The sequence below is a fragment of the Microtus oregoni genome, unplaced genomic scaffold, assembly GCF_018167655.1.
Source record: "Microtus oregoni isolate MIOR12 unplaced genomic scaffold, Mior012 000005F_ref0000423, whole genome shotgun sequence".
Lineage (NCBI taxonomy): Eukaryota > Metazoa > Chordata > Mammalia > Rodentia > Cricetidae > Microtus > Microtus oregoni.
The window spans coordinates 40,821,973-41,108,306 of record NW_024543064.1 but is presented as its reverse complement, the minus strand read 5'-3'; the positions used below and the strand labels follow the sequence as shown (position 1 = coordinate 41,108,306).

The 286,334-nt window shown below is 46.9% G+C and overlaps 7 protein-coding genes and 1 non-coding gene across 16 annotated transcripts; 4 read left to right on the top strand and 4 right to left on the bottom strand.

Annotated features, from left to right (window-relative positions):
• Positions 1–1,459: 1,459 nt before the first annotated feature.
• Positions 1,460–19,617, bottom strand: Cpt2 (carnitine palmitoyltransferase 2). The gene is made up of 5 exons (XM_041653180.1): positions 19,302–19,617; positions 12,808–12,888; positions 10,611–10,717; positions 4,217–5,521; positions 1,460–2,048 (listed from the first exon to the last, which is right to left on the bottom strand). Exons 1-5 carry the CDS (start codon positions 19,451–19,453, stop codon positions 1,717–1,719), a joined length of 1,977 nt encoding a protein of 658 aa, XP_041509114.1. The 5' UTR covers positions 19,454–19,617; the 3' UTR covers positions 1,460–1,716.
• Positions 19,618–57,615: 37,998 nt separating this feature from the next.
• Positions 57,616–58,121, top strand: LOC121448804 (RNA transcription, translation and transport factor protein-like). Its single transcript, XM_041653022.1, has one exon. The coding sequence runs from the start codon at positions 57,653–57,655 to the stop codon at positions 57,944–57,946; it is 294 nt and encodes a 97-aa protein (XP_041508956.1). The 5' UTR covers positions 57,616–57,652; the 3' UTR covers positions 57,947–58,121.
• Positions 58,122–59,851: 1,730 nt separating this feature from the next.
• On the top strand, positions 59,852–103,310 carry Slc1a7 (solute carrier family 1 member 7). 2 transcript variants are annotated; one of them, XM_041652537.1, is made up of 11 exons: positions 59,852–60,058; positions 69,343–69,422; positions 83,576–83,791; positions 93,490–93,532; positions 96,470–96,692; positions 99,236–99,335; positions 99,884–100,117; positions 101,345–101,539; positions 101,999–102,133; positions 102,512–102,614; positions 103,092–103,310. In XM_041652537.1, exons 1-11 carry the CDS (start codon positions 59,894–59,896, stop codon positions 103,308–103,310), a joined length of 1,713 nt encoding a protein of 570 aa, XP_041508471.1. In that variant the 5' UTR covers positions 59,852–59,893. The 2 variants fall into 2 exon arrangements, with proteins under 2 accessions (XP_041508471.1, XP_041508472.1); XM_041652538.1 differs by lacking the exon at positions 83,576–83,791 and having other exon boundaries at positions 102,512–102,625; positions 103,075–103,280.
• A 2,402-nt stretch (positions 103,311–105,712) lies between these two features.
• Podn (podocan) lies at positions 105,713–125,179 on the bottom strand. Of its 5 annotated transcripts, none has more exons than XM_041651125.1 (14): positions 125,125–125,179; positions 124,699–124,785; positions 122,508–122,622; positions 120,308–120,368; positions 117,173–117,489; positions 115,933–116,026; positions 114,710–114,774; positions 113,839–113,948; positions 113,051–113,207; positions 112,615–112,730; positions 111,747–112,404; positions 109,467–109,615; positions 108,376–108,583; positions 105,713–106,567 (listed from the first exon to the last, which is right to left on the bottom strand). In XM_041651125.1, the coding sequence occupies exons 5-13, from the start codon at positions 117,482–117,484 to the stop codon at positions 108,400–108,402; spliced, it is 1,845 nt and encodes a 614-aa protein (XP_041507059.1). In that variant the 5' UTR covers positions 117,485–117,489; positions 120,308–120,368; positions 122,508–122,622; positions 124,699–124,785; positions 125,125–125,179; the 3' UTR covers positions 105,713–106,567; positions 108,376–108,399. The 5 variants fall into 5 exon arrangements, 4 of the variants coding, with proteins under 4 accessions (XP_041507059.1, XP_041507062.1, XP_041507061.1 ...); XM_041651128.1 differs by having other exon boundaries at positions 120,334–120,368; XM_041651127.1 differs by lacking the exon at positions 125,125–125,179 and having other exon boundaries at positions 124,699–124,981.
• Positions 125,180–135,171: 9,992 nt separating this feature from the next.
• Positions 135,172–215,622, bottom strand: Scp2 (sterol carrier protein 2). Its single transcript, XM_041652803.1, has 16 exons — positions 215,451–215,622; positions 206,478–206,535; positions 204,641–204,712; positions 202,469–202,600; positions 198,453–198,517; positions 194,900–195,026; positions 186,499–186,562; positions 179,696–179,782; positions 178,447–178,597; positions 175,915–176,062; positions 170,031–170,138; positions 166,342–166,495; positions 156,587–156,686; positions 148,072–148,201; positions 138,706–138,785; positions 135,172–136,151 (listed from the first exon to the last, which is right to left on the bottom strand). Exons 1-16 carry the CDS (start codon positions 215,517–215,519, stop codon positions 136,056–136,058), a joined length of 1,641 nt encoding a protein of 546 aa, XP_041508737.1. The 5' UTR covers positions 215,520–215,622; the 3' UTR covers positions 135,172–136,055.
• Positions 215,623–237,346: 21,724 nt separating this feature from the next.
• On the top strand, positions 237,347–252,566 carry Echdc2 (enoyl-CoA hydratase domain containing 2). Of its 4 annotated transcripts, XM_041652045.1 has the most exons (10): positions 237,347–237,556; positions 241,394–241,461; positions 241,538–241,625; positions 243,926–244,012; positions 244,878–244,970; positions 246,317–246,373; positions 246,513–246,700; positions 249,952–250,002; positions 251,389–251,436; positions 252,044–252,566. In XM_041652045.1, exons 1-10 carry the CDS (start codon positions 237,424–237,426, stop codon positions 252,119–252,121), a joined length of 891 nt encoding a protein of 296 aa, XP_041507979.1. In that variant the 5' UTR covers positions 237,347–237,423; the 3' UTR covers positions 252,122–252,566. The 4 variants fall into 4 exon arrangements, with proteins under 4 accessions (XP_041507979.1, XP_041507980.1, XP_041507982.1 ...); XM_041652046.1 differs by lacking the exon at positions 244,878–244,970; XM_041652048.1 differs by lacking the exons at positions 241,394–241,461; positions 241,538–241,625.
• Positions 252,567–253,269: 703 nt separating this feature from the next.
• On the bottom strand, positions 253,270–286,051 carry Zyg11a (zyg-11 family member A, cell cycle regulator). The gene is made up of 14 exons (XM_041652049.1): positions 285,943–286,051; positions 280,658–280,823; positions 274,873–275,624; positions 271,587–271,727; positions 269,864–270,040; positions 266,494–266,558; positions 265,740–265,839; positions 265,601–265,654; positions 264,606–264,767; positions 264,483–264,527; positions 259,443–259,637; positions 257,286–257,347; positions 256,865–256,962; positions 253,270–254,244 (listed from the first exon to the last, which is right to left on the bottom strand). Exons 1-14 carry the CDS (start codon positions 286,030–286,032, stop codon positions 254,063–254,065), a joined length of 2,289 nt encoding a protein of 762 aa, XP_041507983.1. The 5' UTR covers positions 286,033–286,051; the 3' UTR covers positions 253,270–254,062.
• On the top strand, positions 270,623–270,685 carry LOC121448947. The gene has a single exon (XR_005974417.1). It is a non-coding gene; the product is annotated as a small nucleolar RNA Z39 (small nucleolar RNA).
• Positions 286,052–286,334: the final 283 nt, after the last annotated feature.

The window sequence follows — 286,334 nt, the reverse complement described above, 5'->3', positions numbered from 1 at the left end:
GTGAGGAACTAATGAGTTTATTGGGCTTCCTTATAGCACATAGGTGAGGGGTTATTTACAGGAATGGGCACTTCTCCCCTAACTGGCCACAGCTGGAAAGCTCTACCCGACAGAGATCGGAGCACCACCCCACTCTACCCCAGTCTTCCCTGGCCTATACAGCTCAGTCTCAACTTCCGGCCCATCCCCCTGCGACCACATCACCAGCAGCTGTCCTCACCAGGATGGACCATACCCTCTCAAACCAAGGGCCAAAACAAATCTTTGCTCAAGTTGCTTTTTATCACAATGACAAGAAGAACTACATCACCCAAGCAGCCATTTTATCCCGAGTCTAAGACAAGAAGAAAGGCTCAGGAGAGTGACAAGGACACTGGGCACTGCTATCAGCATGCACCAAGGGTGCTGCAATGCCATCCCCCTGAACCTAAGCGTTAAGTATAATTTTCAGCCTTCCATGATTCAGTGCCGCATCAGTCTTAACCAGCAATGCTACAGGAAACTAGGTATTCAAATGCAGTCAGAAGCTCCCCAGAAAACAGGTAAGAATGGGCAAAAATCCCAGCAGACCATGCAGAGCACCCACGTGCTACGAACTTCACCCAAGGTATAGCTAATCCTGATATGAACATCTCACCATGGAAACTAGAAAGAAGATTAAATGAGGGAATGAATAAGAAGTGATTCATAAGGGACCTGTATCAGAATTCCAATCTCTGCTGTACCAAGAACTCAGTAGGATGCCACTGGAGACAGTAAGATTATATACAGACAAAAGACATACATACACACACACGGCAAATTTTCCCTTCATGTTACAGCAGCATCCTAACAAATGGGAGTGAAAAAAGTAGTGCTCATTCCCCTAAGTGGATAAGTTCTCTACTACAAAATATATACGTGTGTTGCTACCTAAATTAGCACACAGGCTCCCGCCAGTGAAACACATGCCTATTGGAAGGGGAATTCCTGGGATAAAGAGATGGCTCTGAGGTTAAGAACACATGCTGTTCTTCCAGAGGACCCAAGTTCAGTTCCTAGCACCCATATCAGACAGTTCGTTATCGCCTGTAACTCCAGGCTCAAGGGGTCTGGCACCTCTGCCTCTGTGAGCACCACACTCACGTGCACATAGCCACATGCAGACACTCAATTAAAACAAATAAAAATAATTAAAAAAAACTGGAATGTCTCATCTGGCTAGAATGGAATAAAATCAAGAAGTCTTCTAAGCCATGTGAAGAGCTATTGCAGCTGGCCTGCCAGGAGCAGCAGGTTAGTCCACGCCTTAGGAAGCAGTGCATTCAAACAGACTGCACCCCAGAGACTGGAGCAAGCTTACAGATAATCAGGACCCATGCCACCCCAAGGCTGGGGTCCCCAGGCCACTGATCATGCTACTGCAAAGTTCTTTGAGGAATTAGGAAACAAGGTGGGAGAGAAAAAATGGAATCGTATCTCCAAGCAACAACTGAATTTTATTTCTGTTTAAACAATAAATACACATGAGTTAGTTTTCCAAACCTTGTCTCCTGAACAAAGGGCTTTAAGTGGCAATAATCTCTCATGATCTTCAGCTGGAATCTTCCAGCACATACTTGCAGCACTGACTGTTTAAGCACCTTGGTACTGGCTTTGTTAGACACAAAATAGTACCTACCGGCTATGTTCATGTTCATGATGAGGAAGAATGGAGGCTTTTCACCCACCGAGAAGCTAAGTTTTGATGGCCTTGCCTTCTAAGGTGTCGAACACGTCTTCTAAGCACTTCTGGACACAGTGGAGGAACTCCCGGGCATTGCGTCCTGAGTAGGAGGAGACATTGCAGCCCATCCAGTCATCATGAACAAGATATGCGATGCCAAAGCCATCAGGGACCACAGGGGCGAAGCCACCAATGCTCACTGCGGGGCTGTTCAGAGTACTCGTGGACAGGATGTTGTGGTTTATCCGCCCGTATGCAGGATCCAGGTACAAATCGGGTAAGGTGATCCCTCTGGCTGTTGCCAGATACCGTAGAGCAAACAAGTGTCGGTCAAAGCCCTGGCCTGTCGGAGACAAAATGGAAAGCCAAAGCCTTAGACTCTCCCCAGTGAAGAGGACAGAAGCAAAGCCCCCACCACGGCAGGAACCATTTTCACACAAAAGAGTGACCAGCATAGGGCAGATCACTCCTGAATGCCTAAAAACTATATTCTCAGCTGTCAATAGACAGGCTAACTACGAGCCTAAGTGAAAGCATGATGCTAAAACACTGATTTGTTACACGCCTGGGATCCCAGAACCTGGGAAGCTGACGTAGGAGGATTGCAAGTTCGAGGGTGGCATGGACAACATGGCAAAAACCATGTTTTAAAAACAGACAAAAGGCCATGCGTGGGGACACACACCACACACCTCTAATATCCCAACATTCAGGAGACAGAGGCAGGAAGATCTATGTGAGTTCAAGGCCAGCCTGTTATACATAGTAAGTTAGTTCCAGGACAGCCAGGACTACATAGAGAGGCCCTGTCTCAAAAAACAAACAAGGGCTGGAGCATTGGCCCTGTTGAGAATTTGCTCTTGCAGAGGACCCAGGTTCAAGTCTCAGAATGCACATGGTGGCTCTTAACTGCCTGTAACTCTCTCTTCTGACTTCCACAGACATCAGGAATGTACATGGTGCACATGCATACATGCAAGCAAAACACTCACACATATAAAGTAATAAATCTAAGAAAATAAACAAAAAGACTGAATCAGCCAAGACGGTAGGAGAGACATGAAGAGAACAACAGACTTCACAACTGAAACAAAGCTCAATGGGTAAGGCCCTAGGTTCATTTCTCAACAACACACATGCACACACACACACACACACACATATACAATACACCTACATACACACATACACAATACGCCCATGTTAGGAGCTATAAACCCCCCAGATCCTGAATTTCTGGTAAACAACTTGTAATGCTTGCAGCTGCTCTGAGCACGAGACCCTCAGAAGTTCCTGATGGCTGGAGAGTGGTTTCTGGTGGGTTTGACTGGAGCGTGGCTATCAGTTAAGGATCCCTATATAAGCGGCTCTGGTACACAATAAAGGGGCACTCTTCGGGCATTCCTGTTTCAAGGATGATCCATGTCTCTCTGTCTGTGTGTCTTTGTGTGTTTCAATCTCCAGCCCCTTGCCTGGTTAATGAACTGTATGGTAGCGCATAGAGCGCAGACAGGCGTGGTACACTACACACACACACAAATATACCCATATACACGCACATACACAATACACTCACATACACACCCACATACACAATACACAAACACATATACACAAACACACACACACATACTGGGTTTGTTCTTCAACAACACATATGCACACAGATACACGGGGTGGGGGGGTGGCGCAGAGAAAACTGGGGTAAAACTCAAAGTTCCCATGTAAAAGACTAAGTGGGGCGAACAAAGTGGAAAAAGCATCTAGCCGGGGTTTTGATCTCAGCCTTGTATAACACTGGGCCAATGGCTTAGCTTCCTGATTTCAAAATGGAGAATAACCAGATGTTTTGGGTGCCTCTTAGTCTCAGGGCTTTGTTAAGGGCTACAGAACAGGACTAGGCTATGAGATCCTCTCCAGGACCTTAATTCTTGACCTTAAAACTGTGATGAGTGGGCCTGGAGAGACGGCTCAATGGCTATGAGCACCGGCTGCTCTTCCCGAGGTCCTGAGTTCAATTCCCAGCAACCACATGGTGGCTCACAACCATCTGTAATGAGATCTGGCGCCCTCTTCTGGCATGCGGGCATACATGGAGGCAGAATGTTGTATACATAATAAATAAATCTTTAGAAAAAATTGTGATGAGCTTCTAAGATGACCTATTTACAGAGCCAACACTGCAGCTGAGGTGAAGTAAGAGGGCAGACTTAGAAACCCTAAACTGCCAAAAATGCATCCATGACCAGGAAGGGGCAGGAGAACAACAGCTGAAAGTGACCTGAAATGGGGAGAAAGTTCTCCATAGCTGCTCTGAAGCAGATTCTGATCCCTAGTGGTTGCTCTGGCTGTTCAGACCTAGCTAGGGTAGGAAAACAAACAAACCAAACACATTTTGGGAGCTGAGAAGTGGACTGAACCAAGTGAAGGGTAGCGATCAGCTGCAGGTGGAATATTAGCAAGGCTCACAGAGGGCAACAAGACCCAGTGTGCTCCCTGCCCATGCCTCACCCATGGCTGCTTCCTTGGTCAGCTGGCCGTGGTATTTGGAGCACTCTGCCACCATGCGCTGAAGCTCGCCCACACTGTGCTTGGAGGGCTGCTTGACAAACGCTTCGGAGCACCTCTTCGTGAAGACGGAGGCTGGGCGGATGGTCTCGGTGCGGCCGTGCTTGAAGGCTGCGGTGCTACAGGACTCATAGGTAGCCACTGTCTGGCCATATTGTCGCAGGAAAGCCATCTGGAAGGCCAACTGGGCCACCGCGTCAGGGCTCAGCTTCTGTTTCTTCAAGAATTCCTTGCCACCCCTATGAAACTGAATGGAGTCAATGGTGAGGGTTTTCATGGTGGCATCAAACTTTTCCTTGGCGGTGGTGATGCCAGCCTTCACAGCATCGTTCAGCTTAAAGCTGAGTTTCTGCACAGACACAGAGGAGTTGGTGGCGGCTGGCTGGCTCCGGGGGGTGATGGCAGGGGTCTGAGTGCTGTCTTTGAACACTTCATTGAAAAACCGAAGCACCGCTACACCATCCCCCCACGCATGCTCAAAGTTGATGGCGGCAGTGCCATCCTTGGCTACGATGAGGTTAAAGGACTTATCAAACCAGCGGTTTGTGCCATCACCATGCAGCATGGTGTGAGACAAATGGGTAACGTCCTTCACCGGGAAGTCATCTAGGCAGAGGCAGAACACAGCAGAGTCCACTTTCTTCAGAGTTTCCTCGTTGCCACCATGCACCAGCTTCTGTCTGAGCTCTGCCCAGACATCTCGGTTCTCACTGGTCAGATATGCCAGGGGGAACTCAGGCACAGGGCTATTGTCTGAGAGAATGTATTTTAGATGTGCCTGAATTTCTGAGGGGCTCACAATGTTCCCATCTTGATCGAGGACATCAAAGACATAGAAGTTTCCTTTTCTTAGGACCAGGAGGTGTCTGGCCTTTGCATCAGTAAAGAGTTCATCACGGCTGGGTTTGGGTAAACGAGTTGAATTGAAAAGCCGAAAATACTGGGACATATCCAAGGGATACGCATTGACCAGGTAGGCTCCATACCAGGACAGGGAGGAAGGAACAAAACGTATGAGTCTTTTGAAGGTATCGGTGTCACTTTTGGCAGGGTTCAAGTGGAATACTTCTGGCTCTAGAAGGCCAGCCCGAAGTGTCTTCAGAAACCGGACAGCGGACACAGTCATGTTGGTTGCCCGGGTGAGCTGGTCGTTATACTCAGACTTCGGGTCCGGATTGAAGGCCATAAATGGATTAAAGTTTAAAACAATAGAGTCTCGAGCAGTTAAATACATATCAAACCAGGGGCCTGAAAAAAGAGAAAACATAAAAGGCTAAGGCAACCCCCAAAAGTAAAATTTAAGAAAGAAAAGAATTCCAGCTCAGGTAGAGGAAACAAACCAACTTCAAGCAGGCGATTGCATTTGGTTGCACAACAAGGTGTGAAAGATTAGAGGATCGCACAACACAAGGTCTTAGGCATCCGGATTCTGTCACTCTTCGTAATGGTCTGAGGCTCACCCAGGCTGTAGCTGCATCGGTTCTTCTCCTTTTACTACTGAGTAACGCTCCATCATATGGCAATGGCACCTTTACTACTGAGTAACGCTCCATCATATGGCAATGGCACCTTTACTACTGAGTAACGCTCCATCATATGGCAATGGCACCTTTACTACTGAGTAACGCTCCATCATATGGCAATGGCACCTTTACTACTGAGTAACGCTCCATCATATGGCAATGGCACCTTTACTACTGAGTAACGCTAAATCATATGGCTATGGCACCTTTTGCTTATCCATTCATCAGTTAATGGACATCTGGATGCTTTTCATCACGTAGTTAAGCATGCTATTCCTATGAACTTTTATAATCAAGTTTTTGTGGGGACATATGTTCTCATTTCTTTTTTAATAATTTATTTAATTTTATTTTATGTGCATCGGTGTGAAGGTATCAGATCCCCTGGAACTGAAGTAACAGACAGTAGTGAGCTGCCATGTGGGTGCTGGGAATGGAACCTGGGTCCTCTAGAAGAGCAACCAGTGCTCTTAGATACTGAGCCATCTCTTCGGGCCCCTGCTCTCATTTCTTTTAAGGATATATAAGCTAGGTTAGGCTCTGCTAAGCCTTTTTAATTTCTTATTTTATTTTACTTTTAATTTTTTTTTGAGATAGGGTCTCTCTACATAGCTCTAGCTGTTCTGGAATTCACTATGTAGACCAGGCTGGCCTTGAATTTACAGAGATCCACCTGCCTTTACCTCCCAAGTGCTGGGATTAAAGGTGTGTGCCACCATGCCTGGCTTTTTTGAGGAATACCCATGAGGCCTATGTGAGAGCTCCAATTCCCACACCCTCAAAAGCAAATGTTAGCTGGGCAGTGGTGGTACATACCTTTAATCCTAGCACAGGGGAGGCAGAGGCAGGTGAATCTCTTCAAATCTCTTCAAGTTCAAGGCCAGCCTGCTCTACAGAGCTAGTTTCCAGGACAGTCAGGGTTACACAAAGAAACCCTGTTTAAAACAAAACAAACAAACAAAAAACCCACAAAAAAACAACTGTTATTCTGTGTGTATCTTTTTTATGGACCTAGACAGGGTCTCCCTCTTGCCATGGCTGACTCAAATTTGCAGTTCTTCAGCCTTCTGGGTAGTTAGTATTACAAAACTCAAACAAGCCAACATTAAGGTCAAGAGAATGAGGAAAGCCAGGCTGAAAGGATGTCTAGACATCTGGAAATGCCCCAAACAGATGTAAGAAAGTCAGTCTCACACTGGCAAGACAAGAAACCATCCAGTTTACACAGCAGGCCTTCCAGAGGACCTGGCTGAAATGCTGTCCTTATATCTCTGCCAACCACGCGGTGATTCCCGCCTCACTCTTGCAGAATACAGACTTTGCTCTCTCCATACAGATAAACTGGGAGACACAAAACTGAGCTCACAGATTCCCTGGGGAATCTAGTCAGGCATGACTACTAGAGACACCCAAGACATCAGCTGAACCACAAACAGTACAGTCTAAACTGAGCAGTCCCACCCTCCCCCAGATAACAGCTCACTCATCTGTGAGACAAGGAAAGGTGATGTAGCATCTAAAGAAAGAGGCAAGCAAGAGGGGAAATGAACTTGGAGGAAAGAGATTATGATAAGGGTAGAAAACTTTAAAAAAAAATATAAAAATAAACTTTAAAACAGAAATCTTCACCAAGGACTTGGTAAGACCACCTGCTGCCATACCTGATGACCTGCATGGACCCATGTTGTAGGAGAGTACCAACTCCTATGGCATCTGGATGTGCGCGCACGCGCGCGCGCGCACACACACACACACACACACACACACGATAACTATTAAAATGTTTTTTAAAAATACTAACCAAAAAGAATTGGTGGAGCAGAAGCGAGAAGTGAAGGGGAGAGAAGAAATAGAAATTCAACAGAAAAGTTGGAAGATAAAATAAACTTGTAAGACAGTAGAACAAATGAATAAGAGATGAAAAATATTAGCGAAATAAGAAAAGGAGAGAACCAGGCTCAGAACATGTACCTCTAAATCAGCACAGAAAGAGGAAAAAAAAAACAGAAAAAAACAGAAAGAGGCTTTAAATAGAAGAGAAAAAATAAAATATAGAAAACAACACACTATCCCAAAATAGAAGAACTTGAATTTCCATAATAGGTTTCAGTCAGTGACAGCACAAATGAGTAGGAATAGACATACAACAAATACATTATGTGAAATTTCAGAACTCTGGGGACAAAAAAAAATTCTAGGAGCTTCCAGAGACACAGAAGAAAAATAGCCAAAGGCTCAAGCTCTGAATAGCATCAGACTCATTAACAGCAACAACGGAAGCTAAAAGACAGTGGAAAACAGCTTTCAAAATCCATTTCCAGCCCAGCCAAAGCGTGTCCATCAGTCAAGCACTCCAGCAGCTCTAAGACTTTGCCTTCTGTGTTCTGGTACCAGAAGGCAAAGTGCTCGAAAACAGTGAAAGAAAAATCAAAAAAGGAAAATATGAGGTCCAAGAGACCAGAGTTCCAACACGGGAAAAGGCTGCATAGATGTCACGGCTAATGGTAAAGATAAACAAAATAAAAAGATAAAAAATGAAAAAGAGGCTTAGAATGCAGCTTCACCACAGGCCGAGAGTTCACAGATCTGATGGAACAATCTAGAAGTCCAGGAACAGACTCCAATAAGATTAAAGTAGCTGGGCAAAGGTGGCTGGCGCATGCCTTTAATCCCAGCATTTGGGAGGCAGAGGCAGGTGGTTTTCTTTGAATTGGAGGCTAGCCTGGTCTACAGGAGCAAGTTCCAGAACAGCCAGCACTACACATAGAGAAACCCTGTCTCAAAAAACAAAAACAAAAAAAAAATAAAAAGATTAAAGTTGATAGAAAGTGAGGGTGCTCTCGTGCACACAGAAGACAGTCTGACAGCTTGGGAGGAGTCAAGAGATAAATGAAGCATATAGAAAACTAAACACCCTTCAATCCCAGCTCTCAGGAGGCAGAAGCAGGCGGATCTCTGTGAGTTCAAGGCCAGCCTGGTCTACAGAGCTAGTTCCAGGACAGTCAGGGCTACACAGAGAAACCCTGTTTCGAAAAACCAAAACAAAAAGTAAAAGAAAAAGGGAAAAAAGAAAGGAAAAGGAAAGACAGAAAACTAAAGTATGAGATCATTATAAACCAGAGAAATGAGAAGTTGGCAAAGGAAAAACAGTCCTAGTGGGCCGCATGACCAGACAACAACAGCACATACAGGATTATGCCAGCAGGAACAAAGATACAGAGGTGACCAAACTTGTAACTATATTGTGCAGATGAGGGTAAGGGAGCCCGCGTGTGTAAATGATTGCTGGAGTCTAACCTTTGTTAATGGGATGTCAAGAAACAGCCTAGTGTATAATGTAGAGATATAAGGATCTGAAGAATTAAAGCTGGATGTATTGACGTCCAGTCCTCAGGAGGCAGAAGCAGGGGATCATAAATCCAAGGTCAGCTTGGGCTACATCCTGTGTCAATCAATAAATCAATAGTCAAGTGAAAAGTAATAAATTAGAGGGAGTCAGGCAGCTGCTGCTTATCCCAACAAGACTGATAGCACAATCTGATTTTTTAAAAAACTGTATACGCATGTGAGTCTGTATTCATATGTGTGCACCATACATGTGCAGGAACCCATGAGTCTGCATCCGTATGTGTGCACCAAACGTGTGCAGAAACCCAAGGAGGTCAGAAGAAGGGGTTGGGTCCCCCGGGACTAGGGCTACGAGTAGCTGTCAGCTGCCTCACATGGATAATCATAACCAAACCCAGTTCCTGTACAAGAGCAGTAAGAGCTCATAACTGCTAAGCCATCTCTCTAGCCTCCTATTTGGTTCTTCAAACTGTATGTGTGTACTAGATAAATTATAAACGATGTGCCAAGAAAATGGCTCAGTGGGTAAAGAGCTTGCTCTCAAGCCTAGCAGTCGAAATGGCCCTTGGCGCCCACATGGTAGGAGGAGAGATTTCGCTTCTGGAATCTGCCCTCTCACCTCCACAAGCATGCTGGGGCACACAAACCCTCACCAAAAATAAACAAATGTATAATTTTTAAGAAACTACATTATGACAGCTACTCAAAGCAGAGGCCAACTTGGATTACAAAAAGGATTATAACCTGGATCTCAAAAACAATAAAAATCTCTTTTTTTTTCTTTTCCTTTTTGTTTTCTCGAGACAGGTTTGGTTTTGTGTGTGTGTGTGTGTGTGTGTGTGTGTGTGTGTGTGTGTGTGTCCTGGAACTAGCTCTGTAGATCAGACCCGCCTTGAACCCACTTGCCTCTGCCTCCCAAGTGCGGGAATTAAAGACAAGACATGCACTACCACCATTCAGCCAATAAAACATTTTTTAATTAAAAAAAAAACACCTAAATTTTAAAAACATGTAAGAATAAGGGTGGACACCACTAATTTTAAACGGAGGACAAAGAGAACTTTGGTTTCAAAAACCAGCCTGGACCACAAAGGAAGTGTCTGCCAGTAACAAAATGTAATGAACAAGAACAACATGGCGGAAGAGTGCTGGAGTTCTGGGAGCCAGGGGCAGGCGGGTTGGCTGAAGCATGATTTGCATCAGAGAGTTACTGAGATGAGGCTTTAGGGGACAGGTAGGCCAGGGAAGGAACAGACAACAGGACTGACTCTCATCGTTTTCAGGGCAAAGACCCAATTAAGTTCTGTCTCAACCCTCAGTAGAGCGAAGACAAGCCGCTGGTCTTGAGCATGGACGCCAGCCAGCACCATCTTAACCACACACAGGGCCTCCCTCCACATACTTCAGGAAGGGGAGGAGCTGAGAAGATGCCTCTGTGGCCCGATGGTGCCCCGTTCCCTACTCACCTGAGATGTAGCTGGTGTGCTTATTCTGCTTGTCCTGGGCAAGCAGATGCTCATGCAGTTCCTTCCCAACGCCGTTTTCAAAACTCTTACAAAATTCTTCTGTTTTCCTGCAATGTCCAAGAAAAGAGATAAAACCAGTGGGGAATACATGATTTTCGGGTTCCTGGCCAGGAATTCACAGTCTGGGTCCCCAACAGAATATCCCAGAACCTGGGAATAGATAAGGAAGTTTCTGAGGAGAACACAGATCAGTCTAAGGTGAACACACCTAGGGAACCGGGAAGATCAAAAGTGAAGAACACTAGCCCTCTCCAACACGTGGCTCTGACAGGCCTTGTCCTTCTCCCTCACTCCCTCTGCCTTGCTGAGAACCCTTAGATGACACTCCTAAAGCTAGACCCTAAGGTCTATTCCCTAATTTAGCCACTTCCTTCTCCTGAGGCTGACCACAAAGGTCCAGCTATCAAAGTATTCAAGTCCAGTTATCAAAAGCCTCCTTTGGTTCACCTAATCAACATGCCCAGTTAAAATTAAACATCACATCCTAACACGGGGTTTTCCCTTTTCCTCGTATAAACTGCCATTTTCCTGTGTGCCACATCTGTCTCCTCTCTATGCAGAGGCAGTCCTTTGTCCCTCTGCCCCTCTCCCTTGTCCCCTTTCCCTTTTCCCTCATCCTCTACCTCCTGTCTTGGTCTCTTATTCCCTGCCCTTTGTCCTTCTGGGGCAAATAAATCTCCTTGGTGGTAAGAACTTGGCTTTGGGGGTCCTGAACTGAGACGTTTCCTTTCAAAATGTCCCTCCTAAAGCCACCTGTCCACAAGGAGGTGGTGTGGCATGGGGAAAAGCTTTGGGGTCAGAAGGAGCCAAGTTTGAGCCCCAGCTTTACCACATTCAAACTGGGAGACTTTAGACAAGTTACCTAATCTCTCCAGGTCTCAGTTTCTACCTGCATAAAAGAGAGATAATGATGCCATCTCAAGGACTTAAAAGCCATAGAGCTTAGGACTTAGGGTAGAGGAAAACATGATGCAGTAACTGGAAGCCACGTTAAGAGAAACGGTAGGCGATGATTTCAAAGCAGAGGCTAGACTATGAACAATTCATCCGTTTCTTTCACTGTGCAGTCAAGGGCTCTGTGACTCTAAAGACCATACCAGTAATCTCAGAAAATTCCCAGTGTGGAAAACAGCACCGATCATACTAGGCTACGAGGCTTCGCTGCGGTCCACATTCTAACAATGCCTAAGGTTCGCTTCAGAGTCCATGCCATGCTGGCTTCCTAAGAACACTCCAACAATAGGATTTTACCACACGTGTTGGTGCACACCTTTGATACCAGAACTCTGGAGGCAGAGGCAGGCAGACCTCTGTGAGTTCAAGACCAGCCTGGTCTACACAGTGAGTTCAGGACATCCAGGGCTATGTACAAAGACCCTTAATCAAACAACAACAAAAACAAACAGAAAACCCTAGGGTTTTATTCTCTGGGAGTCCTGGAGGCTGGAAGCACAAAACCAAGGTGTCAATAAGATGGTGTTCTCTCTGCAGACCACGGAACAGAATCTGTTCCAGGCCCTGCTCTTGACTTCTGGTGTTGGGAACAATCCTTGCTGTTCTTGGCTTGTGAACACAATACTCCAATCTCTACCTGAGTCCTTCATGGCTGTCACTGGTTCGCCTCTTATATCAGCTGGTTGGATTAGAGACTTGCCCAATCCCAGAAGAAACTCATTTAAACTAAGTACATCTTCAACAAACTGATTTCCATATAAGGTCACATTCTGAGGTTCTAAAAGGGTAGGCTTGGGGTGCAGTAAACGTCTTCAGCAAGCAGGCTCTGATCCACCATGCAGTCTTTTACGGACCTTCCTCCCCAGCACACAGGCCCCTTTGTATATGATCAGTACCAGCCAGCTTGGCAGATATGCCTTCCAAGATAAATCACAAACATGCCACTCGATCTTATAAGCCACCTCCTGCTGAGTCTAGTTAGAGGGGCTCTCACCCCAGCTTGCTTAGGCCTTTGTGAATGAAGACCCAGTTCCTGAACTTGCAAATACATAAACCAGGTTCTAGGTTCTGGAGGTCTTGTCAGGTCACAGAGGTCCCTTGAAGTTTGGTCTGTGACCACTACTTGCTAGCCTCCCATGAATGCTGCCTGCTATAAATGGTTCCCGGGATCCTCAGTGTTTACCTGAACTGGCTGTCATCCAGGAGAGGCTTCTGTGCACTGAGGTATCTTCTCATGGTGTCTTCAAGTTTGGGGATGGGCAGCCTGGGGGGAAAGCAAAGTCAGTGTGAGGCTGACAGTATGGGAAGACACCAAGAAGCGATACAAGCCAACTAGTAAAGCAGGTACTGAGAAATTCATTTCCCTTAAAAACAAACAAACAAATAAACAAAAAACCAAAAAGGAAAAGCCAGTAAATAAGAAGACAAAACTGATGGATGGGCTGGGACACGGGTCAGTGGTCGAGCACTTCCCTAGCAAGCATGAGGTCCTAAGTTGACCCCCAGCACCCAGTAAATAAACGAGCAATAACAGAACTGAGGAGTTTACCACTGCATCAACGGTCAAGTCTATTCTAAGTACTGTAAAATATTTTAGTGATAATAACAGATGCAAAATGGGAAAGAGGCTTCCCAAGCATTCCTGTTTCTGGGTCATGGCTATAGTAACTGCTAACACTGTGTGTACAGCACTAAAACCTACCCTTGATGGCACATACATTCCCTACCACCCAGGATGCAAAGAAAAGAAGCTTTACTTGTAAAACATTCTTGTGCATTTCACAAGACAGAATTAAAAGAGAAAAAAACGCTGGGCATGGTGGCTCATCCTTTTAATCCCAGCACCTGGGAGACAGAGGCAGGCAGATCTTTGAGTTCAAGGCCAGCCTAGACTATATACAGAGTTCTAGGACAGCTAGGGTGACACGGAGAATCCCTGTCTCAGTCCAGTATGGAGGCTACATACATCGAAAGGTAGAAACTCCACCACTGTGCCATGCCCAACACCGGCATCCAATCAGGAATCACTATGTTCTCAAGCAGCAGCAAGGGCGACCCCTGCTGCCTCACTCACTAGCAGTCCCCAGTTATGGCTATGATGGCGAGGATACTGGTCCATGGTGAAATGAAGAGCAGACAGCACGGCCTCTTCTCCCCCATTTCAATAGTTTTATTAACACAATAATAACTTACTTTACTTCTACCAAGATGAGATTAACAGTTATGTTTATATATAAAATACTGAACTGTATCAGTCATTCAGGAAAACTGAACCATTGTCCACGAAGCATAGCTCGATTTATGATATATTACACTGCATTCAATTATTTTTGAATGCATGTTTACCTACAACTTAATAACAAAAACGAATACAAATTATTATATCCATTATGAACTTAGATACTCCAAGTAACCATTCAGGCACTGACTTTTACAGGAAGTTCCAAATACCACCTCAACTGCTCATAGCTACAAAATGTACTACTTATATTGCTTAGGCTTTAACACCAGCGGTATTAAGGAAAGCTTTTCCTTCTTTTTAAGGAAAATCAAAGACAGCAGTGATTTCTTAAAAACAACCCTTAATAAAAACTTCTGAATGATCAATTCTTTCAATTCTGGCCTGACTGAACTTTCTTCAGCGCAATAAGGACATTTTCAGAGTAATGACTATTTTGAGTTACTAATTGCATAATATAGGAGCTTTTTGTTGCTGTGATGAAAGTCCTAAGCAAAATAAATTAGAGGAAGAGAGACTTGTTTGGGCTTGCTCCAGGAGTGCTCCTGGGATAGACCCTGACTTGGAACATCTGCCGGTTTCTGCACTGAATAAACACTCTCGCCAGGGCCAGGCCAGCTGCTAGCATGGTGTCCTTAAGTATGAAGTCATCAACCTGGTAATGCTATCTTAGAGAGAAGACCCTTTCCACTTGGAATTCTTCCTGTAGAATTTCTTCCCTGATCACTACTGGTACATGGGCCAACACAGGAAAGGCTTTTGATAAGCTTAAGTTGGATGAATTAGCTTATTACTTTCTCTTCCACCCAGCCTTAGTCTGCTTTATGCTGTTACAGCAATACAAGGCGATGTGATGTCATTTACAAAGAGAAACTTCTGACACTCTACAGGCTGGGGAGTCTGAGAAGGCCTGACTTTTCTTATTATTCAGAGTCAGGATCTCACCATATAGCCCTAGGCGGCCTAGAACTCACAGAGATCCACCTGCCTCTGCCTCCAAGTGCCAAGATTAAAGGTGTGCACCCCTGCACCTGGCAGAAAACTAGACTCTTGAAGGTCAGGTAGCAACACAGGGTCCACAAAAGACCAAACCTGCTTCATTGCTGTTTTAACTCACGACAACCCTCCTGCCTCGGTCTCCCAAGTGCAGAACCATGCCACTTCAAACAGTATTATAACAAAGTTAGTCTCTCAAGAATAGCCTCCTCCCAGAAGAGGAACCTACTCTCCTGGGTTTACCTCTACCAGATTTAGTGGCAGGAGCCAGGAAGAGCGCAGTGAGTAAAGGCATCTACCGCCACGCCTGAGCGGGATTTGATCCTCAGGGACCTGCAATTGTCCTCTGACCTCCGCATAACCACCACAGCACAGGAATGCCCATGTAGCACAGGCGTGCACTTGTGTTTACACACACAAATAAGTAGTTTTATTTTTTTAGTTTAGTGGCGTTTCTTACTTATTTTTCTCCTCACCAGACTGTGAGACCAGTAATGGATGCTTGAAATGGTTATCATATAGAAGATACAGTTAAAAACTCTGTCCCCTAATCCCAGGGGTTTTGACATCATCTATCTTTCTTCCCCCATCTCCCCTCACCCTAAACATTCATGTCTTCTCTGGACTGTATATATCCCAACCGTTTATTACTCTAACTGAACCATTTCAGTCTTTACAGATCCTCCAGGCAGGAATAAGAGTGAAACTGAGAGCAGCATGCTCTTGGCAACTGTGTTTATTCTCTTTAGACATAACATGGCATGCTGGAAAACGTATGAATGTTGACAGTCAACAATCCTGATTTCGAACATTAAGTCACCCTCCAGAAGGACAATCAAGAGATACAGTGGGTGTCAGGCAGGGTGGGATGTGTCAAATTAATGGCAGAGTTTGAGGGGGAAGGGTGAAGAAATGAATTCGACAGTGGTGATGGTCATGCAATGCTATGAGTATGCCAAAAATTATATACTTGGAAACAGTGAATTCTGGACTGGCAAGATGACTCAGTCAAGAAACTGCTTGCTTAACAAGCGTGAGGACACGAGTTTGAGCCCCCAGAACCCATTTTTTTTCTTTCCAATATAGGGTTTCTCTGTGTAATATCCCTGGTTGTCCTGGATCTCGCTTTGTAGACCAGACTGGCCTCGAACGCACAGTGATCCAACTGCCCCTGCCTCCAGAGGGCTGGGATTAAAGGCGTGCGCCACCACCCCCAGCTCATAATGACTGTTTTTAATTGTCAACTTGACACATTCGAGTCACAAGGGAGTAATCTCAATGAGAAACTGTCTGAGTTGAGCTGGTCTTCAGGCACGCCTGTGAGGAATTTTCTTAGTCTGGTTAAGTGCAGTGGGAAGACCCACCCTGAGTGTGGATTTACGGCCTCCTGAAAGAGGTTTGGGTGTAAGCTATGGCTCACGTGCTGGCTGCCTCTGTGCAACCCTGAGGAGGAAACCTGCTTGAGAATGAAGTCACACAAATGGAGAGGTCAGCAAGGCAGAACTGCACCGTGTGGATCCTTGAGTCTGTATGAGCTCATGGATCTCGGGTTACCTGAGCCAGTTTAACTGGACTTTCCACAACATGTACAAAGATCCTTATTATAACAATTTTCTTTTTATAGAGTGTTCACCAACCATTCTTCCGGCAACACAATCAAGATGGAGAGCACTTTGGTCTCCAGGTACCACCCTGGTTTCCTCCACACTGCTCAAGAAACACCAGTGGCTGCCAGTACACAGCAGTTCCTTTGGCTCCTGTGGGTGAATCACCGGGCCTCAGAAGAGGTAAAGCCAGGGCCTGGAGAGATACTCGTAGCAATTTTATCTTAGTGTTGTCCTGTTCCACCCTAGCCCCATATAATAGTCGTTTTCCCGAATAAAGGTGAAGGGAAAATGCTAAGCAGATTTTCTTCCTGGGGAAGGTACCGAGTCACCTGCTCTCAAACCTGGTCTGCCTCCCAAGAGCAGGGACGTTGGCATTCCTCCTACAGGAACTCAGCTCTAAGGCCTTCCCTGCATACGGGACCTAGTTATAGCCGGGACAGTGTTCTCAAGACTCAGTTAGGAGTAAAGTTATTCTGGAAGTCAAGAAGACTGGCCTGGAAGACATGCCTTTGGGGCTCACAAATTATTTTCTACACGTTACCCTAGTGGCCAGGTAAACCCCGCCTCTCCTGCCTCTCTGCCCATCTTGTGCTGAACGCCTGCTATCACTGGAGATGGTTAAAAGAAAAGCGACAGAAAACGGGCATTTGTTATGGATCAACTGTAGATCTAATACAGGCAGGTGGGAGCTGCTGGATGTGGATGCTGGGAGTCGAACTCGGGTCCTCTGGAAGAGCAGCATGCACTCTCAACCACTGAGCCATAAGTTACAGACAACTTAGTAGATACAGAAACAACAAAACCAGCCGGGCGGTGGTGGCGCACGCCTTTAATCCCAGCACTCGGGAGGCAGAGCCAGGCGGATCTCTGTGAGTTCGAGACCAGCCTGGTCTACAAGAGCTAGATCCAGGACAGGCTCCAAAACCACAGAGAAACCCTGTCTCGAAAAACCAAAAAAAAAAAAAAAAAAAAAAAAAAAAAACCAACAACACTCGAAGAAACCAAGCAAATGATAATCCAAGGGCCCCTACTAGAAAGAGTCCAAGGTGAGTGAGGCCAGAGGAAGCAGTGACAGGCGAGTGACAATGACCCCCATCCCTGGCATTGTATCTCAAGGGCCTCTGAACAGTCCAAAGACTCACAGATGACTGTGGCAGTTACGGAATCTGAAACAAAGTTCCACCAGAGGTCAAGGGCAGGGTTCCTTGCCAAGTGTGACAGTCAAAGAGAATGCATTTTACTAGCCCAGAATTGCTAACACAGAAAGCATCTCCTCTAACTCCACTCTCCATGAGGCACCAGGAAGTTTGGCTGCTTGCTCATGGGGGAGGGAGAGGGGAGTAGTAATAATGTGTTCTTTTGAGTTTTGTGGGTTTTTAATTTTTTTTTCAAGACAGGTTCTCACTATGTACCTCTCTCTGTCCTGGAACTCTCTATATAGATCAGGCTGGCCTTGAGCTCAGCCGGCCTCCACTTTCTGAGTGCTGGGATTAAAGGCACTGTCCACTACACCTGACTAGTAACACTTCCAGGACCTTACAGATGTTTGTGCTGTGGGCGGAACTAAATTATATTGAACATCCCTAACAGTTTTGCAACTCCAATCTGCCAACAATCCATCTGATCTTAAACCTAGGTGAGGCTCAGGCCTCAGAGTCAGAACTATCTGACTCAGCCAATGAAAACCAGCCCTCCCGAGTCCTCACCTTTCCCCTACATACTGGTGCAGTGCACAGAGGCTGGTCAGGAGAGGCCAGGTCACACCCCTCAGCCCACAACTGCAAAGACCCTTTTTATTCCCCCAGCCTCCTGCTGAGTTAAGATACCCTCGCTGCAGTTTGTCGTACATGCTTGCACACTGCACGCTCTGCTGAGACAGCGTGGTGGGCAGATGACACCCGGGCAAATACCTGCTGGGTGTGGGGGAAAACACAAACCCCACAACAGGGGCTAATACCGTGGGACAATGCTTGTCTTTTCCTGGATGGAGCAGGAAGCCCTGACCTCCAGCTCCTGGACAGGAGGACCCCTGGCAGCTGGGCCAGAAGGGCAGTGAGAAGCGACTTTGAGACAGGTTTGGCGCTTGGTTCGGGGAAATAAACAGTGAGTGCAGAGAAGACAGTTTAGGTTTGGCTTAGAGTGAAGGCAATTCCTATTATTGGAGTAGATCTGACAACCCAGATCATAGCTGAAAGATCAAAGAAGAAACTCGACACCAGATGATTAAAGGAAGTACTGACTATGGGGGAGAGGGACACTTATTGGGGCTGTTTTGATAGGTCAGGCAGTCTGGATGAGGTATTGGGGACCGTCCAAAAGGGGTGCTGAGGAAGGGTCCATGAGGATGGAAAGTTTCTAGGTTAGGGCTGACCTTAGAAGTCAAGATAGGGAGTGGAAATTGATAAAGGTGTAGCTCAGGGTACTGGAAGAGGAGTGGGCAGAGAGGTCTCAGCAAGGGGCAAAGAAGGCGAATAGTGGAAACTGACCTGAGGGTGACCAGTGTTAGGAATTCGCTACCCAGTTGTTAGGCGGTTAAGTGTGAGCGGCTCAGGAAAACTGTCTAAAAGATGAATGGCCAGGGAGTTTGTAGGATCTAAGATGAAACTTGTAGACGGGAGAATTGCGGAGGGGACCTTAAGGTTTCTGAGTCTTCTGAGCCAGAGAATTCTCAAAGTCTCTGACTTTCCAAACCAGGGAACGTGACTGCCTATAGGGCGGGAGGTAGAGGCGGCGGGGGCGGGGTGGTGGTGGGGAAGCGGTAGGAAGGAAGAGTTCAGTGCAAGTCCGAAGTGCCAGGAGTCAGGCCTGTGGCGGGGGCCAGGAGGCTGGGCTCACCTGGGCAGGCTATCCTGGTAGTGCATGGTGGGCACGATGCTGTGCTGCAGGTACTCGGCAGGCCCCGAGCTGGCACTCAGGGCCCGACTAGGGGCTCCCAGAACAGGCGCGGGGCCGCGGGGCCAGGCGCGCAGCAGGAGGCGCGGCATCATCGTCCCGTACGGCAACGGCGGCTCGGGAACGCGGCGGCTGAGGGAGTTCCTAAGCAAGCAGGCCGCTTCCCTCAAGGCCGGGGACACAGTGTCGGGGACTTAACGGCCAGTTAGTTCACCTCTGCCCACACGGGCACTTCCGGACACAGACAGGAGGCGGCGCGAATACGCTGCCCTCTCCCAGAGCCCGCCCACATTGTGGCCACGCCCACGACCGGGCACCGCCCACCCGAGCTGGAAGCCGGCCCTAGACACCGAGTCTGGCTTCTTGTTCTGGGGCAGCTTGGAAGCAATCCTTTCCTTTCACAGAAGTGGATAGAAATCAGAGCCAGAGCAAAAGAAACGCTGAAACCTCTCATCTGGCAGACCTAAACTGGTCAAGGCTTGATCTCCAGAGACCGAGAACATTCCAAACCTTTATGTCTCCTAAGAACACGATCAACACATTCCCCACGGTTCTAGATTTACCGAATAGCTGTACTTATTTCACCAATGTAATTTGGTAGGCAAAATATTTCGTTCATACTAGGTCCACGTGGTGTTGCCCGAGCTTGGAGTCTTCAAATTGAGTGGCTTCGGAATTGTGCTCGGTTGTCCTGCCCGCTCAGCTGGGCGGCGTTTTAGAGACTATTCAGCCAAGCATTGGGGGGTGCTCGCCTGCTATCTGCGTGAGAGGCAGTGGCAGAAAATTAGGAGTTCTAGGCTACATTCAGCTAGGCTACATTCAAACAGAGTTTGAAGCCACCCTGGGCTACATGAGACCCTGTCTTAAAACAACGGAAGGGTGGAAAAAGAATGTGCAGAAACGGGAAATAAACATCCTTTTCAGCTCTAATTTTTCAAAGGAAAAAAAAAAACCCAACAAAACAAAAACAAGCTCCCTTCCAAGAGGAAACCCCAGTTCTCTGGCTCTAGGTGTCTTCTAGGCTCAACCCACCTTAAGAGAGGATCCTGAAATTTCCAACTTTGACTCAAAGAGTCCTCAGTTTGAACATCTGTCACAGACAAGGAACATATACCCTCCCCTTGGTCTCTATCTCCTCTGTAGCTGAAGAATTAATTGGTTCTGCTACCGTTCGTTTTACAGGAAAAAGGGAGAGTGAGGTAGCAGAAAGCAGAAATCTATCCCAGGAGCACAGCCTTCCTTTTGTTCCAGACCTCGGCCAGGACACCACAGATCCCAGGCAGCTTTGTCTGCTCCAGAAGTAGGTAGGTGGAGCCAGGAGCTGGGACACACCCAAAAGAGCGCTGGATTTGGAGTTCAGGGGACCTGAGTTAGTATCTCAGCTCTGTCCTCAGTTAAGAGACCACAAGTTGAACAGGAAGATTGCTAACCAGCTTCACACTCATCTACTGAAGAATAAGTACAAAATTCAAAAATAATGGCAGCCGGGGGTGTAGCTCAGTGGATAGAGTCTTGCCTAGCCTACATGAAGCCGTGAGTTCGATACCCAGTATCACTAAAACCAACCAGATGTGATAGTGCATGCCTGTAATCCCAGCCCTGGGGAGATGGAGGCAGGAGGATTGATTCACTGTCACACTGGTGAGATGGCTCAGTGAGTAGAGGTCCTTGCCACGGATCTGACGACCTGAGCTTGATCCCTGAGACACACATAGTGGAAAAGAAAACTGATTTGTGAAGGGGTGTCCTCTGACCTCCATACATAAAATAGTACAATGTAATTGTTTTTTAAAGAATTCAAAAAGGCTTAACATCTATTTTTGCCCCTTGAGGAGAGAACAGATCATTCTGGTGCAGGTCCAAAGCATCAGCCTCCCCTGTGTTCAGTATATCATGTTGTGGGGGAGAAAATGCAATCCTTTCTGAAAAGCATCAATTGTCGTTTTTAGAGCCTTGGAAACTGTGGGGGATAGACATCCAGACCTGCGTGGAGATACGGGGATCAGAGGACCAGGAAGAAACAAAGGACCTAGTAGAAGGAAGTGGCTGCAGTCTAATGAATCAAATGACTAAACTAGGGGTTTGAAAATCATAGGTGCCTGGCTAGACAAATCTAACAAATCTAACCGAGGTTGTTACCTGAGGCCTTTGTGTTCTGTCCCTGCGTGTTTCTCCGGCCCTCATATCTGTGGGAGCCCTCTGCAGTGGAAGCGCTGATCCCCCATCGTTCCCATCCCTGTTCTTACTCCGTGCCCTTTTTTCTATAGCTGTCAGGTAGCCTGGAACCTCCTTCTCCTGCATCACTGCCTGATGCACTCTTAGCCTTCACCCCCCCCCCCCCAATTTCAGACAGTCTCTCTGCAGCTCCTTTCCACCCTCACCCTTGATCTGGCAAGAGTGACTCCTCCCCTCCACCCTCACCCTTGATCTGGCAAGAGTGACTCCTCCCCTCTGTGGTTCTCCAGCTTTCCCCGCGCTTCTATGGTGTAGGCAAAGCATAGCCGTATAATCAGTTATTTCATTATCCACTTCTTACAGTAGATTTTTAGTTTCTCCAGGGCAGGGTCCTCGTTTGCATTTATGTACCTGGGTCTAGCCTTGGTCCTTCTATGGGCAAGTACTGTGTACTTTTTACTTAGGGATGCCCCTGTACTGCATTAAGGATGCCATGAGCTGGGAGGTAGGAAGACCACATTTTTCTGGGTAAGGATCAAGAAAGTTCATCTTCTTAGAGAAAAAAAAAACTCAAAGAATAAAGTATTTGTATTGAACCTGGTGGTGGTGGCACACACCTTTAATCCCAGCATTTGAGAGGCAGAGGCAGGCAGATCTCCGTGAGTTCGAGGTCAGCATGGTCTACAGAGTGAGTTCCAGGACAGGCTCCAAAGCTACCTACACAGAGAAACCCTGTCTCGAAAAAAATACAAACAACAACAACAACATCAACAAAAAGTTCTTACAGCAGACTTTAACTGACTAGGGGAAGAAAGAGTTCACATTTCAACAAGAAGATTCAGCTGGGGCTGGAGAGATGGCTCAGAGGTTAAGAGCACTGATTGCTCTTCCAGAGGTCCTGAGTTCAATTCCCAGCAACCACATGGTGGCTCACAACCATCTATAATGAGATCTGGTGCCCTCTTCTGGCATACAAACATACATGGAAGGAATGTTGTATACATAATAAATAAATAAAAAAAAAAAAAAAAAAAAAAAGAAGATTCAGCTGGCAAAGTACGACCAAACACAGCATAAATGAACTCAAAAGTAGTCAAAGAAATGAGAGGAAGTGGCACCTAGAATCTGCGGGACTCCCGAGTTTCCAGGTTCCACCAGGCTTCACCTAGAGCAAATACTGCTTAAAGCAAAAGCGGTGACAATCTGGTTGGTAAAGCATTCTCTGCCTTGGCAGGATTTGCTGTATTGTACTCCAACCCTTTGCAGAAGATGCTGAACTGTCAGAAGAGATGGCTCAGCAGTTAAGAGCACTCACTACCCTTGCAGAAGACTTGAGCTTGATACCCGGCATCCACGCTTCCTCAACTGCTAGAGAATAAAAGCAGGAGCATGCGGAGCCCAGTTTACAAGACTCCAGTGGAAAACAGAGCGTCCAGGGGACCCAATGTGCACATCGAGTATGTGCTTCTGAGCTGGCCAACGTCTGACCCTAGACTACCACAGGGAACGGAAGTGGGGAGGGGCGAGAGGGTAGTGAGTACTTCTACAGTTGAGAAGACCTCGGGGCCAGGGCCTGGCACCTCGCAGGACTCTCTGGCTGTGGGTTCCTGAACTTGTGTATGCACTGAGCTCTTCCAAAACAAAAGTGAGCACATCTCCAGCCCCATGGTTGTCACTATGGTGTAGTAGGCAAATGGCTGGGAGATGGGGGAGGGACCATGTGTCACCTGGAGATGAGTGGTGGAGGTGTTGACAGAGAAGTGTAAAGCAGACTTGATGTGGATGGTTTGGGGTTTGTTTACATAGTGAAAGGGCTGGAGACCCCTGTCCTCCAGCTACCCTTGGAGCCTCACTCACTTCCTCCAGCTGGGCTGTCCCTGAAGTACCCCAGCTAATCTTCCTTCTGTAATTTAGGCACACTTGTCTCATGCCCCAGAGCGCTCTTGCTGTCCCCTTCTTTCTTGTGTAGCTCTTGTCTTTCCTTCAAAATCCTATCCTTGGGCTGCGAGAGATGGCTTAAAGATTAAGAGAACTTGCTGCTCTTCCAGAGGATCAGAGTTCAATTCCCAGCAAGCACATTAGGAGGCCCATAGCCACCAGTTTCAGGAGATTGGGTGCACCTTCTTCTGGCCTCCTTGGGTACCTGAACACATGTGGATTGCACACACACACGGGCGGGGTTCCCCTTCTAGCTCATTCTGTATCTTGTCTGTATAATAGTTCTAAATTATAAACCTGGCGGTAGTAACAATAATAATGAAATCATGGCAATGTGAGGGCTAGCTAGTGTTTACTGTGCTTGCTATTGGTCAGCATTTAACTTGTTTTGTTTTTTTTTGAGACAGGATCTCTCTATGTAGTCCTGGATGTCCTAGAACTTGCTATGTAGACCAGGCTGGCCTCTGAGTACTGAGAATAAAGGCTTGCATCATCACCATGCCCTGCCAGCATTTAGTTTTCTTAAAACCCTAACATGGAAAACGAGGTTCCATATCTAAGCTTACTGCCTTTCATGATCTCATTTTTATTTTCTTCTGTCAAATACGCTCTCCTTCCTGAGTGAACTCAAGACTATCCCAGTGTGTAGAGCATTGGGTCACTTTTATTCTGTGTTCTGAGCTAATAGATTCTTTAACTCCATCCCACCTTCGCTTCCTACAGAGACACCTTCCTGCTCTTCTTTTTCTGTTTGTATCTGCACATGTATGTGGATGCACATGGAGGCCAGAGGTCCACCTCAGGTATCCTGTCTCAGAAGCCATGCACCATGCTGTTTCTGAGGCAGGATCTCTCACTGGCCTGGGGCTTGCCAAGCAGACTAGCCTGGGTGAACCCAGGGATCCACCCATCCCTGCCACCCCAGCTCTGGGATCACTAGGACACCACCGTGCTCAGCTTTCCTTCCTGCTCTGGACTAATCATCCTGGGCTCCCGCATCAGGCAGCACGTGCCTGGGATGTCTGTCCCACATGCCACCCGCCTTTGCTGTGCCTCTCGTTGGTCCCCACCGTGGTCAGTGGCTGACAGGGAGTTAAAGCTCAACAAACATCAGCTAGTGAATAAATTGGAATTATCTAGAGATCAGAGTTAGAAAGCATTCCGGGCCCCAGGCCAGTGGTTCTCAGCTTCAGAGGACTCGAATTGTCTGGGCTGCTTACGAACATAGATGCCTGCACTGCACCATGGAAATTCTGATTCAGCAGTAGATCTAGAACCAGGATGTTGTTGCTCAACTCCCTTCCTAGCGGGAGACAAACAATGTCTACCCTCTCTTCCTATGGTCCCAAAGACGAAACAAAGTATGATTCCACCAATGTTCACTTTGGGGCCCAGGAAATGAGTTGATTAGGATTGCTGACGGAGCAATGGCAGAGTATTTACAGGAAGGAGCACGGGTGACATTAAAGTAGCCGCCCTGGAAGGTTTGCACCAGAATGGATAGCGACTTTCCGTTGACTGTGTAGATGGAACCCCTTCCACCAGTCCTTCCCACCTGTATCCCCAGCCCTTTCTGAGACCTAGCGAACATTTGCAGTTAGGGCAGACTTGTTCATAGCTGGTGGGGAGGAGTGTCAGCATACTCCCGTGAGGGTCCTGTGACTCATACCTTTGGTAGTCAGTACTTTTGGTAGATTGGAGTCACCTGGGAACTTGCTTGAACTGCAGACCTTCACCTGGGAAGGGACTGGGACACACGCAATCTTAGCACTTGAGAGGTAGAGGCTGAAATGTCCGAGCAAGGCCAAGGCCAGTCTGGTTAAAATAGTTTTAGACCTGGCGGTGGTGACGCACAACTTTAATCCAACACTCGGGAGGCAGAGGAAGGCAGATTCCTGAGTTTGTGGCCAACCTGGTCTACAGAGCGAGTTCCAGGACAGCCAGGAGTACATGGTACAGAGAGAAACCCTGTCACAAACAATCAAGTGAGTTCTAAGCTAGCCAAGGCCACAGAGTAAGATCCAGTCTTACACAAATAGATAGAAAACCCCAGGCATCACTCTCTCCAGATATACTGTTGTGGAATCCACAGATGACCAAGATTCCCGTATGACTCATGGGCACTACCATTTGAGAATCACTGAAATATTTACCCTTTTAATTATACTATCTCATACTAACAACTAATATTGGCCATTTTGTGATTTCAAGTATTAAGAGGCAAGTAACTAAAAACTATCAACTGTCCACCTTTGCTAAGTACTGTACCTATATTCATATAACTGAATCCTTGTGCAGCAACCCTCCCAGGATGCTTCCCTCATCAGAAAGTAGTATTAAGTCCCTTTCCCCTATGTAGAATCTGTTTTTCTGGCTCTTCAGCAACTGGCCTCGTATTGAAAGACAGGAAATGGAATAGTGCTGGAGTAGACCGACCATGGAGTGGTGGGACTGAGCTTTGAGACCCTGCTGAATAAACTCCATAAGGTTCCAGGGTCAGCCGTATAAAGATATGGATGTGTGACCCATTCTGGACAACCTCCTCCAGAAGACCCCAGGCGTTGCAACTTTGAAACAGTTAATGGCCTTTGAGAATTGTCACATTGAGTTCTGGATCCTGACAGACTACCACCTGGGCTTCTGTATCAAACATGGTTGAGTTCTGAAGTCGTTTAAGCAATCTGTCCATCTGGAAGGGAAAGGCGAACAGGAGAGGTGTGCTCTGTAACGTGGCACAGAAAAAGATGGCCATCCTATCGAGCTGACTGGAATTGCTGCCTTCCTGTAGCTCGCCTGCTTTCACTTCCTCAGGTGTTCCCAAACCCTCACTCTGCGCCAGTCACACAGACGTGACTGTGGAAGGTGGTGCGGTCCACAGATACCAGGTGGATGTAAAACCAACTGTGCAGCAGCAGGATGTCTGCAGCAATAGCAGCATGCCTCAGGTGTCATTGAATGGGTGCTGCTCCCAGCATCCCTCAGTGACACAGAGCAGGAACTCGGGACACACGGCCCTCCACAGACATTACCAATCTCAGAGGCCTTTGCATCAGCAACACCCTAGGACTCTCCTGATCTCCTCTCAGGTTCAAAGGCCTTAGCCAGGCCCTTGGCAATCATTTACTTCATTATCACTTGCAGCTCTCTCTGGGTCTCACACCTTGTTCCAGCTGTGGCTTTGTTGTTACTCTTTCCCTTCCAGCCACTCATTCTCAAAGTCTCTATGCCTTGTGTGCCAATCTCTGCTTCCACCACCTCCTCTCCCTCCCCCACCACAGTGCTAAGGACTGAGTGCAAAGCCTCACACAGGCTAAGCAAATACTCTATACCCCCAGCCCTTCCATCCTCTGTACAGCCCGATTCCACTAAGCTTTCATACCTGCACCCCCACCCCCACCCCGTCCTCTGTGTTGCTAAAAGCCATTGCTAATTTTGCTATCAGTACTACTGTGGAAAATCTCTTTGTACACTGTGAAGATTTGTGCTGTGATTGGTTTAATAAACAGAGTGACTGGCCAACAGCTGAACAGGATAGGATAAAGTTAGGCAAGAAAGCCAAACTGAGAATGATGGGAAAAAGAAGGGCAGAATGAGAGGAGTCACCAGCCAGATGAAGAATGAGTCAGACATACAAAATGAGATAAAGGTAAAGGGCATGAGCCTTGGGGCATGGATGGATTAAATTGTAAGAGCTAGTTGGTAATAAGCCTGAGCTATCAGCCGAGCATTTATAATTCATATTCAGTCTCTAGTCGATTATTTGGGACCAGGTCATTGGGACAAAAAGCTCCCATTACACAGTACGGGGAATTAAACCAACAACTTTATTCATGCTAGGCAAGTTCTCTCCTATTTTTTAATTTTTGAGACTGGTTCTCACTAAGTTTCCTAAGCTAGTCTGGAACTCAGTCTGTGTAGCTCAGGCAGCCCTTGTACTTGTGATTCTCCTGCCTTACCCTCCCAAGTAGCTGGGATTACCAGCTTGTGGGGCCCAGCTCCCAGAAATGAGTTCTTCCTCTATGAAATCTATTGCCAGTGAGTACACTTCCCCCTTCCTCCTTTCAGTGATTGTTCAGACGACAGACCTGATTGCCAGCTTTCGCTGGCCATGTCACCACAGTCATCTCTAAGGGTTCAGTCTCCCTTCCTTGAGCTCCCAGTGTGTGCTCCTTTGAACCAGACTGATAGACACCACTGTCTTGATTTTCCCAGAGATTAAAAAACAAAACAAGAACAGCGTCTCCATTTTCCCGGTGACTCAGGCAAAAAAGTAAAAGCATTAGAGTCTTGAATTCCTGTTTTCATCTCAAAGACAATACTTTAGGAAGTTCTATTTGCTGTTCCATGGGATCATGTCCAAAGTGTCTTTTTAAAAAGGAATTCTCACCAACTTTGTTTATTTTTATACATGTTTGGGTTTTGATGTGTGTCTATGCACCACGTGCATACAGTGCCCATAGAGTCCAGAAGAGGACATTGGATCCCCTGAGACTGGAGTTACAGGCAGTTGTGAGCTGCCATGTGAGTGCTGGGAATCAAGCCCAGGTCCCTTGGAAGAGCAGTCAGTGCTGGGCCATCTCTCTAGCCCCTCAAGTCATCTTTTATCCCTTTGACCAGTTCAAGCCATCACAATGGCTTTGTCTAAGTTAGTTAGTTAGTACATCAACAAAGGCAGGGGACATTATGTAATATCATGCGTGCCAGGCACTTTCTATGTGTTTTACATATATTAATTCTTTTCCTCTTCACCTCAGCCCTGTGACATGGCTATTACTAGTTCCTCAGCTTACAACAAGGAAAATAGAAGCCCTGAGGTGCTCAATGGCTTCCCCACTTCCACTCAGACAGGAAATAGTGGAGCTGGACTCCCAACTTCCCTTCTTGTCCCTCCAACCATCTGTCCATACCCAGCCCCCAAAGTGAAGAATGAAATGTCAGAGCAGGTCCAGTCTTTACTTGGAGTCATCAGTGGCTCCCCAGCTCACAGCAACACTAAATCCTTACAATGGCTCCCATGTGGACCCTGTGGATTAACGGTCACTCTGCTCCTTTGCCATGTTTGAATATGAAGTCGTATTGAAATGTAGTCCTGCCCACTCTTCTTTTTTATTTTATTTTATTTTTTGCTTTTTTGAGACAGGGTTTCTCTGTATAACACTCCTGGCTGTCCTGGAACTTACTCTGTAGAACAGGCTGGCCTTGAACTCACAGAGATTTGCCTGCCTCTGCTGGGATTAAAGATGTGTGCCACCACCCGGCACATTCTGTGTACTCTTAAAAAAAGAAAAAGCTGGCCGGGCGGTGGTGGTGCACGCCTTTAATCCTAGCACTTGGGAGGCAGAGGCAGGCGGATCTCTGTGAGTTCGAGACCAGCCTGGTCTACAAGAGCTAGTTCCAGGACAGGCTCCAAAGCCACAGAGAAACCTTGTCTCAAAAAACCAAAACAAAAAAAAAAAAAAAAAGAAAAGAAAAAGCTGGGCAGAGAAACCCACCTACCCTGTCTCAAAAAAACAAAACAAAACAAAAAGAGAATCATTTTATTTTCATGATGTGTGTGTGTATATGGGTGTGTGGATGTGCGTGTTTATAAGTTTGTGTGTGCGTGCAAATGTGTGTGTGCACATTCATGCAGGTCAGAGTGAGGCATGTGATCATCTGGAACTGGAGTTACTGGTGGTAGTGAGCCACCTGACACGCGTGCTGAAAATGGTCCTCTAGAAGAGCAGCAAGCCCTCTTCACCGCTGAGCCATCTCTGCAGCCTCCCCCATTCTTTTACATAATCTGTGGTTGTTTTCGTGCTACAGTGGCTAAGTTAAATGGTCATTTGCAGGAGACCACAAAGCCTAAATGTTAATGATCTGTGTTCTCTCTCTCTCTCTCTCTCTCTCTCTCTCTCTCTCTCTCTCTCACACACACACACACACACACACACACACACACCTTACCTGACTTTATTCTGCTTCAGTCACACTGGCCTCCTTGCCTCCTGGCACCAGGTGGGCTCTGCCCTTGCTGTTCTCTCTGCCCAGCGTGCCTCCGGCCAGGACTTGGGATCCCTGGACTTGCTCCCTTAGGCCTTTGCTCACCTTCTCACCAGCGCCTTCCCCATCACCATATAGAAAGGTCTCTGGTCTCTGGTCTTGCCTTGTTGTTGCCATTGCCCTCTGCATCCTCTGAAACATGAACTCCCCGAGAGTCATGGTCTTTTGTTTTACTGTCTGTGACTGTAACACTGAGAGTGTTGCCTGGAACGGAGTGGGGGCTCAGTCAATATCTGAAAAATAGCGAGCTGCTTCTGCAACAGTCTGCTAACTAGTGTCTCTATTCCCTGTGGTTTCTTCTCTCCTTGGGTCAAATACCATACTTCCCAGTCATTCTAGACACAGGTCCTTCCGTCACTCAGCACCCTCTATTCTATGGTCCTCTCTATGGTACAAGTGGCCCTCCTTGACCTGGCTCTGCCTGACTCTCCTCTCCACTCTGCTCTCGGGGCCTGGCATCTCCATACGCACTTTTCCCAGAAGTCCCTTCTGGTTCCTCTGTGTGTCATAACCTGGACTGTCCTTTTTCTCTGCTGTCTATTTTTTTTTTCAGGACAGAGTTCATAGCTCCTGCTGGCCTCAAATTTCTTATGTGGTGAAAGACGACCTCTAACTTCAACTCCCGAGTGATGAGATTATGACCATGTGGTACCACATCAGCTTCTGCTGTCTATTCTGGGTGTTCATTTAGAAACCTATTTCCAAGTCCAGATCTCACGGCGCTCCTTTGGGGAGCCTCCTAGGTTCTCCTTCCTAAAGTCCCATTGAGCTCCAATGCATGGCACCCATCCAAATCATGGCCCTCACGTGCATCGGCAACTGACTCAAATTTAAATTGTTGAAATAGAAAACTATGCGGTATAAAATACTAATAAATTCTGATGTTGTGTCTTCAGCCTTAAAATATATCGCTCTTCCCATTTTAAATGGAAGTTAATTACGATGCAATTTCAAAGGGGTTAGCCAAGTCCTTTGCAAAGAGTGTTTGCAGTCTGGCCACAAGGTGGCACCACTTTAGCTGGTAAACAGAAATCCCCGGCAATGGGCTGCCAGCAGTATCCCATCAAGCTGCTGTTTATACACACCAGAATCTTGGTGAGTGCTTGTGGGAGTTTAGTTAGCACTTGCGCATTTAAATTCTCTTTAAGTATCTTGTGTTGATGTCATCCAGACAGTCCAGGAGCAGTGGGACTACTGAGTGCTCACAATGCAGTTGTACCATCCATCACAGCTGAAGGGAGGTTGGACACCTCAAGCTTCCTAAAGCAGAAAGCAGAAAACAAGCTAAGAGCTTGCAGAAGGCTATTCCCCCGGATGCACTTCCACAGGAAACGCTCCCAGAGGGAAGGGACACTAAGCGACGTGTTCTTTCCTCCTGTCCGTGCGTGAGAGATTGTTCTTGGCTGTTTGCTCTAAAGAGACTCTGGGTTCAGCAAGGTTCCTTGTTCAGCAAGGAAGCTCAAAGGCCATGGAATGAAACTGCGTGGGTTTAAATCCTGAATGCAGTCACTTCTAAGCAGTGGTCTTGCCGGGTCCTCAGTTCTCTGCATCCCATTCCTCTGCCGTAAAAGGGGGGTGTAAGAGCACATAGTTCCACGGATGCTGAGCAAGTGCTAACTGGACACTCCCTACACTGGGCCTGGGTCAGAGGACAGGCTGGTTAACTATACTGTGATTAATCAAATCATTAATTGATCTCCTGTTGTATTAGTCAGGATTCCCATGAGAAACAGAACCAACAGAGTATGCACTTGTGTGTAGAGAGAGGCTGATGTTCACAAGGAACTGGCAAGTCCAAAACCTGTAGCGGAGGCAGGTGAGCTGATTTATGGAAAGCGAATTGCTTTTCCCAAAGACCACCTATTTAAAGGCCAACCTTACCCCAAACGGTTGTTCCTTTGCGGAACTACAGCACCCAGTGTTCCTCTGGACCACGGACACATTTCCCAGAAGCCTTTGCATTCCTCGTTAAAAAGCGAGGGTCGCTACGACCTGGCCCCTTTTCCTCTGTTTCCCGCCTCTCCTGTTGTGTCAGCACACCTTTACCTGCCCGTTGTTACCCCTCCCCCATTAAAAGTGCACCCACGTGGGACCGCCGCATGTCTGTGTCTTCTTCCTCGCGTAATGTCTTTACCCTCTAACCCGCAGACAAGAAAGCCAGCCAGAAATTAGGAACAACACAAACACCTTTGCAGAAGAATCCAGAATGATATTTAATCAAGTATCTGAGCACTGTGGCCCAGCCAAGCTGACATATAAAATGAATTATCAGAGCAGGCCAAGGTTCATCCAGCTGTGTCCCGCTGTGGAACAGTCCATCTGCGGGAGACATGCTGTGCCTGTCTGTCTCTCCACCTAGACATATCAACACACACGCACACACACACATACACACATGCACACACACACATACACACGCACGCACACATACACACACACGCACACACATATACACACTCACACGCCACTGGGGGGTACTTCAGTGGCCCATCGGCCCTGTTCCACCAGAAACAGATCTCCCACTTGATCTGTTCTTCTCACAGCTCCATAGTCACGCGTGTAAGGCAGAAACTCATGAAAAGCCCCCCAAGAATAAGCAGGATCAATTCTCTGGCCGCCTCCCTCCCCAAACCCCTCCCACCAAGTTCAAGGAGGACATTAATGCATGCCTAAGGGTGGAGTGGGCAGGGAACAGGTGTGTGTTCAAAGTGTGTATGTGAGGACCCTTGAACAAAGGGGAAGCTGTCAGAGTTGTGGATGGGGAGTCCCTGAGCTGGCTAGTAACACAGGCATCGTCATTACCAAAGCCTGCCACCACCTCTGCAGCGGCTACTTGCATGGGAGGGGCATGTGTGACTGTGGGGGCCAGCCCTGATAAGCTAAGTATGGGCAGGTCACCCAAAGGAAGTTCTTTACTTCCAACCATTATCACCTGCCAGAGTAGAACTTGGCCATCGATAAATTTAATAAGAGGCCTGGTTCTCAGTAGTTTACCCTGAAGCAGTATCTGGTTGCAGGAAGAACCACAAACTCAGATTACCCGAGCACCACCCAAAAACAGACCATCCAAAGGAAATACCTAACGTTCCAACCACTGTAGATAGGATCACCTTCCAGCACATCCTCACCAGGACACCCCTAGACAAATGTCAGCCAATCAGGGGTCCTGAACCTCAGAAGCCCCTCACCCCCACCTTTACTACTATAAAAACCCAACTCTAGCTGAGCTCAGGGCTCTTCCTTTATTCCAATACGTGGGACATGCAGAAAGACCGAGTTTGCAAACTTGATTAAAATAAAGGCTCTTTGCTTTTACATACGGGACTCGGTCTCTTTGTTTGCTTTTGCGGGGACTTGGCGGATTTGGGCATAACATGACCTTGTTCAGAATACACCCCAGCCCTCACTTTCCTCTCTCTTCTTTGTTTTAATCTTGCCCCTGTGGCTTGCAGCCCACCAAAAGCAGAAGACGAAGCAGCCTCTGGGTGTGTTCATAGGTCAGTTTCCTGGAGTGAGGAACAGGATGGAGAAGGTCAAAAGGGGATGGTGAACTGGTACCCTGAAGCCATCAGGACAGTGGCATAGAGCTCCCCTTTTCTCTCTCAGAGCTTGGCATGGGGAGGAAGGCGGACACTTGTTCTTTACATCGCTCTCTGAAGTACATGCTCTGTGTGCTTAGACATCGCTGCTTTCACACAGAAATGGAGAGCACCCTCCTTCTCCTCCTCTTCCTCCTCCTCCCCTTCCTCCTCCGTCATTTTCTTTTCCTCCTTTCTCCGCCCCTCCCCCCCTCACCGTCTTCTTCTCCTCTTCCTCTCCCTCCTGTCCCTCCTACTCCTCTTCTGAGTTTTGCCACAAGGTCTGACAAAGTAACTCAGGCTGCCCTTGAATCTGGAATCCTCCTGCCTCAATCTTCTGAGTGCTATGTACGTGATCCCCAAAAAATCCCTTTTCCCAAAGTCTGGCATTTAGATAAAAGCCAGCACCTCCAGAGGGACTTGGGAAAATAGCTTCTACCTGCTAAAAGGATGCATTCTCACCTCTGGTGAAAGGGACATTAATTTATGCCTGTGGTGCCTATTAGCATAACAAGGCCTATGCCAGCTTCTAGGCTCTCAGTCCCTACTCAACAAGTACCTGCTATACACTTCAAAGTCCTCCATCCCGGTTCACAGGTCCCCCTGCTCCCAGGTAGCAGTTCCCCTTCTGGAAACTCTGCTTCTCTCTGCTTTCCTAAGAGACAACCTTAGCGGTTTATCAGCTTTAACTTTTTAGCCCACAGAGCGGCTATTGTGGTTCTTTACTCACGTATTTCATTCACTAGGAATACAGAACTGTACCATCATGATAGATTTCTAACGTAGTTAAAATCCTCCATACCAGTTCACTCCAACTGAGTTTGCTGACGCCCAGCACAGCACAGTTCCCTAAATCCCTCCATATCTCCTCGGCAGTATTTCCTGCGTATTTAATTTACTTTTGTATGTGTGTTTGTATGGGGTGTGTGTGTGTGTGTGTGTGTGTGTGCACTTACCTTGGGTCCACTCCACTTTGAGAAAGGGGCACTTGTTCACTTTGGTCTTATATACCAGGAGAGTTCACCTTCCAGGTTTTGAGCTTCTCCTGTGTCCACCTCCCAACTCTCCTCTGAACTCTCTGTCACAGAGGTGAGCTGCGGTATTGGGATTTCACACGGGTTCTAGGATCCAGACTCAGGTCCTCCATCTTGTTCAACAAGTGCTTTTCCCACTGAGCCATTGAGCCGCCCAGCGTCTCTCACCAATGCTCCTCCTGTTTTACAGAGGAAATTAAGTCTGAATTACTTCTGAATATGTAAACAACCCAGGAGATAGTGGCCTACAGGCGAGTGACTGGGAGCCTTGGTTCCTGCTCTGAGGTAGTTGCAGTCTTTTGTGGAGACAGGGTGAGTGAATATCCAGTGTGATCGCCTGTGGGGGAGTGAAGGGCAGTGTGGGCGCAGAGGAGACAGATATTTCATTCTCTGAGGTGTCCATGAAGACCCAGTGAAAGCGGCAATGTTGGTATTGTTTTTTTTCGGGGGGGGGGGTGGAAGTTGAGACAGGATCTCTCGCTTTCCAGACTGGCCTTGAACTTGCTGTGCTACCAAGGATGACCTTGGACAACTCACTCTCCTACCTCCCTGTGCTAGTTTTACGTCAACCTGAGACAGGCTAGAGTTATTTGCGAAGAGAGACCCTTAGCTGAGAAAACGTCCACACCATATTGATCTGCAGGCAAGCCTGTGGGACACTTTCTTGATTCCTGGTTGATATGATTAATGATTGATAGGTGAGGGCACAGCCCACTCACCGTGGGAAGGTGGTCCTGGGTTGTACAAGAAAGCAGGCCGAGGAAGCCAGGAGGAGTGAGCCCGTAAGCAGCACCCCTCCATGGTCTCTGCTTCAGTTTTCAGTCTGTGTTCCCGCCCTGCTCAAGTTCCCTCAGAGATGGAGTGTGACCTGGAAGTGTAAGCTGAAACAAACCCTTTCCTCCTCAAGTTGCTTTGGGTCATGGTGTTTATCACGGTGACAGAAAACCCTAACTAAGACATCCTACTTCCTGGATACTGGATTGCAAGCACGCTGAATCTTAGCGGACCGCTGGGTCCACCAGCTGGATTGGTAGGAGGGGCCACACCAGACAATGGGCATGGGGAAGGCTCCAGAAAGGGCACAGCGGGCTGGGGAGATGAGAAGTCTGCCAAGTCTGCCGTAGATGGAACAAGAAGAGGCAGCAGGCGAGAGAGTGGGGATACAGAAAGGGCAATCTTGAGGCTCTCAGAATACTCATCAAGTGCACTTTGAGATTTTACCCAGACAGAACATCAGTGATCAAGCAAAGGTCCCAAGTTGGATGTTACGTTTCATTTGTTCAACTTATCCAAACACAGCTATAAAAAGACTAAACAGTTTGAAAAGGATGTTTGGAATTTTTTTTTAAGGCAGATGCAGAAAACTTTCTATAATGCTCAGAAAATAGGCTCCTCTCTGCCTTGAGAAGCACGTGTGTGCCTCACAGAGTGGAGGAGATGGAAGATGGGGTCCCCTCAAGGACTCCCGAGGGAGCCTCTTCCTCTGTCTCTGGTGCCTCTGTCTCTCTCTGTACCCACCCACAGTCTGTTTACCCCATAATCTAAACAACCAGGAGATCCAGGGACAGGCAAGGAGCATGAGGGTGGGTGGCAACCAATTTTATGAGCAATAAATAGTAAGAAAATAAGCTTCCATGTGCTCCTAGTTCTATAGTAGCCAGAGGCCGGGAGTGGTCACCCCACCCTGTCCATAGCCAGCCAACTTCAGCGTAGCCTGCATGTCTCACGCTGTCCCCAAGAGCTTACTTACAACTTGGTTTGAGACAGGGTCTTGTTCACCATTTAGCCCAAGCTGGCCTCAAATTCCTGATTTTCCCTGTGCTATGGTTACAGGGTGGACCATTACATTCCATCTGGCTATTGCTTCTGGTTTTCTATGACGGTCTTTGTGAAATTAGAATACATTGTGTCTGTCAGAAAGTCCACATCACTAGTGAACTCCAGTGTGTGTGTGTGTGTGTGTGTGTGTGTGTGTGTATGTGTGTGTGTGACATGAGCGTAGAGTCCAGATGTTGATGCTGGGGGGTTCTTTCTCAATCTTTTCCACCATTTTTTTTCATTAAAATTTTTATGTGCACGAGTGTGTTGTCCGCACGTGTATCTGTGCATCAGATGTATGCAATGCCCAAGGAGGTCAGAGGAGGGAGTTGCATTCCTTGGGACTGGAGTTACAGATGTAGAGACTAGGAATCACATCTGGGTCCGCTGGAAGAACAGCCTGTGCTCTTAACAGTGGAGCCATCTGTCTAGCTCCTCCATCTTAGCGTTTGGAACAGGGTCTCTCACTGCAGCGGGAGCTAACAGACGCTAGACTCGTGGTCAGCAAGCCCCAGGGATTCTCCACGTCCACAGCTCTGTGACTACAGAAACAAACAACCTGGCTTTTTCTTTTATTCTTTTTTTTTAACATGACGGCTGGATATGGAACTCATGTTCTCGAGCATTTTCCCAACCGAGCCACCTCCCCAGCCTCGAAGACTCCATTTTCCAGAGAATTCCGAAGAACTTGGCGTTAACTGGGCTCTAGAACAGAGTGAAAAGGTAGTCCTGGGTTTCTTCGTCCCTCTGAGCTTGGTTTTTTTTTTTTTTTTTTTTTTTTTTTTTTTTTTTTTTTTGGTTTTTCGAGACAGGGTTTCTCTGTGGCTTTGGAGCCTGTCCTGGAACTAGCTCTGTAGACCAGGCTGGTCTCGAACTCACAGAGATCCGCCTACCTCTGCCTCCCGAGTGCTGGGATTAAAGGCGAGCTTGGACCTGTAGCAGGACACTTCTCCTTAAACTGGAAGGGTGTTTGTGTAGCACGTGCGTGGAGGACACTGCCCTTGCTACTGCCCTTCAACTGGTAGGTGCGGGGGAGAGGTGGGAGCCTAGGGCTCTTAGGGCATTCAGAGCAGTGCGGTGAGTCTCAGGGAAGAGGTGAAGGCCACCCAAGGGAGGACACATGGATCCAGAACTTGCTAGAGCGAAGAAGTCACCCGCCATCGCTTATATTTGGCATAAACTCAAAGGTGAGTCAGAGCAGGAAACCTTTATAATCTGAAGAAAGACTCCATGGTGGAGTCTTGGCATCCTTCAGGAATCTCTCTCACACTCTGTGTGTGTGTGTGTGTGTGTGTGTGTGTGTGTGTGTGTGAGAGAGAGAGAGAGAGAGAGAGAGAGAGAGAGAGAGAGAGAGAGAGGGAGAGAGGGAGAGAGGGAGAGAGGGAGGGAGAGAGAGTCTGTGAGACTAAAAACACTGTCTTTAAGTGATTGCTTGCTTGGGAACATCTTCAGCTGTCTCCAGCTGGCCTCTAGTTGGAGATGGGGGTGGGGGAGAACACTGACAGCCAGTGCCCAACTCCTGGCTGTTCTTGCAGACCACTGCAATGGAGCTGGCAGGAACTGGAGGTCAGTTCTACTGTCCTATGTCGACAAAGGCAGGGCACCAGTCAGAGAAACAGCTCCACACTGTCCCTACTCCCAAACAGCCTGTAGCGCCCTTTCCAGAGACTTCCACTAAAGCAATGCCAAGGCCTTGGCTTTGCCACAGAGAACAATTTCAGGATGAGCCAGTTCGGAGCAGGGTTCGAGGTTTTTATCTAGGCCCAGGGTCTAATAGAAAGAGCAACTCAGGGCAGGAAGTCATACTCTGACGTGGGTGTGGCTTCTCGGGGAGAGTCAGTTCATTTTCTCCACATCCATCATACAGAGGAGTCTGGTGAGTTCCGAAGTTATTATCTTCAAAGAGTTGCTAAGGAATGCGAGATCACATCACAGGGTGCTTTGTGAGCTGCGCAGACAGAATTTCAAGTGATAAGACTCCAGGGCCGGGTGGTGGCGGCTTGCAGCTTCTGGCCGCTCCAGAAGCATCTGGATGCCCCTGAGCTCTCTGGCCTGGAAGGATGGGTGTCTATCCCGCAGACACCCGAGGCTAGAGGAGAACTCCTGAAGCTGCTGGCGCCCTCACGTGGCATGCTGCTGTACAGTCAACCAATTGTCTTGAAAGTAGAGTGCGCTCACTCTGAAATAATGACATAGTAGAGAACTGTGGGCAAAAGTAAACTGGCAACAGCAGCACCTGTTCGCTGGTACCAAACCACCTAAGGCTCTGGTATCAGTCCCTGTCCCCAGCTGGGTGCAGTTCTCCACTACCAGCAGGGGGCGCACCACCACAAACACGAGGGCACGTGTTGTGCTGGGGCACAATGGCTCCGCGCATACCATCACAAGGTGATAGCGATTTTGGCTCGCTGTCAAATATGAGGTGTGCTGTTATCACACCATATACTCCCTGTGTATGCGTGTGTAACTTCTTTGACTCAGACATATGAAAATGGTGGGTCTTAGGGCTTCCATTGCTGGGATGAAACACCATGCCCAAAAACAACTTGGGGAGAAAAGGGTTTATTTGACTTACATATCCTGAATCACAGCCACCGTGGGAAGCCAAGGCAGGGACTCAAATCAGACAAGAACCTGGAGGCAGGCGCTGATGCAGAGGCCATGGAGGAGAGCTGCTTGCTGGCTTGCTCCTCACGGCCCATGGGTGGTCCTCTCACATGAATTGCTAATTTTAAAAAGGCCTTACAGGCTTGCCTGCATCCAGATGGATTTTCTGGAGGCATTTCTTCCATTGAGGTTCCCTCTGCTCAGATGACAGAAAACTAACTAGCGCAAGGTCCTTACTTGAAATGAAATATTATATCTCTTATTATGTAAAACAGCAATGGGGATCTTTAACAATGGCAGTAATAATAACAAGACTAAACATCCGTGTATTCCTACGTATGATTTTTATTTGCCAATTATGAACAATAGTCTGGGGCTGGAGAGATGACTCAGAAGTTAAGAGCAGGGCTGGAGAGATGGCTCAGTGTTTAAGAGCATTGACTGCTCTTCCAGAGTTCAACTTCCAGCAACCGCATGGTGGCTCCAACCATCTGTAATGACATTTGGCACACTTTTCTGGCCTGCAGGCATACTTGCAGAAAGAGCACTATATACATAATAAACTAATCTTTCCTTTCTTTCTTTCCTTTCCTTTTCTTTCTTTCTTTTTTCTTTTTTTTTTCTTTTTTTTTTTTTTTTTTTTTTTTTTTTTTGGTGGGCTGCAGCTGGAAAGTAGCTCAGGGATTTCAGTTGTTTAGCTTGAAGAAGGCCCTAGGTTCAATTCCTAGCATCAACCAAACCAATCAAAAAGCCCAAAGCTAGAAGGAATTAATGAACTATTTGTGAGGAAAATATAATAATATGTTGTAACATTTCTGTCCTCTGAGGAGTCAAATACTTATTATGATTTTTTTATTGCTATATAAATTTTGTGATGTGGGGCTAGAGAAGTCTCTCAGTGGTTAAGAGCACTGGCTGTTCTTGAAGAGGACCAGGGTTCAATCCCTAGCATCCAGATGATAGCTCACAACCATCTGTAACTCCAGTTCCAGGGGATCTGACTCCTTCTTCTGACCTCTACAGGCACTAGGCACACACATGGTGCACAGTCATGCATGTAGGCAAATACTCATACACAGAAAATAAAAATTAATAGTAATTTAAAAAAACATTTTTGTAGGCTAATTATTCCCAGCTGTCTCTGGAATACAGATAGCAATTCTTGACTAATCTCCAGGAGCATGAAGAAGAAAACAGCAAGAGAAAAATTTTATCGTTTAAATTTTATTTCCTTTTCTTCTTTGAACTCCATCTTTGTTTCTCGGGCTGGTCGCAGACACCTTGGCCACAGTGAGTCCCTCTCGGTCTCCCTCGTGCTGGGATCACAGACACACGCCACCGTGCTGCACCAGCTCAGGCACATGAAATTTCAGTATCTTTGCTGGATCCCAGTGAGCGTGCCCTAGAAAAGCGGGACTATTTCTGAAGGGAATCCTTGAAAATTGCAATTAGTCTTGGGTTCTTACTATAAAATCTTCCAGAGTCTCCAACGTGTACCGTGGCCCAGTGTCAAAGCTGCAATACGAACTGAATAATGAGATAATAAGTATTCTGAGATGACTTGATTGGTTTTTCATTATTACACTTTATAAACATTATAAAGACAGAAGACCGCTGGTTATTTCTTAGAGGAAAAGTAACTTTCTTGCAAGTGAGACAGACTCACAAATCCTGGATTTGAAGGTTTGTTTTGCTTTGTTTGAGACATGGTGTCAAGTAGCCCAGGATGGCCTCAAACTCACTCTACAGCCAAGGCTGCCCTTGAACCCCAACTTGCTGCTTCTCTCTCTCAAGTGCTGGGAGAGCAGGTGTCCATCACTAAGCCCCTTTCCTGTGGTGCCAGGGATCAGACCCAGGACTTTATCATCAACAGGTGAGCACTCTACTGACTGAGCTACATCCCCAGCCCTCGGATTTTTTAAAAAAGATTTATTTATTTACTTACTTATTTATTTATATGTGTTTAGGTGTTTTTGTCTGTTTGTGTAGCTACACACCATGTGCATGCAGTGCCCACAGAGGCCAGAAGAGGGCGTAGGAGCCTCTGGAACTGGAATTACAGGAACTTGTGAGTCACCATATGGGCTTTGGAATCCCAACCTTAGTCCTCTCTCCAGCCTCCAATTTCCCCTCTAGTGTTCCTTACCTGCTGTCTTAGTTAAGGTTTTTATTGCTGTGAAGAGACACCAGGAACATGGCAGCTCTTATAAAGGAAAACATTTAATTGGGGTGGCTTACATTTTCAGAGGTTCAGTCCAGTATCATCATGGTGCGACATGGTGGCGTGCAGGCAGACATGGTGCTGGAGAAGGAGCTAGGAGTCCTACACCTTGATGGGCAGGCAACAGGAAGTGAACTGAGATGCTAGGCATATCTTGAGCATAGGAAACCTCAAAGTCCGCCCCCACAGTGACACACTTCCTCCAACAAGGCCAAATTACTTCATCCAAGACAAAGCTCCTAATGGTGCCACACTCCCTATGAGCTTATGGGGGCCAGTTACATCCAAACCACCACACCTGTGCTTGAATTGCACTAAGACCATCCTAGACCCACATAATAAATAGGCCCCCATTTTATGGTTTATTAAGGGACACTGCAGCTACTGACAGATAGCAATAGTCTCTGTTGTAGGTTATCTCAATATTCCTTACACTTATGCTACAAGCCAGGCTCTGCCCTCAGAGTAGGAAGTGCAGCACAGAACAAATAATACAAAACACAGAATCCAATCTGTGTGGGGGCTCACAGACCTGCCTGTCTTAGAGAGAATATAAAATGGGAGGAGAGAAAGGCTTAGTTTACTAAGTCTGCAGTTGCCCAGCCTTGGTAGAGGTAAGACTTCTCTAGTGGCTTGGCTGCTTTGCTTTCCTGGTTTTCGGGTTGAACCCCAATATCTGACTCTGGATTTTTATTATTCGTGCTACAAACATTAAAGGGATTTCAAATGGGTCCTTGTTCCTCTCTTGAGTTTCCTGTGTTTCTCAAGCCAGAAGATCATGACACGCAGAGGAGGCCTCCTCACCCTCCTCATCTTAGGGAAGCTCGCCCTTGTCCCTGACATATGAGGACTTCACAGGTATCAGAGTGGTCACTGTCACTTCACAAGGGTCACAACTGATGGGTTATGCAACTCTCCTGAGGCCACAGAACCGTCAAGGAGTAGAAAAGGGGTTGTATTCCACACAGTCTGTCTCCAGGAACACTGGCCAACAGCTCTGTCATTGAGCTAGGACAAAGGCCCTGGACTACAGAAGTCATAGTTGATTCATTTAAAGGTAGAGCAGGTCGATATGACCAGCCAGGATAAAACTTATGTAGTGATATTTCATTTCTATTTTTTTTAAATATTTATTTCTTATGTATACAATATTCTGTCTGTGTGTATGTCTGCAGGCCAGAAGAGGGCACCAGATCTCATTACAGATGGTTGTGAGCCACCATGTGGTTGCTGGGAACTGAACTCCGGTCCTTTGGAAGAGCAGGCAATGCTCTTAACTGCTGAGCCATCTCCCCAGCCCTTCATTTCTATTTTAATAGATGAAGCTTACATGAAGATCAGAGAGTACAGCCCCACTGGCCAGCCTTACAGACCAGGCAGTGGTGACACATACCTTTAATCCCAGTAGTCACACTAGCTTGCCATAGAAGCTGGGCAGTAGTGGTGCACACCTTTAATTCAAGCACTAGAGAAGACTATAAAACAGCTCTCATACACAGTCTCATTCTGAGGATTTGTGGAGGCAGGACTGGTCTCTTTCAGTCTGAGGATTTCTTAGAGGTAAGAACTCTCTAGTGGCTTGGATGCTTTGCTTTTCTGATCTTCAGGTTGAACCCCAATATCTGTCTCTGGGTTTTTATTATTAGTACTCCAAATTTATATTTCTAATTGCCTGATATAATTGGGATATATATCATGTATGATGTAATATTTTGAAAGATGCATGTTCTGAAGTGATTTTATCTAGCTAAATATCAAATAGCGTTATGCCCAAGTTACTGATCCCCATGAAGAAATTCCACGGAACCGGATACCAATGTAAAGCACAAGAGGGTCTTTAATATACACACTCGAGTTTGGGCCACACCTCCAGCATGCCAACACGGTGGGTGAGAGAAGCTCAGCACCGAGCCTGGGGAAGAGGGGAACTTTTAAAGTGGAAACACCATAATCAGGTGAGTTCATGTCTTGTTGTCTTGGGGATTGGGTAAGGAGGGCATAGGGTAAGGTAGTTTCTGAAACCACTCATCAGTTTTGGGACATTAAACACTAATAAAGAGCCGTGAATAACTGGCAAGTATCTTCAAGGACATGATGCCTCCTAGGAACATCTGGACCTCAGTAAACATTATGGCCCAGGTCCCTAGCTTCTTAATTGGCTATTTTCTGGGTACTCATTCAAATTCTGCTATCGCAGCGTATTTCTGGAGCTGAGATGCCCCACCCCCCATTATATGGCTTAAGATGAAGTCCCTTCTTTAAAGTGGAGTTTGTAAAACCAGGTCCTCACAGTAGAAGGGGTGCTATGGAGCCTGCAGGATGCTGGAATTCTGACTGAGATCCATCCAGCTGGACTGGAGAGATGACTCAGAGGTTAAGAGCAGTGGCTGCTCTCCCAGAGGTCCTGAGTTCAATTCTCGGGAACCACATGGTGGCTCACAACCGTCTGTGATGAGATCTGGTGCCCTCCTCTGACCTACAGGCATGTATGCAGGCAGAGCACTGTAAACATAATAAATAAATAAATCTTTTTAAAAAAAAAAAAACAACCATACAGCTGTGTTTAGAGAAAAACTTGAGCCAGAACTAAGGCCCTAGTGGGCTTTTGAATTTGACCTTCAAGGCAATTGTGAGGGCTGGCTAGTTCTTTGATTGAAGATTTAAACCACACACCATATTTTGTTTGGAAATCAGGACTGTCTGGCCATATCCAGAGCGGATCTTTAGTTCTTAGACAAGAACTGAATTCTAGAACCTCTTTGCTACCTTAGCCCTCATCTTTGGTCACTCAATCAAGATGGATGGACTATCGTTCAGACACAGAAATGCTCTTAGCGCTGTGTTGTCTGACCCTGAACAAACAGACCTTGACCCAGAAACTAACCTGCTCTCCAGCGCCCATTGCTCAGTGTCATTGGAGGATGGTTTGTAACCCAAGAGGGAGCACGGTCACAGTGCTCACTACAGCGCACCAAACCAGCTCTGTCCTGGCCAGTCAGTGGCCGCTACACCACACAGGTGACAGTTTTAGCATTCTAGGCATGATTTATTGGGAGTGTCCAGTCACAGGTTTGTCCTGGCTTCCCAGCTATCTCCAGAGAGGAATCCTGCCTCCTTAAATCCTCTAGCCAGTGGTTCTCAACCTCCCTAATGCTGTATGTATCCCTTTAATACCATTCTTCATGTTGTGGTGACCCCGACCATGAAATTATTTCATTGCTACATCATAATATAATTTCACTACTATTCATAACGTAAATATCTGACCTTCAGATATTTGACCAAAGGGGTCAAGACTCACAGGTTGAGAACCGCTTGCTTCCCTGCCCTCCTGTCTACAGCTCTTGCTAAGCTGCAGTGGTTTGAGCTGCCCACTCTCAACTGCTTTAACTTGTTCACTCAAGTATGTGACATTTCGCAGCAGCCTTAGCACACACTTTTAATCCCAGCACTTGGGCCACAGAGGCAGGCGGGATCTCTGAGTTCGAGGCCAGCCTGGTCTACAGAGTGAGTTCCAGGACAGCCAGGGTTGTTACACAGAGAAACCCTACTTTGAAAAAGCAAACACAAAACAAAACAAACATAACATTTCCAAAGAAAAAAGGGAAATAAAGAAGGGAAACCGCAGGATCAGTATGGACCAAGGCTTCCGGGACTCGCACCTATTGTGAGTGCCCTCCTCCTCTCTTTCTGCTAAGGATTGAACCCCTGACCTTGTGAATGCTAAACACACATTTTCCCACCAAGCTGCACTCAACCGGCTCCTTATTTTGAGCTTTCTAGCTGTTCAAACTGTCTTCCTCTGTGCCTCAATTTCCTCATCTGTGAAATAGGAATAATAAAAATTTCTAGTAAAATTGTTTTTGAGATTAAATTAATTAAACCCTGCAAAGTCCCTGGAGTGAGCCTGGTGCGTGTGACCACTGTTGCTATTATCCTCACCCTGCCTAGGTCACATGGTCTTCCCAATGGATGTTAACCGCTATCTCAAGGCTAAGGGTATAATGAGACGAAGTCAGGAAAGGCGGATTACAAACTGGAAGTCTGAACCAGGGGTCTGGAAGACGGGGCGAGGAGGACACAGGTGACGGTGAAGTAAATGCTGGAAGCATGCAACTGCCCACAATCACGCAGCTGTTTCCAATGAAATCAGGTTTTTATGTAAGATCCCTGGTTTAAAATGTTGGCAACTAAGCTAAGATTTTTTTGCAAATTGCTCAGAATGCCAATCAAAACAAGGGTGTTGGCCACCAGTCCGTGACTTACAAATGTTTGTATCTATTGCTTAATAAACCAAAGGGGGGAGCATAAAAACAGCTGATGCAACAGCCCCTGCAAATCCAAGCAATAACTAGAATGTGCTGTGTATTATGTCACCGTCACCGCAGAGCTGGGACCTCCCAGCAGCCTGAAGAGACAGGCGTCCATCTCTACTGCACAGGCAAGGAAGCTGGGATCTGATGTGAAAGATCACAGAACTAGGGTGTGGCCAGTGGGTAGGATGCTATATGTCTCTTTGAATTCCCTCTGATGCCAAGGCCAAATTACAACCAGCCCCTGGGATTCCCAACATCACTACAGAGCAAAATGCAGCGGGATCAGCCTTTAGAGTCTTGGCCTGCCCCGCGCCCCTGGGAATATACTAAAATGTGCATGAAGGCAACCACCTCCACCTGTTGAGTCAGAAGCAGTAAAGGGACAGCTGGCAATTTGTGTTTCCACAAGCATTTCCCCATGGCATTGACCCATGCTTCTCTAGTGTAATAAACATAGTTCTATTGCCTTCTTCTGGAACTTTCCATGCCTCTTCTGTAAACATTGGTAACACAAACATTTATGGCTATGCTCTCCTTGGTTAATGTGTGCTGGTGACTCTTCCTTTTCCTGTCTATGGGAATATGAAGCTCACTGTTCTAGGCTTTCCTACCGTTTTCTTGCTTAGCTATTTAGCCGTTCCCTCCTCCTGAATGTGGGTGTTTCCTTCTGCTATCTCCATTCAGTCCTAGCCTTCTGCTTGTGTTGTTCCCGCCTGCAATAGTTAAGTCAAGAGCCAGACACAGAAGGCAGAGGCCAGCAGATCTCTGTGAGCTTAAGGCCAGTCTGGGTCCAGGCAGTAAAACCCTGTCTCAAAAAACCAAAAAAGTTAGAATCATCCTGGAAGTAGGATGTTCTACCAAAGAACTGAATAATTTTAAAATTCTAATTTTATAGAAATTGTTCAATTGTAGCTCAGAGAGGGCTTAGCATCTCTCCAGCAACAACATAGCAGGCTTTGCTTCATTACAAAGTCAAGGCAGAATGTGCTGGAATGTAACCACCTCTAATTCCAACCTGTTTATCTTATTTTCAGTGAAGCTAAGCATCTTCACATATGTTGAAGGGTCATCCCAAATGAAAAAACTATTTTTTTAAATTGATAAAAAATGAGATAAATCTTCACTGAGAAAGATGTCCAGTTGTGCAAATGGATAAATAAATTGTAGGCAATTACAATTAAAATCGCAGTCTTGACAACTGCTTTTTCTTTTTTTTATTTTAAATTTATTTATTTATTATGTATGCAGCATTCTGCCTACATATATCCTATAGGTCAGTAGAGGGCACCAGATCTCATTACAGATGGTTGTGAGCCACCACGTGGTTGCTGGGAATCGAACTCAGGACCTCTGGAAGAGCAGTCAGTGTTCCTAACCTCTGAGCCACCTCTCCAACCTGACAATTGCTTTTGCTAAAATGTTTTGGAACTTCTATTGACGATCGATACAAAGAAAGAGGAGGAGTTGACAAACACAGTGCAGGAACTAGCCTTAAAAAGCATCAAAGATGGATTGACTCTGGAGTTAAGAGTGTCTACTGCTCTTCCAGATATCTGTATTCCCATCACCCACATCAGGCAGCTCACCACCACCTGGAACTCAAGCTCCCAGGGTTTGGTGCCTCCCTGAGCTTTGCCTAATGTTTTCTGTGGGCTCTGCATCTGCTCCCATCAGTTGATGGATGAAACCTCTCTGGTCTCATTAATGACAATTCTGCTAGAACACTCTGTAGGCAGGACAATCTCCATGTTGGATGTTTGTGCCTTAGTTGATGTCCCAAGTACTAAACTTGAGGTTACAGAAGATGGCCAGTTCAGGGTTTGTGTCCTCCATTAGTAGGAGTCTTTGCTAGTGTTAGTTACTCCTGAAGATTCCATAGAGTTTCCATTGCATTAGGCTTCCAGCTCCTCCCTGAAATTCCCCCCTGTGGATAGGCCACCAGCTCACAAAAAATGACATGGAGACTTATTATTAATTATGAAAGCCCGGCCTTATTTTAGGCTTGTCCAACTAGCACTTATAACTTAAATTAACCTGCTTTTACTAATCTATGTTTTACCATGTAGCTTTTCAAATTTCTTTTATTCTATATGCTTGACTTCTCATGTATCCATGGTGTCCTACTACTCCCCCAAACAAACAAGCAAAAAACCCACTCTACTCCAAACCCCTCCCTACTCCTTCCAGTGTGTCTCTCTATCTCTTCCAGATGTCTCTGTTGTTCTATGATTACTTTATGTTGACTAGTTGCTAACACAGCCTCCTGACTCAAGATTAATTTTTTTTAATGAATGAAAATGCAAACTTGAGGTTCAGAGTATAATCAAATATCCCCCAACATTTCCTCCTTTTTGTCTAAATAAAAAGGAAAGGTTTTAACTCTAGCATAGTAAAACTATATACAATAAAAAACAATTATCAAGTAAGGATTATATTCACAATATCCAGTCTATTTGTATTTGGCAAATTCAAAGAAACTACTTTGTTATGTATCCTATCTTGTATTACCAACCCCAAACTATCATTTTAGACTTCAAAACATTTTCTTAGATAAACAATTTAAGCTTTTATATCTCTCACCCTTATACATTTTATAATTCTTTTGTGAGTTTCTTTTCTGAATTTGGTAACAAGGAAAATTGTAACTATAACTATCTAGCCTTCAACTCCATCAGAGACCAAAGAAGGATATATATTACCTGAGTAAACAGGAAGTGCAGAACAAACAACTTCTAAAACTATATAAATGACAGAAGTAACTGGCTGCCTAGACCCCTGCAATGTTGGGGCATCCATATCCAGCCTATGGGTCTAGAATATCTGACAAACTTTTCTGTAAAGCAAAAATTCTGAAGGACTGTCATAACTTGTATTGGCAAGATTTGTGTCCTGCTTGTCCAATTTGAATAGCATATTGTCAGAAGTTGAGGCAAGTGCAGTTTCTTGCCCAGTGACTAACTTTTTCCATCATCCCTTTTTGAAGTATATTGCTGTTGCTGGGAGCAGACGTGTCTCACTGTCATGAAAAGCCTTAGGTTATTGAAACATCTTAAATGCCATGTTCTGAAGGTCTCTGAAGTATTTGAGGATCATCTATCTATCTGAAATATACCTTTGCTTAATCTTTAAAACATACCTAACATAACAAGTTTGATTATTATAGATGACTAACTACTGACCTCTATTTATTAATTGTAAATTACATTTTTAAAATGAGTTGCATAGGTAAAATACCTTAAACAAGAATAGAAACATACATACAGTATAGCAAAAATATTCTTAAATTTGTATTAATATACAAAAATACCTTAAACAAGAATAGGAGCATATATAAGAGTATGTTCTAATAAAAATAACCTTAAATTTGTATCAGTAATCAAAAATCTCCACCAATATAATAAAATATTTGAGATTAATAGTTGCTGTTTAGTTTAAAGTAGATTCATTAATCTGTTATCTCATTATTTCTATACTATATTCCCTCTTTTTTCCTTAAGAAAAGGATTCCTGAATTTAATCTCCTTTGTTTAGCTTTTTTCCTGACCATAACCAATAATAACTTGTAACCAATTCCCCCTAAATGATGAAAGATATCCACAGCCTACTGAATGACCAAAAACCACCCATCCCACCTCTTGGGAATGTGGGAGTCATATTCTCAGATTGCTTCTTGTAGTCTGGGGGCAAAAGCATCTTTAGGGGACCCTGAGAAAACTGGGATAATTTAAGGTCCTGGGAAAGCTAGTTGTATTTTTTTTTTTGTCTCATCTCCATATGATAGGAAAGTGTAAAGCTTATCTGATGTTTTGGCTGGAGTAGTCTGTGAGGCTAGACCATCTCAGATAACTACCTTGAAATTGTTCTAAACAGTTTGTAGTGCAAAGCTGATCTCTGGGTGGTGTTTGTCAGCTTAGTGGCATTACCACAATCCAGGTGGATTCATTGTTGTGAGGCCCAACTATCTTCTTAGAGACCTCAAAGTTCACTGCCAGGAATGGTCATGGGTCATTGGAGGAAATTTAAACATTTCAAATGTCATATGTAGCAGATCTTGAAGAGATTAAAGAACCATAATCTAGTAAATACATCTGGAGCACACAAGCTTAATTTCTATTTACCTGATTCAAGCCTGAAATCATGTATAGGAAGCTAGATGAAACCTATTTCTAGAATTAGTTAGCACTCTATATGACCATTCATATCAGGACAGAAAGTTTAAATATACATACCTTGTAAATTTTGAGATAATATTTACACCTTAAGAAAAGTTTCAAAGAGTCAAAATAAAACCAAAGGATTATGAGATTAGTGACAATAGAATAGTCCCTTAATTTTGTTTTCTTCTGTCAAACTACCAGGTGATTTTTCTGACATGAAGCAGAGATTTGGATTTTCATTTAACAAGCATGCTTGAGTTTAGAGAAGGAGAGTGATGTGGGATTCCCCTCTGTATGCTGGGATTACCACTGATTAATAAAGAAACTTCTTTGTGGGTAAAACAGAGCTAGGCTTGGAAAACTAAACTGAATGCTGGGAGAAAAAAGGCAGAGTCAGGGAGATGTAACAGAGCCACCAGAGGAGAAAGATGCAAGCCACCAGCTGCAGCCTTGCTGGTAGGCCACGAGCTTCATGGTAAAATATAAATAATGGAGATGGGTTAAATTAATATGTAAGAGCTAGCCAATAAGAAGACAGAGCTAGAAGGCCAAGTAGTGATTTAATTAATACAGTTTCTGTGTGGTTATTTCAGGAGTCTGGGCAGTTGGGAAATGAATGAATTAGAACTACAAAAAGACCATTTTCACTTTATGTCTGCAGACAACAGAAGAAACAAACATTTTGGAAGATTTATGAAATTTTATCCCTTTGGAAATGTGCTATACAATTGGGCCAATTTACTCTTTCTCTAGGAACATTTTCTCTGGATGATTCGTCCTTTTCCTTCAGATGTCTCATGTGTCCAGTGGTCTTCAGATTCCTTAGTTGGATGCCTTTATTCTCCTGGAAAGACAACAACAAAACCCTGCCCCAACCCTAACTTTGGGGAGTTTCCCTTTTTGACATGTTATAGCTCACAAGATGAAAGACATTTGTTAGTATTTTAAGTTAGTTTAGATTGAATGGTCACACTGTTTGATGGACTATTGCTTCTCCTAATCAAGAGGTCTCTCCTATTCTAACCTTTCTCAATTTTGATGGTAACCATAGTTATTCTTCTCCTGTGGAAACAAAAGCAAAACCTCTTCCCCAACTTAACACATATCCTGGCTTCCATTCTGAAGTCAACGCATCTTTAAAGTATACAGGCTGATTAAATTCAGCCATTTTTCTATTATCTTAGCAGTTGTTTGTTCTTTCTAATTAGCATTTAAAGAATTTAAAGTCGATATAGCATTGTGTAATTTATCTCTGGGGCATCTTTATTACCCCTTTTTGTTTATTAAGCATATCTTTTAAAGTGCAATTAGATCTTTCTATAAGTGCTTGCCTTGTAGGGTTGTGTGGTATACCTGTAAAGTGCTTTATGTTGTAATACGCAAAAAAGCTATTTCATTTTACTAGAGACATATGCTAGAGCATTGTCAGTCTTAATTTGTACAGGTATTTCCATAATGGCTATAACTTCTAGTAAATATGTAATTATAGAATCAGTCTTTTCAGAACTCAAAGCAGCTTACCTATTGAAATCCTGAATGAGTGTCTATGGTATGGTGCACATACTTTAATTTTCCAAACTCTTGTAATTGAATAAATAACAAAGTTAACTCTGAATCATCTAGAATAAGTTCAGTTTCAATATGTACAACAACTGTTTCTGTATATTAAGAGTCAGTAACTATATTAAGAGGCTTGAGGAAATCTAATAATACAACGAGAATAGCATTTAATTCTGACTTTTGAATGGAATTATAAGGGCTTTGAGCCACTTTACTTAAATTTTCTGACTTATAATCTGTGTTTCCTGATTTATTTGCATCAGTATAGAATGTTGGGGCTCCAGAAATTGGTGTTCCCCATATAATATGAGGAAGGATCCAATTAGTTTTCTTTATAAACTGAAGTCTCTTACTTTTGGGATACTTTTTGCTAATCTCTCCCCAAAATTTGCTTCAACCTCTTTGTCATTGTTCATTTCCTGCCCATAATGAGGCAGTCTTAGAATTAGTAAAAGGTACTACAGTTTATGCTGGGTGTATTCCTGCTAATTGAAGAACTCTCAATTTTCCTTTCAGAATCAAATCTTTTCTATATAGATCTTAATTTTCTACTTGTTTGTGTAGCAAGTATATTCATTCAAAATTACTATACTCTGTCTGCATAAGAATTCTTAGAAACGTGCCCAGCAGAGAAACTTTGTTGTTTGGGGGAAGATGGCATCTTATTTCTTGGGTTTTCAAGGTTAAAGATCAAACCCTAAATCTCATGCATGCCAGACAAAGCTCTTCCACTAAACTACAGGGTTTTTGTTTTGTTTTGTTTTTAAAAAAAAAAATACACAGGGCTGGAGAGATGTCTCAGAGGTTAAGAGCACTGACTGCTCTTCCAGAGTTCCTGAGTTCAATTCCCAGCAACCCACATGGTGGCTCACAACCATCTGTAATGAGATCTGGCACCCTCTTCTGGCCTGCAGGCATACATGGAGGCTGAACACTGTGTACATAAGTAAATAAATCTTTTAAGAAAAATTTTAAAAAAGACACAAAGAGACAAGTCATTGGATGGGTTCACTTAATTAAAAGTTGTAATGTCCACTATCTAAAGGCTTCTAAAGCAAAGGAACACAGGTAAGTGATAGTTAATATGCAGATTATGTATCAACAGGACAAGGTGACATTATCAAAAATATTCAAAAAAGCTGGGTGGTGGTGGTGCACACCTTTAATCACAGCCGTTGGGAGACAGAAGCTGGTGGTTCCCTGTGAGTTCGAGGCCAGCCTTGTCTACAGAGCAAGTTCCAGGACAGCCAGGGCTACACAGAGAAACCCTGTCTCGAAAACTCAAAAAACAAAACAAAAGTTTGAAGAAATCAATATCATTTTCACCATCCATGAGGCACAGATGGCCCAGTAATATATTAAAATGTATTCGAATTTAATAATAAGAGAAATGCAAATGAACAGCATGGAATATGGTTTTAAACTGTGCTGACTAGCAAAAGTCAATGATTAATTAATGCCGAATGTTGGTGAGTGCGTGGTTTCATGGGATCTTCCATACATAGTGAACAAATACGTCAAACTGGTAAATTGGCAAAGTGATTTGGAAATAGTTACCATGGTCAGGCAATGCCAAACATCTGTGTCACCTGTGACCTGAAAACTCCTCACTCTGTAGATAGCCTAGAGGGACCAGCGCACATAAGTTAGTATCTAAATGTTTACAGCAATGTTCAAAATTTGGGATACTGGCTACTTGGGAAGGGGAGAAATAAATATTTGAGATAATCACACAAGATGGCCAAGACTTATATTCCTTGTTTTGTTTTGTTTCTGGGTTGTGAGCCTCGCCTTTAATGGTTGAGCCTTCTCTCCAGCCCTTGTTTTGCTTTTTAGAGACAGGGTCTTACTCTGTACTCCAGGATGGCCTGGAACTTGCTGTGTGAATGAGGTTGGCCTTGAGCTTGTGGTGATCCTATTGCTTCAGCCTCTGGATTACTAAACGGGCCACCACTCCCTAAAAGGCCTACATCTTGCGGATGGTATCCCTAGATTTTATTTAGAGATTGCACTCAGGGGTTCTTGCACACTAGACAAGCATTCACACACATACATACATTAATTAAAATGTAATTTAAAACTTGTAAAATGTATACATAGCTGGCAAGATGCCTCAGCAGGTTCAGGCGTGTGCTGTCAGGCCTGAGGAGTTCCATTCCTGGAACTCACACAGTGGAAGGAAGGCTCAGGGTTCCTGTCCTCCTAGCAATCACAGTGAAGAAGCCTGAGTCAAACCCCATCTGTGCTCCTCATAGCTGCCCACGTGCAGGTGTTGAGTGAAGAAGGAATGAGCGGGCCAGATACGATGGCACAGGCCGCCTCTGAGCCCACTGAACGTTCCAGGCCAGCTGGACCATAGAGTGAGACCCCATGCCAAAGCAACAAAAATACAGAACAAATGAGTTTTCTGGTACACAGAAGAAAGGGCTGGAGAGGGAGGCCATTCCATCCAGCCAACACTTGGTTCAGATGGTCTCCGACCTGGGCTCCACCTTGGCCATGGCTTTTGCCATCCCCAACCTGCCCCACCTTTTAAACAGGAATGGTTTCACCGCTGTGGGGTTTGTGCAGCTGCAGAGGCCAGGCTCGCAGAAGGGCCTGGTGTTTGGCTACGGCTCTGCTGTCTTCATCTCTGAAAGCATCTTAGTTTAACCTTTGAACTAGTGTTCTAAAAGCAGCGTGTGATGGGCAGTAAGCCTGCCTGTGAGCGGAGGAGATATTTGCCGCGCACACCCAACACAGCCTCAGCCTTTCCATCCTCACATGGTGTGTGTCACGCCCCATGGATGGGAGCTGGGGGAGCTTGAGTTGCAGCAAGATTCTATTAAGTTTGAGGGAGGCATGTAATGTCTGCCAGTGGGCAAGCAGGAGGCACGCACAGCCTGCAGGAGCCTTGCTTCCTTCAAAGGGAGTCTGCCCTGCACTCACCCAGGGCAGAAGCATCCTGCGGGACTCGTTCAAGAACCTCATGTCCATTTTATCCATGTGCCTTCCCCATAGTGACCAGTTGTATAGAAGGAAAGCAAGGACACTGGCCACTCTCAGTCCTTCCGTGCTCCTCAGTAGCCAGGCTCGGGCACCTATGGAGGATGTCTCATGGAAAGGTGAATGCATTTATGTGGTGTTTTCACTGTTCTGCTAAAAACCAGTGGCTCCCCCGAGGCACAGCACTTCCTGGTAAGTTCAGGTGACGAGTTAGAGTGCCCACAGTGGCACAGAGTGCTCATCATGGAACCCTTGTTGGGCTCACTGGGTTTCAGGCCTGACTTCCCTAAGTCACGGCTAGACAGACAGGAAGGACAGGAAGGAGACGGCAGGTGCAGACATGTGCCTTCCCCTAAGTCACTTTCCTCTGTCTGTTGAGGCCAAGGAGGGGGGTTGGGCCCTCCACAGAGGTTAGCCAAGTCTCCAGAGATGAAGGATACCAGGAATTCATGCTGGCGGGATTGGCTGCTCACAGCAACCTTCCTGGAAGGGCTCAGTCCCTGGCAAACTGGAGAGGTGAGCTGGGGAGAAGCAGGCGCCTCTGGTATGTCTCTGGAAAGATGCCAACAAACCCAGAGCTGTCATCACCCCAACCCAACTAGGGTCTGGTCAGCTCAGCTAATGTATCTTGACACCTGCTGGAAGGGGCCAGGACCCAGGCTCTGGAGCTGCTGGCTCTCCAGCTCTGTGCTGGCTTTCAGAACAGCCTCTTCCCTCACACTCTCTCTGGTTTACTGAGGTCAGCCAAACAGGCCCTACATTTGGCAAGGCTATTGTGCCCCTCTTTACTCTTCTGCAATCAAGGTCATACCTGGCAGAGCTGTGCGGCCCTAGGGCTCCAGCCTGGCTCATGATCTCTGTTTCAACATCTTAACGCCTGCAGCCCCCTAGATACTCACTGCCGACACAGCGCACAGCTGCGCAACTCCCTCCTCCACGGAGGAGGTCCAGACTCTGGGATATTGCAGGTTATTGTTGCCCTCATCAGAGCTACTTGTCAAGGAACAGGGACTCGTCACTGGCCTGAGCTGGAGATGGGAAGAGGGGGTGTCCAGCAAGAGTGGCATATGACCTGGGATTGCAGGGACAGTGATGGACGTTTTAGGCAGAGGAAGCAGCGTGGGCAAAGATTTGAGAGGCTGAAGAAGGAGGCCTTCCATATAACGGGCAGGAAGAGGGGAAAGAGGGACCCTGTGCTGGTTAGTTCTGATTTGGTTTGGTTCTTGTCAACTTGACACCAGCTAGAGTCATGGGGGAAGCTGCATCCTCAACTGAGAAAATGCCTCCATCAGATTATTTGGTATTAATGATTGACATGGGAGAGTCCAGCCCACTGTGGGTGGTGCCACCTCTGAGCAGGAGGTCTGGAAGGGATAAGAAAGGAAGTGGGCATGTGCCAGAGGAGTGAGCCTCTGCTTGGGCTCATACCTCCTCAGGTTCTTGCCTTACTTGAATTTTCATCTTGATGAACTGTGATGGAGATATAAGCCAAATGAACCCTTTTTCTTTCTTTCTTTCTTTCTTTCTTTCTTTCTTTCTTTCTTTCTTTTTTGGACAGCAATAGAAGCGAACTCGGACAAGCCCCAAGGCATCAGATGTCCTGAGAGAGGCGTATGAGCTCCACTCTGGAAGCCACAGCTTCCCATGTGTGTGCCCCAAGCCCCAGAATGTCAGAATGCTCCAAGGTTCCCCACAACAAACCAACTACCAGCTTTGGAGACTTTCTCTAGCGGGAATGAACCCCAGATGGAAAAAAGGCTGCGTAGGAGTACCTGAGTGGCACACAATGACCTAAGTACCTGACCTGCAGTATTGCAGGGAACCCACATCACAAGCTGGGGTAGTTTGAATGTAACTGACTCCCATAAACTCAGGGAGTGGCACTATTAGGAGGTGTGGCTTTGCTGGAGTGGGTGTGGTCTTGTTGGAGGAAGTGTGTCACTGTGAAGGCAGACTTTAAGGTCTCCTATGCTCAAGCCATGCCCAATATCTCAGACCACTTGCTGTTGCCTGTGGGATGAAAATGTAGCTCCTTCTCCACTCTCAGCTCCTTCTCTAGCACCACATCTGCTTGTATGTGTAATGATGACAATGGGCTAAACCTCCGAGCTGTAAGCCACCCCAGATACATGTTTTCCTTTATAAGTGCTGCGTCTTCATGGTGTCTCTTCCTAGCAATAGGAACCCAGACTAAGACACAAGTCTACAGGAGACTATTGTCTTCTCCCCACTTTAGAAGAGGTTAAAAATGTACCCAAGTTCACACAGCAATCTTGCCAATAAAGCTAGGACTTTTTTTCAACAGCATCTTATGCAACCAAGGTTGGCCTCTGACTTCATAAGTAGCTGGGGGTGATCTTAGATTTCTAATCCTCCTGCCTCTACTTCTTAAGTACTAGGACTACAGGTGTGCACCACTCTGCCTGGTTTATGCAGGGCAGGGGATGGACCCCAAGGCCTCATGCATGCTGGGCAGGCACTCTGTCAACAGAGCCACACCTCCTACTCCACAGTTAGGACTAATTTCAGCAAGCTGGGCCAGAATGAAGAACCGGAATAACTTCATTTTACCAGAGTTTCCTAAACTTGTTTATTTTATATAATTATGTAAACACTTTTGCCTATTTAGCCATATTGTAAAAGACAAATGATCCTGTAGGCCAAAGTGATCTTATTAAAGGGTTCTAACACAGGAGCCTTTAAATTTAATTCAAAGCTGTTTGTAGTAAGGCTTGCTATCTGTCTACATTTCAGTGGGAGGTAGTCCCTTTTCTTGGAGGTTCTCCAAGACCAGATTGTGTCTGACGCTCTGTTCTGTCCTCAGTACCCTGAGATAGCAAGAGCATCTGCAGACAGTGTGAGCACTGAAGAATCCTGGAATGTAGGAGGACAGCTTAGAGTGTGGAGGGGTGGGGTCAGCGGCAATTGTGGGGGACATTCTGGAAACCAAAGTCTTAGAGTCAGAGTGGAAAGCAAGCCTCACCCACCGTGTAGCACAACTAAGGTGGGCATAGATGGTGTTTGAACCTGCCCTAAGGCTACCCGGGATTTTCCAAGCAGCAGTTAGCCACCCGGTGAAGTGGAAAAGCTGCATTTATTGGAGTTGAAGGTGTCTTAGGGACCTTTGGGCTTTAAGAGGAAGAGAAAGAAATCTCTCAGACTGCTGGGCACCTCACCTCCTCTGTTGCCATGGCGGCGCTGCCAGGAGCAGGGTCTTTGGGCTTCTCGGTGCACGAATGCTCATTTCCTTCTCTTTGTAAAGGGCAGGACTGAGGGAGGGGTCACAAATTGATTCAGGAGGGACCAGAATCCGTCCCTTCATTGCCATGGCATCAGGGCCTGTGACCAGGTTCCTTTGCCTCAGCCTGCACTTCCTCACTGCTGTCTCCTTTCTGGTCACCTGTCTGGAGGAGGCAGTCACCCTGTATACCAACACCTGTCACACCCCCACCTCTACCACCGCCTGCTCCCTGCTGCTGCCTGACTGACTCTGATGAGATTACAGATGCCCAGTGACACAGGCAGTTTAGTCCCCTCTAGTTTAAAGGCCAGGCCACAAGCAAGAGCAGGAAGGAGTCTCCCGCTGAGCTGCTGTGTGCCAATGGCTCCAGCCATGGCCACTGGCTGCTGAGTTTGCTGTTACCCTCACTCATATTCCCTCTGGCCAGACGCTCTTAACATCTCTGTTGTATGAATGGGGGAACTGAAGCTGAGTGAGATGAGATGGTTTCACAGGATCACACAGCTGGCAAGTAGCAGACCTGGATCTCAAATGCAGATCTCTTGGTCTTTGCCATCTTTAAAAATAGGAGGCCTTGGTGTCCCGGCAGAGGCCCGGGCGGCCAGCACGAGCACCGGCGACCATGTTCCGACGCAAGCTCACGGCCCTGGACTACCACAACCCTGCAGGCTTCAACTGCAAAGATGAAACAGAATTTAGAAACTTCATTGTTTGGCTTGAAGACCAGAAAATTAGACACTACAAGATTGAAGACAGAGGAGATGCAGTTCTGAACGAAGCGGCTCAGATCTTGCGATTGCTGCACATAGAAGAGCTCAGAGAGCTACAGACGAAAATCAATGAAGCCATAGTAGCTGTTCAGGCAATCATTGCTGACCCAAAGACAGACCACAGACTGGGGAAAGTCGGAAGATGAGCACATCAGGATTTCAGCTTCTCGCCTGCCTAGTGTGATGGGAACCATGTGCATCGGCATGTGTTTGGAAATCAAATGTCACATTTTCGAGGGAGGAATCCCAGGAAATTGGCCATGTTCTAGAGATTTACCACCATTGCTTTTTTTTTTTCTTTAATAAAGTTGGGGAAAGTAACTTTTTGTTTTGCTTTGAAAAAAAAAAAAAATAGGAGGCCTTGGTGCCTTAAACCTGGTCAAAGGTCTGTGGCTGGAGAGGTCGTAGACCCTGTTGGGGTGGGGACCTACTGTTTTGCTAGACAGGCTTGTTGTTAACTGTCTTCAAAAAAGTTATGCTTACTCCCATCAGCCTTAGTCTCTTGGAGTATGGCAGATGGTAGGTTGTCCTCTGGGTTACTTTAAGAAAAGGACATTGAGGTGGGAGGTGCGTGTGCTGGGGAGGGCCCAGGAGGAGTTGCTGTTGTGGGTGGGTGTTATCAGGTTTCAGACAGTTCAGGGGGCTGGAAATTTTGACTTGCAGTGGTGGCGCACGCCTTTAATCCCAGCACTTGGAGGCAGAGACAGGCAGATCTCTGTGAGTTCGAGGCCAGTCTGGCTATAGAGCGAGTTTCAGGACAGGCTCCAAAGCTACAGAGAAACTCTGTTTCGAAAACCAAACAAAAACAAACAAACAAAAACTGGGTAAAGGGCTACGACGCCTATTAACATGTCAAAGCAGATTCTGCCCATCAGGTTGTCCCTGCATCCTTCTAGTCCTACCTGACAGGGTCCTTCTGACTGGCTTATGCCACTCCCTACCATGAACTCTCCAGCCCAGAAACTGGGCTGCCCCTTCCCCCAGCTCCTCTGGCTCCTGTATAACTCAGCCATTTTGGCTACACCAGTCTCTTGAACAGACCCTGGGCCAGGGCTGCCCCCTCTTGGTAGGTGGCTCCTCTCTTCTCTCCTCCCCCTTCTCCTCACATATCCATGTTCTCTCTGGACTCTTCCAGATGCCTCTGGCTATTCTCTCACTCGTATTTACAATAAACCATCACCTCTGCCATACCTAGGAGCTTCATGTCCTCCTTTTTATTTATTTATAGATATGATCAAGACACATTGTGTATATGTATAAAATAAATAAAAACACTTTAAAAATAAATAAGTAGATAATAGTCCCTGAGAGATGTGGGGTGGTGTCCCAGGCTTGAAGCATCCCGAAAGAAAAAGTATTCATTTCCTGTTAACAGCAGGCTGGACAGGACAACTGAACTCAAGTCTGAAGTCCTCACCGTGCTGCCTGACTTCATTCTGCCGAGTGCCACAAGCTCAGCGACTGTGCCAAGAGACTCAGGCTCTCCGAGACTCAGTCCCTCTCTCAATGACCTGGAGGCTGGAACCCAGTGCCAAGGTGGTGGGGTTGAGTCCCCATGACTGGCAGTAGCATACTGGGGCAAGCCTGGCACACAGCGTTCCCTCCTTCCCCAGATGCCTCTGAATGTGCACTGGCAAAGAAACATTCACGGCACTCTGTGCTTCTGGGGACTGGCATCAGCAGCACCATGCTCATATGAGAAGGTGCTCCTGGGACAGCCGCCAGATGCCCATCCAACACTTACTGAGGTTGGCAGTGACTGGCACCTCACCGCTGTGTTTCCACATCTTTCTGGAATGAGGTGGGCTGATGCACCTCGGCTTCCTCTCATGGTGTCCGGTCCCCTGCCCTCTTCAAGAGGAGTATTTGGCTTTGAGGACTGGACACACGGACCACGTGGCCTGCTCTAATTTCTCAGGCCCTAATCTGCTCCCGGCTCCTAATGATGCAGCTGGTAATAGGATTATGGCTTCCCTCTGGGTGGCTGCCCAGACCATGGCTGCAAGGCTGGTGATAGGTGCTTAGGACTCTGTTCATCCGTGAGTGGAGAGGCTTGTTCCTCCAGCCCAGACCTGGGCCACATCCTACAGCGCATGGAATGCTGCCAACCACCTGGGCTGAGCATGGCGCTGGGTGCTGTCCTGGCTCGAGGACGGGCGGTGTGTAGGCGCAATGGGCTACTCATCCTGTCCGTGCTGTCTGTCATCGTGGGCTGCCTCCTCGGCTTCTTCCTCAGGACCCAGCGCCTCTCACCACAGGTCAGGCCCCCAGGGTGTGTGGGGTTCCCAGTGTCGGTACAGGAGGTGAGCTAGGTTGCCTCTCTGGGCCCTAGTGTTCCCATCTATATCATGGACATGAGAAAGACCCACTAGTGTAAGAGATCAATAAAATGGCTGGCAAAATGACAACAAAGCCAGTACAGTAAGGTGACCGGGGGGGGGGGGGACATACCACTGAGCAAGCACGGGATTGAGAGCAAGGGTGGGGAGACCAGGGGTCTTCAGAGAACACCCCCTATAGGTCCTCCACGACCAGGAATCCAGGATGGGTTTCCTATAGCAGGATCAGTGGATAAGGCTAAAGTGTGCGTGAAACAGGAGCAAGGCAGCAAGCGTTTGGAGGGGGTTGCAACATGCAGCGAGAGCAAGGGGCTGGAGTTAGGGACCAAGAGCTGGATGGTTCCCTTCACCAGACACGGGCTTCAGACAGCTGTGCAGAGCCATGGAGAGAGAAGAGAGAAGGGACAGTTCTACATCCCTGGGCTGAGCGGAACAGGGGTGATAGCGGGCCAGATGGGAGAAGCTGCAATGGTAGCGAGTGACAAGTGACAATGGGCTGAAGGGGAAGGTGTGAGAGCGGTGCTCCTGCAGAGGAGACTTCAGGAAGGGTGGCCGATGGGAAGCCGGAGGCAGAAGGTGACACCGATAGGCAACTGTGTAAACGCATCATCTGGGACGATCTTTCTGTGGACTGAGGACGGCACTGTGATGTTATATAAGACACTACAGATGCCTGTTCCAACATGGAAGACACAGCTCAGGACCGTGGAGACAGGCGTGCAGACCTCCTGCCGGAAAGACAAGCCTGAGCACCACACAGGACAGCTGGGGCTCGGGGTTCACAGCCTGGGCACAGAGGGACAGCAGGCAGGAAACGACTAAGGAGACATTAGGAGTGAGACCCTTGCCCAGTGCAGACACAGGATCAGATACTGAGAAGAGGGAAAGAGGGATTGGATCTGCTCTTGAGGGGCTTGAGGGTGAGGGGTTCTGTCTAGACCCACTTAGTGGGATTTTGGTTATGACTGCACCATGGAGGCTCACTGAGGGGGGCTCTGAGGGGTCAGTCTTCAGGCAGGTCTGTCAGTGGGCTCCTGGGGATCCCAGACCCCATGGGTCCTTCATTCTCCTGATACCTCACACCATCTCTGAAGCTGGAGCCAGGCTTCAGATTCAGACTCACATCTTCCATTCAAGGGGTGATGCCCCCACCCCAGTATCCAAGCAACCCTGCTCACCACCTGAAGCTATTAGGAAGAAGCCATGATTCTAGAAGCACAGGTTGTTACAATCTTATAGGGGCCACGGGGTTCATGCTGTGGTTTGAATGTAATTGCCCCCCATAAGCTCATAGGGAGTGGCACTATTAGATGTGGCTTTGTTGGAGTAGGTGTAGCCTTGTTGGGGGAAGTGTGTCACTGTGGGGGTGGACTTTGAGGTCTCATATATGCCAAACCACATCCAGTGCTTCAGACCACTTCCGGTTGCCTTCCGATCAAGATGTAGCCAGCACCCTGTCTCTTGCATGCCACCATGCTCCCACCTGGATGATAATGGATTGATCCTCTGCACTGTACACCAGCCCCAGTTAAATGTCTTCCTTATAAGAGTTGCTGTGGTCATGGTGTTTCTTCACAGCAACAGAACCCCTAACTAAGACAGCAGTTGGTACCAGGGACTAGGGTATTGCTGGGATAGGCCTGACCCTGTTTTTATTTGGAGGAATTTGACTTTGTTACTTTGGGTTAGGAAAGCAGTAGATTCATTCCATTGGAAGAGGAAATCTCAGAACAGCCTAGTACAGACTATTGTGTGGTTGTGAGTGGTAACTCTAATGAAGATTTATAATGAAAAGGAGCAAGCTGAGCAAATAAAAATACAAAATATAAAGACTGAGAAAAGGGGGCACCAGGAAATGGAATGGAGCTAAATCCTGAGTTCGAGGAGACAAACGGATTAAGAAATGGAATAAAGGGAGTGGATTCCACCTATGGTGGCTGGGCTAAGTCCTCTCTCCTCTTGGTCTCAGTGTCCTTATCTGTGGGGCAAAGGGAGCATCAGTATCTTCCAAAAATGTTAAAGGAGTGAATATCCATAGCGCCTGGCAGACAGTAAGCACTGAGCGCCATTTCGTCCCCTCTCTTGTCTCCCTGGCAAAGTCTGTCTGTGCCGGTTAGCTAATCTTGACCACTCTGATTTAAAATCACCATGGTAACACACGTCTGAGGAAGCATCAGAGGCTGTCGGCAGAAACATTTAACTGAAGAGAGAAGACCCACTCCAAATGTGGGCAGCAGCATCCCACAGGTGGGGGCGCAGGTTAAATAACAGAAGAAGGCAAACTGAACACCAGCACCCTCCCTACTTCCCGACCCTGCACCATGAGCAGCTGCCTCATGTGTGTGCTTAGTGGCTGAATCTTTTCTACCTGCATGGTGAAATAAACTCTCCTGCCCATGGCCCCGGCACTCTCCGTGGCCCCGACACTCTCCCGTGGCCCTGACACTCTTCAGTCTGCACTCAGGTTCTGAAACAGCAACCATCTCTGTCCTGCAGGAAGATTATTCTGGGAAAACAAATTGGACCGCTGGCTAGTAAAAGCCGGATCCTCTAGGGCCTACTGCGTCAGAGCTGCCCCATCTGCTTGGGCGTGCAGATGCGTTCAGGTCTGAACTAACCTGCCAGACACTGAAGGAGGCATGGATGGAGAACAGTTATTTGGCAGCAAGTGGCTTCTCTCGAGCACTGTCCTGTGAAAGCCAGGGTTTTTCTGTTTGGTCTCTTTGCCTGTGACTCAGACAGCAAACCCTTCCAACTGTTTGAACTTATGCAAGAGGCAGAAATCATAAAAAATTTGGAAAATGGTAGAATGTTCTATTTGTGAAATGAAACTCACAAAATTAATGTGATTTTACTTTTGGATGTAAATAATTCATTAAAAAAAGTAGAGACATTTGAGACTTCCACTTATGGCGTGAGGGTTTATAATTATATCCATTTCCTTTCCTTTCTGTAAGTTTGATAAAATTTTAAAAATCATTGCATTTATTTTGTTTGTATGTGTGTGTGCATAGGGAGGCATTTACAACCACATGCATGCACGCATGTGCACACACACACACACACACACCATCGTGCACATGTGGAAGTCAGAGGACAACTTGTGGGAGTCAGTTCTCACCTCCAGGAATGGAACTTAAAGGACTGTCGGCTTGGCAGCAAGCCCCTTTACCCGCTGAGCCATCTCGTCAGCCCTGGTAGGATATTTTCAAGGACATAAACTATCCAAACCAAAGAGAACATAGAGTCATCGAGAAAGAAAACTCTGGTTAGACAATATGGGAAGCGGGTGGAGCCGGATAGTCCCTTCTGTTGGAGCCCAAGAGGCTGGCATGCTAGCTCATAGGAGCAGAGACTGAGTAGCTTCTCTCACGGGACTCCAAAGGGCTCTGATATGGAAGGCAGAGCAGGGATGAAGCCAAGAGTTGAGAGCAGGCCCTTAAGCGCCAGAGCTCTTCCAAGCCACATGGTCAGAGGACTCTTCTCTCTATTGTGTCTAACTCTGGCCTGCCCAGTGTCCAGAGAAGCTTGCCTCGGGGACATCAGGCCCACCTGTGTGAGGTTAGAAAGGAGCAGTGGGGAGGTCCATGCTTGAAGCGATCTGTAGACACCGGCATCCTAGGTGCAGTAGACACGGGCATCCTAGGTGCAGCCTCCCCAGCAGAACTCTGGAACAGCTGGAAGCCGGGCTTAGGCACAGGCTTCTTGTTGGAGCCTCATAAAGACCCATGAATTCTTGGAGAAAAGAGGCTCTCGTCCCCTCCCTGCAGGTTACACCCATCGCTCTGCCCTGAGGGACCCTCAGTGCAAGCCCAGAAGCTTCCCACTCCACACTTACCTGTGAGCAGAAATGTGAGGCGAGCTGCACATGTCCAAACCTGAGACAACCGATGAGAAAAGAGGTCTCTGGAGACTCTTAAAATCCTTTCTTAGGGCTGGGCGTGGTGGTACACATCTTTCACCCCAGTACTTGGGAACCAGAGACTGGCAAATCTCTGAGTTCAAGTCTAGTCTCGTCCGTATATCAAGTTCCAGGCCAGCCAGAGCTAGAGAGAGGCCCTTTCTCAGAAAATTCATTTCTTAAGATCTTTGGAGACATGAGAGTTTGCATAGTTATCATAAACGGAATGGGGGCTGTCAAGACGGCTCAGCAGGGATAGGAGCTTGCTGTCAAGCCCAAGGACTTGAGTTCAATCCCCAGAACCCACACAAAGGAAGGAGAGCTCCTGAAAGTCGTCTTGACCTCCGTATGCATGCTGTATGAAGCACATGTGTACACACAAGGAAATGAACAAATGCAACTTTTAAAAACTGGATGTAGGGGTAGTAGTATAGCGTAGTATTACCATGCGCTTAGTGTACACAAAGACATAGGTTACAGTCCCAGTGGCATACACATCAAACAATAGCAGCAGCAGATTGGACGCTGTCTTTGTTTGGTTTCTATTGCTGTGATGAACACCACAACCAAGAGCAACCTGCAGAGGCAAAGGTTTATTTCAGCTCCCAGCTGTAGTTTACCACGAAGGGAATTCAGGGCAGGAGCTCAGGGCAAGAGCTGGAGGCAGGAACTGAAGCAGAGGCCAAAGAGGAGTGCAGCTCACTGGCCTGCTCAGTCAGCTTTCTTATGCAGCCCAGGACCCCTGTCCAGGGGTTGCACCACCCATACCTGACAGGGCTGGGCCCTCCCCCACACCTGTCCAGGGCTGGGTCCTCTCCTACCCGATCATTCATCAAGAAAATCTCTCCATAGACTTGGCTAATCTCTGAAAGGCATTTTCTCCGAAAGGACCCAAGTCACCACAGGACACACCAAGACCAAGTTCTCAGCACAGAGGAGATTTATTTGCCCTGGAGGGACAAAGGGCAGGGAATAAGAGAGAAGAACAGGAGATAGAGGATGAAGGAGAAGGGGATAAGGGAAAGGGAGGAAGGGGTATTTGTCCCAGAGTGGGACAGAAACAGAAGGACTGTTTCTGCATAGAGAGGAGACAGATGTGGCACATGGGAAAAATGGCAGTTTATAAGGGGGAACCTCCATGTTGGCATGAGGTGTTTAATTTTGATTGGGCAGGTTGATTGGGATGGCCAAAGGGGGGGGGGTGTTGATTGCTGGACTTCAATACTTTGATAGCTGGACCTTGGTGGTCAGCCTCAGGAAGAGGAAGTGGCCAAGAATCGAAATAGACCTTGGGGGCTAGCTTCAGGAATGCAATCTAACAGTTTGTAGCAAGGCAGAGGGAATGAGAGAGAATGGCAAGGCCACTCCCATGTGTACCAGACTCCGGCCTCCTAGAGCCCTTCATTCTCAACTGAGGTTTTCCTTCCTAGATGACCCTGGCTTGTACCAACAACACAGGTGCTAAAAAGAGTGATCAATCAAGAATAAAAACGAGTATTTGAAATTTTAATAAACAAGAATCAATATCAAAATATGAGCTGAAAGATCAGAGAAGCAGAGCAGCCGGCCACTAGTTCTTACCTCTGTGAAATCCTCAGACCAAATGGAGGATCCTGTCTCTACAAATCCCTGGACTGAATGCCTTGAGCGCCTGTCTCCTCCTGACTTATATTCCTCTCTCCACCCAGCCATATCCCTTCCTGTCTATGCCTCCCTAGTGTTCGGATTAAAGGTGTGTGACTCCCAAGTACTGGGATTAAAGGTGTGAGCCCGACAGTTCAGCAGGAAGAGATGCTTGCTACATCCGCCTGGGAACAAGTTTGACCCCTGGAACCCGCATAAAGGTGCAGGGAGAGAACCAGCTCTCCAAAGCTGTCCACTGGCCTGTGTGCCCACACATGCACAACACACGCGCACGCACAACATGCACACACACTACTAATGAAATAAATTCAAAACCAGAAAAGGACATCGTTTTCCAGTAAAAATCTCAAATACAACCAGATTGTTGCTAGAGGGAAGGGTAGGACCCAGGCAATTGAACTGAAGAACTCGGAAGTTGCTCTCTGCATCTTTTCTGAGGAAGCTGCCATAAGAGATGGTTTCACCAAAATAAGGACAGAAACAAATGCCGCCAGAAACACTGGCTCCTGTGCAGGGTAAATCCCATAAGGAAAACCAAGAGGCCACAACAGCGGCTGGGTCATGAGACTCTCCCCCAACCACACACACACACACACACACACACACAACAGGAAGGTGGAAAGCTGTGGGCCTGAAGTCCAGATGAGATAAAAGGGAGCAGATCGGCTTCTGTTGTAGGGAATGCTTGCTTTGATGTTTTCATAGATAAAAACATTTGGAAGAAATTAGTGAGAAGCTCAAAGAAAACAAAGCAAATAAAAAAACAGTCAATTATTAATTTCAGGGACAAAATGTAAGTTGTATAAGTAACAAGGTGTGGTTACAAGGATGTCACTTGGCTCGGTGGTGAATAGCATTTTTTTAAATTTATTTATTTATTAAAGATTTCTGCCTCCTCCCCGCCACCGCCTCCCATTTCCCTCCCCCTCCCCCGATCAAGTCCCCCTCCCTCATCAGCTCGAAGAGCAATCAGGGTTCCCTGACCTGTGGGAAGTCCAAGGACCACCCACCTCCATCCAGGTCTAGTAAGGTGAGCATCCAAACTGCCTAGGCTCCCCCAAAGCCAGAACGTGCAGTAGGATCAAAAACCCATTGCCGTTGTTCTTGAGTTCTCAGTAGTCCTCATTGTCCATTATGTTCAGCAAGTCCGGTTTTATCCCATGCTTTTTCAGACCCAGACCAGCTGGCCTTGGTGGGTTCCCGATAGAACATCCCCATTTTCTCAATGTGTATAATTCGCAATCCTAGAGAAGCTAAATAAGAAGGTGAACCCAAAGACAAACATATAGGCATCCTCCTGAATATTAACCTTCATCAGGCGATGAAAGGAGACAGAGACAGAGACCCACATTGGAGCACTGGACTGAAATCTCAAGGTCCAAATCAGGAGCAGAAGGAGAGAGAGCACGATCAAGGAACTCAGGACTGCGAGGGGTGCACCCACACTGAGACAACGAATGGAGCATTTGATAATAAAGATGGGCCTATGAGTTGGCTGGGCAGGTAAAAGTGTTAACCTGACCATGTGAATTTTATTCCCAGAGCCCATGGTGGAAGGAGAGAAGTGACTTCAAGTGGTCCTCTGACTGACTGCCACATACATGCCATCATACACACACACACACACACACACACACGCACGCACGCACGCACGCACACACACACACAAACACAATGCAAAAATAGAGGAAACAGCTATGCAAGAGCCCAGGTTTAATCTCCAGTACTACATACACACAAAGACACAGACATGATACATGATGAGTGTATTTTTGTGGGATTTTTCTAACACATTGGAAATGGTAGCATAGTGGACCTAGGAAACCCAGCTCTCTCTCTTGCATGTCACTAGGTGGGACATCACCTCCTCTGTCCAGTCAGCATCCTGTCTGGGATGTGGGTGGGTTAGATGGGATCTATCTAGCACCACAATCCTAGGCCTTGGGGCTTTTCAAGGCATCAGACTACTAGCAAGCCATTACATCTGGCTTTATTTTTATTTGCGTTTTTCATTGAAACAAGGTCTCACTATGAAGTCCTAGCTGGCCTGGAACTTACTATATAGAACAGTTTGGCCTGGAACTTACAGAGATCTGTCTGCCTATGTGCTCAAATCTGGGATTAAAGGTATGTTGGCCACCACTCTGACTTGGCACTAGTTTTTGAGGTGGGGTCGGGCGCCAAAATGTAACTTGGATGTTGTCTGAGATCCTTCAGCCTCTGCCACCCACATCCTCCCTCTCTGGAATAAGAATCCCAGCCAAGGATTGCCAGAAACAGAAGACCTGAAGTCAAGCTGTAGAAACAGCACTCCGGTTCTGTTAGAATTTCAGACAATCCACAAGTTGTTTTGTAGAACAAGCAACGGACAGAATTCCGCTATCATCTGGAAGGCACATCAACTGTTCACGGCAGTCCTGCAGCTGGGGGGGGGGGCAGCTGTGGCCAGGGTTGGGAGGGGTTAATCCCAGGCCCTAGCAGCTCTAATGAGCTAGGCTCAGCCTCACCCTGAATAGATTAATTAAAGGAACAAGTGATAGCCAAAGGCAGAACGAAGGTTTAATCCATGTGACCACATTGGGAAGAGGATTAGAGAGGCCAGAGGCCTCTGGAGTCATCTTCACAGTCCCGGCACGAAGATTTAAGATTAACTAGAGGGCCAGAGGTACCCAGGGCTAAGGGGTCCTGGCTGTGTTCCCACCATCATTGACCTATTGTTGTCTTGGCTCCTTTTCTTCCCCAAGGTGATCTGACAAGTAATCAGAATTGTAGGAAACCTCTCCAGGGAGACAAGTTTTTTTTTTTTTTTTTTTCTGGCTGGCGCTAGACTTCAACCTTTTTCTCCCAACGTGAGACTCTTGGGGAAGTTGCAATTCCCTAGGGTATAGTGTCCTGGTGGGAGGGACATGTGTGTCTTTTTAGAATATCTTCATTTCTACCAGGGTGGTTACAAGCTATCTGCACTAGGAGATGGTGGCTATAAACGGCCCAACAAGGGTCCTTTACCTAGAGTGGGACCTCTGTCTCCAAAGTCAGTGCTTCTCAGGGGTAAGCTAGCAGAAGGAATCTTACTGACTTATGAGAAGGCCATGGTTTATTTGTCAATCTCCTCATTAACTAGACTGGGACCTTTTCTGGGGCAGGAACCTGGCTTAATCCATTTTGGGGACCTCAGAGCGATGCTTGGCCTAGTATGGGTTGCAGAGACAGCATCCCTGCCCCCCTGCCCCCCTGCCCCTTACTCTCTGGTGGATGGAGCAGACTTTACACCATGGACGGATGGGTAAATGGTGCTAATGGGGAAAACTGCACCAGTGATGCGAGGTGCTCATGCGAGGTGCTAAGTGCTCAGGAGAGATGCTAAGAGCCCACACAGTCTCTCAATTGAGCCTCCCAATGACCCCATGAAGTAATTATTATCTTCCTATTGGAGATAAAGAAACCCAGAGGGCCAAGACCATCAGGTTGGTTATGAAGGAGGAGCTTACCATGATCCAGGCTGTTTGGCTCCAAACCAGTTTCTTCTCACTGGTCCCTGATGTTCAGATGCTAGACAGAAGTGTGCAGACAGGACAGACAATGCATTGAAGATGGTGACGAAGCAAGCAATTTGGAGTCTGTACTGTCTGCTCTGACCCAGATCTTGTTGTGTTTCCAGGAGATTAGTTACCTCCAGTTCCCTGGCGAACTGTTGATGAGGATGCTGAAGATGCTGATCCTGCCACTGGTGGTCTCCAGGTGAGGGGGGAAGGGGAGGGAATAGCACAGGGCGCTGACTGGTGGTCTCCAGGTGAGAGGGGGGAGGGCACAGGGCGCTGACTAGTGGTCTCCAGGTGAGAGGAGGGGAGGGCACAGGGCACTGACTGGTGGTCTCCAGGTGAGAGGAGGGGAGGGGGACACAGGGCCTGACTGGTGGTCTCCAGGTGAGAGGAGGGGAGGGGGACACAGGGCCTGACTGGTGGTCTCCAGGTGAGAGGAGGAGAGGGGGACACAGGGTCTGACTGGTGGTCTCCAGGTGAGAGGAGGGGAAGGGGGCACAGGGCGCTGACTGGTGGTCTCCAGGTGAGAGGAGGGAGAGGGAGGGCACAGGGCACTGGCCTGTTCTTATGAGGTAGAGACAATGCTTCCAGCCAGTCCCCCAGTCAGCTGCTTCTCCCTTCAGAAGCCTTCCCTGACTCCTCAACGTACACCAAGTATTACCGCATCCTTTCATGCAAGCTTTCGTTATCACTGTGGCAAAACTCCCAAGAAAATAGACTTGAGGAAGGAAAGGATTTTCCCTCACCATTTCAGAGTTCTTGGTCCGTGGTCACTGGGCCCAAGGTGAGCAGAGCATCATGGGAGGGAGCATGTGTAGATAAGAGCTGTTTAGCCTGTGGCACCTGAACCACAGAGGGGGAGTAGAGGAGGAGCTGTCGTCCCAATGTCATCAAGAGCACACCACCAGTGACCTGTCCCAACACCCCAGTAAGCTAAGGACCCATCACTGAGTGAGCTCAGAGCTCCTGACCTCCTTCCCAAAGATCCCCACCCCCAAATAGTGCTGCGCTGGGACTAAACCTTCAATATATGACCGTGGAGAGACCCATCAAATAAAAAACTGTAACCACCTAAATCTCAGCACCCCTGAGAACAGAGCATCCCGATTCTCCTATGTTCCCACAGGCTGTTAACCAACTGCCTGATGTCTCTGCCATGGATGATCCACAGAATCTGAAGTTAGGGTCACCAACTAGAGATTTTACACAACACTGAGCGTCCCCCCACTCTCTGCTGTCAGTAAATGACCCCTGCAGCTGCCTAGCATGATGGCTCTTTCCTTGCCCAACACCAGACTGTCGACAGCTTGAGCTGACTATCTCCCAGTAGAACGTAGAATACGGGCACGGAGCTCTGTCTTCCTCATCTGAACCCATAGGCCCCCTGCTTGTCCCCACACAGCCATCTCTCCCCCCACCCAAGGCCAGCGCAGTCTGAGGAAGCCTCATCTCGTGTCTCATCATTGCCAGTCCTGTGAGCCTTTGGTCCCTGATCAGACCAGACCCTTGCCTAGCTTGGGGCCTCTACACACGCTGGTCCTTCCGCCTGGTGTCCTCCTCTGTCTCTCTAAAGCATAGACCCCCTCCAACCAACCCTCCCCACCATCCTTGCTAGATCCATTCTGCTCTCCCTCCCCCAGGACACTTCCTGTTCCTTGTTATTCTCTGGGTGCTCACTTGTTGGCTTGTCCCTTTATCTTCCCAAGGGCTGCAATCTTAGAATTCTTGTCTAATGAGTCAGCGGCTCTACCATCAGCACTCCTGCGCATGCCTGCTGGGTGCCCAGCCGTGATGGGAACTGCAGACTCAGAACTTAGTCTCTGAACTCAAGTTGCTTGCAGACTTTAGGTACAGTTGGCCAGGGAAACACAGTTCCCCAGCAGCTAGGGAATGAGACAGGCTTCCTTCTGGGTGGCTTTGGGTCCCTTTGCTGTGCCTCTACTGTCCTTGTTGCCTGAGTGGTTAGTCAAGACATAGACAGCACACATAGCAGACCCCCCTGTAGTCATGTTGGATTTCCCACCCTGCCCTTGTCACTTGGCTCAAGAAAATCCTATTTGGAAGTCCGTGGCCTTACGCATAGTTCTGCCCCCTATCATATGGCCTGGGGTAAGCACCCTTCCCCAGTCTGTGATCCCGGGGACAGGTGTCTATCTATCTGTCCAGCTCTCCAGCTCCTTACTCTCTCCACTAGACCAAAACCCTCCTCCTGGCTGGGACTGGAATGCTGTCTTAACTTGAGAAAAGCCTGTGTGTTCATGTTTCCTTTGTTTATTATATAGTTAGAAGTGGTGCAGAGCAAGCTTGCCACCGAGAAATGGACATGCTCTAACATTTCCTACCAACAGAGAATTAAACCTTTGTGTGTGGGGGGGGGGGGATGACATATTGCTTTTTTGATTTTTTTCCTGGTCTAGAGCTCAAAGCCAGGGTCTCACAAATGCTAAACAAGTTGTTACCACTGAGCCACATTCTAACTCCAAAATGATGTCTTTCTGATTTCCTAAGCCTCTTAGTCCTGAGCCTGCCTTCTTTAATTCTTAAACAAGACTGTGGTCTGTGCTCCATTTACCACTGTCCCCTGAGCCATCAGCCTGAGCTGGCATTCCTGCCCTGTGTACCACTCAGGTATGGGCACCATTCAGGTGGTTGCAGGCACAGTGAGTCAGATGCCAGGCTTAGCCTGAACTAAACTCCACCAGAACTAACAAGGGACTCGAAGCAGTGTGAGTGTTCCAGTCTTGGTGTCAATCACCGTTAGTCCCTGAGTCATCTTACTGGCCCTAGGTGGGCGTGGGAGCCTGAGCAGCATCTGCAAGATGGGACAATCACCTGTTCACGGGGCTGCTGGGAGAAGGCGTAAGATCAGGCACAGCCTTGCGCATGACGGGCAGTGCAAATTTATCGCTAACTTATTAAAGAGTCTCAGAAGCCTAGGTATTTCACAAAGCCTCTACCTCCGTTCCTGCTGTCAGGGGTCATAGCACCGACAACACACACAGCACCTCCCCTGGGAAGTTCTCTTTGACACTGACACAGCCCATTCACACCGTTCTGAACCTCCCAAGTGGCACACCCGTGTCTCTCGGGTCTCATCATGATTCCGTCACAGCACTCTGAACCACTCTTCTTCATGCTTCGTGAATTCTCAGAGCTATTGCTTCTTGTTTCCCTCTACTCTCATGATCCTACATTCAGCAACCTCCACCAGCGCCCCACCCCTGGGGAACGGTAGGTTGCAAATCTACTAACTTCTCTGGAAGCTGGGAGAGCACACTGGGGTCTTCAGCCTCCTTTGTGTGTTATTTCCAAAGTCCAAGCCTGACTAGGTCCCTCATCTTTGTGTCTCACATGGTTCCAGTGTAGGGTCAGCTGGGCCTCTTCTCATCTGGGCACTCTCCTGTGGAAAAACCCACTTCCAAGCTCCCTCAAGCTATGGGAAGAAAAAGTTGGTTCCCTGCAGCTATTGGCCTGAGGGCCCAGCTTCTATTGTTTTTGTTTGCTTGTTTGCATGGTGTGTGTGTGGGTGTGTTATTATTGCTTTGAGACATGTTCTTCTCTAGTTCAAGCTGACCTCAAATTTAATACACGACCCAAGATGACTTTGAACTTCTGAGCCTTTTGCTTCCACTTTCTATGCACTGAGATTATCGGCCTTTGCCACCTCACCAAGCACTGGGGATTAAACCCAGAGCTTCGGTCGTGCTAGGCTGGCACTCTCCAATTGAGGTACAAACAACCCCAAGGGTCAGCTTCTTGATGGCTGCCCTCTGTCCTCAGCCACCTGCAACCCCTGGCTTCCTGCGCCCTTCACAGATGGTTCACAACTTGGCTTCAGCTTTCTCAAGACTGGCCAGAAGACCCCCCTCTCATCCTCTAAGGCAAAGTCACATATGATATTCCCATGCATGGTATATGTTATATGGTCATGTCTGTTACATCCCATGCTCATGCGTGTTATATGTTATATGGTCATGGATGTGTTACAGCCCATCACTTTTGTCACGCTTGTTAGAAGCGGGTCACACTCAGGTGAGTGGACTGACGGCACAGGGCCAGTGCCCTGGAGTATCCACATTTTTCATCTTCTCCTCCAGCTTCCTTCTTTATCTTCTAGTGCAGCTGAGTCGTGGCCTTTGTGTTTCAAAGCCACCTCCACTCAAGCTGTCCCTGCAGTGAGGCCGGATTGGGTGAGGCTGTTCAGATTCTGCTCTTCCAGAAATTTCTTCTCAAGTAGTACAGCGGCTTTGCCATAGAGACAGAGCAATACGTGACTCTTGTTGCCCAATCAGCCTCTGGGACATAGAGGTACCTAATCATAATAACGCCCGCCATTAGTAAAGAGGCATGGGGAAGCAGTGGGGGGCAGAGATCAGGACTAGTTTCATGGCCAGCATTAGAACTGAGTCCTGAGGGAGGTTAAGAGTTGTCTTTTATTTATATTGTTATTCACGATTATTTTGGAGGCAGGTTGCATGAATCCCACGCTAGCCTCAAACTTGTAATCCTCCTGACTCTACCTCCCAAATGCTGGGATTCCAGGTGTCTTGCTTTGTTATTGTTGTTAAAATGTTTGTCCTTCCTCCTCATGGCAAATTCACCAGCTCCACAGTACGGCCCTCGGGTAATTGGTTCAGAAGCCCGGCATGGCCCAGGGTAGCTCAGGTTAGTCCACTGACACTGGCAAGAGGTGACCAAACACCTAGGTGCCAATTCATTCCTCTGTAGATGTGAACACACGATGGGGGGGGGGGGGGGAGACGGGACAGAGACCTCTGGCCAGAGTGTTTCCTGTGGAGGCTCACTGTGTGTCGCGATCACCTTGTGGTTAATATGTTTGCTGGTGGAACAATTTGGTTACTTAATTGTACAACCAGAGTGACTCCAGGCTTTCTGTGTTCTGTGTCTAAGGTGCCACTGATCTCTGCTATAGGCCTATCTTGCATGTATTTATCTGGAGTGAATTCAATTCTGTGTTTCCCGAAGTCAGGAGCTCCCCCCTTTGCCCCTTTGATGTGTTTGCTTTTCCAACCCTCCTCCCTCACTAAAGTGGCCCTCCAAAGGGACCTCCCTCTGCTCCCAGCAATCTCCACTTTCCTGAGTCCCTCCAAACCCCAGCAGTTCTGTCCTCCTGGTGCCCCTGAGGCCTAGAGAGGGGTTATTCTTGGTGATGTCCACATGCATGCTGACTGCCATATCCGACGCTCATCCAATGAAAGAGCAAGACTGGAGCCTTGCCCAGAGAACCTCAGCAGAGCTAGACCACAATAGCAGCCGGGGCAAGTTTAGTCGGGGTTGGTTTGTGCCTTATTTACTGACTGGAAAACCCAGTTCAGGCTGAAACCCAGGGTCTTGCTCTTGAGACCCCCTCCACTCCAGAGGCCAAGGTCAGCTTCTGTCACTCTGTAGAAGCTCCAGGTATCTCAGAGGGGTTGTAGGGCTGGCTAGCCATTAGCACTGAGGCTCTGGGTCTTTCTGCATAGTGTCTCCATGAATTGCAGGACCCATGAAGTACAGAAGACATATGTCCCTGTTCCAGCCTCAGAGATACTGCCACCTCTTCCATAAGTCACCCCTGAGTGCTCATTCTTCATGTTCCCAGGCTCCTCAGCTTGTCCTAAGATTAGCACCCTAGGGTTGAGCCTTAGTCTCCTTTCCCTTCCCCGGTTTTCCCGAGAACCTTTGCTGCCAGCTGACTTTGTAGACTACCTGGTGTACACTGCCACTAACTTCAGTGACAAGGAGCAGGGTTCAGAGCTTTAGTCTTTCCTTGCAGAGGGTCCTTGAGCCTCTATTGCAAAATGGTGCATCTTTCTACAAGTCTATAGCTCTTCCATTAGCCATGAACGGTCCCCCTTCACCTGGGCAGCAAGCCCTTTCTTGCCTCACATCTGCCACTGGGGAGATTTTTCCCCAATTGAAACTGGCAACAAGGGGAGCCCCGCCCCCCCCCCCGAAAAGCCCATCTTTATTACTGAGTGTTGGCACCTCATACAAAGTTGAAAATTTCTGCATCACATGACAATGGTGTCTGGTGGACAGAATCTGCTACAGCATGATCCTTAACTTATGTCGGGTTCTCACCCAAGGGCAGTATGTAGGTGGACATCATGTAGTTTGCTGTTCTCAGTTCTCCTCTGTAGTTCTGCCCATCCCTGGTTCCTTTCACGTACGCCCCTGGGACCCAGAAGCCTTCTTTTTCCACTTTCTCCCAATAAGGATGCTTGTTGCTGTAATATCCTCTTCCTTTAGAATTCACAGACCAACAGAAAAAGAAAAAAAAAAAAACCCACAGCTTTCTGTTCCTTTAAGTTCTTAGAGAATACCTTCCTGTTTCTTCCACGAAAACAAATCTGCCTCCTGCTTGTTTTGGTTTTCATTCAACAAATCATCCTAGGAGTTTCCACTCTGTGCCCGTGCCTTGGGGCTCTTCCACTCTTCCCCTGGGGGCTGCAGCTGGGCCCTTTCCCGTCACCGGTTCCTGCGGTGCTCCGACACACACACACACTGGGGCATTTCTGCACCTGGGGCTCTAGAGTTACCTCAAGTTAAGTTGTTTCCAGCATTCCTGGCCTATGCCATAAAATAGACCCAGCAAATGTGCAAACTTCCAAGGCAGATGGGTGTGTGTATGTGGCCCACTGTGGCTCTACTAGGGCTGAAACTTGGGATGTTAACGGTGCCTTGCTCTCACATGTCCACAGACAAGAGCAGCACAAAAACTGGGGGTGGTTAGCTCAGCATCTGGATCCAGCCAGAGCCTCCAATTCTTCCCTTGTTTTTTTTTTTTTCCCAAAATCTTCCTCGCCCCTCCTCCAGTTTCTCAAACTAGACATCATTCAAGGAAGCCGAAGCCATGTGTTTGTGATTCACCGAGCCTGAGCATGGCAGAGTGTTTTGTCAGCTCTGCCTCGGAGAGAAGTCATGTGCGTGTGTTTGTGTGGAAGCTTCGTGTGGGTCTGTAGCGAGCGTGGGTACATTTGTATGCCCACGTATGGATCGTTTCTCTCCCTGTTTCTTGTAAGAATTTTCAACGGATATTTCTCAGAATCAGGAAATCATGTTTGGTCAGGAGTCTCCCCGCCCGTTTTCCCCCTGGCTGAGGCACTCTACTTTGGCAGGCTACTCCTCACACCCACGTTCTGACTCCTTGGAGATGGGCCTGGGCCAAGCAGTCTTGAAGTCTGGTTTGGGAGCCAGAATGCAGAGCACTTTCCCTGGGCTCTGTGGAACAGACTGCAGGCCTGAGGTGGCCACAGCCTCCAAGTGTCAAAGTTGGTATGGCCTGAACTTCTGGACTCAGCCCTGAAGTCAAGTTAGCCTTTCTGCGAAGGGCCCTGCTGTTCCTGCAGTGGAAGCTGGGAGCCTTTCTTGGCCCTCTTGTCTTATTAGCTGAGCTTCTTGCTGATCAAAAGAGGAAACAGCCCAGCTAGGGTCTGTGCTAGGGCAGATTTTCAGTCTAGAGATTCAAAAAGACTTTGTCCGTCTCAGATGCCCTGGTCTTGCTGTTTCCACTTTCACTTCCTGCTCACCTTCCCAGGATCTCTTGGGCAGCCACCTCCGGGAAGGTGGATCCAGCTCCCTAGTGGGTTCCCAACAGCTTTGGATCTCTCTCGGTCACAGTGGTGACCCAGAGATCTGTGTTGTTACGCTGCGGGTCTTGCTATCTACTAAACAAGGTCCTTGAGGACCACAAGCCCTCATTCATTTCTGAGACCCCAGGTACTCAGAGCAAGTGCCCACCGTGGTTGGTGTGGTAACACATATACAGGACTGGGGAGGTAGGTGGTTTCAAAAGCGTTCCTGTCATCCTCCGGCAGAAACTCTCTGTGCCCAGCAGAGCCTCATTCAGACAGGTCCAACCTGAGCCTGGGGACAGACACCGTGACTCCAACTGGAGGAATGTTAGGAGATGTGCTCCCGAGTGCACAGGGCCTTCCCTTCTCTCGGGAGTGGTCCTTGTAGACACAGCCTGATTCTGGTCCACCTGTCTAAGAAGTGTCTAAGAAGTCACTACTCATGGTAGAGATTATGCCCTCCTATGCTTGGCCTTCTGTGGTGCATAAGAGAGAGAGCCCACCTGGGAATCAGAGAGGTCTGGTCTGTGTGGCTGCAAAAAGCAGCTGTGTCCAAAGGTGATCCTCTCCTCTGAAGGTAGATTTCATCCTGGCTCTGGGAAAAGTACTTCCTAAAGGACAAACCAGTCTGCTGCCCCGGAGTAGTGTAAGCAGAGGCTCTGGGGATCTCTGCACTTTGGAGGGAGTGCTGGGACCAGATGGCCCATATTTTAGTGAACTGGCATCAAGGCATCCTGCCTCGAGTCCTAGATGGAATTGCCTGGGGGAGAAGGGGTGTGGCAGAGACATCTGGGAAGTGGAACCAGGCGCTAACGTGGCACTTGCTGTCAGACTGTGCCTGTCATCTGCTGGGGGCATGGTTAGGAAGACTGATGGGAGACCCCCTCACTCATGGCCTGTACCCCTTCTCACACACACACCTCCTCGCCCGCCTGGTAGACTGCCTATAGTCTGAGAAGTCAACTAAGGTCAGAGCCCAGGACTCAACTCAGGGACCCAGGTTCCTTCCTGTTGCTCAGGTCTGCGGGTAGCAGGAGCTGTGTATGCCTGGATGTTGTGCTGGACCCCTGAGCACCCACTGTGTGATTTCAGGAAGCTGCTTGTAGTGTCCCAGAGAGGTTCACTGCAGGGCGGGACGGCTCTGACGGAAGTTGCTACAGGCATTGAGCTGAGGACCTATAGCTCCCTCTCAGCCCCAGAATCCCAGTCTACTGGCCTCCAGGCTCTGGGGTTCTTGCCCCAGAAACCCAGTTGCTTCCATTAGAGATTTTGTCTCTTACTGCCTGTCAACCCCAGTTGCTGCTGTCTGAGGGACACAGCATCCTCCCTGTCCCTTTCCCAGCGAGACTCAACCTCAGGACAGGTCCCTCAGGCTAATGGCCCCAAGTCCCAGGTACTCATCCGGGTACCAGCAAGCAAACTGCCAACATCCCCTTCCCCTTGCCACTATGGCAGCTCAGCTCTCTTCCCAGCCACCTCAGTGTTCCCGCTGTCCGGTGCTCTGAGCCAAATGCAGCCCAGGACTTGTCTGCGTTCCGTTTCATCGTGTCAGATTTGGCCCGCGATTCTAGCTTGCTGGGGTCCTTCATCCAACACGTCAGCTGTTCCTTCCAGCTTGTTGTCGTCTGCAAATCTGATTCACATGCTGTCGGCGGCCTTGGCCAAGCCATTGATAAAAATGACTAGAAAGGAGAGGGCTGAAAGCAGAGCCTGAAGACCCTGTCTGCTGTCTGCAACTTCTGCTCAACTCCATGTGGTTGCCGACACCCTCTCTGGTCCCGGCAGTTCTAGTGCCAAGAGCCTCTACGTCCAAAACACACAGTGCCGGGGAACTCGCCTCAGTCTGGCGAGGGGACCAGAGTTAGCTCAGCTGACCAGTTCTCAGGGAACCTGCCTGGGATACTCAGAGTCACCAGAACCCCAAGCCATCCTTCCAGTCTGGTCCAGAGCATCCCCATGTTTAACATCTCATGTCAGCAAACCGACACTCAGGTCTAGTCAGGCCCTGGGCTCTGTGGACCTAGACACAAGCCAGACTGAGTCCTACGCTGGGAGGGATCCAGAAAGCCCGGTGCTTGTTAAATAGTTTATGCTGGTATCAAACTCTCTGTTCTCCTGCCTTGATCCCACGTGTAAAGATTATAGACCTAGTCTGTGTCCCTCATTTTCTGCTCCTCCACTGCCACCCTGTGCTAGACTCAGGGTCTGGTCTTAGGGAACCTTCAACACACTGAGAGGCACAGGGTAGTTCGTAGAGAAGATGTCCACTGTTGAGGACAGGATGTCTGGGATGACCTTGTTACAGTGGAGAGGAAGCAGGGAGTAGCTGGAGCAGGCAAGGAGACAGGAAGGCCAGCCCCAAATGGCCTTCTCTTCGATGGGCAGGGCACTCACCGCCTAAGGTCAGACACTCTACAGTGAGGTGCTCAGTTATCTGGTAGGCACTGGGGTTCACAGTGCCAACCTAGACATTGAAGTGGAAGCCAGGTGAGGTGCTTAAGTGGCCCTCCTCTTCATCAGGAGCCTGGCGGTCAAGGCCTTCCTTCCCCCACTCCTGCAGATTGAAACAGGCTGGGAGTCAGGCCAGCTCCCTACCATCTCGATAAGCTAATGTTTGTAATCACTTCAATCTCTTGATCCCCAATCCCTGGGCACTCAGAAGTGAACCAGATGGCCTGAGAGGGAGGTGTGGGCCTCTGGGCTCCCACCCTCCCAGGGACCTTTTACTGACCTTAGGTACTCCTAAGAGCAGCCAGCTAAGCCCGGACCAGGACAGACAACACAGCTATTGTCCCCACCCTAAGTCAGGAGGACTAGCTGAGGTCATCTCTATGGAATCTACGACTCCATCTGTAAGCCTTGGTCTAGCAGCCCAACAGCTGTCAGCTGGACTCTATTTGGTTACTTCCTTAGTCGGTAGGCTCACTACCACAAATCTATAGGCTATAACTATGGACAAGTAAGAGCTCTGAGAACTAAACTGAGACAGGATCACATGGGCTGGTTCACATGACAGTCATCTTCCCTAACTGGGCCTTAGACCAGGACCTGACCCATTACCAAGAAATACTGGAGAGAGGGGTCAGGAACCCCTATTCCAGTCTTGATTCTAGAACTTACTTCTTGAGTAGCCTGGCCTCTCTCCAGCCTGAGCTCCATTGTCCTTATGTGCAGCTGCCCCCGACTGCCCAATACGACAGCCCCTAACCCAGCAAGCACCTGAAGTGCAGCCAATGCATAAATACTGATTCACCCACTAATTTTAATTAAAATGTAAAGCCTGAGCAGCATAAAAATTTCACATGGATTATGCGTGGCAGTGGTTGGATATCCTAGGTTAAAGTATTATTAAACAGACTCCATAGTTCCTTTTAAGTTTTTTTTTATTGTAGATAGAGCTTCGCTATGTGGCCTGGGCCGACTTTGCCTCTCTGAACTTTTCTAAACTAACTAAGGGGCTCAGGGGCACAGACCTATAATTCTAGCTCTTGGAAGGTGGAGAAAGGGGATTGCGGGGGGGGGGGGGGGGGGGGGTTAAGGCCAGTCTCTCAAAATTAAAAAAAAAAAAAGATAACTATTAGCAAATCTAAATGACAAATGGGTCCGACCTGGGGACTCCTCAGGGTGCCACTGACTTACAAGGCTGTTGAGCTGTGGAATGAGGCAGACAGCCAAGTCTTTGGGGAGCGGAAAAGCTCCTGGCACACTGTAGCTCCCATGGCTGTCAGGCAGAAAGCCTGGGGCTGTGCCTTCAACCACACAAGACATGCTTGTTCTGGACATAAGAGAGAACATGGAGAAACAGGAAAAACAACAACAACAACAACAAAAATGCCAGTGGCCCCTCCCCCTCCACAGTCTGCTGCTCTCTTTATTCAGTTAAATGCATGAGTGAGCAAGCCAGCAAGCCATCGAGCGAGTGAGCATCCACAAGGCTTAACACCCTCCCAAGTTCCAAAGCAGAGGTTCTCAGCCTGTGGGTCACAACCCCTTCGGGCCAAAAAACCTTTTCACAGGGGTCGTATATCAGATAGCTTTCATATCCGATGTTTATATTATGATTCATAACAGTAGCAAAATTACACTTACGAAGTAGCAATGAAAATAATTTTATGGTTGGGGTCACCGCAGCATGAGGAACTGGATTAAAGGGTCAGCATCAGGGAGGTTGAGAACCACTGTCCTAAACTCTCAGTTCTAAAGGAACTACCCAGCAGGAGGAACCCCAAATACCAAATGGTAGACATTTCCACCCCATTCCGGTGCTCACCTGTTTAAGGAGTGCTCGGCTCTCACCCAGGGTCTGTGTTCTCCTGGCACTCTCCTGCCAGTCTTGGTGGTCACTGCCGGCCTGGGGAGCTGTCTATTCTCTTGGCTCTCAGCCGGTCTTTTCAGACAATGGTGCTCTCTGGGGTGGTGCCACAGTGCCCTCAAGCTCCGACTACATTTGCATTTCTCCTCTGCCTCCCACAGCTAGGTGTCCAAGTTGGTAACGCCTCTCTGGGCCCCTTCCTCAGGAGCCGGGGTCCTAAGGAGATCTGATTCTCATCATACCCCATCCACAATCCTTCGAGCTATAAGTCTGGGCTGCAAGTCAGAGAGGGGTCTGTTTCCCGAGACTCCCTGGGCTCCCTGAAGCTGAAGCTCCTTTCCACTTCACGTTTCATTAGGATAGTCTTTCCAGGGGTGGGTCTGTCCCTGATGGTGGCTGCCCAGCACAGCTAGACACAAACATCTTTTTATCTTGAGGTCCAAAATGTTGCCTCTGCCCATTTCGGTGGCTTCAGGGGATTCACAGCTTATCTCGGAACCTTCAATCCTGAGAATCTTTTGTTCTGTCCTCTATCTCCCTAATGTTAAGACACAGAACCTGGGAAGCAATGGTTGCTCCCTCTCCTCAGCTCCCCTTGGTGCCCCCCAGTCCCATTGGCTCACCATTCAAGGCCGCCTACCACACCTCACACAGACCCCGAGCTACCTCCCTGAGCAGCCCAGTGTCCCCACACTTTAAAATCTCCTGCTGCCTTCTGCCAGCCACTCCGTTGGCTCCATCTCGAAATCCTCCCCGTCTTGGAGGAAATGGCTCCAATGCCGCCACATCCAGGAAGCCCTTCCCTACTGTCTTAGCTGGTACTCTCTCTCCCTAATAGAAATCACCCTCCATTGTCACCTTCTTTATTGTACAGCTCTGTGTCCCCTTGTGTCTTGGTGTTCTTGTCTGCCATTTCCCTGCTTCCTGCCAGAGTAACAGGGACAGGATCCAGACACTAAATCGGACGGGCCCACAGCTGGCCTGAGGTCTGCTCCAGCAGGACACTAGTGTGGGTGAATTGGGGCCGATCCTCTCTCAGGGTCTGGCTTCCCTACGGCCCACAGCAGGTGGGCTTCACCACAGTTCTGCTGAGGGAAGGCAGAGGTAATCTTCCTTGGATAATGGTCCCAGAGCCTCGTGTCCTCTGCTGACAATCCCATTACTAGCCTTTGCGATTTATGCCTGAGACCAACCCTAAGCCCATCACTAACATATGGCGTCCTGGCAGAGGAGGAGAAATAAGATTGTGCACCCCTTCCTTCCTTCCTTCCTTCCTTCCTTTCTTCCTGCCTCCCTGCCTGCCAGTCATGGAGCCATATTCTGGGCCTACCTCCAGGTTTGCTCATGTACCTTGTGTCCCCAGCCTATTCTGTCAGGGGCACCTTATAACAACTCAAAGAAGAAAGCACAGGGACCAGGAGAGGAGGCTAGGCATCATGAGAGGCCTCCAGGAGGAGGGACCTTTGCCCTGGGCTTACTGGGAGGGACAGTCCATGCCCACAGCCAAGCAGAGCTGCCCAGGTCTCAGGGATAGGCCCTGTTCTACGGGGTGGGCGCTAGCTGCTGTTGGCCATCAGGCTGACACGGAGGAGAGCATGAGGAATAGGGCGGATTATCTGCTCTTGTTTACATGATTAAAACCAGACAAATACTTCCTTTATCTGAAAGAACGAAAGGGCTTTGGAGGAAAATCCTTTTGGCAGTGGAATAAAGTGCAGACATTTCCATAATTAATCTCTCGACTCCCTCCCCCAAAGCAGAGACACCTTCAGCACTGGCCAGGCAAGGGGATGGTCGGGATCAGGTGCACTCTGGAGGATCCGCCTCTGTGTCCTCATGTGGAGAGAGGGATCTGGGCCCCCTTGATGGAAGGAAGACTGGCTTGTTAGCAGTCGCTTGGCCGGCCTGCAGGCTAGGTTCCTGTCTCTCTCTCACTCATTAGCTCCTTCAGGAAGTCTGTAGTGGCCACCCACTCCTGTCAGCCGGTGCTATGGGCATTGGGGACCCATAGAGAAGTCAGACCTGTCCCTTTCGTGGGCACTCAGTCTTGTGATTGCATTAGGCAGCTAAGTACACTGACAACCAGGTCATGAGAGAAGAGGCTGAGGGAGCCCCAGGACAGGCCCCTACCATTGGCCGTGTGAAAGGACTTTGTTGTAGAAGTGACATGGCCTGGTCCTGTCTCGTGAGGAGTCGGGCAAGTAAAAGGTGTTTCTGTGAGGCGTCATGCAGAGGGAACAGCATACGTAAGGATCTAGAGGTGTCATGGACTGGAGACCCTGGTTTCAGAGAGCGAGATCAGAGCAAGGGAGTCTAGGAGCCTCGTGACCAGAAGTCCCAGAGGGAAACTTCCTGAAGCGCATCATGACACAGGGCTCAGTGGAGAGAGACCCCAGTGAGCACACCAGAGTCTATGGCCAAAGTCTTGTGCCTCTCATGAACCTGACCCACCTTACCTTCCAGCTTGATGTCCGGCCTTGCCTCCCTGGATGCCAAGACCTCCAGCCGCCTGGGCATCCTCACTGTGGCATACTACCTGTGGACAACCTTTCTGGCTGTTGTCGTGGGCATCCTCATGGTCTCCGTCATCCACCCTGGCGGTGCGGCGCAGAAAGAGATGACCGAGCAAAGCGGGAAGCCAGTAATGAGCTCAGCTGATGCCCTGCTGGACCTTGTCCGGTAATGCTCCATCCATATGCTCTTGGAATCCCCAGGCCTGGCACAGGTCCCCTGAGTGGCCTCCAGAGGGTACACAGAGTATGGGACTCAGGTTAGCTCTTTATTACATGTGGCAACTTGGAGTAAGATGAGCCTTGTGACCCTCAAGTACACGGACATGGGTGGTGAACACTCTCTGTCCCCTGCCCTCGGGCTGCCTGCTAGGCTCTGCTCTGCCACCTCCATGGGGCTGGGGGCAGGTGAGGGAACACCAGGCTGAGAAGGGTTATGAGCTGACTGATCCCACAACTGTTGCGCCACCCAGCCTGCAAGGCAGGAGGCCAGTAGTTATGATCCCTCCTTTCCTCTATTGGCCCCTTTGCCCTAAATGAGAAAACAAGACCCAAAGAAGCCGTGTGGCTTTCCCAGTCTATCTAGCAGGGAGGTGAGGCACCAGGACTCCATCCAGGCTGCCTGGCACTCAGGACAGTGCCTTTGTGAAGCCACTTCAGCTCCATGGACCTGAGCCTGCTCCCTGCCTGTCAATTACCCTCCTGGCCCTCGCCAGTGCCAGCTCTGGGCCCAGGCCTGGATCAGGAGGCTCAGGCTCCACCCTGCCCTACTCTAGAGGAGTCACTCTCTCAGGAGAGAGAGACCATAGCGTGCAGGCCCACTTTTAAAGGCCACAGTAAGCAAGTTCGACTTATTTCTGCAGTGGTGATGATCCAGCCCAGGGTCTTCTGCATGCTGGGCAAATGCTCTGCGGTTGAACACAGCCCCTGCCCAAATCATAACTTTCAAACACAGGCGTGGCATAGTTCAATGTAGAAGGCTCCCCCTGGCCACCAGAGAGGCTATGGACCAGAGTCAAGCAGGACAGGAGAGGAAGGCAGGACTGGGATGGCACAGGGTGATGGTCATTGGGTGGGATTGGGAAGACTGGGCATCATCAGGAGTCGGGAGCATGAGAGAGAGTAAGCGTGGGCAAGCAGGGTGCTGCTGGCTGTGGCCCAAGCACCTGAGTGGATAACGTGTGGTGTCCAAGCCAGAGGAAAGTTCTGGAGCAGGCACAAACCTGCCACAGGAGAATCTGAATCTCCTGGGTAGATCCAAGCTGAAAATGGAGAATTTGAAGTTAAGGAAAAGCAAGTGGCCCTGAGGATGGAGGGCTTAGCTCAGGACATAGGAGTGTGTCAGTGCTGGACAGGCCCTGCACACACATCATACTGGAAATGACCCGTGTCTTAGGGTTTTATTGCTGTGAAGAGACACCATGACTACAGCAACTCTTATAAAGGAAAACAGTTAACTGGGCTGGCTTATGGTTTCAGAGGTTTAGTCCATTATCATCATGGTGGGAAGTATTGTGGCATGTAGGCAGACATGGTGCTGGCAAGGTAACAGAATTTTAGATCTGGATGGACAGAGAGCAGGAAGAGAGAGTGACACAGGGCCTGGTTTATGCTTCTAAAACCTCAGAGTCCACCCCCAGGACTTCCTCCAATTAGGCCACACCCACTCCAACAAGGCCACACCTACTCCAACAAGGCCACCCATCCTAATCCTTTCAAATAATGCCACTCCCTATGAGCCTATGGGGGTCATTTTCATTCAAACTACCGCAGCCTGGTAGACTCCACTGGCTGACTTGCTGCATGGGTTCCTCTCACCTTCTAATCAGTCTAAGACATAAGTCCTGGCCTATCTAATACCAAAACCCCAGATTCATCAATTTGACACAAACCCAGTGCTCTCCTTATGGATCTGTTTCTGGTTTAGGGAGCTGCAGTGGGAAGTTTCTGACTTGTCTGCCCGGCCTACTATGCTCTAATAGGAAGGTACACAGGAGCCCACTTTCCTAGGCATGAGTGGACTGCTGTAGACATTCCCTGGCTGTTTTCCTTCCAGTATGTTCACAGGTTCTAGCCCTCCTAGCATTGGGCTCCCTGCTAAAATGATCCTTGTTTCATCTGAGCACACTTACAATGCTCTCTCCACTCAAGATCTCTGCTCAACCCCTAAGCCTTGTTACCCTCTTGGTTAGGGTCCATTCTGTAAGACCATGGAAAGTATATTTATATCATCATGGAAAGCTGACCCATGGAAAGTATATTTATCTTTGCTGGAAGTGCAAGCCTTTCCCAAGGCCTTTGGAGATGAATCAGGCAGAGGTCTCTCCATTCCTCAAATCCTGGGGGACACAGCTGGGTCTCTGAGTGTTTCTCGTGGATCAGTGCTAGAGAGGAAGATTCTTTCCTCTGCCCTGGGACCCGATGAGAGAGCATCTCTCTCTCTGTAGAACACTGATCCTGTGTGTCAGTCAGTTGCAGCTGTGTAACAAACACCCTGCACGGATGGGCTTGAAATGTCAAACTGGGGTCTGCAGTCAGCTGGAAGGGTCTGCAGATTCAGACTGAGCCCAGTCAGGGTCTACAGGAGGTTAGTGGTCTGGATACAGGGGGGCTGGGATGGCTTGGCAGAGACAGTTCTGTAGGCTGCTTGTTGCCAGTGCTTCAAGGCCAGCCCTGTTTTCTCAGAACAGTGACATTCCTTACTGTGAGAAGAAGCTGGCCTGGGCATTTTCTTACCATGAAGGTTGAAGAGCTGGAAGTGAAGCACGAAGCTCTTGTAAGCCAGGTGATGAGACATCCCACACCATGGCTTTGAATGTCCCAAGACACCAGTGATGTCTACTTTTGGTTCAACCAGTAAACCTCTAGTGTGAACTCCTGGTTCTAACACACACTTGTCTACAATATCTCCAAGCTAACATGTCTGAGGAAAAGACCTCAGCCCCGTCCACCTCCCTCCACACTACCCGCTCTCCCACCCCCTTATCCCTCCACACCCTCCGCTCTCCCACCCACCTCCCTCCACACCGCTCAGTCTCCCACCCACATCCACTCCTCTGTTAGCTCTCCCTTCAGACCCAGGCTCAGACTGTGCCATGCTTGCCATTCTCACCACCACCTTCCATTTGAGTGTCCAGTGCGCTCCCCTGCTTTCTCTCTGCTCCAATCTGATGACTTCTCAGCACAGCAGCTCAGTGACCCATGCCTCGGTGTCCATGGCTCACTATAGGCTGTCCCCTCGGTGTCCATGGCTCACCCACAAACTGTCCCCTCGGTGTCCATGGCTCACCCACAAACTGTCCCCTCGGTGTCCATGGCTCACCCATAAACTGTCCCCTCGGTGTCCATGGCTCACCCATAAACTGTCCCCTCGGTGTTCATGGCTCACCCATAAACTGTCCCCTCGGTGTCCATGGCTCACTACAGGCCATCCCCTCGGTGTCCATGGCTCACCCACAAACTGTCCCCTCGGTGCCCGTGGCTCACCCACAAACTGTCCCCTCGGTGTCCATGGCTCACTACATGCAGTCTCCTTGGTGCCCATAGCTGGCTTACAAGCTGTTCCCGTGGTCTCTGTGGTCTCTGTGGCTTGCAGCCGTCACAACACCTCCTTCCCTCTCTGTAGCCTCACACAGAGCCTCAGGGTTCCACTCCTCTCCTGACTCTAGCCACACCAGCCTCAACCAACCTTGTCCCATCCTGTGTGTCCTGTCTTCCTGCTGTCCCCGCCTCTCTGCCTGGCCTTTTCTGGTGAGTGAGCATGACTCTATTCTGCACATTGCTGAGGGCTCTGCTCTGGGCCAACTCCCTGCTGTGAAGTTCTTTTATCTTCCCTTGGCTGAGTCTTTCTGCCGGGGCTCTCTCACTACCTGACACAGTTACATCCTCAGATTTCTTTATTTCTTCCTGTCACCCTCCCCGCCCCTGGTGGTGACAGTTTGTCACAGGCCTGTCCTGGAGCCTAGACAAGCATGTAGCTCATAGCCAATGCCTCATATACAAGGTTGTCACACCGACCGAGCACTTGGGGCCTAAGTCTCCAGAGGAGCCTCTGCCATTCAGGAGAATCATGTGCCCAGGAGCCAGAGGACTTGGTCGTGGGCTGCCTAGAGCTAACAGGGGCAGGAGGAAACGTGGGAGAGCAGGTGTCCTGGAGGCCAAGGAAAGCAGGATTTTGAGAAGCCTCCTTCTAAGAGCTGTTGTTTCTAGGATTATGCTCCTGTGATCCATCATTCCTCGGACCCTATGATTCAAGACAGCTTTTCCACAGGGTGGCAAGAGCAGCTGATGTGTGGCGAGCCCAGCCCTCCCCACTCGCCTTCCCCTGCTGAGGGCTGCCAGGCTCTGGGTCCCACACTTGTGTTAGAGTCAGATGTTCCAGTGTTCATCTGCTCCTGGTGGCTTCTCCCGTGGTGAAGTCAGTCCTTCTGCCCTGAGGCTCTGGAGAGCTGTGTGGCTGGGTACCACTGACACTACATCTTTGTGGGATAGGGGTGGGGGTTTGTAGGGAAGGGGACATGCTTCCTGGGTGCTGAACCACCACCTTCGATATGCGAGGTCTTAGCACCTTTCTCGCCCACCAGAAGCCACCGTGACCTTGAGTAGGCAGGTCTCTTTCCAGGGTCCCCTCTGCTCTATAACTGCACACACAAGGCCTGCAGCCAGCAAGCACAAGCTTCTGGGGATGAGTAATGGAGCGACATTGGCGGAAATCAACCTCAAACACTGTAAATGCCAGGTCTGGGTTGGCTTTCAGACCTCAAACATGGAATGCCGGGCCTGGGGTGGAGCTCAGTGACAGGGTACAGGTATCTAGGTTTAATGAGGTTCTAGGTTTAATCCCTACCACCAGAAATAAGAACTGGAGAAGTTGGAAAGGGTGAACCGGAGCAGAGAGGGTAGGCAGGAGGCACAGGATGTACGGCGAGGCAGCCCACCTTCAAGTCTCAGGGTGAGACACTGTGCCCAGAACTGGAGGAACAAATATGAGTGCCCCCATCAGGACCAACCACCATCCCCAAAAGTCAGAGGAGGAAGGCACACGGACACCGCTCTCTGGAACTCTGGGAGGAAATGAGGGGCCCAGAGCAGGCATCTGCTAAATGCTGCTGTCAGAACGAGAACATGTGTGACCAGGATGGAGACCCTGGGGACCTGGGGACACAAGTGACAACGTGAAAAGCCAGAAAGACAAAAGACTAGTCACACAGAGACACAGCCCTGGGGCTCGCCGCTAAGAAGGCGAAGATGTGTGCTCGTGTCTCAAAGATGATTTCAGATTACTGCAGACCGTGTCCCTGGCTGACCTGCCAAGTCATTAATTCATTTCCCAGGGCTCCAAGTCAGTGCCCTGACGTTGGCTCCCAGTGCGGCCTCGGGACGTCTGAGCAGAGTGCTAATCAGAGCTGGCTGGTCCTTTTTCCACCTTATTAAAACACCACCGAGATTAAGTAATAACTTGGCTCCATCTGGGGCTCCCCGTTAGCATCCCAAAGGCTGGATGAACCTCACAGGGGCTACTCTTGAAAAGGAGCAATTCCTACCTTTGGGCCTGGGTGAGGGTCACAGGTTGGGAGTGTGGAACCATCAGCAGATAGGATGGCAGCCTCGGCAGGGAACCCAGGCCAGCTGCTGGGAGTTGCAGGTGTGGTAGTTCATAGCCTCAGCCACATTCCGCCTATGCTTTAGGTAGCTGCTACCAGGCACAGGCCTCATGGGATAAAGAAGGGGTTTTTCCGTAAGAGTTTAAAACCAACAGAAAATGGGCATTTCCCCAACTAACAGTCAAAAGTACGCATTTGTTTTTGTTTTGTTGGTGGCAGCGGTGGTGATGGTGGTGGTTTGTTTTGTTTCCTGAGACAGGGTTTCTCTGTGTAGACTTGGCTGGCCTCTAATTCATAGAGCTCTACCTGCCTCTGCTGCCCAATTGCTGAGATTAAAGGCGTGCGCCACCACCACCGCCTGAAAGTACAGGTCTTAACTGAGTCTGTCAGTTGACCAAGATGAGCCTGCACTGGCTGCTTGTTAAGAGAGTCCCAAGGCCCCGGGGGCTTCGCTGAGGGAAAGCTTTTTCTTAGAAGTGGACCGTTCCTTATGCCCAGGATCTCAACTTGGCCGCCTGTGTACTTGGTTGTGTTTAGCTCCTGGATCTCATCATCAGTATGTCTCATGGCCCAAGAAGGCGGTTCAAGCTCCAGCTGTTTCATTTGTATTCCTGGAAGAGTGAAGAAAATTGGAGGAAAGGACACAAGGCTTCTAGACCAGTGGTTCTCAACCTGTGGATCACTATTCCTTTGGCAAAACTCTATCTCTAAAAAAATTTTATTACGATGCATGACAGTACCAAAATGACAGTTACGAAGTAGCAATGAAATAATTTTATGGATGGAGATCACCACATGAGGAACTGTATTAGAGGGTCACAGCATTAGGAAGGTTGAGAACCCCTGTCCTAGACCAAAGCCATTCTTTAGGGATGGGCTTTAGTGACTTCCTCTCTAGGATGGAATTGGGGTTTGACGGACAGGCCCCATGGGTCTGTCACCCTAACAGGCCTACGTAAGCAAGGAAAGGAGAACACGCTCGCATGGCAGCTAGCCCACTCTGCCATGGCCCACCTTGCAAAGTGACCTCAAGCTAAAAGAGTCTCGAAGAAATGTACACACTTGGCTTTTTAGTTCTTCCTGGGCTAGAGTCTTTAAAGCTGACCACCTTCTAAGTTCCTTGAGCCTCCTGGGGCTTTTGACCAAGATTTTCACACTGTTAGGCAATCAGTGCAATCTGATGGCAGACATTAGCTTCCAACCCAAAGGGATCCCAGCTCCTGACCTCTGCTTCTCCCCTCCCTGGTGACAAAACTGAGACCCCTGGGGGATGGGTGAATGACTGTAGGTCACAGAAGGCTCCCTGCCAGCCTCTGCCTGGGTAGCTCCTCCCCCACCTCCTCTGGCCAGATGTGTCTATGAAGCCTGATTCTTAAAGGCAGGCGTACAAACACTGCAGCCGCTGCTTCTGGCCACAGCCGCTGGGGAGGAGGCTTAGGAAAAGAAGCACACTCATGTCCACGTGCGCAGCTTCACTCATGTGTGAGCTGAATCTGCAAAGAGGAGAACTGCCAAGCAAGTGAGTGAGGGCGAGCCAGGGAGACAGTGTGGGGTGGCGGGGTGGGGGGGGGGGGGACAGTATCACAGCCATCATAGCCCATTCCGGGGAAACCTGAATGAGAGGCTGTTAGCATCTCCAGCCTAGAAGGGGCCTGGAGGGCAGAGGTGGGAGTGTCTTGATAAATCACTTAGAGAAAGGTCCCTGCAGGGACCACCTGAAGGCACCCACTTCCCTCACCTCCCCAGAGTGTGCGCTACCATTGTACAGAACTTTTTAAAAAATGGTTTTGGCGATTTGCGTATCTTCTTTTGTGAAGTGAATTGCTGGGTATATCTTCCTGTCTTCGTCTATTGAAGTGTTACTGTCTTGTGACCCATTTGTTTAAGCAGCAAATATTTTCAGAGTGCCTACTATGTGTTGGGCTCTCTTCCAGAGACAAAGCAGTAAAAAAGAACAAATGCCCTGCCCTCTCGGGATCTGAGATCTCGTGAGAGGGGACAGCTGGTGAAGATGAAGACAGAGGGATTATTGAAAACATTTTAAGTTCCAGATGATAACTTTGGCCAGTGAGATGCCCCACCTTATCTAGCATTTATTTTATAATTTCATTTGCATTGTAACCTTAGGAGGTATCTTGTTTATTACCCAGATTGTCATTTTGGTATAATTTTTAGATTTTCAGAGGGTAGCAAAGAAAAGAAATCCTACCTACCCTCACCAGTGACCCAGACATTAGCATCTTCTGTAAACTAAGGAGTGGACCTGGGCCACCTTGAACTACACTATAGACCTGGTCTGCTCGGTCTTTTGGGCAGGGGTTCAGGCAGCTCAGACAGGATTTGAACTAGTTAGATACCTGAGGGTGTGTGAACTCCTGATCTTCTTGCTTCCACCACTCCAGTGCTTGGGCTGCAGGCTTGTGCTGCCATTCCAGTTTGGATATCACTAATTTTTCCATTAATACCCTTTTCTGTTCTGGGATCCAAGCCAGGATGGATCTTCTTTTCAATGAGTAAAATCAGTTGAGCTGTCTGTCCACTTGGTTCTTAGTGGGTCTTCCATGTTCAGGAGGTTATAAAATCTTAACCTAATGTCCTCTAGATTCTTACTGTTTCATTTGGAAAAATTATGTCTTGAAGTCAAGTGGAATCTGTTTTGGTGGAAGACATTAAATAACAGAGTGAACAGCTTTTCAGAGTGGCTGGTCAGCTATTCATGTCAATAGTGAATCCTTTAACTCCTTACTGGTTTATGAAACAGCTTTCCCAAATATGAGTACTTGTTGGTCGGACACAGTAGCATACACCTGTAATCTGAGTGCTTGGGAGGATGGCAGGTTTGGGGGTAGCCTGGGGTACATGGTGAGACCAAGTCTATAGTTGGATAGGTAAATAGTAGATAGATAGATTGATTATAAGTAGATAGATAGATAGATAGATAGATAGATGATAGGTAGATAGATAGATAATGGTAGGTAGATGGTTAGATAGATGATAGGTAGATAGATAAATGATAATTAGATAAATAGATGATAAATAGATATAGATAGATGATAGATAAATGATAGATAGATAGATAGATAGATAGATAGATAGATAGATAGATAGATAGACCGACAAGCCAGCTCATCGGGTGCTTGCCATACAAGCCTGATGACCTGTTTGATTCCTAGAACCCACATAAAGGTCAAAGGAGAGAACTGACTCCTAAAAACTGTTCTCTGACCTCCACACATGCCATGATACTCACACACACACCACCACCACAACAACAACAACAATGCCAAAATGACGACAGAAACGAAATGCTTAGCCACTGAGGTTCTACCCTGTGCTCCGGGCTCTATGGTGTGGGTTGCTGTATTGTTGTGTATGTAGTGCATTTGACAACAATTGTACTTGTCTAGTATATTTTCATACCTGGAAGGACAAGAGCCCCTCTACCTTCAGCCTTAAAATAAATATTAATAAGACATAGTCAGCTCTCCACTGGTGTGAGTTTTGTGTTCACGGAGTCAACCAACTACCGGTCAAAGCTTTTAAGGAGCACAGTGCACATGCACGGACCGTGCTGTTTTCTTGTCGTTGTCCCATCCAGGGAGCACAGCAGCTCCTCCCACCACACTCCTGGCTCCAGGCATGCAGTGCCAGAGATGATTGACAGCCCGGCAGGATGGGCATGTACACGGGCCATTCACACGCTGTGCCGCCTTAATGTCTCCTAACACAACATCCTCAAACTGGGGTCCTGGGGAGGCTCTCGGGTCGATCTCTGAACCAAGGAGGGGATGGCCATGGTGGGTTCACTTGTGTGTCTGGTCTGAGTCAGGCCCACGCACATACCAAGGTCATCGAGGATAGAGGGGAAGCCAGGTAGGTGTGGTGACACACATTTTTAGTCCCAACACTTGGGAGGCTGAGACAGGTGGATCTTTATGAGTTTGAGGCCAGACTGGTCTACAGAGTAAGATCCAGGCCAGCCACATAGTGAGACCCTGTCTCAAAAAACAAACAAACAAAAGGATAGGGGGGATGAATGGAGACTTGCCTTTCAGATGCCGTCTCATAGAAGGATGACCATCTATGAGTTTCCATCACACATAGGACTGCCCAGGAGTCAGAGGCTTAGCAAGGGAGAATGTGCAGATCTGCCCAGCAGTCAAGCAGCCGGGGAAGAAGGGGTGCCAGGGCAGGTTCTGACCCCCAGAGGCCTCCTGTCCTGGCACTGGAAATCCTAACTTGCTGCCCTCTCCTCTCTTCCCAGGAACATGTTCCCGGCCAACCTGGTAGAGGCCACATTCAAACAGGTAAGCAGAGCCCGGCTACAGAGGGGAGGGGCAGGAGGTGAGGAGAAGCCCGGCTATCAGGGCCTGGTTGGAAGTGACAGGCTGGCAGCCTTCCTGCCTTACACAGGTGGATGCCAGGGGGAGGGGATATGGGTAGGATCCATATCTTAGCCCGACCCATAGCCACACCCCGTCCTGGGTTCCAGTCACTCATAAAAACTCTGTGTGGAGCTGGGCGGTGGTGGCACACGCCTTTAATCCCAGCACTCGGGAGGCAGAGGCAGGTGGGTCTCTGTGAGTTCGAGGCCAGCCTGGTCTACAAAAGCTAGTTCCAGGACAGGAACCAAAAGCTACGGAGAAACCCTGTCTCGAAAAAAAAAAAAAAAACCTCTGTGTGGTAGAAGAGAGACTTGGCTGAGCATCTTACTCAGCACACTGGGGTTTGTATTCGCCCTCCCAATCATCCTTACTAGTGTCCACACTAAGGTAAGGCTAGCCCATTCTCTGGATGGGAAAACTGAGGCTCAGAGGTAGACCATTGCTTGAGATTATACCACTAGTCTGGAACAAAAGAGTGGGTGTGAGAACTCAAGAACAATGGCAATGAGTTTTTTTTTTAAACTTTTTATTTATTTAACTTTATTATGTTCGTTGGTGTGAAGGTGTCAGATCTCATGGAACTGCATTTTCAGACAGTTGTGAGCTGCCATGTGGGTGCTGGGAATCGAACCCGGGTCCTCTGGAAGAGCAGTCAGTGCTCTTAACCGCTGAGCCATCTCTCCAGCCCCTGGCAATGAGTTTTTGATCCTACTGCATGCACTGGCTTTGTGGGAGCCTAGGCAGTTTGGATGCTCACCTTACTAGACCTGGATGGAGGTGGGTGGTCCTTGGACTTCCCACAGGCCAGGGAACCCTGATAGCTCTATGGGATGACAAGGGAGGGGAACTTGATTGGGGGAGGGGGAGGGAAATGGGAGGCGGTGGTGGGGAAGAGACAGAAATCTTTAATAAATAAATAAACGGAAAAAAAAAAGAGTGGGTGAATTCAGGCCAGGCTGACTCCTAAACCCGCTTTCTCTCTAAAAAACAATCTCCCCATAAGAATAATAACATTCCCTGTTGGAAATTAGGAAAACATTAAGATACATCAAACAGGCCCTGGGGAATGTGGATCAGTAGTTGGTAGAGTGTTTTTCCTAGCATGTGCAAAGCCCTGGGTTCGAGTCCCAACACTGCATAAACAAGATTTGATAATATACTTGTAATCCTCGGAACTCGGGGAAGTTGGGGCAGCCTAGGCAAGATAAGACTCTGTCTAAAAAAATAATAAAGAAAAAATATACAAAGTCCACTGTTAAGTAAAAAAATAATAAGAAAGAGGCAGCTCCGCTGGCACAAGAAATCCAGTTTAGGTCGAATCAAACCAAATCAAAATGCCCATCACTTTATTAAGAATGACGCTCTCAGGTGGCCTAGCGCATGGTGGGGAAACGGAAAAGCAGGGAGCCCGTGCGGACCTGAAAAACACGTGTTTCTCCCCTGGGAGTCCACTTAAATACCCTTCCCCGGGGCGGGGTCAGGACCTGGCATGCTGGGATTTGGAGTCCAGAGCAATGAAACTCCCAGGCCAGGGGTGCTGAGACGGATGCCAGGGGCTGGAGGCTACGCTCCCAACTTAACACCCACCTTCAGTTAGCACATGAAAATCACCTCTAGGTCCGAGATCTAGAAACAGTGGACGCAGATGGCTTGCTTCTCTAGATCATGTTTAAATTGACATTAGGATCTTCAGGCATTCAATTTGCATCTTGCGTCCCGCCCCACTCCCACCAGGTCACGAGCATCCCCAGGTAGGTCTCCCTTGTTTAGTGTCTGTCCTCTCCATGTCACGCAGGGTGTTCCCAAACATCTGGCCCTCACTCCGGCTCCTTTCCCCATCTCTACCCCTCTCCTGTCTGCCAAGTGCCAGCTAGTACTTTCCCAAATCCTTCGCCCGGAGAAGCTGAGTGTTGGTCTGGGGTCACAAAGCAGGTGGCTAAGGGCCTGGAAGGGGACCCTAAATGAAGCTGTGAAGCTGAAGCAAGTCACCAACATCTTAACCGTCATCTGTGAACACAACACAGTCACCGCGAGACGGGGCCCTGAAAGCTAGGCGGGGCATTCTGACCTAGTGGTGGTGAATTATCGGAGGTTACAGTTGTGTGTTACTCTATTTTATAATCTTTTCCTTTTGGCAAACTACTCATCTTTCCAGACCCAAGTCAAATACCACCCATTTGTTAATCACTCTCTTCCCCAAGGCCCTGAGATGATAAGTGTCTGGTTCAGTTCAGTATGTGCTGATGTTGGTAGCAGTACACCTCACGTGGGCTTTCCACGTGCCAGGAGCTGCTTCATTCAATGAAGGAGATGCAGTTGTGGTCCCCTTTTATAGGTGAGGGGCATGAAGCCAGGCACTTTTGGTCCATATATTTCCTGAATTGATTCCTCTCCTTCCCCCAAGAAGCCCTATAGTCTTGATGATGTGCTGTTTGAAGGGACAGCTGCCCCCTTGTTTGGGCTCCTAGAATCTGAGAAATGAGGGAGTGAATCCTAGGAATGTCCTGCTGGACAGAGGAGGACTTTGGGTCTCATCAACTAGGCCCAGGGCCTAGGAGCTTTCTCTGAGAATGTTCTGGATCTTTCGAATGGACAGCAGGGCTTCGGGCTGTCGGGTATATGTGAAGAGGGAAGACGGGTGACAAAGCTGGCAGAGGAGGAGGTAGATGGGTGGAGGGCATCAGGTGACACAGACCTGGAGGGAGCTGCAGTCAGTGTATCCCTGCATCCCGGCTCACCAGGCTCTCCCTCGACAATCCACTGACGCCCACATGACTCGAGTGCATACAGTGTGCCTTCAGGATGTTTCCTGTATTGACACGGTGCTGACTCCCTCCTGGTTGGCATGCTCCCCGACAGTACCGCACCAAGACCACTCCCATTATCAAGTCTCCAAAGCGGACTTCAGGGGAGGCCCCGCCTCAGCGGATCCTCATCTACGGGGTTCAGGAAGACAACAGCTCCCGCGTGCAGAACTTCGCCCTGGACCTGACTCCCCCGCCTGAGATTATCTATAAGTCTGAGCCGGGCACCAGCGATGGCATGAATGTGCTAGGCATTGTCATCTTCTCAGCCACCATGGGTATGTATGTGCTGTGACCATTCCCGGGAGTGCCCCTTCAATCTTCCAGCTCCCTCTTTCCTGCTCTACCTAAGTGGTTCCAAGCCCTTCTTCTAGCTGAGAACTCCTGCCCCCGGGGTTGATCTGCCCACTCGGGTGTCTGCCTCCCTGCCTCTCCCCAGCCCTCAGGCCCCTCCCAGCAGCCTGTCCCTGAACCTTTTACTGAAGTCAGGAGGTGGGAGCTGGCTGATAATGGGCACTGTTTAAGACGTTCATCTCACCTGTGAGCTTTTCTGCAGTGGCCTCTCTCTCCAAACCATTTGGTCATTTCTTGGGGCTCATAGGAATGTCCCTGAGCACATATTTTCATTTGCATGTATTTTCTGGGTCCCCAAAGGCCCTCCAACCACAGTGATTTTATTTACTTAAGCTATTAAGGGCGTGGCTTGGGGGTCCTTCAAAGGCATGCATCTTTTTTTGAGGTGGTGGGGGGTAGTTTTATATTCTTAGGTTTGCTCGTGTTTTGTTTTTGAACTTTTTCTTTTGAAATTTTCATACATGTATACAATGAATATAGTTTGAGGGTTTTGGGGGAACTGGGGGGTGGAGGTAATGTCTCATGTGTCCTGCGAAGGCTTCAAACTCACTTTGTAGCCGAGGATGGCCTTGAACTCCTGACCGAGTGCCTTTGTCTGCCAAGTGGGATCATAAGTGTAAGCCTACCCAGACTACATTCTTGCTCTTAAAGAGCCCCCTAAATTGTATAGCTTCAGATTTCACGATCTTCTACGAGCAATGCTGCCCACCATTTCCCCACACAGGACCCCTTTCTTGGGGAAGCTCCAGCCGTGGACGGCTGGAGATCTATTCAGCAGCAACCCTGGCGTGGCTGGCTCCTGTTTCCCTGACTTTTCCACTGGATTTCATGTTCACATAGCAAGCTCAGCGTCCTGTTGTGTACATGAGACATCCGGGCCACGTGCTATCTGACCTCAGGAATATTCCCGACCCAGCTTCTGCCAGCCTGCCTCCGACCCCCCACCCCACCCCCTGCCACCGTTACTGCCACCCAGGAGTTATCTGGATCCTGCAACATTTGCCTGGAGTTCCCTGCATCTGTGCTCTTGTCCCCTCTGGCATGTCCTTGGGATCAAGAAGCCAGTCCTGTTCTGCAGGCTGCACTCGGACAGAAACTAAATGGGGCTTTAGAGGCTGCAGAACTCAGAGGTGCATCCCGGGCCACTCCGTCTCTCTGCAGTCCTGTGGTCCAGGCCTCTGCTCTCCTTAGCCCACTACTCCTGTCCTTTCTCCCTGCCACCTCTCTCATCCTCACCAAGGTCTTCCTGTCCCCACTGTCACCAGACACAGTCAGGTGCCCAGGTGATGATTTCTCTGCTTGGGATGCTCTGCAGTGAACATCTGGGCCTGTTGCATTAGTCACTGTTTGTGTGGCGTTGCACTGAAGCAGGGTTGGATGGCTCAGCATTACCTGCCTGGCATACAGTCTGTTTGCCTGAGCCTCCATGGTGCCTAGCAAGGACAGGGCTCAGCGAAATCTGCTAAAGAGATGCTCGGACAATGACTGAGTGTGTAGGCAATGACAGACAGCAAAGCTCCAACTGCCTTGGCCAAAATATCAGGCACATAAAGGGTTAAAGGCCTGAGACTGGCACTGGACTCTGTGCTCTTCCCCTCCAGCCACAGCCTCTCTGAGGGATGCAATTGATGAAGGATACCTGGTAGCAAAGCAAAAGAAATGTCTGAGACTCTCTCAGTGTTCCCTGGGCAGTGTCACTGGGTATTGCTGTGACTTTGTGCTTGTGTGCTCAGTCAGCACTAGCCCACTGTAGTGTACCCACTCCTACAAGCACACTTAGTGTGCCCACTCCTGTGAGAGCCTGAGAGTGCCCTCACCTTTGTCTGTCCGTAGCACTATGCACAGCTGCCTTAATCAAGGCTCCAGTCCTTCACCCTGTGTCCTTTCTGTTCTTTCCTGGTATGGGGACATGGCTGGTGCTCAGGCCACCTTGCCCGTGGGGTGACTCTTTGTCACACCTGTGTCCTATGTACACACCAGATCTAAATTAGCCCAGAGTTTCATCTGGAGACATCCCAGGGAAGGTGAGGAGAACCAGAAATAGCCAGAAGGCAGACCGAGCTGGAGAACATGAGCTCGCTCCTTTGCCAGGATGTCACAGGCCAGATGAGTAGGCCTGGCCCAGGGTCACCCCTAGCCCTGGCTTCTCCTGCTTACACAAGCAGGCCTTCCTTCGCCTCTTCCCCATAAGGTGACGGAGCCCTTCTCTGGAGTCCCACATGCCAAGGTTCCCTCCTGGGCAAGCCACCGAGCTGCTGAGACGCATGAAGGGCTTTGGGGGGGACAGTCTCAGAGTGTGGAGCTCCTCAGAATGGTGACATGGTGGTGTTTTCACAGGATTGACCCCAAGGAGTAGTCTCCTCATGTGTTCTTGTCAAGAGAACTCTATGTCCATCTGCCCCTGCTTTGCTATCAGCATAGCTGCATGATGACCCGGTACACCCGTGACTCTCTGTGTGACCTGCAGGCATCATGCTGGGTCGCATGGGTGACAGCGGGACGCCCCTGGTCAGCTTCTGCCAGTGCCTCAATGAGTCTGTCATGAAGATTGTGGCAGTTGCGGGATGGTGAGTTTCCCCCAGGGAGGGTCTGCAGGGAGGGACCTATCACTAACCCATGCTCAGTGCTCTCTGAGGAGCTCGACAACCTGCACAGGAGGGTCAGCCTGGACCCGGGTGAGCTAGCTGGTGTGGAGGGTCCCCAGTGCACCCAAGCCTAGTCTTCTGTCCTCTTGGCCTCAGTTGGCCCACATTGTGGAGTCTGTTTAGCTCAGTTTTTTGAAGAGAGCACACAGTGGAAGTGAGAACCGGTAACCATGCTAGTTAGGAGTTCTGACCTTAGGAGCCTTCTAGTCAGAGGTGCATGCAGAGGACTGTCTGTGCTCACCTAGATGTGGCATTGCTGGGCTAAAGTGGGATTTGAAGTCCCCAGAGGCATGGGTGGAGCTAGCAAAGAGGTGCCAGGGTTGGGGTGCAGCGATGCCACAGGCCTGCCTCTCAGCTGGGCACCTCAGTTACAGACTCACTCGGTTCTTAGGAACCATTAGGGGCTTGAGATGAAATCACAAGGTGGCAGGTGGGGTGGCCTGTCACCTGAGGCCACTCTGCCACCCCAGGTACTTCCCCTTCGGCATTGTCTTCCTGATCGCTGGAAAGATCCTGGAGATGGATGACCCCAAGGCCGTGGGGAAGAAGCTGGGCTTCTATGCCTTGACCGTGGTATGTGGGTTGGTGGTCCATGGCCTCCTCATCCTGCCCCTGCTCTACTTCCTCATCACCAGGAAGAACCCCATCGTCTTCATCCGTGGAGTCCTCCAGGCTCTGCTGATTGCATTGGCCACCTCCTCCAGGTAGCCCCGGATGAAGAGCTGAGAGGGTTGGGGTGGGCCGAACAAAACTCTCTCTGTCCATCTGTCCAGCCACCTTCATCTACAGCCACAGAACCACAGGATGTCCCAGGGGTGGGAACAGTGCCCTGGTGATATCACCATATGGGGACTTAGTGCTTGAGACTCTGCCTACCCTTAGGCCTTCCTTTGCCCGTGGTCCCAAAGCTTTTTCAGTCTTCATGGAGGGCCCATCCTTACTCCACAGCCTATGTTTCCTGTCAGGGCAAGTCCCCCGACACCACAGGGCCTCTGTCTGTCTACTCTCTATGGGATGTCCAGGGTGGAGAATCTGCTTCAACCTCAGCAGCGTCTCTGGATGGCCAAGGCTGGAGTCACGGTTCTGTGAAGCACGCCAGTGTGGTGGTGGCTGTCATTTAGCCTCCTCAGGCCTGAGTGGCCCCATACCTGGACCAAAATAATCTGTACCTGTACAGGATTGCTTCAGAGGCTGGGATAATCCCTGGGGTGAGAAGGCCAGTACAGCCAGTGAACCTGAGCTTGGCCTTGGGGACAACTTATCACAGCTGAGCACAGAGGACCTGAGATAGTCAGAGGAGGGAGGAGGGGCATGCAGCGATCATCATGGTCATCTAGCCTTAGGAGGACATGATATTCTCCTGAGACCAAGTGTACAAGTCCGATGTGGAAGGTGTTGTGGGACCCAAGCCCATCTTTCTGGGTCAAAGGTCTACTACTCCTTACAGCCCTGACCTTTCTTGCCTGGGCCTCAGTCTCTCAGACAGTGCCAAGTTCCAACCCTGTCAGAGGCAGCCCCACCCCTGCAGCAGAATCCCTTGCTCAGCAATTTGACACCCGGTGTTCTCTAAGCCCTGCATGGCTTGAGCTTGCAGTCACCCTATGGCCTGGGAGTGGTGTATAACAGAAACCAAGGTGCCCGGGTTATAGGCCTTGCTGAGGCCCCATGGGGGGCTGGACTCACGGCCAGGCACTCGGGTACAGCCTCCGTGGGGTACCACTATAGACACACTTGGTATCCCTCCCCAGGGAAGATGAAGGAAAGGACCACCCAAGGCCTAGTACACAGTGGAGCTCTTCCTGGGGTCACTCCTAGCGGCTCAAGCTGACCGACATATATGCCCCACATTTCCGTCAGGGCATCAGTGAGCTGACCCTCCTGTAGTGACCTGGAGGAGGGTGGTGGGCAGACACCTGGCCCTCTGCCCGTAGCTCAGCCACACTGCCCATCACCTTCAAGTGCCTCCTGGAGAACAACCACATCGACCGGCGGGTCGCTCGCTTTGTGCTGCCTGTGGGTGCCACCATCAACATGGACGGCACGGCACTCTACGAGGCTGTGGCTGCCATCTTTATTGCCCAGGTCAACAACTACGAGCTCGACTTCGGCCAGATCATTACTATCAGGTGTGTACTAATGCCACACTCCAGAGGGCCCCTGGGTCCGCAAGGACAGGCAGGACAGGCTCTGGGACCAGGATGAGCAGAGGCAAGGGCCAGGCCCGAGGACCAGAGAGGCTCATGTCAAATGTGAGCTGCTGTCATGGGTCAAAGCCTGAGGCGGCCTCCTTGTAGGCCAGTCCCAGCACCCGGTTCTGACCCAGGCCCAGGGCGAGGCTGGGGTGGAGCGGTGCTAGTAGACCATCAGAATCCGAGTGCCTTTGCCCCACAGCACAGTTTCCTAGCTTATTCCAATTCCCCCAAGAACGGGGATGAGAACCCATGGGCCGAAGACTGTGAGCAGACACATGTTTCTCTGGGAACCCCTGGTGTGATACTCATGGCGGTCCCCATGCCTTGGCCAGCCCAGAGGCCCTAGCATTCTGGTCTAGGAGCCAGGGCTGCCACTCCCTTCTCCCTCTGCAGCATCACAGCCACTGCGGCCAGCATCGGGGCAGCTGGCATCCCCCAGGCAGGGCTCGTCACCATGGTCATTGTGCTCACCTCTGTGGGACTACCCACCGACGACATCAACCTCATCATCGCTGTGGACTGGGCCCTGTGAGTGCTTCGTTCTGTCCCTACCCAGCCCTACCCTTGCTGAGATGGGAAGGAAGGGGACTGGGGTGCCCCAATAATCCACACCAGCTCGGTTGTGTGGCTTAGGGTCTCAGAGTTCAAAAGTCAAAAGAGAGTCCCCTTAAATTCCCTAAAGATGTTCTAGATAGTGATCCCAAGTCTGGCCTCTCTACACTGGGCCTGTGTTCAGGAAGGGGCCTCCTCAGCTGCTTAGGCACCACTGAGGGTGGGTTGGGTGCTTCCCTGTCTGCAGTCACTGCCCGAGCTTCTGTGCCATGGCCTCACTTTCCAGTCGAGCGTGGCCCTCTACCAGTTCCTTGTTGAGGTTGTTGCGGCTCACCCCCTACCTTGGCTTGCCAGGGACCGCTTCCGTACCATGATTAACGTGCTGGGTGACGCACTGGCAGCGGGGATCATGGCTCACATCTGCCGGAAGGATTTTGCTCAGAACATGGGCACTGAGGTGAGAGCCGCGTCTCCCCAGGAAGCCTCGAAGAGATAGAGTCAGGTGGGAATACAGGTTTCATGGTGGACCTGCCAGAGTGCCCAGATGGAGCCAGTGAAGCAGGAAAAACCCAGCCCATCTTCCCTCTGAGAAACCCAATCCCTTGCGCAGAATGCTGGGAACTGTCTGGTATTCAGGGTTGCTGGTGTGCGCAGTTGGCTGTACCCACTTCCCTGGAAGGACACTGAAGTTCAGGCAGAGGGGCTACTGTTCCCCAACTGGATTCTGGGGGGCAAGTCCCTGATCTACCAAAATAGGAGGCAGGAGGCAGGGCAGCTTGCAAACTGGTACCCAGAGAGGCCCGAGCCCTGCCAAGGCTACCCAGCCGTGTTTATAGGAAAATCCCTTTCCGTGGCTCCCGGTCCCTGAGAATGCTCAGCACTACATACCCTCAGTCTCTCCTCCTCGTGCTAACAAGGCTCGCTTCCTCTCCAGACACTGCTACCCTGCGAGACCAAGCCAATGACACTGCAGGAGATTGTGGCGGCCCAGCAGAATGGCTGTGTGAAGAGTGTGGCCGAGGCCTCGGAACTAACCCTCGGCCCCATGTGCCCCCACCACATCCCAGTCCAGGTAGAGCAGGATGAGGATCTGGCCACAACCAGCCTAGACCACTGCACCATTGAGATCAGCGAGCTGGAGACCAATGTGTGAGCTCCCAGGGCTGCAGAGCCAGCCAGACCCTGGGGTGCTGAACTCAAACTACACCTGAGAAGCTGGCGAAGCCCAGTTCAAGTTCCACCCTGACGGGCTAGTCAGCCATTGTCTCAGAAAAGAGACGATAGCATGCAGGAGCCCAGTCAGCAACTACGGGCTCGTGTGGCCCAAGACCTAGCTGTGACAGTTTCTACTGCATGAGCTCACAGAAGCACCTGGCAGGGAGGGGTCTTTGCCTCTACCTTATGGAGGAACAGTTTTGGGGTCTGAGAGCTACAACCATTCACTGAAAGCAACACCAGGGCCAGGATATTAACTCAAGTCTTTGGAGCCTCGGCTACTCCCATCTAGTGAACAAGGCAGCCTGCAAGGACCAGCAAAAGAGGCTCTGCCCTCTCCAGTGTCCCCACAGCCACCACTGTGTGCAACTCATGGAGATACAACAACAGTGTCCCTGTTTCTGCCCCAGGTCAACCGTTCCTCCACCCGACAGCATGTGGTTTCACCCCAACACTCCCAACAAGGGCTGGCCTATCCCAGGGCTGAGACCTGGCGGCTTCCGTGTGCCACCGCCTTGTCCATTTCTGTCCCCCAGATCTCTCATCTAATGTGGAGACCGATGTCCACTAGAGCTGGAAGGCCCCATGGGTACAGCCCAGCCAGCCTCCCATGGGACAGGTGGACAAGATGGGCCGGCCACAAGGAAGGAAGCCCGGCTGGGATTCTCTGGCCAAGTGACTTGGGGTCCGAACTCCATAAGGCTTGTGTGGCAAAGAGGAATGGGAGTTATTTGTCCCTTCTATGTTTGCAATAACGTGATAAATAAAAGTGCTTGTTTTTTCAAGTCTTGTGGATATAACAGACTGTGTGCTGGTGGTGTTTTGTTTTGGGACAGGGTCTTGTTATGCAGTACTGGCCACCTATTATGTAGACTGTGTTAGTAGCCACTCTCCTGCCCATGCCTTTCCAAATGCTGGGATGATAAGGCCTGAGCTATACTCTCTAGTTGAGACCAGACTTTTAGGCAGACCTTCTTTGTTGAGCTAACGCAAGCTGACAGGGCACAGATCAGCCAGTCCTGGTGGCCACAGTGAGGACAGGCCTGTATGAGCCATCACCTGTGGGAGACAGGTATAAACAAGCCCACCCAGGCCACCTCAGTAGGCCTGATTGGGCCTTTCCCAAGACAGTTATGTTCAGACCTCCTTACCTTGATTAACCTTGTCTGGGCTCTGGTTCTGTAATCAGACCCCAGAAAAGGAAAATCTCAGTCAAAGCCTGCCCTTGGTAGCTAACACTTTGCCTTAGAGAAAGACCTAGTTCAAAAGCCTAAGGCACAGAGAAGGGTGCTGGCCACACAATCTGTTGTAGCTGGGATTGGAGTTAAGTGTGGGGTAGCGAGGTATAACTCTGGGGTCTGGAGGGATAGTATACCAGGCCCAAGAGGACACTGGGACCAAGGGAGGAGACAGGCCTCCCCAAGGTCACTCAAGGGTCAGGACCCTCACCCTTGAACTCTACCTTCCTCCCCTGAGTGTAAAGACCCAGGAAGGACCTCAGCTCCAAGTACACACCTTCCCACTTTTTGTGGTCCTCTCATGGGTCTGCCTAGCTGTCTTTCCACAGTTGACTCCTGATCGCCTGAGACAGAGCAGCTGTCCAGCCAGTTACTTTTCCCTTCACGTAGATGGGTTCATTTGACCTTCCCCGAGTCACCTCTTAAGGTCTTTGAGGAATCAGCTGCCTTGCCCGGCTAGCCACAAGCAGGAATCTGTATTTTGATGAACTTGACAGGCTTGTACCCACACACCTCCAGTTCAGAAGATCCCTATATAGTCACCGAGCTCTAAATGGCAGCTAGGTACAGCCTCCCTACAGCTTTCTGTCCAAGCCAATATGCCACAGTGGGGTGGCATATTGGACATGTCTCTCACCTCTTCCCTGGGAATGCTTAAAGAGACTGGCCTCAATGTCAGCTCTACACGAGCTCTCAGACCTGTCTTCTGCCTCTTCCCTACCTGTGACCAGCACAGACCACATCAGGAACCCCAGCAACACCACCTCCATGCAAAGATGACGAAGGTGACTCTTCAGGTGGATCCTCTGCCTGGGGGCTCAGCTTGGGGGAGCAGGGGGAATGGACAGGCCTGTGCCCTGTCTGACTCTAAAAGCAGATTTCCACCCCCTGAGAGTGCATGTGCCAAGCCTTCCCGCCTTGCTATGTCCTATCCCTCCTCTCTCGGCCCCGCTCCCGTGGGGGCCCCTCAGGCCTAGCCCTGGCCTTCAGTCTTGCTGGTCAGGGGTATTGCTTGTTGGATCTCTCGCCCACCCTGAGCAGAGGCCAGTCCAGCTCCTGAGGGAAGCACACTCAGACACAACATGGCTGCGAGGGCAGGGGTAATACTTTATATTAGTTTTTCTGTAACAGGAAAAATCAGCTTTGAGACTTTTATCTTTATATATTTTCCTTCTTAAACAAAACCAAAGGTACCCAGAACTTTCCTGCAGAACTGAAGACCAACGCAGCTGCCACCCCCAACCCCCACCAAGCACAGCTGCCTCCTTTCCCTCCCCCTCCTTCTTGAGAATGTCCTCAGAAAGTGCCTGTGGCCTGCCAGGGCACAGCAAAAAGGGGCTCCCTGTGGTGGGACTGCCCCAGCACCTGGGGAGGGGGTGAGGCCATGGTAGAAGTTAGAAGGTTCGCATCCCCAGAGGGAAGGCACAAAACAAAAGCCAGCTTTTGTGAGTCTCAGAGGGAGAAAGCACCTGGCCATGAACAAGGAGACAACCGGAGTCTCCAAGGGAGAGACAACAGAGGACAAGGCACATGGCCAACTGTTAACGGCCAGAGCTGGCCAGAAGCAGGAACTTTCGGTGGCATAGGTCACTCTTTATGTAAATTGGGGAGAGAGCAGTTGCCTGAGTGTACCAGGCCAGTGTGGACTCAGAGGTCAGGGTGTATGGTGTGTGTGTGTGTGTGTGTGTACGTGTGTGTGTGTTGGTGTGGGACTGTGAAGACAGCCAGTCTGGAGGGTCATGTGCAGCTGGCTATCTGTGTGTCTGTGTGGCCAGGCTGGGGGTGTGGTATCTGCTTGTGTCTGATTGTGTGGCATATTACAGGAAGGAGTGGGACAGGAGATTGTGTTCAGCCTGTGGCATTCGGATGCCCCTTGGGCTCAGCGTTGGGTATGTCAGAAGGGGACACTCGTGGGGCACAGGTCTGGGCTGCAGAAGGAGTCCGGTGGTCCATCGTCCTGTGGAACACGTTGCAGAGTCAGGGCTAGCTCCAAACAGCTTTGGATGAAATGAACCAGGGGAACGGGGGGGAGGCGGGGATTGGAAGCTAGACTACTGTGAGTGGGGATGGGGAGGTGCCCTGCTCGAATCCAGAACTCTCTGGGACTTCTCCCAGCATTCCACTCGGTTGGCTTGGCTATGGCCAACATTCCACAAAGGGGGAAGATTCTCCTTAACCCCAGAGAGTCCTCGTGGGATAGCAATTATCCTTTCCTGCTGACCCCTGACTTTTAAGGATGGTACCTTAGGACAAGGACTCTACTTCCATAGCTGTCCCTGGTAGCTGGATCTGCCCCCCTATGCTTACAACCCTGCCATGCTTTCTGTCATAGGTATGCCCTGTCCCCATCATCCATCCTCACAGCTGTCACCCCCATCAATAACCCCCCACCACTAGTTCCTCTCAGCTCCAAGCCCTACTTCAAGTCAGCATCCTAACTGTGGCCATGACCAGCAGCCTCCTCCTATGGCCACACCCTGACTTCACAGCCCCTAATACATTCTCTGAAGTCCTAAGGAACCTTAGCTATCCCCCCTGACCACTGCTCTCTGCCGGGACACTCCCTATCACCTGCCCAGGTTTCAGCAACCCCCACCCCACATCTCTGCTACAACACTTCCACCTGCCCCTCCTCACCAAGTCTGGCCCCCAGGACAGAGACTGTTAATATCCCATTTCCTTGTTCCTTGTCTTTCTGGCCCCACAACCCTAACCAAAAAGGCAGCCATGGATGAATCCAAATCCCTGCTTGGCATCTTCCACTGCATGGACAGAAAGCGGATGGTCTCGGGCTGATGTGACTTCAGATCCAGCCACTAAGCCACTAGCCAGCCTGTGACTGCAGCCACTCAGCTCCATGGCCCTCCTTCCACAGTGGGACAGTTACAGTCTTCTGAAACCCCTACCGTAGCCATCATACCCGCTCCCCTCCCTGCACCGCCCTCCCTCCACGGCATATCCCACGAGCATTCATGTCACCTGTGCCAAGAGGAACACCGAGCAGAGTGGGCTTCGCAAGCTTTACATGGCCTCCCTCTACTTCCCACTCCGCTCCTGCTACCCCAGAGCAGATATAGTCATTGACTTCCCAGACATTCTCTCCACCCCTGCCTCTCTCTCGGGGGTTCCCTAGGAAGTCGCAGGACTGTGTAGACACATCCATTTAGGCTCAGCAGAGACCACCTTCCTTGAGCTCTTTGCACTGAAACAGCTCGAGTCTCCTGCTTCTAGAGAAATCCATGCAAGTACTAGGTATGTGTGTATATGTGTGTCTACATGTAAGCCTGTGCGAATGGGTACCTATAGAGACACCTCTATGCACACTTGTTCACACAGATATGTACCTGTTATTGCCTGTGATTGTGTCCTGGAGGAAAGCATGCACACATGCACACATGAGTGTGTGCAAACTCCCTGTACGTTAACTGTCTATGGCTACCCTCTCCCTCTCTGTCCTGGACAAGCTCTTCTAACTCCCTCAGTGTCTATACCTATCTCAAGGCCTACAGCAACTACCTCCCATCTCCAGCTCAGGCCTCGCCCCTGAGCCCCAGACGTGGGAGTCTCTGCACCCCAGGCTATCTCCCAGTACCGTACTCATCCCCCTGTTAGAATGCCTTGGGCACAGACTGGCTTCCATGGGCACTATGCCACACACACCAACCTCTCCCATGGTGCAATCCTACATGCAAAACGAACTGACAGGTTTTCAAAATGAAGGGATAGAATAGAGGACAGGGTGAAGTTGACACAGAGACCACCCACCTGGGTCAGATATATGTCACTCCGTTACGATCCTGTCTCCTCTTCCTCCTCCTCTTCCTCCTCCTCCTCTTCTTCTTCCTCATCTATGTGGCCCCGGTCCTTGGAAACGTCACCAAACTCAAAGTTGCCCTCAATGTCCAAGACCTGCAGGTGTTTCAGCCTCCGGAAGGCGCTTTCCACCACGGAGCCCACAGCCAGCTTGTTGAACCTGAGCAGCGGTCCAGGGGTCAGTGTCAGGTGCTCGGGCTGATGCCCTTATGCCTGCCCAGCTCAAAAGGGAAGAGGGCAGAAAGGTGTCTAGGACATGGGACAGCAAGTTGTAAAGGTGGGGAGCCAAGCTGCAAGGCACACCGTGGCAAGTAGACCTTTTACGGTGCTGAGAGCTTAGAGGAAGGGGACGGCTGGGACTGTCACCTGCGAGGCAGAGAAGTCCCCCACTATACATACACCTACTTCAGGGATAGAGTGGCAGCCAGAGAGTGGCCTCTGCTGCCCTCTGGCACCAACCCCAAGATCTGCCTGGCACACAGGCAAGGCCATAGCTGAGCTGGTAAGAGTACTCAGTCCTGACTTTAGACCCAACGGTGCCTCAGCGCTGCTCAGAAACCCAAGACACACCACACCAGTGCCACCACCCTGGACCTTCTGCTGTCTTCTGTTCTGTCTCCTCTCTGATTTTGGCAAGGTGAGGGGGGTCGAGTTGAGGTGTGGGAGGGGTTGAGAAGAAGCCATAGACTGTGGGGTCTGAGTTCCCTGAAGTTCTAACCCCAGAGTCCAGTGGGAACTAGGCATCTGTTGTTCTTGGTCTGACACCTGAGTCCCACGTGGCTGGCTGTGAACACAACTGTCCTAGCAAGATGCTCCCTGGGCCTCCTCTCATGCCCATGACAAACAGCAACACCCTACACTAGTCATCAACGTGCCTGATGCCCGCTAAGAGACCTATGAGCCATCGCAGGCCTGCAGAGCTGTGCTCACACTCTACCTGCAAGCCACCTCAACTGCCCATATATTGTTAGATGTGTGGTGGTGGTGGGGGGTGCAACGGGGTGGGGGAGGGGAGGGGCAAAGGAGGCTTCAGGGACTCCTACCTGAGAAAGATCCCCTTGAGGTTGGGGGTCGAGTCGAAGGCATTGGCAGGAACGGAACTGATCTTGTTATTCTGCAGGTACAGGTACTCAAGGGACGGGGGCAGCCCCTGGGGGATCTCTGTCAGCTGGTTCCCAGCGATGTCCAGCAGCTGCAGAGGCGAGCAGGGGATCAAGGACTCCCACCTGTGCAGAGCACTTAACAGTTTACAGGCTCCCACCAAGCCACAGACTAACTATATCTAATGAGAACCCCAGTGGCTGCGTATCATAATCCTAGCCTTTCCCCTTTAATCCACCTGTCACTTCCATCGGACTAGACACGTCAGGATCAACATGTGCAGGTCGCATGTACAGGGGCCAAGAGAGTGGGCACAAGACTTGTAGAAACCCTGTCACAACAAGCAGGCCCCAGGCTGGGCAGGCTCAGAGTCACCTCGTGCCTGGAGCCCAGGAGCTATAGCCAGGGAAGTGGAGCAGGGGACCTGGCACACACTGCACTGTGCCCACCCTTGCTGCCCCTCTGAGTGCCCATGCACCTTCTTCAGACCCACACTAGTGCTGCCGACGATGGGACTTCATGCTCTTGAAGCTCCTTCATCACCCCAAGAGGCTGGGACTCGGGGTCATTGCCCAGATCCCACACAGCTTCGTGAGTCAGCATCAGGATTGCAACGAAACCCAAAATTTCCAGCTCTGTCACCTCCTCTGCCCACAGGGCTTCTTATTTCCCGTTTTGTCTTCACAGCCGTGGGCACCCTTCCCACTCTTGGCTTCACCACTCCCTCATTCATTCCAGAGATGGTTGGTGCCCATGGGTGCTGGGGACATGGACTCCCTGAGACACCATCTCCACCCTCAGGAAGACAGACAGGCTGTGTAGATGGACCAGCGCCTGATTAAACAAGCCCCGGGCCTGGCTGTAAGGAGGGAGCAGGGAAAGGCCTCATCCAGCCTGGAGCCAGGAAGTGCTTTCCAGGGCATTAGCAGAGGGTGGATTTGAGGAAAAAGCAGCAGTTGCTGTCAAAAGACCCACAGTGTGAGGGAGAGTCCCTGCTCACTCTCCAGATACCCAGGCTGAGGCTCGGGGAGGTGTCTGACCTGCCTGTCCCTGCTAACTGATAAGATGTTTCCAGGAAAGAGAGCAGGCAGAGTGCTCCCCACAGAAGAACTGATGTGTGCCTGAGCAGGGGCAGGGGGAGCCTTGAAAACCATAGCAGGGAATCTGGCCTGGGACCTCGAGGAAGCGGGGAGCTCCAGAAGACTTGGATAGGAGTGCAGATGCTATTCAATTAGGGGAGTGGTGAGACCCTAGGAAGGTGAGGTCCAGTGCAGAAATGGGGAGGATTGGCCTGGGGCATAAGCAGCCTAAGTGGAGAGCTGGAACTGAGGGAGGAGCTAAAGCGTGGGCCTCTCCTTCTACCCAGAACATAGGCTACTGACAACCTACAGGACCCAAGGCCTGGCCGATGAAGCTTATAAAGAAAACAGTGCAGAAAGAGACCTCAGAAGTGGCATCTACAGACCAGGCCCTGAGGAGGTCTGAGGGAGGGGGACAGTGTGGAGGTTCTCAGCCTCTGTCATGAAGAATATTTCTGGGAGGAGAAGAGCGCTGTAGCAGGCCTGGCCCCTCTTTAGGGCTCTGATGAATTCCACCTGCTCGCTGCTCCCCTCACATGGGAGGGTCTTCTCGTCCCCAAAGAGGTTTGACCTTGGGAATACCCTGCACAGCCACAGCAGCCATTTCCATTAGTTGGCCCAGAGTGCCTTGAGCCGCTCTCCCATCCTGCCCCGTGGCTGACTGGTAAGATCAATGACAGCGCCCCAACCTCCAGCGTCAAGGCCCAGTCTTCTGCAAGCACCTGCTCTGTACTTCAGGACCATGGGACCATGTTGCCCAAATTGCCCCCTAGTCCTCCTGAGCTAGGGACCCTGACCTGAAGCCATGACTATCTCTCACCTCTACCACCCTTCTCAAGCCTAGGTCTGCCTGTGGTGACCTGGCCCGGCCACCCCAGACACAGGCTCCTGTGCTCGCTCTGCCATTTGCTTTTGAACCTATAAGTAGGTTGGAATGCATGGTCACAACCCTCCTACCCTGAGGTCAGCCTCCCCAGCAGGTATCTAAATGTGAATTAGTTCAGTCTGGCTAACCCACAGGAACCTAGCGCCTGGCACAGCTGTCCCTCATCCCCGCAGCTGAGTAAGTTCAGGGCAGCCATCACAGTAGGTCCACCATCCTCTCTCCTCCCAGTGCCCCCATGTGGCCAAGTCCTTTAGTACCTGCAGACCAGCAAGGTCCACCCAGGCCCGGGGTCCCAGGGCCCGGCTCCGCAGTCGATTGCCTGTGAGGTAGAGTTCCCGTAACTGGGCCATGCCAGCTAGCGCCCCGCGTGCCAGGGCAGCCAACTCATTCCTCTTGACCTTCAGCACGTGTACATTTCTAGGCAGGCCCGGAGGCAGGGTTTGCAGGCGATTGCCAGACAGGTCAAGGGAGCGCAGCAGGCGCAGCTTGCGGAAGGCATCCCGGTGCATCTGTGGGCTGGTGATGCGGTTGTAGCTGAGGTTGAGCTCTTCCAGGAAGTAGGTGGTGGCGAAGTCCTCGCGGCCGATGCCCGTGATCTGGTTGTGCAGGATCATGAGGGTGCGAACTCGGCGGGGCAGGCCACTGGGCACCCGCTCCAGCGCGTTATTGTACAGGTGCACCGTGTGCAGCCGCTTGAGGCCCTGGAAGGCCAGCGGGTGGATGCCCTCGGCCCGCAGCTGGTTGCTGTGCAGCAGCAGGTACTCAAGGCTGCGGATGGGTGTCAGCACGTCAGCGTCGACGCTCTGGATGGCGTTCTTCTCCAGGTGCAGCAGGACCAGGCTGCGGGGAAGGCCCGCTGGGACCCGTGACAAGTTGTTGCTGGACAGGTCCAGGTACTCCAGGCTCGAGAGCTTCCTGGAGAAAGGAGGGGACTGAGATGCTAAGCAGGAGCCCACATCCCACATCTGTTGTCTCAGCAGGCCTTATCTATACTTGTTCCCAGAGACAGAAATGGCAAAAGACACAAGCCCCAAAGTTTCTTCTCCAGGGAAAGCAGCCAAGGAAAGTAGACACATGGCCATGCCCAGCTGGTGATAAGGAAGATGTGGTGATACAAGGACCCACCAGAAGGTCTCATTGTCCAGGCCTTCGTCGGTCAGGTAGTTGTTTTGCAGGTACAGCTCCCGGAGGTTGCTCAGCTCACTGAAGGCCCCAGGGGGGATCTTCTCTAGCTTATTGTTCTAGAAGGAAAGGCAGGGAGGGGGTAAAGTAAGAGGCCTGGGTCCTGGCACAGGATGAGGTGCACAGAGAAGCCTGGGGGCCAGCAAGAGGGGAGCCATACCTGCAGCATCTGGGTGTGCTGATAGACCCCCTCAAACCCACACTGATGGTCAGGTGCCCAGATATAGCTGTCTGTTCCCCTAGGTAGCTAATACTCTTGCACGGGACTCTCAGTCTCACTCAGCATCCCCATACCCAACTGGGCCATGCTTCTCCCTCAGTTGGTCTCTGTGGGCCACAGGTCTGCTTCTACCCCACATCTGCCGTCTCTGCTCCCCACCTTGAGATGCAACTTGTACAGGGCAGGTGGCAGGTGCTTGGGCACGTGGCGCAGGAAGTTGCTGGACAGGATGAGGATCTCGACGTTGCTGGAGCCGTTGAACATGTTGTCCGGCAGCCCGGCATCTGCTAGCTTGTTATTGTGCAGGTATACAGACCTGTGGGGTTGAGGTGCAGTCCTCACCCCACCTGGAATCCCCGGCCCTAGGCCAGCTTTGCTGTGTACCTTACCCAAGACGAGATCAGGGCCTAGGGTACTTTTCTACCATCTTAACCCGGGGATGCAGAGTTAAAGGGCTTCAGAACCCCCTATATGGTCAGGGACAGCGACCAAAAGGCTCGGCACCCTGCCAGAAGTCACCACATAAATTTTAGTGGCAGAAACAGGACTTCCTGGTCCCAGCCCAGACTCCTTCATCTGAAGTTTAGTGTGGGGGTCCCAGGAATGGTCACACCCCTTAATCAAGTTCAAAGAAGGGCAGCGTTGCTGGCCGGAAGCTGCTCTTCCCTCCCAGACCCCACCATTCCCATGCATAAGCTCATTCCTCATCTACTGCACAGAGGCCTCCTCATCCATCAGGTCTCAGCTTTCTGGATCCTGATCCTCTGATCCTCTAGGCCCTGGCTGTTCCTCCACCAGCCCTGAGCACAGCCTGTAGCCCACACACAGCACAGCACAGAAGGCCCCTTCTCAGGGCCTGCCTGGGTCCCTTCTTTGTCTCAGCTTCCCCCAAACCCTCCAACTCACCCGATATGCATTCATTCCCACACCCAAATCTGACTTCTAACCTCAGATTTGGCTTTTGGCCAAAGGTGAGTCCATAGATCTTAGTGAGATAATTGGCAGCAAAGTCCACACTGATCAGGGCGTTTGGCAGGAATCGGGGTGCCAAGGTGAGCTGGAAAGGAAAGAGCCGACAGAAAGACCAATAGAGGCTAGTTCTGGGCCCTGCCACTGGGTGCTTATCTGTTCCCGTCCCTGGGTTCTTCCCTGACACCAAAGCCACTTCCCTAATGTAGAAACTTCTGATGTTTCGAACGTTCCATCTTTTGATAAAACAAATGTGCCCAGTTCCCATAGCCCTTTGCACCTGACCCCACACTCCTGGGCTCCTGGGCTCCTGGGAAGGGGTTAGAGGTCAGAAGGAGGAGTGTGATTGAAAAGTTGCTCTGGACAAAGGGAAGGCCAGCTCCGCTCCTGCCAGCCTTTCTGTCTTTCTGTTTATTATTTACTTCTACACATTTTGAAACAAGTCTCCTCGTGTCCATGCTTGTCTCAAATTCCCCGACTTCAATGCTCCTACCCCAGCCCTGAGTACTGGGGAGAACAGAAGCATGCCACCTCAGCTGTACAGACTTCCCCTGGGCCCAGGCTGGAATCTTCCAGCCCTTCATTGCTCTGCTCAAGGGCCTGTGTGACAAGCTGGGTTCTCCCTCCACCCATCCGTGCTGGAGACCTTGGCTGCTTCATCAACAGACACGCTCTAGCTTATAGGGGATGGCAAGCGTCCCCTTCTCAACAGCCATGACAACAAGGACCAAGAAGTCAAGCTGGAAAGGGCACTGGGGGACAATCACAGAAAGCAAGGGAAAAGAGAGCCAAGAGCGCAGGGAAGCCCACCTACCCCCAGGAAGCCCGCCCACCCTCCATGACCCTCACCTTGTTGTTGGCCAGGTACAGGTAATTGAGACTCGTCAGACGCTCAAATGCTTCCTCTGGGAGCCCTTTAAAGGACAGGTCAGAGCCCTGGATGAAGGATAAACTGCAGGGGAGCAGGCGAACCACCCACTTGCTAGGCAACTCCCTCCCTTCCCCACCAGTTTGTGTTTATCCTGTGTTCTCTCTTCTCCTGATGTGGCCCAAGCAGAGAAGGAAGCAGCTAAGTGCTTGCTGGGTATTGAGTGACCTAGCTTAACCCTTTGAAGCCAGAAGGAGTGCTCCCCTGGGGATGGCTGCACAAGGGGTCAGAGCCCCCCTTCAACCTCAGCCCCACCTATAGGCAGGTGCAGCCAAGCTGGGATAGGCTCTGTGTAGGGGTAGGCCTCACCCCTGGTCCCCTCTGACAGCTGGCTTGTGAGGAGACCAGTTAGACTGGCCCCTCTCCAGCCATGTGCTGGCCTCTGACATCCAGTTCCCATTCCAGGACCCCCAGATGCTGGGACGGGCCCAAGTCAAAGGAGAAGGAACAGTTATATAAGCCACGGCCGGGCCATCTCTCCATGGAATACCCTGCTGGGTGTGACGTGACAGCCAGATAGAGCTCCTGCAACAGTGCGAGAGAGAAGCTGCTAGGTGAAACAAATCAGGCGCCGCAGCGATCGCAGGAGCTCAGTAGTGGCTTTAAAACCTAGGATGAAGGACTGCAGATCACAGAGGCGGCTGTACACTGCGTAAACTCGCTGAAACATACCAGATTGGAGTGGACTTTTAAACCAGGTCACTTATAGTACATAAATTACATCTCAATAAAGCTGCTTTCTTTTAAAACGGGGAAGGGAGAGTACCAAATCTTAATATTGATTAATTCGAAGTGGCGGGATTAGGGTTTTCTTCTCCCCTTCCACTCTGTTTCCTGAAAGTTCTATCCCAATTATGTATTTTACTTGGTCTTCGGGGAGAAAAGACAACTTGCAGAGTTGCTGACAAGGCCCCAGGAGCCCGAAGTCCTACCTCCTGGGTCCCAGACACCCCCAGCAGGGTGAGGATAACATCAGAGAGCACCCCTGCAGCCCAGCCGAAGCCTGGCTCCCCTTCACCCCAGGCTCTCCAAGATGAGTTTTTTCCTCGGCCACCATTCCTCTCAAGCCTCTGAGACACACACACACACACACCGTGTCCCAGGCCCCTGAGCAGGTGTCCCAGCTCCGGAGATGTCCCCTCACCTCGGGAGGTCAGGCGGTTGTTCTGAAGGTTGAGTGTCTCCAACCGCTGCAGCCTAGCCAGCTCCTCGGGGTAGATCTTCTCCAGCTGGTTGTTCTGTGGGGAGATGGGGGGTGGGGGCTGTCCCTGAACAGAAGCCACTTAGCTCCCCTTCTTTGTTATACAGTCCCCACTCCCCTTGGGTACTAGGTTTCTGATCTGACCACACCTGGAAAACTCTCCTGGGTGGAATGAAGAGCCTGGTCTGGACCCCATAGGGCAAATTCTCTCTCTCTCTCTCTCTCTCTTCCTCCCTCCCTTCCTCCCTCCCTCCCTCCTTCCTTGTTTTCAAGACATGGTTTTTCTGTGTAACTCTGGCTACACTTTGTAGACCAGGCTGGCCTCAAACTCGGATATCTGCCTGCCTCTGCCTCCCGAGTGCTGGGATGAAGGTGTGGGCCGCCGCTGCCTGGCTAAGCCTTTTATCGCTGTTTGACGTTTTTGTCTACTCATTGGTCTGTCTGTCTCACCCACATACTGTGAGCACTTAAGTCAGAGTGGAACCATGCCCTTCCCAACACCCAACACCCCACACAGAACCAGAGACACCCACAGCAGGTCCATGACAGTCTGTGTGCGAATGGGTGAGAAAATGAACCTATTAAGAACTGTCTTCAGTTCGTTCTTTCCTCTCATTGGCCGACAGCCTGCCTAGCCCCGCCCCACGGAGTGACCACAGGCAGGTCTTCTGCCTTTGCTGGATCTCCTCTAGGGAAAGTGTAACAGTTCGCCCCTCCCCTAGGACTGCCCTAGACGCACCAGGGTCCATCCATCTAGTCAGGAGGGCCTCAGCAGGGGCCAGTGCTCCCACACTATGCTCTGAGCCCACTTCCTCTTGGAGTTGGATCCCCTTGTCCTGGCTTTCCTAGTCCTGAAATGGTGTTAGTGGTTTCTTATCTATTCAACTGTTGGGCAACTCTGTGCCCACGGTGAGACATTTTTACTCTACAAGCTGAACAGCCTAGACTCCTCCACGAACCAGCAGGCTATATAGCAGGCCTCTGTAACCAGGGCATCATTGGCACCGTAAGGGTAGGACCAGGACTCTGCAAGTCTGATCTGCCTTGCTACTCTGAACCAAGCGGGGGGGGGGGGGGGGGGGTGCTCTGAAAATTGGAGATTCTGGGTAAGAAGGGAGTTTTACTACCATGTTGAAGGTTTGAAGTTAGCAGCTGGGAGTAGCAGCTGGAACAACAGCCTCACCTGCAAGGACAGATGGTTGGTGTGCTCAGGCAGATCACCTGGAAACTCACGCAGGTCAATACCACCGCAGTCTACAACACCTTCCTGGGAGCAGGCACAGTCGCGGGGACAGTCGATGGTGGCTGGACCCGGCTCCAGCTCCTCGGGGCTCAGAACTAGCACAGGCTGTCCTTCCTCCACAAATTCATTCTCCTCAGGGCTCAGGCTGTGGAGGTCACTTCGGCCAAACACAGGAGCCTTCACAGCCAGGGCAGGGCCCAGGAGCAGCTGGGGCAACAGCAGCAGGAGTGGTAGGCCCCTGCTGCTGGCCATGGTGCCTGCGGGAGGGGGGGGGGGGGAAATGGCTCAGGCTCACCTCGGTGCCAGGTGACTCACTGATCCCATACGTTGGGCATGTAGTTATGGCCAGTGGAGGGCATGATAGGGCCCCCTAGACTAAGACAGTGGCACTCAAGAGCTCGGTGACTGCCACCCTTTCTCATGGGGGGGGGGTCTCCTCTGTAGTGATGGAAGGGCCATGAAGCCCTGTCCTTAGTCAGGGCTGCAAAACCGCCTATAACCCTCACCAGCCTGGGTCCAGAGGAATCTGCACCCTTATTTCACAGAAACTCCTGCTGTCCTGACCTAGGCAGTGTGACAAGCCTTTGTCTCTGCCCTAGCGGGTGTGACACTCTGCTCTAGCTCCCACGGAGGATCCCAGAACTCTGCCCCGACTCTTCCAACTCCCTCTCTATCACCAGCTGAGTTACACGGGACTACTTAGTGCTCCCTCCCTCCAGGCCTTAGCGCATACTATTCCTTCTGCCCCAGATGTGCTTCCCCTCTCTTGTGTGGTCGGCAATTTCTAAGAAATAACTGAAGAGGTACAGTGTATGGGGGTGGGTGGGGGATGGGTAGAGTCTGAGATTGCCCCAGGGCTTAGCGATAGTTGGCTTGGGTTGTGACTAAAAGTCACAGCCCCTAGACTGAGACCTATCACTTTCTGCATGTAGGTACCATCTGAGTGCACCCAAAGTCAGACAGAGAGGTGACCGAAGCTGCTGCCATCCTATGACCCGATGAGTCCCACCCCTGATGATCAGTCACTCAGCCATCCTCACCAGGGCTAGACACACTCACACGACCACTGCCCCTGCAGATAACCACTCCACCCCCACCCAGGGCAGCAGGGATGGGTACAGGCTAAGGATGTGACTTGACGACCATTGTCCCCATGGTCCCGCAGGCCAGGGTGTCACAAGGACTCAGAAATGTCTCCACAATGTGTTGAGCTGCAGGGAGAGGCACTGATCCCAGCATCACAGACCCCAGGCAAAGCCTCACCTCCCCCGATCCACCACACGCTCGCTGCACCAGGCAGGTGCTGTCTAAATTCACAGTCCTATCAGGACCGAGGATGGCAAGAGACACAGAGCATCTGATGCCCATTAGGGGACAGGAGCAGCTGTTGCTACGTAGATGACGCTACACCACACCATGTTCCATTGAGTGGCGCACAGGTGAGTGTCCAGGCTTCAGGCTCCACTCCAGAATGGAGTGGTCGGTACACAAGCCAGCCACCACTCCTCGGGAAATGCAGCCATGCAGCAGCTAGAAGGGTCTGACCAGAGCCTATCTCTGCAGGATTAGGGAACCTGGGAAGTTGGCAGTGACGCTGGAGGCTGAGATGTGGAGATCAGTGTGTGACTTTGGACAGTTTGGAAACAGTCTAAACTTCAGTTTCTTATCTGTCCTAAAGATGATTACAGAAGCGTCCTCCGTGGGCACTCCCTAGGTCAATGAGGGACACACAGTAAATGCTTAACGAATGAATAAACATGAATTTCTCCCTTCCGTTCTCTCTCCAGTGCTTCTCAGCCTCCCTAATGTATTAACCTTTAACACAGTTCCTCCATGTTGTGGTGAACCCTCAGACGTAAAACTATTTTCATTGCTACTTCATCGCTGTAATTTTGCTGCTGAGTCATAATGCAAACACCTGATGTGCAGGATATCTGATATGTGACCCTTGTGCAAGGGTTGTTTGACCCCCTAAAGGGGTCTCAACACACAAGTGAGAACCACCACTCTACTCCATAGCACGGTCAGCCCCCTAACCACCTCATTACCCACTCTAGCACCCCCTCTTCACCCCATCCCATGTGTGGTGGTTTGAGTAGGTGTGGCCCCCATCCACTCATATGTTTGAATGCTTGGCCCATAGGGAGTGGCGCTATTAGGAGGTGTGGCCTTGTTGGAGTAGGTGTGGCCTAAAAAGAAGCATGTCATCGTGGGGGCAGGCTTTGAGGTCTCATATATGCTCAATCTACACCCAGTGGCACAGCTCACTCCTGTTGCCTGTGGATCCAGATGTAGAATTCTCAGCTCCTTTTCCGGCACCATGACTGCCTGAATGTTGCCATATTCCACCATGATGATAACGGACTAAACCTCTAAACCGTAAGCCAGCCCCAACGAAACGTTTTCCTTTATAAGAGTTGGCGTGGTCATGGTGTCTCTTCACAGCAGTAAAACGCAAAGACACTATGTCTAGAACCCACTTGGCCTTCGTGGTCTGGCTGGTCCCAACCCATCGGCCTTAGATGGGCTGCAGAAGATGTCTAGTCCACTAGCCATCCTGACTCCCACTGCTGCACTAGCCCTGGGCCCTGGAGACAGAGATGAGAGAGGTCACATGCCCGTCCTGTCTAGAGTGGATGATACCATAAACCATGACCCACTCAGATCTGGGTGGCAGTCTTCCCTTGGAAGACAAGACATCCCAGGGAAAGGATAGGAAGAAGAGGGTAACAGCTAAATTAAGGAATCTTGACCATACGACTCACACAGCCTACTTGAGTCCCAGCCCACTAGTCTGGCAGAGCCAGGGAGCCCAGCAGATGCCCAGCTCTTAGGTGCCAGAGATCAATGAGCAGAAACGAATGGCACTGGCAGCAGCCTGGTCCTCCATTCCGCCCCCCCCACCCCGCCACACCTCTACAGACCATCAGCTTCCCCTCCCCCACAGCTGATTCCCCAGTCTTCTGGCCAGAGCAGACTTGGGGAGGTGGGGAGTAAGCCTCAAATTTACTTAGAGCAGGAGGCCAGGGATGGATGCAGGAAAGGCGCTGGGCCTCGCATATACAAGGTACTCACTGGACAGGCTGGCTTTCTTCCCTCACCTTTGGCTGGTCTCCATAAAAATCCACAAGCTTATCTGCACAAATACATAACTTAAATCAACATTCTGAACCACACTGAAAATGTTTTCTTCACTACTTCAGAGATCAGAGGGCAGAGGCCCATGGGGATCAGTCAGTGTAATAGCTGTTAAGGGGCTGCACTGAGCTCCGGGGCTTCTGCATTACCCCAGGCTGCTCTTGTGGGGGCCAAGCACACCAGGCTGGATCCTCTGTGGAAGTCTGGGGCAGGCTCCTGGCTGAGAGGTTCATGAAGCCCTGTCTCCTCCTGTAGACACTGGCTACCACATGTGGCTATGGAGCACTTAAAGCGTGGTTAGTCCATGTTCAGACAGGCTTTACCACAAAATTAAGTTTATCTGTTTTTTTGTTTTGTTTTTGTTTTTTGAGACAGGGTTTCTCTGTGTAGCTTTGGAGCCTGTCCTGGAACTCACTCTGTAGACCAAGCTGGCCTCAAACTCACAGAGAGTTGCCACTGCCCGGCAAATTTATCTGTCTTATTTTACTTTTAAAAAATTATTTGGGCCAGGCACGATGGCACACGCCTTTAATTCCAGCACTCGGGAGACAGAGGCAGGCAGAGCTCTGTGAGGTCAAGGCCAGCCTGGTCTACAGAGCAATTTCTAGGACAGACAGGGATGTATAGTAAGACCCTATCTTTAAAAAAAAAAAAATTAAAAAAAAATTGGTTGGGTGGTAGTGGTGCACACCTTTAATCTCAGCACTTGGGAAGCAGGGGCAGGCGAATCTCTGTGAGTTTGACAGGATAACCAGGACCACACAGAAAAAAACCTTGCCTCAAAAATCCGTAATAAATAAATAAATATAAAAATTAAAGTGTATGTGTACGTGTGTGAGAGAGAACACATGAGCAAGTGTGTATATGAGAGAGTGAGCATACATGTGAGTGTGTATGTGCGCGCACGTGTGCATGCGTGTGCAGGCATGTGCACACCAGGGTTAGCGTGTGGAGGTCAGGAGTGTGTCTTCTCCTTCCATTCCTGTTTTAGGCCTCTACTGCATACTCCATGCTGGCTGGGCATCAGGGCCCAGACAATCTCCTGCCTCTGCCTCCCACTTTGCCATAGGAGTGCTGGGATTACAGGTGTGTCCCTCTGCACCTGTGGGTTCAGGGCTAGCACAGCTGGTGCTTTTACTCACTGAACCATCTCTCTGGCCTCTCACCTTAACATGGCTTCTAGAACACTTGACACTGCATTTGTGGCTAACATCATGTTTGTTAAATAGTGCTGCTTTAGAGTCTGATGATAAACTGATGAGCTTTACAGTCAGGTAAACTGAGTCACCCGGGAGTTGAGGGGTGAGGTGTAGCGTTCACAGAAGCTCAGAGAAAGCATAGCCTTGTCATAGATGTCTCCCTAGAGGAAGTGAAGCCTAGACTAGGCGTTCTGATGGGCAAGCATCAGGCAAGAACAAAAGAGGGTCGGTGTGTGTGAAGGCCTGGGGTCCAGACAGTCCATGTCGAGAGTGCCACAAAGCTCCCTGGGCTGTCATGGCAGGTGGTAACTGGGAACGACACAAGCAAGCGCAATGGACACAAGTTAGCCACGGTTAGCCACGGAGTATCGCCTGGTTTCTGGAAGATAAGGAGCTATTGATGGGAGGAGAACAGGCTGTGGAAGGCTGGTAGTGAGCAAGGCTGTGTGAGGGATAAAGAGGCTGAAGGGCTGGTGCAGGGATTTCCACTCACTTGCTTTCCAGCAAGGACTAGATTCCAGAGCCAGACAGAAGGAATGAGCACGGCTGGGAGCAGATGCTCGGAGCCCAGCATCACCTCCTGTATTCAGGCTCATTGAGCCCCTACTCTTTTTTGAGCTATAGCTTGCTGGAGCAAGAGAAAGCCCAGGAATAGGCATAAACTATGTTCCTAATTTGCAAGCTGGAAATGCAAGTACAAATGCCTCCCCCAACTATTACCCACCCCCAAAATCTCAGACTCCTCAGCAGCCCTACCCTAGAGGTCTTAGATTTGTCCTTCAAGACTAGGCTGAGCCTCCCCTGATTCTGAGAGTGGAATGAGTTTATGGAAAGGCAGAGAAGAAAGACATACAATGTCATCTGTTCAGACTCCATTTTATAACCTAGTATAATAAAAATAACATAAATAAGAATCAGGAGCTGGAGTGATGGCTCACCTGTTAAGAATAGTACTCCACTTGCAGAAGATCTAAGCCCAGGACTCACTGGGACGGCTTACAACCACCTATACCCCAGCTCCAGGGGTCTGATACCTCTGGCCTCTGCCAGCACCTGCACACACAGACACATAGTTAAAAATAAGTCATAACCAGGCGGTGGTGGCATGTGCTTTAATCCCAGCACTCGGGAAGCAGAGACGGGTAGATCTCTGAGTTCAAGGCCACCTTAGTCTACAGAACAAGTTCCAGGACAGTCAGGGCTACATGGGAAAACCCTGTCTCAGGGGGTGGAGTGGGGAGTCTTAGACAAAAGAAGAAAGACAAGGTCATGATGGCTTGGCCAGTAAAGGCTCCTACCTCCAAGTCTGGTGATCAGAGTTGGAATCCTGGACCCACATAGGAGATAACCAATTCTGGCAAGTTGTCCTCTGACCTCCACACATGTTCTATGGCATGTGTATAGATAGATAGATAGATAGATAGATAGATAGATAGATAGATGATAGATCGATAGGTAGACGATAGATAGATAGATGATAGAACGATAGGTAGACGATAGATAGATAGATAGATAGATAGATAGATAGATGAGATAGAGGATAGATCGATAAGTAGATGATAGATAGATAGATAGATAAATAGATGATAGATAGAATAAATTTTAAAAGTAGAACTGACATTTTTCTTCCACCCATAGCCCTGAGATGGTCTTGAAGGCTAAGTAGGAGTTCCCCAGGTGAACATAGGGAAAGAAAAGCCCTCCAAGCAGATGGACAGCCTGGGTGGGGTATGACATAGGGACAGGAAAGAGGTGTGTGTGTTTAAGCAGGGTAAATGAAGAATAGAAATTAGGGATGGAGACACACGTTGCCAAGGGCATCAGCCACCATACCAGAGTGCTGGTGATAGGGAGCCATCAGGATTCCAGTAGGTTGTGATCAGCACTCTGTGTGTGACCCCACCAAGCCTACAGGTGTCACTTCCTACCCAGGATTCAGACAGAAGGGACAAAAAGTACCCACTCATGGTGCACAAAGTCACAGAATCTGACACTTCTTACCTTGCACACTGAAGACTGGGCCCAGGGCTCCTAGAGTATACAGTAGGAGGCAGGGCTCCAAAAGTATACAGTAGGAGGCAGAAGCCCCAGCCCAGCCATTGATGAGCTTCCCAGGGCAGCCCAGGCCCTTCCCAGGTGTGTGTGCTGATCATTTTGGCTTTCATAAGATGAAAGGGAGAGGTAGAGGAAAGGCCCATCCAGCGGTCCTCCCAGCTCACACCCCTGGTGCCTCTTCGTGCCTGGCAGAGCGCAGTCTCACCTTCTCCAGCAGATGCTCATGTTGCTACTGCTCATCCTTTTGTCATCTCTTGCGCGCCTGCATCCTAGCCCTAGCCTTGACTGCTTAGGCTGCAGCTGCCTTCCAACCCAGGCCCCAGCACAGGAGCCCCAAGCCGACCCCACCCCCTTCTTCCACCTGACTGCAGGTCAGGTATTCCAACTCCCCACGCCCTTCGCGCCCCATTCCCGCCTGAGAACGACAGTGCTTTTCGCTTTGTCCCTTTCTGTCCTGCTGGAAGTAGTAGCTGCCTACACAGACGGTGGGGTTGTGGCCAGAGCGCATGGCACTGTGCTAGACCGCACCGAAGGTCAAGACCCTTGCTCGCCTGTGCACCTCACCTGTCCACGCACCCTAGAGATTGATTTCTGCCTGCTGTGCTTGCTGGTCTGTAAAGAGGTCTGTGTTGGACTCGGTGGAGCCCCTGCTGAACTGACGTGGAAAGTCGCGGGATGCCCTGGGCCCAAGTTCTCAGTGCAGAGGGCCGGACCCCTTCCCAGTTCCACCTGCCCCCACAGTCCCTGTCACCCATCCGCGTGCCTCCACTTCCCCTCCCCATCCGCTCGCAGATTCTTTCCAGATGTGCGCAGCGGGAGGAGCCCGAAGGGTGGGATCAGACTCTAGCATCGAGTAGAAAAAGCTCCCTCTGCCCCCCTGATCCCTCAGGGGTCGCCCCCCTGCGCTATGTGTGTGCCTGATCGTGCTCCTGCGCAGGGTCCGCCGGACAGGGAGGGATGCGGCGACCCTCCCCGGCAGCAGCGATGGGCACCGAGCGGGAAGTCAGAGTGGGCTGCCCGGGCGCGGCCCATGGCCCGTGGTCCCTCGGCCCACCCGTCCGCCCGTGCCCTTACCTGCTGCTGCGCCCGCGCCGTGGGCGGAACAGGCTCCCGGGTGTCCGCTGCGCTCCGCGGCCGCGGGCTCCTGTCATTCGAGTAGCGCTGTGCGCACAGCGAGGCCAAGTTTTGTTGTGGGTTCTCTCTCCCCGCCTCTCCCCCGGCCCCCGCCCCGCTTGCATCTGCCGGACACGCCGGCCTCTCCCGACACAGGCGCAGGGTCCCGCCGGGCGCGGGGAGGGAGGGAGGGCCTGCGCCCAAGGCGCCGGGCTTGGCGAGGCCCCACTTCCCGGGAGCCCGTGCCGCCGCCCCGGCCCCTCTCCGCCCCCGCGGCCGCCGCACCACGCCCCCCCCCCCGGAGCCGGGCCAGGCGGGTGCCTCCCGCGCACCACGTCCCACTGCCAGCCTGCGCGGTGGAGCCGCTCCCCACTCAGGCCCCCGCACCTGAGCAGAGCCCGAAGGCTCCTTCAGCCACTGCCTCCGCGCTCAGCTTCTTCCTCATGCCTGGGAGGATTTTGCAACCATTCCAGGCGCAAGTGCCTTTCTGTTCCCTCTCCCACCCTGGGGTCCCCGGTTGTGGCTAACGCGGCCGCCAGCCAAGACCCTGCTGGACCCCTTCCCGACACAATTCCTTGTTCTCCGCCCCACCATCCGCCCTCATTCCGTTGGCCCTGGGCCCACAACTTGGTGAACCTTGAAGGATGGTAAATTAGGCCGGGAGTCTTCGTGCACTCAGGTCCTAGTCACAGAAAGACAAGGGGGCGAGCAGGGAGCATTTACGGCACCATATTGCTCCCAGGAATTGAAAATGGTTTCAAGGAGAGGCGCATTAAGTACTAGCAGCTGAAGCAACAGTGTTTGGCGCCAGGGGCTTCACGGTGGAAAGGAGGTGGGATGGATTTGGGTGCTACTTGGAACCTCCGCTCTGAAACAAACCTTTCAAAAGTGCTCTGGCCTTTGGGCAGGGCTCACCCGACTCCCGGAGAGGGTTGAGGATGACAAATCAGATGTGGAACCACTTGGCCACCTAAACCGCCAAAGACAAGGCTCTGGTAAAGTGGTTCCAGATCTTTCACCCTTGCTCTGCCGGCATTCTATTCCCATCTCCATGCCTTAGTCTCTAATCCTCACAGCACAGCAAAGGAGACTATTTCTCTAAAAGTAAGGGCATGCATGGCCTCTGCCAGACTGTGTAACTGACATTCCCACTCAGCTGGGGATTCTGGCCCATCTACCCATCTCAACAGCCCCCTGTGATGCGAACAGGCAGGTTGGTGAATAAGAAGACCAGAGCCCGGATTTGAACCCACGACCATCTGTTTCCATTACCCATCACCAAAGAACTTACAAGAATGGGAAAGGGAAATATTTTGCCTTCTTTGGCCTCAAATTCCAATCCTCCCTGAGCTCAAGCTCGAATGTTGGTATGATTCACAGTGTTGGACCGGGCCCAGCAGAGACGCATCTCGTGTTTTCTGGACAGGGCCTAGATTCAAGCAGAGCTAAAAGAACTGGATGCTATTGGCCTGTTTACCCACGAACAAGAGCATCAGCACACACTGAGGCTAACGAAGTGCAAGCACTGTCCTTGAATATCCCGTCCTCCCAGCCCTGTGGGGATGGAGCCACAGTAGACTATACTGGGAAGGGCCAGGCTGTTTTAGGGGCCAGGCGTTTGGAACACTATGCGCTCCCTTCCCTACCACCACAACTAGCTCTGCCAAGCCAGTGCCCACACACATTTTATGTCTGTGTGGTGCTGAAGATACAGGCTCCATTACAGAGGCCAGGTCTGGGGGCATCATGTCTCAGGTAGAAAATGGAGATGATCCTGCTGCAAATCCTCTGGCTTTCAGGAGGGATGAGGCACCTCTGAACCCACCGGTGCTGCTTCAGCTCCGCTGCACTTCTCAGTGTCAGCCTCTGTTTGGCCTGAGGTCGCTACAGTGCATGATGTCAAGGACAGGTTTTGGATAAAGACTTGGGCCCAAAGGAAAAGTAATCGCTGTACACCAAAAACTGTCTACGTTAAACAGAAAAATCCAGGACCCTGCAGAGCACTGGACTCGTGGTAAGTAGCCAATAAACAATACCTGTTTTTTACAGATCTGGTACCCTGTCCTGACTAAACTCCAAGAGATGGCCAACAGAAATGCAAAGACCAGCATCATGGAGCATGTCTGTAATCCCAGGACTTGGGTGGCTGAGGCAGGAGGACAGCAAGCTTGAGACAGCTGGGCTACACGGTGAAATTCTATCTGAAAACGTGGTGGGATGAGAGTTGGAGATACAACTCAGTGGATAAAGTACCTTGCCACACGAGCGTGAGGACCTGGGTTCAGACCCCCAGAAGCCCAGGAGAAGCAAGACACTGTAGCACGTGGGTCTGTAATGCCAGTGCGCTCCAACCAGGAGACGGAAAGTGGAGACAGGAGAATCCCCAAAAGCGGTCTCAACAAGGTACACGGTGAGGACTGACCCTGGAGGTTGTCCTGACCCCCCTACATTCACATTTTAGCTGCCCCCATGCCTGTATTAACACACTAATAACAAACATACACGCAAAGATTTTAAAGACGACAAGTGTCGAGAAACAAACTCCTGAACTGCCAGCCCGAGCGCCTTCTAATCAGAAACAGAAGGAAGCGACATAAGCGGGGAGGGGGACACAGCCATGAGACACAGAGCTGGGGCTGAAGGACGGGGAGTCTAGCGGAGGTTTGATGGTGAAAAGGAGAGAAAAAGAGCAACGAGCTATTTATCATACTTCATCAACCAGAGAAGAAAGGAATCCCTTCTTCCCTGAGCTTAGGACACAAGTCCTTTCCTTATCCAGGAGCAGCATCCTGAACACTAAGCTACAACAGGGGCTGGATCAAATCAGAGTGCTGTGTGGGTCTATGGAGTCTGTCTGGAAGTTTTTTATTGTTATTTTCATTCGTACTGGGGATTAAACTTGGGGCATTGTGTGCACTAGGCAAATGATCTACTGCTAAGCCCTCTTTTTAATTATATATATATATATATATATATATATATATATATATATTACAGGGTCTCATCAAGTTGCCCATCTTGAACTTTTGATGTTTGCCTACGGCTTCTTAAGTAAGCTGATAGGCCTGCAACCATCACCCTGACTGAAGGCTCCTGACAGAGGCCGAGACTTGGGGCTGAGGAAATGGCTCAGTTGGTAAAGTGCTCACATGAAGACCTAAGTTCAATTTCCAGAACACACCCCAAAAAGTTGAGCATAGAGGCATGCATCTACAGTCTCAGAAACTGGAACGGGGGTGGGGTAGAGACAGGGTCCCTGGGGCTTGCTGGCAGCTAGTCTAGCTGAATTGGTGAATTCAAGGCTCTCAGAGAGACATTGTCTCAAAACATAAATAAATAAGATAGGCTAGAGACACAGATCAGTTGGTGAAGTGTTTGCCATATAAGCTTGAGGACCTGAAGTTTGGGTCCCCGGCACCCATATGAAAGCCAGGCAAGACAGCACATGTCTGTAAGGCAGCCCAGTACTGTGGAGATAAAGGCAGGCCAAATCCAGGAGCTCACAGGCCAGTCAGTCTAACCAAATCAGTAAGCCTGAGGGACCCTGTATCCAAGACCATGCTGAAGAGCAATTGATGAAGACACCTAGAGTACGGACATGTGCACACACACACAACTCATCAAAGAAGTAGAGAATGATGGGAAACCCATAGGCCAAGTCACATACAAAGAGGTCTAGACTCCTATGACATATCACAAATATAAATTTTGGATTAGTGTATTTTTAATGTCCTCCACTGGGTTGAGCCCTCCAGGGCAAGAACCTTAAGTCATGTTGTGTGAGGTCCCAGGTAGAATGCCACATACCACCCCCAACATATACACACCAGAACACCCACCCCTTAACCTCCACAACCTGAAAACATGCTTTGTGACACAGAGGGCATTGCAGACATAGTAAGGAGCACGAATGTTTTCTCTGGGGAGACAGCTTCCGCTGGAGACTGAACGCAGGGCCTCAAACATTAGCCACATCTCCAGCCCAAGGTCATGGACTTTCTGAATTTCGTCATGGAAATTTATCTATCCATGCTGAGACATTCTGCAGGCTGGAGACAGAAGAAATGAAACAGAAGGGGCCTTCAAAAGATGTGACATATGAGGCTTCCACTAGCTTTAAAGATGAAGGAACTGTGAGGGAGGAAGGTTGTAGTTCTAGAAGATCAAACACCCACAGCCACCAGAGCTGCAAGCCTGGAGCAGCTGGGAGCTGAATTCTACCAAAATCCTGACCCATCCACCAGCAGACTCTCTGGTGATCTCCACATAACAGGCCAGGACAGCTGTAACGCAGCTTCTAAGACTCCGGGCAAAGCAGCCAGGGCAACCAACCAGGCATCCTGAACCATGGTGGTGTTATCTACCCCTTATTTCAGGAAACTGTGACCAGGGCACCCCACTAATGAGGGCTGGGGGCAGAATTCAATCTCTGGTCTTCAGGTTCCAGCCCAGGGAGATTCTTAAACAGGAAGGGTCCAGCAACACACCTCCCTCCGGCTGCTTTCACACTGAAAACTTCTGAAGATTCAATGTCTTCCAGAATCATGAACATGTATAAAAAGCAAAGGAGATGAACAAGTCCTTCTGGCACACAGAAGTAGTTTAGAAGACGTCCTCAAAACCGGCCGTGAATGAAAGGGTATGTTGTCCATTCCAACGGCCCTTCAGCCACCACTAAGGTCTGCCTCACAGTGGCCGTCCTCAGGGTGAAGATGCCTCTGCGGCTGGGGCCTCTAATCCACTCACTGTCAGTTTTATTGACAAGAAGGTCAACTGGTTTTCTTTTCTTTTTTAAAAAATATTTATTAATTTTAATGAACTTATGAGTTTTTGACCTGCTGTATGTGTGCGTACCATGTCTGTACTTCATGCCCAGTGTGTCTGCTCTCCCTACCACTGAAGTTACAGACGGTTGTGAGCCACGATGTGGGTGCTGGAAACTAAACCGGGGATCTCTGGAAGAGCAACAAGTGCTCTTAACTGTTGAACCAACTCTCCAGCCCTCAACTGATTTTCTTTCTTTCTTTCTTTCTTTCTTTTTTTTCTTTTCTTTTCTTCCTTTCTTCCTTTCCTCCCTCCCTCTTTCCTTCCTTTCTTTTATTTCTTGTTTTTTTTGAGACAGGGTTTCTCTGTGTAACAGCCCAGGCTGTCCTGGAACTAGCTCTGTAGACCAGGCTGGCCTCGAACTCACAAAGATCCTTCCTCTGCCTCCTGAGTGCTAGGATTAAAGGTGTACACCACCACCGTCCGGCAACTGATTTTCAACCAGATTTCTCATCCTATATTCTTCCCTTTACCTGTAGTAGCTAAGCAAACGTCTACCCTCATTGGTCTTTCCTTGGCCCACATCTGTGAGCTGGCATCACACCCTGCCCTTGGGAATCATCTCAGCAAACCCAAGGCTTCTTTGAGCTGCCTGGGCCAACCACTCACTTACTGTATCTGTGCCCATTTGTTTCCCTTCCAGCGAAGCCCCTTCCCTTGACCAGACCTGTGTACTTCATACTGCAGGAGGTGCCCCCATCCTAACCAGTGAATTATGGAATAACTTGCAGGAGAAAAGGTTAGCATTGGGTAGTTGATTGATACTTACTTCTCTTCCTGTAACTTCTGCACTCTTGTTTGCTTTAAAGATTAAATTTTAATTATTTGTATATATGTATTTGTATATACGCATGTGCGGGGGTGGTATATGCACGTAAGTGCAGATGCCGAAGAAAGTTGGAGACACTGGATCTCCCTGGGGCTGGAATTACAGACAATTGAGATCTGCCTGATGTTGGTGCTGGGAACAGAACTCAGTTCCTCTGTAAGCGCAGCACACAATCTTCACCACTGAGCCATCTCTTCAGCCCAATTTAATTTTTTTCTCAGTGATGTGGTCACTCCCAGGGCCTTGCACATGCTAGGAAAGCACTCTACCACCCGGCTACATCCCCAGCCCTTTGGCCTGCAATTTAAATAAACAGCACAGTATAATCAACTGTCCTCACTTAATTGTCTTTAATTGTTATGGCCATAAATGCAGCAACTATAGGTCAAATGTTTGCCATGTCTACATACCGCTGAAAACAGTAACGTGAGCACTGGCAGCAAAGACTTAAGAGAACTGACTTAAGACCTCCGCTTTGTGCAGTAAGTTTTGTTCTCTCTCTCTTTTTTTTTCCTTCCTTTTTAAACATAGTTCTTCAAAAAGTCTTCCTAAAATCCCATACCAGATAAAACGTCCAGCCAGATGGAATCAGACTCCACACTTCCCAAGAGCCAACAATCTAGCCCAATATTCTCTGTTCTTACCAAGAATTAAAGAGCCGTGTGCTGCAGCAGTCTCCAGACACACAGAAGACTGGACTGTTCCAGAAGATTTTGTAACTCTCTATTGAGAAAAACTAAATTGGGCCAGACTTGGCTGTGGTTCCCGATAGCCCCGTAAATCTTTCAGGCCCCTCTTCGGCTGTTTAGCACAAATCCCTAATTCTTCCCCGTGTGGGTCCAACCCATGGAGTACAGCACATGGAGGCACAGCCTGGCCGGTGGCTTCTCTGGTGAATAACATCTGCGGGCCTTGTTGTCTTCAGAAAGCAGCTGCCGCACAGGTCAGCTAGAACCGCGACGTTTGGCAAAATCTCAGCCTCTGAATGTCATACTGAATTATTCTATATCTGTTCATTCAGCTACTGTTTAGTTACAGAGGCAATTAAATTTTAATGGTTCTTAGGCTTGGTAAGGCACGGCTTTAATCCCAGTCCTTAGGAGGCAGAGGCAGGTGGATCTCTGTGAGTATAAGCCAGCCTGGTCTACATATAGGGTTCCAGGACAGCCAGAACTACATAGAGAGACCCTATCTTAAAAAAAATAAAATTGATGGTTCTTAAGAAAAATGTAAGAATGCATACGGTCAATAAAGCAAACTACCCTCAATCTTAAACCCAACTAATTATCTGGACTCAGAAAATTCTCAGAATATCCCAGACCAGTAATTTCTTCATGTACGGAAACCGTTCTCAAATACCTTAAACACGGCCTACTGAGCGCTAAGGCGCACGTGACATTTTACAGCCACAATTACTAACCCTTATCCACCTAGGCACAATCACACCCAGATTTATTATTTATATGTGTGTATGTGTCACGTATATGGGTAGCCAAGGAGGCCAGAAGGCAGCACTGGAGCCCCAGGAACTAGAAGCCACCCAACGTGGGTGCTGGGTTCCAAACGTGAGTCCCCCAGTAGAGCAGCAAGTGCTCTTAACTGAGGCTCCAACTCAAGAAGAAAAAAAGCTTGTGTGTGTGTTGCCTACATGTATGTATGTGAACCACGCGTGCCTGCAGAGGTCAGAAGACCTTGGATCCCCTAGAACTGGAGTTAAGGATGGTTCTGAGGCGCTGTGTGGGTGCTGGGAACTGAATTCGGGTGCTCTGCAAGAGCAGCCAGTGTTAGCAGCTGAGCCATCTCTCAAGCCTCTCAACTTTTCCTGAAAAGATGTATTATTGCTTGTAGTCATGTTATGTGTCAAGATGAGTGAATGCCAAGTGTGTACAGGCACCCTAAGGGGCCAGAAGAGAGGGCTAGATCCTTTGGAGCCAGGGTTACAGGTAGCTGTGAGCCACCAGACACAGGGGCTGGGACCTGAGCTTAGGTCATCTGTCAGGGCAGCGAGGGCTTCTAACCACTTCTCCCTTCTTACAGAAGGTGAAACAAACGGGATCTTCACTTACTATTAGGTCAAGGTCACAAAGCAGTTTACCGCAGAGAGAACCAGACCACACACCTGACAGACCCCTAAGTGTCCCACAACACCAGGCTCCTCTAAATGTCTCCTTGTCTACAAGTCTCAGACGAGAACACCGTTAGCTATGGGCTTGGAGTTCCTGTTTGATTGACACACACAGGGGAAATCAGAATACTGATGGAACTAACTACCTTTTACAAAGTAGTTCACATCCTGAAAAGAACTCTTGAGCTGGCTGTGGTGGGCATACACCTGTCCGTAATCCCAGCAGCTGGGCTGTGGAGGCAGGAGGATCAGGAGTTCAAAGCCATCCTCAGCTACACAGTGAGTTAGGGCCAGCCTGGGCAACAGGAGACTGTCTCAAACAAACAAAAACTTTAATTATTACTGTCTAAACTTCATCACTTCATGAAATAGCTAATGGGGCTGGAGAGGCAGTCCACTGGTTAAGAGCTCATATTGCTCTTTGCACACAAAATCAAAAGGTACATCTCCAAGTAGCTCAGCTGAGCTCACCTTGTCAATTCAACACATTCCTTAATATTTCTACCGCAGTATTTCTTGGACACCCCAGACTTAAGTTCGAAAGATAAGTGTTCAAACGCTGCTGTTTCAGGTTTAGCTGTGGTCTGGCTAGGGCCCGCCCTGGTAGAAGCTAGTCACAGGCAGCGGTCTCACCTTGGGCTCCAGTCGCCAGGTTCTGCCAGCTACCGCTACCTCTGCCTGCCTTTCTAACATCTGTCTCCACCACTGACAGACGCCTTGGTAGAGAGCACCAACCCCTTGCATTAAGACAACCCCTTTGCTCAGGATGTTACCCCACAGCCGTGAGGGCGGAAGCTGAAACCAGGACTGAAAAGGTTTAGCCAGTGACTTCTGGGGTGACTTGCCGTGGGCGTGGTTCTCTCTGGGGACGTGACCAGATAAGACCTAGAAGGGTCCCGTGTGCTCTCTTGGGTGGTCAGAGCTGGAGCAAGCTTTGCGGTTGGTCCTCATTGCCCACGGGAGACCGACAGGGTGGCGGCAGCTGGATCAGCAGTGGTGTCTGCTTTGTTCTGTATTCGTGAGTTTGTTCTCCATGGCACCCCTTAACAAACTGTTCAATAGACTTTTGTGGGTTCCTGCTTCACATGTGGGGATCATCATCTGGTCATAGACAGCCCACCTCCATCCTCTCCTGATACATGTAGGGTTCTGAAGTTAAGTGTGACACGTGACTTTCTTGTTTTCTGTTCTAATAAGACTAAATTTATTCAATATCCTAATAAAAGTTTTGACTGCAAGTATCCAACAATTTAAAACTATAAAACAAATCTCTAAGGTTTAAAAACCGGGAACACGTCACAAATTTGTATGTTATCCTTGCACAGGGCTATGCTAATCATCTCTAGACTCATGTTGATCCCTTGCAGGTTTTATGAGTCACCTTTTAACTCAACTTCCTTTACTTAGTTCTATCCTTCCTAGCCTTCCGTTCTCAGCTTAAAAATGGCTTTCGTAGATGTCTCTAACCATACTGCAAAGGCCTGTCCCCGTGGCCTCCGTCATTTCGCCCCGTCACTGGCTTTCATAGGTGTCTCTAACCCCACTGCAAAGGCCTGTCCCCGTGGCCTCCATCATGGCACCCGTCACTGGCTTTCATAGGTGTCTCTAACCACACTGCAAAGGCCTGTCCCCGTGGCCTCCGTCATGGCACCCGTCACTTGGCATGCAGCACTGCAGTCTGGAGTAACTGTTCACCTCTCTGTCCCCCTGACTGGACTGAAAACAACATGGGGAAGAGCTCACCGGCATCTCTGAACTTGCACCGTACTGTTTCTATGTAATGCCTTCTATCTTTTTGATCATCCTAAGGCCTATAGCTAGAATCTCTTGTTATCTAGGACCAGAGAGGACAGACGGGAACAACAAATGCAAACTACAGAGAAATCAGGCATTTTGCTTTCTTTTTGGTCTTTCTTCTCAGAGTAGGAAGCCACTCTGATTAGGAAGTGGATCCACTCCTTTAATCTGTCTATGTGACTTGAGATCAACCTGCTGTGGTTTAATTTATCCTCAGGAACCATCACCAAATACCCTGTTGGTCACAGAACACAGAATGCTAATGGCCTCAGGGACCTGAGTGAGTTCTGACTACACTACCAAGGACCACAAACACTTAAGATGAATCAAACAACCCAACTTTTAACCTCTGATCTCCTTTGGGTAAAGGGACAACAGAAGCTGGGCCTACTGGGCATGATGTCATACACCTGTGATCCCAAAACTTAGGAGGATGACACAGGAGGATTATCACAAGTTCAAGACCAACTTGGGTTATGTGGAGAGTTCAGGTCAGTTAGAATAACATAATAAGACTTTGTCTCAAACCCCCTCTCTAAAAAGCATTCAATCAAGCCAGGGACTGCTGAGCTCCCATGAGAAAACTAGCCTAGCAGGAGACCCTGACTTAACTCTCCCTTTAATGGCTCAGAAACCAGGGCCCAGGCAAGCAGCTGTTTCCTAGTCTAAGGGAGGCAGTCTCTTGGTCAAGTGTCCTTCCCAAGTGTCCCACCTCCCCAGTTAAGAACTAGCGACTGTCTAATAGCAGCTGCTGGATCATGTCCAGATAACATCTGGGTTCCAAAGCCCAGTGTTTCCTTTGCTCCACAGACTAGAGAACACCAGGCAAAAAGAACAAATACAATAAGAACAAAGGAGATAAGGAAGAGCTATTTTAATTTTCTTTTTAAATCTTCCAAAAGCATTATTTTTATCCAAACCTAAGTTATAACAAAGAGCATTAGAATCAGAAAAATAGAAAGATAAATGCAGACAATTGAATGTATGAAAAAGGAAAATTGTGAGACTCAGTTTATGAAGTTAAAATTTGAAACTTGTGCCTCTGGAAGAGATGTTATTCAATTATTTTTAGCCATGGCATCCAACGGCTCTAATACCCTGAATTTTTAAAGAATACCCATTTTAAAAACATATTTTAAAAACAGCCCTGTTCAGTTGTAAATTCTATCCTAAGCTCTGACCATAACTCTTGTATTTTATTTGGGAAGAAAAGAACTGTTTCTGATGGCATGAAATGCACATTTAAAAAAAATTTTTTTTTAACAGTTTAGAATTTTATTTTAAGAACTATTAGGGACAACTTGATGCAGGTAATTAAGTGCAAGACACGAACTCCTGGTCAACTCCGGAAGTCTGCTTCTTCTCCAGTCCCCTAGGGGAACTCTGACACCAAGTGTTCCGCACAATGGTCCTTAGATACACACTTTTCAGCAAAACAAGAGATTTGTTTACAGTCTTCAGATTGCACTGTTCTGAATTTTATTCTGAAACTCAAATTTACCCCAAACCATCATTGCTACAGTAGCTTTGTCATGCACGACCATATGCAAGTCCTCAGAGCAGCAGTGGCAGCTGGGAGGCCCCATTCACCCCCCCAGCTCCAGAAAAACATGATTGGTAACACCCACTCAGCAACAAATCTACCTCCCACTATTCAGAAGTGTCATCTAAGTCCTGGCAATGGCCGTGGACGTCTATGTATCTACATCTCCTCTGATAAGCCGAGGTTGCCGGAGGAGCTCCTCACAGCTTAGCTTTGCCGGGCTGAAGCTGAAGGCTCTGCAGTTTCATCGCCAAGCCCATGTTACCAGCGATTTTCAATTTACCTTGAAAGAAGGCCTGTGAGTAATAAAAAACAAAATGAATTAGTCGGTGGGTTTCGTTCAGCATTTGCTAGTGTTTCTAGACTGTTCAGGCCTTAATTTTCTGCAAAACACAAACCTTAGCTTTCTGGAACAGATTTAGAACAAGATCCCTTGAAAAGAAGAATTCCCAACAGCCATGCTTTATATAAATGGAAGGGAGCAGAATTCCCAAATTCCCTTCTCCTCAAAGTTGGGGCTCTCTACTTCAAATGCAAGGCAGAACAGATCAATATTAGACGAATTTTCTTTAAAACATCACATATGGGCTTAAAATATGAAATGAGATTTGCAGGAGGTTGCTGGGAGAGAAAGCACACTGAGAACCCATTTAGAAGGTCCGGGGATTCAGTGGACGGTTGAAACTCCACCACTGACTGCTCTGCTCAGCTCTCCCCAGAGGGCTGGTCTCTGCAGAGGACAGGCCCCGCCCCCTGTTCACGAGTGTTCCAGTTCCTCCAGCTCAGTGAGAAGCCTCAGCCACTCTGAAGGGCAGAGCCACAAACTATTCCATTTAACAAGACTGCGGATTAGATCATATGACATTTGCTAAATTTACTGTGTAACAAAACCCTAGGGAGACTCAGAAGTAGCAAAATGAGGGATATACATGATTCCTGCTATGACTTTAGAGTTTTAACTCAGTCTCTGGAATATGGAAGAGCTGGCCGGGAAAGGTTTCTGGGAGTCTCAGAAGCAAGCAGCCTTGCTGGGTTCTTCCACGCCCTGGTAGGGATCACTAACACTCCCATTCCCCCCCGGCAGGGACAAACTAAATATTTCCTTTCTATATGGCACAACGCCGTCTGTCTGATGACTTTAAAGCTCAGGTGTCTCGGAACACAATATATTTAACATATGTTATTTAAAAATACAAACCAGCTATAGAACAGAAACGCACCACCTTGGCCTTTTAAAGCTACAGGAGAAAACAATGGAGAAATCATGAGACTCCAAGCCAGGTTAATCTGGCCCACAGGTATTCTTTGTCTGTGCTTTTCTGCTGGCGAGATCACCGCTTTGTTTCAACTACAGCCAAACACTGAAAGTAGAATTTCCACTGCATTTAAAGATTCCCAGTCAAATCCTCTACTAAGCATCAGGAAAGGCCATTAGCACATCAACAGAAAAGTCTGCTTCTCTAATCTTCAGATCCTCTGGGTGCTACAGGTGCTGAAGGAAAAGCGGCTGACACCAGGCCCGCCCGCCCCTGTAGATAAACTACAGAACAGGGGCAGCGGATGTGTGAAGGGCGAACCTCTGCCAGGGCTGTGGGGTGTGCACAGAATGGGCTCAGCAGCTGGGAAGAAGATGACAGCCAGCTCCATCCAGGTTTCTGGAGGACTGTGGGCGGTGACATCAGTGCCAGGGCAAGTGTGGCAGGGAAGCAGTACAGATGCACACTGCTCGGTCATGGCATCACTGAGACACGCTTAGCTGCTAAGACAACCCACTTAAAAAGGAACAGGAATGGGAGCCAGATTTAGTTTTGTCCAATCATGAGTTACCGGGAATACCAGAAAAAAGATCAAAAGAGCTAAGACAACAACAACAAAATGAAGTTAGAATGAAGGGAAGGTCTCGGGTTTCTTTTCTGCTAATGGAAGGCTTGGTATAGCTAGTCCTCTCAACCCTGTTAATAAAGAAGGAAGGGTTCCTTAACAACTCTGGGTCCAGGAGAACCACATGAGGCATGTGTACATTTTAGATAAATACACTCTATAATCTAACAACAGTTGATAGCAAACTAAACCATCAGGCATTGTACTGCTGGAGAGAGACAAGAACATGTGCTTCGTCTTCTGTGGCTCGGGATCTAACGGACGAGACAGACCTAGGACAAGGGCTAAGCTCAGCCAGAAGAGGGACAGTCCTGGAGGAGCTGATCTGAAAAGGCAAAATTATCAGGGAAAGGGTGTAGGAAAAGAGAACTTGGTCACCAAGAGGGGCGCAGGAAGCCCCTCCACCACCTCTTCTTCTCTCAAGGTGCTCCTTTTAACCACACCCTGCTAACTCTGTATGTTAAGCTTTCCTGAGGCTGTTCCTTGGGCTCACCACAAGCCAGGTATGGCACCTTAGATCTTACCATGGATTTTACCAGCTGTGCTTGGTGTGAGTGTGTGTATATACACCATGCATGTAGTGTGTGTGAGTGTGTGTGCGCGCGCGCGTGAGCGCATGTGCGTGTGTACACCAAGGGCAGAGGTCAACAGACTGTTGCTCTCCGCCTTCCTGAGACAGGCCCTCTCACTGTGAGTTCCAGGGATTTGTGCGTCTCTGCCTCCCCAGCACTGAGATTACAGACATGTACTGCCATGTCCACTTCTTTACGTGGGTGCTGGCGATCCAAACTCAGGATCTCATGTTTGTGCAGGGTGCACTGTAGAGATTAAACTATCTCCCTGGCCTCCGCACTGAACTCTTACAAATCTGTTTCTTATCAAACTGAGTGCAGGGACTACTTCAGTTCATCTGGTACTTCTAACACACAGGACGGTGATGTTGCACAAACGCCTGCCCATCATACTTACCGACTGAGGATTCATTTTACCGGTCATCATAGCCAGCAAGTCTGAGTCGGCCATGGTGATTGTGCAGTCAGCCTTCTTATCTAAAGGAGAGAAGAAAGAACATTCAGGAACACGACACTTGGAGATCACCCCTTGCATGAGAATCACAGCTGAGCAGCAAGAGGACATGGGCCCTCTGGAACATTTCTGTTGCAATCTGGTAAGATGGGGTAACCTCGATGCTCAACAACAGGAATGAGTTAGGAAAGCATGCTGTGTTCTTGTACTGGAACACAATGCAGCCCTGGTCCAGAAGGTGAAGGTGTTGTATTTGTGACAATGACAATAGGGAGGCAGTTACAAAGTAAGCCTCAACAATGATACCATTCTTGCTTAAAAATGGTATTCAATGATATAAATAAAAGGAAAACAACTGTCCTGTCAGACACTGATATGCCACTGTTACTGTGGTTGGCAGACTCAGGTGGCCCTCCTTAAGATCCCTGCCGACCATGGGCCAGTATGAGCGGGACCTGTGCCTTGCTGCAGCCTAGGGAGTGTGGCGACAGTGCTGGAAGGGAACCAGGGATTTAACGCTAGATAAGCACCACCTCACTAGCAGGCTCACACTCGCGCCCCTCTTGGCTCTGAGCAGCTGGTACATGTGAGCTCCCCTCAGAGAGGGCCATACTTTCCAAGGAGCTGGGACGACTGAAGTTACTAAAGCTGCTGTTCTTGCAGCCCCAGGAAATACAGTCTGCCAACAACCTGGGTTAGCCTGAATGCCGAAACCAATCAAGCCTCCAGATGGGCCTAATTCTGGCCAATAATTTGAAGCAGTTTTATGCAACCCTGTGCAGAGAATTGAGCTAGGCTGTCATCAGCTCCTTAATCCCTGGAAACATGGAGGTGATAAAGAAAAGGGGCTCCCCCCTGACTATGTAGCCCAGGCTGGCTCCAAACTGAGATTACAAGTACACGCCACCAAGCCTAGCTAATGTATATATCCTTTTAAGACATTAAAGTCATAATTTGCTTTACAGTAAGGAAAATTAACATAATCACATAAATATTGGGTTAACCAACATTTTTTGTAAAAGATCAGACACCAAATATTGTAGGCTTTGGAGGTCACCAGGAATCTGTCATAATTATGTTTGCTATTCTATATAGTGCAAAAGTAGTTATAGATAATATGCAAATGAGTATCTAGTCCCAGTAAAGAGTGTTCTTTCATTTTCTTTGTGTTTTTGCATCTATTTATTCATTTTAGGGTACTGTGTGTTCATGTGCATGTGTGTACACTTATGCCCATGTATGACATAGTATGCATACATCAGAAGACAACTTGATAGAGTGAACTTTCTCCTTCTACTGTGAGTTCTGAACTCAAGTTGTCAGGCTTGGAGGCAAGTCTCTACCCATTGGCCTCTCACCAGCTTCCCCAACAAACAATTTTAGAGCAGTGTCAGATGGAGGGAACGGTACCTGCAACTCACAAATCTACAGACAATTTGCATCTAGAACACTGAAAGAGTCCCTACCACTCAGCTGCCAGAAGTTAGGTGAGGGGCTGGGGAATGGCGCAGGTGCTGTGCAAGTGTAAGGACCTGAGTTCAGATCCCCAGCACCCACATAAAAGCTGGGTGTAGCTGGGCAGCAGGGCACGTCTTTAATCCCAGCATTTGAGAGGCAGAGGCAGGCGGATCTCTGAGTTTGAGGCCAGCCTGGGCTACAGAGAAAGTTCAAGCATAGTCAGAGCTATACAGAGGAACCCTCAGCACTCTGGTGGAGGACAGGGGACTACCTGAAGGTCATTGGGGCTTGTGGGGCTCAAACCTTGCTCCAGGTTTAGGTTCAGTGGGAGACTCTGTCTCAAAGGAGCAAGGCAAAGTGACAGACCAGGACACCAATGTCCTACTCTGGACCCCACATGTGTGCACTTGCACGAACTCATACAAACATGCAAGGTGGTCCTGAAACTCACTAGGCAGATTAGACTGGCCTTGAATTTACAGAGATCTGCCTGTCTCTGTCTCCCAAATGCTGGGATTGAAGGTGTATGCCAACATGGCCCTGCCTGAAAAAGGTTTTTGATTTGATTTGTTTTAGGGTAAATTTTGTTGAATATAACTTACAGCCTGACAGACATGACTTTATCATGTTCCAAGTACCATAAAAAAACGTGAGGCAACTGAACATAAACCAGGGCATTCAGTAAAACCCTGATGCACTTTGAAGACTCCCACGCAGAGAAAAGTCCAACGTCATGATAAAATGCCAGAGCAGCTTTCCTTAGAAAGGCCTAAATCAGGAACAAGACAAGCTCAACCGACAGCGACTAAACACTGGGGTTCGGGCATGGGAAAGATGAGCCGTCGCTGCCTGCAGCCACTTTACTGGATCCTGTCCTGCTGAGCAAGGAGCCCAGCACTACACAGAAGCAAATGTGGGATGACTCCATCAACAGGTTCGCTAGTAAGTAAAACTCAATCTGTGGGACAGAATTTGGAACAAGGCTTCCCTTTGGGGTGGATGTGTTAGAAGGCTCTGGGGAGGCTCTGGAAGCTGAAATGCAGCAGCATTCCGAAGCATCCCCATCCAGGAGGTGTGTCGGTCTGCAAACATTCATCAAGACACTACCTCAGATCCATGCCCTTTGCCACAGCCTAGGCTTCAGTAAAAGTTACCCTAGTAAAACAGAGGCAGAAAACAGGCAGTGGGCTAGATTTGGTCCGGAGTTTGCCACTTCCTAGACTAGATGGTAGAACTGGGAGTCGGAAACACCTACCCTCATTTTATTTCTCCTTCTTTTTCTAACCTTTTATACTAAGTGCACATTACTTACATAGTGCCTTAAAAATATTGATTTTGGTATTATCAATGTGTGGTGATAGAGAAAAGACTGGACAGCAAAGATTTAACACCTGATTGTTAAGTTAGCCATGATGACCGTCGGCAATGAGATGTTGCCAGCAGAAAAGGACAAACTCGAAGAAATCGAATTTCTTAGCAGTCAGTGTTTTAGACAGTGTAACAGGGTTTCAACAGTTGGCTCCCCATCTTACAAGCAATTAGCGCAAATAAAAGTTGACCTTTTCCCCAAACCAAATCACCTTCTACCCTCTATTTTTTACTTATTACATTTATCTGAAACTACACTATGTAACTTATGTGTGTTTTCTATCCGTATTTGTTCAAAGAGTGACATCTCAAGGGGCAGGCCCTACCTCAGTTTAGCTTACTGTTATGCCCCCAAGTCCCAGGAGGGGATGTCACAAACAAAGAGCAGACAATAAACTGCCGAGATAATCTGGACCCCAAGAAAAGAGAGAGGGGCCAGGAGTGGCAAGGTCTGCCTGTCACTCCAGCACTCAGCAGGCTGAGTCAGAAAGACTTGCCCAGACTGGACGGATGCTCTCATCACTGCTCTGCAGCCAGGGAGACACCATGAGAACCAAGGCAAGCCTGGGATGCATGGTGATGCCTTGTCTCTGAAAGACAGGAGAGCCTGAGAGACGACTCAGAGGTTAAGAGTGTGTGCTGCTCTTACAGGGGACCCACTTTCGGCTCCCAGCACCCAGATCAGGGTGAGCTGGAGATTTACGGCCCCGGACTCCTCAGGCACCTGCTGACATATGCACATCCCCACACAGAGATACAGACATAAACACATAATTAAGAAGAAAAAACTTAAAAAAGAGAAAGATGATTTACCAGGCATGGTGGCACACACCTTTAATCTTAGCACTTAAAAGGCAGACACAGGCAGATCTCTGTGAGTTTGAGGCCAGCCTGCTCTACAAAGCGTTCCAGACCAGCCAGGGTTTTGTTTTTTTTTTTTGTTTTTTTTTTTTTAAACATAGAGAAATCCTGTCTTAGGGGAAAAGAGAGACAGGAAAAGAGAGAGAAAGAGAGACAGAGACAAAGAGACAGAGAGAGAAAGGTGCCTGGCATGGTGATATACACCTTTAAACCCAGCACTTTGGAGAGAGAGGCCAGCTTGGTCTACCTAAGGAATTCCAGGAGAGCCAGGGCACATAGTGAGATTCTGTCTCAAAAAGGAGGAGGAGGAGGAAAAGGGACAGGGTAAAGCATCAGGGACGGCACACCCACATCACTACATAACTAAAGTAAGACGGACAGAAGCTTTCGCAGTAGGTTTTACAGTTTGGGGACTGACATCCAATGGCCATTCCACTATAGCCGCTAACAAAATATTCTCCTAATTATAGGGCGAAAGGCCTGAAACTTTAAAAATGAAGACAATTTACTGTCTAGAAAACCAATCCTACTACAGATAGAGAATATCAAAGAGTAGGGAGGGGACGGGGCTGCTAACTAGCTGCGACAGCTGGACCTGATCCTGTCATTTCCAGGAAGGATTCTTGAGCATGAGGCAAATGGCTTTGGGAAGTGACATCCGCAGTGACCTATCTACTGCGCTCTCACCATGCTGAGCATGGCACCCCTCTGTTCTGAGCTTTACAAACCCTGTGCAGGTGAGAGACACCAAATAACTCGCCTAAAATCACACAGCAGATGCATCTAAGAAAAATCAGTATTTACTATATTGATCCATGCAGTGCTAGGTGCTGCACCACACTGAATTCCCACAGAGCTCTCCCAACAGAAACCTGTTTTCCAGAGGAGACAACTAGGTGCAGGGAAGGACTGGACCTCGCCTGAGAGACTGGGCCAGGATCTGAACCCAGGTTTGAGAGATCCAAAGGCACAGGAGACCCAGAGGCTTTCCCTACCCTGCTGTCCATAAGGGATCAGCGGGAGAACTTAGCGAGGGCAGAAAGAAGGAATGAAGCAATAACTCGTGGCATCAGAAGCTAGCTTCTGGGAGAGACGCTATGTGAGGGCTTAAAGAAGTCAAGGAAGAGAAGGAACTGATGGAGAAGGCAATAGAAGGCATCCAAGAATCGAGCAAAGATGATGCAGAACACATTCACAAGTGTTTAACAATCACGTGTGTTCCTCCATCACACTCTTAGACAGCAGACGAAGTACGTGCAGAAACCTTACTTTTTAACAGGAACAAAACTCTCTGATGCCAGGGACCAGAAGAACCAGCGATTCTCCTCATGATGCCAGTTCAAACTAGGCCATGCTTCTGAGGCTTTACCATAGCTGATACCTACAAATGGGCATCTGTTGAGGATGTAGGAGGAACTGGAGTTCCCAGGGGTGGCTTTTACCGACTAAGCCCACATTTCCACTCTGGCACCCAACAGGTGTCAGGTTTACTCTCCCCAGGTTACGGCCATTCAGGTCTGGACACATAAAACAGGGGAGAGCACATGGCAGCAGGTGTTTGTGCAGGGAGCGAGGCTTTTCTGACATTATTCAATAGCTTTCTATAAGCAAACCATCTTTTATGACCAAACAACCAGCTAAATGGAAGAGCAAAGGGCAATTTTTAAAATTACTTTGGCAACTGTCAGGAAATTATTAAACTTTATTTTTATTTTTAATTGTCACTACTACTAGATACAATGGCCCATGCCTTTAATCCCAGTACTTGGGAGGCAGAGGCAGGCAGATCTCTACCAAAGCCAATCTGAACTACATAGCAAGTTCTAGGCCAGCCAAGGACACATAGTGAAATTCCCCCCCCTCCACCAAAAAGCCATTGCTATATTCTCCAAAGCACCTTCTATTTTTAAGAGCTGCATTTAGAGGACACCCTTAAAAGCTTTTCTTCCTATACCACTTCATCAGGGCATGGAATGCAAACAGTTTCTCTGCCCACTCATTGAGGGGGGAACTATGTATAATTCAGGAACCTTTGTGACAAAGCCACTCTGCCATACCTGGCGGGCTTCCTATTCATTGGTCCTATTCAACAGTACACAAAGCATTTCTCTTGTTCCAAATGCTTCACACCAATCCAGGAACTCTGCCCACCACCCCCTCCCTCTGGATACCTAAGTACAAGCACAGGGAAAGGAGCATCCACCCCTTGTAAGAACTCTCCTCCACCTGTGCAGAGGACATGCTCTCCTCCAGGGCTGGGTCAGGGACAGCATCACCTCTCTTCCTTCTGCACAGCCTCCAGGTGTCCCCCCCCCAGCCAAATGTTCCAGCACCCACCCTCACGCACTCACTTTGCCCTCTGCTGCACCAAGCTGTCCCTCAAGGCCATGGTGACACCATCGTCCTAAATGTTCTCTCTGGCCCTGCTCACTCCCTTCCAGTCATCAGGCCTATTACAGCTTACAGGGAAACGTGGCTAGCTCATGTGGTCACAGCTTGATTCCCAGCTGGTGACACCACTGAGAGGTGACTGGGTTGTGAGGGCTCAAGATTCTCCACTTCTTCACACGAGTGGGTGGCTGAATGGACCACTAGGAGGTGGGGCCTGATTAGAAAGTCATTCCCCGTGGGCGTGTCTCTAAGGGAACAGTATGATCCTGCTGCCTTCCTGCTCTCTGATTCCTGGCTGACATGCAGTGAGCAGCTTCTTTCTATCATGTTCTCCTGCCACGATGTTTTCCCTCATCAAATATGAGCCAGCTGCCCTAAAAAACTGTGAGCCAGCCGGGCGGTGGTGGCGCATGCCTTTAATCCCAGTACTCAGGAGGATCTCTGTGAGTTCGAGGCCAGCTTGGTCCTCAACATCCAGGACAAGCTCCAAAGCTACAGAGAAACCTTATCTTGAAAAAAGTTTAGATTTGTGATTCTTTTAAGGTTTTTGATAAGATTACCTTTCAAGATAAATAATAAAGCAATAGATCCTTCCCTTGTAATTGCAAAAGTCAGCCGCCAGTAAAAGAACTGGCTGAGAAAAATACTTTGCTTGCTCACATCTGTTAATCTATAATAAGTTGTTTGGACATGCATGTATGTGGGTTCTTGAGAATAATTTGCTTTTCACTGTAATAGGTAAAATGTTTAATCAAGTAAGGATATGGGAAACACGATGTTCATTGTACATTTTTGCTTGAATTCATTGGAATCATTCACTTGAAAATTAGAATGCAACCACACTGTAATTTTATAGTGCTTGAAAGATTTCAAGCTGAGGTACACAGGCTGTAAGGGAAGTTAAGAGCACACAGAAGGAATATATTCGGATGGAGGTAAGAAAAGAAATAAAGAGATGATAGAGAGACCCTAAAGTGTGTGTGTATCCCTTTCGCGGGCCCCAGGGCATTAAGTTTTATTCCCTCAGACAGAAAAGTCTACTTGAATGATTACTTTGCCGACTCTGGGGAGGGAGAGCAGCAGCGAATGAGAGTGGTGAGCACTCTCGAGAAAATAAGTGTAGACAGGAAAGCACGCGCTGAGAGGGGAACTTTCGGGCAAAGATGAGGCCATGAAGCTCTCTGGGGAAGACGATCACAGGCAGACAGGACAGACAGAAACCCAATCAGAACACCCCATGCTCAAGTTATAACAGGAGGCTGGTTACTAAGGCCAGTGAGGGAGAACACAGCAAGATAAGCCGGCCAGATTGTCTGGTGTCGTTACAGAAACTCTGATTCTGTGTGGAGTTGAAGGCTGGCTCTAAGCAGAGTAGGGTACAAATCCGACTCGGCTGCTGCGTGAAGAACTGGGAGGGGCAAGGACAGGAACAGAGACACAAAGCTCAGATCCAGCGGGATGTGGTAAAAAACAGGATTATGGAGTATAAGAAGAAGAGGGGCCAAGGATGACCTCACAGCTTTTGGACTAAGAACTAAGAAAACACAGCTTATTGAGAAGAGGGCAGACCACAGGAGTACATGCTGTAAGGGGAGTAGGGGTCCAGAGTTCTATCACACACACACACACACAATACCTTTAAGGTACCTGTTAGGTGCTGACGTGGTTTAATGTGCCCTCTAAAACACACTAAAATCTAGTGTCTAATGTAACAGTACTAAGTGGTAAAGCCTTTTAAAGGGGCTGAGGGTCATGAAGTCTCTGCCCTCGGCAACAGATAGAGTCCATTACCTCAGGAGTAGACTCCTGGACAAGGATGAAGTTCAGCTCCCACCCTTCTCCTGTTTAGCCCACTTCCTGTGACCTTCCACTGCAGCAGACCACAGTAAGAAAGCCTCCCAGATGCAGCTGCTCCATGTGGAGCTCCAGCCTCCAAAAAGGGAGCCAACTAAATTTACTGTTTACAATTTACCCAGTCTGTGGTATTTTGTTATAGCAGCAGACAATGCCCTAAGACAGGTGTCCACACACAGCTGTCAACTAGACAGCTACGCAGACACCTCTGGACTCAGTGTGTGTCCATGCTCAACACATAAACCTGGGAGTCATCAGCACTTGTTTTCAGAACACGAGGCTACATGAGATCCCCAGGGAGTGAATGAACCAGAACTAAGCCTTGCAACATTCTGATGCCTAGAACTTAGGAGATGGAGAAATTATCAAGAGAGGCCAAAATGAACAGCCAGTAAAAAAAAAAAAAAGAACAAAAAACCCTGAACATGTGACATGAAGGCTGGAATTAACAACTGTATCCAGCATGGTGGCAATCACTGGGGACCTTAGCAAGAACAAATCTGGGAGAGATCAGGACAAAGCTAGATGGAATGGGTTCAATAAAGAACTGGATGAGAGGAAGGAGAGCTAGTGAACATGGCCGGCTCTCTTGAGACCATCCACCACGCAACGGACAATGTGATCTCAAGCTAATCAAGAGAGAAGGCTCTCCAGCCCCACATACCCTCCGAAGCAGGCAATGTTTACGGCTGTTTACAGGTAAGAAAACTGAAGCTTGGCACGCTGGCTAATTTAAGTCAACCTGACAAAAGAGGGAAGTTGATAAAGAAAATGGCTCTAAGGGATGAGGCTGCATGCAAGCCTGTGGGGAATTTTCTTAATCAGTGATTGATGGAGGAGGGCACAGCCCATTGTGGGTGGGGCCATCCCTGGGCTGGTGGTCCTGAGTTCTCTAAGAAAGCAGGCTGAGCAACTATGGGGAAAAAGCCATTAAGTGGGCCTCCTCCATGGCCTCTGGATCAGCTCCTGCCTCTTGGTTCCTGCCCTGCTTGAGTTCCTGCTCTCACTGCTTTATATGAACTGTTAGTGAAATAGACCCTTCCCTCCCCAAGTTGCTTTTGGTCCCTGCATTTCATCACAGCAATAGAAGCCCTACTTAGACACTCAGAGGTTAAATAACTAGACCAAAGTCAAAATTGAAGTGATCAAGCCAGATGTGTCTACGTCCAGTCGAAGACTAGGATCTCTTATGTGGAGTTCCCCCAACTTTGCAGAGGGTCTGAACTTACATCTCTTCCCAAGGATAGAGCAATCTTTTCAAGATTTGTAACCTCTACCGCAGGCCTTTGTGGGGACACCAAAGCAGACTCTAATTTCCCCTGCTGAAAGCCCCTGTGAACTTGTCACTGCTCTAAGTGAAGTCACTATGGCACTGACCTGAGTTGGGATGCACCGACCCTTTGCCGTTCTTCACGTCCACCACCCAGGTGGCTTCTTTGCCGCCTGGGCCATCCTTCACTTTGAAGGCGAAAATACCACCGATTTTCTTCACGAACTGCTCCCCTTCCTGGAACAGAAGTAACAAAGGGAGTTACCTTACGTCTCTTCCTCTGGCTTTAAATCAATATTTTAACAGGTACATGTGAGCAGCCAGGGCGGCAGAATCCCCAGACTCCCGTAGGCTCTTTACTCAGGAAAGTAGGGCAATAATTCTCCCATCTGTCAACTCTGAGAAAAGAAGGGGTCAAAGGCATGGCAGCATCCTCTGGTGAGAGCGCCTTGGTTTGCCTCAGCGGTTTGAGATTCCTTCTAGCCTGTCTAAATGTACACACGCCAGCCTTTGATCCAAAGTCAGTTCCTTAACTCGTAATTTTGGTTCCCCACAATCAAAACTTAAAGTGATTCTGAAACCAAAATTTTCTTTGAAAGCTCAATTTCTGTCTTAGTATAAGGAATTATATAAATAATATTTTATTTGCCTCTTAATTTGGGATCTTGGGAATGCAATCGCCTAACACAGAAAGCATCACAGTGATCTCTGGCGGGCAGGTTTCTCTTCTCAGTCCTCTGCGTTTCTCACTTCATCCCCACTCCTAAACGTTTGTGGCCCCCAACGCTGCTGTAGGCACCAGGATGAGGGCAGCGAGGGATCAGAGCACAGGCTGGCAGTCTTCTGCCCTGACTAAACCATCCAATAAAGGGAGCACAGAGACACAGGCGCTGCTGGCAGCACAGACAAGGAGAGGAGACAGCGGCATGTGCGTCCAGCTCTAAAGAAAAGCAGGGGCTGGGGAGGTGGCTCAGCGTTGGTGATGGCCAGAGTCTAATCCCCAGAGCCCAATATGAAGGTAGGAGGAAGAACAGGCTCCACAGGTGTCCTCTGACCTCCACAGGTGTGTCGTGGCACACACACCCCTCTCCCAGATCATGCACACAGACACTAACGGTAAATAAAATTTCTAATAAAAAAAAAAGAAAACCAGAGTGTAGAGAGGTGGACAGTGGCTAAAAGGTGGCTGTTCTTCCAGATGACCCAGGTTCAATTCCTAGCAACCACACAGCGGCTCACAATCATCTGGAACTCCAGCTCCAGGGACGCCAACACTCTCTTCTGGCCTCCATGGGCTCCAGGCATGCACACAGTACAAAGACATGCATATAGGCAAAAACATCCATCCAAATAAAATAAACCAATGCAAAAATAAATTCACTTTAAAAAAGGAAGCCCAAAGCAGCAGAATTAATTTTTTTGAAATCTTTTTCTTTAGAGAAGAAATACATTCATTATAGAAAAATTAACAAATATTGATAAGGAAAAAGAAGAAAATTCAAGTCATTTCTAATTTTACCATATAAAGAAAAACACCACAGCTGGTATGAAGTCTATCTTTTTTCCCCCACACATAGTTTTAGAAACAGATGTGATGGCTGGCGTGGTAGTGTAATCCTTTAATTCTGTCCCTCAAAAGGTAGAGGCAGATGGATCTCTGTGAGTTCTAGGCCAGCCTGGTCTATATACGCAGGTTCCAAAACAGTCAGGGCTATACAGAGTCACTCTGAATCCAGTGGGGTGGAGGTGGAAAGTGGGTGTGATGGCCTGTGTGATGTGATCCTGCTGAGGCAGGAGGTTCAAGGCCAGCCTGGGGTGGGGAGGAGGGCGTGAGTTCTAGAACAACCTAGGCTACGTACTGAGAACCTAATCAAAAAGAGGTGGGGAGCATGTACTATTCTAACCACAACAACCTTCTGCCTCCTGAATTCTGGGATTAAAGGAATGTGTCACCATGTCCTGGCCCTTTTCTTTTTTTTTTTTTTTTTTGGTTTTTCGAGACAGGGTTTCTCTGTAGCTTTGGAGCCTGCCCTGGAACTTGTTCTGTAGACCAGGCTGGCCTTGAACTCACAAAGATCCACCTGCCTCCCAAGTGCTGGGATTAAAGACGAGTACCACCACCACCCACCTCCCTTTTATTTTTCTATAAAAAATATTTTTTTTATATTTGTGTGTGTGTGTATTTCGTTTTCCAACACATGGTTTTACTGGGTTACTTAGGCTGATCTTAGATTTGAAGCAATCTTCCTGCCTCAGCCTCCTAAGCAGTGCTAGGATTATAAACAAGAGTGACCATACCCAGCAACATTTCTGGATGCATTTATTCCTAGGCATTTTATAATGCTCTTATTAATAATACACTTTTCATTATATTTTATGGCTAAAATATTACAGATACATAGACAATATGCTAATTTTCTTATGCTTATTCTGGGACTAGTTAGTTTTAGAGTTCTCTTGTAGATTCTCCTTCTTCATTTCAGAATTAAAACATCCCTGCAGTAGTTGGTATATCAAGGGTTCTTCCTCCCTGTTCATTCCCTTAACAGAGATTAAAGTGGCCACTGTGTTCAGACCTTGTAATGAGCACCTGAAATACTCAAAGGCTTATTTCCCTGGAGGGATTTACAGCAGCTGGTACCACATGCTAACCTCCGTTTCTATGTGTGCAGAACCACGGGAACTATGGCCCACATTTCTGTTCTCTCTCTCTCTCTCTCTCTCTCTCTCTCTCTCTCTCGTGTGTGTGTAACAGCAACTGAGGTATGATTTAGATCCTACAAGACTCGCTCTGTTAGGGCCCACAGTTTGGTAACTTTTCTTTAGTACACTCTAAGAGGCACACAACAGTTAATCTTCATTACCACCTGACAGAAATTAGAATCGTCTCGCAGTCTGTGAGTGCATTTCCAGAGGTTTAACTGAGGAGAGAAGCCTCACCCTGGATGTGCGTGGCATCGTCCTATGTGCTGGGATCCCAGACCAAATAAAAAGAGAAGCAGGCTGAACGCCAGCACTTCTTTCTCTGCTAGAATCTGCTCTTGGCTGCAGATGTGATATGACTCACGCTCCTGCCACCAGGCCTTCCCATCACGTTCAGACTGTGCCCTTCTTAAACCATGAGCCAAAACAAATCCTTCTCTCCTGCAACTGCGGTGTCAAGAATGCGGCCACAGAGATGGGGAGAGTGACGAACATACGATGTGCCACCCACATCACTATTGCAGAACGCTCTCATTTTCTCACGTAAACTGACACCCATTTGCAGTCCGCCACCATTTTCTGAGACTAGCTTCTGAAAACCACAAGCCTACTTTGTTTCTATAAACTGGCTCATTCTGAACATTTCCTATAAATAGAACCATACGGTGTGTTCTTTTGTGAGTGGTCTGTCTCACTTAGCATATTCTCAAGGTTTATGATGAATCAGCCAGGACCACTCTGCTCTCCTTTCTACGGTCAGATAATATTCTACTGAATGTGACTTATCTTGTTTGTTTATGTTTGTGTTGTGCTGTGTGCATGTGTGTCTATGGTATATGCTGTGTACACACGGGGGAGAAGGGGTGTTCATTCATGTAGGCACACGTGGATGCTAGAGGCTGATGTGACTCTCACCTGCTTTTCTACTTTGCTTCTTTTTAATTTTTCTGTTTTTTTTTTTTTTTTTTGGTCCCTCTATGTAGTCCTGGCTGTTCTGGATCTCACTCTATAGACCAGGCTGGCCTCGAACTCACAGAGATCCACCTGCCTCTGCCTCCAAAGTGCTGGGGTTAAAGGTGTGCTCCATTACACCCAGCTTCCACCTTCTTGAGACAAGGTCTCTCACTGGGCCTAGAGTTCAAGATTTCAGCTAGACTGGCTGGCCAGCAAACTCCCAGGACCCATGTGCACTCTCCCCACGTTTTGATGTGGACAAAAGCTCTACTTTCTCTTAGCTAGGTAGCTAGAAGGAGATTGCTGGGCATTGGGTGCTGCTTGACTCTTCAAAGAACTAACCATTTTTTCTAAAGTAGTTACACCGATACTCCAACCCTAGCAAGGTGATCAGGGGTTCAAATTTCTCTGCATCCTCACCCTGAGTGTTACCTTTTATTAGTCAGTCCACTGGGTGTGTTGTTCTGTTTCTTATAGAGAAAATCATCCTTTCTTATTTCACTATTATTACCCTCCAGCCTACCAGAAGGCAGCCATGGGTCTTACAGCAAAGAAGCTGTTCTAAAGTATTTAGTCTGCACCCGCGTTTCTCAGTAGTCACAGGTGCATCTCCCCTCAGTTCTAAAGATTAAACTCAAGCCAGGTTTCCTGTGGGGCCCGTGATCAGTGAATGACAGTTTACAGATGTGTCTGCTCACTCATGAGTTGGCCAGGAGCAGACACCACCGAGTTACCTACAGCGGGGCAAGCCCAGCAAGTGTTTAGAAGTTCTACCCTCCAACTGCCGGAGAAATCCCTGCAGTCTCATTTACTCCACCACTTAAAACAGGTGGGCGCTAACTCACCAACTGGCCCTCTGACACACCCATACTCTTTAGTCCACAGGACACTTTCATTTGAAATGGGAGTGAAAGTGGGTAAGAGAGTTAAAAGAGAAAAAAAAATGCAGTTGCAAAACTGGAGATCATTATTTCCAAGAAATCCTAAGAGCCTCTTATGGGAGGAAAAGTGCTTCTGGTGGCATGAAGGTCAGGGAGTAGGTGCTGCTGTAAACACAATAGGACAAAAACATGAGGCCAGAACTCAAAGAACACCAGTGGAACATTGCTAAGAAAGACAAAGACGGAAATAAAACCTCGTGCGAGGTTGTCTCCACCGAGGCAGAAAATGCATTAATTGACAAAGAGTCCAGACTTTCACTTTCCAGCGCTGCAAACTGAGGAAACTGACAATCGTGGGAAGGCAAAAGCAGACTAGGGATAAGGTTATGAAGGGGTACGGAATTAAAATGAGAGCAAGAGGCATAAGCTTGCACCGCTAAAAGCACAGCGTGAAACTGAAACAGCACCTCTTTGTTAACTCCAGCAGGGAAGTCCTCCATGATGGGTCCATGGCCAGCCTCAGTAATCGCTAACCCAATCTCCTATTTGACCTCTGAACTAAGTCCTCCTGGAGTTCCTCACTTTACAGTGGGCACTTAGCAGGGAAAGGCATTCCAAACACAGTAGGGAGCTATCTTCTGACTCGGACGGCAGGAGTTTTATATAATAAGCCAATATAGTATTGGAGAAGGTGGAGAGAAAAAAGCAGTTATTCTCCTGAATTGTAAGTAAATCTGCAAATTATTATTCTCTTTTTGGTGGGAATCTGGCAAGCTAGACGAAAACATAAAATGCACATATTTAAGTACCCAATTTTGTCCTTAATTTTTTTTTTTTTTTTGGCTTTTTCGAGACAGGGTTTCTCTGTGGCTTTGGAGCCTGTCCTGGAACTAGCTCTGTAGACCAGGCTGGTCTCGAACTCACAGAGATCTGCCTGCCTCTGCCTCCCGAGTGCTGGGATTAAAGGCGTGCGCCACCACCGCCCGGCTGTCCTTAATTATTTAAACTACTTAGGACTTGAAGTACAGGAGGAAACTTATAACAGCAATGCTGCACTTGCAGAACTGAATATCATCTGATAGTCATAAGAGGCCAATTAAATAAATCATGGCACATATGTGCAAACATGTACAACGTGCTGAAAAGCATGCTAAGGACCTATATGCAGGCCCACAAGGCATACTACAGTGAGAACAGAATGAGGTCATCCGCCTAGACGGCAGCCTGATGGTCCTGCAGCTCCTGTCGCAGGGCCCTGTCATCCACCGTGCGCTCCAGCCCTGAAAGCTCTAGGGAAAGGCACACTAGCCATAGCGCAGCCGGATGATAAGAAGTCCTCAGTCCTACACTAAGGGACATATAAACTGTGCTCATCTTCCCTTCTGTGGCTCTACCAGGATGAAATGCCAGCCCAAAGGCCTTGGCTCCTTTTGTTTAGCTCAGTCATTTTAATCACTTTCTCAGGTGTGTGACCTGAATCAGGTGTGTGACCTGAATGGTGACTGTGTCTGGTTTGGTCTAAAATCTAAAATCAATAATGAGATCCCAAAAGACTTCTACATTTCAAACAATGAAATAAATATCTGATCTTGTCTAAGAGTGCCTCTTTTTGGTTGCCTTCGTATGACTTTTACTTATCGAGAACTAATTAAGGGGGTGCTGGAGAGATGGCTCAGCTGTTAAGAGCATTAGCTGCTCTTCCAGAGGTCTTGGGTTCAATTTCCAGCACCCACATGGTAGCTCACAACCATCTGTAACTGTAATCCTACGGGATTCGATGCCCTCTTCTGGAGTACAGCTATACATGCAAACAAAATACTCATATACATACATAAATAAATACATCTTAAAAAAAAAAACCCAACTTGTTCTTATAGAAGACTTGGGTTCAATTCCAAGCACCACATGGCAGCTCTCAATTGGGAAATTTTGACATTTTCCTTTTCATTAAAAAAATTATTTTTAATAACATTGTTAATTAATTTAGATATAGATTTTTAAGTTATTTATTTCTTTGATATGCACTGGTGTTTTGCCTGCATATATGTCTGAGTGAGGGTGTCCGATTCTAATATGTGTAAATGTTCTGGCGGCATTTAATGTAGGTACACTGCACATGTGTCTGGTTCCTGCAGAGTCCAGAAGAGGGTGCTAGATCCCGGTGAACTGGAGCTACTCACTCCAATTTCCAGTCACTATGTGGGCGCTGGGAACCTTGGTCCTTTGCAAGAGCAGACAGTGCTCTTAACGGCTGAGCCATCTCTGCAGCTACCTAAAAAAAATTTTCTTTTTTATGTGTTCCTGTATAATATGAATTTTTTTAAAATTAGAATTCTTTCTTACAAGAAGCGAGTAGCAACTACAAAAAGACTTTGAAAACTGCAAACTAAAGCTGTGTAAGATGGTGCACACCTGTGACCCTAGCACAGGCTATGGAGGTGGTGCACACCTGTCACCCTGGCACAGGCTATGGAGGTGGTGCACACCTGTGACCCTAGCACAGGCTATGGAGGTGGTGCACACCTGTCACCCTGGCACAGGCTATGGAGGTGGTGCACACCTGGCACCCTGGCACAGGCTATGGAGGTGGTGCACACCTGTGACCCTGGCACAGGCTATGGAGGTGGTGCACACCTGTCACCCTAGCACAGGCTATGGAGGTGGTGTACACGCACACCTGTCACCCTAGCACAGGCTATGGAGGTGGTGCACACCTGTGACCCTAGCACAGGCTATGGAGGTGGTGCACACCTGTGACCCTGGCACAGGCTATGGAGGTGGTGCACACCTGTCACCCAGGCACAGGCTATGGAGGTGGTGCACACCTGTGACCCTGGCACAGGCTATGGAGGTGGTGCACACCTGTCACCCAGGCACAGGCTATGGAGGTGGTGCACACCTGTCACCCAGGCACAGGCTATGGAGGTGGTGCACACCTGTGAACCTAGCACAGGCTATGGAGGTGGTGCACACCTGTGACCCTGGCACAGGCTATGGAGGTGGTGCACACCTGTGACCCTGGCACAGGCTACGGAGGTGGTGCACACCTGTGACCCTGGCACAGGCTATGGAGGTGGTGCACACCTGGCACAGGCTATGGAGGTGGTGCACACCTGTGAACCTAGCACAGGCTATGGAGGTGGTGCACACCTGGCACAAGCTATGGAGGTGGTGCACACCTGTGAACCTAGCACAGGCTATAGAGGCAGGAGGGGAGGTCATCCTTAGCCAGTTAGAAGCCAGCATGAACTATATGAGGCACATTTCAAGGGGGAAAAAGCCAATAAATAATTCCATTTTAAAAATAATTCTGAGAAAAGGTGGATAAAGACAAGAGAAACAACACAAACAAATAATGTTTGAAAATGCCATTATGGAACCTAATATGTACATGATAATAAAAATAAATAGTAATAAAGAAGTCATATAGACTTAAATATTCATTTCCAATATCATTTAAAATGATTTTATATAAAATCTCTTCAATTCAGAAAGAAATTATAAAGCTGAATATGATATCTACCCTGTCAAACCCAGTACTTTAGAGCTGAGGCAGAAGGACTGCTGTGTTTGTAGCCAGCAAGCAATATGCCTCAAAAATACAAATAAAAATAAAGGTTATATCAAAATGAGGCTTCTTACATCTGAACTATACTATACCCACAACTGGATATCTTCCTGACAAAGAAGACGAAAATGGAAATGATTTTAAACATTATTTACAGTCTTTACAATCAAATTTAGAGATGTGCGCTGGACAGTGGTGGCACACACCTTTAATCCCAGCACTTGGGAGTTAGAGGCAGGTGGATCTCTGTGAGTTTGAGGCCAGCCTGGTCTACAAAGCGAGTTCCAGGACAGCCAGGGTTACAAAGAGAAACCCTGTCTCAAAACACAAAACAAAACAGATCTGGAGATGCATACATTTTCAAAACGCAGTCTTACTAGAAATACCAAGAAGGTGTATGAGACACTCAGGATTCTGAAACGCAGACTTTCAGCACGTGACATGAGAGGTCACCTTCTGCTACTGTCAGCATCAGATGAAACTGTGCGCCTCGCAGCCCCAACTCTTGTCTCTCACCTCTTCGAGCTTCTTCTCGATCTCCTTAAAGACAATATTTGCCTTGAACCCATCAACCGCAGAGCTGGTGGGCGCAGCCTCGATCTGGTGTGCTCGGGATCTGCGGAAGGAATCAGTGTCAGCTCTGGGATTCACAGAGGGACCTGGGTTTTAACATCTACGTAACAGTAACTCTCAAAAGGCCCAAGAAGAGATGTTGCAAATCTGACCTAAAGAAAATCTTTAGTAAGTATATAAAACAATTACCCAACTCCCATCCCACAACAAATACTGAGTTCTCACTAGGTGAAGAGAAGCTACCCTCATGAAACTTATATGCCAGAGAGACCTTTGACAAAACAAACAAGCACACAAAGCTACAGCTACTTGCTGAAAGCAGAGCAGCTGAATGGCTAGAGAGAGGGGCATCTATGTCAGGCATGCTACTGTGGATAGTGGTCACCGAGAGTCCCTCTAGGGAGGCGATAGTTTCCATTACATCTTCAACTGCTAAATGAACCAGCCCTACAAAGAGTTTCAGTGGGGAAGCCAATGTAAGCCCGAAGGAACTTAGGTATAAAGGTGAAGAAGGAAATACAAGAAAGCCAAAGGAGATAGAAGGCTGCCATGGCTACAGCAGAGGGGCGAGAGAGGCCACGGCTACAGCAGAGGAGAGAGGCAGGCCACGGCTACAGCAGAGGGGCGAGAGAGGCCACGGCTACAGCCCCCAACCCGTTACATTTCAGTTTTAAGGGTTGGCGTGTAGCTCAGTGGTAGAACATGCACTTAGCATGCTTAAGGACCCTCATCACAAAACAAAAAACAGACAAATAAACAAACCACCCCCACCCCACCAAGTTTCAGTTTTAAGTATAATCAAAACACTGGAGCATGCTCTAGTTATATCTTGAAAAAGAATCTAGCTCTCAGCTAGAAAGTGGACCTTAAAGGGACAAATCAGGAGACAGGGAGATCAACTAAGAGTCTATTGCAATCATCCGATCAGAGATGATGGCAATCAGAACCGAATTACAAGGAAGCGGACAAGGCAGTGGGACACAGGCCAGGCTGGTCGAGATTCCCTTTGACCTGTGATAGGAGATAATGACATATTGCTGATACCGAGGAGACAATCACTGATAATGTCCTGATGTGCATTAGCGACACAGTTCTTAAAGCTCTTAAGGGCCTATTCCATTCACAGGCAGTAGGACTCTGAGCAAAGGACGGACTTCATCCCACTGCACAACGGGAGGGAGGAAAAAGAGTACCAGTGACTTTGCAGAATTAAAACAAGAGCCTGAGAAGCACCTAGCAGTGTGCAGCCTGTGGAAAACAGTAACAGCCGTGAATGTTGTGAGGTCGGAGGCAGCAGTCAGTGTTCAGCTGTCAGCTGTTAGGAAATTCCTGAGAGACCAGCACAGACTGGTGAAGGCAGGGGAGCCAGGAAGTCAAGGGAGGGAGACACAGCTGCTCCATCATCACTCCTTCCTCCCTTTCTCTCTCCCCTTATCATCTGTCTATCTTCTATCTATCCTCTATCTTTCATCTATCTATCTATCTATCTATCTATCTATCTCTCTATCTATCTATCTTCTATCTCTCTCTGTGGGAATTGAACCCAGGACCTAGTACATGCTAAGTACGACTTTCCCAATGAGCTACACTCCCATCCTCTTTCAGTCATTTCATAACTATCTAAATTGGTACGGTGGCAGAGCCTATAATCCCAGTACTTAGGAGACAGAGTCTGGAGGATTGAGTTCAAGGCCAACCTTGGCTACATAGTGAGTTTCAAGCTAACCTGGGCTACCTAGTAAGACATTGTCTCAGAAAAAAAAGAACTAGCTGGGCATAGTGGTGCATGCCTCTAATCCCAGCATTTGGGAGACAGGAGCAGGCAGATCTCTGGCCAGCCTGGTCTACATAGGGGATTCCAGGAATACACAGTAAGACCCTGTTGAAAAAGAAAGCAAGCAAGCAAGGAAGGAAGGATGGAAGGAAGGAAAGAAAACACCAGCCATTAAACACACAAGCAACATCCAGCGATTGCCTGCAACATGCAAGGCAATAGTGTTCAAGGAATGATCTGAGAGGTAAGGTCTGAAGACTAAGCTGCCATGGTCTCAAGGGCAGAAAGCTGGGAATGAAAGGAAATAAAGGAAAATCAGAGTGACCAACACAGCAAGCGGGGAGAAAATGACATGGCCTGAAGGTGGAGAGCTGGACAGAAGACACAAGCACACAAAGCTAGGAATCTGGGAATCCACAGAGACAGCAGAATAAAGCAGAAGGGTGTGTCCTGACAGTCCTGCCAACAGTGTGCAGAATGATTCAGAGAGGGGACATGAAAGCAGGTGAAGAGAACGGGTAGGAGGCTGCTGCAGTGGTCCGGGCATAAGTGACAGCGGCCTGGACGCAGTCTGCTGATGGGAATGAAAAGAAGGGAACAGATTCAAAACAAAAGCAGAATCTACAGACTTGGTTGCTGGGTTGAGGGACATGGAAAGAGGGTAGAAAGGCTATCTTGGGAGTTTTGGGGATAACTGGAAATGACTAAGGTGAAGAAGAGTAAAGTGGAAACAGGGAGAATGGGTGATCTACCTCAGCTGCAGTCAGTTGGGGGAGTCTGTGATGTCAGAGGCAGGAGGATAGGAGGGTCCAGAACTCAGAGGGATCGATCCAGTGGAGTAACAACCACCAACAGAAAAAGAGAGTGTTGAAGTCCTGGAGTAGACTATAGAGAAGAGAAGACAGGGCAGTGTCTGTCCCTTGAAAGACTTTATTTAGAGGTCTGGGAGCCAGTGAGGATTCATTCAGAAATCAGGCAAAGGGTCCACAGCAGCCTAGAGCAGAGAAGGTCCAGCAGATAAAGAGTGAACGATGGCAAACACTGTCAAATGGTCAAGTTCCTAAGGGATGGGACAACAGTAACCTGGTTCTTTCTGAGAACCATTTATGGCACAGTGAATTGAATTCATCTCTGCCATGGTGATAGCTAAGAAGGTTAAATGCTTGTTTGGGGTGGGATAAAAATAGAATCTTTGAGTAATCTCTTAAAGAAATGCTGCATTTCCTTCTGGGTGTAAGCACAAAACAATCCTATACATTTTTAAGATCTTCTCCAGTATTTTCAGTGTGTTAAGTTATACAGAGTACAGCCAGATATAGAGGTGTACACCGTATCAGCACTTGGGAGGTAGAGACAGAAGGATCGAGAGCTAAAGATTGTCCTCAGGTGCATAGTGAGTTCCTAGTCCATCTTGGGCTTCATGAGACCCTACCTCAAAACATAAAACAACAAAAACCCCATCCACATAAACTTCATCACCCAAACTACTTTTAACTGTGCAGAACAGGGATGTTAAATTTTCATCTTATAAAACTGAAACTCTGGGGCTGGAGCAATGACTCATCACTTAAGAGCACTTGTTGCTCTTCCAGAGGCCCCAGGTTCTCGTCCCAGCACCCACATGGTGGCTCACAACTGCCTTTAACTCCAGTTCCACGGGATCCACTGCACTCTACCAGGAATGCATGAATGTGGTTCACAAACATACATTCAGACAAAACAGACATACACATAAAATCAGTAAATGAGTCTCAAGAAAAAAGTTGCCTCATGTGGTGGCACACGCCTTTAATCCCCCAACACTTCAGAGAGACAGATAAATCTCTGTGAATTCAAGGCCACCTTGGGCCACAGCAAGCTCCATGCCAGCCAGAGCTACATAGTGAAACCCTGCCTTAAATAAGTAAGTCTGTTTTTTAACCTTTAATCACCAATGTGCCCTTCTCCAAGCTAAACACTTCTTGATTCTATCTGGTATAACAACTGATCCTGGCAGCTCAAAAGTGTACAAAGTATCTTGGCTATGTGGCAGATACAGACGTATTTCCAAAGGCCAAGGTCTCTCGTGTTTGAAAAAGCTCATCATTGATTAACCAACCTTCCATTAGATTAGAGAAAAAGTTAACATAAAATACTGTCAATATTTTCTGAACATCCTTCCTTGCAAGTTACTTTTATACCTGCCCTGTTTAAAAGAAATCGAGTAATAACTTAAACTCAGCTATCTCCCACACAGACGTTTCTCCTGGTTTCTTTTTGTTTTCTAGTTTACTTTGCTTACTCTTGCAGTGCTGCCCAGGCTAGCTTAAGTGAACTTCCCCTCAGCCTGCCGAGACCTGGGAATACAGGTGTGTGCGTACCATCGAGCCTAGAGTCTCATAACTAACTTCGTTCAACACAAAATTTTAGTAGAAACTAAACTGTGATTGGTTTTTTTGTTTGTTTGTTTGTTTTGGATTTTCAAGACAGGATTTCTCCATAGCTTTGGTTCCTGTCCTGGAACTAGCTCTTGTAGACCAGGCTGGCCTTGAACTCCCAGAGATCCGCCTGCCTCTGCTGGGATTAAAGGCATGTGCCACCACCACCCAGCACAGTGATTGGTTTTTATTTTAATTTGGTAAATACAAGTTTACTGGAATTAGTCTAGCAGTAAATAATGTTGGAAGGGGCTTAAAGATTGGGAGCTGGAGAGATGGCTGGAGGGGTAAGAACACTTGCTGCTCTTCAGAGGATCTCAGTTCAATTCCTAGAAACCATCCATAATGAGATCTGGTGCCCTCTTCTGGAATGCAGGCAGAGATACAGGCAGAACACTGTATTCATAATAAATAAATAAGTTTTTAAAAAAGAAAGATTAACTTAAAGAATATCCTAGTGTGTGTTTGGTTTTCCATTAGATACACAGGACGTTTTACTGTAAGAGTCTTCACAGGCTCAGTATCAACAATGTCACAAGATTGTGAGTGAGAAGTAAATGAAACAGGAACTTTACTCTGTGATGGTGGCTAAGGCCTTACTTCTTAATCTGAAGCGTTCTTTAGCTAAACTGCCTTACCTCTGCTCTCCAATTTATCTGCGGTGAGTTTGGCACTACCTACCACAAGGGGTTTTATACAGAGAAATGCGGCTGCGGAAGCATCACTCGGTGATGAAGCCCTTTCCTAGCATACACAATACCCTGGGTTTAAAACCCAGCACAGCCAGAAAGAAAAAGTTAATACAAATCAGCAATAACCCTAACAGACAGTTCTCCAACTACAATACATGGATGGTGGATAAGTAGTCCAGGAAATGAGGCTCAGAAAAATGATCAGTACTGAGGAGATGCAAGCCAAAATAGTGAGCATTCCCATCACATGCACGAGGACTGCTAAAAAAGAGACCAGTAACGACCAAGAGCCAGGAGGGGCTTTCATACCAATGGGATACCAGTCAGCCTTCCACAGCAACAGAGCGCCTTGAAAACACTACATCAAAGAAGCCAGTCACGAAAGAGCAACACCACATGACCCCCTTTATATGGAGTATGCACAGCAGGCAAATCCAGAGACACGGACTGGGTGAGGAGCTGACCGCAGAGGAGACAGACTGGAAATGAAAGCATCTGGGGGGTGTGTTCGCCCGTTGGGGGTGATGGAACATTCTAGAACTGATCACGGGAAGGATAATCTGGAAATCACTGAACAGACTTTAAGGGTGAGCTGTGCAGCATGGAAAGTGCGTCTGATAAGCAGTTTAACATCATGTCTGGAAAGGGTTCCGGTTATCTTAGTATTTGAATGAACACAGAAGTCCTCCAATTCGGTCATTCATTCTGAAAGACAACAGGTAATGGGTCATTGTTTGTTCTGATTAGAGAGAGTTGTGCAATGCACGACAGCCCAGGGAGAGAAGTTCACAAACAATCATCAAGTCCCTGTGGCCTCAGAGCTGGCAGAGGAGCCCATATGACCTAACAGACATACAGCCTCAAGAGCTGGGAGTTAGAAGAATGCGCTCCAGGAGATGGTGGCAAAGGCAATCCTCCCTGACCAGGCTGTGGGCTGTGACAAGGAGAGAGTTCCCATTTTGTACTAAATGCCAAGTGTGTTTTTTACAAACTCCTGAGTGATCCCTCAAATTCAATAAATAAGACCATTTCAACCACTGAAGCAGGGCGTGAACCAGAGGCACAGGGAAGGAGACAGACAAGTGTGGCGAGGAATAGACGCACGGTTCACCCACACCTAAGTGTGTGACACGCACACTCTGGAAGGTTTCTCAACTCTGAAGCAGATACTGCCAATATTTTCTAAGTGACAGAAAGGTTAACAGGCCCAACATAGGTAGTATAACAAAAAGGCTAAGGCGCTCTTTCCGGTCACCTCTCCCTCTTTGTCTGGAAAACAACAACAACACAAACCACACACAAACCACACACACGCAACTAAAATGATGCCGTCTACAGAAGGTATTTAACTAGTTGTCTAAATTCTTATTCTTTTTTGTAATTTTATTTTATGTTCACTGGTGCTTTGCCTGCATGTATATCTGTGTGAAGGTGTCACATCCGCTGGAACTGGAGTTACAGACAGGTGTGAGCTGCCATGTGGGTGCTGGGAATTGAACCCAGGTCCTCTGGAAGAGCAGCCAGGGCTCTTAACTACTGAGCCATCTCTTTAACACCCTATATTCCTATTTTAACTGCTAAAAACTGGTGGTTACATGAGTATAGAGACACATAAATTACTCACATTGCCCCTAAATTTCTATTTAAAAACTAGATACCTAATGTATGCATGTGTCCACCACGTCTCCTGAGAGGGCCTTGGAGTGGCAAGAAGGAGCACTTAGAAAGCAGCTGTATATGGTGTCTCGACATCACTCTCCACCGAAGGAAACCAAGAGTCCTTGGAGAAATGCCTGGTGTTATTGCAGCATGGACAATGCAAAGGGTCTGGGGAGATGGACCCGCATCAGGCAGCTCACAATCACCTACAATTCTAGCTCCAAAGAATCTGGTACTTTTACTCGCTTGCACACGCATGCCCAAACAAACACACACACACACACACACAAATAAACATTAAAAATTTTAAAAAGAGCAGGGTGATGGTGGCACATGCCTTTAATCCTAGCATTTAATCCTAGGCAGAGGAGGGATGATCTCCGAGTTCAAGGTCAGCCTAGTCTACAGAATGAGGTCCAGGACAGCCAAGGCTACACAGAGAAACCCTGCCTTGGAGAAAAAAAAATTAAAAAGAAAATACAAGAGGAGATTGGACTATCTTGAGCCAGAACAAGGGGAAAAAATGTGGTACAGAGAATCATGGGACATAAGTGTCACCTTGAGGGGGTTCCCACTGGCCAGACCAGGAGCATTCTGAGCACCAAAATAACTGATACTGAAGGAGTGTGACCCCTTGGATAAAATACAGACTCGTGACTTCACACAGTGTATATGAATGCATTTAAAAATAGGAGAGGGGGCTGGAGAGATGGCTCAGAGGTTAAGAGCATTGCCTGCTCTTCCAAAGGTCCTGAGTTCAATTCCCAGCAACCACATGGTGGCTCACAACCATCTGTAATGAGGTCTGGTGCCCTCTTCTGGCCTTCAGACATACAGACAGACAGAATATTGTATACATAAATAATCAATATTTAAAAAAAAATAAAAATAGGAGAGGTGCCGGGCGGTGGCGGCACACGCCTTTAATCCCAGCAGAGGCAGGCGGATCGCTGTGAGTTTGAGGCCAGCCTGGTCTACAAGAGCTAGTTCCAGGACAGGAACCAAAAACTACAGAGAAACACTGTCTCGAAACCCCCCCCCCCCCCACAAAAAAAAAAGGAGAGGAGGGAAAGTTCTTTCTTAAAGCAGAATATCAGTCAGTGAATCAGAAGGAAAAGTCAGAAAATCATCAATGGGCACTAAGATTAAAGGAGCTGTGTGCCTTTTCTATGGACTTACTGACATTCATAAAGGGCAAACTACGTAGAGGCAGAAAACAGAGCAGAGGTCACAAGGAAGGCTGAGCAAGGGCACATAAATAACTAAAGAGTTGCACACGGGTGGTGCACACCTTTACTCCCAATAGTCAGGAAGCAGAGGCAGGTGGATCTCTGTGAGTTCGAGGCCAGCCTGGTCTACAAGAGCTAGTTCCAAGACAAGCTTGATAGCTACAGCAAAACCTTGTCTCGAAACACCAAATAAATAAATAAATAAATAAATATCTTCCTAATTTTAGTCTGAAGGAAACAAAGTGTCTACACCAATGAGACATTTGTATTGGTTTTTCACAGCTTGACTTTTACTAAGGGATTTCAACTACAAGAGTGAACTGGGTGGTACTCCAAGGTTATCAGCACAGAATGGATGAGTCAGATTTAGAAAGAACAAGATTTAATCCCCTTTATTTGATTCAAAAGCATATACTCATACGAGACAGACCCTATGGGGCAGGAAAAGCCACAATTTTAATTAAGCCTCAACAAGAGACCAAAACTGGAATGGGACCTAGGGACCACAAAAGGCTGTGGACATTAGAAAGGAGCTAGTCTCTGAGCTAGGTCTTAATGTCTGGAACAACAAAAAAAAGTTCTGAGTGGAGAAAGAAGAGTGAGACCATGGAGAGGAAAGCGCCCCAAAGTCTGTAAAAGTGAAGACATAATGGAGTCTGTAAGTGTGCCCCATCCTTTGTAGAACAAAATGTGTGAATAAATAATTAAGTAATTACCAAAAATTTCAAGAAAAAAAGAGCCCGTCAGTGTTAAAAAGTTACAGTGTGGTTAAAGACTTTTAAGAATGGAAAATACGATTGCCGGGCGGTGGTGGCGCACGCCTTTAATCCCAGCACTCGGGAGGCAGAGGCAGGCGGATCTCTGTGAGTTCGAGACCAGCCTGGTCTACAAGAGCTAGTTCCAGGACAGGAACCAAAACCACAGAGAAACCCTGTCTCGAAAAATAAAAAAAAAAAAAAAAAAAAAAAAAAGAATGGAAAATACGGTCAACGGTAATCAGTTCATTCATTCGGCTCAGAACACAATCTGATCTGACCTCATTCCAGACCCTGAGGAATCCCAGCACACACAAAAGCAAAGGTGGTTCACTATAAGAGGCTCATCACGGCCAGTGGTGGCCAGCAGAGGCAGGCAGATCTCTGAGTTCGAGGCCAGCCTGGCAACAGGGTTCCTGGACAGCTAGGACTACGCAGAGAAACCATCTCGATGAAACAAACCGAGAAAGAAAAAAAAAAGAGGCTCTTCATGAAAAGGAATAATTAAAGCAAGAAGAAAAGAAAAATCAGTTTGTGGACTAGGGAAGATTCGCTAGTGTTTCGGAATGGAGGCAAGGAGCCAATGAAGGGAAAGCTAGAAGATTCCGAAGAGGATGTACATAATCTGGAACTAGTACATAAGGTGGGTAGAACTCAAACACAGGGCAAAGCTAGGCCTCAGAGAAGGAGCAACCCGGAGAGGCTGCAAGGCAGCTGAGGGATCGGAGAGGGCTGGGACTGAGGCACCTGAAGCAGCAAAGAGAGGAAGAATTCGAGACAGGAGGAATTTGAGCAGCCATGAGGGCTTGGTTGAGAAACGTGTCTGCAAGAGTCCAATGGCACAAGTATTTGCTTGTTTTCTCCGAACCACTTCAGAACCCAAGAGAAAGTCGAGCATCGACTGTAGGAAATGAAACCAAAAGGCGGCTTGCGTGGGTTCTGCTGACTTGTGGGTCAGCATTCCTAGCTTCGCTCTTCCTCCTGAACAAAACTTTCCTAAGGCTGACTGAGCTTAAAAATAAGTCTTAACTTTTAAAGTCAGGTTAAAGCAGTAATGCCACACTTTCCCTTAAATGTTCAATCAAACCGTGATTTTTTTTAAAAATATGCAAGCGCCACTTATTGCGAGTAATCAGAAGAACAAAAGTAACAAAACTTGGAATGCCGCTTACCTGACAGCTCCAGGAAAACCCATCCTGTAGAGTGTAACCACCACAGCTCCTCCGAGGCCTAAATTGTGCTGCAGAGCCACCTTTGCCCCAGGAACCTGCCTCTTTCCAGCTTCGCCTCTCAGTTGCCAGCAGAGCTCCGCGCACTGAGCCAGACCTGGCGAGTCGAACACAGAGCATCCCGGGCCGCGTTAGAGCGAAGTCTCCGCTCACTCGCCCCACGCAGCGGCTAGTCGGGACTTCCCGCTAAAGCCACCCTCGCCTCAGGAACTTCGAGCCCAAGAATTGCAGCTAGTTCCCACGCTAAGCGATCTAGCATTTAAAAAAAGACTCGAGTTCACAAAATCATGGAATGCTCGCACACTTTCTTCAACCCATTGTTTGCTGGCATGCTGAAATCGAAAACACTGCAACCAGCTGATATGTGTGTGGTGGTACACTCCTCTAATCCCAGCAGAGGCAGAGGCAGGCGGACCTCTGTGAGTTCAAGGCCAGCGTGATCTGCTTGTTGACTTCCAGGACTACTTAGTGAGATTTTTGTCTCAAAAAAGAAAAAAAAAAGTTGACTCACTTAATTCTTTTGAGATGGGAACATTTTGAAAAGCAATGAGGAAGATAAACTGAACTCTTGAGAGGGGACTAGAAGGATGCAGGCGATATTCAGTGGGAAATGGAAGAACTGGTTAGGAGTAGGGGTTCAAAATGGAGGGGAAGAAGGAGACAATACAGATGGAGAGGGAGGGATCTATAACCCTGAGAATGTCTGAAATAGTCATAGGGCATCATCTAACTTTAAAGTACTTATAGCACAGATAGGTGTATTACACACACACATTTATTGTTTAAATGAAGTTATGCCACTTGGGATGATAATGCCTCTGCCAAGAGCCGTAGACTAACAAAACACCTAGTGCCTGGCCTAAGAAAGCTCCTTCCGAGTTCAAGAGACTCCCCAAACAGTGAAGGCATTGTTGTTGCCTTTGGTTTCATCCCAGAAGTCAAAGTGACAATTGCTAAAGATAACACACACACTTGGCCACAGGACTCAGAGGCATTGAGCTGGATCTAACCCAAAAGCCTACTTCCTGAGGACAATCCTGGGCAAGCCGGAAATAAAAAGGGGGATGAGAAATCAATAGTCTTACCCAGCTGTGGTGTCTATGAGCCACAGCAATGACCAGCACAGCCAAATGTCCCCAGAGGTGCAATAGTGGCTGTGTCCTGATGGTGATCACTGCTGTCTAGTTAGACTTAAGGCCCACTCAATAGGAAGGAAATCTCACCTGATACCAAAAACCCAGCCAACCACCAGTGGTGAGCGAGGTCACGTCTCTTAAGAGACCCTACTAGGCTGGGCAGTGGTGGCGCAGGCCTTTAATCCCAGCACTCAGAAGGAAACCTAAACTGAACCTAAACTGAGAAAATGCCGCCATCAGATTAGCCTAAGGCAAGGGTGGGCAATGCCATTCCTGGGCTAGTAGTCCTGCTTTAAAAGGGAAGGTGAGTGAGCCAGGGAGAGCACGCCAGTAAGCAGCGTTCCTCCACAACCTCGCTAAGTTCTACCCTCCAGGAGCACCCGTGACAAACTTCTATAAAGAAGGAATTCCACGGAGGAGAGAAAATAATAAACCTCTGCCAGTTTTTTAAATGACATAAGAAAAGAACCAAAGAAGAGAGGAAAAATCAGAATGGCAGAGTAGCACACCACACTGAGCTACCTGTGAATACGCAGCCTACCTGCATCTTCCTTCCTGAACAGCCTGGTACAGAACCTGGGGCCTTCTGTAGCCTACGTGTCCCACCACTGAGCTACACAACAGGCCCTGCACCCTGCCACACTTCTTCCTTTCTCCTCCACAATCCATCTAGCTCTTCTGTTTTCTACTATGTTATACGCTTACAAAACCAGAGGGGTTCTTGCTGTTTTTGTTAGTTTTTTGACACAGAGTCTCTCTGTGTAGTCCTTGCTGTCCTAGAACTCACTCTGTAGACCAGGCTGGCCTCAAACTCAGAGTTCTCCTGCCTCTGCCTCCCAAGTACTGGGATTAAAGCTGTGTTGTGGAATAATCTTTTTGTACCCTGTGAAGATGTGACATTCTGATTGGTTTAATAAGAAGCTGAGCAGCCAGTAGCTACACAGGATTTTCAGATAACTGATGCTAAGAAGAAAAAGGCACCAGCCAGGCAGAGAGAAGCAGCATGGGCAGTGCTGAGTAAAGATGATAAAGCTCGAGACGAAAAGTGGATCGATAAAAATGGGTTAGTTTAAGTTGTAAGAATTAGTTAGTAATAGCCAGGCGGTGGTGGTGCACGCTTTTAATCCTAGCACTTGGGAGGCAGAGGCAGGATCTCTGTGAGTTCAAGGCCAGCCTGGTCTACAAGAGCTAGTTCCAGGACAGGCTCCATAGCTACAGAGAAACCCTGTCTCGGAAAAAAATAAATAAATAAATGAAGGAAGGAAGGAAGGAAGGAAGGAAGGATAACAAGCCTAGGCTATTGGCTAAGCTTTTATAATTAATAATAAGTCTCCATGTCATTACTGGGAAGCCAGTGGTCCTGATGAAAAGGTCTGACTACAAAGGTGTGCACCACCACACTCAACTGAAATTTGAGTTTTAAATAAAAATAAAACAAGGTTAACTGCTTTAATTTATCGCAGAAATTTCAAGAAATTAAATTAATATTAATATTAAATTAATTAATTAAATTAATATTCCACTAATCAACACATACCAGATAATAAAGAGAAAACACAGCCCGTCTACCTTTACAGAAACAAACAACAGAAATTTGCCACTATGTTATTGTAGAAGCTGCAATACAGAAGCTGTCGTTTTTTCAGTTCTAGTCTGGATTTCTCAAGAGGAGGCAAGGTCCACGCAGTGCTCAGCTGAGATGATCTTATCTGGGTAGTCCAGCGGCTCGGTTAGGAAACAGCTGGCCAATTAAGCAAACTGCAGATCAAGGGAAATCAAGCAACTGCAGTTAAGAAGCATTTAAAGCCCCAGTCACGGAGCTGAAATGGTGGCTCAGTGGCTAAGCACACTGGCCGCTCTTCCAAAGAACCAGCACCCACATAGCAGTTCACAACTATCTGTAACTCTAGTTCGAGGGGATCTGGTATTCTCATGCAGGCAAAATCCCAATGTACATAAAAAAATAAAGAAATCAAAAGAAAAGAAAGAAAAGAAGGAAAAGAAGAAAAGAAAGCTCCAGTCACTCCAAGTTCAAAGAATACAGACATACTGAAATCACAGACTTCAGCCACTCACAGCAGTTCATACCAACAATCCCCGCATTTGGGAGGGGCAGGCAGGGGGATTGCTGAAAGTTTAAGGTCATCCTGAACTATACAGTGAGTTCCAGCCCAACCTGAGTTATAGAGTTAGACTATCTTAAAAAAATCAAAAACAAGGGCCAGCAAAATGGCTCAGCAGATAGATATGGGCCAAGCTTGATGACCTGAGATTTGATTCCCCAGGATCCATATAAAATTGGAAAGAGAGAGCCAATTCCCTCAAGCTGTCCTATGATCTCCACATGTGTGCGCTATAGAACATGCATGTGCATGCATACATACACAATATACAAATAAGTAAATATAAAAAAGAACTAAAAAGGAAATCAAGGCCTAAAGTATAATTTTGACAAAAAAAAGAATAAAAACTTCTCGAATCTGAATATATTGTCACCTGTTGCTCCCAGTGGGTGTCCCTTGGATATGAGTCCGCCACTAGGGTTTATGACCCACTTTCCTCCGTAAGTGTTATCTCCTCTGTCAACCAGTGTTCCGCCTTGCCCTGTGGGAGGAAAACATTAACATTCACAAATGTTACAAAATAACATTGGACCGAAGGCATGTCTGTTTAACTTTCCCATACAGCTGAGTATTTAATACAAACACTTCCTAGGAGCTTAATAATTTGTTACAAATGCTTCTAAGTGTTGAGTAATGATACTGAGCAATAAAGGCTTACCTTTCAAAACTGTTCTGCATGAAACAAAGCACTGACTAGTTCCTAAAAGCCCTGTAGCTTCCAAAGTTGCCCCAGCAGCGACAGAGAGGCAGAAAAGAACTAACACGGACAGCACAAATACTCTGCTGATACGGACAACACAAATACTCTGCTGATACGGAAAGCACAAATACTCTGCTGATACGGACAGCACAAATACTCTGCTAACATGGACAACACAAATACTCTGCTGATACGGAAAGCACAAACACTCTGCTGATACAGACAGCACAAACACTCTGCTGATACAAACAGCACAAACACTCTGCTAACACGGACAGCACAAATACTCTGCAGCATTTTAACTGGAAATTACAGTTTCAAAATTCTTAAGTGTCCAAAATGAATTTATTTTCTCCCTGGTTTCAGCTGTATTACTATGTGGTATATAATTGTTTAAATTAAAAAAAAAAGCTTGTTGATCATCATGGCACACACCTTTAATCCCAGCACTCAGGAGGCAGAGGAAGATGGATCTCTGTGAGTTCGAGGCCAGCCTGGTCTACAGAGTGAGTTCTAGGACAGCCAGGACTACGTGGAAGAACCCTGTCAAAACAAAACAAAGCAAACAACAGAAGAGCAGGACTGAACGTGTGGCTCGTGGTAGAGTGCGTACCCAGCATGTGGATGTCCTGGTGTTTGATTCCAGTACCACAAAAACAGGCAAACAAACAAAAATTCATTTTCATGAAATTAAGACAAAAGACTGAAAACACTGTTGAACCATAAAGGTTAAAAATAATTATTTCACAGTCACAGGAATGGTGCACAACCTTTTGTCATAGCACAGAGGCAGGCATATCTTTTGTGTTCAAGGCTAACCTGGTCTACATGCTGAGTTCAAGACCAGCCAGGGCGATGCGGTGAAACTCTGTCTCTAACTAAGCCCTCCCCTCAAAAAATAAAAAAACAACTACAAATTTATTTCACATGCTTGGTGGCCTCCACATTGCCCGTTAATGATCTGTTTGCTGTTTGGTGGTTACAAAACAAAAGTACATGGATCATATAAAATACTCTTCCAGATGCTTTTCTGATCAAATATAAGATCTGGGAGCTCCAGAGGTGACAATAATGGTTTGGGTTCTGTATGTAGCCATGGCACCATGAAGAGGAGGATGGAAAAGAGTTTGCGAAGGGGGGAACAAGGAAGAGAACCCTGGACAAACCAGATGGGGTTCTAGACACAGCATCTGAGGGCAAAATGAACCAAAGGTGCTTGAAATAAGAGGCAACGTGGCTGCAGGAGAGTAGTCACAGAGAGAAGAGGCTGCGGACACCGAGGTGCGCCCTAAAGAGACAACACTCAGCCAGTGCCTCTCTGTGAGTGAGAAACGAGCAGGCCTGGAAGAGAGGGATGGCCCTGACCATTCTGTGTGGGCTCAAGCAAAGAGACTGGAGTCCAAGCAGATACAGGGCCAGCTGTGAGGCAACCACAGCCTAAGAAACCATGCTGGCAGCGACAAAAAACCTGGCAAGAAGTGGCCTACTCAGATTTATCTGAAGGCAGAGTCCAGTGCCAACAGGACTCAACAAAGGATTCAGTCACGGTGGCTTGAGAAAGAAAGAAGACTCGAGACTTGTCGGTACTGTGGACTGGACCCAGGGGTTCCTGCATGTGAAGCAAGCACTGTGCCTCATGAGCTATAGCCCAGCCTGAGATCTGTCTCCAAAAGGAAAGAAAGGAAAGGAAGAGAAACATGAAAGGACATCCTACCATTCTGGAAGCTGGAGCAAGAAGACGGTCATGTGATCAAGGCCAGTAAGACTCTTGTCTCCAAAAAAAAAAGAAGTTCTTCCAATTTAAAAAAAAAAAAAAGGAAGAAAGAAAGAAAAGGAGAAAAAGAAAGAAAAAAGCTGGGTGCCAGTGGCGCACGCCTTTAATCCCAGCGTTCGGAAGGCAGAGGCAGGTGGATCTCTGTGAGTTTGAGGCCAGTGTGAGTTCCAGACAGTCAAGGCTGATACACAGAGAAACCTGTCTTGGAAAACCAGGGAAAAGAAATTACTCTGAGAGACTCAGAGCAGAAAGGGCAATTAAAAAACGAACAGATGTGCATGACCCCAGGTTTGATCACTAATTCTACAAAAAGAAAATAAAACAAAAAAGAAAGTGTTCCACAGACTTGTGGGGTAGTATCAAAAGCTCTAAAACAGACATCACTGTAATGGCACACACCCTCAATCCCAGCACTCAGGAGTAAATTCCAGGTCAGTAAGGGCTGTGTATTTAGACCCTGTCTCAAAGCGGAGTGGGAGCAGAGACAGAGATAGGATATTGGAACATTCAGCCCTAAATGGGATCTCTATCAAAATCCCTTCCAACAGGACAGGGTAACCCACCCACCTTGAGGAAGAAGAAAGAGTGTAAGAGCCAAAGGGGATGAAGGATGCCAAGAAAACAAGGCCCTTTAACTCAACATGATCAAAGCGTATATGAACTCAGAGAGACTGCTGCAGCCTGCCCAGGGCCTGCACAGGTTTGCACCAGGTTCTATGAGCACAAATAATGGCTTCCAGCTCAGTGTTCTTATGGGACTCCTAAGTGTGTGAACAGGCGGGTCTCTGATTCTTGTGCCTTCTCTTAGGCTCTTTTCCTTCTGTTTATTTGCCTTGTCCAACTCCAATGTGATAGTTTTTGTTTTATCTTACTATATTTTATTTTGTTACATTTTTAGAAAAGTATATTCACAAGTCTTGCAGAGGACCAAGGCTTGTTTCCCAGCAGCTCACAACAGCTTTTAACTCCAGTTCCAGGGGATCCAATGCCCCCTTCTAGTCTGCTCAGGCAATAGGCATACATTGGTGCACATACAAACATGCAGGCAAAATACAGAGAATAAAAACAAAGAAACAGGGCTCTTGTGTTTGGAGCCAGGCTGATCCAAGGCTTTCTCAGCAACCCCGATGAAAGGGCAACGGGAATGCTAGTCTTTGCCCAGGGCAGACTTGGCTCCTGTAGTCTGGAACTGGAAACAAGCACTCAAGGGAGTTAGGTTTTGGTTCCTGGGAACCTGGCCTTTTCCCCCAGAACAGACTGGAGTTGAGTCTCAAAGATGCTGTGTACTGGGTCTGCGATACATTTGCTATGTTCCTTTTGTGCAACATGGCTTGATTAGCTCCCTGATGACTGTGTCCATTATATGATAGTCTTCCGATGACTGTGTTCATTTCCCCCTCCAAACTATATATAAGATGCTGTACATTTTAATAAACATCGTTGCATCCTGATCCCAAACTTTCATGTCTTCTTAATTTATCTTCCTTTGGTCCTCCTCTCAGGAACCTGTCACTAAAGAAAAACCTGCCAGTCCAGGTCAGTCTTGGACTGGGAGATGGCCCAGTGGATAAAGTATTGCCACTCAGACAAGAGGGCCTGGATTTGAAACCCTAAGATCCACGTAAGAGCCCAGCATAGATCTATAACCCCAGTACTCCTACAGCAAAATGGGAAGTGGAGACAGGGGAGCCTCTGGACACTTGTAGGGCACACAGCCATGAGCAGTAAGAGAAAGACATTATCTCAAACATGAAGATTCTACACACACACACACGATCTTTAAGAATGAAATGACAAAAATTATAAATACCTAGGTAAATATAAAAGACTATTTCCTCTTAATGCCTTCAAATATGATCACGTTAATATTTTCAATATAAACAGATGCGATACACATGACAACTACAACAATGAAGGCAAAGAGGAGTCAGTTGCTGGCCTGTATGGTGGCCAGGGTTCCTCCCTGCATGTTAAGAGGCACAATACTAACTACTAGAGACCGAAGGCTAAGTACACACCATGGCCTTGGAGCAGTGGTTCTTAACTGGGTGAGATTTTACCCACAGGGAGAGATGTGGTAATGTCTGGAGACATTTTTGGTTGTCACGACTGTGGGAGGCATTTGTGGCATTCTGTGGGCGGAAGGTCAAGCACACTCACTGCTGAACACCCTAAAAAGCGCACACTCTACTACAGAACGACAGGGCTCAAAGGCCAACAGTGCTGAGGATGTCCTATCAGCACCCTCTAGAGAAGAAAAAGAAGCAGGAGCTAAGAAGGTAGCTAACTAGTGACAGAACTTGGGAGATAGAAGCAAAAGGACCAGAAGTTCAAGGTCATTGTCAGCTATACAGCAAGTTAGAGCTAGCCTGGGGAAAAGGGAGGGCCTAGGAGATGGCTCCGCAGGTAAAATGTTCCTGAGACAAGCCTGGTGACCTGAGTGTGACCCTGAAACCCTACAAAGGGGGAAAGAGAAAACAGCTCCATGGTGCTGTCCTCTGACCTCCTTGTGTGCACCATGCCATGTGCACACCAATAAACACAATACACACGATAACCATAATATGGACACAGAAGCCTATGTTCTTGGACTAGAAGAAAATGTTCACAACATAAATATTAATCATTGGCTAGGCAGTAGTGAAGTACACCTTTAATCCCAGCACTGAGGAGGCAGAGGCTGGCGGATCTCTGTGAGTTTGAGGTCAGTCTGGCTATAGAATGAGTTTCAGGACAGCCAGGGCTACACAGAGAAACCCTGTCTCAAAAAACAAAAACCAAAACAACACAAAACAAAAACAACAACAACAAAAAGAAGCTTATCACTGAAATGTATCTAGAATATATAGAGCATATATATATTAATATTGTGATGTCATATATATGTATGTATATAAATACATACATTCTTAAAATACAATAATGACAACAGACAACCAAAAGGCAGAGATTTAAATAGATATAAAGACAGGCACAGGATACATAAAAAGAAGGTACATGAGGGGCTGGAGAGATGGCTCATCAGTTAAGTGTGCATGCACTACTCTTCCCTAGAGGACCCAAGTTTGATTCCTAACACCCACATAGGGTGACTCACAACCAGCTGTAACTCCAACCCTAGGGGACCCTGAAGTTACTCGTTCACTTACCCACACACGGGTACCAACATATACACATAACTAAAGATAACATAAATCTTTTTTTTTAAAGGCGATAAATGAATGACCAATAGGCACATAAAAAGGTTTTCAGTATCATTAGTCACGAGGAATGCAAATCAAGACTACAGTAAGATGCAGTCCTATCCTCTGAGCAAGCCTGAAATGTGAACAACGCCATCAAGCGCTGACGAGGAAGTGAACAACCAGGAGTTCATGCGCTCAGAATGGTGTGCTTTAGAAATGGACAGGAACCCGTCACACCTGTCAATTATCAGCTCTGCCGCTTTTCCTTTCTGCAAGGCTTTATTTAAACACAATTTAAAAACACTTGAGGTTTGTAGGCCTAATAAATCCTCTCTAAAACGGAACAGGACATTCTAAGCACTGACTTGCATAATGTAAAGGAAGGTATACACTCTGTTCTGCCAGGGTTGGTGCCGTCCAAGACTGGATGCTCTAAACCAGTTTGCACAGCGTGGCAGAGCCAGTGTGCAGGGACAGGCAATGAGAAAGTGACGGCTTCTCAGTGGGACCGACACACACACACACACACACACACATGCACACACACGCACGTGCGCGTGCACACACACACGGGGAGAGCCATCTTCAAAGACACTACCTTCTGGACAGAGCCCCAGGGCCTCGTAAGTCAGGAGCTCATTGGCAGAAAAGCAGTCATGAAGCTCTATCACATCGACGTCAGTCGGTCTCAGGCCGGACTTCTCATAGCACTTCCTGGCGGCTTCTTTAGTCATATCGAAACCAACCTAGAACCAAAAGTCCCTTCGGGAGTGAGAAAGGGCAGCGGCCCGTGGCCTTTTAGCTAAGGCGTTTAAGAGACTAGTGCACGCATAACATTAAAAGCTCAAAATACCACACGTAGTGAAATCTCAGCTGAACCTGCATTATATAAAAGGTCTAAATAAAATAATGTCCAAAAAGAAGAATGTACATACAGAACTTTATACCTACCATAAAGAACAAAAGTTTAAATAAGACATCGAAAAAGGACTTAGAATCTCTGAGGTTCTATCTAGGCTGTTATGAAAACTATGGAATCATAACATATAGCTGTATTGGTGAAGTTATAATGTATAGTTGTACTGGCTGAAGAGAATTTTTAATACATTATTATGAGTCACAGTGAAAAATATGGAACAATTCTATAGGAAAATATGCAACCTTCCTTTAGAAGATCATAGAGGATTCAAACCACTTTTGCACAGGCCATGGTCAACTTCTATTCAAGGAGAAAGACAGAAGTAATATATAATGTGCCATGAGAACCTGACTAGAAGCTATGTGCCATCACCCAACAGTATGATCTTGACTTTGCTGGTCAACACCCAAGAAAACAACTGAAAAGCAGGAAAGGTTCTTTCCCGCTTGTTTTATTTTTCAGACAGGATTTCACGTAGCCCAGGCTAGCCTCAAATCTACTGTGCAGCTGAGGATGACCCTGTGCTCCTGCTCCTCCTGTCTTTCTTCTCAAGAGCTAAGGTTACACGTCGTGCAACCATGCCCCACGGGAAAGAATCATTCTGGTTCATAGTTTTGCAGGTTTCAACCCAGGGTCACCTGGAGCTATCACACCAGACCCACTGCAAGGTTTGTTTTTTTTTTAAAAAAAAAATCCTAGCAGAGAACACGTGGTAGAGCAAGGCTGCTCCCCCCATGAAGGCCAGGGAGCAGTCAGAGCTAACTTTTTCCACAAAGCCTCGTCCCTGAAACCCATTAAACTGTGAACCCATCAATGAATTAATCCTTTGATTAGGTGGGAGCTCCTAAGATCTGGTCACCTCCTAAAGACTCCACCTCAAAACAATGCTGGATCAGGCACGAAATCTATAACACGTGAGCTTACGGGGAATCAAATTAAAGCATTTGATTAAATTGTGTAAGCATTTCACATTTAAAGCATGTTGTAAAAATTTATTTTATCTAATTTACTGTCACAACTGTTTCTGTAGTTGAGGGGCAAATCATCAATTGTTCAACTCACTTTAGGTCTGAAATCTTTTATTTTCCCTTTAATAAGGGTAAATGCCTTTAATTCTAGCACTTGGGAAGCAGAGGTTGGTGGATCTCTGAGTTCAAGCCAGCCTGGTCTAGAGAGAGTTCCTGGACAGCCAGAGCTACATGAAGAAGCCCTTTCTCAAAAGTAAGTAAGTAAATAAATAAATAAATAAATAAATAAAATAAAAAAACCAACATGTCTAATAAATTAAAACACCACATTTATGACGCCATCCTAAGCAGCATCTGATTAGCAATGTAGCTAAGGCTGGGCCTGAATTCCTAATTCTCCATCCTCCACCTCCCAGTGGCCTTGCTGGAGTAGGTGTGCCCTTGTTAGAGAAAGTGTGTCACTGTGGAGGTGGGCTTTGAGGTCTCATATGCTCAAACTATCACTCAGTGTCTCAGTCCACTTCCTGTTGCCTCCTGATCAAGATGTAACCAGTTCCATGTCTGCACGCATATGGACTGAACCTCTGAACTGTAAGCCACCACCTCAATTAAATGCTTTCTTTTATAAGAGTTGCCGGGCTGGAGAGATGGCTCAGCGGTTAAGAGCACTGCCTGCTCTTCCAAAGGTCCTGAGTTCGATTCCCAGCAACCACATGGTGGCTCACAACCATCTGTAATGATATCTGGCGCCCTCTTCTGGCCGCAGGCATACATGCAGACAGAATACTGAGAATACTGTACACATAATAATAATAAATAAATAAATCTTTAAAAAAAAAAAAAAAAAAAAAAAAAAAGAGTTGCCATGGTCAGGCAAGAGAGATGGCTCAGCAGTTAAGAGAACTGGCTGCTCTTCTAGAGGTCCAGGGTTCAATTCCCAGCACCCACATGGCAGCTTGCAACTGTCTGTAACTCCAGGGTCCAACACCCTGACACAGACATCCATACAGGTAAAACACCAATGCACATAAAAATAAAAATAAATATTTTAAAAAAAGTTGCCATGGTCATGGTGTCTCTTCATAGCAACAGAAACCATAACTAAGAAAATGGGCTACACAAGAACCTTTCTAGATCAAGTTTTTTATAAGTGCCTTCCAGAGCTAACAACAATAAAGTGTCAGGTTGCAATTTAAAATAATATTTCCTTAATTTAATTAAAAAAAATGAACCTCGGATATACCAATTTAATAATGCTTTTTTCTTCAAATGTGCTTGGCAAATCAGTCATCATCTCCTGTGCCACAATTTCCACAGCTTTGTCTTGCAGGCCATGCTTCAGTACGAAATCTTCACTAGACAAAATTGCTGCTGCAGCACCATCAGAGGTGGGACTAGGAGGAAGTGAAACAATTACTCCAACATTGCCCATCTCCTAGGGGTTCAGACTGGGAGCTGGGGGCAGGGGAGATGAAGTTTGTCCCCTGGCCAATCCCAGTCTTTTCTGAAATGTTTACTATTTAACTGCATATGCATCCCACTGAGGCTGAGTCTCCAGCAAGCCCTCAAAAGCTTCTCTCTGCTTAGTCCACAGTCTCTCCCTCAAGCTCTCACTGAGAGAGTCCTGCATCTGCCTCCACTGACACATGAGGCCATTTCTGGAGACCTCTGCAGAGTGCATTAGTTCTATGAAGATACTACTAGGGACTCACACCACTCCAGCCTTGCTGTATCCCAGAGAGCTCAGTCTGGAATTCTCTTGGAAGCTGGGGCAGAATAGAATGGGGATATTAAAAAATCCAGAGGTAAGACCCTTGAGATCTCAACACAGATCTACAATCAGCTGGGAAGCTAGGTGGCACACACAAGAGCCCCTCGATGAGCAGGGAAGGATTTTCTAAGTGGGCCGTCCTTCAGACTCTGCCAGGTGACAGCTGACCCATTTTGTCAACTGCATCCCAGACAGTATCCCCAGAGCTCAGTCAGGAATGTACGCAGGACTACACCGTCCTCAGTCAATGTTCGAGGAGCAAGAGAGTGGCAGGCAAGTTTCAAGATGTGAGCACCGTTAGAGCTATGAATCATGAATCCTTCATTTCGCTCTTATCTATCACAGAGAAAAGTTTTCCGTGTTAGAAGTCTACAGGGAAAACAAACGCTCCCAGAGCCTTAAGGCTGCACTTGCCTCCTAAGGCGTTTTTAATAAATAAACACAGAATACCCCAAACAAGTAAAAGTTACTAGAGAAGGAAGAGGTAAAATGTATTTTTTCATGACAGAGGGGATCTGCCTCAGAGCAGCAACAAGAAATTGGGTACATGCTTAGTGGTGAAGCCACCCAGAGTGAGGGGACAGTGGTGAAGCCACCCAGAGTGAGGGGACGCTGGCAATTCTACAAAAGTTACAGACAGAGCCTAACATTTACCCAGGGAGGGACGGGCAGGGGATGAGCAGTTAGCTATGCTTAGGGAATACTAACATGCTTTTCTTACCAGCATTGCAAGACAGTCAGAAAATCGAAAATCGTCCTAGATTTCATTACTTCATCTAAGCTGTATTCTCTCTGGAACTGGGAATACCTAAATACAAGATACATGGTTACAAGTAGGGAAGCAACTGTAATTTCTGCTGACAAATCTTTTCACAACCTACAAACTTACATTAAGAAGTTTCAACCTTAATGTCATTTGAATGAAGTTTTTAAAATAAAGAAAAAACCACCTACTCTACAATCCTATGTTGTGTATGGAAGCTGTCTGTCCTAGCTGGGCAGGGTGGCACATGCCTGCAGCCCCGGAGCTAACACTGTATTTGGCACTAACTATACTTAACATTAACACTCAGGAGGAGGAGGCAGGAGGCAGAAGTTCAAGGTCATCGTCAACTACACAGAGAGCTCTGGGCCAGTCTATACTACCTGAACAGTCTCAATGACAACGACAGTAAAATCTGCCTGCTACAGAGCTCTAAAACCATTTCCCATGTGACAGGACTGGCTTTGTTATACTAATAAGATGGCTGAAGCAGGGCCCCTGGCCCATCATTTCTCTCTCCTCATCTCTCTCCCCCCTGACCCAATCCTAAGAGGGTCTCTCTCATTCTAACCCAGGTTGGCCTTGGACTCTTCATTTTCCTGCCTCCCTATGTGCTGGAATTAGGTGTGTTCCACACACTGTTGCCTCAGGAACCTTTAAGACAGGCATCTGATCACCAAGGAGACCAACCAGCCTGCTCATCCTTTGCTGGGGAGAGGAAGGTGGGAAATTAAGTTCAGTCATGTGACTAGTCATTTATGGAGCATGCCCATATAACAAAGCTAATAGAAATTCTGGACACAGAAGGTGGGGAACGCCTGGATGTCCTGAGGAAGCTACAGTGAGGGTGACAGCCCCTCCCCATCAGTAGAGCATAAAACCTCTCTATGTGGGGGACTCAGCCAGTTAGGAGCTCCTGAATTCCAGACTAGGACTCCACCCTGCTACATAGCCGAGGATGACTTTAAACTTCTGGTTCTTCTGCTGGGATAACAGGCATATGACACCATGCCCTGTTTCATCTGGCGTTTTTCTGACTAACATTCTCTATAATAATACTATATATGTAAGAGCACTTTCCTGAGTTCTGTGTTATTCTAGAATCATAAAACCTGAGCGGGGTGGGGGGGGGTCATAGGAATCTCTTAGATTGTAGCCAGTGAGCCAGTATGGGTGGGCTGGTCAACTACCAGTAACTGGCATCTGAAATAAGTCAGTCTCCTGAAGGGCAGAAGCTGAGCCTTGCAGAGTCTGTTATCTTTGGGTGGCTCATGCCAGCCCCAAGTAACAAGGTGTCCAGCTGGTGCTAACACCAGTTAAATGTTACAACAGAGCACTTCACTTTTCCCCTAGTCAGTTATAAAATACTAGCCACTAAAATGAAAGGACTTGGGGTCAATGAGAGGACACAGGTGAGGGTTCATCCCCCTCAGATCTGGTAACGTGAGTATAATACCCAGAGCCCACACAAAGATGAAAGGAGAGAACTGACTCCATGGAGCTGTTCACTGAACCCCACACACATGCCACACACATCATGCACATAGCACACAATAATAATAGATTAATTAATGTTTAAGTCAAATGGCTTGTTGGCTAGGGATGTAGCTCGACTGGAAAAGTTAGGGAGAGTTCGTTTGCGGTTTAAAACAGGATCTCTTTATGTAGCTCTGGCTGTCCTGGAAATTTGCCTTGTAGAACAGGTTGACTGACCTCCAACTCACAGAGATCTGCCCACCTCTGCCTTCTGAGTTCTGGGCTTAAAGGCGTGCGCCACCACACCCAGCTAGAGTACTTTCCTAGTACACAGGAGGCCCTGGGTTTCCAGCTCCACACAAACTAGGTATGGAGGCACATGCCAGTGATTCTAACACTGTGTTTGTAGAGGCAGGAGGAGAAGAAGCCCAAGGTCATCCCCCGACACACCCAGTTTGAGGACAGCCAGGGCTACACGAGACCCGGTTTCGGGAAGAAACAGAAAAATCACTTGCTTAACATATGTGATACCCACATTCCGTAATAAATAAAGTTAACGTTGGCCATGACTAGCTTTCAGAAACTACCTTATTTGAGCCATACCCCATGCTGGGCAAAGAGACAGGAATGCCATTCCTACCCTCAAGGAATCCTATATGATTCCACAGTAAAGAAATACATTCTGTTCTAATGTTTACAATACATGCTATGACAAAAATGCTATGTGGGTGGTATAGGAGCACACAGCTGTGCATTAAACCCAGACGCCCCAAAACAACTAACAAAAGGGGGGTGGATTCCTGGCAGGAGAGACAGCAGATGCAAAGCAGCCTGCGGTGGAAAAGCAGCCTGCGGTGGAAAAAGGCCATCAAGACAGGCAGGAGGGCTTGGAGTCTGGGAGGGGTGAGGAGGCAGAACGGAAAGGTGGGCAGGAGAATGACCCAGGATTAGAGCAGAAAAGCCCATTTTTTGATGGTCATATCTCACACTAAAAACAGTGAGGAACAGGATACTAAACTGGGCTTATGGCACAGTAAGATCAATATTTCATCAGGAAAACTTGGTATGTAAAAGGGATAGAAAATGATATCACAGAAAGCAATTTAGCAAAGAGATGGGGCAATTAGTTAGGGCCAGAAAGGAAAGGGCCTGGTGTGGGAAACTGGAAGTGAAGGACAGAGAAAAGGGATAAATTCCAAAGGCGGTCAGTAAGGAGGCAGAACCTGTGAGTTCATCCCGGCCGCACACAGAACAGATGCCATGGGAGGTAGACGCGAGGATGTTCTGGCTTCCTTAGATAATGAGGTACTTGTTGATGTCAGTGACCGTGATAAAGAACAAGGAAGGAAATCCAGGGTTGAGGGAGGTGACAAATTTAGAGTAGACTCTGAAGAACCTGTAGGACATTGAAGTGGAGCCAACCAAGGGAACCATTAGACCTAAGTGCAAAGGTGCAGGTGGCGTAGGCTAGCCCCAGTCCTTTCTACTTACCACAGATCCTCGCGGCCTTACACTGTGTGGGAATATGCTCAAAAATAGGGGTTGAGTTTGGTTTGGTTTTTTCTTTTGGAGGTAGGATCTCATGGAACCCAGGCTGGCCTCAAACTAGATATGTAACTGAGTGTGACTGACCTTGTACTCCTGATCCTCCTACTTCAGTCTAGAAGAAGCCAAAACTGCCTTTTGAAGTCCCAATGCCAGGAAAGTGCAGGGTTGTTAATTCCTCAACATTCCAGGAAATCAGAAGGACCCTTACAGCTCTCCAGGGACTACGAGCAAGGTATCAATTGTACGCAGCTTTACAGGCCTCAGCTCTGCTACTCACTGCCAGCATTTCCTCTGATGCTAACTCTGTCCCAAGTACACTGCTAGAAACATAATTGGCAGAATGGGAAGCTGGGCAGTGGTGGCACACGCCTTTAATCCCAGCACTGAGGAAGCAGAGGCAGGCGGATCTCTGTGAGTTCGAGGCCAGCCTGGTCTACAAGAGCTAGTTCCAGGACAGGCTCCATAGCTACAGAGAAACCCTGTCTTGAAAAACAAAAAAAAAAAAAAACAAAACAAAACAAAAAACAAAAAAAAAGAAGAAAGAAAAAAAGAAACAGAATGGGAGAAGAGGAGGAGGAAGAAGAGGAGAAGGAGAGGAGGAGGAGGAAGAGGAGGAGGAGGAAGAGGAGGAGGAAGAAGAGGAGGAGGAAGAGGAGGAGGAAGAAGAGGAGGAGGAAGAGGAGGAGGAGGAAGAGGAGGAGGAAGAAGAGGAGGAGGAAGAAGAGGAGGAGGAAGAGGAGGAGGAGGAAGAGGAGGAGGAAGAAGAGGAGGAGGAAGAGGAGGAGGAAGAAGAGGAGGAGGAAGAGGAGGAGGAAGAGGAGGAGGAAGAAGAGGAGGAGGAAGAGGAGGAGGAAGAAGAGGAGGAGGAAGAGGAGGAGGAAGAGGAGGAGGAAGAAGAGGAGGAGGAGGAAGAAGAGGAGGAGGAAGAAGAGGAGGAAGAGGAGGAGGAGGAAGAGGAGGAGGAGGAAGGAGGAGGAAGAGGAGGGGGAAGAGGAGGAGGAAGAGGAGGAGGAGGAAGAGGAGGAGGAGGAAGAGGAGGAGGAAGAAGAGGAGGAGGAAGAGGAGGAGGAAGAGGAGGAGGAGGAAGAGGAGGAGGAGGAAGAAGAAGAGGAGGAGGAAGAAGAGGAGGAGGAAGAGGAGGAGGAGGAAGAGGAGGAGGAAGAGGAGGAGGAAGAAGAGGAGGAGGAAGAGGAGGAGGAAGGAAGAAGAAAGAGAAGTGAGGAGGTCCCGGCAGGAGTCAGGGCAGGCAGGGAAACGAGGTGAGAATGAAAAATCGGTTCAGCCTGACTCACCTGTCAGACTGGATCAACTTCTAGGAAGTCTGATGCCAGACAGTTTATTGCCAGCATACTTAAACACAATATAATTAGGAAAAGGTTTCAGGTGTAACCGTATTCCTGGGGCACAAGGAGGCAATAACTGTGTCGAAACAACTTAAGGCAGATGCCATTTCTTCCAAGAAGATGGGTTCTAGAGCTAAACTACCTGTATTAGTTTAAGTGTCTAAGGGAGGGTCTGGCACAGTCTTGGTCATACAGATAATACAGAGGTCGTCTGGGCTATTGGCCACCTCTGGTCCTTGTTGTGGGCGCTTGGGGGAGCCCCTGGCTGTACAGGTAGTGTAGAGATCCTTTAGATCACTAGCCACCTCACGTCCTGGTGGTAGGACTTTGATATATCACGGCCCAACAGGTATCACAGATTTCCAGGGCTTTTCTCACCTCTAGTCCTGGCCTTCTGAAAAGACAGGTTCTAGCAATCCTGGGTGCTTAAAATTCCTGGTTTCCCTGAGCTCTGTGGGTGCAAAAACCTTATGCTCCCCACAGAGGAGGAAAGGGTAATGGAGTCTGACTTTACCATATAAGCCATGGGAGTCACCAGGAGTTTCACAATAGCCTTGGGTTTTCTATAAAAGACTCTTGGATCTTGGGGATGGAATCTGTCTCAGTTTCTTTTCCTGCCGCCATGATAAAATAACCTGACAGCAGTAATGAGGGAAAAGGAGTTCTCTAACTCACAGGTGTAATCCGTCACGGCAGAGAAGTCAAGGCTGCAGGCTTAAAGCAGCCAATCACATTCCACCTCAGGTTGGAAGGAAAAAAGGGATGAATGAACGCGCAGGGATCAGCTCTAACGTCTCTCCGCAATGATGGGCCTGGAACTGTGTGTGAGCCAAGGTAACATCTCCCTTAAACTGCTTTTGTTACAGCTACACAAAAGGAAGAAGACAGAACGAGGCATGCCCGAAGAAAGCTGACAGCAGCGTGAAGTGTGACAAAAACACCCCTATCATGTCAAGGTTTACATTTAGTAAATGTGGCAAAGACAGTTCAGAAACAATTTTCTGATTCCCTCTGTGCTAAGCACTAAAGATATGAAGATGAGAAAAGACTCTTGCCCTCAATGAGTTTGTAATGGAGGAGGAAGAAATAAATAAGAACAAGGTTGTCACTTCTCAGGATGACACGGGGAGGAAGAGAAGAAAAGGTGGGAAGAACTAATCTGACTATGGGGGGGTACAGAGGTGGGGCCTTGGGAAGTGACCTGGATTAGACAAGGTCATCAGGGGAGAGCCCTCGTGATTGAGTCCAGGGGGCTTTACAAGAAGTGCAAGAGACCAGAAGAAACAGATCTACACACATGACCCTAGTCTCTCACTATACAATGTCCTGTACCTCCTCAGACTTCTGCCAGTAAGAGGCCATTATCAAGATGGACATAGTGGTGTACATCCTTAATCCCAGCATTTGGGAGGCAGAGGCAGACAGATCTCTGAGTTAGAGGCCAATCTGGTCTACAGAATGAGTTCCAGGACAGCCACGGATACACAGAAAAAATCCTATCCAAGAAAAGAAGGCTACTAAGAGATGGAGAACTCTGTGACTTGCAATGTTCAGAACCACAAGGCAAAATAAATTCCTTTTCTTTTTAACTCATCCAATCTGTGATATGGTGTTACTGGCAAAGAAATGATCCAAAATGTTTTGCATTGTTTTTACAGAGATTCTGGTTATATGATACCGGTTCAGTTCCCAGCGGACAACAGTGAGTTCATGCTGTGAACCAGGCGCTGCACCACCACTAAGCATTCAGAGATTGCTGAGGGACAATATATCTGAATACATCCAATATCATTTTCTTCAGATTACTTTTAGGATATAAATAATTATACTGTTCTTCCAGAATAAGTTAATAACACTACAGTGACTGAAATTCATCTCAGTTATAAAATTAATACGCATTTTACAATCTTTTTGTTGTGCATAGAAACGCACCTAGAACCTCATACAAGCTAATCACTAGCTCTAGCACTAACCTGCCCCATCTGCCCCAAGCAAATATTTTAGCATCTGTCACTGTTATTCTTATTTAAAAGAATCACTAAAGCCAGGTGGGACAAACCATTTGATGCAGAAGGACTGCCACAAACTGGAGGCTAGCTAGGGCTACTCTCTCAAACTCGACCTCCCTCTCCAAAAACAAACAAACAACCTTCAGAACATAAATAAGTTTAAAAAGAATCATTACGCTTTAATGGTATTTTAAGTATAAATAAGCCAAGAACTAGAATGGAAAAGCAGACAATGTATGCTTTGAGCACAAGCCTTTTTTTTATAGAAAATAATAAGCATCCAAGCTAATATCTTTGAGATCTTGCATTTGTTGTCCAAGTATACAACTGCATATAACACAATAGAAGAGACCAGATTTTCATGTCATAGCTCTGAAGTACTTACGGGTTATTAACTGAGTGTTTGTGATTTTTCCATCCAATTTTTGCAAACTGTTCAACTTTTGTTCCTGCAGAGAAAGCAAACATAAATCAATGTGTTGTTTTCTTCAGCTCATTATCAAATGTCACAGTGGAACTCAGTGTTTTGCTAAATATTTCCATAGTTTCTCTTGTCCTGGTATCAGGGTTAAAGAGAGCAATCACTCATATGATTTGCTATAATTAAATCTGAGCATTTCAACAAATTGACTCAAGAGACATATGAGATAAAAACACTTCCAACTGTCTGTTCTATTTAGTATAAATAGGATTCAGTTTCAAAAACTAGGAAATACAGTCTGGAGCCATAGTGCTTAGCTGGAGAGTATTGCCAGCAATGACCCAGTGCCTGCCAGACATTCCCAAGCCCCAGAGTGAGTGGGTGTACGAGTCACATCCTCTACGGCTGACAAACAACCCCCAAACCTTTATGATATAGCAGAAGGGGCTTTAGAAAAGTTACAGCCAGTGGATCATAGATGTTTTCCAGATCTTTGGGGTTTTTTTTTGTTTTGTTTTGTTTTGTATTGTATTTTGAGACAGGGTCTCACTGTTTAGCCTTTGGCTGGCTTGGAACTCACAGAGATCCACCTGCCTCTGCCTCCGGAGTGCTGGGATTAAAGGTTGTGCCACCCGTGATGGCTTCCAGTTCTATTTTTAACCTCAAATAAGCAGGGCAAAGGAAACAACTGAATATATTCTATTTAATTACAGACTGGGTGAGCTATAGCGGTGTGGTGTATCAGAGGTTTGTGGGCACAGTACAGGACTTGCGATGTTTTCGAGGAGTGTTGCCAAACACCTGTAATCCCAACACACAGGAAGAGGAAGCAAGGAGGATCAAGATGTAAGGCCAGCCTGGACTACACTGAACCCTGTCTCAAAATATAAAATAAGCAGGGCCAGATGCTGTGGCCTATGCCTTCAATCTCAGTACTCTGGACACAGCAACAGATGCTGTGGGCTATGCCTTTAATCTCAGTACTCAGGAGACAGCAGCAAGCACTGTGAGTTTGAAGCCAGGTCTTACATAGTCACCTGTAGAGAGGTAGAGGTAGAGAGGTAGGGGTAGGAGTATGGGTAGTCACCCAAGGCTACGCAATGAGATCCTGTCTCAAAATAAAATAAAATAAAGACTGTGGGTAGAAACTCTAGGAAGGGGGCTGGAGGGATGGCTCAGCAGTTAAGAGCACTGGCTGTTCTTCCAGAGGACCTGGGTTCAATTCCCAGCACGCACATGGCCGCTCACAACTGTCTGTAACTCTAAGGTCGGACACCCTCACACAGACATACAAGGAGGCAAAACACCAGTGCAAATGAAATAAAAATAAATTATTGGGAAAAAAACTACAGGGAGACAGACTCGAGGATTTGTTGCTGTTGTTGCTGATTGGGTTTGGGGTTTTTGGTTGGTTGTTCTTTGTTTTATTTTGTTCTCAATACAGGGCTTTATGGCTTTCCACAGAATCCAATTTCACATAGAAAAGATCATCCCCTAGAAAAGGATTCTGCTGATCACTTACCACGTATTTCTTAAGATCAGGCATTCAAGGTCATCTTTAACTCATGAATCCCCACCCCACCCCATAAAAAATGTTCCCCTTAAAAAATTTTTGTATGTTCAAAGAATATACTTAGTATAAAAAGATTCCAATCCCCTAGAATCAAATTATAAAACCACAAAAGGCTGCCGCCGACTCTGTCAAGTTAAATTCTAAAAAGTGTGGCTCATGCCTGTAATCTCAGCACGAGAGAGAGAGAGAGAGAGAGAGAGAGAGGAGAGAGGAGAGAAAGAGAGGAGAGAGAGAGAGAGAGAGAGAGAGAGAGAGAGACTCTGCCTGTGATCTCAGCACTCCAGAGAGAGCAAAGTTCATGCCTGTAATCTCAGCACGAGAGAGAGAGAGAGAGAGAGAGAGAGAGCACAAAATTCATTCCTGTGATCTCAGCACTCCAGAGAGAGAGTGACGCAGGGAGAACTACATAAAGTCCAGGCTAGCCTGGGTTACACAGTGAGCTCCAGGCCAGCCCAGGCTACGGGGTAGACCCTGTCAACACAAAACCAAATTCAACTATTTCAAAATTTAGACTAGAAAATTATTAAGCTATCCCAAGTAATATAAAACTTAAAAAAAAAAACACGTGAGTTTTAAAACACACCAGTACAAGGATTTCCAAGGCCAATGGAAGCTGATACTTCCAAGGCCAATGGAGTCTCTATAGCCTCCAAAACTAACACAAACGAGAAGGAAAACATGAGTGAACAGTACCATATAATTAGCAAAACCAGAAGAGCAGCGATGCCCAAACCTCACACACACAAATGCCAAATTCCAACCACAGACCTTTGGGTAACAAGAGCATCCTGAAGGAAAACAGTGCAGAGGAGAGACAGGAGGTGCTAATGGTCGCTCAAACCCATCATGGGACAAGAACAATGCCCTCCCCAGGTGTGAACATGCAGATAAAAAAGTTTCTATAATAGAAATAAAGAACTTATTTTTAAATTTTTATTTATTTGCATGTGCATGTGTGTACGCTGTATTTGTGTGTGGTGTGTGTATGCTGTATTTGTGTGTGATGTGTGTACGCTGTATTTGTGTGTGATGTGTGTATGCTGTATTTGTGTGTGATGTGTGTATGCTGTATTTGTGTGTGATGTGTGTATGCTGTATTTGTGTGTGATGTGTGTATGCTATATTTGTGTGTGATGTGTGTATGCTGTATTTGTGTGTGATGTGTGTATGCTATATTTGTGTGTGATGTGTGTATGCTGTATTTGTGTGTGATGTGTGTATGCTGTATTTGTGTGTGATGTGTGTATGCTATATTTGTGTGTGATGTGTGTATGCTGTATTTGTGTGTGATGTGTGTATGCTGTATTTATGTGTCATGTGTGTATGCTGTATTTGTGTGTGATGTGTGCATGCTGTATTTGTGTGTGATGTGTGTATGCTGTATTTGTGTGTGATGTGTGCATGCTGTATTTGTGTGTGATGTGTGTATGCTGTATTTGTGTGTGATGTGTGCATGCTGTATTTGTGTGTGATGTGTGCATGCTGTATTTGTGTGTGATGTGTGTATGCTGTATTTGTGTGTGATGTGTGCATGCTGTATTTGTGTGTGATGTGTGCATGCTGTATTTATATGTCATGTGTGTATGCTGTATTTGTGTGTGATGTGTGCATGCTGTATTTGTGTGTGATGTGTGTATGCTGTATTTGTGTGTGATGTGTGTACGCTGTATTTGTGTGTGATGTGTGTATGCTATATTTGTGTGTCATGTGTGCATGCTGTATTTGTGTGTGTTGTGTGTATGCTGTATTTGTGTGTGATGTGTGTACGCTGTATTTGTGTGTGATGTGTGTATGCTGTATTTGTGTGTCATGTGTGCATGCTGTATTTGTGTGTCATGTGGGGTCCTAGGGATTTGAACTCAAGTCGTTAAGCTTGCAAGCAAGTGCTCTTATCTGAGCCATCCTCCTAGGCCTCTAGAAAAAAAAAACTTTATAAATGATTCTTTAAATCAGTCAATAAATAATAGACATTACTTTTTAGAGTCCTAATCAAGCTGACTTGAAAATCTAAGTGAAATGGTAATTTCTTGGAGAAATAGAGATTTACTAAAATTGAACCCATTGAAAATAGAATATTTAGCCTAAAAGAAATACAGAAAATGAGGCTGAGGATGCAGATCAGATGATAAGGATCTAGCACGCAGGAGACCCTGAGTTCAATCCCAAGCACCACAAAAACGATGTGGTGGGGCTGGAGAGGTAGCTCAGCGGTTAAGAGCACTGGCTGCTCTTCCAGAGGTCCTGAGTTCAATTCCCAGCAACCACATAGTGACTCACAACCATCTGTAATGGTATCTTCTGGCCTGCAGGCATACATGCAGATAAAACACTGTATACATAATAAATAAATAAATCTTTAAAAACCAATGTAGTGACACAAGCCTCTAATCCCAGCACTTAGGAGACAGTGGGATGATCAGGAGTTCAAGGTCATCCTCAGCTACTTTAAGAGTTAGAGGCCAGGCCGGGTAATCCCAGCGCTCCCAGCGCTCGGGAGGCAGAGGCAGGAGGATCTCTGTGAGTTTGAGGCCAGCCTGGTTTACAGAGAGAGAGAGTATCAGGACAGGTTCCAAAGCTACATAGAGAAGCCCTGTCTCAAAAAAAAAACCCAAAAAAAACCAAAAACAAAAATACAAAACAAAACAAGAACTAGAGGCCAGACTAGGTGGGCTACATTAAACCTTGTCTCAAAAGAAAAGGGGAGGGGAGGAGAGGGAGAAGGAGGGGAGGGAATAAAAGGAAAAGAGAGGGGGGAGAAAGGAAAGAGTAAAGAACAAAGGACAAGGAAGGAACGGGCCAGGCAATAGTGGCACACACCTTTAATCCCAGCACTCAGGAGGCAGAGGCAGGCAGATCTCTGAGTTTGAGGCCAGCCTGAAAGCCAGCCACAAAAAGAAGAAAAAAGAAAGAAAGAAAGAAAGAAAGCACACAGACAACCAAAAAAAAAAATGAATTCATACAGTGTCACACAGAATTCTTCATGCAGTCTCAACGCCCCACAAACGGTGGCAGGGCATCAAAAGTGAAAATTAATCAACTTTTTATGAGCCAATTATGAGGCAAGTATAACATCCTGGGCCAGTGGGTTAGGGCCCAGTGAGAGATAGGGCCCAGTGATGGGCACTTGACTAGCCTAGGCCCAGAATCCCCAGTACCTCAAGAAATTAAAAAAAAAAAAAAAAGAAAGAAAGAAAAGAAAAGAAAAAAAACTTCCACCGGGTGGTGGTGGTGCATGCCTTTAATCCCAGCACTTGGAAGGCAGAGGCAAGCGGATTTCTGTGAGTTTGAGGCCAGCCTGGTCTACAAGAGCTAGTTCCAGAACAGGCTCCAAAAGCTACAGAGAAACCCTGTCTCAAAAAACCGAAAGGGGGCTGGAGAGATGGCTCAGAGGTTAAGAGCACTGCTCTTCCAAAGGTCCTGAGTTCAATTCCCAGCAACCACATGGTGGCTCACAACCATCTGTAATGGGGTCTGGTGCCCTCTTCCAGCCTGCAGGCATACACACAGACAGAATATGGTATACATAATAAATAAATAAATAAATATTTAAAAAAAAGTAAAACTGAAAAAAAAAACCTTTCATGTGATTACAGTGTGGCAAATGAGGTCTAACTAGTGCAGACTAAGTTTAAAACCAGAAGAAATTAACATCAAACTTGATGAACATAACCAAAATGGGGAGCAGGGGTTATGGCAGGGCATGGTAGGACACACCTATAATGTAGGTGCTTAAGACACTGGGGCAGGAGGATCAGAAGTTCTAGGCCAGCCTGTGCTGTATAAGACCCTCTCTCAGAAAAATAAAAACATATAAAACATTGAAAAATAAACAACAGGGGGCTAGAGAGGCGGCTCAGCAGTTAAGAGCACCAGCTACTCTTCCAGAGGATCTGGGTTCAATTCTGTAATTCTGGGCTATCTGTAATTCCAGTTTCAGGGGATCTAGCGCCCCCTTCTGGTCTCTGTGCAAGAGGCACACAGACATACATGCACACAAACAGCCACACACATACAAAGTAAAATTATTTATTTGTTTATGTTTATGGTTTTGCTTTTGTTTTTGTTTTTTGAGACAGGGTTTCTCTGTGTAGCTTTAAAGCCTGTCCTGGAACTCGCTCTGTAGACCAGGCTGGCCTCAGAGATCCACCTCCCAAATGCTGAGATTAAAGGCCTTCATCACCATCACCCAGCAAATTTTTTAAAATTTTAAAGAAAAGTAAACAACAAAATCATGAGGAGCTTTGGAGCCAGGAAATGGTATCTGTGGGATAAATGGATGAATTACGAGTACGCTGTGCAGTCTGGGTAACAGTACCATGTTAGCATAACTAATTTTTTCCTGAAGTAGGGAAAGATGAAGTCTTGCTATGGTCTCCAAGCTGGCTTAGGAGGCCTGGCCTCAAGCAATTCCCCTATAACAGCTCAGACACACACATTGATATGCTTGGCTTTATATTCATTTCTTGATTTTGGTTATTATAAGTTAGCTGTGAAAGTCTGTAATTTATTCTTTTTTAAAACAGAGTCTTAGCCGGGCGATGGTGGCGCACGCCTTTAATCCCAGCACTCAGGAGGCAGAGGAAGGCGGATCTCTGAGTTCGAGGCCAACCTGGTCTACAGAGTGAGTTCCAGAACAGCCAGGGCTACACAGAGAAATCCTGTCTCAAAAAACAAAAACGCAAAGGAAAGAAAAGTACTAGATCAACAACTCTATAAGCCCCTAAGTCTAAAAGTGAATCCCAGTATCCTTCAAAACTGATAGTCTCTCAACTGACAACCACGAACAATTTCAATTATGGGTCAGGGAGATGACTGTGGATCTGAGAGCTTGCCACACAAGCCTCATGACCTGAGTTTGATATGCAGAACCTAAGTTAAAAACCCAGATGCAGAAGCATATCTGTAATCACAACAGACCTATGAGAGACTGGAGACAGAAGCAGGAGAATCACCTGCAAACCCAAGGACCGCTAGCCTGCAGTACACAGCTCAGGGCAGAGACGGAGATGGAGGCAGGAGAATCACCTGCAAGGCCAAGGACCGCCAGCATGCAGTACATAGCACAGGGCAGAAACGAAGGCAGGAGAATAACCTGCAAACCCAAGGACCGCTAGCCTGCTTCAGTACACAGTGAGGGGCAGAAGCAAGAAGAGAGACCCTGCCTTGACACAGCTGAGTGTGAAAACTGACTCCCAAAAGTGGTCCTCCCACACTCACGCTCACATGTGCATACAAAGAATAATAAATAAACAAAACCGTAATCTGGTCACTTTCATTATCTAGAAAGCAAGGAAATTTAAGGTCTGTTTAATCGTCACATTTGTTGCAAAACTCCTTACAACTTTATTTGCAGAATAGATTATTTAAAAACCACCCAAGCTGATTACTTAACCCAGTGCTCTACTAAACACCGTGCTATGATATCAAACACACAGAAACACCTTCCACATATTGGCATGTAAAGTCAGGAGATGACTCATGGGAGAGGCATTCCGAGAGTCCCATTTCATGTCCACTAGCAACATCTAACAGTTCTGAGTTCCTCTACCCTGCCTGCCTGTGTTACCAAGCTTAACATAACTGGAGAGAGGGTATTATCAAGATGGCATTCATGTTTTTCTGCTATTATTAGTTAAGACAAGCATGTTTTTATATTTTCAAAAACAAAACTGAAAGCCAAGCTGGGTGGACTCACTCCCCAGTGCTGTGGAGGAGGGAAAGTGGAGGCTGTGTGAGCAGGGTGCTGCAGTGTCAGCACTGGAAACACAAACACATGAACAACTTACGACGACCCTCCTGGCCACACAGTGAGTAACTGGATACACCAGGGTTTCTCTCTACTTCCCAATGAGATGTTAAGCCCTCATCTGTAACATTACCAAAGGACCTCAAAGGTATTTCTAACATCATCCTCCCTCCTAAATTCTAAGGTTGAAACCGGCCTCAATGACTGGCAGATGGGGCCTGTGGAGGGAGGTAGTGAACAGCCTGCTGATGTCCCCAACAAAAGTCACATGTTGAAATCTAATCCCCAAGGTGCTTGTATTAGGAGGAAGGGCCTTCATGAACAGGATTAGTGTCTCATAAAAGAGCTCCTGGCAGGGCTGGGGGTGTAGCTCTGTTGGTAAAATGCTTGCCTAACATTCAGGTTAAAACCCCAGCACCATGTATAGGATAACAACCTATAACTCCAATTCCAGGGGATCTGATGCCTTCTTCTCTTCTCCAAGGGCACCAGGCATGCACGTGATGCACAGACTAACACACAGGCAAAACACACACACACATTAAAAATAAAGAAAAACTATTTTATTTGTGTCTTATATCTTCCAGTCCCTCCCGCGTCCTTAACAAATACCTGCTGTTTCTTACTGTACGAATATAACCAGTAATAAGCCCGAAGGGTGGTGCTGTTGCCGTTATTTTGAGGCAGGCTCTCACTATGTATCCTTGGCTGGCCTGGAACTCACTATGTGGACCAGGCTGGCTTGAACTCAAGCAGATCCAACTGCCTCTGTGCAGGAATTAAAGGCGTGTGTCACCATACCCAACCTCTAAAGCAGTGGTTCTCAGCCTTCCTAATGCTGCAACCCTTTAATACAGTTCCTCGTGCTGTGGTGACCCCCAACCATAAAATTATTTCATTGCTACTCTGCAACTGTTATGAATCATTAAAAAGCATCCTAATAGGCAGGATGCTCTTAGGTGATCCCTGTGAAAGGGTCATGTGACCCACACATACACACACACACACACACACACACACACACACACACGATTGTTTTAACATACCATATTTTTCCATATGCTCCTTCCCAGCTCTCCCAAACATCTGTGGAGCAATTGGGTGGGCAGACAATCCATACTTATTGATCAAGACATCAAGATGTTTGTCAACTGGACTAGACCGATCTCCAAACTTAAAGAGAAAAAATAAAATTTAATGAGCAGCTGGTATAAAACTGTTTCTTGCAACTTACGCTGTTGTAATGACATTTTCCTATCTTGAGAGCACAGTAAACAAAAAAAAATTGTCTATGTGAATAAAATCATTGAGAAATGCTTTGTCACAGGAAAACATGAGAAGCCAACGATTGGGAGGTAGAGGCAGAGGGTCAAGAGTTTAAAATCAGCCTTAGTTATATAGGAGTCAGAGGCCAGCCTGGAACACAAGCAACTCTGTCTCAAGAATAGATACATATTTCCTTGCTTATTATTTCTTCTTTCTCTCAGGTTTTGTTTTAGTTTTGAGAAAGGGTCTCTCCACACAGCCCTGGCTGCTCTGGACCTCGCTTTGTAGACCAGACTGGCCTAGAACTCACAGGGACCTACTGCCTCTGCCTCCCCAGTGCTGGGACCACCATGCTTGGCTTATTAATTCTTTTGAGTGTGATCCCCAGCACCTACGTGGTAGAACAAGAGAACCGACTCCCTGCAAGTTGTCCTCTGACCCCTTCCTCTTTCATGCCATGACAGATGAAGAAGACATTCAAAAGGACACACACACATATAAAACAAATACGCATGAATTTAATTTTTTTCCTAGGTTTTAAAAATATTTTGTTATTGTGTATGTGTTTTGGCTGCATGGATGTCTTGTGAACCATGTGTGCCTGGTGCCCCAGATAGTTGTGAGTCACCATAAAGATGCTGGGAATCGGATTCAGGTCTCTGGAAGAGCAGGCAGTGCTCCTAACTGCCGACCATCTCTCCACCCAGTAAATTAAAAAAAAAAAAATGTTTACCAAACATTCACTATCCACTGTTCAACAGTAACTATTCAAGACATAGGAAATAAAGGCACGAGTGTGTCGCTTAAGGTTCTTCTCATCAGACATTTAGATTAGGGGAGAAAAGAGGAAAACGGTAAGACTCAATTACCACGCAAATAATAATGCTATAAAACCAGAAACACTGAGTGGGAAGCTGGAGCTCAGGACAGCAGTCCAGAGCTTAGGTGGGGCTCTGAAGGGCTGGAGGAAAGAACACTCAGGGCAGACGGACAATGAGAATGAAGGGAAAAGCAGGAGCGTAACTGGGGATTTCAGAAACACAGCCGATCAGGATGCGGAGAGTGGGGTCTGACGGCCTGAGTTCAACCCCTGCAACCCACCGTGAACCTGATGCCTGAGGTTGTCCTGACTTCCAAACCTGCACCGTGGCATGTACACACCCACCCTCACACCCACACCCACACCCATACACATACATGGGGGAACAGGGGTAAATGCAACAAAAGAACGTTAAGGCTGTGTTTGAAGCCCCTTGAGATGACACTACAGGACAGATGCAAGCTACAATAACAACGGACAGGACTACACGCTGATCAGACTGTTTAATTATGTGTACCTCTGCCCTCGTTTAAACCTAATGATCCTGGCAGCACCCTGAAGAAGGACTTGAGGTGACTGCATCCTTCATATCTGTTCCTCTTCCTGTTGTGGCCCTGCTGACTAGATCTCTCCACTTCCCACCATCGCTCATCTGTTTAAGTGGTATCCTGGGGATACTTGCCACCAAGCCTAACGACCTGGGTTTGATCCCCGGGACCCTCACAGTGGAAGGAGAGAAGCGATTCCTGTAAGCTTTCCTCTGACTTCCAAGCAGGCCATGGTAAACCTACACCTAACCATTCCCCACTCCACCTCAATACGCACACACATACACAAATATAATTCTGAAAAATTCAAATATAGCTAATTTGCTTTATATATTCATATTCATTTAAACAAGTAATCAATGTAAAAACAGGAGATATTTTACTTTTTGAGACAGGGTGAGCTCTTAGCTATCCTGAAATTCACTATGTAAACCAGGCTGGCTTCGCACTCACAGAGATCCAACTGCCTCTGCGTCCTGAGTTATATTCTTTTATCAAATTAAGTCTTCAGAATAGTGTGTATAAATCAGACACGGTATCACATGCCTTTAATCCCAGCACTTGGCAGAGGCAAGGGGATCTCTCTGAGTTCCAGGCCAGTCTGGTCTACAAGGCGAATTCCAGGACAACCAGGACTACACAGAGAAATCCTGTCTCAAAAAAACAAAAAAACAAAACAAAACAACAAAACTGTATATTTTACACCTATGACACATCCCAATGTAGAAGTAAATCTATTTATTTATTTATTTTTTATTTAGTTTTTCAAGACAGGGTTTCTCTTAGCTTTGGAGCCTGTCCTGGAACTAGCTCTTATAGACCAGGCAGGCCTCGAACTCACAAAGATCCGCCTGTTTCTGCCTCCTAAGTGCTGAGATTAAAAGCGTGCGCCACCACCGCCTGGCTTAGAAGTAAATTTTCATTGGGAGTATTCAATACACATTATATTTAGATTTCATGAAATGACGGTTGTAAAAACAGATTTATGGGCCCAAGTTATCCCAAATACACTCAAAACTTTTCAGTAATGGAACAGAGTATTCATTTAAGCTTAAATTAGTTAAAATTAAATTTAAAATTCAATTCCTCAGTTACTTACTAGCAAAGTGTACTCTCGTGACAGATACTCTCTGTAAGAAAGCATCCCTTCTTTAAAAAGCTTCTTTATTCAGTATGTGGGGTGGGTGGGTGTGGGCATGAGATTATCAAGATGTGGGGGGGGGGGGGTCAGAGTAGAACTTGCAGGAACTAGTTCTCTTTTTCTACTACAAGTGTCCCAGGGTCAACCTCAGGTCAGCAGGTTGGCAGCCCCTCCTGCTCAAAATAGTAACTCTAAACTTCTCTTAGAAGGAAGTGTTGCTTCTGCATGGCAACCTACAAAAACTGGATAGTTGTACCAAGTTATCTGAAGGACGTAACATGGGATAAACACGGAACAGAGGCCGAACAGGAGCTTCTCCACAGAGAACTACCTAGGGGCGGCACACAGAAACAACAAATTGTTTTTCCTAAAATACCAAGGAACTTGCCCAGAGAGGAGAGTTAGAAGTTTAAGAGCACCCTCAACTACAAAGTGAGGCTGAGGCTTGTCTGTAATAATCAAATAAACTGTCAAATCATGGGCTAGAGAGAAGGCTCAGCACTTGAGAGAACTCAAGTACCTCAGGCTCCGTTAGCTGCATCCACACTGGGAGAACCAAATAAGTCCAAATCCTGAGCAGGCATACAGATACACACAACATGGCATGGAAACACACACACATACACTCACACACACACACACACACACACACACACACACACACATGCTTGTGCAAAGAAACAAAAGCAGATAAATCTTAAAATATATGTATTTTTAAAACATCAAATCATGTTCTCTGCTACTTACTGACATGCTCTATGATGGTCAGATAGACAGTTTTCTCACAGTGTTAAAACACCGAAACAATAATAAACAAGACTCACTTTCATTCCAAGTGATCCCTTCTCCATCTTCTCAAACCCAAGAGCCAACACACAGTCTGCCACACCTTAAAGGAAAAGCAATTATATTGAAATTTCAAATTTCCAGATACTCAACAAAATGTTCAATTAAATACCTCAATCTAAACAGTAATCTACTCTGGGTATGGTGGCATACACCTTTAATCCCAGCGTTTGGGAGACAGAGGCAGGTGGATCTCTGGGAGTTCCAGGCCAGCCTGGTCTAAAGAGTGAGTTTTGGGACAGCTAAGACTACACAGACAGATTGTGTTCCCCAAAAATATAGATAGATAATTTACATGAAATAAAATGCATATTACTATGGGACAATGAAATGGTCTTGTACCCTGTCACTTGTATTGTTTTAATAAAACACTGATTGGCAGTAGCCAGGTAGGAAGCATAGGAGGGACAACCAGGCAGGAAGTTGAAGTTGGACAATAAGAAAGAATTCTGGGAAGAGGAAAGACTCAGTCTGCAGTAGTCACCCAGACCAAGAGGAAGCAAAATGAGAATGCCTTGCTGATAAAGGTACCAAGCCATGTGGCTGACACAGACAAGAATTATGGGTTGATTTAAGATATAAAAATTAGTTAACAAGAAGCCTGAGCTAATAGGCCAACCAGTTTATAATTAATGTAGACCTTTGTGTGTTTCTTTGGGACTGAATGGCTGCAGGACCGGATGGGACAGAAACCTCTGTCAACAGCATACCATAACCCTATAGAATTGTTTATTTGTGCATATGTATACACTTATGTTTGTGTTTGGTGCACATGCAGATATACAGACTAGTGTGTACATGAGGCCAAAAGTCAACAGTAAGGGTTTCCCTCAATCACTCCCCACCTTGCTTTTGAGACAGATCTCCCTCTGAACCTGCAGCTCACTGCTTTGCCTATTCTAGGTAGAGAGAAAGCTCCAGGGACCCTGCTGTCTCCACCTTCCCAGCACTGGGATTGCTGGTATAGGCCACCATACCTGTGGACAGGGTATCACTATGTAGTGAGTGCTTGGCTACCTTTAAGACTGGATTTTCTACATGGGTGACAGGGATCTGTACTCAGACTCTTACACTCGGAGAGCTAACGTTTTACCCAGTCGTCTCTCAGCCCCTCAGGTTTAATAACTTAAAAATGACAGTGACAGCCAGGCGATGGTGGCGCACGCCTTTAATCCCAGCACTCGGGAGGCAGAGGTGGGCGGATCTCTGTGAGTTCGAGACCAGCCTGTTCTAGAGAGCTAGTTCCAGGACAGGCTCCAAAGCCACAGAGAAACCCTGTCTCGAAAAACCACAAAAAAAAAAATGACAGTGACAATTATTTTTCACACTTATTGTGTTAGCTTGAGCAGTGCATATGTGCATTCCAGGAACCAAACTCAAGTTGTTGGGTTTGATGGCACATACCTTTACCTACTGAGAAAATCAAGACAGTGCTTAATTCCTTCCCTGAATCTCATTATACTAATAAAATTTTCCATTGGTGTGAAATGTTTCAGTGAAAAAACAAGTACAAAAGCAGGGGCCAGAGAGATGGCTCAGTGGTTAAGAGCAGTGGCTGTTCTTCCAAAGGTCCTGAGCTCAATTCCCACAACCACATGGTGACTCACAACCATCTATAATGAGACCTGGTGCTTTCTTCTGGCCTGCAGATGTGCATGCAGGCAGAAACTGTATATATAATAAACCTTTTTTTTTAAAAAAAAAAAAAGCTATTTATAGCAGCTGGGGAGGTGGCTCAGCAGTTAAGAACACTGAGGACCCAGGTTCAATTCCCAGCACCCACATGGTGGCTCACAACCATCTGTAATTCCAGTTCCAGGAGATACAACACCTTTTCTGGCCTCCATGGGCACCAGCCATGCACCTGGTACACAGACATACAGGCAGACAAAACACCCATACACATAATAGAAGATAAAAAAATTTAAGCTACTGTAATTTTTTAAAATACGTTAAATTTAATTATGATTTTAATTAAGATTTAAAGGGGTTTCCAAATAAAATCTCAAAAGAATTGTTTGAGGGAAAGGACATTTGAAAAATTATATTAAAGTTCAAGTGAAGAACAAGAGATGACAAGAAAAAACTGCTGGAGAGTGCACTTGACCAACAGAGAGAGAGGGAGAGAGAGAGAAAAGGAGGGAGAGACAAACAGATAGGGAGGAGGTAGGGAGGGAGGACGGAGAGAGAAAGAGAACAAGGAAGGAGAAAGAGGGGCATCAACTTTATCAAACAATATGATGGCATAGCCCCAGAAGAGGTTGAAGGGCACCAGCTTACGCAGTAAGATTACAAGCTACAAAATTCAGAGCCCTGGGCAGTGGAACAATTATCAGATCGGTGGACTAGAAGAGGGTCCAATAAAAAGGCCCAGTATATTTGGAAACAGAGACTATGGTACATAGGAACATATACTTTATATAGATATAAACATAGACATGCGCACATGAAAATATTTGTCTACCAAAAAAACTGTGCACAAATAACGCTGCTTATGGGATCGTTATTCATAACAGCCAAAAAAATAAACAATAATGTCCATCAAAAGATGAACACACAGATAAGATACAGCTTAGCCATGAAGTAGAATATCATTTGGCCAGAAACGGTGATAAGATACTGACACGTGCTCTAAGAATGAACTTTTAAACAACAAATTGAGTGAAAGCAGTGACAAAAGGCATGTATTACACGACGCCACAGATAGGAACAGATGAGTTTGCAGAGACAGACAGCAGGTGGTAGGAGTGAGAGCCCACAGTGGGGAAGAAACAAGGACCGCCAGCTGCTGATGCTCTGGAGCTGGGATCTTACTACCTGAAACAAGGTTTTCATTACAGGTGATAAAATGCTCTAAAATACACAATGATGAAGGCTGCACATATGACTACCACCTCATCAGAGTAAACTTCATGATTTGGGAACTTGATTTCAATAAAGCCTTTGGGAGGCACTGGGGAATACTGCTTAGCGGTACAGTGTCTGCCTGGCGTCCTCGAGGCCCTTGGTTTCATTGTCAATACCACAAAAACAAATAATAAAAGGTTCTTTTTAAAAGCAGTATGTTTTATATGTTAGTATGTTATAAAGCAATCTCTCTCTGGTGGCAACTCAGCGAAGTGATTAAAAGGGGACATTAACCCCGTATTTATTTAAGGACAAGAACCAAGAAGATGGCTCCGCAGATGAAGGGACTTGCCACCAAGCCTGACAACCTGAGTTTATTCCCCAGAAACCACATGGTGGAAGAAGAAACCAACTTCTATAAGTTGTCCTCTGGCCTCAACACATGTGCCTTGGTGAGTTCAGACACAGACACACAAACAAATGGTGGAGGAAGGTCATTGGCTAATAAAGGAACTGCCTTGGCCCATTTTATTGGTTGAAAGATAGGTGGGAGGAGTAGGCAGAACAGGACGCTGGGAGGAAGAGGAAGTGAGCTCAGTCTCGACAGCTCTGCTCTCCGGAGCAGACGCCTGAGAGAGACGCCATGCTCCTGGCTCCTGGGCAGACGCACACTATGAAGCTCCGACCCAGGATGGACATAGGCTAGAATCTTCCTGGTAAGCGCACCTTGGGGTGCCATACACAGATGATTAGAAATGGGCTAAATTAATATGTGAGAATTAGCCTAGAAGAGAATGGGCCAAGCAGTGTTTAAATGAATACAGTTTGTGTGTTGTTATTTCGGGCATAAGCTAGCCGTGCGGGCGGCTGGTGCTGGGGACGCAGCCCTGCCGCCCTTATTACTACAAACAAACACATATTTTAGAAAAAAAAATTAAAAAGAACATTAGAGCAATAAGCAAACACTTTGGGGCTGGAGAGACATCTCAGTGGTTAAGGGCCTCACAACCATCTGTAACTCCAGCCCCAGGAGATCTTTTGGCTCTGCGGTCACAGCATGTGGTGCACAGATATATGAGCAAGCAAAACACCCATACACAAGACAAACTACAACCTTAAATAATAATAATAAGCAAACACGCCTTACCTCCTTGAATTAGTTGCCGGGCCATAAACAAAGCCGTAGAACCAGTAGCGCAGTTATTGTTGACATTAACTATAGGAATGCCAGTCAGTCCCAAACCGTGATAGATAGCCCTCTGCCCGCAGGTGGAGTCACCTGCAGAAAAACAGGTAAGAACTTTAACATCCACAGCATAGAAATGCCCACGTGATAATTCTCTCACTGCTATTGCTGACCCTAGCGTCCTACACAGGCAGGCCAGTGATGCACAATGACCTGAGTCAGAAACAGCACAGCACTACCTCCTATTGTGCAAATATAAAAAGTGGTCACAACAAATGTTTATATGCACTTTCTTTCCTTTTTTTTTTTGACACAGGATTTCATGTAGCTCAGGATAGCCCAGTATTCACAACAGGTCTCCTGTCAGCCTCCTGAAAGCTCAGATTCCAGGCCTGAACATCGCACAGGGCAGTAAAGAAGCATGCACTTTTGACGGCTTCTTCTTCCTGTCTCCTTCTGTTTCAGCCAGGATGGGAACCTGCACCCTGGTACTTGCTATACTGTGTCCTTAATCACAACCTTGCAGCTTACACTTTCTTTATATGCTACAGAGGTGGAGAAGGAAATAAATAGCCAGGTGACTTAGTGAGGGTTTCTATTGCTGTGAAGAGAAACTGCGACCATGACAACTCTTATAAAGGAAAACATTTAATTGAGGTTTACAGTTTCAGAGGTTTAGTTCATTCCATCATGGTCAGACATGGTAGCATGCAGGCAGACGTGGTCCTGGAGAAGTAGTTGAGAGTCCTACATCTTGTAGGCAACAGGAAGTAGACTGTTTCACTGGGAGTTATCTTGAGCATAGGAGACCTCAAAGCCCACCTCCACAGTGACACACTTCTCTAACAAGGCCACACCTACTCCAACAAAGCCACACCTCCTAATGGTGCCACTCCCTTTGGGGACCATTTTCTTTCAAAAAACCACATCCAGTAACACACACAGAGTTGTGTGATAAAGGAAATGATGGTTCATCGACACTTGATTCTCACACATAAATTGTTAAAGGCCATCACAATATGATTAAATGTCACCATTTATTTCATATAAACATTCCACAATTTAAACCATGCTCAGTAGCACAGACTGTGTTGGCTACCTAGGAGGCTAAAGTGGAAGAACTGCTGAAGTCTACAGGTTAGAAACCACCATGCCAATAATGTGAAAACTGCATCCAAAAAAACCTTCAGGGAGCTTTGTGGCTAAGAAATGTAGCTGAGTTACGAGAGTGTGTGCCTAAAATGCAAAGAATCTGGGTTCAATGCCCAGCACTACGTACAGGTAGGGGGTGGGGCACTCCCATTATTCCATCACTCAGTAGATACGGCCAATAGAATCAGAGGTTCAAAACCATCTTTGAATTTCAAGCCAGCCTGGGCTGCATGAGACCCTGTCTCAAAAAAAAAAAAAATCTTTTATCACTAAGGTTCTGTATGTACCCAGGCTTACATAAAAAAGTGACCCACACTGAATACAAACATGACTTTCCCTCACAAATAACATGGCCCACAAAGGCAGGAACGCTGGAACAGACAGGGTCTCAATATGTAGTTCTGGCTGTCCTGGAACTCACTAGGTAGACTAGGCTGCTGGGAACTCACAGGCATCCACCTGCCTCAGCCTCTCAAGCATTGAGATTATGGGTATGCACCACCATACCCAACTAAAATTTTTGTTTGTTTGCTTGCTTGCTTGTTGTTTTATGGGGTTTTGTTTTTGTTTTGTTTACTTAGTTTTTTGGGGGGTTGTTGTTGTTTTTGTTTGTTTGTTTTCATTTTTTCCAGACAGGGCTTCTCTGTATAGCTTTGGAACTAGTCCTGGAATTAGCTCTGTAAAGCAGGCTGGCCTTGAAATCACAGAGATCCGCCTGCCTCTGCCTCCCGAGAGCTGGGATAAAAAGCGTGTGCCACCATGGCCAGCTAAGAAATATTTTTTAAGTTCTATGAAAAAGCTTTTACCAACTGAGTCATATTGCCAACTCCAAAAATTGGTATTTTAATCTGTCTCCTGTTTTAATACCACAAAGCCAGGAACAATGACTCAGAGCCAGCACACTCCTGAGGTTTAACATTCATTATGAATTTGTTATCAAATTTATGTGCATAATTTTAGAGCATTCTGTTTATTACATACCGTACACATAACCAACACATGCCTGCTCCACAGCGGAATAAGGAATCTGGGCATCTGCCAATGCCTTCAGGCCTGGAAAAACAAGAGGAGTTCATCAAAAAGCACTTGACAAAGTGGCTTCAGGTAAGGCAAATTCAGTGAGATTTCCTTCAGATGCCACTGATTTCTTTATTGTCTGTTCAGTTCAAATGACAACGTCACCACCACATCAGCTTAGAGCCCCCTTTCTCTTCCACGCTACTGCACCGCTTTTCTCTATCTTCCTTTTGATGTCCTCTGTCCTAACTGCATCCCAAAATAAACACAAATTCTAAGAGTCTCTATTCTCGTGCAGCCCAAGATGGCCTATAATCAACTCCGAATCAACAGAAACTTAAGCTCATGAAAACTCCCCAACCACTCCACCTCTTTCCTTTCCTACCATTCTTGAGTTGACATTTTTCTAGTTATTTCAACAGTGCAAAGATTTCCCAATTTGTCCCTTTCTGAGAAAAAGAAAGAAAATGATGTAGGTCTCTCTGGGGGAACACAGGCAGCTGATGAACACCAAATGTTTCTAGACTAGGGGGTCCTGCATGTGAAGCCAAGTCTTTGAGTTCCTGCTCCTAAGTGTTGTTTATCCAAGTCTTTCCAGTACTAGTTCTCACTAGAATAAACAATAACAAAGTATATCGTTTCATGTAGGTATGCCTCAGCCTAGTGATGGAAAAAGAATTCTCCAGGTTGGTTCATTAAAACGAAGAGAGGTAAAACCATCATACAGGCATCCAGCTACATCTTAAATGTAAGCATCCCTTCCCCAGGAAAGGAAAACCCTGGTTTGTTATAACTACAGGGAACACACATCAGAATTACGTTATCTGCTTAGCAGTTGTGGAGGTTTGAACAAGGATGGCCCCAAAGGCTCATGAATTTGAATATCTGGTTCCCGGTTAGTGAACCGCTTAGGAAGGATTTGGAGATATGACCATGCCTGAGGAGGTGTGTCACTAGGGGTACGGCTCTAAGGTTTCAAAAGCCCAGCTAGCTCTCTTCCTGCCTGCTGTCTGGGGATCAGGACGAAAGCCCTCAGCTGCTGCTCCAGAGCCTGTCTGCCGCCATGCTCCCCACTATGATGGCGGTGGACTCACCCTCCGAAACTGCAAGCAAGTCCCCAGTTAAATGTTTTCTTTTCTAAATTGCCTTAGTCAAGGTATCTCTGCATAGTAAGAGAACAGAAACCAAAACAATGGCCCTACTTTCCTTTCCCCAGCTGCCTTTGCCATCTGTCCTAGCTGTCGTCTGTTGCGGGAAGGACAGGGCTCATTTGGCTTGCCCCTCATTTCGCCGTCTACCACTGAGGGAAACCACTGCTGACTGGCTCCCTTTCTGTCTTGCTCACACGCTCATGCGTAACTCACACAACTCTGGACCACTTGCCCAAGGAATGGTGTCACCCACAGTGGGCTGGGCTTTCCTACATCCGTAAGTGTTAATCCCCTACAGACACGCCCATGGGCCAATCTGACCTGGACAAAAAAAAAAAAAAAAAAAAATCCCTCAGATGAGACTCCGTTTTCAGATGATTCTAGGCTGTGCCAAGCTGGCAAAGTTGACACCATCCCAACCCACAGCTTAATAACCCAGGAAAGTGTTTGATGCCTTCTGCTCTAGCTACACGGCGGCTCAACACGTCCATGTATCTTTTCCTTCTCTGTCCACCACACCCACAGACAAGCTCCACGGAGTTCTTCCCCACGACTGTGTTTCTTTCTGTGCTTACAAGGCTGCTCCACACATGGAATAAGCACAGACCACACAATAAGCTATTCAATGTTGGAAAATATTTTTCAGTTACCTGCTTCCTTTGCCATATCAGGATAATCTATTAAATTCTCACTTCCAGGCTTTATGAACTAGAATACAAAAGAAAGAATGATAAATAAAAACAGGTATAAAGTTTCGTTTTACAACAGTACCACAGAAATTCATTCAGTCATTCATTCAAAAAAGAAAAAAAACCCCAGCTGTACTGGGCTAAGTGGGTAGAGTAACCAGGTATGGTGGCCAAGGCCTATAATCATGGCAGGAAGCTTGCTACACCCCCCCCCCCCCCAAAAAAAAACAGGGCCAGCAAGTGAAACATTTCCTGTACAAATCTGAGAATCCGAGGTTTAAGCCTCAGAACCCAGCATGGAAGGAAAGAATGGAGTCCCAAACATCATTCTCTGATCTTCACACATAGGGTGTTCTCTCTCTGTCTCTGTCTCTGTCTCTCTCTCTCTCTCTGTCTCTCTCTCTCTCTCTCTCTCTCTCTCCCTCTCTCTCAAGTATCCACCATGTTCCTTTACCCTGAACATTAAAACATCCAGTCCTTAGGGAGCTTCTAATATAATACAAAATAGGCAATAACACTAGCACCATTAAGTACTGAATAATTTGGCAAAGACCAATGTAAGAGACAAAATAAGAAAACTTTCCATTTATTTATTTAGTGTGCAGAGAGGACAACTTAGAAGAAGAGGTTCTCTCCTCCACCATATACACTCAGGTCATCAGGCGTGGCGGCAAGCACCCGCTGAGCCATCACCAGGCCCCACACTGCTGCTCTTCCTGTTGAAATCTGGCTTGCCAAGAGATAGAGTCATATCTGATACTTGCTCATATCTTCAGGTTAATCTCCGGTTTTACATTGCTTTGGTTGAAGTCTATGAAATAAATCTGACCTGACACAGATAGACAATTAGATAAATTTAAATATTCCTTTTTTCCATGTCCGTGTGCACTACGCATGTGAACAGGTGTTGTGATCTGGCTGCCCTCACTCCCCCTGACTGATAGCAGAACTTCCTTGTGGTCTGAAATAGACAAGGATGTCTGTGTTCTTTCTGCTTTAGCTCCGGGCAAAATAAAGGTTGCTGTTCTTCCACCTGAAAAGAAGCCTCCATGTCTCAATCCCAGCACACGCGCGCACACGCGCACGCGCGCGCGCGCACACACACACACACACACACACACACACACACGCCAGTCTCAGCTATCCAGGCTGCCCCAGACGGGCAAGTGGAAGTCCCACCAAGATCTGGAAAGTGGGGATACGTGAACAGGGTAGCTCCGTCTGCTGGTTAAATCAAGGAGCGTATTGGGGAAGGTAATGTGTTTTTTTTTTCATCCCCAGAGATACTCTGAGGGACACCCTCCAAAAGACTAGCAAGTTTAAAGAAGAGGCGGGAGGGTGAACTGAAGGCCTCAAAAAGTAACTGAAACTCTTAAAGCAACAAAGCACGGAAGTAACAAGGAAGACAGCCGAAGATTTTGTACAAACAATAGCTCAAGTTAGCCCCTGGTTTATTACGAGAGGGGGTTTAAATGTTCCAGACTGGGAACAAGCCAAGTCAGATTAAAAGGAGTATGTGTTTCTTCATCCCCAGAGATACTCTGAGGGATGCCCTGTGGAAGACTGGCCAGTAGGGAAGTAATAAAGAGGAGGCAGGAGGGTGAATTGAGGGCCTCAAAAAGATAGAATATGTACAGATGTATGTTATTATGTTGATTGTGTTGACTTTTGTGTTCTGGACTGGAGACATTTGATTCTGGGAACTGCTAAGAAAGGTATTTTGACTTTAAAATATGGGCCTCCCAGCACTTGGGAGGCAGAGGCAGGTGGATCTCTGTGAGTTCGAGACCAGCCTGGTCTACAGAGCTAGTTCCAGGACAAGCTCCAAAGCCACAGAGAAACCCTGTCTCGAAAAAAACCAAAAAAATAAAATAAAATAAAAAATAAAAAAAAATAAAATATGGGCCTAAGGATTTGATGCTTTGGAAAAGAGGTTCTGCTTTTGTCTCCACAGAGGATGAGAACCTGTGGATTCATTGCAAATTTATGTGGTTTGATTCACCGAGACGAGACCCCCTGAAATGTTGATGTAAAATACCCGCAAGAATGCAGTACCCCCCACTCAGCAGGAAGTAGCCAGACAGGTTGACAACACGCAAATTCCCTAAAAGATTGTTAAAGTGAGGTCCCGTCAATGGTTCCAGAGCAGCGAGCCTGCTTCCCTGAGTTCTGCTCCGCTCCATGTCAGAAGGCAGCTGGAACACAGCTTTGATAGGTGGCAGTGGTGAAAAGCATGTTGCCCTGGCCCAGTCAGTGCCCAGCCTGGGGGACACCACGGCAGTGTCAGGAGTATCAGTAAATATGGCAACAAGTGCTGGACCACAGAAGATCGGCAGAAGAGAGACCTTGGAATCACCGCAGCTGTGATTGCTGTTATTGCCACCGCAGCTACTGCTGCCAGAATCGCTCTCTCCCAGACAAATATGGACCTTGAACCAACAAGTGGCTCTGGTTCAGGAGAAGTGAACTATCTTTGGACTTTTCAACAGCTAACATGTTCTAGCTTTTATCATGTTATATGCATTACTCCTGGCACTGTATTGCATGCTTCTGCTACTGTTATGGAACTCAACCGTCATATGACAGGGGTTTGGAATGCTGCTTTTGTTAATTCTACCATCCAGTTAGTGCGTGCTAGATGGTTGCAGAGCTGGTCTGGCTCGTTGGCGCTGTCAATCCTGGGGATATTTGGTTTAGGGCTATGTGTCTGGGTAGCCACGGACGGGCAATAATTGGGGGCAGGATGCCACCTAAGACAGGGAATATTAGAGGGCTAACCCCCACGACAGGCAAGGTATTCTACGCAAAGTAACAGGACAGGCACCATTTATTTTATAAAATAAGACAGGGGGAGTTGCTGTGATCTAGCTGCCCTCACTCCCCCTGACTGACAGCAGAACTTCCTTGCGGTCTGTAATTGACAAGGATGTTTGTGTTCTTTCTGGCAGGTGGTTTTCCACAAGAAGCAGTAGAGGTATAAAAGTCTTTAGCTCCGGGCAAAATAAAGGCTGCTGTTCTTCCACCTGAAAAGAAGCCTCCATGTCTCAATCCCAGCACCCTCCCCCCCAGTCTCAGCTATCCAGATTGCGCTGGCACGGCAAACAGGCATGCGTACGCACACATACACATGAAGGCCCAAGGCTGGCATTGAGATTCATTCTGCTGTGGTTATCCACCTTAGTCATCAAGGCAGAATCATTCACTCAAACCCAGAGTTTTCAACCTGAATAATTCTGCAGCAGCTTGCTCTGGGGATCCCGTCTCTGCACTCCAATGCTGGACTTACAGCTTGGCCACCTACCTGGTAATTACATGGGTTCTAGCAATCCAGATTTGTGAGCACTTTGACCATCGAGGTTTCTCCCCAGCCCTATTCTTTCTTTCTAATCCTTTCTTCAAATAGTGCTAGGGATTAAACCCAAAGCCTGGCCAACCATAGTGGCACACACTTTTGATCCCAGCACTCAGGTGCAGAGAAGAGGCAGGCAGATTTCTATGAGTTCTAGGCCAGTCAAGTCTACGTAGCAAGTTTCAGGCTAGTGAAGGCTATAGAATGAGGCCCTGCCTCAAAAAACAAAAAAGTCACCGGGTGGTGGTGGTCCACACCTTTAATCCAAGCCCTCAGGAGGCAGATACAGGCAGATCTCTGTGAGTTCAAGGCCAGCCTGGTCTACAGAGCAAGACCTAGGACAGGCTCCAAAGTCCACAGAGAAACCCTGTCTGGAAAAACAAAACAAAAGCCAAACAAATACAAAAAAACAACAACAAACAGGGTCTTGATATGTGGTAGGTAAACATTCTATCATTGAGCTACAACCCCTGCCATGGATATTTCTTTTTAATACTAAGTAAAACTCAACAGGTAGAAATAATTTTAATGTGGAAATTCATAAGGTGTTATAAAAAATCTTGTGCTTTGACCCAGGCATGGTGATGAGTGCCTATAATCTCAGCAACAAGGAAGGTTGAGGCAGCAGGATCACTTGAGCCCAAGAAGTTTGGGGCCAGCCTGGGCAAAGTAGAGAGACCATATGTCAACAAATGGGAAAGGGAAGGGAAGAGTCTGTGAGATGGCTTGGTAGTAAAAACACTAGTTCAAAGACCTGATGTGAATTCAGTCCCCAGGTCCCACAAAATAACAGGAGAGAGTTTACACACACACACACACACACACACAAACAAACAGTCAAATCTCAAGTCTTTATTGATCCAATCAGTGGATCCATAAACGAATGACTCGATTATTTAACAAATTTGTCTTTCAGAACAAACATTATCCATTGGTCATCTAGAAAACAGTGGTTCCAAGGCTGAGACTGTATCTCAGCAGACAGAGTGCTTGCTTAGCATGCAAAAAGTTCTGGGTTTGACTCCCCCAGCACTGTATAAAACATGTGCAGGGGCTCCCAGGTGCAATCCTAGCACTCAGGAAGTGGAGGGAAGAGGGTCAAGAATTGGAGAGTCATCTACTGTTACATGGGGCGTTTGAGGGCAGCCTGAGACTACATAAGATCCTGTCTCAACATATAATAAAACTAAAAACAATGAGTAATTCTAGCTAGGTGTGGTAGCTCATGCCTTCAGTCCCAGCACTCAGGAGCAAGAAGTAGGCAGATCTCTGTGAGTTCAAGGCCAGCCTGATCTACAAAATCAGTTACAGGACAGCCAGGGCCAGGTAGAGTGACCTTGTCTCAAAAAACAAACAAAACAGTAATTCTGTAAGTTACACACTTCTTCCAAATTTGATATTATATAATTTCCTATCAGGATTCCCGATTTTCTCCTAGGAACTTGAATTTTATGATTTGTAATAACCACAACTAGATGACTGGTTCCTTTTATTTGCCAGTTTAAAAGAGAACAAACAGGTTCACTAATGTCCTACAAAGATTTGCTTTTAAGATATAAAAGAATTATTTGGAGACAAAAGTAATGGGCTTTAATCAAAACCATTATTGTGTTTAAAGGTCAAATGGTTGGACTGGGGAAGTGGCTGGTAAAATGCTTGCCTTGCGTTTGAGAACACACTTAAAAATCCCCGGTGTAGTCCGCCTACCTACGATTCCATACCTAGGGTAAGCAGAGACAGATCACAGGGCCTCCCTGGGCAGCTACCAACCTACCTAGGGAGTCAGAGACAAAGGAGAAGCTCCATCATGAAAGAACAAGGCAGACAGAATCTGAGGCATACCCCCTGAGGTCTTCCAGTCTGTCTCTCTCTCTCTCTCTCTCTCTCTCTCTCTCTCTCTCTCTCTCTCTCTCACACACACACACAGTTCAAACTGTCCAAGCTTTGGTCATTGAGAACTTTTGCAAGTTGGCACCTGACTCTTGACATAACCCAAGTGGGCCCTGATTTCTTCACAATTATGACAAAATTCTCCAAACCTATCTCAATCATTTCTTACCTCACCTAGATTTTGTAATTCCTCCAGTCAACCAGTCCTCTTAATAGAAAAGATATTTCAAGGGCTAGGGTACTGGAGGGATAATTCACTTGGCAGAGTAACGCACATGAAGCCCTGGGTTCTATCTCCAGGACCACATAAACAGGACAGGACAGCACACGCCTGTAATCTGAATATTCAGGAGGTAGAGGCAGGAAGGTTAGAAGTTCAAAGTCATCCTCAGCTACAGAGTTTGAGGCCTGAATGGGATAAATAAGATACTTTCTCTGGAAAAAATAAAAGATATTTCAAGACCTCAGTCTTCACATCAAGAATATAACTGATATGGTTACTGTTTCTAGGTGTCTTGAAGAGACAAAACTAAGTATTTTTAAAAGATGAAAAATCTCATATACTCACATTAATACTTCCCACTCAACTTTAGTATGTCAGTGTGCTTTATCTGTTGGTTTGTTTGTTTGCTGTTGGGTTTGTTTGGGGTTTTTTTTTTTTTTTGAGACAAGATTTTTTTATGTAGTGCAGGCTATCTTCAAACTTCCTATCTTCAAAACCTAAGATCTTGTCTCAGTGTTAAAGCATTTTCCTGGCATGCTCTGGGTACCAACAACTAATTTACAAGAAGTAAGAACGGGGCTAGCAAGATGGTTCAGTAGGTCACACAAGTCTGGTGACCTAGACTCCCACAACCCACAAAAAGATGGAAGGGCAAAATCAACTCTGTAAAGTTGTCATCTGAGTGCGCTCTCTCTCTCTCTCTCTCTCTCTCTCTCTCTCTCTCACACACACACACACACACACACACTTTTTTAAGTTTAAAGGAAGCTTTCTGAGCATGAGCAGAGTTTACCATCTACTGAGTTTCACCAGAAGACAACGTCATAGCAAGCTGACTTTTCCCTGAAGTCATTTCAAATAACCCCCCACCCCGCCCCCGACCCATGGCAGGACGTTTGTATAGAAACGTATGTATGGATGTGTTTGTATGTTTGGACGTGTTTTCTAAGAACAAAGCTAGGAAGACCACACCACATGGAGGATCTTTGTGGTAGTTGGGTTTGTTTGGTTTTGAGATAATTCTGTTGTCACCTACAGAGCGCTAGGACTACAGGGGTGTGTCACCAAACTGGCTTCTGTCCTCTTTTAATCTTCTAATATTTTCTGGCATCTGTCCTTATAATTTCTGCTCCAATGCATATTGTTACTCGTTGATTTAATGAGATTTGGGGAAGAAAAAGAGATAACTTCATGCCTTCAATCTTCCATGCTTAGCTAAAAATTCTAAGTTATCTTTTTTTTCTCTTTCTTCATCTTTTTTGTTTGTTTATATGGTTTTTTAAACTACCTTCATTTTGTTAGTGTGTGAGTGTGTATGCGTGCAAGTGTGTGTGTGTGTGTGTGTGTGTGTGTGTGTGTGTAGGGCCCACTCACTCTCCAGTACACATGGGGAGGTCAGAGGACTTAAAAGGAGTCAGCACTCTCCTTGTAGTACATGAGGACCAGGGACCAAACTTGCTGTCAAGCTTGATGGAATGAACTTTCACCCAGTGACCCTCTTGCTAGGCCTCAGTCTTTGTTTAAGATAAGGTTTTATGTAATCCAAGTTACTGAACTTGCTGCTACGAAAGTCGAAGATGACCCTGAACTTCTGATTCTCATGTCTCCACCCTCAGAGTGCTGGAACTCTGGTGTGCATCACCTCGTGGCTGATGCAAGGCTGGGGATGGAACCAGGGTCCTGCATGTTGGGCAAATACTCTACCAAGAAAGTTAGAGCCCCAGCCCAAACTTGCTTTTCCCCCCTCATCTTTGCTCACATCTAACACACAGCACCTGTACTGAACATATGCTTAAATGATAAAACCATCTTTTATTCCATTCCTCTTCTCCAAGGAATATTAATGTCTCTTTACCTCAACCTCTCAAATGGGGGGGGGGGGGATAAGTGTATCGTATTTTTTCAGAAAATATGCTTTTTTCTATACAGTCCATATACACAGCCATTAAACAACCATTGGAAGACTTTAAAATGGGACATGCGAGCAGGGTGTGGTGGGGGAACACCTGCATCCCAGCACTGAGGAGGTTTGAGCAGCTGGATCAGAAGTTGGAAGCCAGCAAGGTCTATATGGTAAGATGCTGTCTTTCTATTTTTTTTTTTAAGCTAGAAAACACTTTAGAAAGTTTTTACTACCTACCTGTATCAGAAGCTCCCCCTCCAAGAAACAGTGGGATACTCTCTAAGCTTTGTAAACTATCCATCAGCTTTTCTATTTGCATGCTTCAGTGAGCTGCAAGCTCTCAGCCTGCTACTAAGATAATACAAAGCTTGCCAGGAATGCTGGTGAACGACTTTATCCCAGCACTCAGGAGGCAGAGACAGACAGATCTCTGTGAGTCTGAGGCCAGCCTGGTCTACAGAACAAGTTCCAGGGCAGTCAAAGCTACACAGAGAAATCCTGTCTTGGAGGTGGGGGGAAGATAATATAAAATTTAAGGCTGTTTTCTCACAGAAAAAAAAAATCTCTCAAGGAACTCTTTCACAAAGTATAGCCGTCTAATATTGATCAACTAACAGTCATTGTCTTTAGGCACCAGGGATTATCATTGTGGGGGATACAGTAGCTAATAATCGTGGTACCCACCCTGTAGCGATGCATTAGGAGAATATAGACATCTAAACAAAACAGTTCAGTGTATCGAAGTAAATCAGAGTTAAGTTCAAGGTTCTGTGAGTAAGCCAAGATAATCAAGGGTTTACTAGAAGATAAGACCTGAACTGTCCCTTTAAGAGCTCAAAGAAGTTAACCAGGGGGTGTCAGCAGGAGCAAGTAGTGCCACTAGGATGCAAAGTGGCAGAAGATTAAGACAGAAGCTGCAGGTAACTTGGCATTACTGAGGCACGGAGGGGAGTCCGGGTATTGAGAGGAGGCTATGGGCGTTTCTGGTCGCCTTGGTATCAGAAACAGCACTGTGGTCAGAGGATGGAGGGAACTTGCACCTGCCTTAAGACCGCCTGCAGCCGCACCTGCTGTTATCTGAGAAGGGCACCTATGGCCACTACAGAGCTGGTGGCATTCACGATCTCCTCTTTTTTCTGTCGTTCAGCCCTGGCCTCTGTCCAAGCTTCAAATGTTTTTCTGTCGTTTTGATTTGCTTTGCTTGGTGAAACAAGGTCTTGCTACATAGTCCTCTATGACCTCGAACTTTTCTGGCTGCAGCTCCGAAAGCTCACAGTACACAAAGATGTGAGCCACCTGGGATTTAGAATCTAAGGAGTGTGAGGTCTGGGTTATCTTGGGGGCTCCTTCATAGGCTCGGCAGCGAGAAAGGGGGAAACAGGAAGGCGAAGAAAAAAATAGCTGAGAGAACAAACCCGAGACATTTCGACCCTAGAAGCAACACCATAAACTCCCAAGTGGCCTCTCTGAAGCCCACGCGACTCTAGGAGGGATGGGACAGCAGTGCGGACGGTGGCCGTTCACCGGCCATGCTTCCCTGTCACCTCGGGGCCTCACAGCTCCGTTTACCTTGGTCATGCCAACGCCGACCACGAACACGCGGCGCAGGCGCGGGGACTTCAACGCGGCAGAAGGCATGGTTCCAGCAGCGGACGCAGAGGAAAGCGCGACAGGAGCCGTCTCCAGCACACCGAAGCCTGCGCTCAGCGGGGCGCTTTGAGGACCCGGTACCCAGCCCTAGGCGTCGGAGGCGGGGCCTCGGCGTCGGGGGCGGGGCCGGGTGATGTGGGACGGGGATCGGGCAGAGGGAGCGTGTAGAGCGTCTGCGCACGCGCGGCGGTTCTAGCGGCGAGCCCTTCAAAGGGCCATTGATTGACTGTTCTAGATCCAAGCAAAGTTTCTCAAGCTGGAGAGCAAAAATCCTATAGCCTGGCATCTGCGCCACTCCGTGTTTGTTTCTGTGCTTCCGCCCTTTACCCTGATACAGGGAAGATCTGAAATGGGAGGGCTAGCCATGGAGGAAACTCGGAAGCCTGAGAATTCTTTGGAGTGTTAGAAACGTTCTGTATCTGTTAGAGAGGATAGTTTCAACAATCAGTGTGTGAACTACAGCACGATGTAGACTAATAAAGTCAGAATTCTACATGTGGATAGCTTGTTTTTAAAAGTTAAGTCAGAGCCGGGCTTAATGGCTCACGCCTTTAACCCCAGCACTTGGGAGGGAGGCAGAGGCAGGTGGATCTCTCTGAGTTGGAGGCCAGCCTGGTCTACAGAGTGAGTTCCAGGACATGGCTCCAAAGCTACACAGAGAAACCCTGTCTCGAAAAAACAAAAAAGAAGAAAGAAAGAAAGAAAGAAAGAAAGGAGGGAGGGAGGGAGGGAGGGAGGAAGAAAGAAGAAAGGAAAAGAAGAGAAAAGAAAAGAAAGAAAAAATTGAAAAAATTGCCCGTGTGTTGTTCTCTGATAGATGTACCTCGAAACAAATTCAAGTCCAGCCTGGTCTATTTAGGAAGTCCCAAGCTACAAAGTGAGACCCTGTCTTTTTAAAAAAAGAACAATTAACATGGCTCTCTCTCTCTCTTTTTCTTTCTCTCTATACATGTATATAATATATATAATACACACATGTATGAATGTATATGCATATATATATTTGGGGGGTTGTTTGTTATTTTTGTTTCTCGAGACAGGATTTCTCTGTGTAGTATTGGCTCTCCTGGAATTCACTCTGTAGACCAGACTGGCATTGAACTCACAGAGATCCTCCTGCCTCTGCCTTCTGAGTGCTGGAAAATTAAAGACATATGCCACCACACAGCAACTATGTATATTGTTGTTAACACCCAGATCTCAGTCAATTATGAGCATTTCCAATTGTTCAGACCATATCCAAATAAAGCAACTGCTTGCCTGTCGCTATTTCTGTGCTTTTTCTCAATTGTTCTGTCTATAAATATTGTCCCTGTTCCAAAGCTGAGTTCTCTTAGCCTCTTCTGATTATGAATGATGCCTGGCTTATGAATCATTCCTTGTATAGTGGTGCACACCTTTGATCCAGCTGTTGAGAAACAGAGGCAGGTGGATCTCTCTGAGTTTGAGGCCAGCCTGGTCTACAGAGTGAGTTCCAGAACAGCCAGAGCTATGTAGAGAGACCCTGCCCCCGGGGGGAGGTGGGGGGAGTCAAATATACTGTTCAAATTAACCAGTCTGAAGTTCTTTTTAGCACAGCCTGCCGACTGTTTTTTTGTTTTGTTTTGTTTTGTTTTGTTTTTTTGGTTTTTCGAGACAGGATTTCTCTGTGGCTTTGGAGCCTGTCCTGGAACTAGCTCTGTAGACCAGGCTGGTCTCGAACTTGCAGAGATCCGCCTGCCTCTGCCTCCCGAGTGCTGGGATTAAAGGCATGCGCCACCATCACCCAGCTTTGGTATTAAAACATCTGTATTGTCAGCTAGCCTACTTAACACCTGTTTGTAACTCCAAAATCAGCACTTGAAGTGATAAACAATTTAAGTTTTCCAATGCCATATCCTCAGGGGAGGCGAGACTAGGGAACAATCTACCCTCTTAATCCAGGTCTCATACTGCAAACAACTGTGTGCCACGGTCTGACTTGGTCCTTACCACACTCCCCCTTTTGGACATTTTGATTCTTGTGCTTTTGCTGGCGGTTCTGCTGCTTGACAACTGCTCTCTCTCTCTCTCTCTCTCTCTCTCTCTCTCTCTCACACACAGTGCTGCCATTCTTTCTGCTGTTCCCAGATGCAAAAAGGCCTGGTGACAAACCTTATGAGGAACAGATACATGTTAGCTAAACTTACTTCAGACGTGAGTTATAGTGCTATTGGCCTTGTTTGAATATTTTTAAAAAATCAGTAAATAATAATTATTTCATACACAAAAGGTAGGGAATACCTTGTGTTGCTCGGTTGACATAACTGTGACCTGTGTTAATCCTGCGTTTCCTCCGGGAGCAGTGATTCATTGATCCACTGTTCAAATTGACTTCGTATTATGCAACTGCCATGAAAACCAGAACTGAAAGACAACTGGAACAGTTACCTGGGAAGTTGAATCAAAACAATTGCTTGGGCCCAAGAATTGAAGCCAACCTATGCAACATAGAATACAGGACAGAGAGAGAGACAGACAGACAGAGACAGACAGAGAGAGACAGAGAGAGACAGAGAGACAGACAGAGACTGTGTGGACTGCGTGTGTTCATTTGTATAAAATTTCTGTGGTCCTGTCTAATTCTCAGAACCGATGGTAAGAGCCCCTCATAGATTTCCATGGAAGAAAGAATCATTTGGCCGGAACGATCTCTCTAGGACACCTCTTGTTTCTAGACTACTAGAATTGAAGGGTGGGTATTTGGAGGTGGAGGGAAGTCTCAGTGGTTAAGAGCCCTTGCTGTTCTTACAGAGAACCTGGGTTCTATTCTGAGCACCCACAGGGATACTCACAGCTGAAGCTCAGTTCTATCCAGAAGTCTAGTTCTGTTGTACCTGATCCCCTCTCCTGACCTCCATGGGAACTGGCACACACATGGTACACATACATACATGCAGCCAGAACATGCATACACATAAAATAAATCTTTCAGGATGTGTATGCATAAACTCGACTTAGCTATGAGAGGAGGGTAACTGAGAAACAAACGGGGAAACTGGGGACACTTGTTTCAGGTACAACGGAAAGTAGCCAGGTGGAATCAGAGCAAGATAGCTGTAAGGGAACAACAAAGACTAACCTTTGAGTTCTGATGCTGAACACCAAGCAGGCTCAGTAAGGACTGCTTCCACTGTTGCTGGGATCTCTGCAAGCATCATGGTCATCAGCAAAAGGATCTGCATGAGGTAAGAAGGAAAACTCAACTTAGTCCCGGTTCATCTTCTCGAAATCTGACACCAGACCAGGTTATTTTAGACATATTTAAGTGCAATATAATTTTGGAAACAAGTTTCCTAGTAATGGTTATCTCAGTACCATGTGCACAAGCTTAAGACATGACTATATGGAAACTCTTTCTGTAAAGTACACATGACCTTTACCGTAAAGATGGGTTCTATAGCATAAAGGCTTAGGATAGTGGTTCTCAACCTGTGGGTCGCCACCCCTTTGACAAGCCTCTGTCTCCAAAAATATTTACATTGCAATTCTATAACAGCATTAAAATTGCAGTTATGAAGTAGCAACAAAAATAATTTTATGGTGGGGGTCACCACAACCTGAGGAGCTGTGTTAAAGGATCACAGCTTTAGGAAGGTGGAGAACCTCTTGGTCTAGGATCTGATGTGATCTCTGACAGAGTTAAGGTCAGCAGGCTATAAAGTTCATGTGACTACAGTTTCCATTCTCTCCACCAGGTCAACAGCAAAAGACGTCTTCAGGATCTTAGACTCTCATCTCCAAGAGAATAGGAGATAGTTTATTCTAGAACCAAATTCCAGTGACCATGACCCAGAAAACATGGAGCTAACTTATCCCAGGTTCCACGTTCCCTTTGAAATTAGTCTCATGATATTTTACATAACAGAACAAAGTTATAAACCAAGTTTTGAGAACCAACCAACCCAAGCCTTTTGCAGACGCCCTGACGAAAGGACAAATGGAACTTAGTTCTGTGACCTTGTCCAGGGGCAGTCTTGGCAAGGTTGAGTCTAGGGTCAGGGCCTTGAAGAAATTAAGATGTCAGTTCCTGGGAACTTGGCTTTTCCCTGAAGAGACTGAACCTATCAGTCCCAAGGCCACTGTGTGCTGTTCCCCGATACTGAGATACTCCGTGTTCCCCTTGTGCAACATCGCCTACTTAGCTTTCTGCTTACCTTGGTCCGTTTCTCCCCTGCGAACTGTATTTAAGATGCTCTTCTTACTAAATTTGCTTGCTTGAGCCATCAGCCTGTGTAAGACTTCTAATCCTATCTCTGCTGTCCTCTTCATTTTCTCATTCCATAGTCATGCCATGGTCACTCCATGGTCCCCATAGGACTTGACACTGAAGAATGACCTGCTGGCACAGGCCAACCAAGACAAGTTTAAAGTACATTGATGGATACATCACAAGTGAGGTTACAAAAAGGTGGGGTAATCTCTCCTATAGGCCTCAGATACTAGCTTTGGGTTTGGTTGAAGATAGTGGTCTGCAGGGTTAATAGGTTTCCAAAGGGTTTTATCTATTTTATCTGTAAACGGACAAGGAATGGCTGTTTAGGAATAAAGCTAGCCCAAAATATGATAATTAGGCTCCAGCCCTGTGACAGCCCTGTGACATTTCAGCCTCCCCAAGTCCCTGCACTCATAATCAGTCTGTCTCAGCAGCACAGACTCTTTCCAGGAACTCTTGTTCACAGCGGCAAAGATAAAAGTTGTTAGATATATTAATCAGTAAATTTTCTCTAAATGTGCAGAACTCACAGTACCATTTCCCCAGATGTGCAGAGAGTGATAGGACAGTCTTCAGATAGCATCAAAATTTGTACCCAAAACTTACTCATCAGAGCTGGAGAAAGGGCTCAGCAGTTAAGATCACTTGGATTTGCAGAGGACCAATTCTCAGCACCAGCATGGTGGTTCATAAACATCCATAACTATAGTCCCAGGGAATTCAACATCCTCATTGGACTCCGGCATGCCCCCTTTCACCTAACACACACCCTTCCTTGACCGAAGCCACACTGACTAATGCAGGATAGAAGTGAGTGGCTGCAGCTTAGTTGTTAAGGCCACTTTTATCCATGTATCAAAACAGCTGCCTAGGGAAAGATGAAATGTCAGAGTGGTTTAAATTTAGGATCTGGAGAGACAGCTCCGTGGTTAAAAGCACCGGCTACTCTTCCAGAAGACCTGGGTTCAATTCCCAGCAACCTCGTGGCAGCTAACAGTTGTCTGTAACTCCAGTTCAAGGGAATCTGTTCTCTCCAGTCCCGAGGGATCCACGTCCCACTCTGGCCTCCTCAACCACTGCATACGCATGGTGTGCAGACATATATACATGTAGGTAAACACTCCTAATATAAAAAGAAATAAAAATCTCAAAAAATTTAAGTGGCTCTAATTCACATTTCCCTGATAGCTAAAAATATTAAACACAAAATGTTAATTGGCTGTTGACAGAGGTTTCTGTCCTGCCCGGTCCCACAGCTGCTCAGTCCCAAAGAAACACCCAGAGGCCTACACTAATTATAAACTGATAGGCCTATTAGCTCAGGATTCTTATTAAAATTTTACATCTTAAATTGGCCAATAATTCTTGTCTATGTTAGCCACATGGCTCGGTACCTTTTATCAGTGAGGCGTTCTCATCTTGCTTCCTCTGTGTCTGGTTTCTTCTGTGATGACTGCAGACTCAGCCTTTCCTCTTCCCTGAATTCTCCTGTTCTGGTCACTCCATTTATACTTCCTACCTGGCTACTGGTCAAACAGCATTTTTTAAGAGAAATACAAGCAACAGATCTTTACAGGATAGAAGACCATTGTCCCGCAGCATTTCCCCCCACACCTTATTTTTTTAAACAAAAACTCTGAATCTAATCTCCTTTGTTTAGCTTTTTTCCTGACCAATAACCATAGCAACTTGTAACCAACACTCTAAACAAAGACAAACATCCATAATCCATTTTTTGTGGGGAAAGGAAATGTGAGCATAGTTTTCCAGGCTAGTTCCTGCTGATTGGGGGCACTAATAATCTTATGGGGACCTAAAGAAAATTTAGAATTATGGTCAAGTCCTGACTGGAGTACTCTGTGAGTCTTGATCATCTCAGCCAGCAATCTTGAGTCTGGTCTGGATACATGTAGAACTCAGAGGAAACTCCAACAGAGGTCCTCTGAAATGTTTGATCATTTGGACCATCCACTCCTATTGGAGATTCTTCAGGGGGTCTTTCTTGACCAAAACTGATTTTTCTTAACCCAGAATAATCCACAGCCTCTCATTTGCTGTGAAAACAAAAACATAAACTCTTCTCCATAGTAACATTTTTTACTTAAATTTTGAATTCAAAGCATTTTTAAAATATATATGTTGTATTAATCCAGCAGCATTTGTAATCAAATGTCTTTTAGCACCTGCTGTTCCTTCTTCAGTCATTAAACCATTTAAAGACAACAGAATAACATACAGTATCCAGACTTTGTGTGGATTTTTCATCTTTAGGTGGCTTTATTTTAAACTCTATTTCTTTTATTTTTACTTTTAATTTTTGGTTTTTTTGAGACTAGCTTTCTCTGTGTATCTTTGGCTGTCCTGGCGTTCACTCTGTAGACCAGGTTGTCTTTGAACTCACAGAGATCCACCTGCCTCTACCTTCCAAGTGTAGGGATTAAAGGTGTATGCCACCATACTCAACTTCTCTGCTTCTTTCTTTTTTTATATTTTAAGAACTTTATCTTTTTTCTTTTCTCTCCCAAGCCTACATATAATTTTTAAACACAGTGTAAACCATTTAGCAGTTTTCTTCATCTGAATCTATCTTTACTGTATATCTCTCTTTTTCTGACCAGATGAGTCTTTAATTTGCTAAACAATATGGCTAAAATGAAAACTGTAGTTTTGATGGCAGAACCCACCCCATTCCTTAGCTTTCTGAGAGTCTAGTTTCACAACAGAGGTACTGGTGGGAGCCATGTTTATTGGCACAACTCTATGGAGTTTCAAGGTCCCTGCCATCACCAAGAAGCATGCTATTGGCTATTCATGAACACCATTTAAGTATTTGCTGGCAGGGCCTCTGAAAGCAGCTGCAGAGCTTTTGCAACTAAAGCTGAGTCAGGAAGCCTCTCCTAAATGAGATGTGCTTGCCTCTAGCAAATAGAGCCCCCCTGGGAAATGCTGCTACCAAGAAGCCATGCTGAACTCTTTTTAAGTGGATTTAGCTGTCCACGTTGGCGCCATTTATTGACTGAGATTTTCTGCCCTGCCTGGTCCTGCAGCCATTTATTCCTAAAGACATGCAGAGGTCTATATTAATTAAAAACTGGTTGGCAGCCGGGCGGTGGTGGCACACGCCTTTAATCCCAGCACTCAGGAGGCAGAGGCAGGCAGATCTCTGTGAGTTCGAGGCCAGCCTGGTCTACAAGAGCTAGTTCCAGGACAGGCTCCAAAGCTACAGAGAAACCCTGTCTCGAAAAACTAAAAAGAATAAAAATAAAAACTGGTTGGCCTATTAGCTCAGGCTTCTTATTAACTCTTTTTTTTAATTTCTTTATTTATGTTTTATGTATGTGCGTTCTGCATGCCAGAGAGGGCATCAGATCCTATTATAGATGGTTATAGCCACCATGTGGGTGCTGGGAATTGAACTTAGGACCTCTGGAAGAGCAGCCAGTGCTTTTAACCACTGAGTCACCTTTCCAACCCCCAAAAGATTGTTTTTTGGTGTTTTCTTTCTTTTTTTCTGGTTTGTCAAGACAGGGTTTCTCTGTAGCTTTGGAGCTTGTCCTGAAACTAGCACTTGTAGACCAGGTTGGTCTTGAACTCTCAGAGATTCTCCTGCCTCTGCCTCCCCCTATTAACTCTTACATCCTACATTAACCCATAATTCTTGTCTGTGTTAGCTACGTAACTTGGTACATTTTATCAGTGAGGCATTCTCATTTTGCTTCCTCTCTGTCTGGGTGATGATTGCAGACTCAGCCTTTCCTCTTCCCGGAATTCTCCTCTTCTGGTTGCCCCACCTATACTTCCTGCCTGCCTACTGGCCAATCCGCATTTTATTAAAGCAAAACAAGTGACAAATCTTTACAAGATAGAAGACCATTGTCCCACAGCAATTGACCATTTGTATTTCTTCTTTAGAGAACTCCATTCAGTTTCTTGACCCATTTTCTTATTTAATTGTGTAAATGGAGACTGCATTTTAGTTTCCTGGTCACCCAGACCCAAATAATCTCATAGAAACTATATTAATTACAACATTATTTGGCCAGTGACTCAGATATATTTCTAGCTAGCTCTTATATCTTAAATCAACCCATTTCTATTAATCTGTGTATCACCACGAGGCTTTGGATTACTGGTAAGGTTCTGATTATCTTTCTCCTTCGGCATCTACATGACACCTGTCTGACTCCGCCTTCTCTCTTCTGACATTCAGTTTAGTTTTCCCACCTACCTATATTCTGCCCTACCATAGACCAAAGCAGTTTCTTTATTAACCAATGGTAATAAAACATTCACAGCATACAGTGGTAAATCCCACATCATCTCCCCTTTTCTGTCTAAATAAAAAGGAAGGTTTTAACTTTAACATAGTAAAAGTACATATATAACAAAATAAGTGTCAAGTAAGAATTACAGTTACAATATTTCTTTGTGAGTCTAAAGTCTTGTATCTAATTTGTCTTTTATCATAACTAAGGAAAACTATAACTGTCTTCAACTCCATCAAAGACCCCAGAAGGATATACTATTACCAAAATAAACAGGAAGAACATTGTAAGCAAATTTGAAAACTCTATAATTGACAGAGACATATTGCTGCCTGGACAGTCACCCAAAGTTCCTCTGTAATGTTAGGACATCTATCTTTAGCCTACAGGCCCATAGTATCTGGCAGATTTTTCCATGAAGCAAAAAATTTGAAAGACTGTTTTGCCTATATTGGCAGTTTGTTGGTCGTTTTCTTCTGTGTCCTGAAGAATGCCTGACAAACTCTTTCATGAAATAGGAACCTTGAAAAACTGTCTCACCTTCTTTAGGCAAGTTCAGCAGTCATTTTGATGTGGGTCCTGAATGTTCAGTTTATACAGCATACTGTCAAGCAGTTAAGGCAAGAACAGTTTCTTACCCAAATGGCTAGTCTCATCACATTGAAGGCAAATTTCATAACAAGTTTCTTCATTGCCCATCAACCTCTCTGAAATAGTTGGTGCTGCCAGAAGCAGATATAGCTCTCTGTTGAGAAAAGTCTAAGTTCTCAAAACATTTAAATGCTATATTCTGTTGATCTTTGAAAGATTTAAAGAATATCTATCTAACTGAAATATATCTTGGTATATCTAGGAAATCTAACTAACATGACTATAAGTTTGACTGCTATATATGACTGTTAATCTGTATTTCTTAACTATAAATTACTTTTTTAAATGAGCTTTATAACATAATACCTTAAAAAAATTGACCTTAAATTTGTATCAATAGACCAAAATCATACTAATGCAAAGTTTTCATTTCTATATCATATCCTCCATATTTATTTATATTTTAGAAATTGATTATGACTCTGTGTATTTTCCATCTTTACATGGGTTAATATACATATATTTTAATACTATATTTCTTTTTAAGCAGAAAAAAATAATGACAGCTTGAATTTTGCAGGAAAATGAATAGAGCTAGAAAATATTATTTTGAGTGAGGTAACCCAGACACAGAAAGACAATTATCACATGTACACACTCATAGGTGGTTTTTAAACATAAAGCAAAGAAAACCAGTCTACAAACCACCATGCCAGAGAACTTAGACAACAATGTGGACACTAAGAGGGACCTACATATATATAATCTACATGGGAAATAGAAAGTAGAAAAAGACAAAATCTCCTGAGTAAATTGGAAGCATGGGGACCTTGGGGGAGGATTAAAGGGGGGAGAGGCAGGGAGGGGAGCAGAGAAAAATGTAGAGCTCAATAAATATCAATATTTTTGATTGATATTTTTAAATCATTATATTAATTTTTAATTTAAATAATTATATTAATCTGTGACTATTTCTAGTTTTTCTTTTCTCTTTCCCAAATCTATGCACATTTATCAAACATATTGTGGCCCTTCAGAGGCCTTTTTTTTAAATCTGAATTTGTCTTTATTGTGTATCTGTGATCCTATTCTGAGTGCTTTTGCCAAGCAGGATGGCTAGGACTAATGCTGTGGCATTGTCTTTTGACTCCACCTTGTTCAACATGGTGGAAGTGTGATCACTGCCAACCCTGAAAGTTATGTCCACTACCCCAGACCCAAGGATACAGAGGGTCTATGTCACCACCATTAAGAAACTTGTAACACTCTGCTCACAAACTCCACTTAAGTGTTCTGTAGTAGGACCTCCAAAAAGACCCAGAAATGTTCCTGCTCTTGAGATGGTGCAATGGAAAAACCCCAGACTCACATGGAGGACCTAGCAGGAGAGAAGGACATGGAGGCCACTTTGGCTGTTGCAAATTGACTGCCTCAAGATCTCATGCCCTGTGTTGGATGCCAAATGAAGCATTTATCTAATTATTCTTTATCAATAAAAACTCAGAAGTCAGGTGTTGGGTAAGAACCTGAACGATCAGAGCAGCAATCAGTGACCTCCTTTCTCTATCCTTCCATTATCCAAAAGAAGCAAGAACCTTTCTAAGCCCTTCCCTACTGCTTCCTGTGTCTATCTACATGTCCTAGGTCCTCTAAAACCTCTATGGCAAATTCTGACCAGCTAGTGACTAGCTCTGTATAGCCCTGGCTGGCCTAGAACTCACTCTGAAGACCAGGCTGGCCTCAAACTCAGAGATCCCCCTGCCTCTGTCTTCCAAGTTCTGGGATTAGATCCATACACCACCACTGCCCAGTGGAGGGCTCTATTAGGAGAAAATGCTACAACAATCATGCATGTACAGGCATCCAAGAGGCCAGCTCTGGGGCTAGAGTTACAGATGGTGTGTGTATGTTGGGTGTTCCATTCACATGGTCTGTGGGAAGAAACAAGGTCACTCTAGGGTAGTTTTTAGCCTTTGCAGCCATAGGGGAGTCAGCTTCTGGTGAACTGACTGACTATAGCTTTACAAAAGTTTTTTTTTAATATTTATTTATTTATTACGTATACAATATTCTGTGTGTGTATATGCCTGAAGGCCAGAAGAGGGCACCAGACCCCATCACAGATGGTTGTGAGCCACCATGTGGTTGCTGGGAGTTGAACTCAGGACCTTTGGAAGAGCAGGTAATGCTCTTAACCTCTGAGCCATCTCTCCAGCCCCGCAAAAGTTTTTTTATATAGTTATACAATTTACATCTTAGCAAGTCAATTTCCACATACCAAAGATGTTGAGGTCCAGCCCCTGAAAGACCCTCGACGAGGACCTCTTTTCGGGAGGAGACCTCCCCAACGCCAAGGAACAGGCCGAGACCGCACGGATGCAAATCACAAGAGGTTTATTGAGTAGACACAGGTACCTGTGGGCAGCAAGATCTCTCGGAAGATTTGCGCACCTGCCAACTGGAGGGCGGGCTTTTTATAGGGAAGAGCAAAAAGCAAGTTTACAGAAGCAAAAGCGTGGTTATCGTTCAACCGGAATGAGGCGGGGGCATGAATGGTTTCCCCTCTCAGCATGGGTGTCAGCAAGAAGCAAGTTTACAGAAGCAAAAGCGTGGTTATCGGAATGCGGTGGGGGGGGGGCATGAATGGTTTCCTCTCTCAGCATGGATGCCTGGCAACAATCATCCTGTTCCTATCTTATAGCTAACCTGCTTTGTTGACATCCTATCTTATTGACATCTTGCCTTGCAGTCTTCCTATCTCTATCTCCTGCTCTCTCAGGCACATGGAATGTTCTTATGGGAGCAGGCTGGCTGCTGATCCGGAGAATAAAAGCAAACAGGACGTTCCCCCCGGGAGCATGCTAGCTACGGGTTTTGAGGAGGGGGTCTGTAGGGTCTTTCACCCCGACATAATCATTTTGCATACCAGAGTGGAGGTGTGGGAATGAAAAACACAACTCAACTTGACTTTATCAGGAGAGAGTTTTCAGGGACTCTTCATGAAATCCTGAATTCACATCCTGAAAATCACCCACACTTATTCTCCAAACAGTTTTTATATCAAAATGTAAACTGAGCAGGAAGTTCATTAGCATTTGCTTCCTAGGAAGCAGGGAGAATTACTGTGGTCATGTCCACAACTATCTATGCCCATTTTGTCACATCTTCTTATCTATGCCCATTTTGTTGTGTACACTGAAAAACACCTCTTCCCTAAGTGATCTCCTAAATTACAATCGAGGAACAACATTAGCATATGCTGACTTGCTTTGGGTGACATCAGGCTGTCTCACTATCAAAGGCTAAGCAACCACCTTCTGTGTGGAAGGTAAAAATTGTGCCTTGGCAGGTCGCTCAGAATTTTGGCTGCCATACAATGTTGAAATGTGGGCCTGTATAACCTGGCCCCACACAAAAATCTCTTATCTGCCCAGCACCTGGGAGGCAGAGGCAGGTGGATCTCTGTGAGTTCAAGGCCAGCCTGGTCTACAAGAGCTAGTTCCAGGACAGGAACCAAAAAGCTAAGGAGAAACCCTGTCTCAAAAATCCAAAAAAAAAAAAAAAAAAAAAATCTCTTATCTGCAGCCCCGCAAGGAGACAAATAACAAAGCAATTCTCAGTCACAAAACAAATCAGTTTTCTGAGTTTTTCTGCAACCAAGTTTTGCGTAGACTTTGAACCTTTTAGGGAGCACTCAGATAAGATTGCATGCTTCAGAGAGAAGGTAGTGGACAGAAAGGTAGCAGTCACAAAATGCCAATCAAAGCTGGTGCTCACACTCCCGAATCAGCCAGCTGCAAAGTTCTTCAGGATCTCTCATTACAGCCGTGAGCCATCTGATGCAGATGATAAGAAAGGAACTTGGTCCTCTGCAAGAGAAGTAAGCACTCTTAACCACCGAGTCATCTCTCTAGCCTTTCGTGTAGTGCTTATTCCTTTACATATTCTACATGTTAGTCCTCTGTTTGATACATAGCTGGCAAGGACTCTCTTCCGTTCCTTCTGCAGACCACCTCTTCATGGTTAAATGTTTCCTGGAACTCCTCTGAAGGTGCCCTCTGACCCCCAATATCTGATATCAGTTTTAGTAACAATCATGGAGACAGAAACCAGAATCTTTGTTTTTAAGGGTGGGAAAATGTGGGGTTGTTATTTTGTATTATGTTTTTTACCATTCCAAAAACAAAAGAAAATTTGGGGTCTGTGAAATGGTTCCAGTGAGTGAAGGATCTAACTGCCAAGCTTGATGCCCTGAGTTTGATACATGGTAGAGAGAACTGACTTCCTCAGATTGTCCTCTGACTTACCAAATACACAAAAAACATGTGACTTCAGCCAGGCGGTGGTGGCACATGCCTTTGATCCCAGCACTCGGGAGGCAGATCTTTGTGAGTTCGAGGCCAACCTGGTGTACAAGAGCTAATTCCAGGACAGGCACCAAAGCCACAGAGAAACCTTGTCTCAAAATAAAAAAGAATAAAAAAATAATAATAAACCATGTGACTTCTTGGTACCTTAGGGCAGCCCTTTGGGCTCCTGTGCATAGGGTGGACTGTCAGTACTTCTGCCTGTTACAGGAAGCTTCATGCATCGCAGGTCTCATTAGCATCTGAAATCTCAACCTGGTAGGAGGAGCACATTTTCGGGTTGTAAGGAACCATGGTGGGGAGGTTACTTTCGGGCACTCTGGAAGACTTCTAAGGAGTCTGGGGTTTTGTTTGTTTGGTTTGGTTTGGTTTGTTTTTTTGAGACAAGTTTTCTCCACGTAGCCCTGGCTGTCCTGGAACTCACTCTGCTGGCCCCAAATCAGAGACCCACCTGACTCTATCTCCCCAGTGGTGGGATTAAGGCGTGTGCCACCACCACCCAACAAGCTAGTTTTTTGTTTGTTTGTTTGTTTGTTTTGTTTTGTTTTAGTTTTTCCGAGACAGGGTTTTTCTGTAGCTTTGGAGCCTGTCCTGGAACTAGCTCTTGTAGACCAGGCTGGCCTCGAACTTACAGAGATCCACCTGCCTCTGCCTCCCTAGTGCTGGGATTAAAGGCGTGCGCCACCACCGCCGGGCCAACAAGCTAGTTTTTAGGCATTCTATGATAGTGGTTTTCAAGCAAGGTAGAAAGGCGGGGAAGTTTTTGGAGACCTGAGAAAAGAGGCCCTTTTCGCAGGTATCCCTTGAGGCCTCTCAGGAAGAGCAAAGCTAAGTAATAACAAGACCTTCCCCTTCTCAGTCTTTAACCTCAGTTTTCTCAGAATCTCCTCAGAAGCCCCACTTACAGGATAAGGAGATGTACTAAAGTCATCGTGCAACCCCAGAGGCTGTAGTTCCACCCAAGGTGTCTTCAGAGCATCACCTATCTCCCTCATCAAAAGAGACAAGAGAGATCTTATAATATCCTACATTGACCTGTAAACCACAGTCACCCAAGGACCAGGAACTCCCTGGGATGCTGGGAGTTGTAGTCCTTAGAAAATTATAATCCCCCCCCCCATGGGAAAGTATAGCCATATGGGTGTCTTCATAAATCGCTCTGCAACACGTGTCTCTGGCCCCTCAACTGGCAAAGCTATACCCAGATCACAGAGTCCACCCAAAACCAACAGGGGACCAAGTCCTGTGTGTAAAAGCAAAGAGCCTTTATTCTTACACAAGTTTGCAGACTCAGTCTTTCCATGTGTCCAACTTATTAGAGTGATCAGAGAGCCCCGAGCTTAGCGGGGTTGGGTCTTTGTAGTAGCAAAAGTGGGGGTGAGGAATTTCTAAGGTTCAGGACCCCTGATTGGCTGACATTTGTCTAGCGTTGTCTGGTGAAAAGTGATGGGTGTGTGCTGGCAGGTGATCCTATCTACAATGATTTGAATGTTAGGAATTTACTTTGGATGGTCTGTTCCTGGATGGTGCCTGGGTGGTCTTTCTTGGAACCAGGTATTACCTAAGGGTAAATTACTGAGACTCAGGCTTCTATTGGGCTTATCGGGGCTGGTCCTACATTTCCCCCTTCACAAGTACCGATGACAGGACCCAGCCATAGGTCCTGCTTGCCCATGGGTTTATGGAGATAAGAACATTAGCTAACAGATTTTTCCAGGGCAGTGGCAGCCTACCAGGCCCTGTAGCTCATTGTAATTATAATCCTGAATGTCCTCTCTGGATCTGTGGTTCTGCATAAAGAACCAAAGTGTGTTTTTACTGTAGGACCATTTTCATTAATAAATCCATTAATGAACAACTCTGGGCTTATTTTTCTGGTATATCAATGGGCACTATAGGTAGTTATTTTGTCCCCCATGCCAGGGAGTTCACCCTCGTCCCAACATTTCAACCTATTCTGGGCAGGGAGCATGGGACAACGTGTTCCTTTCTGCAACTACTTTGAGCTGGCATTAGGGCGCTGTTTTCAGGGCCCAAGAAGGCTGAAAGGCTAGCCAAAGGTAGGAGGGATTCAGACAATGGGGCACTCATCAAAAGCATCTGGTTCGCAGACTGTTAAAGAGACAGGGAGCATTCACATCAGCTGGACTGGTCCACATCAGCTTTCAGCAAGTCCTGGGCTCGCAGTCATTCGGAGCAGGCTGTAGTCAGCCGCTGATGTGTCTGCCAGCCAGTATTTCCAAGAAGTGGTCTAGATCAACGTCCACCTTGGTCAGTATTTAATATTTAGATAAAGCGTGCTTCAAATTTGGCTCAGAATGGTGGAACTGGATTTTCTCTGGCGAATCTCAGGATTAACAGTCTCTCAGCAAATGACTTAGACACCAGGACCAAAAGCAACTTTGAGGATAAAGGATTTATGTCATCCTGTAACTCCAGGTTACAATTCATCGCTGTCTGAAGCCAGGGCAGGAACTGAATCCAAAGCTCACGGGGGTAGTTCTGCGTACCTGCCTGCTTGCTTGCTTGCTCGTCTGCCTCCCTTCCTTTATTTTCTCCTCACCTACCCTTGGGAATCTCTGCTCCAGTCTCACTCCTTCCTTTCCAGACCCCACCCCTCAGAAAGCCTGCTAAGGGTCAGCTCCTCCCCCAGAGCTGCTTAAGACCACATCACATCTACAGGATATTTAAGACCTTTCTGCCAGACCTGCCACGTGGTTTCTCTCCTGTCTTTCCAAGAGTCATCCAGGAATTGCTTTGTTCTGGTTATTAAATCTAGACCTATTAATTCAGTCTAATTTGGCTTATTGCATCAGCAGAGGATACTCAATAACTGGGAAACCAATGCTTATTACTCCGTAGGTTTATTTGTTTGATTTTATTTTATTTATTATATATACAGTGTTCTGCCTGAATGTCTGCCTGCAGGCCAAAAGAGGGCACCAGATCTCATTCCGGATGGTTGTGAGCTACCACGTGGTTACTGGGAATTGAACTCAGGACCTCTGGAAGAGCAGCCAATGCTCTTAACCACTAAGTAATCTCTCCAGACCCTGTTTGTCTTTGTTTTGTTTTTTATATTTACAGCTCAGGCCCATCTGCTGAAGGAGAGGGTCGCTACTTCCCACAGGGGACTGGGTCCTCCCACATGGATCAGTAATCAAAGATATGCCCACAGGCCAATCTAATGCAATTCATCAACTGAGGTTCTCTTCCCAGGTGTCTTATTTTGCTTCCTTGTTGCTGTGATAAAACACTAACCTAAACAACTTAGAGTTTTCCCCTAATGACATGAAAGGGATCATTTCATTTTACACTTCCTGCTAACAGTGGATCACAGAGAGAAGTCAGGGCAGGAACTGGTGAGGGAGCAGAGGTAGGAACCATGAAGGAAAACTTGCTTTTCACGGCTGCTTAGCTCGGTTTCTTACATAACCCAGAGGTTATATAAGTGATCTGTGTCCAGGGGCAGCACCACTCACAGTAGACTAGCTCTTCCCACATCAATCATTAACCAAGGAAATGCCCCCTATGCCAATCTGGTGGAGGTGGTTCCTCAGTTAAGATTCCCTCTTTCCATGTATATCCAGGTTTGTACCAAGTTGACAAAAACTATGACAGCAAACCTTTTGAGGTATAATTTGACAGCCACCAGTGTAATTGGAAACTGCTTTTTAGTTTCCTGGCCACCCAAACCCAAATAATCACATAGAAACTATATCAATTACAACACTGTATGATCAATGGCTCAGACATATTCCTAACTAGCTCGCATATCTTAAATTAACCCATTTCTAGTCATCTGTGTATCACCATGAGGCTGTGGCTTACTGGTAAGGTTCTGGCATCATTTTCCTTCCGGAGCTCCATGATGTCTGTCTGATTCCACCTTCTTCCTCCTCTATTTCTGCTTAGATTTCTCATGTTGCTTTATTCTACCCTGCCATAGACTAAAAAAACTTCTTTATTAACCAATGGGGTAATAAAGCATATTCAGAGCACACAGAGGGGAATCCCACATCACATCAAAATGATATAAATGATGGATTGATTATAAGAGATGGATTATAAGTGGCTTGGAGAAGCCACTTGGGTATGCCTCTGTCGTCACCATCATTTATGCCCTGGCAACGCTTAAGCGTGCATGGGCAGCCGGTTTATGGTGGTTCTCCAGTTGCTCCTACCCTGGGCAGTCCTAGATGCTTCTGTTATTGTCATACCCAAGGTTCCACAGTCTTCCTTCCTGCTGTCTCTCCAGCGTTTTTTGGGTCTTCGTCTTCACCTCATCCTGTGCTCTCCTCCAAGTAGTGCTATGTTCAGGTATCTGCCATCATCCATTGTCATGACATGGCCAAAGTATCTTAAGAGCTGTGGCCGTATCCTGTAGTTTACTTCCTTCTGTAGATGGAGATGTTTCTTAATGTCATTGTTGCACAGCCTATCTCTCTGTGTGGCACCTAGAATCCTCCCGAGATATGCTATCTCAAACACATTCAGCTGCTGTTCTAAGGAGTGTTTCATTGTCCAGGTTTCAGTGTTGTAAAGAAGACAGCTCAAGACAAGTGTCTCATAATCTTGTAATTTTGTTGTTGTTGTTCTTGTTGTTATGTCTCTTGCTGACCAGACCTTTACCAGTGCCTGGAATGCAGCCCTCGCTATCCCTGTCCACCTTTTGACATCTGAAATAGTTCCCTCCTTTGAACTGAGGTTTCCTCCCAGGTAGACAAAGTTGACTGTTTGCTTGAGGTTCTGATTCTTTATTACAGAATTGTGCGCCCTTCCTGTGTGTTGTAGCTCAGTCTTCTCCATGTTTACTCTCATACCAAGGTTTTCACTTCCTTCCACCATGTTATTTACCACGGCCTGCAGCTCATGTGGACTTTCAGCGAGTACTGAGGTATCATCAGTGAAACACAAGCTTTGGATTCACACGCCACCTATCTGCACGCCTATCTCCTCATCCTCCAGGGCTATTGCTATTTTTAATTTGGGGAATATATTAAAGAGTAGTGGTGAGAGGACGCATCCCTGCAACACTTCTACAATTGTCTTAAACTGATCACTTAGTTCTCCACATACTTTGACTGATGCAAAGGAATCTTCATAGGCATTTTCTAAGTATTCTTATGGTTCCCCTGAGTACCTATAGAACCTCATTGTTTCCCAAAGTCCTTTCTTCCAAATGCTATCAAATGCCTTTCGGAAGTAAATGTAACAGACATATAAGTCTTTTCCAAATTCTTCATATTTTTTTTCTGCCAGTTGCTTCAAAGTGAAGATCTGATCAATGGTGCTCCTGTTAGCTGTGAATCTGCACTGGGCCTCTGCTAGGATTTCCTCTGTTCAGTCCTAATGGAGGAGACCTTGCTGCTATGGTACAACAGACTAACACCCCTGTAATCTGAGCAGTCCAGCTTGTCCTTCTTCTTGTGTATGGGAATTATGACTGAGTGCTTCCGTTCTGTGGGAATCATTTTATGTTACCATATCTCTCTGAAAATTCTGACAAGCGCCTCGGCCCCTGAGCCTATTGTAGCCACCTCCAGCTCCTCCACTGTGATGTCATCCACTCCTGGGGCCTTCCTGCATTTCACTCTCTTGATAGCTTCCTCTATCTCACTCCTGTCAATATTTAATATTTCCTCATCTCTCTGGTGTTCGAGTGGCTGCTGAAGTGTTTCTCTTTGTACTCTATGTTGGCAGCATTAGGGTCATTGTATAGGGTGTTAAAGTACTGTCTCCATCTTTGCTTTACTTTCCCTAGTTCTGATAATAAATCACCTGCCCATCTTTAATCACCGGAATCTGAAGAGCACATCTGGCAGTCATCTGACTTCGTAGACAAGATGTGTTTTATTATATGGAGTCTGGCCTCTTCAACCTCTTTGCATTTACTTCGTATATATGGCTCTCTAACTTTCTGCGTCCTTCTTTTCACTTCCCTGCACTGATAGTTGTGGTGTTTTGCTGCCTGCAGACTGTCTCTTCTTTGCTCTTTAGCTTCCTTCTTTCCTTTGTCAGATTGACCACCTCTGCAGTCTACTAGTGTTGCCCTTTTAGCATAACCAAGCGTCTCCTTTGAAGCCTCTGTACGGCTCCTCTGATTTTCTCCCCTTCACTTTCTCTATCTGTAAAGGGCTGTTTAACGATTTCCCTCATCTTATCTTCTGTACCCTCCATACAGCTGGGATCACCAGTTGTTTACACATGATCTTTCCGGTTGTCTTGGCTGGTGTGCCTCTCAGTGGAATGTTGGTCATAACAAGTTGGTGATCTGACCCTAAGTCAGCACTAGGAAATGGTTGCTAGAAAAGAGTGTCCTGCTGACCAGAAAACGCATGCCGAAAAGAATCACCACCATAGGGACCTGGAATGTGAGAACACTACACACAGTCAGGGGAACCGGCTTGCTCATGCATGAGCTCAGTCTCTTCAGGTGGGATGTCATTGGGTTAGCAGAAGAGCACTGGACAGGAACACAGAAACTTGTAGTAAGGAGTATAAACTCAGGTGGAGAGGGAAAACACACAGCAGGTGTAGCTTTAGTGCTAGCCCATTTGGCCCAAAAATGTCTGCTTGGGTACCGACCTGTAAATGACCAAATTTTATCAGCCAGATTTCGAACAATAACACATCCAGTAACTATCACACAGGTATGCGTGCCAACAGCGGAAGCAGAAGAGGATGTCATTAACAGTTTCTACACAGATCTACAGAACGAGGTCAGCAGGGCGCATAAGAATGACACACTAATTGCTATGGGTGATTTCAATGCAAGAGTGGGATCTGCAGAAAGAATGGACTATAGTGTCAGGAGAGCATATGGATTCGGACAAAGGGACGATAGAGACTGCTTGACTTCTGCTACGCAGATGATTTGTACATATCCAACACAAGTACAAGCAGGACAAACCATCAAGATCCTGGATGTGGGAATCCCCTGACAAATGCACATACAGCCAAAATTAGGTACACCTTCCTTTCTTCTAGTCTACCTTAGGGAACATGTGCTCCATTTGCTTTGGTATGTGTTACTGTCTTCAGAGTACCTTTTTCTTTTTCTGAAACATTTTAAAAATTACTTTTAGTTATGTATACTGTTGGAAGGAGGGCTGCTTGTTTGTTTCCTGGCTTCCCGGAAGCTCAAACCCGAAATAATCACGCTGCTTGGCCCATTAGTTCTAGCTTCTTATTTGCTAGTTCTTACATATTAATTTAACCCATCTCCATTAATCTGTGTATCGCCCAAGGCTGTGGCTTACCGGGTAAAGTTCTGGCGTCTGTCTCCGGCAGGGCTACATGGCTTCTCTCTGACTCCTCCCTTCTTTCTCCCAGCATTCAGTTTAGTTTTCCCCACCTACCTCTATTTCCTTCGCAGGCCCAAGACAGTTTCTTTATTAACCAATGGTATTCACAGCATACAGAGGGGAATCCCACATCAGTGTACTGTGGGGATTTTTTTTGGGGAGGGGGATGTGTTGTATGTGTACATGATTGCAAGTCCCCACAGAGGCCAGACACTTCGGATCCCCTTGGAGCTGGAATTACGAAAGTTGTGAGCTTCCCCGGGTAGGTGCTGGGGATAGTACTCTGGTATCCTTCAGAACAATCTGTGCTTTTAAGCACCAAGCCATCTCTCCAGGTCCCTTTCTTTCCTTTTGGGCTGCCTGTTAGCCTTCTCACAGAAGCATGTCAAGGCACAAAAATTAATCCTGGTCTTAACTCTGTAGCCACCTTGGATTCCTTTTAGCATTTTGAATACAGATTGTGTAGTTTGCTGTGTTATTTGTTATTTTGTGCTGTTTGCCACAAGCTGGCCTTGAGATCACCGCCTAGTTGCCGATAACTGGTTTTTTGTGGTCTTGTTTAAGGGAGACGTTCCACTATGCGCACGCACACACAAACATCAGCGGCATGAGTTTTACTCTTAGATGGCTTAACAGAGAGCCCATAGCTTTACTGTAGGGGTGTTCACCTCAGACACTTGATTGATGCACCCTGGGTGACCCACCCAGGTCCCTGCAGACCTCTACGTAGGAAGGTTAGGTGAACAATGGAGTTGAGGTGGACTGGCAGTTCACAGTTATTTCTAGCCTGACCTTACTGCCTCTGGGAGATGAGACCTTGTCATTGGGTGCAGACCACTCCCCAGTGACTAGTGAACTTAGGGTACACGTGAAGAAGGCACATGCAACACATTAGGGTTTGGACACCACCTTCCCGCCGGCGCAGTCGTGGAAAACCGCAGCGCGCCCAGCCCAGAAGCTGAGCTTTCTCACACCGCCTCGGGGTCTCCGGGGTCGCGGGCCGCCGCACCCTTCTCTCCGCCCATAGGTGGAGCCCTTAGCGAGGCGTCGCCCGCCCCGGAACTTCGACTTTCCTGCTCGGCGGCGGAGGACCCCGGTCTCCGCGCTACCGAGCCAGCCTGCTCCCCAATGCTGCGCGCCCTGCCCCGCGCGCTGCGCCTCTGGCGCCCCTGGAGGTCCCCGGGGGCCCGCGACTGCGCCTCCAGCGCGACGACCAGGACACCCGAGATCCTAGTGCAGGCGCTGACGGGTCCGGACCAAGGTAAAGTTACGGGCAGGGAGACTAAGGCGGGAGGATAGGAGGATTGGATTTCAGGACGTCCCGGGGTAGAGAAGGAGCTCCCGGACTTTGTCCGGAGTGGACTTTGTATCCGTCTCCCCAGACTCACTGGAGGACTAGGGGGAGGTGTGAAGCGGACAGCAGAGCTCGGAGCGGAGTTGCGCTCCAGGGGATCAGGACCAAGAGTGCGGGCCAGGACTTTTCCCTCCCAGGGCCTTGGCGAGGATCCTGGGGGCGGAGATGGCAGATCCAATCCGGAGGGACCTGCGGGGACAAGGAGGGGGGGAGGCACGGGTGTGGGTCCGCCTACACACAAGTTCAAGTTCTCGACTAAGTCTTTTATTATACAGTATGCTGTGAAGTATGGGTGTTTGTTTGGACCTCAGGGGCGTTAGTTGGGTGCGGACCCCTCTCCCATTAGTGTGACCTCCATCCCATCTCCTTTCCCATATTTGATGTATTGTTTTATTGTTTGTGTCAGACTTATGTACTTATTTTATCATTGAACAAGTGTGGATATGTGTACTATATATAGGGCACACTTTTTTTTTTCGAGACAGGAATTCTCTGTGTAGCTTTTTTGGAGCCTGTCCTGGAACACACTCTGTAGACCAGGCTGGCCTCGAGCTCACAGAGATCCGCCTGCCTCTGCCTCCTGAGTACTGGGACTAAAAAAGGTATGTACCACCACTGCCCAGCTAGAGCACACTTTTTAAACAATAAAATTTTTCCTTTGTTTTTTTGAGACAAGGATTCTCTGTAGCTTTGGAGCCTGCCCTAGAACTAGCGCTAGTAAACCAGGATGGCCTCGAACTCACAGAGATCCACCTGCCTCTGCCGTCCAACAAACAGTATTTTTTATGTCCTTTGTGGGCATTTATGTCTGTGTATCTCCTGAGTGCCTGGTGCCCGTGGAGGACAGAAGAGGGTGTAATATCCCCTGGAACTGGAGATGGACGATTGCTCAGAACCACTTGGGTTCTGGGTCTTGAACCTGTGTTCTTATCTGCTGAGCCATCTTTCCAGCCCCCACTGAGCCATCTTGCTGGCTCCTCGCATCGGTTTTAACTTATACAGATGGCGTAGCACTGGACTTTTTACAGTGCCTCTTCCTCTTCAAGGCCTGCACCAAGTTTTGAAGAGCTGCTTTCCTGAATAAATCTAAACCTTCACCACCTTCCTCCTGGTGTAGACCAGTCCCTCTGTGCATCTGTCACTTTTGGCATACATGAACCGCCAGGATTGTCCCACCGAGGCGGAACAGAAAGAGAGGCAAAGTTATGGGGAAGAGAAAGGATTTCCACCACCCTGGAGTATGGCTAAACCCTCTAATCAAGAGAGAATAAATTGCATTATGGGGCCAGGCACGGTGGCCCACACCTTTAATCCCAGCACTTGGGAGGCAGAGGCAGGTGGATCTCTGACTTTCCAGGCCAGTCTGGTCTACACAGCAGGTTCTAGGCCAGTCAAGGCTACATAATGAGACCCTGTGTATAATAATAATAATTTCACATCGACTGCCGGACGGCTTAGGGGGAAAAGCCCTTGCCACCAAACCTGACGAGATTCATTTTGAATCCAGGGATCTACGCTGCAGAAGACCTAGCTCACTCAAGCTGTCTTCTGATCTCCACATAATTAACATGGGATGTGCATGTCCCCACATATACAGACATACACACAATAGTTAAGTAAATAAATACATGTGATTTTGTTGGTTTTGATTTTTGTTTTTGAGACAGGGTCTCTCTGTGTAGCCCTGGTTGTCCTGGAACTCTGAGATCCCCCTGCCTCTGCCTCTCGAGTTCTGGGATTAAAGGAGTGCGCCACCACCGCCCAGCTACAAATGTAATTTTTAAAAGAATTTCATCGTAATTAGCAACACTTGTGTAAAGTCTTTCACACTTCCCAGTGGTAAACTTGCAATTTTCTAATAAGGCCTTGCACCTGCTGGCCACTAGGGGCAGTCAAGGGAGGTTCCCTAAACAACAGCAAGCCGGCCACTGGGAAATAAACAGCAGTTTCCAGCAGGCGCAGCCCGGGACAGTTCTTATTAGAGAAGACCCAAAGTAGAAACTGGTGGCTTCAGCAGCAGCTGTGGTGGCAGCAGCTCACACTGGAGTGCTGTTTCTTCACAGTGATCCAGGCGGAGTGCTCAGAACAACTGGACTGCCCTGAAGCCAAGCTGGCCTTTTTCTAGCATGTATTTTGGGTGGGAGGAGAGGGCACATACCACACAGTGTGTGTGGCGGTCAGAGGACAACTGGCAGGTTTTGATTCTCCATCATGTGGGTTGCAGGGATGAACTCAAAAACCCAGGAAATAAACATTTTCTTTTTTTGTTTGTTTATCTGTTTGTTTTTCCAAGACCAGGTTTCTCTGTGCAGCCTTGGCTGTCCTAGAACTCACTCTGTAGATCAGGCTGGCCTCAGACTCAGAGATTAACTGCCCCTGCCTCCTGGGTGCTGGGATTAAAGGCATGGGCCACCACTGCGTGGCTTATTGTTTCTTCTCATTTATTTTTTATCATATGTATATGGGTATTTTGCTTGCTTATGTATGTGTGCACACATGTGCGCCTGGTTCCCTTGGACACTAGAAGAGGATGTTGGATCTCCTGGACTTGGAGTTGCAGATCGTTGTGGACCACGGAATGAGAGTCCTTTGGAAGAGTAGCCTGACTTCTTACCAGAGTCATCTCCCCAGCCCTGCAATTAGTATTTTTAACAATATTAACCAATGCTCAACCCCTTAGCCAAATCCCTTCAGAAAGAGTTTTGTCTCCCTGATCTGTCTCATGAAAAAGAACTGTCGCACTGACTTCAGATATAGACCACCTGCCGTGTGAAGGCTGGGTCTCTTGCTGAGCATAGAGGTGTACTCTTGTAAGCCCAATACTTGGGAGGTAGAAACAGGAGACTCAGGAGTTAAGGCTACTCTGGGCTTCATTAGACATTGTCTGGGCAGGGTGGCACTTGCCTTTAATCTGAGCACTTGAGAGAGAGAGGCAGGTGGATCTCTGCGAGGCTGGCCTGGCCTTTACGTGGTGAATTCCAGTTGTCAGGGATACCTTGGAGACCTTGTTTCCAATAAACAGATGCATATCTGGGGCTGAGGATATAGCCTAGCCAGTAGCATACTCACCTAGCATACCTGAAGTCCTGGCTTTAATCGCCAGCACCAGACAAACTGGGTGTGGTGGCACTTGTCTCTAATCCCAGTGCTCTGGAGGTCGAGGCAGGAGGAGCAGACATCCTCCCCCTTGGCTACGTAGCAAATTGGAGGCCAGTCTGGGTTCTATTAGATCCCATCTCAACAATTAGGAGTAACAATTTTCTGACAAAGGAAAGAAATTCATAGAGGTGATTTCTACAGCCTGAGGAGAGAGGAAACGGGACTGACTGGCCAGGGTGCGTGGTGAGTCCTGAGGTAGTTGATCCAGTTCTATGTCTTTATCCTGGCTGATGGATACAAAGATATTTGTATCCTGAATATTACTCCTTAGAGAGAACTGTATGGTTGGGGTGGGGGAGGATAATGTGGAGGGAGCTATGGAACTGAAGGCTCATATATGAGAGAGCTTGCTCTTGTTGGTTCAATTCACAGTTCACAAGCCCCTATACTCCCTCTGGGATAGAGAAAGCAAAGTTATTCTGTTTGATGCTTGGAAAAACTGAGGCCCAAATCGAGCGTGCAGCTTGCTGCAGTTCACAGGGCTCCTCAAGGGAAGAGCCTACCTTGAACCTGAGCCTCCTGCCTCCAGACGTCCCTGACTGAGCAGGGCCACCTGGCTCACTCAAGGCTGCCTGTCCCTTGCAGGAATCACTGAAATTCTGATGAACAGACCTCATGCCCGAAATGCCCTGGGGAATGTCTTCGTCAGTGAGGTGAGAAAGGGTTCTCCAGGGCGTGGCCAGGGATAGACTAGGAGAAGTCTGACTATATGGTCTCTGTCCTCTCCAGCTGCTGGAAGCTCTGGCCCAGCTGCGGGAGAACCAGCAAGTCCGCGTCCTGATCTTCCGAAGTGGAGTGAAGGGTGTGTTCTGTGCAGGTGGGTTCCCTCCCACCCCCTCCTCCCCAGGGATTGCTGTGCCTTCGGGCACATTCCCATTTTGGAAAGACGCAGGCAGGCAAAGTTCCTCACCCAGTTTGGATTAAACAGCTAGTATAGGATTCAGTTTGAACTTGGTCTCTCTGTTCTGTCTTGCTTCCTTCTGAGCCTTTATGGAAGAAATGGAGACACTGAGTCCCAGCATGCTCACAAAGTAAATTCCAGTCCTTGTCCCTAGAGCACTGCCTCCAACCTGCATCCCCTGGCTCTCAAGGGCACCTTGAACTTGAGAAACGTGCACTCCAAACCTACAAGAGGGAAAAAAACAAAAACCACATAAAACTCTTAGCCCCATGGACCCTACAACCTAACCTTTGAAGAATTAATTCGCTAAGTGTGATGACACATGCCGTGTCCCCAGCACTTTTGAGACTGACAAGAAGATAAAAATGATCATTTAACTTTTAGTTTTACTGGTTTTTCATTTGTTTCCTTTTCTTTTTTTCCTTTAAGAAACGTTTTTCTGCCGGGCTGTGGTGGCGCACGCCTTTAATCCCAACACTCGGGAGGCAGAGGCAGGCGGATCTCTGTGAGTTCAAGACCAGCCTGGTCTACAAGAGCTAGTTCCAGGACAGGCTCCAAAGCCACAGAGAAACCCTGTCTCGAAAAACCAAAAAAAAAAAAAAGAAACGTTTTTCTATAGCCCAGGTTGGCCTTGAACTCACTTTGTATCTGAGGATGATTTGGAACTTCTGACTCTCACACCTTCACTTCTGAGTTCTGGAATCCCAGGTGTGTGCCACCACCCACAGCTTGTGATTTTTTTTTTTTTGAAAGTCATCTCTCTGGAAGTTGGAGAGCTGGTTCAGCAATTAAGAGCATATACTGCTGTCGCAGGAAGGCATTGTGGTGGAGAAGTGGTTGAGAGCTACATTCTGATCTGAAGGCAAAGGTGGGAGGGGGAATGGGAAAGAAAAAGGGAAGGAGGGAGAGAGGGATGTGGGGGGGGAGCAGAGGAGACTGGGCAGTAACACACTTCCAACAAGGTCACACCTCCTAACCCTTCTCAAAGAGTGCTACTCCCTAATGACGAAGCATTCAAATCTATGAGCCTCTAGAGGCCATTCTTATCCAAACCACCACATCTGCCAGCACAGAGGACCTGAGTCTGGGTCCCAGCACCCAGATCAGATGGCTCACAACCGTCGTAACTCCAGCTCTGTGACTCCAGCTCAGGCAGATTGCGTGCTTTCTTCTGGCCTCTGCACAGGTGCACAGGTGTGCACACAGGTAACACCCACATAATCTAAAACAAAAATAAAGTCTTTAAAGGCCGGGTGTAGTGGCGCACACCTTTAATCTCAGTACTCTGCAGAGGCAGGCGGATCTCTGTGAGTTTGAGACCACCTTCGTCTACAAAGTTCCAGAACAGCCAGAACTACATAGTGAACCCTGTCTAGGAAAGAGAGAGAGAAGGGGAAATTGTTTGGTTTTGTTTTGAAACCTGTAAATTTTCTCTTCATTTTTTTAAATTTTTAAAAAATTATTTTTAGGGGGCTGGAGAGATGGCTTAGCAGTTAAGAACACTGGCTGCTCTTCCAGAAGTCCTGAATTCATTTCCCAGTATCCACATGGTGGCTCACAGCCATCTGTAATGAGATCTGGTACTCTCTTCTGGCTTGCAGAACACTCATAAATATATACATAAAATATAAGAAAAGAGCCGGGCGGTGGTGGCGCACACCTTTAATCCCAGCACTTGGGAGGCAGAGGCAGGCGGATCTCTGTGAGTTCGAGACCAGCCTGGTCTACAAGAGCTAGTTCCAGGACAGGCTCCAAAACCACAGAGAAACCCTGTCTTGAAAAAACCAAAAAAAAAAAAAAAAAAAAAAGGAAAAGAACTATTTGTGTATGTGTGGATGAGTGTTTTGGCGTGTGTATGCATACAGTGCCCAAAAATTCCAGTAGAGGGTGCCAAATCCTTTGGAATTGGAGTTACAGATGGCTATGAGCCACCATGTGGGTGCTGTAAATTGAATCGGGTCCTCTGGAAGAGCAGTCTTAACCACTGAACCACCTCTCCAGTCCCTTAACAGTGTTCTTTGATGTACAAAGGGCGTTCACTTTGAAGAAGTCCACTTCGTTTTGATGCTGTGGCTGCCCCTCTCTTTACTGACTCCTAGGACTGTGTTTCCTGGTTCCTCCGCTTTCTCTCTGGTCTCCTATGCTGGCTCCTTTCACTACCTGGGATGCTGTAACAGGCCATTTCCTAGCAGTCACCAAGGGCTTGCCCTCCGCAGGTGCAGACCTGAAGGAGCGGGAGCGGATGACAGCTGAGGAGGTGGGGTTCTTTGTCCAGCGGCTCCGAGGCCTGATGAGTGAAATTGGTGAGTCTGAGAGTGGGGTGGAGGGCTGGGGGCCCTGCCGGCACCTCCTCTGCCTGACGCCATCCCTTCTCTAAAGAGGGTATTCTTTCTGTTTTGAGCTCAATGAGGACACAAGGGATTGCGAAGAGCAGATGGGGGTCGGGGAGGTACATTTCTTCCCTTCCTCCTTTTAAAAACTATTATACACCCTGGGTACTCTAGGCTGGACCTCCCCCATTGCTGGGATTACAGGTGTACATATGCTACCAAGTCTGGCTACAAGTTACTTCTAGCAGCCCTAGTTCTTTAGCCATAGACCCAGTCCCGTGGACCTCCCAGTCCTCCTAGTAACTCCGGAGTTGTCAAGTTCACTGAACACACTTTCGGGCTTTGACAGTGACTGTGCCTAGTCACTGGCACACCCTTCCCAGCTACCTGACTTTTCAGCCACCCTCCAAGGCCTCCAGCGCGTCCTCACACAGGAAGTCCTCCTCACCAACCCTAAGCTCCCTGTTCTCAGAACACAGAAGGCCTCAGATTGTCATTGCCTGGTTATGAGTTTGCTTGCCTTCCTTCTCAGGCTGATCCCCCTGGAGGGACGGGGGTACACCTGGTTGGGTTCCATGCCAGGACCATGCACAGGGCTTGGTACATAGGAGACGGGTCCTAGCAAGAGGGTGGGCTTGGCAGCATCAGCCCATTCCCTTGTTCCCAATCCCTAATGGGGCCCAGAACTTACCCTATTGGGAAAAACAAGTTTCTCAGATAACCTGACTGAGGTATCAGGTGGGGTTCCTCAGCCTGGGATCTGCAAGACCCTCTGTCCGAGGCCCTCCGTACTGGACCTGCTAGGTTTTGTAGGTTAAGCCAACCTTTGTCTCCACAGCTGCCTTCCCTGCTCCCACTATTGCAGCCATGGACGGCTTTGCCTTGGGCGGGGGCCTGGAACTGGCCCTGGCCTGTGACCTCCGAATAGCAGGTACTTGGCAGGGTAGAGTTGGGGGGTGGCAACCGAGCCAAGCTGGGAAAGTCAGATTTCTGTTAAGTCAGCCAGCACTTGGCCTTTCAAACAATTGAAGCCCCGAGGCAGCGTAGGAGACAGGGAAGCAGATAAACCGCTTCACCACCCACAGCTGCTATAGACCATGCCCAGGAGAGTTACTTTCCTCATCTGAGAAAGGTTGCAGAATTCTCTGAGCCACAGCTGACTACGCAGCAAAGAGAGGCGAAGCCAAAGAGGACAAAGTTAGGGAACTTGACCATGTGGATCTGGCCAAGTTAGACTACTTGAACTGAACAAAGGTGAGCCGTGAGGGCTGTTTGTCACTGTCCCAGCTCACTGCAAAGGTGACTGGGCAGTGTGATCAGGTGCACTGCGCCAGCCAGGTGTGTGGTTACTTGTTCTACAGTAGAGCCCCAAGTAGTGGAGGAGAACCAAGATCACTGGTCACTTTTCAAGGTCAGACTTAGCTGGGAGAGCCCTTCTTAGAGGTAGATAGTTGGAGTGCCACCAAGGTGCCCGCCCCCTACTGCCTTCCCTTTCAAAGCCAGGAATATTAAACTATGTATCCAGGCATGAAAGCGGTTTCTGTCTACACCGTATGTGCAGAAGAGAGACTTGAGCGGGGCTTTGGTCTGACTCAGTGGTAGAGGGGTTGCCTAGCATGCCTGAAGCTTGGTTCCATCCCCAGCACCACACACACACACAAACACACTAAAAGTAGCTGGAGAGGGTTCAACCTCAGAGCCAGGCCAACAGAATTCTGCAGGAGGTCCAGGCAGGTAACTCAGAGTGGAGAACCCCTCTTGAGCAATGGCGCAGCCCTATCTTACTTCCTCTATTGCACGAGTCAGGTGGCCTGTATTTAGGGAACTCAGCAGAGGACTATCAAGGAAAAACACTCAAGAGGCAAAACTTAGAAGACTGTCCTGTGAACCCTCAGGGATATTTCAGGCTGACACAGTCTATGAGGGAGAACCACAGCTGTAACAGGTGAAATGAACAGTCCAGGTTAGAAAATCCAGTAACCTACAAATCAATGTCAGGCATCCGCTGGGGACCCCTTCCTTGCTGCTGGCACTTCATTCATTCCCTAGTCTGTGTGACATGGGCAGAAGGGTAGCCATCTTTCCCCACGATGGACACTCAGGAAGGGAAGACCCGAAGATTTACCACAGTAGCTGGAGTGGTGGGCAGGGACCTGGGCAGACTGGAGGTCTTGGTATGGCCAGACCTTGAGGAAGTAGCTGGAGGCAGAGCAATGGTCTGCCCAGGGACTGGTATTAGAGGATGTGCAAGAGGCAACTTCATTCTTGTTTAAACAGCTTCCTCAGCTGTCATGGGGCTAATTGAGACCACCCGAGGACTTCTCCCAGGAGCAGGTAACCTCACCCGACTCGCTCATCTTTCCCACTTCTTTGCCCCAGGTCATTTCTTCCTTCCGTCCTGACTGTTCCCAAGATGAGTTTCTCTCCATTTACCCTTCTCAGCCTGACTCACTGCTCTTCCCTCTACTGGCAGGAGGGACTCAGAGGCTGCCCCGCTGCCTGGGCGTGGCCCTAGCAAAGGAGCTCATCTTCACAGGCCGGAGACTTGATGGGATGCAGGCCCATCAGCTGGGCCTGGTAAATCACGCTGTGGCTCAGAATGAGGAGGGTAATGCTGCCTACCACCGGGCACTGGCCCTGGCTCAGGAGATCCTGCCCCAGGTATGGTGACAGCTGGGGCACAGCAGGGAGGGATGATGGGCGGCCCAGGGAACCAGATGTGTCCTGGAGCTGCACAAGATCCACACCTAAAGACAAAGTGACCCCTGAAGTTTTGGCACCTATTCTGTTACAGAGTAGCTGAAGCCAACTTTAATTCTAAACTCAAATACTAAGTAAATTTAGAAGGACTGGAATCTAGTGGGCTGTCAGCCATCGAAGCTGCAGTATCTAGTAACTTCCTGTGATGGTAGCAACCTTCATTACTTGTATGAAGCATGGTGTCATGATCCCCAATCCACAGTAGATCCCTTTCAAATGCAGGAGGCACCTGTGATACTACACAGCACTCCCTTTAAGTGTCCCCGAGAACCAGAAAACGAGAAGTGCCACCTTTCCTACCACACTGCACAGCAGATTGATTCTCGAAATAATCAGGACCTACATTAACTCATCTTTAGAAATCCTTAGGAAGGAGTAGGACTTGGTAGAGGGGACTTCATACATGCTAAATAAACCTTAACTAGTGAGTTAAAGACTAGCCTGCGCTAGATGCAAGAGCCCTGGGGTCGATCCTGGGGTAATCCCACAAGATTTAAACTACTTGCTGGGCAGGTTTAGACCCAGGATCTAGCTGATTTGGGTGTCCAAGGCCTCCAGTTTGCGCTTTTCACAAAGGAAGCTGGAAGTGAGGGTAAGATCAGTTTTCATAAAAGTATAAGGCAACTGAACTCATCCAGGTCACCGAGTGAGTATAGCATCAAAACACAGGTTACAGTAAACTGTAGGATTGTGAAACATGTGTCTGGGGAGGTCAGCCAGTCAAGTGCTTGCCTCCCAAGCATGAGAATCTGAGTTCAGTCCCCAGAATGAAAGTAAAAACCTGTCAGGGCTTTATTTGGAGGCCAGACAACTTAAACTAACTGGGAAACCAAAGAGAGGCCATGTCTTAAAAATGTGGAGCAGAATGCCAGGATGAAATGTGAAGTGTCAGCTGGTCCACACACACCAACACAGGTGGACATGTGTACAAACACAAGAGACACTCAGAAGTAGAATCCAAAAATTTTAATTTTGAAGGAAAATATATTAATTTCAATGTTACAAAACAGCCAAAATATAATATTTCAAATATTAGCCACACATCAGTTTAACATTACGATTACATTTGAAGCTAGCAGTGGTGGCACACGCCTTTAATCCCAGCATTTGGGAGGCAGAGGTAGGAAGATCTGTGAGTTTGAGGCCACCCTGGTCTACAGAGCAAGTTCCAGGACAGCCAAGGCGACACAGAGAAACCCTGTCTTGAAAACTCCATTTGAAGCCAGTTGTATAATGCTAGCATTCAGTAGGTTGAGGTAGGAGGATTTCTTTGAGGTCAAGACCAGCTTGGGCTACTGAGAACCTATCTTAAGCCCCCTAAACTTTTTAGAGGGGAGGGGAACTTCTGCAGTCTTTAAATTGAAATAATCCCACACAATGGGATGTTCTGTCAAGGACAATTAACTTGTTTCGGACCAATTTCCTGCGTATACTTCAGCAAGGAGTCTGATGCCCTGTGCTGACAAACTTCTGACAAAGCCTCTGAGCTCATACAGAACTCAGAATGACCGAGTGAGCCAGGCAAGCGAGCTAGCTGGACATGTCGTCTGGATATTTGCCTTTTGGAATAAACAGAACAGAAGCTCAGGGTGATTTAGATTTCCAAATAGTGAAGTATGGAAGAACTGCATCATCCTAGAGTTACAGGCATTTCAGTGCTTCAAGAGTAGCTGGAGGGAGGTTTGGGGATTTGACTCAGTGGTAGAATGCTTGCCTAAAACACACAAGGCTCTAGCTAGGACCAATCCTTAGTACTGACAAAAATTAAAAAGCCAGGAATGAGAGGTAGCACATACCTTTAAACACAGTAGAGGTTTACATAGCATCATCCACATAGCAAGTTCCAGGCTAGCCAGAACTACAAAACAAGACCTTGCTTCTAAATAAAATCAAAGTAACTTTGTGTACCAAACACCAGCCTAACCACACTGGCCACTTACATGTCCCACAGTTAGAACTTTCAGAGTAGGGTTTGTGCAGTAGGCAATTAGGGCAAACCATTGAACAGAGAGTGAAACGGTTCTGGAGCTTACAGAGACCCACTAGAATATATTATCCTTTAACTAAAGGAGCTGGCTGTAAGGCCACAGTGACCTACTATTCCTATTCCCAAGTAACATCTGAAATTGTATCCACTGTATTTCTAATTTTAATATATTCACATAGCTAGAAATGTACTTATGTTCATGTGGTGTATGTATGTTTTAACAATTGTTTTTATTTTTGAGACAGTGTTTCCCTGTGTAGCCCTACCTATCTTGGAACTCACTCTATGTACCAGTCTGGCCTCACAGAGATCTGCCTGCCTCTGCCTCCCAAGTGCTGGGAGTAAAGGCATGCGCCACCACCGCCCAGCATATGCTAATTTTTTTTATTCTATTCTACCCATCACTTCTATGAACATGAACACTCAGCTTTTTTTTCTTTGTCTTTTCTCTTTATTTTTGGGGGGAGAATAGGGTCTCATGTAGTTCAGTCTGGCCTCAAATTTACTTTCCCAGGTGTTATCATGGAGGACATTAAGTTTTTATTCTTATGAGAAAAATCAGTGCTGCTGATCGGTTATCATAGCAAACAAACCAAATAGAGGCAAGAAGGGGATAAAATAAAAGCCAAACACTAGCACTTACTGGGGAAGGGCTGGAAGGGAAGGAACAACAATGGGGAGGTGAATGGGAGTTGGGGAACTCGCTGGATACTTGTGGCTGCAGTACTCAATCCCATCTGTAAGATGTGTCGTCTGTAAGCACCGTGACCACCTTTGTGGCACATGCCTGTTATCCTGAGGATAAGGACCACAAAGGAAGACCAGCTTTAGCAAGACCTTAAATGTTTGCTCAGAGGTGAGGGGCTCGTTGCGGGTCTCACTCAGTGGGAGAGCACTTGGCTAGCATGGGTGAAGCTGAAGGTCTGTGGACTGTAATGGGTCGAACATGTTGGAAAGCTGGACTTAATGATGCCAGTAGGTTAAGACTAAAGGGGCCAGGACATGTGCTTCCTTCATTCTAGAAATGAATGCACTAAATACACTAAAGTAAGAGTGTATCAATGGGAAAGCTGGACATACAATCAGGCTGTACTTAACTGTCCAAAGCTCTTCCCTTGAGCTATTTGTCTCTTTAGTCCAAGTCTCTGGATGTTCTCTCCCCTAGGCTCCCATTGCTGTGCGACTGGGCAAAGTTGCCATCGACCGAGGAATGGAGGTAAGATTCTCCTGGTCAGGATTTAAGTCAGCCATTCACTGGGTAGGATGTAGTAAATTCCTGCCACACAGCTGTCAGAGCTCCTCAGAAATGGACTCTCCTAACACTCAGGGAGTCAGACCCATGTACATGTAGCTCACTTCAGTGGGAAGTGTACTGTTTGTTTTTTTTTCTATTTTTCATTTTGGGTTTTTTGAGACAGGGTTTCTCTGTGTAGCTTTGGGTCCTGTCCTGGAACTCGTTCTGTAGACCAAGCTGGCCTCAAACTCACAGAGGTTCACCTGCCTCTGCCTCCCAAGTGCTGGGATTAATGGCGTGCACCACTACCACCTAGCATGTGCTAATATTTTTGATTGCATTCTAAAGAAACAGGTTCAGAAGGGCAAGACCACATAAAAGTAAGCAGTAAGAAGGCAGGTCTGTGTGGTCCTCAGTTCATGTACCTGAGCTTGGGTTGGTGGCCCATAAAGAACATAAGTCAGCTCTCAGGACCTGTTGACCATTCCTCTGCACCAGACCGAGAACTGAAATGAAATATGTCTACTGCCTACGTGATATTAATGGTACCAGTGTCAGGGACTAGCCCAGTGTTTGCCTGGTTAGCATGAGGTCCTGGCTTCAAGCCCCAACTGTGAAAAGAATTACTGCTCACTTCTGATATTTGAAAGACTTACCAAGTTAGTTAAGTAGCCACATGGGACAAGTAGCTATTTGTACTGAGCAGTACTGAGTTAGATATTGTGTGTGTGTTTGTGTATGTGTGCGCCCGTGTGCCTTTAATCTTAGCATTCAGAAGACATAAGAAAGAGGATCTCAGAACTCAAGGCCAGTCTAGGCCATGCAGAAAATCCTGTCTTGAAAAAAAAAGCAAGGAGTCAGAGAAAAGTTGAAATACAAGCAGAAACACAGACATGTAAATTGAGGATGGACCAACTAGGAATGGCAACATGGCAACCTGGAAGGGAGGGGTCTCAAGCCAAAGACCCACTCTTTCCACTTACTGCAGCATCTGGGACCTTAGGTTACCCTGACACGTCTCAGACTTCCCAGTAGATCAAAGCACTTGCTTTGGAAGTAAGTTTTGTGCTCGCTAGTGACTGTGCCAGTGTCAGCAACAGTGAGCATGAGGCCGCAGAGGCTAGAGAATGTGCCAGGTCATAAAGACTGGAGCCTCATGACAAAAGGCAGGAAGAAGAGACACTGGCTGAAACACGCAGAAGCCACAGCACACAGCCTCCTCCCTACTTCTCTTGGCGTCTTCATCACTGTTGTGACGTCCAGGCAACAGTTATTTCTGTTCTGACCAGTGGAGACAGTAGGGTGGGTGGGCTCTGTGTGGAGGGGGTTAGACAGAGTCATATTGACTCAGCAAGTACTTTTTTACAGGTGGACATTGCATCAGGGATGGCCATTGAACACATGTGCTATGCCCAGGTATGTAACGACTGCTGGTTTGTGCATGCTTGGTGGGGGCTGAGCAAACACAGGGAGCCTCATGCAGTCTAACTATGCCAGTGGCTCCCAGGGAATCACAGATCTTCAATTCAAGACTCTTTCCTTAATCATTTAGTACCTAGAGAGCCACAGGAATAAAAGATGCTTTACAAACAGAAAAGAATGACTTTTGCTGCCCAGTGCCAGCTGCCTCTACTGGGGGCTAAGCTGGGGCATGGCTAGAACACACAGAGGGGCTATACACCTGATGACATACTATTCTGATAACTTGTGAGAAAGGAAACAAAAAAACGCTACTCTCAATCATAACAAATAGACAAAAATCCTAAGCAAAGAGTCTTGACTTGGTGAACAGAACCTAGCGACGCCCTCATGGGCACTCCAAATGTCAGGAGTGACAGCCAGCTGCTAGAGACTGGCCTTCCGGATACAGCAGCCTCTGGGGCTCGCAAATTTACACAACCCAGAGTCGAGAGACAATGGAAGCCCTTGGACCCAGATGTCACAGTCTAGATCCACTTATGCAATGGCCTTTTTGTCCTCTGATCCTATTCTTCCCAAACTAATAGCCATTGTATCATTGCAGAACATCCCAACCCAGGACCGGCTGGAAGGGATGGCGGCCTTCAGGGAGAAACGACCCCCAAAATTTGTTGGCAAGTGATCCAGTTAATTTTAAACGCACACCATAAAAAAACAGGATGCAGAGGAAAAGTCTGCAGGCTAGCCCTCTTAAGCTCACCTCTTAAGCCCTCAGTTTCTTCACAAGAACAATGACAGACACTGTGACTGGCGCTGACCATGCCACCCACTGCCACCTTCCACATTGCTCACCTTGGCTAGTCAGTGGGACCCAGGCCTTCCTGGTTCCCTTTACTCAAAGAAGCTCTGATCGTCATGGAACAGTGAGAAGGAAGTCACAGAACAAATCCATCCAGGTTTATCTGAGCAAGTGTCAGCAGCCAGTTCAGAGATCCCAGCTCTCTGAAGATAACCCGGTGGAAATTCTGGACAAACCATTTAACTTCTCTAGAATTCAGCTTTTTTGTCTGGAAATAATCAGGTGCGATGACTTAAAATCCTTATGTTCAATAAACATGCTACAGCCATTAGCTTGTTCTGAAACTGTGGGGACCTTCTGCAAACAGCAGAAGGGCAGGAACAGTGACAAAGGTTAGCAGCCCTGAAAGACGGGATGGGGATTCGGGCGGTGCCTGGAGGACGAGTGGTTTGAACTGGCATGAGCAGAGGTGAGCTGAAAGGTGCCGTACTTGAAAAATAAAGGGGATACAGGGCCAGCTCCACCCAGGCCCCTGTGTACCTAAATGCCTGCCTCCTCTCCTATTCTACTAAGGACAAGCTTGCCCTGGAGCCATAGAAGCATGGCTTGCAGAACACACCAGCCTTACCATTGGTTTGCTGCCTAAACAAATACCAAGCTATGTCTGCATCCCAGAAGGGAGAAAGCCACGGACTCAGGGCCTTAACATCAGCCCACCCTCACCATCTTCCTGATCTAGACTACTGGAAAAGAAACCAAACTTGAAGGGGTGCCTGGTAGGGAGCTGGACAACACACCTTGCACACCTTCCCACTAGCAGAGGAACACAATGTTCCTAGGTACTAGAACCCAGGCTCAGAAACTAAACCTTTTTTTGGTGAACACACAGCAATGTGAGTAGAGTGTGCAGTTTATTGACATGATCATAAATTCTGCTTATCTGAGACAGTGGACAATAGAAGCAAGGTGGTATGTAGGCAAGATTAGTTTGAACTTGAGATCCTTCTATATCTTCTGTCTCAGGGCTGGGGTTATAGTTTAGAATGTGGCTTAGAATTGCTAAGAATGAGTTTCTTCCTGAATTGACGCTCAAAGAGGGCTTATGGTACTACTCCAGTTAAGTCTTGGCCAGAGGCCAGAAAGATGACTCAGCGGGTAAGGGTAAAAGTGCTTGCCACTCTTACAAAGGAGCCAAGCTCGGTTCTCAGCTCCCAGCTGACAACTGCCTATAACTCCATCTGCTGCAGAATAATCCTTCCGTACACTGAATATGTATTACTCTCACTGGTTAATAAAGAACAAGGGTATAATCTGGAGTCATCAGCAGACACAGGGAACAGGAGATGAACATGCCATGCTAATAAAGGTACCAACACATGGAAGAGCATAAATATAGATTATGAGTTAACTTAAAATATAAGAGCTAGTTAGTAATAAGCCTGAGCTATTGACCAAGCATCTGTAATTAATATAATCTACAGTGTTTGAGAGTGGCTACGGAATGGGAAAACTACCTACATCCAGTTCCAAATCCAATACCCTCTTCTGGCCTCTTTAAGCATTCGCCCAAATGTGTACATGGACACACACAAATTTGCATGCATAGTAAGATCTTAAGTCTGGGCCAATACCAAGTCTCTCTGAGGTCTTTGTTCCTGTTCTGCAGGAGTAGGACCAAGCCTTTTTTGTAGCAGAAAAAAAAAAAAAAACACCAAGATAGTCAATAGATAAATGCCGACAACTGACAAACGCCAACAGCTGGTTTTAAAACTCTGTTACCCAAAGGCAGAAGCTCTGTCCTAAAGCAGCACCCCTCAAAGGCTCCTAGGTCAAAGAGGGCACTGGAGCTGTGGGGAGTCTCTGGTAGCTTGTGAAGTGCATCCGGAAGTCCTCCAGGATGGAGGCCGCCATCTGCTTCACCTGGGCATTGGCCTGACCGTGCTCTTGGATATCACACACGAGCTGCAGTCCTCCTCCTTCGGCCAGCAGTTTGCAGTATTTGCCAGCTAGAAGAAAAACAAAAGCCCTCTGGACAGCATGCATTTTAAACGTTCCCAATTCACGACATTCACAGTGGAAAGGTTGAAGTCTTTGTGGCTCAGGAATTATCAGGTAAAAAGGAGTCAATTCCAGAGTAATTAGCATGGCGAAACCACAGATGGTCATTGTAGTGCATTTTTTTAGACAACTCTATGCTTCAAACACCTTTAGATTTAGCACACCAGAGCTGGAGAAATGGCTCAGCAGTTTTAACAGTGCTCAGTTCTTTTGCTGGCTCCTCCTGGTAGCACCAAACAAAACTCCAATTCCCCAGACTCCAAAAGGCAGTCCAATGAGCTCATCCTGAACTACAGGATGTATGGTGGTCAGATAAAAGTCAGCATTTCTCAGGAACTTGTGAAACTGGTTCCCATCTATTAAAAGGATCATTTCTCTCACCTTTGGCAGAAAGTAACTATAACATATTTCAAAATCCTGCCCTTCTCATCCTCTCCCCTATCATAAATTCCCTCCAGCTCATGAGCTTCCCTCCCCAGAGATGCCCATTCTCCTTATAGCCTTGTTATTCAATGTTTGCATGTTCATGGGTTCTCTCTCTCTCTCCCCACTTCTCTGTTTTCTCTACTCTCTAACCTCTGCTATTTTCCCCTCTCTGGCAGATAGCCCTGGCCATATCCAGGTCTGTTGGCCATGTTCAGTCTATTCCCCGCTGTGGACTCTTTTAGATGCTTCTGACTTCTCTTTCTCATATCTACAATAAAAAAGTCCTTCCCCTTAGCCTTCCATGGAGTGATCCTGTCAGTCTATGCAATCCCTAGCACCCACATGGCAGTTCACAACCACCTGTAATTCTAGTTTCAGGGATTCCAACATGTTCTTTTCTAGCCTCCATAGGTTCCTAAAAGCAATGTATGTATGTAGACAGACTGCTTGTTCATTTCCCGGCTGCTCAGACCCAAATAACCACACAGAAACTATTAATTACAACACTGTTCGGCCTATTAGCTCAGGCTTCTTATTAACTAACTCTTACATCTTAAATTAAGCCATTTCTATTAATCTGTGTATCACCATGAGGCTGTGGCCTACTGATAAGATTCTGACTGGCAGCTGGTGTTACTTGACATCTCCTCGACTCTGCCTACTTTCTCTATTTCTGTTCGGATTTCCCGCTCAGCTTTACTAAGCCATTGGCCAAAACAGCTTCTTTAATAACCAATGGTAACAAAACATATTCCTAGCATACAGAAAGAAGGGAATCCCATATCATATGTACACATACATACACTCTCAGGTACACAGTTGCAAATAAAGATTCTAAATGTTTAGCTGAATGAATAGAGCAAAGGAATGATCCTGGAGCCAGAATAAAAAGGGAAAGAAGCTCTTGGGACTGGAGAGGCGGCTCAACAGCTAAGAGCACTTACTGCTCTTCCAGTTCCAGAGGAACTGATGCCTTCTTCCAGCCTCTATAGGCACTGCATATATATGGAGTACAGAATCACACATGCAGACAAAATACCCAACACATGAAACTAACATACACCCAGGCATGGTAACACACACCTTTTGTACAAGCAAGTCCCAGGACACACAGGGCTACCAAGAGAGACTATCTCAGACACACAATGGAGTATTAGTGATAAGTGACTACGGAAAAGCACACTGTAGAACTGCAGGCACAGAATGACGCCAGTGGTGTGTAGTGCCTCATGTGTGCAAGGCCGCAGAAGCCAACCCTCAGCACCCGAAGACAAAAAGGGAAGAAGAGCAGCACAGCTCATGGTCCTAACCTGTGAGTAGGAGCAGGATGTCTGTGTTTAGAATTCTGCAGCTTCTTAAAAACCAGAAAGACATTTTCACTTTCCCCTTATCTTTTGTATTTCCTTTAATAATTTTAGGTTTCATTTAAAAAATTAATGTGTACATGTAAGTCATTTCTAGAGTTTTGAAAGTTGCTTATTTCTTGTTTACTTAGGTAATATTATATCCTTCTGGAGTCTTTGATGCAGTTGAAGAATAGATAGATAGTTATAGTTGTTTTCCTTTGTTATGATAAAAGATAATGTAGATATAAATATTGGAACTGTAATTCTTACTTGATAACTGTTATATGTAATTTTGCTATGTTAAAGTTAAAGCCTTCCCTTTTTTTGTTTAAACAGAAAAAGGGGAAATGATGGAGGAAGGTCATTGGTTAAAAAATAAAGAAGGAATAAAGATGGAATCAGGTGTTGTGTCACCCAAAGGTGAGTGCCAGGAACCGAACTAAGTATTCGTAACCACTGAGCCATCTCTCCAGTGATTCTCAATCTTCCTAATGCTATGGCCCTTTAATACAGTTCCTCATGTTGTGGTGACCCCAACCATAAACTTTTTTTGGCTTTTCGAGACAGGGTTTCTCTGTGTATCTGTCCTGGAACTCACTGTGTAGACCAGGCTGGCCTCAAATTCAGAAACTCACCTTCTCTGCCTCCCAGATTAAATGCACCACAACTGCCCAGCTTTACATTTTTGTTTGTTTGTTTGTGGTGAAGAACATCTTATTAAAATCAATTTTAAACTCATCCATTGCTCGGATATTAGCTGGAAAACACTTGCTCTGAATGCACATTGAATACATACGGTTTCTACTGCAGACATGATGCATGGCCCATAGTGCCCAGTGCTGAACTTCTGGCTGAGAGAAGTTGCCAAGGAGTGGAGAAAATGCTTTGAAAGATCTGCAAAAACACAAAGGTGTCAATTCAGAAAGCTAGGATATAAAAGTTTTCGGTATTTCCCCTAAAGTCTGTTCTGCATGGAGACAGGTAAATTATGCAGTCTATACTGGGGGGTGGCTTTATTTAAGAAACAGTATTTCATGTGACAGCACATATTCACTGTCTCATTGAAAATGAATGAGCACATGCTGGTAGCCTCTTTTCATAAGGAAAACTTAAGTCTTAAAGCTTTCCTTAGAATTTACAGGAGGCTACTTGACCTAACACTTTATCACTGCAGAGGAGAGGACACGGAAGGCAAGGCTGACTGCTGTAAGACTTACCTGTAAGTCACCAATGCTGACATCTTACACTGTGAACTTGGCCAATTCTGGAGGGTTACACGCTGCACTCAGGAGAGAAGGAGAAACAGAGTATTGTGCTACTGTTGAATTCTACAACTTACAAATCATCACAATAGGCTAGTTCATATAGACATTTTCTCTTTCTTTCTTTCTTTTTTTTTTTTTTTGTTTTTGTTTTTCGAGACAGGGTTTCCCTGTGTAACAGTCCTAGCTGTCCTGGAACTAGCTCTTGTAGATCAGGCTGGCCTCGAACTCACAGGGATTCACCTGCCTCTGCCTCCTGAGTGCTGGGATTAAAGGCGTGCGCCACCACGGCCCAGCCTATTTAGACATATTTCAAACAATAATGATTTAAATTATGAGGCTGATTTAGAAAACTTTAGATATACCTAATTTATGAACAACTTGTGGAAAAAACTGCAGTGGTAGGCTGGGGTGTAAGATCTCAGTAGTGCCGGGCAGATGCCTTTATTCCCAGCACTCAGGAGGCAAAGGCAGTTGGATCTCTGTGAATTCAGCCTGGTCTATATAGCGAGTTCCAAGACAAAGAAACCCTGTCTCGAAAAACAAAGCAAAACAGCTCAATGGTGAGTGTTTTGCTAGCTTAGCTTGTTGTGAAGCCTTGTGTCAATCAGTGCCTAGTATTCTGAGAAGGATGAGGACATGACTAAAGGACTCAGCAGTTAAGCACTAGTTGCTTTTGAATCCAGAACCGCATGGTGGCTCACAATCATCTAAAACTCCAGTTCCAGGGGATCTCCCTCTTTTGGCCTCCAAAGGCATGGCACACAGACCAACAGGCAAACATTCGTGCACATAAAATTAAAAAAGCAGGGCTGAAGAAATGACCATTGATTGTTCTTGCTTAGGACCTGTGTTCAATGCCGAGCACCCAAATAGTAGCTCACAACAGTCTAACTCCAGTTCTAAGGAATATGATGTTCTTCTTTACCCTTCACAGGCACTGCACACATGGTGCAGAGACATATACATGCAGACAAAATATCCGTATATATAAAAGTTAAAGGTGTAAAAAATTTTTTTTTCAAACAAACCAAAGACCTCTTTTTAAAGAGAGTGGACTGAATATGGCTTTCCCTACACACTTTCCTTAATTCTTATTTAACGGAATGGTAAATCTGTTGTTCTTAAAACAAAAGATCCATCCTTTCTTCTTGCAAAAGATGAACATAGAGCCACTATATTTCTCCAAGCATTCACAAGAAGTTATAAAGCAAGAAGAGACCGCCAAAACAAATGTCCACAGGATTTAAAACAGAAGCAAACAGAAAACAGAGTAGATTGAGAAATTATTGATTTAACAGATGCAGCATTGGATAACGTTAAAAATACGAGCTGGGTGGTGGTGGCGCACGCCTTTAATCCCAGCACTTGGGAGGCAGAGGCAGGTAGATCTCTATGAATTCAAGGACAGCCTGGTCTACAAGAGGTAGTTTCAGGACAGGCATCAAAGCCACTGAGAAACCTTATTTCAAACAAACAAACAAACAAACACGAATAGACAGGCGGTGGTGGTACATGTCTTTAATCCCAGCACTCAAGAAGCAGGCAGATCTCTGAATTCAAGACCATCCTAGACTAGAGTGAACTCTAGGACAGCCAGGGCTACATAGAGGAACCCTGTCATGAAAAACAAAAACAAAGAAACAAACAAAAAGAATGGAACTTCTGAGGGAAAAAACGCTGGCATACCAGGTACTTTCTGAAATGAACTAGAGGTGGGATTGAAAACAGAAAGTTGACTGGGCTAGGCCATTGACTGCAGTCCCACTACTGTGAAGCATAGGGAAAGAGGAATGTCAAAAGCTCCAGGTCTTCCTGGGCTACAGAGTAAGATCTTGGATTAAGTGATTGACCTAGATACCTCTGCTAACTTGACAGACAACCTGATGAACAATTATCGGCAGAAACAATACTAAAGAGAGAGGACATCTAAATGCTGTAGAACTCTAAAATAACTCCAAAGCCACACAAAACTCTGGAACTATTATTAAAGCTAGGTATAGTAGCCCACACATTTAATGAGATGAGTGGTAAATCTCAGTAGACATATAATCTTTCTAAAACTCAAGGAAAATAAATTGTCTGAGGAAGAAATTACTCTGGATTTTGTACCAAGTGCTGGAGAAGATGACTCCTCTGTAGGTCACGGGATAGCCAGTGCTGTCTGTCACATGTCAGATGGGCTATCACGCCCGCAGCAAAGTAGCTCACTTCTATGTTGGTGCTCTGGAGCAGACTGGTGATATGTTTCAAAACATCTTCTGTCATCAGCTTGGGAGAGAGCTCTCTGACTTCAGCTACGTTGTTCTACAGGGTAGCAAAACACAGCAGGGCAGGAATTGAGGAAGGACCAGGAACCAGCACCTTCCCTACTGCTCCCTTTAGACACGGTCTCAGAATTAGACCAGCCCCCTCCCTCTGAACTTGGCTTATGACCCAAGTCTCACCCCTTCATGAAGGACATGATCTTTAATAGCAAACAGAATAAAGCACCTACTAAGTGCTGGGCACAGTATGAGAGAAATAAAAACAGCTTTATCTCAGTTAATGTTAAATCCTGCAAAGAAATTTGACCTTCAGCAAGACTAACTTGTCAGCATTGCCAGTGACTGCCTGAAGTAATCTAGGTCTAACACAAATGCTTACATTATCTATCAATTTAAAAATGAAAACTGTCCTGTTGTTTTAAACACATTGCGTTCTTTTTCTATGCTGTGTAATAAATTACCACAAACTTACTGGCTTAAAATAACAAGCATTTATTATTTCACAGCTGCCACGAGGCATGAGACATGACAGTGAGGTCTCGCATGGTCACAACTTCATCCAGCCTTACTGAGAATTCATTTCCGTGGCTGCAGAACTAAGACTTACTTCAGTGTCTTATGCAACTCTTACAGGGTATCTGAAGTTCTTTGGAACGTGGATGTCCCTCTTTTCCAACCACGCACTCACTGGCATTGAGGCAGTGGAAGCTTTGTATGTGTATGTTACTTTTGCAAAGTTAACATCCTGTCAAAGATGCCACACTATTGGTTAGAAAGAAGTAAAGGACCTGCTCATGCTGGAGGGAGAGGCTTGTATGGAGACAAGCCCCGGAAGCCTCACTGTTTCATAGAGTAGATCGTTAAATCAGCACTTTAGTTTCTGCAGTCCTCAGGTCCAGACACTAGGATGTCCAAAGGAATCACAACTGTAAAGCAACTGCCCTGGTTTTAAGATTCAGACTAGTCAATCCTTCTTTAACCAGCTAAACCCCTTGTTGATAACATGACTTCCGTGTGAAGCTTATCCAACATTAGTCCCAGCAGAAACACAAGTTACCATTAGCATAACTCTGAGAAAAGTCCTCATGAGTCTTTAGCAGTCTACCAGGCTTCCAGAAGGACTAAAATCATATCTGTTATAATATTGGCAGATGAGATGTTTTTCATCTAAGATATCTAAGATATACAACACTTCCATTCAACTTTGTCGGACTATTTTCTACTGTTTTTCTCTTTTTCACCTTTTCTTCAAATTCCAGCTCTTCTGGAAACAACTTTCTAAATTGTGGGATTTCCTGGTCAAGAGACAATACAGACATATGAATTTAGAAGTCTGAATTTTTTTTTTTTTTTGGTTTTTTGAGCAGGGTTTCTCTGTGGTTTTGGAGCCTGTCCTGGAACTAGCTCTTGTAGACCAGGCTGGTCTCGAACTCACAGAGATCCGCCTGCCTCTGCCTCCCGAGTGCTGGGATTAAAGGCATGCGCCACCACTGCCCGGCAGAAGTCTGAAATTTTTGACTGCCTTGACAATCTGGAATTACAGGTAAGAGGTTCTTATTAGAGGGTCTAGACCCTGGCTGCCTGAATTTGGGTTTTCATCCTACCTCTTACCAACTAGACGAGACAAATGGGTCCTACCTGACACTAGGGACAGAGTGCAATTAGAACCCACAATCTTGCTTATTCTTGAAATAATTCTCTCCTAATATTCCTTAGCAATGGGACTCTGCTATTCCTCCCATGAAAGGATGCCCACTGCCCTTAATCTCAGCTTGACTTTGGCTGATATTAGTAAACAGGATATAGGCAGAGCTAGGAAAGGTCTGGTAAATGGGGACTTTAGTCTCCGCTGTAACTCTAAAATTGCTGTGAGACAAAGATTGAACTGACCACTAGTGCCAATTCATGTTAACAGTGGTTTCTGTCCCGCCCGGTCCCACTACCGTTCAGTCTCAAAGAAATACACAGAGGCTTACATTAATCATAAACTGATTGGCCTATTATCTCAGGCTTCTTACTAACTCTTACATCCTACATTAACCCACAGTTCGTGTCTGTGTCAGTCACGTAGCTTGGTACCTTTTATCAGTGAGGTGTTCTCATCTTGCTTCCTATGTTTCTGGGTGATGACTGCAGATTGTGTCTTTCCTCTTCCCAGAATTCTCCTGTTCTTGCCGCCCTACCTATACTTCCTGCCTGGCTACTGGCCAATCAATGTTTTATTAAAGCAATTCAAATGACAAATCTTTACAGGATACAAGATCACCGTCCCATAGCAAACTCTGACTCGAGTCAGATCATCCTAGATCATTCAGCCTGCAGCCATAGAAATCTCCCCCTCAAGACCAGCAGAACTGCAGACATGAGCTGACCTCAAACTATGGGCTCGCTGATTCTTATGGGAAGAAGTATATGCTGAGAGCTTTTTCATTCATTACAGATATGAACACTGATATTCAAGAAGTCAACCCACCAGGTTTAACTTCTGTTGGAGGAAAACTCGAATTTGCAAGGCTTGCAAGAAAATAGACTTCAGAATATCTGTTGTTTCTGCCTGTAATTTTAAGTGTGCTAATTGCTTCCTTTCCCTAGCAACTATGGGAATTCCCCATAGCCTGTATATAATGTGTTATTATCTCATAAGTCTACATCCTGATCTACTGGGCATTTTTATCTGTGAATTGTCAAGAAGGTGGCTCCACCTTAGCTGCACTGACCAGTTCTATTATTAGCCTATACAGAGTTTCAATGAATAAAATAAATACAAAGAGATGCTGCCCAAGTCAAAGGTTATAAGTTTCCGTTAAGAGCTGTCTTTGAGCCCAGTTTCAAAAGACAGCTGTAATTTCCCCAGCTGCTAAGATTGCCATACGTTATCAACTGATAGAAAACTTTAAAGTAACTTTTTGATAAGACCAGGTGTCCTGCTAATGGATTCCAAGATAAACTATTCACAGAAAAACACAATCTTATTTATTTACAAGGACATGTAGTCAGCTGTGTGATTTGTTGAGCCAAGGTAATAGTGCAAAGTAACCTAGCTGCAGCGGAGGCGGCAGGGATGGTAATTAACTCTTTGGAAGGATTCCTGACCCCACTTTTATGGGCCTTTGTTTAACACTCACCACAGGTTAAGTTTCCCTATTTCAACAATGCTACAAAAAATAGACTAACTTCAAAGTCCCAAGAAAGAGTCACAAATTTAAGGGTTACATGCCAGACAGAAAAATATACTTTAAGATTTAAAATGCCTTTGAATGTCACTGTGCTTTGGAGAATGCCCCTCCCCCTCCCTCCCTCCCTTCCTCCCTTCCTCCCCCCCTCTCCCCCAGCTTTTATGAACACTAACCACAGAGAGTTTTAAAATGTTTTTGCACTTAGAAGTATAGGATATAGCACACAATTTCCTTATTTCTTTTAGCCTCCTTGGTGGTTTAGTTTCATAAGACGCGTCTAGAGATGAAGTAATAGAAAGATGCCTCTTCTTGCAGCCCACTAATTAGGGAGCTAATTGAAAGAAAATGCTCTCTTTTTGCTATGTGACAATTAATCTGGATTTATTGCTTAGAACTGTTGAGAAGGAACTGTTTCTTATCATTTACATAAGAAATGGTATATGACCTTTAGGTGTAATGCCTGTAACACTTTGTGGGTCTTTATAAACTGTGTAAAACAAAGAGAGCTAGCAGAAACTGGCAGAATTCAATATGGTATAAGGTGACAGAAACTGGCAGAATCCACCATGAGAAAATAGAGTGCTACCATCAACAACAAAATGTATGCCTGATCCTTCTTGTGGTGGTGCACACCTTTAATCCCAGAACTCAGGAGGCAGAGGAAGGTTGGATCTCTTGTGAGTTCAAAACCAGCTTGGTGTATAGAGTGAATTCCAGGACAGCCAGGGTGGTTACATAGAGAAACCCTGCCTCAAAAAAAAACAAAAACAAAAACAAACAAACAAAAAAACATTAAGTGAATAAATATCTAGTTTCACTATACTATGGAGTTGTTCTTTGAACCCTGCTTGCAATCCAGAAGCTGGATCTTTTGGGTTGTGAGAAATATACTTGTTTATGTGTGTTATGTCTGTGCAGTGCACATGTGTGGAAGCCAGGTCAACATATGGTGTCTTCCTCAATCAGTTGTTGCTTACTTTTTCAGGTAAGATCCCTCACTGAACCTGGGGCACAAAGATTTGGATAGAACAACTGTGAGCCCCAGAGATCATCCAGTCTCTGTACCACCAAAGCTGGAATTAAGTCATGCATCACCACATCCAGCTTTATCCAAATTCGGGTTTTCATGCTTGCACGGTGTGCACTCTACCTACTAAGGTGTTTCCCAGTCTCTTGTTTGTTTGGCTTTAATTTTTGAGTCAGGATCTTCCTATGGAGCTCAGGCTGGCCTCAAACTTGTTAGCTTTCCTGGAGCTGGGATTATAGTCATGGGCACAATACACACCACCTACATTTTCAGTAAATAAGATAGCTACTGTTTTTTTTTAACTTTTATTTTGTGTGTCTGTGTACCATGTGCACACAGTACCCACAGGGCCGGAAGAGGGCATTGGATTCCCCTAGGACTGGAGTTACAGATGGTTATGAGCTGCTTTATGGGTGCTGGGAATCAAACCCAGGTCCTCTAGAGAGCAACCAGTATTCTTAATCACTAAGCCATCTCTCCAGCCCCAGATATCTATTATTTTAAGCCACTAAGCTGTGGGTTATTCACAGCAACAGGTAACTAACATACAAGGATTATCTGTTTGCTCAGAATATGATTAAATTAATCTATGCATCTAAACTGACTATAGCAGTGCCCAACACAAGGTAAGTAGTAGTTAAGGATTAGTTTTATATAAATTAATTCAAACAATTCACCTTACCAAAAGACCAAGTACTGTGCTTTGTATCAAAGGCTCGGAAAACGTCTGTCAAAAGAACACATAGGTTACTACTACACCACAAAAGAAAGAACTTTATATCTAAACTCAATCCCACCTTCCCACCTCTAAGACTTGGATGATGACTGCCAATCCTTCATTCTCAATAAAGTACTTGCAGGCCGATGGAGACTCATCTGTAAGATTCCAAAGCGCTTTCAGAGTAAACAAGAAGGTGACATCTTTTAAATTCTCGGCTGTCTTTTTTCTGATTATTGTTAGAAGCTCCTAAAATCCAAAGAGACAGAGAGTTAAACCACTCCACTCTTGTATAAGAAAGGGAAGAGGAACCCTAAAAGTAGGAGCTGGGAATATAGCTGGGTTGAGTACTTTTGAGTTCGAAGCCAGCCTGGTCTACAAAGCGAGTCCCAGGAAGCTAGGACTATTAGAGAAATCCTGTCTCAAAAAATCAAAACAAACAAACAAACAAAAAACACAGAAGTGTCCACTGTATCTGGTAACAATCCCATTTCTTCGGTGAATATGTCCACAGACTGCTAGTTCCTCTTCTCACCATTTAGATACCATATTTTTACTCTCCTCGACCATTACTTTTTATTATTCAGGAATGTGCCATTCATTTGCCTCATATCCAGGCAAATCCAACCCTCAATTTTGTCTTTCTCACTCAAAACACTCAGCTGTATTTCATACAACTTCTTCTCAAATAAGTACAGAATAAAAACCATTTTAGAAGCTGCATTAAGCTGGTCGGTGGTGGCACACACATTTAATGCCAGCACTCAGGAGCAGAGGCAGGCGGAACTTTATTAATACAAGGCCAGTGTGATCTACAGAGCAAATTCCAGAACAGCCAGCACTGTTACACAGAGAAACCGTTTCAAAATAAATAAATAAATAATAAAAAAAAATAAAAAATTCACACACATAAAAAAAAGTCACTTGAAAACAATAAATGCTTCATTCATCAAATTCTTTTTTTCTTAACGGTATCACGGGCCAAGGATATAGTTGAGCGGTAGAGCATTTGCCTAGCATGCACAAGGCCCTAGGTCCAATCCCCAGATGGTGGGGCAGGAGTGGCGATCCCCTCAGCTCACCTTCACTGTCATGATAAGCTCTTCCTGAAGCTGTTCAGTCTGCTCAGGCAGGAGCTGCAAGTAAACAGGAGAGCCAAGTGAAATGGCCAAGTTTTCCCAAGCCTAGGAAGGGGAAACGGTGCCTCTGGTACATGCCTACCTTCAGGGCTAGGATGGAGATGATGGTCACTGCCATTGTTTGCATCTTGGGGTTCTCAGACTTGCACAGCCACCTCATAACAAGCTTGGCAGCATCAAACCTGAAAAGTAGAATTTTTCTCACAGGTACATAAAATTTATAAAATTATAAAAAGTGAAAATAAATTCTTTCTTCTTCTAAAAACATCTATCCACAGTTCAAGGCTGACAGTGGGAGAGCCCCCCCCCCCCCGGTGCAGCCCCTCCCTGAGAATAAATCAGTTAAATACGCGGTGCAGCTCATGAGGCCCCACCCCTCCCTTAGAGTCTATCCAGTTAATGGCTTATCTCAGATGGAGGGGTATTTTCCTCACTGGTGTGGCCCGTGTCCCTCCCTGTAAATAAACCCCCATTGTTTATTTCCTGTAAGTAAGCCTAATTAAGCTAACAGGTTCACAAATGACAAATGAAAAGCAGAAGGAAGGATGAGTAGTTGGGAAGAAGAGGCTCAGAGTAGAAGGGAACAAGAAAGTACTTGGGGCTGAATAATAGCAATACATTTTATACAGGCATGAAAATACCATAAAGAAATCCAGTATTGTGTATAATATGTGCTAAGGAAATTTTAAAAATTAAAGTAAAAATGTTAACTTCTGAAGCCTTATCAATGAAAATAAGAACATTTCAGAGAGACTCCAGGAGAAGCACACTCCAGTAAGAAGGGGAGTAGCCAAGTGCTGCTGGCCCGAACTCAATAAGATGTTTTATGTACTTGCCTGTCAAACGGAACGTCACAAAGAATCCTGGAACTGGTTAAGGAGAGAAGGCAATTCTTCTGTAACTTTTAGGGAAGAAAAGACAGACACTCATAAGCAAATGTGATACTCCATTCTGAGCCAGGTTAAGCTACGCGGCTGGTGTGACCTATGGACACCTCACTACCTAGGGAGTCCTCTCCAGGATTTTAATTTATTCCTACAGTTGGAGTAAAGACTGAATTATACTCTTAAAGACCAAGTCACAAGCTGGAGAGATGGGCCAGTGGTTACTGCTCTTCTAGAGGACCTGGGTTCGATTCCCAGCACCCACATGGCAACTCACAACTGTTTGTAATTCCAAGATCTCTCGCACAGACATACAAGCAGGCAAAACACCAATGTACATAAAATAAAAATAAATCATTTTTTAAAAAGACCAACTCCCATTTTTTAATATATCTTTTTTCATTTTTGCCCACATGTATGTCTGTGTGAGGATGTCAGATCTCTTGGAACTAGAGTTACAGACACTTGTAAGCTGCCATGTGGGTGCTAGAAGACCAGCCAGTGCTCTTGTTTTGCTGTTTTGATTTTTTTTTTTTGAGACAAGGCCTCGCTGTAACAGCCCTGGCTATCCTGGAACTTGTAGACCAGGCTGGACTCAAACTCACAGAGATCCGCCTGCCTCCGCCTCCCATGTGCTGGGATTAAAGGCATGGACTACCTACCACCATCCAGCTGCAGCCAGTGCTCTTAACTGTTGAGCCACCTCTCCAGCCTGGGAGAGATGACCCCAACCTTCATTTTGTTAAAAGTTACATTAATTGTGTGTGTGTCTGTGTGTGGGTGTGCATATATCACAGCACACATGCAGAGGTCAGAGGACAACTTAGAGTAACCTGCTCTCTTCTTCCATCGTGTGGGTCCTGGAGATGAAACTTGCCTTACCAGAATGGGTGCAGGTGCCTCTATCCTAAGAGCTATCATGTGTTCCAATTAGATTGAACACATTTATGCTGCTGAATAGCCACCATCGCAGTCAAGATTTCAGCAGAGTCATGTCACCTACCCACTCTTTTAGCACGTTTTTTTTGTTTTTGTTTTTTGAGACAGTGTTGGTTTTGGAGCCTGTCCTGGAACTAGCTCTAGACCAGGCTGGTCTCGAACTCACAGAGATCCGCCTGCCTCTGCCTCCCAAGTGCTGGGATTAAAGGCGTGCGCCACCACCGCCTGGCTAAATATTTATTTATTTATTTAGTATACACTATCCTTTCTGCATGTATGCCTGAAGGCCAGAAGAGGGCACCAGACCTCATTACAGATGGTTGTGAGCCACCATGTGGTTGTTGGGAATTGAACTCAGGACCTTTGGAAGAGCAGGCAATGCTCTTAACTGCTGAACCATCTCACCAGCCCCTCTTTTAGCATGTTTTGCTTGACTCATGTTGTTTAGGGTTACTGTGTTTCATGTACCAGTACCTCTGTCAGACTCCTTTAAACAAACACATCACATTTGAGTACCTATCCATCTGTTGTTAGTCACTCCACCTTTTGATGACTCCAAATTAGGACACTATGAACATTCACATTTAAATTCATTGTGTGTGTGTGTGTGTGTGTGTGTGTGTGAGAGAGAGAGAGAGAGAGAGAGAAGAGAGAGAGAAGAGAGAGAGAGATCTGTGTGTTTACTTGAATATCTTCCTTTATTCCTCTCTACTTCTTTTCCTTCCTTCCTCCCTCCCTTCCTCTCTCTCTCTCTTTCCTTCTTTCTGGCTTATGTTTCTAAGACAGTTTTACTAGATATCCCTGTCTGACTCCCTGCCTCTGCCTCTGAGTGCTGGGGTTAAAGGCGTGCGTGCAGCACCACCACCAGGCAGCTTTAGGAACTTAAACTCATGCCTACAGAGCAAGAACCTTTACCACTGAGCCATATCCCTAAGCCCTCAACTTTTATTTATTCATTTATTTATTTTGAGGGGCTGGGGACTAAAACTTACAACCCCATGCATGCCAGTTAAGTGTTCTGTCACTGAGCTGTATTCCCAGCCCAAGAACTCTTAAATTTGGGTGGTTTTATTTTCTGGTGCTGGAGCTAGAAACAAGGATGTTGGCCTCACCTAGGCTAGCAAGTCCTCTTTCACTGAGCTATGTCCCCAACCTTGAAGAAAAGCCTTTGCTTTTAGTAACCTAACCTATCTTTGATTAATGATGTAAAAAATATTTTCTCCTAAACATTTCATGACCTTAACTTTTATATTTAGATCTATGATTTCATTCACATAATTAAAAATATTTTATTACCTTCACTTAGAAAGGGAGAGAGTGTGTGTGCAGGTGCATGAGCGCACACACTTGTGCATCAGAAAGCAATTTACAGGAGGTGCGGTTTGTTTTGGTTTGTTTTTCCCCTTCCATCCTGAGTCTCAAGGATCAAACTCAGATCTTAAGGTTTGGCATGTTTACCTGCTAAGTGCTAACTTTTACTTTTGGCCACAACTCAATTTTCTTTTTTCCCTGGAATTTGTTTGTCTGAGAGGGGATCTCATGTAGCCCTGTCAGGCCTTTAACTCCATATGTAGTAGCAGAGAATTACCCGCTCTTCTGGTCCTACTGCCTCAACCCCAAGTGCTAGGATTATAGGTGAGTGCCATCACACCTGGCTGATAATGTTAGTGGATGGGCTTTTTTATTTTGCTTTGCATTGCTTGTTTTTTTTAAATATTATTTATTTATTTACTTATTTATTTATTTATTATGTATACAATACTCTGTCTGTGTGTTTGTCTGCAGGCCAGAAGAGGGCACCAGACCTCACTACAGATGGTTGTGAGCCACCATGTGGCCGCCAGGAACCGAACTCAGGACCTTTGGAAGAGCAGGCAATGCTCCCAACCACTGAGCCATCTCTCCAGCCCCTGTTTTTGTTTTTTGAGACAGCCCTACTTGTCCTGGAACTAGCCTCAAACTCAGGCTAGCCTCAAACTCAGAGATCCATCTGCTTCTGCTTCCTGAGTGCTGGGATTAAAGGCGCGCACCACCACCACCTAGCAAGTGGATGTTTCTTAGTAAATGGTTTTTTATTTATATATATTTGGAGACAGGGTTTCTCTGTGTAGCCATGGCAGGCCTGGAAATCACTCAGGTTGGCCTCAAACTCAGAGATCTGAGTACAATACCTCTGCCTCCGAGCACTAGGATTAAAGGTGTATACCACTACACTCAGCTTTCTGAGTAAATGCTTCATTGCATATTGATATTTCCTACTTTTCTCTATAACGTTGAGTACTATTTTATCTATAAAAGAACAGAAAACTGCAGTTCAGTAATATGTATTTTCCCTGCATCTGCTCAAAGGCTAAATATTAGTCAGCAATTTAATTCAAATTACCTGTTTGTAGAATGGAAAATTCTTCGTTGCTTCGAAGAGTAGACAGGTGACCTCTGACAACAGACGAACAGGCATTCCCTTAGCCAGGTTCTCCCGAATCAGGTTGAGGATACAAGCACTACCTGTGAACTGCACTGGCAGATCCTGTGGATGATTCCTCATTCCTATAGCAACAAGCTGAAGATAAATTTGTTTTAGAGGGACAAGACACCATTAAAAATTCTGGTGGCCGGGCAGTGGTAGCACATGCCTTAATCCCAGCACTCGGAAGGCAGAGGCAGTAAATCTCTGCATTTGAGGCCAGCCTGGTCTAAAGAGCGAGAGTTCCAGGACAAGCAAAGCTACACAGAGTAACCCACCCCCCACATTGTCTTCAGTCTATTTTGGTACAACTGTCCGCTTATTGGGTTAATAACAGACTTCCTATTCTTAGCATTTATTCTGTAGGACATTGAGGAACTGCTGCAATTGCTTCAAATCCAAATGAAGCCATTAACTAGCTAGTTAGCTCTGGATCTGAATCTCTTCATGTGTGCCACGAATTGTATGATCATTTCCCAAGCCATCATCCAAGGTACTGTGACAAGCACTATAAGAGACACAAACATCAGAAAGATTATACCGTTTGGGGGATATTTCCTGAGTGCTGGGATTAAAAGCATACGCCACTATCGCCCAGTTAAATTCTCTTTTTTAGATTTACTTTATGAGTGTTTTGCCTGTATGTATGTATGTAAAATTAAATTTTAAAAATGAGTTTTAAATGTGATGAAGCAAGTCAGTATGGATAAACTCAAGATAGTGTGAATGCTTTCTGATGTGTAAAAAAATAAAAATAAAACTGAGCTTATCATTTCCTAAGCCAAAGTTCAGCTATAATGTATCCCAAGCTGGCCTTGCCAAAGATAACCTTGAACTTCTGATCCTCAAATCTTTGCACCCCGAGTACTGGATTAACAAGTATGTATCACTATTCAAGGCAACAGTTCATTTCATTTTGTTCTGTTCTTGCTTTCTTTCAGAAAATATGACTTTAGGACAAGAAATCTAGCTCAGTTAATAGAACACTTGTCTAGCATAAACAAAGTACTGGGTTCAAAGCCCAGGATGGCATAAGCCAGGCGTGTAAACATGCCTGAAAACCTGGGACTCTTCTGCAGTCCTAGCACTTGGTCAGAAGAGAATCAGAAAATCCAGGCTGGAGCTGGGACTGTAGCGTAGTGCTACAGCACCTCCTACCACACGAGGTGTACTCAGTCACCCGCACTACATACACTGGACATCATGGCACATGCCTGTAATTCTAGCACCTGGAGGTAGATGTGGGAGGTTCAGTGATTCAAGATCATCTTCAGCAACATGAAGCTTAAGCCCAACCTGGGACATGTGAGACTCACAGAAGAAAAAGAATGAAAAAGATCAAGTATGAGAGTTTTAAGACAAAACAAATAAGTACATGCATAGGAAATGTCTAACTAAAGCAAAGTGAATTCAATTCCTACAAACTCCTAACTCCTGTTTTGTATTTTGAAAAGATAATACAATGCTACTATTATCTTCCTGCAGTGTTCAATAAAGTTTTTTCCATTTGTATTGAGACCTGGAACCCCCCCCCTGACCTGTCCTTAGCCTCCTCTAGAATGTTGGGGTTAAGGGTGCGCACCACCATGCCTGCTGGTAAACAGCTTTCAATGCCTAGGTAAGGTGAGACCTCCTGAGGTACCTTTAGAATGGCAGGCAGAATGGCGTGCAGTGAGAGCGTCTCTGTGAAGAGCATACAGAGCGTTTCCTTCATAAAACACGACCTGTTCCCATACCGGCTCAGGGCTTCACAGAGCTGATGCATGTTGGCTCCTCCAGCAACCTGAAAAATATGGAGTTACGGGAAGCTTCACCTCCTCACAAGCATCTGGGTGCCCACAGCTTCAGAGCCATAGTAGCTGTTTAGTCAAACACCCAGGTGTTTACAAAGTTGTTCCCATTTAGTCCTAATTCTAAGAGAATCTTGTGTTCCTCAACCTCCAATTTACAGATCTATCCTAGGAGCAAAATGTGCAGCTCGGTACCATAACAAAGCAAGCTGGTGATGGTGTCAGAGTCAGGCACTTCCTAAACTACAGTCCAGTTGTGCCTGGAATCCCAACACTCGGGAGGCAGAGGCAAGAGAATTCTCAAATCTGAGACCAGCACCCTATCTGAATCAAGAACTGGGGGGGTTAAGGACAAAACCCATAAACCCTTAATTGGCTGTGCTTTGGAGATTTGCCTTGGTGAAGCCCAGGGTACAGTTCTAGTGCAAACAGCAAACAAGCCACACAGAAGTGTGCAAAATTCCAACAATCAACAATCACAATGGAGGTCTATGGGAAGATTCACACAGGAGAAAACACCCAGTCAAAGCTGGAAGGCACAGAAAAAGGAGAGCACTCATCCTCATCCTTGGTGCTAACCCTATTTCTCATATGCCATAACTCTTCCTTGCTTTGCTATCCCAGGGTGATGAGTTGTTTTTTATTTTTTTATTTTATTTTTTTTTTTGGTTTTTCGAGACAGGGTTTCTCTGTGGCTTTGGAGCCTGTCCTGGAACTAGCTCTGTAGACCAGGCTGGTCTCAAACTCACAGAGATCCACCTGCCTCTGCCTCCCGATGTTTGTTTTTTATTATTGATTTTATTGAGTTATACATTTTTCTATTTTCTCCTCCCTTCCTCTCCCCTCCCCTTCTACCCTCTCCCATGGGCCCCATGTTCCCAATTTATTCAGGAAACCTTGTCTTTTTCTACTTCCCATGTAGATTAGATCCATGTATATCTCTCTGATGGTCCTCTTTGTTTTCCAGTTTCTCTGGGATTGTGAATTGTAGGCTGGTTTTATGTCTTAAAACAACTTATGAGTGAGTATATATTATATTTGTTTTTCTGGGTCTGGGTTACCTCACTCAATGTTTTTTAGATCCATCCATTTGCCTGCAAATATCAAGATGTCGTTTTTTTCTGCTGTGTAGTACTCCATTGTGTAAATGTACCACATTTTCCTTATCCATTCTTCAGTCGAGGGGCATTTAGGTTGTTTCCAAGTTCTGGCTATGACAAACATGAACACATGTCCTTGAGGTACAATTGAGTATCCTTTGGATATATATCCAAAAGTGGTATTACTGGATCTTAAGAAAGGTTGTTTCCTGACTTTCTGAGAAATCGCCACACTGACATCCAAAAGGGGCTGTATCAGTTTGCACTCCCACCAGCAATGGCGGAGTGTTCCCTTTACCCTACATCCTCTCCAGCATAACTTGGCATCAGTGTTTTCTATCTTGGCCATTCTTACAGGTGTAAGACGGAATATCAGAGTTGTTTTGATTTGCATTTCACTGATGACTAAGGATGGTGAACATTTCCTTAAATGTCTTTCAGTCATTTTAGATTCTTCTGTTGAGAGTTCTCTGTTTAGGTCTGTACTCCATTTTTTTTTCCATTGGATTATTTGTTCTTTTGATGACCAATTTCTGTGTTCTTTGTATATTTTGGACATCAGCCCTCTATCCGATGTGGGGATACTGAAGATCTTTTCCCATTCTGTAGGCTGTCGTTTTGTCTTGTTGACCGAGTCCTTTGCTTTTCAGTTTTAGGAGGTCCCATTTATTAATTATTTTTCTCAGTGTCTGTGCTTCTGGGATTATATTTTGAAAGTGGTCTCCTGTGGCAATACGTTTAAGTGTACTTCCCACTTTCTCTTCTTTGAGGTTCAGTGTGGCTGGCTTTATGTTGAGGTCTTTGATCCATTTGGACTTGAGTTTTGTGCATGATGATAGATATGGACCTATTTTCTCTCTTCTACATGTTGATATCCAGTTATGCCCACACCATTTGTTAAATATGCTTTCTTTTTTCCATTTTATATTTTTTGCTTCTTTGTCAAAAATCAGGTGTTCGAAGGTGTGTGGATTAATATCCGGGTCTTCAATTTGATTCCATTGGTCCTCCTGTCTGTTCTTATGCCAATACCAGGCTGTTTTCAGTACTCTAGCTCTGTAGTAGTTTGAAGTCAGGGATTGTGATGCCTCCAGAAGTTCCTTTATTGCACAGGACTGTTTGGCTACAGGATAATGCGTTTTAAACAACCCACTTCGTTAGCCTAAAGGTGACAGGTCTCCAGATTTTCTACTACACCCTCTCCTGTAGCTGTTCTCCAAAACACAAGGATTTAAGAAAAAAAAATACTAGGCATGATCAAGTTTTCAACATTCCTTGGTAGTAAGGAACAAGGAAACAAAAATTAAACAGAAGAGATACAACAAATAAGGATCTTACAAAATGAAAAGAAACTTAAAACATCCACCTGCCTCCCCCATTCCCTTCATCTTCCCAGCACTCAAACTGACAAGAAAGTGCTTCTGTTCTGTTGAGACAAGGTCTTACTGCACAGCCCAAACTGACTTGAAACTCACAATCCACCCGCCTCTGCCTCCTTAAGTGCTCTTTAAAAAATTATTTTTCAGGGATCTGGAGAGATGGCTCAGTAATTAAGGACACTAGCTGAGCCCAACAGTGGTGGCACACACCTTTAATCTCATCACTTAGGTGGCAGAGACAGGTGCATCTCTGTGAGCTGAAGGCTGGCCTGGTCTACACAGTGAATTCCAGAACAACCAGGGCCATGTTGAGAAACCCTGTCTCAAAACAAAAAACAAAAATAAAATAAAAACTATTAAGGACTCTATATATAAGCAAGCCAAACTAATATAGATTCTAATGTAAAAGAACATATAATGGGGGGCTGGAGAGATGGCTCAGTGGTTAGGAGCACTGGCTGCTCTTCCAGAGGTCCTGAGTTCAATTCCCAGCAACCACATGGTGGCTTACGGCCATCTGTGATGAGATCTGGCGCCCTCTTCTGGCATGTGGGCATACATGGAGACAGAATGTTGTATACATAATAAATAAACTCTTTAAAAAAAAAGAACATATAATGTTCTGAACAAACAAAACAAAAATGTATGTTAAAACAAACCTTCAAGCCTTGCTTTGTGATAAAGAAATTAGCATAACCAGCATTCGTGGACAAGAGTCCCACAAACCGCATGTCAGGCCGCCGCTGTAGAAAGGATCCCACAACTTCATCGGTGATGTCAAAGCCCCCAGAAATATCCAGGGATACTAGGTTGGGCAGGATGTTCTTCTGCTGTAATAGACGAAAAGCCAGGTCTGACCTGAGATGCTTGTGATTAGAAATATCAAGGTGAAGCAGGCATTTCAGCTGTCTGAGGACTGCAAGGATCTGTGGACTGGTCATGGTCAGACACTTCAGATAGTGCATGGTGAGAGATCTGAGTCGGTCCTTACAGGTGAGGAGTGTAGAGATATTAGTGACCAGAGTATTGGAGATGTCCAAGTTTTCCAGGTTTGGTAACTGAGAAACGCTCACTAGGTCTTCACTCCAAAAGGACATGTTGGCCACGCTTAAAGTGCGAATGCCAACGAACTGACCCAAGGCCAGTAGTCTTGAGTCTTGAGGGACACTAGCTGAGTCTAACAGAAGGCACTGAAGGTTTTCCTGGATCCAGGCACTGCTTTGGAGAGCGTGGATGATGTCTGGGGCTAGAAGCTCAGAGTCAACTGAGGTGGCATTCACTTGAACAAGCTTGTGATGGCAGAAAGCTCTTGTGAAGGCTGTTGCCGAAAGTTTAGCTCTCTGGATACTTATCTGCTTCAGATTCGTTTGCTTGCCTTGGAAAATGGCTGCTGTCCTGTCAGTCAACTTGCCTGTAAGAGAAGCAGAACCGCTTACAATGACAACCAAATCTCATGCCTTTCCTGGCCGTGATGCAGCAGTGAATAAGGACGCTACTAAAAATTCTGACCAAATTTACTGCTGCCTGCTCTGTGCCAGATGCTGTTCTTACCTCGTTCGTATTTTGCACTAACACTACAGGGGAATTATTGGTACTTACTGTCAGATAGATGAGGAAATGTAAGAATTTAATTTGCCTAAGGTCAATTTATGGAAGATTATACTTCGGAGCTCAGGCTAATCTATGCCAACCTTGTTCAAAGAAACAAAGCATAAAACCAAATAGGTAAACAAACAATAAGCAAGTAACCCCATTATAATCACTTTAGGGTAGGTGGGGGTTCAAGACAGAGTCTCACTATGTAGCTCTGGCTGTCCTAGAACTTACTCTGTAGACCAAGCTGGCCTCTGCCTCCCCAGTGCTAGGGTTAAAGGCATATGCCAATACACCTGGCTTGTTCTGTTATAATCACTCTAAATCAAAATCCAGGATGACTTAACAAGCCACTTACCTATCCCAGTTTTCTTTTTTTTAAAAAATTTTGATTGATTTATGTATATGAATGTTTTGCCCTCATGAGTCTATGGGCATCACATGTGTGCCTGGTTCCCACGGAGGTCAGAAGAGGGCATCCAATCCCCTGGAACTGATGTTACAGATGGTTGTGAGCCATATGGGTACTGGGAACAAAACCTGGATTCTGTAAGAGCAACTGTGCTCTTTGCTGCTGAGCCACCGCTACAACCCCAGAAGACTTTATTATCCTCATCTGTAAAACGAACAGCTTATACTAGACTCCACTTAGCAAAGATTTATAAAGCATGTATAAAGATTCCATGCTAAGCAATGGGCACATCAGACATCTATGGCCCAAGGAACTCAATCTTGGAGGGTTCACCAGTAGATAATTAAAATACTTGTACATGCCAGGCTGTGGTGACGCACGCTTTTAATCCCAGCACTTGGGAGGCAGACGCAGGTGGATCTCTGTGAGTTTGAGGCCAGCCTGGTCAACAAGGGCAAGTTCCAGGACAGGCTCCATAGCTACAGAGAAACCCTGTCTTGAAAAACCAAAAAAAAAAAAAAAAAAAAACAAAAAACTTAAAAACTTAAACTCACAGTAGGAAAATATGACTGATAAAACTGGAACAGGTGAGAGTGATGTGTTTTAGGGAAGGTTCTGTATGTGTATTTTATTTTTTTTATTTATTTTTTTTTTTTTTTTGGTTTTTCGAGACAGGGTTTCTCTGTGGTTTTGGAGCCTCTCCTGGAACTAGTTCTTGTAGACCAGGCTGGTCTCGAACTCACAGAGATCCGCCTGCCTCTGCCTCCCGAGTGCTGGGATTAAAGGCGTGCGCCACCACCGCCCGGCTCTGTATGTGTATTTTAGACAGGGACTCATTCTGTAGCCCAGCTATCACTCCTAGCTTATATTTATATTTTCAGAGAGATATAGCTGGGGACCACTGAGAAGGCGCAGTGGGTAAAGGTGCTTGCTGCAAAGCCTGATGACCCAAGTTTGATCCCCAGGACCCATGTGTGTTGGAAAGTGAGAGCAGACTGACATCCATACGTGTGACTTGGCTGCTCATGTGCATGAGCACACACAAACATACAAATTAAATAAAAAAACTTTTTGTTGTCTTTTTGTTTTGTTTTTTGAGACAGGGTTTCTTTGTGGCTTTGGAGCCTGTCCTGGAACTAGCTCTTGTAGACCAGGCTAGCCTTGAACTCACAGAGATCCACCTGCCTCTGCCTCCCAAGTGCTGGGATTAAAGGCGTGCGCCACCACCACCTGGCGCGACTGTCTTCTTTATAGCCTTCTACCATTACTCTGAGTGCTTAATGTCAGGTTAAATTGGTACATGTTTCTTTAAAAAAAAAAAAAGCCCCAGGTGGTGGTGGCGCAAGTCTTTAATCCCAGCACTCAGGAGGTAGTGGCAGGCGGATCTCTCAGTTTGAGAACAGCCTGGTCTACAGAGCGACAGCACGAGTTTCAGGACAGCCAAGGTACACAGAGAAACCACCACCACCCCTCAAAAAAGAAGAAATAGCCAGATGTGATAGTGAATACCTGTGATCCCAACATTTGAGAGATGGAGGAAGGAGGGATCAGGAGTTCAAGAGCATCTTCAGCTACAATATTTGATTTTGAGATCAGCCTAGAGGAAGATGTGTGAATCCCTGTCCAAAAAAAACAGACAAACAAACAAAAAACCCAACAAATTTTGGGACGGTAAATAACTAGAATGAACTCTACTGGAATGAGGTGGGGTCAAGAATGTCAACAAGGGGGCTGGAGAGATGGCTCAGTGGTTAAGAAACTAGCTACTCTTTCAGAAAACCCAAGCTCAATTCCCAGCATCCACATGGCAGCTCATAACTGTAACTCTAGTTCCATGGAACCCAACACCCACAGCAAAATACCAACACACACTAAGAAAAAAAGTCAAAACAATACTAAACATGCTCTGTATTTTGGAGCATTTCAGATTTTCAGATTATGGGTGTTCAACTGTATTCCCAAATCCAAAACATTCCAGGACCTAAGCACATGAAACAAGGCATATGCAACCCCCGCAGAACTCTCTAAAATACCCACATTCAGGTGGGGTGATGCAGGCTGTAGTCTCAACTACTCAAAAGGCTGAGGCAAGGGTTGCCTGCATGCTGGAGTTCAAAGGATGAGACCTTCATCTCAATAAATAAATAAATAAATAAATAAATAAATAAATCAAGGGCTGAAGAGATGGCTCTTGCTACTCTTGAAGCCTACCTAGGTTCAGTCCCCAGCACCAATATGGCAGCTTAAAACATCTATAACTCCACTTCCAGGTTCTAATGACTCTACTAGGCTTTCTTGAGCACCAAGCATACATGTGATGAACATATGTACTGTAGAAAAAACACTCATACATGTAAAAAAAAATCTTTTTTAAAAGAAATAGGTTTGTGTGGTGGTACATGCCTTGAGGCACAAGGATCTCCATGAGTTTGAGGCCAGCCTGAATTACATAGCACATTCTAGGCCAGCTAGGCTACACTGTAAGACTCTGTCTCAAGTAGAATAATCTTTTTAAAGTGCCAGTGAGATGTCTCAGTAGATAAAGGAGCTTGCTGCACACACACACACACACACACACACACACACACACAAATAAATGTAAAACCAAATGTTTAATTCTAAGAAAGCAAATCAAACATATCCTTGTATTCCTTCTCATTGTTCACTTCTTGTTGCTATTTTGATTTTTTACAGTTTATTTATCAGGTGGGGAGGGGGTGCACTGATGCCATGGTGCATGTGTGAAGTCAGAAGACAACTCACAGAACTTATTCTTTCCTTCCACCACGTAGGCCCCAGGGTTAGAACTTGGGCCATCAGACTTAGTGTTCAGTGCCCTTACACTAACTAAGCCTCCTTGCTGCTCTCTCCTTTGTTGCTGTTTTTTTTCACCCCAGACAGAATATCCTAGAGCCCCAACTGGCCTCAGACTCACTATCAGCTGAAGAGGACTGACATTCTGATCCTCCTGCCTCCTGTTCTCAAGTGCTGAATTTACGGGCATGTGCCATTGAGTCTGGCTCTGTGTGTGTGTGTGTGTGTCCTGAAACTCACTAGACATGTCTTCCACCACTGAGCTACATCTTCAGCCCCAAAGAAACTTTAAAAGCTCACACCCATAGTTCAGAGAATAATGGATGCGAATATAAAAGAATGTTGGAAGCCAGAAACAGATCAATGACAATGGCTTCATTTTCTTTACCTATTAGGCTAGCAGTAAGAATAGCTTACAAAATTAGATTATCCTGTAAAGATTGAGATAATCAAAGTAAAAACTATAAATAAAGGTATTTTTCAAATTATTAAGCACTGAGGTTCCTTACATTCCCCCAAATAATACAGGCTATTGTCACTGTTCTTAGATGCTCTCTAGAATTAGAGGTAACAAATACCATACTAAAGACACCATATACTTTGACTGTATGAGGAATCAAGCAGTGAAGCTGGAACTGAGTTAAACGCTTCCTCCCTTGCTGGCCAGGCCTTATACCAAAAGATGCTGTTAGGGGAAAACTGTCAAGTTTTACTCAGCTGTGGACTGTTTATACTAACTACCGAGGGGCCATGCAAGACTCGGCCACTGGGGCAATACTGGCAAGTCTGTCATAGGAAAAACCAGCTGCTCTTCAGTTGGATTTGAGGTCCATGCCACAAGAGGGAATTTATCTCTGGTACTGTAAACTTGGTCAAAAGCCTGCAGCCAGGGAGGTAGAAGCCTTCGCAGGGAAGGTACTGCTGTTGTTTTGTTGACTGGACGTAACATACCTGTGACACTACCTTCTAAACACTTTTATGTCACAGATCAGCACTGCTGTCAGCTTTGGCTGAAGAGGCTTATTACTGCTTGGCTGCTAAGAATGACTAGTTGTCGGAGCTCAGGAGATAGCTTAGGGGGTATGAGTACTTGCTGTGCAAACATGAAAACAGGAGTTCAAATCCCCAGCACTCAAGTGAGAGGTCCACCATGACCCAGAGCTGTGTGGATGTGGAGACAGGAGTGGCTAGGGCTTGCTGACTGTCAGCCTAGCTTCAGGCTTAGTAAGAGACTATGTATGTCTCATGGAGTTAAGTAAGAAAATGATAGAGCAGATCACCTGATGTCCTCTTAGCCTCTGCATGTGTACACACGGGCACCCATATACACACAGCACACACGAGCCTGTTGGAAGCTGAGCCCTAAATGGGTGTTCTCTACTGCACCCATCTCCATGAGGATATAAATGTAATTAATGGTTGTTGTGCACATGGTGGGTGGGGTGGGGGTGGGGATAAGGATATGGGGTTGTCTTCAATAGCGTAGCCACTGGTGAGGGGGGGGTCTGTGCTCCTGTAAATAACCCCTTGTCAACGGCTCTGTAAACTACCCTAACTAAACTCAGTGAGACACACACACAAAAGGTAAAGCACTTTAAGACCAAACTAAAGAGAATGTTTAGTACCTCGCCAAGTCATCCTCTCAAGGAACTGATCAGATATTTCTCGAGGGAGATGCCAATGCTCTGGGAGGCACAATGTTCCATCAGGTCTTGTAGAACACCATTGCTCTAATGTAGCAACCAAGACATCCAGGCAGATGCTGACCAAAGAGTAGGGTGATGCTTCCTCCTAAACAAGAAGACAAAAAAGAAAAAAAAATTGTTAGAAATGATCTGCAGCTGGGTAGTGGTGGCGGCACACGCCTTTAATCCCAGCACCCAGGAGGCAGAGGCAGTTGGATCTCTTGTAAGTTCGAGGCCAGCCTGGTCTACAGAGTGAGTTCCAGGACAGGACAGGCTCCAACGCTACAGAGAAATCTGTCTCAAAAAAAAAAAATCAAAGAGAAAAAGAAAGAAAGAAAGAAAGAAAGAGAGAAAGAAAGAAATGATCTGCAAACATTCAACATAAAGGGGGTCATTGCCAGCAAGATGGCTCAGCAGGTAAGGTGCTTGCTGCCAAGCCTGGTGATCTGAATTTGATCCTTGAGAAAAACCAACTTCCACAAGTAGTTCTTTGCTTTCCGTATACCACATACAGGACATATTAAATTAAACAACACAACAACCAGGTATGATACTGCACATCTTTAATCCTACGACTTGGGAGGCAAAGGCAGGTATATCTATGAGGTCAGGACCAGTCTGATCTTCACAGTGAGTTCAAGACCAACCAGGTATACATAGCAAGAGCCAGCCTCAAAAATAATAATAGTAAGTTATTATTACTTCTGGAACCAAATGCAAATGGAAGCACAGCTTACCAGAACCTATGAAATAATGCTAAGGCAGTTTTGAAAGTTCAGTTTTAGAACTCTGAGTGCTTAAATTAAGCAGTCAGAAAATGGGAGGTGAGATGGCTCAGCTGGTACAGACCCTTGCTCACAGGACTGAGGACCTGAGTTTGATCACCAGGATGTCCTCTGACCTCTGCGCCCCCACCTTCGCAGTACTCCCCCCAAATAAAGGGGCTGAAGAGATGGCTCACTGGTTAAGAGTGCTGACTGTTCTTCCAGGACTCGGGTTCAATTCCCAGCACCCACAAACAAACAAAAACTCAAGAAGAGGTGGGTGGGTGGTTGTGGCTCATGCCTTTAATCCCAGCACTAGGGAGGCAGAAGTGGAGGATCTCAGAGAGTTCAAGGCCAGCCTGGTCTACAAAGCGAGTTCCAGGACAGCCAAGGGCTGTTACACAGAGAAACCTTGTCTCAAAAAACAAACAAACAAATAAATAAATGAAATTTTAAAAAAAGAAAAAAAAAACAAAACTTACTCATGGCAATCTTTGTCTCCTAAGGGTGTGTGTGTGTGTGTGTGTGTGTGTGTGACATTTTCAAAACACACTCTTGATCCCAGTAACCCAGAGGCTGGAGGATCAGGAATTCACTTCCAGGTTCAGATTCAGCTATTCTTGTGCTACAATTCCCTCTGAGTTCAAACAGTCTACCTTGGAGGAGGTTTCTTAACAAATCTTGGTAACAATCAACTGCCAAGTCTCTGGAAGTTCCTGCAATTTACAGGACCCAAAATACATGCCACACACAGAGGTGACAGCAGATCCCTAGTAGCTGTAATGATTCCAGCCACAATAAGGCTGATACTTCTGGGTTCTAGGGGCCAAGCATGTGCAGACAAGCCCTCAGGCAGAAGTGCCTAAAGGCGCATGCTCCCTCCCCCGCCTCCCCCTCTCTCAGAACTGACTTCCCCAGGCCTGTACACGCCCCCTCTATTAAACTCCTAAACAGGTTTGTTGTGTTTCCTTCTCACTTGTACCAGGTAATTTCAGTACCACATAAAAGTCAGACAAAGCTTATAACCCCAGTGCTAGAGGATAAAGAGAAACAGATTCTGGTTGTAAAGATACAACCCACAACTAATGAAACAAAAAAAGGTTCTCCAGGAAAAAAATTAATGTTATTATTAACCAGAAAAAAATTTACAGGTACCATATACATTAAAAAAATGATTGATGCCAGGTGGTGGTGGCACACACCTTTAATCCCAGAGGCAGGCAGATCTCTGTGAGTTTGAGGCCAATCTGGTCTACAGAGAAACCCTGTCACACAAAAAAAAAGTTTTTAAAAAAGATAATTTAGCCGGGTGATGGTGGTGCACGTCTTTAATCCAACACTCGGAGGCAGAGGCAGGTGGATCTCTGTGTGTTCGAGCTAGGTCTAGGACAGGCTCCAAAGCTACAGAGAAACCCTGTCTCGAAAACAAACAACAAAAAAAGATAATGTAAAACTAGAAGATTTCATTCCAATAAATTTGATAAATAGAGAAAAAAAAATCCTGGATATCTGTTACCAAAGCCAGCAATCTATTTAAGCCCTGGGAATGCTGTCTTCCTTTTTTGTTTGTTTTTGTTTTGCTTTTGTTGCTGTTTTTTTTTTTAAGATTTATTTTTTATGTATACAGTGTTCTGCCTATATGTCTACCTACAGGCCAGAAGATCTCATTACAGATGGTTATGAGCCACCATGTAGTTGCTGGGAATTGAACTCAGGACCTCTGGAAGAGCAGTCAGTGTTCTTAACCACTGAGCCATCACTCCGGGTCCTTATTTTGTTTTTTGAGACAGGGTTAATCTGTACAGCCCTGGTTGTCCTGGAACTGACTCTGTAGACCAGGCTGGCCTCTGCCTCCTAAATGCTGGGATTAAAGGCGTTAACCACTGCCCTGAATTAACCCTTTTATAAATATGGAGGTATACAAGGAGCTCTATAACACCCAAAGAAATAGATATGAAGATGAGTTAAAACCTTCGAGGGAGGAGGAGAATGATCAGTTGGTAAAATGCCTGCCTGGCAGGCACAAAGATGAAGCATTCAACCCCCAAATACAAGCAAAAAGAAGTTGAGTCCAGTGTCACTAGCTTGTAACTGTAACGTCGAGTGCTGAGACAGACACACACCACACTCTCTCTCCAAGCACGAAGTTATGACACAAACCAGTAATTCTAGCAATTGTATGAGACAGGAGGATTGTTGAGAATGCAAGGCCAGCATGAGTTACTTAGTGGGTTCCAGATAAGCCTGATCTAGGGTAGGACCTTATTTCCAAAAAAATAAATAAATAAAATAAAAAAGGGCTAAGGAGATGGCTCAGAGGTTAAAAGGGCACACAGGGCCACAGTTCAGTTTCCAGCACCTATATCTGCCTTCAACTCTAGATTCAGAGAATGGACCATATTCTTCTGGACCCACAGGTGCTGGGAACCCCACCCACGTCCTCTCAACTGCTGAGCCACCAGACCAGTCTCATTCCCATACTTCAAAATAAAGTAGGGGCCCAGAAAGATGGGCCAGCAGACAAAGGAGCCTGTTCACATGAGCTCAGTCCCTCAGCTCCACGTAGTGCAAGGAGAGAATACATTACCAACAACTCTGATCTGTACACACATGCAAAAGCCACAAAACAAAACAAACCCTAGACAAAATGACTAACTTTTGAAGGGCAAGAGAATATAAAATTGCTATACAAAAATCAATTTTATGTATTTGCAAATACAACCCAATTTTACATGAACCTTTAAAACAAGATTGAGCTAAAGGCTTTTAAATCCAAGGAGGGGCTGAGGAGACCCACTGGGTGGGGGTCTGACGAGGCAGAGGCACGAGAATTTCGGGAGTTCAAGGGGAAAAAATTAAAAGGGGCTGGCCATATTATCAGGCAACTGTAATCCCAGTGCTCAAGAGACTGAGGGAGAGCTAAGTTTGAGGCCAGTCTGGGCTATACTGGGAGATCCTATCTCTTTCTTACACACAGTTTTCGAGAACTGGGGTTAACCGGAGTCAGCACAATTTTCATTCCCCAGGTGGTACTCAGCATCCAAGGTCAGCATACTCCAGGTCAAGTTCCTGTGTAGACCCATCCAACCTGGGGTTTCCAATTTCCTCCTTCTCCACAGGGTTAATGGAGTGGGTAGGTGAGCAGCTGAGGAGAGGGGCTGGGGGCACTGAGAAGAGGGACTGAGGGCGCTGAGGAGATGGGCTGGGGTCGCTAAGGACGAGCTGAGAAGAGGGGCTGGGGCATCTGAAGAGAGGGGCTGGGGGCTCTGAGGAGAGGGGCTTGGGGCTCTGAGGAGAGGGGCTGGGGGTTGAGGGAAAAGGCTGAGGAGAGGGGCTGAAGAGGTGCCGAGGGCTCTGAAGGGAGGGGCTGAGGATGGAGTGCTGAAATGAAGGGCTGAAGAGGCTGAAGAGGCTGAAGAGGGGGCTGAAGGCAAAGGCTCAGAAGAGGGGCTGGGAGAGCTGAGAAAAGGGCTGGGGGGCTGAGGAGGAGGCTAAGGAGGACTGAAGGGACTGGTTGGGTGGGCTCTGAAGAGACTCACTGGGGGGGGTCTGAGGGGAGCAGGCTGAGGAGACTCACTGGATGGGGGTCTGACGGGACAGGCTCTGAGGAGACCCACTGGATGGGGGTCTGAGGGGAGCAGGCTCTGAGGAGACCCACTGGATGGGGTCTGAGGGGAGCAGGCTGAGGAAACCCACTGGATGGGGGTCTGAGGGGAGCAAGCTCTGAGGAGACCCACTGGATGGGGGTCTGAGGGGAAAGGCTCTGAGGAGACCCACTGGATGGGGGTCTGAGGGGAGCAAGCTCTGAGGAGACCCACTGGATGGGGGTCTGAGGGGAGCAGGCTCTGAGGAGACCCACTGGATGGGGGTGTGAGGGGAGCAAGCTCTGAGGAGACCCACTGGATGGGGGTCTGAGGGGAGCAGGCTCTGAGGAGACCCACTGGATGGGGGTCTGAGGGGAGGAGGCTCTGAGGAGAACCACTGGATGGGGGTGTGAGGGGAGCAAGCTCTGAGGAGACCCACTGGGTCGGGGTCTGAGGGGAGCAGGCTGAGGAGACCCACTGGGTGGGTGTCTGAGGGGAGCAGGCTGAGGAGAACCACTAGGTGGGAGTCTGAGGGGAACAGGCTGAGGAGAACCACTGGGTGGGGGTCTGAGGGGAGCAGGCTGAGGAGAACCACTGGGTGGGGGTCTGAGGGTAGCGGGCCGGCGCGCAGCGGGCACTCAGTATGGAAGGGGATTGAACTCCGGCGCCTCCCTCAGCAGCGCCCAGGACAGGGAGCACGCGGGGGCGGGACGCGGCGTCCACGGGGTCCGGGGTAGGGGGGCCTACTCACGAACCCCAGGAAGCCGTCACGACCAACTCGCGGGACGCGGGGAGGAGGCCGCCCCGCAGCAGCCCTGGGGCGCGCCACACGACGGACGGGCGCTAGCCCGGGGACCCGAACGGCGGCCACACTCACCTGCACCACGGAGCGGTCCCGCGCGTCATCCAGGGCGTCGGGCAGGACGAGGGCCTGCGGCCACAGCACCCGGTGCAGGAAATAGACCATGGCTCCCCCGCTCGCGCGAGCCCGCTCGGCAGCGTCACGCCACGGCGCACTCGCGGAGGGCGCAGCGCTGGGCGCAGGGCGTTTGAACCGCAGGCTCGTCCGCCGCGCACTCGCCCGCCGCGACCCCGCCCCCGGCCGCACGGCCAACGGTCCTCGCTCGCCGAGCGCAGCCGCGGAGGCCGACAGTCCTCGGAACGGGCTGCCGAGATCGTTCCCACAGTCGCACTCAGGGTTGGATTGGATTTATTTTTTTCTCAAGACAGGGTTTCCACGGGTGTGTGGTCCCGGCTGTCCTTGAACTC

Bases quoted from the DNA above. Each gene is read 5' to 3' on its own strand.
- Scp2 (XM_041652803.1), bottom strand. From the start codon at position 215,519: ATGCCTTCTGCCGCGTTGAAGTCCCCGCGCCTGCGCCGCGTGTTCGTG. The intron at 179,783-186,498 runs GTAAGTACTTCA...TCTTGTATTTAG, and splicing joins AAACACTCAGTTAATAACCC to GTATTCCCAGTTCCAGAGAG. The intron at 166,496-170,030 runs GTGACAATATAT...TCGACTCGCCAG, and splicing joins ACACCCACTGGGAGCAACAG to GTCTGGCTCAGTGCGCGGAG.
- Zyg11a (XM_041652049.1), bottom strand. From the start codon at position 286,032: ATGGTCTATTTCCTGCACCGGGTGCTGTGGCCGCAGGCCCTCGTCCTG. The intron at 271,728-274,872 runs GTTTGTTTTAAC...CATATTTTTCAG, and splicing joins TCACAAAGCAAGGCTTGAAG to GTTGCTGGAGGAGCCAACAT. The intron at 265,840-266,493 runs GCAAGTACATAA...TCTACTTTTCAG, and splicing joins TGTGACGTTCCGTTTGACAG to GTTTGATGCTGCCAAGCTTG.
- Podn (XM_041651125.1), bottom strand. From the start codon at position 117,484: ATGGCCAGCAGCAGGGGCCTACCACTCCTGCTGCTGTTGCCCCAGCTG. The intron at 113,949-114,709 runs GTGAGGGTCATG...TTTCCTTTCCAG, and splicing joins TGTACCTGGCCAACAACAAG to CTCACCTTGGCACCCCGATT. The intron at 112,405-112,614 runs GTGGGTCCTTGT...TCCTTTCTCCAG, and splicing joins CTGGACAATGAGACCTTCTG to GAAGCTCTCGAGCCTGGAGT.
- Echdc2 (XM_041652045.1), top strand. From the start codon at position 237,424: ATGCTGCGCGCCCTGCCCCGCGCGCTGCGCCTCTGGCGCCCCTGGAGG. The intron at 237,557-241,393 runs GTAAAGTTACGG...TGTCCCTTGCAG, and splicing joins GCTGACGGGTCCGGACCAAG to GAATCACTGAAATTCTGATG. The intron at 241,626-243,925 runs GTGGGTTCCCTC...TGCCCTCCGCAG, and splicing joins GAAGGGTGTGTTCTGTGCAG to GTGCAGACCTGAAGGAGCGG.
- Slc1a7 (XM_041652537.1), top strand. From the start codon at position 59,894: ATGGAATGCTGCCAACCACCTGGGCTGAGCATGGCGCTGGGTGCTGTC. The intron at 69,423-83,575 runs GTGAGGGGGGAA...CTTACCTTCCAG, and splicing joins CTGCCACTGGTGGTCTCCAG to CTTGATGTCCGGCCTTGCCT. The intron at 100,118-101,344 runs GTAGCCCCGGAT...CTCTGCCCGTAG, and splicing joins GCATTGGCCACCTCCTCCAG to CTCAGCCACACTGCCCATCA.
- Cpt2 (XM_041653180.1), bottom strand. From the start codon at position 19,453: ATGATGCCGCGCCTCCTGCTGCGCGCCTGGCCCCGCGGCCCCGCGCCT. The intron at 12,889-19,301 runs GTGAGCCCAGCC...CTTTCCCCCCAG, and splicing joins TACCAGGATAGCCTGCCCAG to GCTGCCCATCCCCAAACTTG. The intron at 2,049-4,216 runs GTGAGGCATGGG...TGTCTCCGACAG, and splicing joins GACCAAGGAAGCAGCCATGG to GCCAGGGCTTTGACCGACAC.
- LOC121448804 (XM_041653022.1), top strand. From the start codon at position 57,653: ATGTTCCGACGCAAGCTCACGGCCCTGGACTACCACAACCCTGCAGGC.